This window comes from Homo sapiens, chromosome 2 (assembly GCF_000001405.40).
Source record: "Homo sapiens chromosome 2, GRCh38.p14 Primary Assembly".
In the NCBI taxonomy this organism is placed as follows: domain Eukaryota; kingdom Metazoa; phylum Chordata; class Mammalia; order Primates; family Hominidae; genus Homo; species Homo sapiens.
Window position 1 is genome coordinate 47,769,690 of NC_000002.12, and position 268,698 is coordinate 48,038,387.

At 40.0% G+C, this 268,698-nt stretch overlaps 2 protein-coding genes, 4 long non-coding RNA genes and 4 pseudogenes across 65 annotated transcripts, besides 15 other annotated features; 6 read left to right on the plus strand and 4 right to left on the minus strand.

Moving 5' to 3' along the window:
• Positions 11,697 to 11,878: a silencer, noted in NCBI's record as "fragment chr2:48008525-48008706 (GRCh37/hg19 assembly coordinates)". NCBI's record gives its function as "represses an EF-1alpha promoter that drives an FKBP-Casp9 reporter gene in an ReSE screen in K562 erythroleukemia cells {active_cell/tissue: K562}" and the evidence as "EXISTENCE:reporter gene assay evidence [ECO:0000049][PMID:32094911]".
• Positions 12,829 to 12,898: an enhancer, noted in NCBI's record as "active region_15741". NCBI's record gives its function as "activates an Ori minimal core promoter by ATAC-STARR-seq in GM12878 lymphoblastoid cells {active_cell/tissue: GM12878}" and the evidence as "EXISTENCE:reporter gene assay evidence [ECO:0000049][PMID:35858748]".
• Positions 13,029 to 13,508: a silencer, noted in NCBI's record as "silent region_11467". NCBI's record gives its function as "represses an Ori minimal core promoter by ATAC-STARR-seq in GM12878 lymphoblastoid cells {active_cell/tissue: GM12878}" and the evidence as "EXISTENCE:reporter gene assay evidence [ECO:0000049][PMID:35858748]".
• MSH6 (mutS homolog 6) lies at positions 13,456 to 40,412 on the plus strand. Of its 47 annotated transcripts, none has more exons than NR_176259.1 (12): positions 13,456 to 13,804; positions 21,238 to 21,434; positions 26,205 to 26,374; positions 28,922 to 31,466; positions 33,731 to 33,996; positions 35,221 to 35,338; positions 35,929 to 36,018; positions 36,515 to 36,669; positions 36,763 to 36,962; positions 37,090 to 37,211; positions 38,834 to 38,897; positions 40,310 to 40,412. NR_176259.1 is itself a non-coding variant. In NM_001406826.1 (12 exons), the coding sequence occupies exons 3-12, from the start codon at positions 15,715 to 15,717 to the stop codon at positions 37,169 to 37,171; spliced, it is 3,915 nt and encodes a 1,304-aa protein (NP_001393755.1). In that variant the 5' UTR covers positions 14,264 to 14,416; positions 15,183 to 15,278; positions 15,584 to 15,714; the 3' UTR covers positions 37,172 to 37,264. The 47 variants fall into 47 exon arrangements, 42 of the variants coding, with proteins under 42 accessions (NP_001393738.1, NP_001393725.1, NP_001393734.1 ...); NM_001406826.1 differs by lacking the exons at positions 13,456 to 13,804; positions 38,834 to 38,897; positions 40,310 to 40,412 and adding exons at positions 14,264 to 14,416; positions 15,183 to 15,278; positions 15,584 to 15,806 and having other exon boundaries at positions 37,090 to 37,264; NR_176257.1 differs by lacking the exons at positions 38,834 to 38,897; positions 40,310 to 40,412 and adding an exon at positions 33,411 to 33,582 and having other exon boundaries at positions 37,090 to 37,264.
• Positions 13,789 to 13,948: a silencer, noted in NCBI's record as "silent region_11468". NCBI's record gives its function as "represses an Ori minimal core promoter by ATAC-STARR-seq in GM12878 lymphoblastoid cells {active_cell/tissue: GM12878}" and the evidence as "EXISTENCE:reporter gene assay evidence [ECO:0000049][PMID:35858748]".
• Positions 14,149 to 14,238: a silencer, noted in NCBI's record as "silent region_11469". NCBI's record gives its function as "represses an Ori minimal core promoter by ATAC-STARR-seq in GM12878 lymphoblastoid cells {active_cell/tissue: GM12878}" and the evidence as "EXISTENCE:reporter gene assay evidence [ECO:0000049][PMID:35858748]".
• On the minus strand, positions 28,069 to 28,447 carry RPL36AP15 (ribosomal protein L36a pseudogene 15; annotated as a pseudogene).
• On the minus strand, positions 37,231 to 136,809 carry FBXO11 (F-box protein 11). 11 transcript variants are annotated; one of them, XM_017005015.2, is made up of 23 exons: positions 135,800 to 136,809; positions 69,953 to 70,080; positions 69,730 to 69,811; positions 69,170 to 69,311; positions 66,183 to 66,312; positions 65,099 to 65,182; positions 64,890 to 65,022; positions 63,275 to 63,381; positions 63,080 to 63,191; positions 62,883 to 62,989; positions 62,660 to 62,797; positions 53,454 to 53,671; positions 52,529 to 52,614; positions 50,673 to 50,767; positions 49,267 to 49,389; positions 49,090 to 49,175; positions 44,102 to 44,178; positions 43,545 to 43,688; positions 40,627 to 40,737; positions 39,911 to 40,018; positions 39,469 to 39,577; positions 38,640 to 38,738; positions 37,231 to 38,558 (listed from the first exon to the last, which is right to left on the minus strand). In XM_017005015.2, the coding sequence occupies exons 1-23, from the start codon at positions 136,029 to 136,031 to the stop codon at positions 38,429 to 38,431; spliced, it is 2,781 nt and encodes a 926-aa protein (XP_016860504.1). In that variant the 5' UTR covers positions 136,032 to 136,809; the 3' UTR covers positions 37,231 to 38,428. The 11 variants fall into 11 exon arrangements, with proteins under 11 accessions (XP_016860504.1, NP_001177203.1, XP_047301878.1 ...); NM_001190274.2 differs by having other exon boundaries at positions 69,170 to 69,314; XM_047445922.1 differs by lacking the exon at positions 135,800 to 136,809 and adding an exon at positions 135,404 to 135,649.
• Positions 46,142 to 46,211: an enhancer, noted in NCBI's record as "active region_15742". NCBI's record gives its function as "activates an Ori minimal core promoter by ATAC-STARR-seq in GM12878 lymphoblastoid cells {active_cell/tissue: GM12878}" and the evidence as "EXISTENCE:reporter gene assay evidence [ECO:0000049][PMID:35858748]".
• Positions 46,372 to 46,421: an enhancer, noted in NCBI's record as "active region_15743". NCBI's record gives its function as "activates an Ori minimal core promoter by ATAC-STARR-seq in GM12878 lymphoblastoid cells {active_cell/tissue: GM12878}" and the evidence as "EXISTENCE:reporter gene assay evidence [ECO:0000049][PMID:35858748]".
• Positions 100,201 to 100,495: a silencer, noted in NCBI's record as "tiled region #9679; K562 Repressive DNase unmatched - State 14:Gen5'". NCBI's record gives its function as "represses a minimal TATA promoter and a strong SV40 promoter by Sharpr-MPRA in K562 cells {active_cell/tissue: K562}" and the evidence as "EXISTENCE:reporter gene assay evidence [ECO:0000049][PMID:27701403]".
• On the plus strand, positions 113,278 to 114,225 carry RPS27AP7 (RPS27A pseudogene 7; annotated as a pseudogene).
• Positions 132,270 to 132,539: a silencer, noted in NCBI's record as "fragment chr2:48129098-48129367 (GRCh37/hg19 assembly coordinates)". NCBI's record gives its function as "represses an EF-1alpha promoter that drives an FKBP-Casp9 reporter gene in an ReSE screen in HepG2 liver carcinoma cells {active_cell/tissue: HepG2}" and the evidence as "EXISTENCE:reporter gene assay evidence [ECO:0000049][PMID:32094911]".
• Positions 134,612 to 135,398: an enhancer, noted in NCBI's record as "H3K27ac hESC enhancer chr2:48131440-48132226 (GRCh37/hg19 assembly coordinates)". NCBI's record gives its function as "activates a minimal SCP1, AML or CMV promoter by ChIP-STARR-seq in primed H9 embryonic stem cells {active_cell/tissue: H9 hESC(primed)}" and the evidence as "EXISTENCE:reporter gene assay evidence [ECO:0000049][PMID:30033119]".
• Positions 135,582 to 135,631: a silencer, noted in NCBI's record as "silent region_11470". NCBI's record gives its function as "represses an Ori minimal core promoter by ATAC-STARR-seq in GM12878 lymphoblastoid cells {active_cell/tissue: GM12878}" and the evidence as "EXISTENCE:reporter gene assay evidence [ECO:0000049][PMID:35858748]".
• Positions 135,642 to 135,761: a silencer, noted in NCBI's record as "silent region_11471". NCBI's record gives its function as "represses an Ori minimal core promoter by ATAC-STARR-seq in GM12878 lymphoblastoid cells {active_cell/tissue: GM12878}" and the evidence as "EXISTENCE:reporter gene assay evidence [ECO:0000049][PMID:35858748]".
• Positions 135,861 to 138,478, plus strand: LOC100506235 (uncharacterized). Of its 4 annotated transcripts, none has more exons than NR_187636.1 (2): positions 135,861 to 136,110; positions 137,629 to 138,478. It is a non-coding gene; the product is annotated as an uncharacterized LOC100506235 (long non-coding RNA). The 4 variants fall into 4 exon arrangements; NR_187637.1 differs by lacking the exon at positions 135,861 to 136,110 and adding an exon at positions 136,160 to 136,470; NR_187635.1 differs by lacking the exon at positions 135,861 to 136,110 and adding an exon at positions 137,126 to 137,434.
• Positions 136,122 to 136,311: a silencer, noted in NCBI's record as "silent region_11472". NCBI's record gives its function as "represses an Ori minimal core promoter by ATAC-STARR-seq in GM12878 lymphoblastoid cells {active_cell/tissue: GM12878}" and the evidence as "EXISTENCE:reporter gene assay evidence [ECO:0000049][PMID:35858748]".
• Positions 136,802 to 136,901: a silencer, noted in NCBI's record as "silent region_11473". NCBI's record gives its function as "represses an Ori minimal core promoter by ATAC-STARR-seq in GM12878 lymphoblastoid cells {active_cell/tissue: GM12878}" and the evidence as "EXISTENCE:reporter gene assay evidence [ECO:0000049][PMID:35858748]".
• Positions 136,971 to 137,755: an enhancer, noted in NCBI's record as "H3K27ac hESC enhancer chr2:48133799-48134583 (GRCh37/hg19 assembly coordinates)". NCBI's record gives its function as "activates a minimal SCP1, AML or CMV promoter by ChIP-STARR-seq in primed H9 embryonic stem cells {active_cell/tissue: H9 hESC(primed)}" and the evidence as "EXISTENCE:reporter gene assay evidence [ECO:0000049][PMID:30033119]".
• LOC105374590 (uncharacterized) lies at positions 144,644 to 147,271 on the plus strand. The gene is made up of 3 exons (XR_001739452.2): positions 144,644 to 145,954; positions 146,057 to 146,094; positions 147,089 to 147,271. It is a non-coding gene; the product is annotated as an uncharacterized LOC105374590 (long non-coding RNA).
• Positions 147,272 to 156,809: 9,538 nt separating this feature from the next.
• On the plus strand, positions 156,810 to 168,197 carry LOC105374592 (uncharacterized). The gene is made up of 3 exons (XR_940074.3): positions 156,810 to 156,871; positions 158,359 to 158,464; positions 168,124 to 168,197. It is a non-coding gene; the product is annotated as an uncharacterized LOC105374592 (long non-coding RNA).
• On the minus strand, positions 169,845 to 170,526 carry PPIAP62 (peptidylprolyl isomerase A pseudogene 62; annotated as a pseudogene).
• On the minus strand, positions 172,699 to 235,386 carry LOC105374591 (uncharacterized). The gene is made up of 5 exons (XR_001739454.2): positions 235,133 to 235,386; positions 233,611 to 233,736; positions 227,027 to 227,101; positions 173,842 to 173,923; positions 172,699 to 173,270 (listed from the first exon to the last, which is right to left on the minus strand). It is a non-coding gene; the product is annotated as an uncharacterized LOC105374591 (long non-coding RNA).
• VN1R18P (vomeronasal 1 receptor 18 pseudogene) lies at positions 219,936 to 220,872 on the plus strand (annotated as a pseudogene).
• Positions 235,387 to 268,698: the final 33,312 nt, after the last annotated feature.

A 268,698-nucleotide genomic window follows, 5' to 3' on the forward strand; every position in this document is an offset into this window, starting at 1 on the left:
TGAGCCAAGATCGCACCACTGCATTCCACTGGGTGACAAAGTGAGACCCTGTCTCAAATCAAAAACAAAAACAGTTACACAGCACAGAGTGCCAAAGAGGCATGTCCCACCTCCCACCCCAGGGCCTAAGGAAACCCACCTGCTGGCCCTTTCCTCTGAGAACTGCAGAGCCCAGAATCCTGTGGGATGCGCAGGCAGTCTTCCCAAGGGCCCTCCTGTATCAGCCGGCTTTTCACACTCTTTGTCTGTGTACTTGGTGCTAGACGCCTCACTGCCCATGCCAGCTTGGTTAGAACTCACCCTGCAGTCTCTGTGTATGGCCCAGGGCCCTGTAGAACTCTGAAGGCCCCACACGTGGTCCCTAGGATGCTCACCTCCCTTCTGCCCTCCCATATCCACTCACCCTGCAATGGTGTTGGGAAGTGGGACCTTTTGGGAGGCGTTTAGGCCATGAGGGCTTGGCCCTCCTGGATGGATCAATGATGATTGGATTTTTTTTTTTTTTTTGAGACGGAGTCTCACTCTGTCGCCCAGGCTGGAGAGCAGTGGCGTGATCTCGGCTCACTGCAAGCTCTGCCTCCTGGGTTCATGCCATTCTCCTGCCTCAGCCTCCCGAGTAGCTGGGACTACAGGCGCCCGCCACCATGCCCAGCTAATTTTTTGTATTTTTAGTAGAGACGGGGTTTCACCCTGTTAGCCAGGATGGTCTTGATCTCCTGACCTCATGATCCACCTGCCTCGACCTCCCAAAGTGCTGGGATTACAGGTGTGAGCCACTGCACCCAGCTATGATTGGATTATAAAAGGGCTTGACAGAGGGAATTCATCTCTTTTTGCTCTTCCACATTCCTTCATGTGAGGACAGTGTTCCTCCCTTGTGGAGGATGCAGTGTTCCAGGCACCATCTCAGAAGCAGAGATTGGACCTTCACCACACAATAAACCTGCTGCTGCCTTGACTTTGAACTTACCAGCCTCCAGAACTGTGAGGGATACATTTTAGCTCTTTATAAATTACTTAGTCTGTGGTATTCTGTCACAGTAGCATAAAATGGACTAAGACATAGTGGCCTAAAATAATAATATTTATTGTTGTGCATAATTCTGTAGGTTGGCTTTACGGTTCCTCTGGTCTCAGGTTGGTTTGTTTGTTTTTTTGAGATGGAGTCTCCCTCTGTCACCCAGGCCGGAGTGCAGTGGCGTGGTCTCGGCTCACTGCAACCTCCGCCTCCCAAGCTCAGGTGATTCTTGTTCCTCAGGCTCCCTAGTAGCTGGGACTACAGGTGCCTGCCACCACACCTGACTAATTTTTTGTTTTTGTTTTTTTGATACAGAGTCTCATTCTGTCACCCAGGCTGGAGTGCAGTGGTGCAATCTCAGCTCACTGCAACCTCCGCCTCCAAGGTTCAGGCGATTCTGGTAATTTTTGTATTTTTTAGTAGAGACGGGGTTTTGCCATGTTGGCCAGGCTGGTCTGGAACTCCTGGCCTCAAGTGATCCTCCTTCTTCAGCTTCCCAAAGTGCTGGGATCACAGGTGTGAGCTACCACACCCAGCTGTCAGGTTTCTTATTTATGTGTCTCAGCTGCAGGTCAGGCAGATGGCTCTGCTGATCTTGGTTGGGCTCCTTCACACATCTGAGGGTCAGCTACTCTGGATGTGCTCTGCTAGGCTGACTCAGATCTCCTCCACATTCCTCTCCCATTCCTCATCCTTCCAGCAGACTAGCTGGTGTGCTCTCATGACAGTGGCAGGAGGCCAAGAAAAAACAAGCCCAATTGTGTGGGAAGGCAAGAGGAAGCTCCCATGTGCTTTTCAAACCTCTGCTAACATCTTATTGGCCAAAGCAAGTCACATGGTGAGCCAGAGACAAAGTGGGAGGGACTTACAAAATTACAGGAAGAAAGAAGGCTATTGAATTGGGGGCCATTAAGGCGATGAGCTTGCCATAAGGGCTAAATATACACAGGCATTGTTCTTGAGTGTTGAGTGTACAGTGGTAAACAAGCCTTTAACACCTGAAGTGCAGTGGAGAAGAGCAATACATAAATAACTAAGCAAAATTAGGAAGTTGATTCCATGAACTTGTGGACCAAGTGATTGGTGCACAGATGAGAGTAACAAGTGAGGCTGGGCCGGGTAGCTCACGCCTGTATTCCCAGCACTTTGGGAGGCCAAGGCGGTGGATCACATGAGGTCAGGATTTGCAGACCAGCCTGGCCAACATGGTGAAACCCCGTCTCTACTACAAATAGAAAAATTAGCTGGGCATAGTGGTGGGTGCCTGTAATCCCAGCTACTAGGGAGGCTTAGGCAGGAGAATCACTTTAACCCAGGAGGCGGAGGTTGCAGTGAGCCAAGATTGTGCCACTGCACTCCAGCCTGGTCGACAGAGTGAGACTGTGCCTCAAAAAAAAAAAAAAAAAAAAAAAAAGGGAGCAACAAGGGAGACTTACTTTAGATTGCCGAAGACGTGAAGGATGAGAAGGAGCCAGCAATGTAAAGTCGGGGACAGAGAGCACTGGACAGAGGGCAAAGCCAGTGCAGAGGCTCTGAGATGGGAAAGAGGCTCTGAGCCTGGCCAGAGTACCATGAATGAGGAAAGTGAAGGCATAAAATAAGACTGGAGAAGTAACAGGGACCAGCAGTAAGGCGTTTGGATTGTATTCCTTATGTGATGGGTGGGAATCCACTGGGAAGTTCTAATGGGAGAGGCAAGTGACACCATCTGATGTGTGCTCTGGCTGTTGTACAGAAGATGGATGAAGGCTGGGTGTGGTGGCTCATACTTGTAATCCTAGCACTTTGGAAGGCCAAGGTTGGAGGATCGCTTGAGCCCAGGAGTTCGAGATCAGCCTGGGCAACATAGTGAGACCCTGCTTCTACAAAGAATTTAAAACCTAGCCAGGCATGGTGGCTTGTGCCTGTAGTGCCACTACTTGGGAGGCTGAGACAGGAGGAATGCTTGAGCCAGGAGTTTGAGGCTATAGTGAGCTATGATTGCACCAGCCTAGGCAACAGAGTGTGACCACATCTCTAAAAAAAATTAAAGATTAAAAAAAGAGCCAGGCGTGGTGGCTCATGCCTGTAATCCCAGCACTTGGGGAGGCCGAAGTGGGTGGATCACTTAAGGTCAGGAGTTCGAGACCATCCTGGTGAAACCAACATGGTGAAACCCCATCTCTACTAAAAATAGAAAAATACAATCCCAGCTACTTGGGAGGCTGAGGCAGAAGAACTGCTTGAACCCAGGAGGCAGAAGTTGTAGTGAGCCGAGATCGCGCCATTGCAATCCAGCCTGGGCAACAAGAGCAAAACTTAGTCTCAAGAGGAAAAAAAAAAAAAGGAAATGGAGGAATGTTAGGAAGATGATAGCAAAAGCAGAGATCCATATTAGGAGGATTCTGTGAGTAATGGGGAGAAGAAGAGGAGACAGTTTTGTTCCATGTGTGGAGGTGGAACTGGCAGACATTGCTGAGGCTTTGCATGTGAAGGGCAAGGGAGAGGAGGTATCAAGTCTGACTACTTGAGCAACTGGATGAATAGAGGTGTGTCACTCCCTAAAATGGAGAAGATGGTGGAGGACAGATTAGAGGAGGGGAGATCAAGAGTTCATCTTAAGGGCAGGTGCAGTAGCTCACACCTGTAATCCTAGCACTTTGGGAGACCTAGGTGGGTGGATGGCTTGAGCCCAGAAATTTGAGACCAGCCTGGGCAACCTGATGAAACCCTGTCTCTACAAAAAATATAAAAACTAGCCAGGAGTGGTGGCATGCAGCTGTGGTCCCAGCTACTTGGGAGGTTGTGGTGGGAGGATTGCTTGAGCCTGGGAGGCAGAGATTGCAGTGCACTGAGATTTTGCCAATGCACTCCAGCCTGGATGACAGAGTGAGACCCTGCCTCAAAAAAAAAAAAAAAAAAAAAGAGTTCAGCTTAGAATATGTTAAGTTTGAGATGCCAGAGAGATAACCAGGCATTGGATCTAGGGGGGTCTGGAACTACCTTCCCCGTCCATGTCATTTGACGTTGGGTCTTGCAAAGAAGGAAACTAGTTGGGTGGGGCAGAATTCATGACATAATGGATTGGTGGGGGTAGTCCAGCAAGGTAAGGGCTTGAAAACGTCTTGATGAGCTGTTAGTCTTGATAGGTAAACTGTTTAGTTAGTTTACAAACTTCTCTTTCAGGAGCAGATATTTCCTGGAGCAAGCAGGCAAATTATTTTTGTTTGGTCTTAAGTGTTATTTAACACAGGGAGAAGAAAGTTTGTTCATTTCAGTTCTTTTTTTTTTTTTTTTTTTTTTTTTGAGACAGAGTCTCGCTCTGTTGCCCAGGCTAGAGTGCAATGGCGTGATCTCGGCTCACTGCAACCTCTGCCTCTGGGGTTCAAGCAATTCTCATGCCTCAGCCTCCTGAGTAGCTGGGATTACAGGTGCGCACCACCACGTCTGGCTAATTTTTGTATTTTTTTTTTTTTTAATAGAAATGGGGTTTCGCCATGTTGGCCAGGCTGGTCTTGAACTCCTGACCTCAAGCGACCCACCCACCTTGGCCTCCCAAAGTGCTGGGATTACAGGCCTGAGCCAACGTGCCCGGCCTCATTTCAGTTCCAAGCTTCATTAACTAAGTGTTCTCAGGCAAGAATCTTTCCTTCAGGCAAGCACCCTTTAATAATAAAAATAATGATTATACAGTGCTTACTCTATGTCCAACAGCTCTGAGCACTTTATGGGCATTATCTCATTTAATTCACACAACAACTCCGTGAGATGAGTACTATTATGTGCCCAATGTCATAGATGTGCCTAAGCACAGACAGGTTAAGTAATCCACTCAAGGTCACACAACTAGTAAGTGGGAAATCTGGGCCCCTACATCCAAACTCTGAATCCCTCCCTCCCTCACTTAGCTGCTTAACTTCTCATTTTCTCCTTATATTGAAGGGGTTGGCCCAGAGGATAAGGGATGTTGGGGAAAAGCTTTTCCTCTATCCTCTTAAGTTCAAGTACTGGATATTTGCAAATTGAAGTGACAAAAGACAGATTTGCAAATTTGTTTATGCATGCAATGCCCATATGCACAGGAGTGCTCTGTGATGCACAGCTCAAAGGGCTGGTTAAAATTTGTGGCTTATACACTGTAGTAGGAGAAGTTGAAGGGGCAAGACAAGGCTCCTATGGGAAGAATGCATAGGTTTCTTTATGAAACACAAGTGAGTTTTTAGGAAAACAAACTGGAGATAAAGTTTGTGATAACATTTGCTTATGCAGGGGCCTGTGGTCTTTCTATTATATCTTCATAGCCATGAAACTCCCCTGGAGAGGGAATCTGAAGTAGGTTTACTCTTGGTCTCTTTCCTGGTAGCTTCTGGAAGAAGAAATACATAGCAGTCTTCATTTCTCAAAGGTTTCTGCTTTTCTTATAAAAATTAGCCTGCACTTGGCTGGGCATGGTGAATCACTCCTGTAATCCCAGCACTTGGCAGGCCGAGGCAGGTGGATCACTTGAGGCCAGGAGTTTGAGACCAGCCTGACCAACATGGCAAAATTCCATCTCTACTAAAAATACCAAAAATGAGATGGGTGTGGTGGTGGGCGCCTATAATCCCAGCTGCTCGGGAGGCTGAGGCAGGAGAATCGCTTGATCCTGGGAGGCAGAGGTTGCAGTGAGCCGAGATCACACCACTGCACTCCAGCCTGGGTGATGGAGTGAGACTCTCTCTCAAATAAACAAACAAACAAAAATTAGTCTGCACCTGTACCTCTGGCTATTGGGGGTGGAGGTGGGGTGCCGAAGTGGGAGGATGGCTTGAGCCTAGGAAGTCGAGACTGCAATGAGCAATGATTGTGCCACTGCACTCTAGCCTGGATGATGGCAAGACCCTGTCTCAAAAAAAAAAAAAAGTTTCTTCTGCTTTTAGTCAGATTTAGGAAGCTCTGAGAAGGCTTCTTTCTGCATCTGTTGAATCTCAAATGTCTTCAGCCTAAAATAATCTTTATACACCAAATCAGGGATTCTGAGTGGTTCCCCACAGGGCTTATCCAGTTCCATCATACTTTGGCTCATTGTGAAATGGCAAAGGGGGCAAAAGCAGCCTGAGGGGAAGGGAAAGATTTATATTTATAGTGCATACATTAGACGCCTGGCAGCAGTTTTCACTTCATCTCATTCCATCCTCCCAATACCTCCATAAGCAAATATTAGTGAATCCCCATTTATCAGATTAGGAGACCAAGGCTCAAGTGCAAAAAATTTACCCAGGGTGCCCAACCTGTACCTGAGGTTGCCAGGATTGAGAACAGGTCTGCGTGGCCTCAGAGCAGGGCTGATCCCAGAACAGTGAATGCAGAGGGCAGGAATGGCCAGTCAGTTGGGAAGCAAGACTGGGGCCAGACTTTGGAGATCAGAGGCTGAGACCATATTAGAAAAGTACCTGGCAATTCCACCTAGGATGGCTTTGGAGAGCTAGAGAAATACTGGTGCTAGCCCTCCCCATCTCTCTATCCCCCAGGGCCATTTGTGGTCTGAGATAATGAAAGTTTCCAGCCAGTTAGTCGAGGTGGCTCATGTCTGTATTCCCAGCATTTTGGGAGGCTGAGGTGGGAGGACTGCTTGAGCTCAGGAGTTTGAGACCAGCTTGGGCAACATAGGGAGACCCCATCTCTACAAAAAAAATTTTAAAAATTAGCCAGGCATGGTAGTAGCATGCCTGTAGTCCCAGCTATTCTAGAGGCTGAGGCAGGAGGACTGCTTGAGACCAGGAGGTTGAGACTGCAATGAGCCATGTTCGCACCACTGGTGACAGAGCCAGACCCTGGCTCAAAAAATAAAATAATAATGGATGTTAGTCACAGGATGGAGAAGATAGCTGGAGTGGGGGAAGGGAGTGCCTCCAGGCTATGGAAGCCCTCAGGCCCATCTTTCCTCTCTCCAAGTGGACTCTGGGTCTGTCTTCCCCAGCCATCCTCCCAGAGCCTCCACCACACCTTTGGTACTTAGGGGAGTACACAAGAGGCTTTGATTTCTGTACCCTTGCTGACCAAAGGCAGAGTGCAAGTGCTATTTCTTTCCACCTGACTTGCACAAAGTTTCTCCCCTCCTTTTTCCTGAGAATTGAGAAAGTTAAAATAAGCAAGGAATGAGAAATCTGAAACATTCCAGGCCATTCATCTGGCTGGGATAACAAAGATAAAGTCAGCTACAAAGTTAAACAGGAAACACAATCTGTCCCAAGGATAAACTGCCATCCCAAAGTAGCATAAGGAAAACTTTTTTTTACTCTTGACAATCTCAGAAATCTTGTTCTCTAAAGTCATAGGCTTTCAGAAACTTTGCTGGCTGAAATTATTGTTATTATTTATTTATTTAGAGACAGGGTCTCAGTCTGTCACCCAAGCTGGAATGCAATGGTGCGATCACGGTTCACTGCAGCCTCGGCCTCACGGGTTCAAGTGATTCTTCCACAACATCGCCAGTAGTTGAGACTATAGGCATGCATCACCATGCCCAGCTGGTTTATTTTTAATTTTTGTGTTTTTTTTTTTTGTAGAGAAAGGGTCTCACTCTGCTGCCTAGGCTGGTCTTGTACTCCTGGGCTCAAGGAATCCTCCCACCTCGGCCTCCCAAACTGTTGAGATTACAGGCGTAAGCCACCTCCCCTTGCCTTGCTGTTTGAAATTATATCAGCAAAAATGAAACATCCCACTCTTGCCTGGAGCGTCTTACTTTGACACAGAAACAGCTTTGATTTACAACCCAGGTGTGTAACTTTAGATACGGGATTTGTGGACGCTATTCCACATCTATCTTAACTTTGCTGTTTCCAAGGAAATGCGACCTTGGGTGGACTTTGTAGTTTAGCTTTGTCTTTACACACAGCTAGATTTGAGCTTTCAAAACACTGTTTCAGGTAAATTTATCCTAAACTCCACCCTCTCCCTCCCTTTTGTAGTTTGGTGAGACACCCCCATGGTTCGTCTGCTGTGGAGGCTCCCCCGTTGCAACCAGCAAAACAAACCCTGACTTTGGCAGACTACAGGCTTGTCCCTGGTGATCGTGAGCTGCTTGGGCTAGGACGGAACCCTCACAAAACATGCCCCTCCTTTCTTCATCCTTGACTTTATCTCCCAAGGCCCAGGACAAAGACGTAGATTGCTGGGTCACGCTGTTCCTTGGACGGGCAAAGGGGGGAACACAGGGCACTGTATTCTTCTGGAGAATACTTGTTTTCTTCTTCTGTTTTGTGTGTGTGTGTGTGTTGTTTTTGTTTTTTTTTTCTGAGACAGGGTCTCAAGGTAGGAGTGCAGTGGCCTGATCATAGCTCACTGCAACCTCAAGCTCCTGGGATCAAGCAATCTTCCTGCCTTGAGCCTCCCGAGTAGAGAGTAGTTAGGACTATAGGCACGTGCCACCACTCCTGGCTAAATTTTTTAAATGTTTTTGTAGAGAAGGAGGCGGTTCTCACTATGTTGCTAGCTGGTCTTGAACTCCTGGCCTCAAGTCATCCTTCTGTCTTGGCCTCCCAAAGTGTTGGGATTGTAAGTGTGAGCCACTGTCCCTGGCCAGTTGGTGATTTATTTGTATAACTGTCCAATTTATTGAATACGTATGGCGTGCCAAGCACTGGGCTGAGGGCTTCATAATGCCCTTTCACTCAATGCTTAGCACAACCCATGAAGAAGGTAGTGTTAATATCATCCCTGTTTTACAGATGTAGAAACTGAGGCACAGGCTAAATAACTTGCCCAACAAGCTCGTGCAGTTTAGTAAGCAGCTCAGCTGGGATGTGAACACAAACTTTGAATACAGAGCTCTTAACCAGTAGGCCAGAGGTTCCCAAACACCTAGTATATTTACTACCTTAGTACTTTCCTGCCACATCTCCTAGGCCAAAACAACTCCATTGATTGTTATGCAATTTACTAAGTGTAGCCATTTGAAAAAAAAATACATATAAAAGAAAAATATTTTTATTCAGTTTTCAAAATAACCCATATATAGTCATGGAATGTATGTGTTGGTTGGGCACTGCAGACTAAAGACAGTTTAGGGCCGGGCACGGTGGCTCAGGCCTGTAATCCTAGCACTTTGGGAGGCCAAGTAGAGAGAAGGGCTTGAGCCCAAGAGTTGGAGACCGGCCTGGGCAACATAGCAAGACCCAGTCTCTACAGAAAATAAAATTATCAGGGTGTGAGGACGCACACCTGCAGTCTTAGCTGCTTGGGAGGCTGAGGCTGGAGGATCAGCCTGGGCAACAGAGTGAGACCCTGTCTCAGAAAAAAAAAAAAAAAAAGACAGACTTTTATTCAGATATGCATGCAGGAGTTCACAGAAAAAAAAAGTGAGTCCAGGAGGCTGTTATTTGGCATTTATACAACTTTTTTTTTCTTGAATCTCGAAATCTACTTTATATATACCATTTAATAGGGGAAGAGGAGGGAGAAAAAGCCTTCCATGGGAAGAACAAATAGGTTTCTGGGGGAACAAAAGGGAGATAAGAATGTTTGTTTTTGCAGGTGCAAGTGGTCTTTGTCTTTTTTTCTGGCCACTAAAACTCCCCTAGAGAGGAGATTTACGGCAGCTTCACTCCCAGAAATTTCTGCTGTTAGTCGCATAAGGGAAGCTTTGAAACGGCATCTTTCTGCATCTGTTGGCTCTCAAATGTCTTCAGTTCCAAGTAACATTCATGCCAATTCTGGGGGTCTGAGTGTCCCCACATAATACATGTGTTCTCTTGTCTTTTAATGAAGTTTGTGGGAGGCATCTAACTGTAGCCTCCAAAATTTGGCCCATAGGTACTACTGTCCTTATCAAAGACGAGGAAACAAGTTCAGAAAAGTATTAATTGCTCCGAGTTATCTGCTTGGCTAGCTAGGATCAGAGCTCAGTTCTCCATTTAACCCAAAGCCCAGGCTCTTAACCTCTTACAACTGGCGCATCCCCTCTGAACCTCCATTTCCTCCCTGTAAAAGAATAACATCGGCCGGGCGCAGTGGCTCACATCTATAATCCCAGCACTTTGGGAGGCAGAGATGGGCGGATCACGAGGTCAGGAGTTTGAGACCAGCCTGGCCAACATGGTGAAACCCCATCTCTACTAAAAATACAAAACTTAGCTGGGTGTGTTGGTGCCTGTAACCCCAGCTACTCAGGAGACTGAGGCAGGAGAATTGCCTTAACCTGGGAGGCGGAGGTTGTGGTGAGCCAAGATCGTGCCATTGCACTCCAGCCTCGGTGACAGAGCAAGACTCCATCCCCAAAAAAACAAACAACAACAACAAAAAGAGAATAACGTTATATTCAGTTGAACCAAAATGAATTAAATATTAATATTTGTACTTCAAAAACGGTCCAGCTTGGCTGGGCGCAGTGGCTCCCGCCTGTAATCCCAACATTTTGGGAGGCCGAGGCAGGAGGATCATTTGAGGTCAGGAGTTTGAGACCAGCCTGGCCAACATGGTGAAATCCTGTCTCTACTAAAAATACAAAAATTAGCTGGGCAGTAGTAGCGCGTGCCGGTAATCCCAGCTATTCAGGAGGCTGAGGAAGGAGAATTGCTTGAGCTTGGGAGGTGAAAGTTGTGGTGAGCTGAGACTGCACTACTGCACACCAGTCTGGGAGACAGAGTAAGACCCTGTCTCAAAACAAAACAACCAAAAAACCAAAAAGGTCCAGCTTGGGCAACATAGTGAAACTTCGTCTCTACAGAAAATTTTTAAAATACTAGCAGGGCACCGGGCACAGTGGCTCATACCTGTAATCCCAGCACTTTGGGAGGCTGAGGCAGGCGGGTCACTTGTGGTCAGGAGTTTGGGATCAGGCAGGCCAACATGGTGAAACCGTGTCTCTACTAAAAAACAAAAATTAGCTGGGCATGGTGGTAGGCACCAGTAATCCTAGCACTCAGGAGGCTGAGGCATGAGAATTGCCTGAACCCGCAAAGCAGGGGTTGCAGTGAACCAAGATGGCGTCACTGTACTCCAGCCTGGGTGACAGAATAAGACTCCTCAATTAAAAAAAAAAAAAATTAGCTGGGCATGGTGTTGCGGGCCTGTGGTCCCAGGTACTCAGGAGGCTGAGGTGAGAGGATTACTTAAGCCTGGGAGGTTGAGGCTACAGTAAGCCAAGATCACGCCACTATACTCCAGCCTCTGTGACAGAGCCAGACCCTGTCTCAAAAAAATTTTAAAAAGGGCAAATTTTGGCAATTTCACATAGTTCAACCTAGTATAAGGTGGTTGTAATAACTAAATGAGATAAAATGGTGTTAAATTGGAAGTATTATAGTATTTCTGTTAACAACATAGGGCTCCAGAACCAGCTTCCTTGAGTTTAAATCCAGGCTCCACCACTTCCTAGCTATGCAGTCATGGGCAAGTTACTTGACCCAACTGTGCCTCAGCTTCATCCATGATATGGAGATACAGGATAACCAGCCTCTTACGTGCAATTCTGAAATCCAAAAAGCTCTGTAAACCAAAAGTTTGGGGGTAAACTCATTTGGTAGCAAATTTTGACCTGAGGCTATTTATAGTCTATATTCTGTATTCTTTCTACTTAGTATGAATAAGCATGTAAGTTTTACTGCATGTTTGATTTCAGCATGTTCCCCCAGACTCTCTGGGGGTGTTTACGTATGCCGGTGGGGGAAAGAGACCAACTCTCAAATATTATCTCAAACAGTTGGTTTCACTGTGCTTGCTTGGGTAGCACATATACCAAAATTGGAATGACCCCTGCACAGGGATGAAATGCAAATTCGTGAAGCATACTGTATTTTTCTTAGCACATACCACCTTTGGCAATATTCTTTTTTTTTTTTTGAGAGGGAGTCTTGCTCTGTCGCCCAGGCTGGAGTGCAGAGGCGCGATCTCGGCTCACTGCAAGCTCCGCCTCCCGGGTTCACACCATTCTCCTACCTCAGCCTCCCCAGTAGCTGGGACTACAGGCGTGTGCTACCACGCCAGGCTAATTTTTTGTATTTTTAGTAGAGGCGGGGTTTCACTGTGTTAGCCAGGATGGTCTCGATCTCCTGACCTCGTGATCCGCCCACCTCCGCCCCCCCCCCGAAGTGCCGAGTGCTGGGACTACAGGCGTGAGCCACTGCGCCCGGCCCCCGCCTTTTTTTTTTAGATTGATTTTATTACTTGCCTAGCAAAGGAGAACCTTCTGGCAGAACAGTCTCCAAGAACAAGGCAAACAACTAATTTTACATAGGTTTTTACCAATGTACAGCTGTTGATTGTGACTGGTTTCCGGCAATCTGGATTTCACAATCTGGATAAGGGGACAAACAATTGTCTGTCTTCCACTATCTTTCTTGAATTTGAATAGAACCTTTTTATTCTCATAGCCTCTTAGCTTTCTTTCTTTTTTTTTTGAGACGGAGTTTCGCTCTTGTCGCCCAGGCTGGAGTGCAGTGGCGCGACCTTGGCTCACTGCAAACGCTGCCTCCCAGGTTCAAGTTATTCTCCTGCCTCAGCCTCCCAAGTAGCTGGGATTACAGGCGCATGCCACCACGCCCGGCTAATTTTTGGATTTTTAGTAGAGACGGGGGTTTCACCATGTTGACTAGGCTGGTCTTCAACGCCTGACCTCAGGTGATCCGCCCGCCTCGGCATCCCAAAGTGCTGGGATTACAGGCGTGAGCCACTGCGCCCGGCCTCTCATAGTCTCTTAGCTTTCTAAAATTTGAAAAATCCTGTAAAGACACACCTGGGTCAAAGGGCTCAGATAACGGACTGTGGCCCTTAAGTACTTACGTCACAGGTTATTGAGAGGATCGATTTAGTTACCAGATGTAAAATGCTGGGATCAGTGCCTGGCAAAGGAAAACTTTGTACAGCTGCAGGCTTTCACCATACACAACAGCATCGCTAACGAATGCTATTACAATATTCATTTAGCGTTTACCAAGTGCCTACTCTATACAAATCTTGAGAATACAACGTGAAGGTGAACTGCTGACTAAAGTTTGGTCCCTTTCGCTCCGTCTCCTTGCGAAAATGCTCTAACGGCAGGAGGTCACGCGAGCGCTGGACGCGTTTCTCCCCGCGAGCCCCTTTCCGAGGCCTTTCGGGTCCCCCCGGTTATCCCCGCCCGGGCGGTGCGCGCCCCCGCTGTTCCCGCTTCCGCTCCAGAGAGGCAGGGCTTTCCGAGCCTGCTAGCCCCGCGGCCGCAACTAACCCCGGGTCGGAGTGTTCCGGCCCGGCCAGCCCCGCGGCGTGAGGGAAGGGGAGCTCAGCAGTTCCCCGCGCGGGGCCCAGGCGTCGGCGGCAGGGCGGGCCCCTCACCGCCAGCGTGCCAGCCCCGCCCCTACCCACCAGTGTGCCAGCCCCGCCCTTCCCCACGTCGCCGCGCGCCCGGGGGCGGGGCCTGGCGCGCACCGCCCGCGCACGGCGAGGCGCCTGTTGATTGGCCACTGGGGCCCGGGTTCCTCCGGCGGAGCGCGCCTCCCCCCAGATTTCCCGCCAGCAGGAGCCGCGCGGTAGATGCGGTGCTTTTAGGAGCTCCGTCCGACAGAACGGTTGGGCCTTGCCGGCTGTCGGTATGTCGCGACAGAGCACCCTGTACAGCTTCTTCCCCAAGTCTCCGGCGCTGAGTGATGCCAACAAGGCCTCGGCCAGGGCCTCACGCGAAGGCGGCCGTGCCGCCGCTGCCCCCGGGGCCTCTCCTTCCCCAGGCGGGGATGCGGCCTGGAGCGAGGCTGGGCCTGGGCCCAGGCCCTTGGCGCGCTCCGCGTCACCGCCCAAGGCGAAGAACCTCAACGGAGGGCTGCGGAGATCGGTAGCGCCTGCTGCCCCCACCAGGTAGCGGGGTGGGGGTGGGGTCGAAGGCGGGGGCATAGCGGCGGGGCGCTTGGAACCCGGCGAGGGGAGGCTCGCACAGGGGGTTGGGGGGGTGCACGGCCTGGCCCTGGGCTCGGAGGAGGCGGGGCCGCAGAGTTGGCTTGAATGAGTGCAGGGGTCGAGTCTGGAGCATTTGGGGGTGTAGCTTGTAAACAGGGTCGGAGGAGAGAGGCTGTGCAGGAAGAGGGCTGCAGGGGAGACGCGGAGAGTTCGGGCCTTTTGGAGGGAGGAGACGCGTCCCGCCAGGTGGGGGTGCTGGGCTAAGGAAGGGGCGACGCGCGCAGCTCCGGGTGGGGAGGGGGCCTGGGAGGTGGGAGCACTGGGGGTGGGGCGAGAAGGGGAAGGCGCCCGGCCCACTTGGTGGGCGGGGCGGGGGGCGGGGTGGCGGGAAGGAGGAATGCCTGCGGGAGGCCGAACGGGGAGAGTCCGGTGGTGTGGGGTGCGAAAGGAGGTTCCTCGGCCGGCGCGGAGATAGTGAGTTGGGGCTCCAGTAGTCGATCGAGGTAGACACTTAGAGGTAGTTAAGAGCCGCGGTCGCCGAGACGCCTTGGGGACGGTGGGCCTTCGGCCTAGGTGAGGGGCCGCCGAGGGGGTGGGCCACGAGCTGCGAGCGCGGGGGGGTGTGTCACCATGGGGACCGCGGGGCCTAATTGGGCGGGGCGGGGCCGTGGGGAGCCGAAGTGCTGGGATCCGGCTGGGTCCTTCGGTAGGTAGGCTGCACGTGCACCGAGACGAAGATAGAATATTTTGACGTATGTGGAAATTCGTGTCGAGTGGAAAATATTTTATTTTATGAAATAGTGTAATTTTTATGGGGCACCACTGGGCTTTTAGAGGCCTTAATCGGGCGCTGGACAAAGATGTGTGGACGTGAGTGACTCCGGGGAAGCCTGTCGGGAGTTGTCCTCACTTTATGGGCAGTTAAGTGCTTTTTTTTTTTTTTCCTTTTTGAGAGAGAGTTTCGCTCAAGTCCAGGCTGGAGTGCAATGGCGCGATCTCAGCTCACCGCAATCTCCGCGTCCCGGCTTCAAGCGATTCCCCAGCTTCAGCCTCCCGAGTAGTCGGGATTACAGGAATGCGCCCCCACACCCCGCCAATTTTGTATTTTTAGTAGAGACGGGGTTTCTCCATGTTGGTCAGGCTAGTCTCGGAATTCCCGACCTCAGGTGATCCACCCGCCTCGGCCTCAAAGTGCTGGGATTACAGGCGCTAGCCACCGCGCCCGGTCTGTTTAGGGCTTTTTATCCGGGCAGCTGGCGACATTTTGAAAAGCTTGCTTTTGCTGTTTGCCAGATACATATATATGTATTTTGAGACAGAGTCTTGCTCTTTTGTCCAGGCTAGAGTGCAGTGGCGCGTTCTTGGCTCACCACAACCTCTGTCTCTGGATCAAGAGATTATCCTGCCTCAGCCTCCCAAGTAGCTGGGACTACAGGTGCGCCCCACCACGCCTGGCTAATTTTTGTATTTTTAGTAGAGACGGGTTTCACTATGTTGGCCAGGCTGGTATCGAACTCCTGACCTCTTGATCGGCCCGCATTGGCCTACCAAAGTGCTGGGATTACAGGCATGAACCACCGAGCCCGGCCGTTTGTCAGATACTAAACACAAAGTTTAATGGTCGCTATTTGAACAAACGAAGAAATAAAGGCTCAGAAAAAATAACTCATTCAAGATAAGAGCCAGTTCGTGTTTTTTGTTTGGTTTTGTTTTGAAATGGAGTCTCGCTCTGTCGCCCAGGCTGGAGTGCTGTGGCGCTTTCTCGGCTCACTGCAACCTCTGCCCGCCGGGTTCAAGTGATTCTCCTGCCTCAGCTTCCCGAGTAGCTGGGATTACGGGTGTGCCCACCGCGGTCCGGCTGATTTTTCACCATGGAGTTTCACCATGTTGGCCAGGCTGGTCTTGAAACTGCTGACCTCAAGTGGTCCACCCACTTCAGCCTCCCAAAGTGCTGGGATTACAGGTGTGAGCCACCGTGCCCGGCCGCTAGTTAGTGGTTTTGAGTAATGGATTTCAAATCCATTTAAATCCAGTTTAAAGTGTCCTAAAGGAATTCTGAGATTTTTCTAAGTGTAATTATAGTGTTACCCTTGTTTAAGCGACCCTTTCCCGCAGTTTAAATATATATAGTTGTGCATTAGTAGAATATGCTTGTGGGGAACAGAGCCAGCATCCGCAATAACAAACTCCTGGTTAGAAAAGCATGACGTATTGTTTACTTGAGCATGAATTGATTGTTGAATCCAAACCAAACGGGTGTATTTATTGTAAGGATGTACTTTACATTCATATTGAATAGCGTATGTTATTTGTTTCTTGAGGTTGAGTTTAAGAGACTTGTAAAAATAAAACGTATACATTTCACCTCCCGTTATGGAGAGGATTCCAGGGTATTCAAGAAAGATGGGCATTTGATACTAGGTTTCTAAAGAAACTGCAGTGTCTAGATCACTCTGCCGAGCACAGCATTAGGCATTATGGATCCTGGATACAACCATGAACAGGACAAAGCAAAGAGGCAATTGTAGACTCCAAGTGGAAAGGGGACGGAGAGGATGCGGGTCAGGCTAGGCTCTCAGCTCTGTAAACCGAAACCAGAAGGACAAATAAGCTTAGACAGATTATAGTGAGAGTGGGAAGCTGGTTCAGGAAGAGGAAGGTCTGCAAATTGTGGGTAGGATGAAAGGAGGAGGAGGGAGCATTGGAGAAGTTAAGCAGAGATCCAATCATGAACAGTCTGATGAGCTACAGAGACATTCGGACTTACTCCATGAATCATTTAAGCCTTAAAACATGTTGAGCGTATTTTTTTTTTTTTTGAGACGGAATTTCACTCTTGTTGCCCAAGCTGGAGTGCAGTGGTGTGGTCTCAGCTCACTGCAACCTCCGCCTCCTGGGTTCCAGCGATTCTCCTGCCTCATCCTCTCAAGTACCTGGTATTACAGGTGCCTGCCACCACGCCCAGCTAATTTTTGTGTTTATAGTAGAGACGGGTTTCACCATGTTGGTCAGGCCAGTCGTGAACTCCTGACCTCAGGTGATCCACCCACCTCAGCCTCCCAAAGTGTTGGGATTACAGGCGTGAACCACCGCACCTGGCCGTGAGCCACCGTGTCTGTCCGAGCATCTTTTAATGTTTGTCATTTAGATTTCTTCTTGTGCTGAAGTGTTTGTCTTTTGCTGTTTCTTTTTTTTTTCCTAGTTCTTTGTCATTTGTGTGTGATATAAATGTCTTCTTTCACAATGAGTTCTTTCATTTAGTTTATGGCTTTGTTGTTGTTGTTGAATAATAGAGGTCTCACTTTGTTGCCCAGGCTGGTGTTGAACTCTTGCTCTCAAGCGATCCTCCCACTTCAGCCTCCCAACCTGTTGGGATTACAAGTGTGAGCCACCACACCCAGCCTTATGGCATCTTTCGATGAACAAATTATTGATTATAATGTGGAATTTGTCCTTTTATTTTCTCTGTGGTTAGTGTTTCTATAGGTTTTATTTAAGAAATCCACAGGGAGGCTGGGTGCAGTGGCTCATGCCTGTAAACCCAACACTTTGGGAGGCCAAGGCAGGCCAACATGGCTAGACCCTGTCTCTCCAAAAAATAAGAAAATTAGCCAGGCATGGTGGCGTGTGCCTGTAGTCCCAGCTTCTTGGGAGACTGAGATGGGAGGATCGCTTGAGTCCAGGAGGTTGAGGCTGCAGTAAGCCAAGAGATCATGCCATGCACTCCAGCCTGGGTGGCAGAGTCAGACCCTGTCTGCCAAAAAATAAAATAAAAGTTGGTGAAAATGTTGATTATATATTTTAGGAACAACTAGTAATTGACATCAAAATTATGGGCTAAAGAGAAAGCAAAAATAATGTGATTTTAAACCAGAATTCAAAAGATCTGTTTAGCGTATGTTTAGACAAAGCCATTACTTATTATATCAAAGTTTTAACATTTATTTTGTGAGCTGTCAGCTTTTCCTCTTAACATTTTTCCCCACCGTCTTAAAAAACCCCAAGAATACCGGACATTTAAGACTCACTTAAAGCTTTAAAAGCACTTGCAAAATCCTAAAATCATAATTTAAGGTGTTTTTGGAGGGCAGGAGCAATGGTGGCAGGCAGTGTTTTGCTTTGTTGCCCAGGCTGAAGTACAGTGGCAGATCTCGGTTCACTGCACCCTCGACCTATTCGGCTCAAGTGATCCTCCCACCTCAGCTTTCTGAGTAGCTGGGACCCCAAGTGCACACCACCCCATGCCTGGCTAATTTTTAAATTTTTTTGTAGAAACAAGGTCTCACTGTGTAGCCCAGATGGTCTCGAATTCCTGGGCTCTTAAGAGATCCTCCCAAAGTGCTGGGATCATAGGTGTGAGCCACCACACCTGGCCTATTTTGGCATTCTTGAAAACCGCAGGATTACCACGGATAAAATTTTAAAATTACCTTTAAAGAATTCAGGTTTACACACAAAAAAAATTTGGTTTGTTAGCAGTGAGTGAAGAAAAATTTTGAGAAATGTTTAAAATTTTTAGTTTTGTTACACAATACATTTTACTACCTGTTTAATTATCTTTTTTGACTCAGAAACCAGTTTCCTGGGTCCAGGATGTTTAGTGGTACTCTTTTTCTTCAAGCTTTTTAGCATTGGAGGAACTGCATATTAGTAAAATTTTTAGTCTTAGCATTTTATAGCTTACTGCTATTTCTTTTCTTTCATTCTTTCTTTCTTTTTTTTTTTTTTTTTTTTTTTTTTGAGATGGAGTCTCGCCCTGTCACCCAGGCTGGAGTGCAGTGGCACGATCTCGGCTTACTGCAACCTCTGCCTTCCAGGTTCAAATGATTCTCCTGCTTCAGCCTCCCGAGTAGCTGGGATTACAGATGCCCGCCACCATGCCCAGCTAATTTTTATTTTTTTAGTAGAGATGGGGTTTCACCATGTTGGCCAGGCCAGTCTCGAACTCCTGACCTCGTGATCAACCCGCCTTGGCCTTTCAAAGTGCTGGGATTACAGGCGTGAGCCACCGTGCCCAGCCTTTTTCTTTTTCTTTTTCTTTTTTTTTTTTTTTTTGAGACGGAGTCTTGCTCTGTTACCCAGGCTGGAGTGTAGTGGCATGATCTGGGCTCACTGCAACCTCCACCTCCCGGGTTCAAGGGAGTCTCCTGCTTCAGCCTCCCGAGTAGCTGGGATTACAGGCGCCTGCCACCATGCCCAGCTAATTTTTGTATTTTTTTAGTAGAGATGGGGTTTCGCCATGTTGGCCAGGCTGGTCTTGAACTCCTGACCTCAGGTGATCTGCCTGCCTCGTCCTCCCAAAATGCTGGGATTATAGGAGTGAGCCACTGCGCCCGGCCCAGCATACTGCTATTTCTTTCTTTCTTTCTTCTTCCTTTTTTTTTTTTTTGTTTTTTTTTTTTTTTTTTTTTTTTTGTGAGACGGAGTCTGTCGTCCAGGCTGGAATGCAGTGGCGTTTTCTTGGCTCACTGCAACCTCTGCTGCCCGGGTTCAAGTGATTCTCCTGCTTCAGGCTCCCAAGTAGCTGGGATTATAGGCCTCTGCCACTGCACTTGGCTAATTTTTGTATTTTTGGTAGAGACGGGGTTTCACCATCTTGGCCAGGCTGGTCTTGAACTCCTGACCTCGTGATCCACCTGCCTTGGCCTCCCAAAGTGCTGGGATTACAGACCTGAGCCACCGCACCCGGCCCATACTGCTATTTCTTAACAGCAGAGAAATTATGTGTCAGATTCTGTAAGTGTAATGGTATATAAAGGATAAAATGATGTTGAAAAACAAAATTTTTTGTTTAAATGCTTATGTTTCTAATATTTTATTTCAGAAAGGAATTTATTTCAAAACTGATAATGGTTGGATCCAGCTTTTCACACAAACTTTTTTTTCCTAGTGAGGATGCACATTTATCCTGTAAACAAATGGAAGACATTATTTTTTTAATTGCTTGCTTAGAAATGAAATAATTCTTTTCTAATGATCTTTTAAAGCATGAGACCTCATACATCATTTAAAACAATTTATACTGTATTTTACACATGACAAAGTTCTAAGGTAACAGCCCTTTTCTAAGACTAAAGTTACAGTCCTCCCTTTGTATCTGAGGGGGATTGGTTGCAGGACCCCCCTGTGAATACCCAAATCCTTGGATGTCCAAGTCCCTTATGAGATGTAGTATTTGCATATAACCTATACACATCTTCCCCTGTACTTTATCTCTAGATTACGTACAATACCTAATAGAATGTAAATGCTTTGAAATTAGTTGTTCAGCTGTATTTTAAATTTTGTATTTTTTTTCCTTTTTTTTTGAGACAGAGTCTTGCTCTGTTGCCCAGGCTGGAGTACAGTACAGTGATCACAGCTCACTGCACCTTTAACCTCCCAGGCTCAAGCTGTCCTGCCTCGGCCTCCCCAAGTGTTGGGATTACAGGTGTGAGCCATCATACCTGGTCACTGTTTTTTATTGGTTTTAAATTTTTGATTTAAAATTTTTAATCTAGGTTGGTTGAATCTGGACTGGAACCCAAGGATATGTTTGTTGAGCATACTGTATTTACTTTGGAATACAACTAGAATGCTTAACTTGTATGTTAAAAATACTTTATTTGGCCAGGCGCGGTGGCTCACGCCTGTAATCCCAGCACTTTGAGAGGCCAAGGCGGGTGAATCATTTGAGGTCAGGAGTTTAAGACGAGCCTGGCCAACATGGCAAAACCCTGACTCTACAAAAAAAAGGTAAAAATAAGCCAGGTGTGATGGCGTGTGCCTGTAGTCTTGGCTATTCAGGAGGCTGAGACACAAGAATCGCTTGAACCGGGGAGGCACGTTACGCCCTCAGTTGTTGACTTGAGTTTTTCCGTAGTTTGTAGGGGGAGGGTAATAGAGTATTAGGTAGCTTTTGGAATACATAGGAGTGTAACTGGAAAAAGATTCCAAGCAAGTCTAATGAATTAGATAATTTACCTAATTAGTAAATTATGTAATCAGTATGCTTTATAATAATATTGTGAGTTAGATCCTGTTTCTGATATGTACATACCATATTGTATAGGTGCTACTAATTTGGAGAGCATATACAGTGAGTCCATGCCTTTTTCCTGCCATCAGCATTATACCAAAATTCTGCCATGGTTTTTAAACTTTGATTCTGAGAAAGTTTCTCACCCTAATAACATAACTATATTTGTGTTTGTCTTCATAGTTAAATATGCATTATGATATCAGCTTGCATACATTTTTTAAATGACTTGAATATCTGACTTTAAAAATTATTCTAGAATTTCTGTGCTTCAATATTAATGCCAGAAGACTTGGAATTGTTTATTTGTAGGTAACTGCCTTTAAGGAAACTTGACCAAATATTAACTAAGTTATGTATTTCCTTTTGGCAACAGTTGTGACTTCTCACCAGGAGATTTGGTTTGGGCCAAGATGGAGGGTTACCCCTGGTGGCCTTGTCTGGTTTACAACCACCCCTTTGATGGAACATTCATCCGCGAGAAAGGGAAATCAGTCCGTGTTCATGTACAGTTTTTTGATGACAGCCCAACAAGGGGCTGGGTTAGCAAAAGGCTTTTAAAGCCATATACAGGTAAGAGTCACTACTGCCATGTGTGTGTGTTTGTGTGTGTGTGTGTGTGTGTGAGAGAAACAGACAGACAGGCAGACTTTTTTCTATATGATGAAATTAAGTGTATTTTACCCCAGTAAATTGCAAGGGGTGGCAGTTGTGAAAGCTTCTGGCATGGGAAAGGGATGTAACATGGTCTTTAGCTGGTTTGTTTTGTGGAATGGAATTTTTATTTCTGTCCTTTGAGTGACTTACAGCAATATTATACCCTTAATAAGGGTAAACTAAACTGTCCCCCCATCTTGAAGGGTCCAAGAGAAAGTTAATGTCATCAGGATACATAGCCTATAGATAGCGACATTCTCTAGGGAAAGATGGAGATGCGCACTACCTGGCCTTCAAACTACTCACTAATGAACACATCTGAGTTGAGTTTCACACCAAACTCCTGGAACCATAACTTTCTTTTCCCAGATCTAGTCTTGTTTATCACAGACATCAACAGCCTGGCATGTTTAGCCTCACTTGGGCTAGGTGCACCCCATCGTCTCTTGTACAAGTTCTCTTTCTTTCTTTTTTTTTTTTTTTTTTCTGGAGACAGAGTCTCACTCTGTTGCCTAGGCTGGAGTGCAGTGGCGCAATCTCGGCCCACTGCAACCTCCGTCTCCTGGGTTCAAGAGTTTCCTACCTCAGCCTCCCGAGTAGCTTGGGATTATAGGCACACGCCACGTTGCCTGGCTATATATATATATTTTTTTTTTGAGACGGAGTTTTGCTCTTTTGGCCCAGGCTGGAGTGCAATGGCGCAATCTCAGCTCACTGCAACCGCCACCTCCCGGGTTCAGGTGATTCTCCTTCCTCAGCCTCTAAAGTAGCTGGGATTACAGGTGCACACCACCAAGCCCAGCTAATTTTTTATTTCTAGTAGAGATGGGGTTTCACCATGTTGGCCAAGCTGGTCTTGAACTGCTGACCTCCAGTAATCCACCCACCTCCCCCTACCAAAGTGCTGGGATTATAGGCGTGAGCCACTGTGCCCAGCCGCCCAGCTAATTTTTGTATTTTTAGTAGAGACGGGGTTTCACCATGTTGGCCAGGCTGGTCTCCAACTTCTGACCTCAGGTGATCTGCCCATTTCGGCCTCCCAAGAGTCTCCAGTCTAGTACGTTGTCGTACTCGGTGTTGTAAAATCCAAACAAGGGTCAGTTTCCCAGGTAACTGGGAAATTCCCAGAATCACACTCTTTCGTCATAGTGCTCATCCTACAAAAAAGGATTGGGGGCATTTTGTCTAAAATTAAATGTAAATGGTGATCTGACATACAGGTGGAAAGAGAATTGGGAAGTTTTGTTCTCTCTTCTACCAACTTGCCACATAATCTTGGCCAAGCAAAGTAACTTGTTTTTTCTTTTAATCTTTTTAAAAGAAATAGAGACACAGTTTTGCCATGTTGCCCAAGCTGGTCTCAAACTCCTGCCTGAGCTCAAGCAGTCTGCCCACTTCGGCCTCCCAAAGTGCTGAGACTACAGGCATAAGCCACCATGCCCCTGGGCTCGGCCAACTTTTTCGTTTTCTTTTCAAGAGATGGGGGTCTCACTCTGTCACCCAGCCTGGAGTATAGTGTTGGGATCATAGCTCACTGGAGCCTTGAACTCCTGGGCTCAAGTGATTCCCCCCTGTTTTAGCCTCCTCAGTAACCGGGACTAGAGGTGTCTGCCACCACACCTGGCTAATTTTTATATAGTTTTTTTTTTTTTTTTTTTTTTTTAAAGAGATGACGGTCTTGCTATGTTGCCCCCAGGGTGGTCTTGAATTCTTGGCCTCCAGTGATCCTTCTGCATCAGGCTCCCAAGTAGTTGGGTGATCTGGCTAAAGTAACTTATTTTCTGATACTGTTTACTTATATTTAGAATGAATCTCATTGGGGTTGCACTGGGGCCGGGCATGGTGGCTCACACCTGTAATCCCAGCGCTTTGGAAGGCCAAGGCAGGTGGATCACCTGAGGTCAGGAGTTCCAGACTAGCCTGGCAAACATGGTGAAATCCCGTCTCTACTAAAAATACAAAAATTAGCTGGGCATGGTGGCACATGCCTGTAATCCCAGCTACTTGGGAGGCTGAGGCAAGAGAATCGCTTGAATCTAGGAGGCGGAGGTTGCAGTGAGTCAAGATCATGCCACCGCACTCCAACCTGGGTGACAGAGCGAGACTGTCTCAAAAAAAAAAAAAAAAAAAAAAAAAAAAAGGCTGGGCACGGTGGCTCGCGCCTGTAATCCCAACACTTTGGGAGGCCCAGGCGGGTGGATCACGAGGTCAGGCGTTCGAGACCAGCCTGACCAAGATGGTGAAACACTGTCTCTACTAAAAATACAAAAATAAGCTGAAATCCCAGCTACTCGTGAAGCTGAGGCAGAGAATTGCTTAAACCTGGTAGGCGGAGGTTGCAGTGAGCCGAGATCGCGCCACTGCACTCCAGCCTGGGGAACGGAGTGAGACTTCATCTCAAAAATAAATAAATAAATAAATAAATAAAATAAAATAATAAATAAAGTAAAAAGATCTCTCATTGAACCAGATGATATATGAAGTCTCTTTTAGGACCAATTTCGAGATTTAAAAAATTTGGCAGAATTACTTTTTTTTTTTGCAGCGGAGTCCAGCTTTATCACCCAGGCTGGAGTGGAATGGCACAATCTCAGCTCACTGCAACCTCTGCCTCCTGGGTTCAAGCGATTCTCCTGCCTCTGCCTCCCAAGTAGCTGTGATTATAGGCGCCCACCACCAGGCCCAGCTGATTTTTGTATTTTTCAGTAGAGTTGAGGTTTCACCACGTTGTCCAGGCTGGTCTCAAACTCCTGACCTTAAGTGATCCGTCCACCTTGGCCTCCCAAAGTGCTGGGATTAGGTGTGAGCCACTGGGCTGGCCCAGAATGATTTTTAAAAAGAGATCAGTAAGGCCAGGCAGTGGTGGCTCACGCCTGTAATCCCAGCACTTTGGGAGACTAAGGTAGGTGGATCACCTGAGGTCAGGAGTTGCAGACAAGCCTGGCCAACATGGTGAAACCCTGTCTCTACTAAAAATACAAAAATTAGCCAGGCATGGTGACACATGCCTGTAATCTCAGCTACTCAGGAGGGTGAGGCAGAATTGCTTGAACCCGGGAGTCAGTTTCTTTTTTCTTTTTTTGAGATGGAGACCCACTTTGTCACCCAGGCTGGAGTGCAATGGTGCAGTCTTGGCTCACTGCAATCTCTGTCTCCGGGGTTCAAGTGATCCTCCTGCCTCAGTCTCCTTAGTAGCTGAGACTACAGGTGTGCACCACCACACCTGGCTAATTTTTGTATTTTTAGGAGAGATGGATGTCACCATGTTGGCCAGGCTGATCTTTAAACTCGTGACCTGAAGTGATCCACCCGCCTTGGCCTCCCAAAATGCTGGGATTACAGGTGTGAGCCACCACGCCCAGCCCTAAAGTTGTATTTTGATGGAACGAACTGTTTTGAGAAATAAATTTTAACGCGTTGAGTCTGAACTGGGCTGCCCTTTCAAAATGTGAAGGCCCCTTAAAGTAGCACATTGGTTGGTTATTCTTTTATTTATTTAGATATATCTGATCTAGTTGTCTTTGGGACAAACTCATATTTAATATCATAGCTGCATGTAACTGACAGTGTAGTCTTTGTCTTCCTGAAGTGTTTGTTTGTTTTTTGAGATGGAGTCTTGCTCTGTCGCCCAGGCTGAAGTGCAGTGGTGCGATCTTGGCTCACTGCAACCTCTGCCTCCCGGGTTCAAGTGATTCTCCTTCCTCAGCCTCCCGAGTAGCTAGGACTACAGGCATGTGCCACCACACCCAGCTAATTTTTGTATTTTTAGTAGAGATGGGGTTTCACCATATTGGTCAGGTTGGTCTTGAACTCCTGACCTCGTGATCTGCCTGCTTCTGCCTCCCAGAGTGCTGGGATTACAGGTGCGAGCCATTGTGCCCAGCTAGTAAGTTTTTAAGAAAGATTCTCAAACCTCTTTTAAATCGTCTGCCTCACTTGAAGAGGTATGCCCTACCTGTTTAGGGCTGTAGACCCAGGTCATTAGAAGACAGACTAAGTAGTCCTGGGTGAACCCATAGGGCACCTTCAAGGAGGTAAAATTGGTGATTTTAGTTTCACCAGTAGTTTTTCCCTGAATATTTATTCCTTTTGTGCTTTATTGATCTATCTATATCAATAAAAAGTAATGGGGCATAACAAATTATACTTGTCATTCTTGTTCATTAGGGCAAATGTTGTAGGTTGAGTCAAGTGTCCAGCCAACAAGTTATTTTATGTGTGTGTGTGTGTGTGTGTGTGTGTATACATATATACATTTTTTTTTTTTTTTTTCATCGAGACAGGGTCTTGCACTGTCGCCCAGGCTGGAGTGAAGTGGTGCAATCTCGGCTCACTGCAACCTCTGCCTCCCAGGTTTAAGTGATCTTCCCACCTCAGCCTCCCAAGTAGCTGGGACTACAGGCGCACACCACCACCCTTGGCTAATTTTTGTATTTTTTTTTTGGTAGAGATGGGGTTTCACCACATTGCCCAGGCTGGTCTTGAATTCCTGACCTCAAGTAGTCCGCCCACCTAAGCCTCCCAAAATGCTGGGATTACAGGCGTGAGCCACCACACCTGGCATATATATATTTTAAGATAGAGATGGGGTTTGCTATGTTGCCCAGGCTGGTCTTGAACTGCTGGGATTACAGGCGTGAGCCTCTGCACCCGGCCCTTATTGTTTATAAATACATTTCTTTCTAGGTTCAAAATCAAAGGAAGCCCAGAAGGGAGGTCATTTTTACAGTGCAAAGCCTGAAATACTGAGAGCAATGCAACGTGCAGATGAAGCCTTAAATAAAGACAAGATTAAGAGGCTTGAATTGGCAGTTTGTGATGAGCCCTCAGAGCCAGAAGAGGAAGAAGAGATGGAGGTGGGACACGGCAAGCATTCAGTTGTTATTTATGTTAGGGTGATGGGGGAAGAAAGGGGGAGGGTGTATTAACAAGATACCTTGTTTTATATATGTGTGTGTATATGTATTATTTTATTATACATACATGCATACTTCTGTAGTTCCCTGGACTGTAGGATAAGTTAGGTTACTTAGAATCTCAACAGCTAGCATCGTTTTTACTTAGGTTTTCAAGCCTACTGGCAGGGTAAGCAAGAGGTAGTACCATTTTGGTAAGAAGTAGAGAGCTAGGGACAGTAAAGATGGAGTAATATATATATGAGGGTATAGTCAGGCCCTAGAAATTAATTATCCAGTTTTATGCTTTTTATAAAAAAACTGAGATGGGGTCTTGCTATGTTGCCCAGGCTGGTCTCAAACTCCTGAGTTCAAGGGATCTGCCCACCTGGGCCTCCCAAAGTGTTGGGATTACAGGCATGAGCCACAGCACCCAGCCCCAGCTTTATGCTTTTAATTCTAAAACTTTTTTTGTTGTATTTTGCATTCATAAGAATAGATGTTAAATAAACCTTGAAATACAACCTTGGCTCAAACGTTAATGGTCATGGATAAAGTGAATTAAAACTTGTTAGGGGCCAGGTGTGGTGGTTAATGCCTATAATCCCAGCACTTTAGGAAGCTGAGGCAGTTGGATGTCCTGAGGACAGGAGTTCAAGACCAGCCTGGCCAACACAGTGAAACCCTGTTTCTATAAAAAATACAAAAATTAGCTGGGCGTGGTGGCACACACCTGTAGTCCCAACCACTTGGGAGGCTGAGGCATGAGAATTGCTTGAACTTGGGAGGCAGAGGGACTTGGGAGGCAGAGGGTGTAGTGAGCCAAGATCGCACCACTGCATTCCAGCCAGGGTGACAGAGCAAGAAGACTGTCAACAACAACAAAAAATGTTATAGAAGTGAAAAAAATTGATTAATTTAGAACAAGCTTGTCCAGTCTGTGGCCCAGGATGGCGTTTAAATCAGCCCAACACAAATTTGTAAACTTTCTTAAAACATTTTGTGATTTGTTGTTGTTGTTTAGCTCATCAGCTATCATTAGCATTAGTGTATTTTATGTGTGGCCTAAGACAATTCTTCCAGTGTGGCCCAGGGAAGCTGAAAGATCATTATCCTCTGATCTATCATATTAATGAGCTGCATCCTAAAAGACATTCATCTATAACTAAGCTCAGTTTCATGTTTTGTTCCTTTTTCAATAGATAAGATAGGGAATGAGCAAGTTAATAAAGTGGGTATTTTAATTTTAAGGTTGAAACTAAGGATCATAACATTATCAGAGGTCTAGAACTGGATGGCAGCTACAGAGATCATTTAGCCTAATACTGGTTTAACAAATAATCCGGGAGATCCGTGATATGTGAATGTGCTAGGCCTGAGATGAGACAGCCAATTGTGGAAGAGCAAACACTAGAACCAGTATAAGTTGCTTACTGCTTTCTTATGCTATTAATGAGCATATCGCCTCCTGATATTTATGATATATGGTCATGCCAACAGCTTTGTCATAAATAGAACTCCCATGGCAGCAATCACTTAATCTTGTAGTTAGAGGTGGGGTCTCACCATGTTGCCGAGCTGGCCTTGAACTTCTGGGCTCAGCGATTTTCTCCACAGGCACCTGCTACTGTGCTCGGTGCAGCACTTTGTGTTTTTGAACATAACCTCAAGATGTTATTGTCTTCATAGTAAAACAAAAGATGAGGCTTAGAACTGGATCACTTTGCCTGTCTCTTCTTACCTCCTCCCAGTTCAAAATGCTTGCATCTCTTAATAGCTAGCATTCCCTTGGATTTTGCACATGAGCTCAAACTCAAGCCTCAGCACAATCTTTTTTATAGTTTTAGTCTTTTAGCCAGAGTCGACTTACCCCCCATACCCACTCTGCTTCCTTCATAATGCTGCTTTCCCTGGGCAGAGAATCCTTGCCCTTCTTGTATTATGTCACTTTGTGGGGTTGGTGTCTGCTACACTTACAGCAAGTCCAGAGATTTTTTTTCCACCACGTTTGCAGGAGAACTATTGGCATGGAAAATGACAATTGTTTTAATGTCAAGTGAAACTGAAGTTGATGTTCATTGAGAGGTTTCTAATTTCTAGAGGTGGGTTCTTTTTTTGGCATATGAAGTTGCAGCATATTAAGAGAATTTACAGTAGTACAGATGGGGTTATCCCATCCACAACTTATGATGGGGTTACATAAACTAAAAACGTGTTTAATACACCTACCCCACCGAATATTGTAGCTTGGGCGTAGCCTAACCTATCTCAGACGTGCTCAGAACACTTAAATGTTAGCCTAAAGTTGGGCAAGATCATCTAACACAAAGCCTATTTTATAATAAGGAATTGCCTATCTCATGTAATTCATCGAATACTGTACTAAAAATGAAAAACAGTGGCTGCACGGGTACCATTATAAAGTCAAAAAATCATAAGTTGAACTGTCTTACATTATGGTTTTCCAAATTTTGATTTGTTTTTAAATACTCTTTCCTTGCCTGGCAGGTAGGCACAACTTACGTAACAGATAAGAGTGAAGAAGATAATGAAATTGAGAGTGAAGAGGAAGTACAGCCTAAGACACAAGGATCTAGGCGAAGTAGCCGCCAAATAAAAAAACGAAGGGTCATATCAGATTCTGAGAGTGACATTGGTGGCTCTGATGTGGAATTTAAGCCAGACACTAAGGAGGAAGGAAGCAGTGATGAAATAAGCAGTGGAGTGGGGGATAGTGAGAGTGAAGGCCTGAACAGCCCTGTCAAAGTTGCTCGAAAGCGGAAGAGAATGGTGACTGGAAATGGCTCTCTTAAAAGGAAAAGCTCTAGGAAGGAAACGCCCTCAGCCACCAAACAAGCAACTAGCATTTCATCAGAAACCAAGAATACTTTGAGAGCTTTCTCTGCCCCTCAAAATTCTGAATCCCAAGCCCACGTTAGTGGAGGTGGTGATGACAGTAGTCGCCCTACTGTTTGGTATCATGAAACTTTAGAATGGCTTAAGGAGGAAAAGAGAAGAGATGAGCACAGGAGGAGGCCTGATCACCCCGATTTTGATGCATCTACACTCTATGTGCCTGAGGATTTCCTCAATTCTTGTACTCCTGGGATGAGGAAGTGGTGGCAGATTAAGTCTCAGAACTTTGATCTTGTCATCTGTTACAAGGTGGGGAAATTTTATGAGCTGTACCACATGGATGCTCTTATTGGAGTCAGTGAACTGGGGCTGGTATTCATGAAAGGCAACTGGGCCCATTCTGGCTTTCCTGAAATTGCATTTGGCCGTTATTCAGATTCCCTGGTGCAGAAGGGCTATAAAGTAGCACGAGTGGAACAGACTGAGACTCCAGAAATGATGGAGGCACGATGTAGAAAGATGGCACATATATCCAAGTATGATAGAGTGGTGAGGAGGGAGATCTGTAGGATCATTACCAAGGGTACACAGACTTACAGTGTGCTGGAAGGTGATCCCTCTGAGAACTACAGTAAGTATCTTCTTAGCCTCAAAGAAAAAGAGGAAGATTCTTCTGGCCATACTCGTGCATATGGTGTGTGCTTTGTTGATACTTCACTGGGAAAGTTTTTCATAGGTCAGTTTTCAGATGATCGCCATTGTTCGAGATTTAGGACTCTAGTGGCACACTATCCCCCAGTACAAGTTTTATTTGAAAAAGGAAATCTCTCAAAGGAAACTAAAACAATTCTAAAGAGTTCATTGTCCTGTTCTCTTCAGGAAGGTCTGATACCCGGCTCCCAGTTTTGGGATGCATCCAAAACTTTGAGAACTCTCCTTGAGGAAGAATATTTTAGGGAAAAGCTAAGTGATGGCATTGGGGTGATGTTACCCCAGGTGCTTAAAGGTATGACTTCAGAGTCTGATTCCATTGGGTTGACACCAGGAGAGAAAAGTGAATTGGCCCTCTCTGCTCTAGGTGGTTGTGTCTTCTACCTCAAAAAATGCCTTATTGATCAGGAGCTTTTATCAATGGCTAATTTTGAAGAATATATTCCCTTGGATTCTGACACAGTCAGCACTACAAGATCTGGTGCTATCTTCACCAAAGCCTATCAACGAATGGTGCTAGATGCAGTGACATTAAACAACTTGGAGATTTTTCTGAATGGAACAAATGGTTCTACTGAAGGAACCCTACTAGAGAGGGTTGATACTTGCCATACTCCTTTTGGTAAGCGGCTCCTAAAGCAATGGCTTTGTGCCCCACTCTGTAACCATTATGCTATTAATGATCGTCTAGATGCCATAGAAGACCTCATGGTTGTGCCTGACAAAATCTCCGAAGTTGTAGAGCTTCTAAAGAAGCTTCCAGATCTTGAGAGGCTACTCAGTAAAATTCATAATGTTGGGTCTCCCCTGAAGAGTCAGAACCACCCAGACAGCAGGGCTATAATGTATGAAGAAACTACATACAGCAAGAAGAAGATTATTGATTTTCTTTCTGCTCTGGAAGGATTCAAAGTAATGTGTAAAATTATAGGGATCATGGAAGAAGTTGCTGATGGTTTTAAGTCTAAAATCCTTAAGCAGGTCATCTCTCTGCAGACAAAAAATCCTGAAGGTCGTTTTCCTGATTTGACTGTAGAATTGAACCGATGGGATACAGCCTTTGACCATGAAAAGGCTCGAAAGACTGGACTTATTACTCCCAAAGCAGGCTTTGACTCTGATTATGACCAAGCTCTTGCTGACATAAGAGAAAATGAACAGAGCCTCCTGGAATACCTAGAGAAACAGCGCAACAGAATTGGCTGTAGGACCATAGTCTATTGGGGGATTGGTAGGAACCGTTACCAGCTGGAAATTCCTGAGAATTTCACCACTCGCAATTTGCCAGAAGAATACGAGTTGAAATCTACCAAGAAGGGCTGTAAACGATACTGGACCAAAACTATTGAAAAGAAGTTGGCTAATCTCATAAATGCTGAAGAACGGAGGGATGTATCATTGAAGGACTGCATGCGGCGACTGTTCTATAACTTTGATAAAAATTACAAGGACTGGCAGTCTGCTGTAGAGTGTATCGCAGTGTTGGGTAAGACTTTGAACAAGCTTGTTCTCAGGCTTTGATAAGTAGTGCTGTTTGCCAGCTGTATATTATCCCTAAAAATAAGTAATAAGGTATATATGGTACATATTTTGACATGCATATACATATTTGCATCCTGACTAGGCTGCCCACAGCAATTTAAGTTACTTGAAACTCGCTTTTATCTTAGTAGCCCTTTGGCCTTTCTTCAGTTTTTTTTTTTTTTTTTTTTTTTTTGAGACATGGTCTTGCTCTGTTGCCCAGGCTAGAATATGGTGACACAACCATGGCTACTGCAGCCTCGACCTCCCAGGCTTAAGTGATCTTTCCACCTCAGCCTCCCAAGTAGCTGAGATTACAGATATGCACCACCATGCATGGCTAATATTTAAATGTTTGTAGAGAGATGGGGTCTCACTGTGTTGCCAGGACTGGTCTTGAACTCCTGGGCTCAAGTGATCCTCCTGCCTCGGCTTCCCAAAGTGCTGAGGTTACAGGCATGACCCATTGCGCCTGGCCCTTTCTTCAGTCTTTAATAATCGAACAAAAGGTTTTTGTTTTTAGACAGTGTCTTGCTCTGTTACCCAGGACAGACCTCTCGTGTCAGCCTCTTAGGTAGCTAGGATTTACAGGTAAGCACCGGCGTGCCCTGCTTTATTTTTTTGGTGGGGGAAGGGGGAAGGGAGTTGAAGCTTCCCTATGTTGCCCAGGCTGGTCTTGAACTCCTGGCCTCAAGTGATCCTCCAGTCTCCCAAAAGTGCTGGGATTACAGGCATGAGCCACCGCTCCCGGCCCAAAAGATTTTTAAATGTGTTATACTTCATGAGACAGGCTTTATTTTAGATCGAATTTTATTTATCAATAAAAAGTTGAGCTTTTTATTATTTGGTGAATACTGTTTCAAGGTGCTTTGTTACACTATCTGTTGATCCAACATTTAAAAATTGTTTTATTACAACCTTTGCATTTCAGTGAATCCATCTGCATACAATTTTAAAAGAATCATTCCTTTTTTCTGTAGCCAAATTGTCAAAGATTCTTTCCTACAATTGATTTTTCAAAGCCCTGAGTTAGGAATTTACAATTTGGCAACCATCTCAACTTCATAAGCAATTTTGTTCTTTAAATGTCACGGCCAACATTACCTGGAACCATTGCTGTTTTATAGTTTAGGTTTATGTTGTATATTTTTTTTAATTTTTTAGAGACGGGGTCTTGCTGTTTTCAGACTGGAGTACAATGGGATGACTAGCTCACTGCAGCCTCAAACTGCTGGGTTCAAGTGATTCTCCTTCCTCAGCCTCCTGAGTAGCTGGGACTACAGGTGGTCACCATCACACCTGGCTAATTTTTGTATTTTTGGTAGAGACAGGGTTTTTCCCGTGTTGGCCAGGCTGTTCTTGAATTCCTGACCTCAAAGCGATCTGCCCGCCTTGATCTCCGAAAGAGCTGGGATTACACGCATGAGCCACTGCGCCCAGCCCTGTTTTTTTTTTTTTTTTTTTTTTAAATAATGGTAGTTTACTTGAATTTGTAACACAGTAACACAAAACTATTTTGATCTGAACGCAAGTATCTAATGGAACAGAATAATATACTTCCTTTTAGTGTGCTGCATTTGGTTACTGGGTAATTTAAAATTCTTCCTCAGCACAGGTGTTCAAAAACCAGTCTTCAGAGATTGTTTTCATATCAGTGTGCCAACTTTGGCACATTCTGCTAAGTAAGAGGCTTAAGTGTAGCATGTTTCTGCTGTTTTGTGTTTGTTTTGTTTTGTTTTTTGAGACAGAGTCTCTCTGTCGCCCAGGCTGGAGTGCATTGGTGCGATCTTGGCTCATTGCAACCTCTGCCTCCCAGGTTCAAGTGATTCTCCTGCCTCAGCCTCCTGCGTAGCTGGGATTACAGGCATATGCCACGTGTATTAGGCACTGCTAATTTCTGTATTTTTAGTAGAGACGAGGTTTCACCATGTTGGTCAGGCTGGTCCTGAACTGCTGACCTCGTGAACTCTGCCCGCCTAGGCCTCCTGAAGTGCTGGGATTACAGGCGTGAGCCACCGTGCCTGGCCTCTGCTCTATCTTTTAGCTTTCCCTTGGCACTTCTATGGTCCAGATGTTAGAGGGTAAGTATTTTGATGGGGGAGATCGTTGGACTGTAATTGAAAGTTATGTCTTATAATGAAATGTGTTATATAAAGAAGACCTATAAAACACTTAGGCTGATAAAACCCCCAAACGATGAAGCCTCACTTTTACCCTCTCTTTTAACAGATGTTTTACTGTGCCTGGCTAACTATAGTCGAGGGGGTGATGGTCCTATGTGTCGCCCAGTAATTCTGTTGCCGGAAGATACCCCCCCCTTCTTAGAGCTTAAAGGATCACGCCATCCTTGCATTACGAAGACTTTTTTTGGAGATGATTTTATTCCTAATGACATTCTAATAGGCTGTGAGGAAGAGGAGCAGGAAAATGGCAAAGCCTATTGTGTGCTTGTTACTGGACCAAATATGGGGGGCAAGTCTACGCTTATGAGACAGGTAACTGATTCTTAAAGTTTTGTTATCAGAAAGTCATTTGTGACATTAGGAATAACATACTTAGGTGATCATTTTCCAAACACAGTTACATAAAAGTCAGCCAGTGACTTAATAGGAAGCAAAGGGAAATTACTCCCTGTGTTATAAAATTGAGAATTATATTTAGCTGAAACATCGATGCTTAATGTTAAGGGGAATATATGTTAAAAAGGGGAAGGAGGTCAGTCATTCAGGTCATGAGGCCCTTTGACTTGAATTCATTTCCTCAGAAGGTAGGTATATTCATAGTGAACAAAAATACAAAGGCTGTATGAAAAGATGAAAATGTTACAGGTTTATCCTTAAATTAGACTCATTTGCAGAAATGCAAATGAGGTAAGAAAGCAAATATAGTTCATGACCTCTAGCAACTGTTGAAAACTGCTCTTTAGGGATGACATGCTGGCCCTTTTTTTTTTGTTGTTGCCAAGGCTGAAGTGCAGTGGCACCATCACAGCTCACTGCAGCCTCGAACTCCCAGGTTCAACCCTTCCTCCTGCCTCAGCCTCCCCAGTAGCTGGGACTACAGATGTACACCATCATGCCTAGCTCATTTTTAAAAAAATTTTTTATGGCATTGTATTTATCTTCTCTTTATAACCAGGGGTTGACCAGCCACAGAACTTGTAAAGTTTTTTATATTTTTAAAAGGTTGTAAGAAATAGTAGTAGTTGGCTGGTCCCCGCTGCTCTCCTGCATTATAGTATACTTCTGTTCACCTAGTTTGCTAGAGAGAGGCAGTATAGTGTGTATAGTGATTTCCAAACTTTTTCTTTAAATCAGAATCACCTGAAAGAATGTGACAACGTGTAAAAAAAAAAAAAAAGGTGCAGAGATTCCATCCTGACATGGATTCACTTGATTGGAATTGATTCTAGGCATCTCAGTAGTTTTAAAGAGCTCCTAGGTGATTCTATTCTGGCCAGCGTTGAGAATCACTAGGGTAGTGGGTTGGTAAGCAGGCTCTGATGTTTTAAAGGCCAGGTGAGGCCCTATGCCTCTTGTCTCTCTTAGCCTCAACTTTCTCCATGTTAGCAAATGGATTTCAGAACAGAACCAACGTACATGTGATTGTGAAAGTTGTTTTAGAGTGCCTAGCTCTTACGTAAGGGTTCATAAGAAAGACAAAAGTTTATGAAACTGTTACTACCAGTCATAAAAGACCTTTTCCTCCCTCATTCACAGGCTGGCTTATTAGCTGTAATGGCCCAGATGGGTTGTTACGTCCCTGCTGAAGTGTGCAGGCTCACACCAATTGATAGAGTGTTTACTAGACTTGGTGCCTCAGACAGAATAATGTCAGGTGAGTTTTTTGTTTCCCACTTAAGTTCTCATTCAGTCATTTAGATGTGATAAAAGATATTTGCTTCTTGTATATGAGCCTTTTAAATCTAATATTTGATTTTTCTGGTGTTACTTTAAAAACATCACTTTTTAAGAACTGCATAGTCTCTCTCTCTTTTTTTTTTTTTTGAGATGGAGTTTCCCTCTTGTTGCCCAAGCTGGAGTGCAATGGCACGATCTTGGCTCACTGCAACCTCTGCTTCCAGGTTCAAGTGATTCTCCTGCCTCAGCCTCTCGAGTAGCTGGGATTACAGGCGCATGCCATCACGCCCAGCTAATTTTTTGTATTTTTAGTAGAAGCGGGGTTTCACCATGTTAGGCTGGTCTCTTAACTCCTGACCTCAGGTGATCTGCTTGCCTCGGCCTCCCAAAGTGCTGGGATTACAGGCGTGAGCCACCGTGCCCGGCCAATAATTGCATAGTCTCTTAATGAGATTTAATCTTTTATACCAATATGTGTAGCTCATGATAGCTATATAACCTAGAAGATGAATTTATGTAATATGATTTGCAAAATGAGTATTCATTTGTGATTTTTTTTTTTTTAAGGTGAAAGTACATTTTTTGTTGAATTAAGTGAAACTGCCAGCATACTCATGCATGCAACAGCACATTCTCTGGTGCTTGTGGATGAATTAGGTAAGACATTAAACTTCTCATTTGAAGACTATCTATCTTAAAAACATTTGTACAAATAACTATTTTTATAGAAGATTATCTGAAGTACATTTAAACAATATGAATGTTTTTAGAGCACGCACTCACCATTGTGGCACAGACCGATAGTTGGAGATAAAAGGTGATATTGTGAAAGGTTTTTGATTACCCATTAATTATTAGGCCTTACACTGTTTAGTTGTAATAAAACATTTGTTATACTACGGGGATGAGAACACTAATAGGAGGACTCAGGAAGTTTATGACCTTGAGCGATACTGTATTTTCTTTAAAAGAAACCTCACTCCCCATGGGCTGCTAAGCAGACTCGTGTAGCTAAACAAGGCCTATTTATAGAATGCTTTTAGACGTGGATGTACTAACCGATGTTGCTTTTCTGTCCTAGCATTTTTGTTTTAATTCCTTTTTTGTTTTAATTCCTTTGAGTTACTTCCTTATGCATATTTTACTTTAACAGGAAGAGGTACTGCAACATTTGATGGGACGGCAATAGCAAATGCAGTTGTTAAAGAACTTGCTGAGACTATAAAATGTCGTACATTATTTTCAACTCACTACCATTCATTAGTAGAAGATTATTCTCAAAATGTTGCTGTGCGCCTAGGACATATGGTATGTGCAAATTGTTTTTTTCCACAAATTCGGTTTTTTGAGAGGGCACTTCTCTTGCTAGCACATGTATCGCTAATATTTTTCTTTCTTAAGGCATGCATGGTAGAAAATGAATGTGAAGACCCCAGCCAGGAGACTATTACGTTCCTCTATAAATTCATTAAGGGAGCTTGTCCTAAAAGCTATGGCTTTAATGCAGCAAGGCTTGCTAATCTCCCAGAGGAAGTTATTCAAAAGGGACATAGAAAAGCAAGAGAATTTGAGAAGATGAATCAGTCACTACGATTATTTCGGTAACTAACTAACTATAATGGAATTATAACTAACTGACCTTAAGTTTCAAAGAAACAGTAAAAGGGGAAGGGATGATGCACTATGAAAAAACAAAAAAACTTTTTTTTTTTTTTTTTTAATTTTAAGGGAAGTTTGCCTGGCTAGTGAAAGGTCAACTGTAGATGCTGAAGCTGTCCATAAATTGCTGACTTTGATTAAGGAATTATAGACTGACTACATTGGAAGCTTTGAGTTGACTTCTGACAAAGGTGGTAAATTCAGACAACATTATGATCTAATAAACTTTATTTTTTAAAAATGACCATTTTTCCATTTTCTTTCTAGGAAATTAAACCCTTTTAATTCTTATCTACCTTCTACATAATGGTTATTGAATACTCCACAATATATTAAGTCTAGATGTTATGGTACATGCATACACTTTCAGGCTGTTTTATACCCACTGTCACCAATACACATAAATGGGGGAGGAAAAGCTATGAAACTGTATAGGGCTGTATATATACTTGTCTCAGCTTAATGCAGGAAATTGGTTTAATTTCCAGCAGTTTTGTCTAAACTGTTCAAAAAAAAACTATGAACAGAGTTCAAATACAGGACTGTTTGTTTTGAAGAGACTTTCTAAAGTGTACTTAAAACATAGTAGTTTTTTACCTTTCACAAAACTGAGTTACAAGAATACTTTTGTTTTACAGTGCATCCCTTCCTAGGAAGTCTCATTAAAACACTCACTTTTTCTAGGGGTGATTTTGAATGCTGCACAGGGAAGGGAAGGAAATAATAGTCTTAACTTTTCTTAAAGGATACCAGAAACATTGCTGGATATAATTTAAGATTAGTGTTTTCTCTTTCATAGAAAGAACGTACATACTGGGACATGAGTACAGTTACAGCAAGTCTAGGTGTGCTAACAAAACAGGGCACATTCAAGTACAGTAAGATTTTGCTTGAAATTAAAAACAAACTACATGAGATTAAAGCATTAAAATCATATTTCTCAATCTGAATACATGTTAAAAAAAAAAAATCAAAAGGAACGCAGAAGTGCTAGCTCACATTTTTACCATATTACAAAAGCAATTGGTACCCATGTCCATAAAGGCAGCAACAAAGCTGCTTGTCTATTGAAGATTACTACTGCAAATTGGACTGCATTCAATGCTAGTTGTAAAAACACCAGCTTTTCAGAAGTTGGTATCTGTACAAAATTGCAGCTTATTTTCTTCACTTCTGTCCCTTCAAGTCTTTACACAGTAATGCTAAAACACCCAGCTTTGAGATCCTGAGTCAATATATTGCCACTTTCTTTTTGGTAGCTTGAGCTTCATAGTGTCAACTGACCTTGTGTATCCATTTTTAATACAGTCTCTTCCTGTAGCATGGGCAAATATTTTAAATCTTCTTCCAAAAAAGTGTTTTAAGTTATGATGTTACAATGGCAGGACTTTTTCTTTAGGGAAGGAATTCAGTTGTGCTGCAATGTATTAGATTCTATAGGTGGAGCAGAGTCATATAGTGTATCTGTATCATGTGTAGGCTCACCAGCTAATGTACAAGGATTAGACAGTGTTCCAGCACCACAGTCACAGAAAAACCTAAAGCAAAATGAAACCCAAATATTAGAAAAGTGAGGGGGAAAGTAATTGGGTAATATATCAAGCAAGTGTGCTACATACCTATCATGTCTAATAAACTCTACATCATGTCCCTGATGGCACTTCTTAATGCAGTTCACACATATGGCATTTCGATCTGTGGTGTTACAAGTATGACATCTAAAAAGCAAAAGCTTAAATTACTTTTCTCAAACATGTCATTAATGCAAAACATTCCATTCTGTTTATATATTACTATGACCTTTGGCTTTAAGAGGACCAAAACAAAATTCTTTGTGGCTCCAGCCCAGATTAATTCTGAAAAGGAACTTTAATGGAGTAAGTGATTTTCCTGTCATCTGTGTCTTCGGAGGGAAGAGAAATGATTTGTAAATTGTATAAAGGCAGTTCTTTCCACTTTAAAAGCCTCTCAAATGTTTCTGGGCTGAAAACAATTTTTGGAGGCGTGAAGAGTCAAAACTGTCACAGTGACTGGGATATATCAAACACTTAACCCCGACATCTTTACCTTGAAATTTCTAGGAAAACATTACACAACATGAGTTACATGAATGACATCAGTTACTGTAGCATTAGGTTTTTCCATAGTTATGGTCTTTGTTTTGTTTTGTAGAGACAGGGTCTCCCTATGTTGCCCAGGCTGGTTTAGAACTCCTGGGCTCCAGTGATCCTCCCACTTCAGCCTCCCAAAGTGCTAGGATTACAGGCATAAGCCACCACGCCTACCCACAGTTACAGTCTTAAACACGATCTTCAAGTAGATTGATGATAAAATTTTCAGTTAGTTATAGTCTCAACACCGGCAAATAGCCAAAAATGCTAGGCATTGCTAATTTAAAAAGGAAATCAGTCTTCCTCTTTTCAGGACTCAAATATATTTCTAAGTTACCTGTAGAAATCATGCATGGGATAGCTGGTATAACTTGATATTTTATATAAACATTGGCCTCTACTAACAGCCTTTTCTATGGCATCTTGATTGTTCATTATTTTGTTATCTGTAATAAAAGAAAGAATAAGTAAAAATTCAGAGGAATGTTAATATTTTAAAAACCAAAGATTATAGGATTATTCTAACAGAAGAGCCACTATTTTTAAGAGCTTTAAATGAAGCTAACCAATGAAGTAATTGTAAGAAATCAGCTAAGAATAGAATTTTCCTTGTATAAGATACTCCAACCATTTAGAACCAAAGCTCTGTTTCTTTCAAAATCTATCTTAAACTGTTGCTAACTTGGAGAGTGACATAAGGAATCAAGTTATAAAACGGCTTCTGATTATCTTTCATGGCATATTGCATATATTTATAGGTATAGCAGACTCCAACATACCTTTCATTGTCACATTAACACCAGATGCTAAAAATAAGCCTCCAAACCGGTTGTTAAAAATCTGATTGCCTTCTAGTGTTGCAGTTGCGTGATTTGTAATTTCAATACCTGAAGTAAAATTTACAAACAAGTAGATACATCACTTTATACTGCTTCTTAAAAACCTGAAATTAGCAAGCAAATGTAAACTGCTTCTTTTATAGAAGTACATTAACCCTCTTAATGTCTACTGAATAAAATGTAGATACCTATTTCAACCACCAACAGTAACATTCACTTATCAATGACTATGGTCAAAACTGCAATTAACTTTCGCACCAACCTAACTGTCTTAAAGTTTAAATACATGATACTTGGATTTCATTTGCATCCATTTTAACATCTCTTTTTCTGTTGCAGATTTAAACTGGTAAATTCATCTGAGGAATTGAATCTATCTGTATTCCTAGTGGTAATACAAGCCTGCATTTATTCTATCCCAATAAATGTTTCATAATCACGACTAAGCAATAAGAGCAATATTTCTTAGGAGTCTGGCTTAGAGTAGAAGAATCCAGAACTTGATTAGGTGCTCTTGTAAGTGAATGAACAGGCATTCAGCCACTTCAGCACACTTTGCACATTTTAGTTAATAAGCAAAACAAAATGAATATACTCCACATCAAACACTTTGCAGAACTATATATAAGCCACAGGTAAGAAAAGAAAATACAAACCTGCGGCAAATCCATCAAATATTCTGTTTTTCCTTAAGATTGGATGACTATTAGTGCTGATGAGAACACCTGCTTGAGCATTCCTGAAAATATCATTTTCTTCAAGGAGACCTATAATAAAATATTTCCTTAGATTAAGGCTAATGCATATAACAGACTACTAACCTTTTTGGTGGTATTTAGGTTTGCTTTTAGTTTCTTATTTAACTGCATGGTAAAATTCACAGGACTATTTTTTCAGCCAAAACAAGTTTATTAGCAATTCAGAGGTATTAAGGATCTAACAAAATTGCTACAATGACAGGTAAGAGCATTCTGACCAATAATCTGCCATCTCCATGATAGCAGGGTCCATGTCTAAGTTTACTCAGCACTTCATCTTCAGAGCCAGGTGCATAGGTGATTCTCAATGAGTATTGCTGAATTAAAGCTAATTCCTTTGAAATATTTCTAGAACCTTTGTATCCTCTTTGTTTTTAGTTCAGGCAAGCAAGCCCTTATTTCTGGCCCTTATTACTATAATCATTTCCTGATGAGTTTCCTTTATTCCAGTTTCATCTGCTGCATAGTTTCCAATCAGTTAACTGCAACTCTTATCATGCCTCTTTCTCTAACAAACTACTTTCAGAATAAAGTTTAATATCACCTTGCCTTTCAAAATATCCCTCCAACCTACTTGTTTGTCTTAATGTGAGACATGGTTTTATTTCTGTAGACATTTAATCCCTCTGGTATTTCACATTATTGACCTAAACTTTCACCTGGATGAGTGGGAAAAATCTGACTCAGTAACTTCTTGGGGTCCTCCTCCTGTTCACTCCCTGGGTATTAATATTTCTGGGTTCTGTCCCTCATTTCCCTCTGCATACTCTTTGGGTGATCTTACATCTTGCAACTATTGCATATACACTGTTGCTTTTTAATTTTTGAGACAGAGTCTCACTCTGCCACCCAGGCTGGAGTGCAATGGTGTGATCTTGGCTCACTGCAACCCCTGCCTCCGGGTTCAAGCAATTCTCCTGCTTCAGCCTCCCAAGCAGCTGGGATTACAAGCACCTGCCACCACACCTGGCTAATTTTTGTATTTTTAGGTTTCACCATGTTGGCCAGGCTGGTCTCAAACTCCTGACCTCAAATGATCCACCCACCTGGGCCTCCCCCAAAGTGCTGGGGTTACAGGCATGAGCCACTGCACCCGGCCACTGTTGCTAATTCTTTAATCTATTCCTTTAGCTTAGTATAATGAATCACATTCTGGTCATAACCAATTTGGATATTCCAGAAGACAACCTTGGATTCAGTGTTTAAAAACTGACCTTACTAATGTTTTCCAGAAACCATTTCCTATATAACTTACCTCAGTGAAAGGTAGTCACCCACCCAAATCAGAATCCTGAGCACCCATCATATTTCACTTTACTTTCAACCCCCATATTAAATCAATGACCCAGTCCTGTTGGTTCCACCCTTTTTATAGAGATACGGTCTTACTACATTGCCTAGGCTGGTTTCCAACTCCAGACTCAAGTGATACTCCTGCCTTAGCCTCCAGAGCAGCTGGAAGTACAGGTGTGAGCCACTGTGCCCAGTTGGTTCTGTCCTTTTAAGTATCATTAACATGTCCCACCCCCTGCCCCCCCAACCTTTTCACACCCTTATGCTATCATTTTAGTTTAGGCTCTCATTATTTATTGCCTGAGTTATTCCAAGTCCCTGTCTCTAATCTTGATTATTTCCACTACACCTCAAGTGCTATTGCTAAGATGGATTCCAAACTCCTTACTGCATATGGAAAACCTCATGATTTGGGCCTTGCCCCTTCTGTAGCCTCAATTTTCTGTACCTCTTCCCTTACTTTCAGTTTCCTCTAGACTTTTGTTTACGATGTGCTCCACTCCATCACACTATACATTTTATGGATGTGCTGTTTCATTTAGCATATCTCTAGCATCTGTATCATAGTAGTTGGTACAGAGGTGTTAAATCAGTATCTAAAGAATAAAAGTGAAATAACATCTGGAATGGTCTGTTCGCCTCTCCCAAACCCAATTGCCAGTAAATATCTACTCATTTTTCAAAACACGGCTCAAAAGTGATTTGACTTGCGTGAACCATTTCTCAACACCTTGCAAATAAACCATTCTGTATTGTGTGTCTTCACTATATTTTGTGAAAACTATCTGAGATACGTCACTTTACTGAATTACTAGATTATAAGCTCCTGGAGAGTCTGTCAATGGAATCATCACTGCTTGGCTGTGGTATTAAATTTTGTTCATTAAATCTTGGCATGTTAGAGTAATAACTAGCTATTCTATGTAAGATATGTACAAATGTTGGGTTATTGACATTTCAGGAACAGCGATAGATTTGCATTTGGCAGCTCTGTGAATCTCTGTATACATGCATCTGTAAGGGGCAGGCACTATGGAACTTTTGCCTCAATGCAAAGTGAGTTGACCTTTATGAATACCAAACCAGGCACATCTTGGCTTCATTAATTCCACTCTCCAACAAACACAGTTGAAAACAGTTACAAAAGCAATACCCGTTTACTAAAGACATTTTCAGATATTTACAGATCAATTTCTCACATCTATTTCTATAACTTGACTTTGAAGTTTATTATAATCATATTACTATTCTGAATTTTAAAAGGTCCAGAGAATGTAAACAAATTCTATCTTTAAAAAGGCTTACTGACAACTGCAGACTCAAAGTGGCTACAAAAGGAAAAGTATTGTAAACATTTGTCTCTTAACTCTAGGCACTAATCTCCTAAACCAGTTCAACTTGATAAGGAAAAAGACTTGAGATTCACTCATTTATAACTTAGTTAGCAATGTCATTGATCATTAAAGATATGGAAGAATAATGGAAAACTGGATTTTTCACTAATGCAAAATTAACAACAATACCTCGACCCCCATTAAATATACAGATGCCACCATCTCTTCCATCATGGATTTTATTTCTTCTTAGTGTAGGATTACTATCTGTCTTAATCCAGACTCCAGCCATTGCATTGTCAAATATTTCATTGTCTTCTATACAGCCTAGACCTATAAATGCAAAAATGTAGGTTATCTAGAAGGTATATTTCTTTTTAATTTTTTTTTTTTTTTTTTTTTTTGAGACAGAGTCTCGCTCTGTTGCCAGGCTGGAGTGTGCAGTGGCGCGATCTTGGCTCACTGCAACCTCCACCTCCCGGGTTCAAGTGATTCTCCTGCCTCAGCCTCCCAAGTAGCTGGGAATACAGGCGTGTGCCACCATGTCCAACTAATTTTTGTAATATTTAGTAGAGACAGGGTTTCACCATGTTGGCCAGGCTGGTCTTAAACTCCTGACCTCGGGTGATCCACCCATCTCGGCCTCCCAAAGTGCTGGGATTACAGGCGTGAGCCACCGTGCCCGGCCTAGAAGGTGTATTTCTAAAGTTTATTAACACAGAAAAAAGATGACAGATTAAACATACCAGAATTATAAACTAGAATTCCACCATTCTGTCCTCCCCAGATTTTGTTGCGTCTAATTTTGGGGTTGCTTCCAGTCCTGTAAACAGAATAGACAATAATACCATTTCAATAGCTTCTACTCCCATATCTTCATGTTACGTGAGGTAAACAGTGGAGAAATCCACATAAGTCACTTAGTAAGAATTAACTATACAATGGAGTCCAAGATGCCCTGAGAAGAAAGTGGTTTAATTTTGCTTAATCCTGTATTTCCCACAGAACATACTTTACTACAGATTATTATTGTAGAGTTTCCTAACATGTAAACTAAATGGGGTTATATTAAGTGACATATATTCCCCTCATATGTAAAATGAAGGACTGAATTACAGGCATGCCTTGGAGATAACTGCAGGTTCCGTTCCAGACCACCATAATAAAGCGAGTATTGCAATAAAGAGAGTCGCATCAATTTTTTGGTTTACATTATACTGTAGTCTATTAAGTATGCAATAGCATTTCATAAAAAAAAGCACATACCCTAACTTAAAAATACTTTATCGCTAAAAAAATGCTCATAACAATCTAAGCCTTCAGGGAGTCTTTTTTTTTTTTTTTTTTTAAAGACATGGGGTCTTGCTCTGTCACCCAGGCTGGAGTTGCAGTGGCATGATCATAGCTCACTGCAGCCTCGAACTCTTGGGCTCAAGCAATCCTCCTGCCTAAGCCTCCCGAGTAGCTGGGACTACAGGTGCACACCACCATGCCCAGTTAATTTTTGTATTTTTTGTAGAGATGGAGTTTTGCCATGTTGCCCAGGCTGTTCTCAAACTCCTGGGCTCAAGTGATCCACCTGTCTCAGTCTCCCAAAGTGCTGGGATTACAGGCATGATCTACTGCACCTGACCAACTGGCAATCTCTTAAAATAAGACAATTAAGTTTGCCACATAGACTGACTCTTCCTTTCACGGAAGATTTCTCTGTAGCATGCAATGTTGTTATAGCATTTTGCTCACAGTAGAATTTCTTTCAAAATTGTTGTCAATCCTTGCCAACCCTGCTACTACTTTATTAACAGGCTTATGTAATATTCTAAATCCTTTGTCTTCATTTCAACTATGTTCACAGCATCTTCAACAGGAACAGACCCCACCTCAAGAAAAACCACTCTTTGCTCATCCGTAAGAAGCAACTCCTCATCTGTCCAAGTTTTATCATGAGGTTGCAGCAATTCAGTCACATCTTCATGTTCCATTTTCTAATTCTACTTCTCTTGCAATTTCTACCACGTCTGGAATTAGTTCCTCCACCAAAGTCTTATACCCCTAAAGTCATCCATGAGGGTTGGAAGCAACTTCTTCCAAACTCCTGTTAATTTTTTTTTGTCCTGGCCATAAAAACGTTTATTTTTGTATTTAGGTTTGATGAATGAACATCCACGCAGAAATGTGATTGGACACAAAGGATCTGGCCTAACGGTGATGGACAGAGTCGGGAAACCCAGCAAAGCCGCTCTGTACAATTCCCCTTCCCCTGGGTATCCCCCTCGGGAATGAGGATCTTCCAGGGAGAAGGGAGAGAGTGACCTAGCTAGGTTTTATGGCTGGGTTTGAGAGAAAGGAATTCTAGTTTCTAAGACCTGCTTTGAGGAAAAGGAATTCTGGTTTCTGGGACTCAATTTGGGGGAGAAAAGGAGGCAGGAACCAGGAGGGAAGGACAAAGACCTGGCTTCTGAGGCCTTCCAGTCTCCTCTGGGTCAGAGTAGTCCGCATGCCAAGGTGCCATACTTCGGGGTTTAATGAGCCCTGACAGCAGGTCCTTGCAGATTTCACAGGTAACTTGTGATCCAAGTAACTGGCTTTCAGACCCCCAATTTCAGAGGACTTTAGCAAAGCCTGGTTGAAATTGGCCAAGTGTTAGAAGAACCTCTTCAAAGCTGAAATTCATAGAGTTCTTCAGCTGAGGGCGTAAGAATCCCAGATGTAAGGTTAGCGAGAGTTAGAAGTTCTGGAGTCTTCCCCGCATGCCCCAGCTCTTGAGCATCAACGGGCCAGAAGCTCACAATATCTGATCCTCCTGTGGCTCAGCAGGGATGTGTTTTAGAGCAGCATGTTCAGAATGAAACTGGCGCACTTAGTCAAGCCTCGAGGGCCTTTTGAAGCCATGCATGGCCCACGCTGGCCTCATGGGAACACAGGTGCTCCAGCACCCGATGTGTTCACGACTAGGTAGGGGGAACCTTCAGCCCTGAAAACATCCCCCTGCTGTCTAGATCAGCCTGCCCCATGGCCAAGGGCGGTGAGAACCCTGGCGACCCCTTGGGTTGCACCTCTGCCAGTACTACAATTTTGCACTTTGTGGGCAGAAAAGCTCAACATTTGGCTCAGGGCATAACTGCAATTTTTTTTTGTTTTGTTCTGTTTTTTGAGACAGGGTCTCACTCAGTCATCCAGGCTGGAGCACAGTGGTATAATCATAGCTCAGTGCCGCCTCGACTTCCTGGGCTCAAGCGATCCTCCCACCTCAGCCTTCCGGGTAGCTGGGACCACAGGCGCATGCCACCATGCCTAGCTAATTTTTTCTATTTTTTACAGAGACAGGGTTTTGCTATGTTGCCCAGGCTGATCTTGAACTCCTGGCCTCAGGAGATCCTTCCACCTCAGCCTCCCAAAATGCTTGGATTACAGCACTTTTTCAGATCTCCTCCCAGGAATCATGAATGTTCTTAATGAAATCTGGAATGGTGAATCCTTTCCAGAGGTTTTCAATTTACTTTGCCCAGATCCATCAGAGGAATCACTATCTATGGCAACTACTGCTTTCTAAAAAGTATTTCTTACATACAAAGACTTAAAAATTGAAATCACTCCTTGATCCAGACTGTGGGATGGATGCTGTATTAGCAGGCGTGAAAACAACAATCTCCTTGTGCATCTGCATCAGAATTCTTGGGTTACTGGGTGCATTGTCAATGAGCAGTAATATTTTGAAATATTTTTTCTGAGCACTAGGTCTCAGTGGACTTAACATATTCAGTAAACTGTACTGTAAATTCATGTGCTATCATCCATGATTTGTTGTTCCCTTTATAGCGCACAGGCAGAGTAGATTTAGCATAATTCTTAAGGGCCCTAGGGTTTTCATAATGGTAAATGAGCACTGCCTGCAACTTAAAGTCATCAGCTTAACTAACCCTTAACAAGAGATCAGCTTGCCCTTTGAAGTCAGGCATTGACTTCTCCCCTCTAGCTATGAATGTTCTGGATGCATCTTCTTCCAATATAAAACTATTGAGTCTACACTGAAATCTGTTTAGTGTAGCCACCTTCAACAATGATCTTAGCTATATCTTCTGGGATAACTTTCTGTAGCTTCTATCTCAGCATTTGCTGCTCCACCTTGCACTTAGCTTTTTTTCTTAAACCTCATGAATCAACCTCTGCTAGCTTCAAACTTTTCTTCTGCAGCTTCTTCACCTCTTTCAGCCTTCATAGAACTGAAGAGAGTTGGGTCCTTGCTCTGGATTAGGAATTGGCTTAAGGGAATGTTGCGGCTGGTTTGTTCTTCTATCCACATCACTAAAACATTCTCCATATTAGCATAAGTCCATTTTTTTGTTATTATTTTATTTTGCTTTGAACCCTGAGAAACTAAGCAATAAGGTTGTTTTGCTTTGCTTTATCATTCATGTGTTTACTGGAATAGCATTTTTAATTTCTTTCTAGGACTTTTCCTTTGCATTCACAACTTAGCTAACTGGACAAGAGGCCTAGCTTTTGGGCTATTCAGCCTTTAGACATACTTTCCTCACTAACCTTCATCATTTCTAGCTTTTGATTTAAAGTGAGAGATACGCAACTCCTCCTTTCACTTCAATACTTATAGAGGCCATTTGAGGATTACTAATTGGCCTAATTTCGATACTGTTGTGTCTCAGGCAATAGGGAAGCCTGAGGAGAGGGACAGAGATGGGAATGGCTGCTTGGTGGAACAGTCAGAACACACACAACGTTTACAGATGAAGTTTGTTATCTTGGGCGCAGTTAATGGTGTCCCAAAACAATTACAATAGTAACATCAAAGATCACTGATCAGGGTGGGTGTGGTGGCTCACGCCTGTGATCCCAGCACTTTGGGAGGCTGAGGCGGGTGGATCACCTGAAGTCAGGAGTTTGAGACCAGCCTGACCAATATGGAGAAACCCCATCTCTACTAAAAATACAAAGTCAGCCAGGCATGGTGGCACAAGCCTGTAATCCCAGCTACTTGGGAGGCTGAGGTTGCGGTGAGCCGAGATCGTGCCATTGCACTCCAGCCTGGGCAACAAGAGTGAAACTCCGTCTCAAACAAACAAAAAGGATCACTGATCAGAGATCACCATAACAGACATAATGATAATGAAAAAATGAGACACAGAGACAGGAAGTGAGCACATGCTGCTGGAAAAAAATGGCAGAGAGATCTGCTCAACACAGTATTGCCACAAAACTTCAATTTGTGAAAAAACACAGTATCTGTGAAGCACAATGAACTGTAAAGTGTAATAAACAGAGGTAAGCCAGTATATGATCATTAGTACTGCTAGAATTCCAAAAACTTAAAATATTAGAGGGGTATCAAAAACTATTAATTTTACAGAAATAGCATAAAACAGAAGCTTCATTTTATTGAGTGCCAATGATATGCCAGGCATAATGCACAAGTATTTTAACACAGACTTCCACTCTCCAAGTATGAAGGATCATATTGGCAGCTGATGTGACTCTCATAGTGGAAAGCAGAACGGTGGAAGTGAGCTCTTATGGCACATGTGCCAGTGGCTTCTGTCCTCACCTAGACCAAGGAAAGCTACATTCTGACAATTTAAGTCAAGATTATTTTAAGAATGTGAATATATATACAATAGGGGGATAAAGATTGGGCATTAAACAATAAGCAAATTTCTTTTACACACCCCACATACTCCTAACTCCCTCCCAAAAGATAGCCAAATATGAAAACATTTACCTTATCTGAACCCCTGAATACATATGATTATAGATATCATTGTCTTCTAGCACTCCATGTCCATTGTCATAAAAATAAACACCAACCTAAAATTTAAAAAAAAAAAAAAAGCTTTTTCAAGGGACAAGTATTTACAAAACAATGTATTTCCCATCCAAGAGTCCAGGCTAATCCTACCTGCTTGCCACTGTGTATCCGGTTTCTTCTCAGTACTGGAGTGCTGCCAGTTGTCACCCAGACTCCAGCTAGAGTGTTACTATAAACTTCATTCTCTTCTATTACTCCTTGTCCCTTTTCATGCTAAATGAAAGTTACACTGGTTATAATATTTATCTTCTATAAGCAAGGCGTTTATAGTCTGTTACCCCCTTTATAGACAGTTAAAAAATTTTCCATTTTTGTTTTTTCATCCGAGTAAGGAGGTAATGGCAATATTCTTTTGTTTTGTTTTGTTTTGAAATGGAGTCTCGCTCTGTCGCCCAGGCTGGAGTACAGTGGCGCGATCTTGGCTCACCACAACCTTCGCCTCCCATGTTCAAGCAATTCTCTGCCTCAGCTTCCCAAGTAGCTAGGATTACAGGCGTCTGCCACCACGCCTGGCTAATTTTTGTATTTTTAGTAGAGATGGCGTTTCACCATCTTGGCCAGGGTGGTCTTGAACTCCTGACCTCGTGATCCACCCGCGTTGGCCTCCCAAAGTGCTGGGATTACAGGTGTGAGCCACCGCGCCCGGCCAACATTCTTTTTATGTAGCCTCTACCTGAGTTTTAAGCTTTCAAAAATTTTATACTGTTCTTTAAGTGGTTTTATACTTTTAATATCACAGTAATAGTAGTAGTAGCATTCAATTTTCTTTAGCAAAAGAAATTAATTCACCCTAGGATGTGTAACAAACTGACGACCTCTCATTTAGTAATAAATTAACAGTTACTTCAAACCTATTTCTCGAGAAATCAATTCAAAATGATATGGCTTCATGTTCCCAAAATTTTTACTTTTAGCAGGTAACTGAGGACATGTGCATCTCTAGAACCATAAATGAAAATTAAAAGTAATGCCTTGCATAAGGACCTTTTTGAAATTTCCTACATTTTCTTACTTGAATCAGTTGCAAAATTTTAGATACCATGAGTGAAGACGATTAATACACAGGTTTCAAAATTTTGAAAGTTATTATATTTTAACATAAATTCAAATGAAAAAGTGGCAGAACTTCAGTGACTCATACAGTAGTCATACTCGTAAAATTCTGGTGTAACAAATATAATAGACTGCAAATGAACTGCTGCTGAGGCTAGCCCATATTGCCAATAATAAAGACTTTAATAAAAAGGTGTTTCTCTTATGGCTAAATTTAGTCAGCTGCTGAGTAAATTTTACATAATTAAACACAAACTTAAAATCAGAAATCATTAAGATACTGGCAGGGAGAAGAAGAACGTTATTTTTGTCTAACTATTAAAGACAGTCACAAATTCATACCTCAAAAGTTGAATATGGCCTACCTAAAAGCTTGAGGAGAAACCCTTTATCCCCCTGGTTTTGATGCATGAGTTTATAGGGAACTATATACATTAACTTACCACATAAATCCCACCATGCTGGCCATCATGAATTTTGTTATGCCGAACAATTGGACAACTGTTTGTCCTAATTTGAATTCCTGCTAATGCATTGCCTATTTAAAAATAAAAGTTACAAGGTCAACATTTGTGAGCCTAGAGAATACAGTAAGGATTTTACATTAGGTAGTGGTTAAAATTCTTACACTAGAATTTTAGTGACCATTACAAGACAAAATTAAGAGAACTAGAAGTGTAAATAGATGCAGAGAGCTGCAGGCAGTATAGTATAGCTATGCTATAGTTGTGGAGCCGAGCTGCCACATTTTGAATCCCAGGAATTCCACTTCCTGTGTGACCCTGAGTAAGTAATTTAACCTCTTTGTGCCTCTGTATACTGATCAGTAAGTATCTTTGTGCCTCTGTATCCTTATCAATATTTAATGGTATCTACCTCACAGTGTTGATGTGAGTATTATATGACTTAACTCAGGTTAAGATGCTCCGCAGAGTGCCTATACTTAGTAAAGCTTTATGTAAGTATTAACCAGGTTAGAGTTACCAGAAGCGAAAGCCCAGGCACATATTGGTGTCTGGCACACAGATATCTACTGATTGTTTGCTGATTTAATGTTCCTAAAACTTTAATGAGGAATAAATATTTTCTTTCTCTAATTAGCACAAAGTATATTAAACTACCACAGAAACAATTAACTATTAAAAAACAGAGTGAAACTATGGAAACTGCAGATATTCCTTGGGACTAAGGTCTTATTTATATTTTCATCCCTGGTATCTGGCATACTGCCTGTGAATACATACCACAGAATAATCTTTATTAAGCATTTAGGCCAGGCGTGGTGGCTCATACCTGTAATCCCAGCAATCTGGGAGGCTGAGGCTGAAACAGGCAGCTCACTTGAGGCCAGGAGTTCAAAACCAGCCTGGCCAACATGGCAAAACCTGTCTCTATTAAAAATGCAAAAATGGCCAGGCGCGGTGGCTCACACCTGTAATCCCAGCACTTTGGGAGACCGAGGCAGGCAGATCACAAGGTCAGGAGATCGAGACCATCCTGGCTAACATGGTGAAACCCCGTCTCTACTAAAAATACAAAAAATTAGCCGGGCGTGGTGGCGGGCGCCTGTAGTCCCAGCTACTTGGGAGGCTGCGGCAGGAGAATGGCGTGAACCTGGGAGGTGGAGCTTGCAGTGAGCCGAGATTGCGCCACTGCACTCCAGCCTGGGTGATAGAGAGAGACTCCGTCTCAAAAGAAAAAAAAAAAAAAGCAAAATTGAGCCGGGCATGGTAGCATGCACCTGTAATCCCAGCTACTCTGGAGGCTGAGGCATGAGGATCGCTTGAACCTGGGAGGCAGGGGTTGCTGTGAGGTGAGATTGTGTCACTGCACTCCAGCCTAGGCAACAGAGTGAGACTCTGTCTCAAAAACAACAACAACAAAAATTAAAGGGCAGCGCATGAGACTCACACCTGCAATCCCAGAATTTTGGGAGACCAAGGCGGGAAGATCACCTGAGGCCAGGAGTTCAAGACCAGCCTGGGCAACAAGGCAAAACCCAGCCTCCACAAATAAATGAGTGGGGCACGGTGGCACATGCCTGTAGTTCTAGCTACCAGGGAGGCTGAAGGAGGAAGATCGCTTTGAGCCCAGAAGTCTGAGGCTGCTGTGAGCCATGTTTGTGCCACTGTGCTCCAGTCTGCACAAGAGAGTAAGACCTCATTTCTTTAAAAAAGAAAAAAATTAAAGAGCTGGATCAGTGCTTCCACTTGGGTAGTTTCAAAATGTTCCATCATTTTGCTAATATCAAGAAGACATACAAATCTATAAGTTTTATAGAACAAAACCATACGCTTACCATAAATGTCATTTCCTTCAATAAGGCCTCGTCCATCACCAAAGATGTAAACTCCTCCTTGATTTCCATTAAATATAGAATTTCCCCTATAATTATGCGAAATAAAAAAAAAGAAGACATCTATTCAGCCAAACTTACTTGTTTTATACAACGGTAAGGCCCCTCATGGTCATATAACAAATTACATAAACTTCTAAGGCCTCAATTTCTTCATTATTTCTAAGGCCTAAGACTTTGGAAAAGTCAGACTACTATTTGAAAGAACATATGTAGCATTCTTAAAAATTCCCCTCAAAACAGCTAATACATTCAAAACAATTTTTTAGCTGATCTAGAAACATTTGATGACTATTAACAAGATGGAAATCCCAAAATCTACTTCCATAAAGCCAATGGAAAATAAAATTTGACAATTAAAAATAATTCATAGTGTCTGATTAGATTATAATACCTTTGGTTCTACAATTTTGGCTTATTAAGGGAAAATGACAGCTTGCAGTTTTTGACTTTTTGATAATTTTAGTCTTTCTGGCCAAGAATCTTTGAGATATTTTTCCTGAATTATTCTATTTGCTAACTTCAGAAAAAAGAAGACAAAGTCCTTCAAGCTCCAAGGGGAGGTAACAGTCCTATTTACTCATCTATAATGCAGTTTGATGAATTTAAAATAAAAATCACAGCATTTGCAATTTTTCATAATATCACATATGGTTTATATCACTAATAAAAAGAAAAATAAAAACACCAAAAAATAAATCTGCAATAGCTATGGCTCATTCAGATGCACAGACTTTAACTAGGAAAATCTATTTTATAGTAGTCAAATGTCTAACAAAAACTTTCAAGAGTTAAAGCTCAATATCTTGACTTTTAAGCAAACCTTGAAGTGAAAAAGTAATTTTCACCCATAATTATATGTAAATACCTTATTGTTGGGTCACTATTTGAGGTAATCCATACACCTGCAAAGTTGTTTGCATAGATTTTATTCTCTATGAATTGTCCTCTTCCTTTTTCATGGACATATATTCCTCCAGTCTGCCCATGGTGAATTTCACATCGAACCACTGTAGGGTTAGCATAGGCTTTTACTTCAAAGCCTGCTATCCTATTTCTGTGTATATTGCAACTTTCAAAGTAACCCTGAAAAATACAGAAATTAAATCTGTAGGTAAAGCCTACTTTACAAAAAAAGAAATGCCATTTAAAAAACATTTCAATGCATATCTAAAAATTAAGTATTAGAAACATTTAAGGCTGGGCGTGGTGACTCACGCCTGTTAATCCCAGCACTTTGGGAGCCCTAGGAAGGTGGATCACCTGAGGTCAAGAGGAGACCAGCCTGGCCAACATGGTGAAACCCCGTCTCTACTAAAAATACAAAAATTAGCTGGGTGTGGTGGCTCACACCTGTAATCCCAGGTACTTGGGAGGCTGAGGCAGGAGAACTGCTTGAACCCGGGAGTCAGAGGTTGCAGTGAGCCGAGATTGCGCCACTGCACTCCAGCCTGGGTGACAAGAGCAAAACTCCGTCTCAAAAAAAATTAAAAAAAAAGTTTAAGAATAAAAAGTAGGTATATATACTAAGCTTCAAGTAATGATCATGGAAAGAAAAAGATTTAAATGTTTTAATTTTTTTTTTTTTAACAGACAAGGTCTCACTCTGTTGTCCAGGCTGGAGTACAGGGGCACAATCATAGCTCACGCAGCCTCAAACAATCCTCCCGCCTCAGCCTTCTGAGTAGCTAGGACCATAGAAAGGCACACACCACCATGCCTGGCTAATGACTTAAATGTTTTAGCAAAACAAAGAACTATATACATCCTCTAATAAGTCCAAGTACATTCAAAGGCATGAAGGAAAAACAGCAAAACATCTATTCGATAAATGTAGACGAATACCATTAACTAGTAAGCACATATCCTTCAACAAAAGGTTAAAGTCATTAAGAATATAAACTCTGGCTGCCTTAAAAATGTCCCAACAAGTCAGCTTCTAAAAGTTGTGGCTGGGCCTCCCAGCACTTTGGAAGACCGAGCAGGGAGGACTGCTTGAGCCCTGGAGCTCGAGACCAGCCTGGGTAACAGTGAGACGTCGTCTCTACAGAAAAAGTTAAAAACAAAATTAGCCAGGTGTGGTGACATGTGCCTATAAGCCTAGTTACTAGGGAGGCTGAGGTGGGAGGACTGTTTGAGCCTGGGAGGTTGAGGTTGCAGTGAGCCGTAATCACACCATCGCACTCCAGCCTGGACAACAGAGTCTCAAAAATAAATAAAGGTTGACCAAAGAACACAATCAGAGTCTTAAAATAAGAGCAATTTTTTTAAAAAGTTCACCTTAGCCCATTAATAGAGAACTGGCTAAATACAATGTTTTTGAAGACTTAGGTTCATCCTACACATGTTAAATGAAAAGAACAAGTTTTAAAGTAGTATACATTATGTATAATCTCAATTTTGTTTAAAGGGAACTTGAAGGATGGAACAAAAACGTGAGATGATTATGAGTGGTGGAATTATGGATAATTATGTGTTTCTTCATACTTTGAATTTCTTAAATTTCCTATATAATGGACATGTTTTACTTTTATAATGATAATGGAAGTTACCATAATTCTGATATCCTTAGGCCAAAGACTAAATGCAGACTGAATATTAAGAAAAAACGGAATGTGCTTACTCTCTTTCCTCTTTAAAATCCTTTCGGCACTAAGTATTTTTCTCATGTTACTTCCATGTATTGCCTTATATTATTTCGATATTTATATATGTCCATTTCTACCCCACTGTAAGCTCCTGTCTGGACTATTCTAACTTCTGGAGCATGTATGTAAGACTTTACACACAGTAAGTACTCAAACAGGATTTGATGAATTTTTTTTGCCAAATTTAGTAGAGGTTAAAAAGGGGATATTCTGAATACTCTAGTATACTATATGTTTAACTCTTCAAGAAAACAGGCCTCCAAGAATAACATACAAAAGTAGTTTTCAGACTTCATTTTCTAATAAAGAACAAATTATCTATAACTTATATCTCTATATTTGGATTATAACCTTATTCTTTTTTAAAACAAATCAGGAGCTATATAAAAGATAGCGTCTTCAAATATAAAACTTTTTCTTTGATTTTATACAGAATAAAAGTGAATACACACTGGGTGTATAAATACACTGTTATGGCAAAACTGACCATCAAAAAAACAAAAAGAGGCTAGACAAAGAGAACTTAATACTAGATTATTCACCATTTCAGATGTTTTCACCCATGAGGAGGGAGCACAATTAGTATAACTCTTAGTCTCTCTCTGCCAAGAGTTGAATGACATGTCTGGTGGATTTTTTCTTCTTCTTCTTTTTTTTTTTTTTTTTTTTTTTTTAGAGACAGGCTCTCACTCTGTTGTCTGGGTTGGAGTGCAAGGGTGCAATCACTCACTGAAGCCTCAATCTCCTGGGCTCAAACGATCCTCCCCACTCAACCTCCCAAGTAGCTGAGACCACGGGTGCATGGCACCAAGCCTGGCCAATTTTTGTGTTTTTAGTAGAGATGGAGTTTCATCATGTCGCCCAGGCTGGTCTCAAACTTTCAGCCTCAAGCAATCCTCCCGCCTTGGCCTCTCAAAGTGCTGGGATTACAGGTGTGAGCCACCATGCCGGGCCGACAAATCTGACTGGTAAACTTTTACAGCGCTGCAAGCAAAATTTGATACCTCTGAATGCAGTGATACAGTAAAAAAAAATTGATATACACTGACTAAACAGTATTCAAATGCAAGGGATAATCTTTTTGTTTTCTTTAGGTTTTGATTTTACAGAGTTAAGAGACTCAAGTACATCCACAAGTTTTTTTGGTTTTTTTTGAGACGGAGTCTCACTTTGTCACCCAGGCTTGAGTGCAGTGGCACGATCTCGGCTCACTGCAACCTCCATGTCCCGGGTTCACGCCATTCTCCTGCCTTAGCCTCCCGAGTAGCTGGGACTACAGGTGCCGCCACCATGCCCAGCTAATTTTTTGTATTTTTAGTAGAGACAGGGTTTCACCATGTCAGCCAGGATGGTCTCGATCTCCTAACCTCGTGATCCACCCGCCTCGGCCTCCCAAAGTGCTGGGATTACAGGTGTGAGCCACCGCGCCCAGCTGATCCACAAGTTTTTTAAGGCAAATAGCAGCCCTCTCCCTCATTTCCTTTATCCAGAGGGCCCCACTTTTAATTCTTTTAGCTGATTCTTTTGATTCACATCTATTTTATTAAGTAACTCACTGTACTTAGTCTTCACTTTCCAGTTTTAGGTATTATCCACTGACTTCTATTATGGGACAGCAGAATTTAGCTCTCCTACCTCTCTATCCCCCACAATATATACTCACACATTGTATCCTTTCAGTGTAGTTTAACCTTAATTTTGGTTAGATTAGTGTGCTATTCAGAGTTGAGCCATAAAATATGACTTCTTTGCTGCACAATTTTTTGGATTTTTTTCTCCTTTGCTTAGCTTTCTAGTGACAACTCTATCCTAAACTTGTTGCTAGTTGTCCAAATCACCTCTTCTTTTTATTTATTTTTTTGACACAGAGTCTCACTCTGTTGCCCAGGATGGAGTGCAGTGGCCCAATCTTGGCTCACTGCAACCTCTGCCTCCCAAGTTCAAGCGATTCTCCTGCATCATCTCCTATAAATCACCTCTTAATACATTTACATTTACATTAGGTTTACCAATTTATCTTTCTGAACAGCTTTATTGGAGCTTTAACCTGCTCCAATCTGGTTGGCTGCCCTGGTCACAGGCATGCAGTCATTTACCACATTGTATTAATAAATTAGGTTAAGGATTAAATATGTCACCTAATTCCATCAAATATGGAGTTTATAATCTGTATCTTTTGTTTCAGAGTAACTTTCAAGAAAATAAAGCAGCAAAAAGTTTTCTTTTCTCAACGACCTTAAAATGAGAAGCCTCTACATTGGCACAACAATGATTTTACTACCTTTAGAAATGACAAAGATTGATTGACTTATAGTTTTATAATTTTGCAAGAAAACTTATTTTTATTATGGATTCAGTTAATGTAATTTTGCTTCAAGATTTTTTTGTTTGTTTGTTTTTGTTTTTGAGACAGAGTGTCTGTCGCCCAGGCTGGAGCGCAGTGGCGCACTTTCGGCTCACTGCAACCTCTACCTCCTGGGTTCAAGTGATTCTCCTGCCTCAGCCTCCCGAGGAGCTGGGACTTTTGGTGTGAGCCACCACGCCCAGCTAATTTTTGTATTTTTAGTAGAGATGGGGTTTCACTATGTTGGCCAGGATGGTCTGGAACTCCTGACCTCAAGTGATCTGCTCGCCTCGGCTTCCCGAAGTGCTGGGATTATAGGCATGAGCCACTGAACCCGGCCTGCTTCAAGACGTATTTTAATAGAATGCAACTATTTTGTTAAGCAATACCTCTAGTACAAAATAAATCAATAATACAGAACTGTAAGAAATTAGATTTTTTTTTTTTTTTGAGGTGGAGTTTCACTGTCTCCTAGGCTGGAGCGCAGTGGTATGATCTTGGTTCATTGCAACCTCCAAATCCCAGGTTCAAGCAATTTTCGTGCCTCAGCCTCCAAAGTAGCTGGGATTACAGGTGGGTGCCACCATGCCCAGCTAATTATTGTATTTTTAGTAGAGACGGGGTTTTGCCAAGTTAGCCAGGCTGGTCTCGAACTCCTGGCCTCAAGTGATCCACCTGCCTCAGCCTCCCAAAGTGCTGCGATTACAGAGCTACCAAGCCCGGCTGAAAAAAATTTTTTAAGAAGACGGGAATCTCCCTGTCACCCAAGCTGGAGCTATCACAGGTCATTACAACCTTGAACTTCTGGGCTCAATCAATCCTCTTGCCTCAGCCTTCCAAGTAGCTAGGATTATAGGCGTGTGCCACCATGCCCAGCTAATTTTTAGAATATTTCTTTAGTAGAGATAGGGTCTGTCTTGCTCAGGTTGATCTTGAACTCCTGGGTTCATGCAGTCCTCCTGCCTCAACCTCCCGAAGTGCTGGGATTACAGGTGTGAGCCACTGTGCCCAGCCTCTGCTTTGTCTTTTAATGCAAACCACAAAAGTTCCAACATGTATAAATTTTTTGAAGTAAAACATTCTTTATTAAATATGACAAAGTAGGCCAGGCGCGGTGGAGCTCTTGAAGTCAGGAGTTCTAGACCAGCCTGGCCAACATGGTAAAACCCTGTCTGTACTAAAAACACAAAAGTTAGCTGTGCGTGCTGGCAGGCATCTGTACTCCCACCTACTCGGGAGACTGAGACACAAGAATTGCTTGAAGCCTGGAAGGTGGAGGTTGCAGTGAGCCGCGATTGCACCACTGCACTCCAGCCTGGGTGACAGAGTGAGACTCTTGTCTCAAAAAAAAAAAAAAGACAAAATAAAAGGCATTCAAGAGTTTCACAAGAAACTCTCCAGATTAAAAAAGAGAGAAAAATGCTATCTTCATAGAAATAAACTTCCACAACTCTAATCTATAAAAACACTTACCAAATACTGTGAAATCTGGGTAAGAAAGAGGAGGGTGCTGGGAACTAACCAATGTTAGTACCTTAGACTTTCAATGAAGTGTAGTTGTCCCCAAGTAACTAAAGGCTATAATAAGCTTAGCTTATTATTATCTTCTAACTAAAGTGATGAAATCTAATGGCATGAATATGCCATGAATTTTTTTATTTTTTTGACAGAGTCTCACTCCTCTGTCGCCCAGGCTGGAGTGCAGTGGCATGATCTTGGGTCACTGCAACCTCCACCTCCCACCTCCCCACTTCAAGTGATTCTCATGCCTCAACCTCCTGAGAGGCTGGGATTACAGGCACACGCCACCACGAGGCAGTGTTTCGCAGTGTTGGCCAGGCTGGTCTTGAACTCCTGGGCTCAAGGGATCTGCCTACCTTGTCCTCCCAAAGTGTTAGGATTACAGGCGTGACCCACTGCACCCGGCCTCAAAAAATTTTATAGTTATTTGGCACTGCTATGACATTTTATTTATTTATTTATTTATTTTTTGAGACAGAGTCTTGCTCTGTCGCCCAGGCTGGAGTGCAGTGGCGCGATCTCGGCTCACTGCAACCTCTGCCTCCTGGATTCAAGCGATTCTCTTGCCTTAGCCTCTCGAGTAGCTGGGACTTGAGGCGTGCACCAACACACCCGGCTAATTTATGTATTTCTAGTAGAGACAGGGTTTCACCATGTTGGCCAGGCTGTTCTCGAATTCCTGACCTCAGGTGATCTGCCTGCTCGGCCTCCCAAAGTGCTAGGATTATAGGCATGAGCCACCACACCTGGCCTGCTATGACATTTTAATCTTATTTTACAAAAGTAACAACTCTGCACTGAACTGAGTATTAAACAAACAAAAGACAATTGGAGAACTGTGAACATTAAGAGAAAATTTGATGATATTAAGGAATTATTCCTAATTATTGAGGAGTGGATTAGCACTGTGGTTATGTGAAAGAAAAAAAAAACACCCATCTTTTAAAGACACATGGTAAAATATTTACAAGAGATGATGAAGTCTGGTATTTACTTCAAAATAATCCAGAGTGTAAAAAAGGTAGTAAAACGTATGAGGTATACATTAAACAAAATTGGCCATGAAATGATAGTTGTTGAAGGCAGACAATAGGTACCTGGAGAGTCATTACACTATTCTCTCTACTTCAGTGTACGTTAGAAATATTTCATTAAAAAAATGTAAAAATTAAAGGCAACACCCACACTGGAAGCAAAATAGCAGCAGAAAAACAAAACCACGGAGACATGGTAAGGAACACAGATTTGAGGAACTCACACAACACTAAACAGAACAGAACATAGCAATATAAATAACCAGAAAGATAGCTAAGTTTCTAAAGAAAGGAACATATGGAACAGAAAAATAGTAAAACAATACATCAGCAAAAGCCAAAATATGGATACTGAGGTAGAAGAGCAATCTTTCAAGCAAAGAAGAAAGAAAAAAACCCAATGTGATCTCAGAGTTCTCAGCCATGCTCAATGCTACAATAGAAAAATGTCTACAGAATCGTGAGGGAAAGAAAGAAACTCAGCTAAGTTAAAAGGCAATGGATAGGGATTCTCGCATGGCAAGAATTCAAGCTACAATATCCATAAGGCGTTCTTTAAAAAAAACAAACAAAAAATGGCTGGATGACAAAACCTAGCCATACCAAGAATGAATCAAAATTTAAATTCAAGAATGGAGAAACGATGATAAAAGAACTAATGATAAATAAATAAAGAATAAATATAGACCAATAACTGTAGGAATGCAAATATTTTAAACCTTTGCAAAATAAAAATAAAAATGATGGGGTGGAGATAGATTGAAATACTTTATAAATCTTAAAATGTATAAATCTCATTAATCCTTAATGGAAATATCTATCTATAGCATTGTCTAGACTTATTTTTAAAAATGCTGTGATATTTACAAGCCCAAATCTATTCTTTAAAATGGTATAAGGAGTGTGTGTGTGATGAGGAGTAACTTACTATGGTGAACTTTAATAAGGGACCATCCCATCACCAGAGGTCTTTCAAAAATGATGAACTTGGCCAGGTGTGGTGGCTCACGCCTGAAATCCCATGCAAAGGCACACATCTTACATCTTGGCTCACTGCAACCTCCGTCTCCTGGGCTCAAGTGATCCTCCTGTCTCAGCCCCCAAGTAGCTGGGACTACAGGTGTGAGCCACCATGCCCAGCTAATTTTTGTATTTTTTGTAGAGACAGAGTTTCACCATGTTGTCCAGGCTGGTTTTGAACTCCTGAGCCCAAGCGATCCAACTGCCTTGGCCTCCCAAAGTGCTGGGATTACAGGTGTGAGCCACTGCACCCGGCCATGGTCTAGTTTAGTTTAAAAAAAGAGCTCTGCCTTGGCCAGGCGCAGTGGCTCATGCCTGTAATCCCAGGACTTTGGGAGGCCGAGGCAGGTGAATCACTTGAGGCCAGGAGTTCAAGCCCAGCCTGACCAACATGGTGAAACCCTGTTTCTACTAAAAATACAAAATTAGGCAGGCGTGGTGGTGCATGCCTGTAATCCCAGCTACTTGGAAGGCTGAGACATGAGAATCGCTTGAACCAGGAGGTGGAGGTTGCAGTGAGCCAAGATCACACCATTGCCATTGCACTCTAGCCTGGGCAACAAGGGTGAAACTCGGTCTCAAAAAGAAAAAAAAAAAAAAAAAAAAAGAAAAATGAAAATAAAAAAATTTCTTTGTATAGATGAATCCAACATTCCCAGGATTGCTTAATATTGTATAATAGGCAACAAAACCTCACCATAATCCTATTTGCTACAATGTGGTGACCCTCTCTCCCATCTTGGACTCCGCAACAAAAAATTTTACCAATGCTGTATTAGGACTTGAAAATTACCTCAAGGAAAATTTGACATTAAATGAAAAAAAATCTGAAAAGACATTCAAAACATTATTTTGAAATGGTGATCTCAGAGCTCAAAAAGTCATGTCTCTAGAAAATTATGTAAAACTATAAGGTAATACTTAAAACACAGTATATTCCATAAGGATGCCTAATATTAACTGCTGCATAATGGTTTTAAAATTGGTATTTTATCAATGTATCTCCTATTAAAGTTCTGCCAGTTTAAAATTTTCAAGAGGAATTAAATGAAAAGCAAAATAACAATGAAACCATTATTTCTCAAAGTATACTCTACAAACTGTGTTAGATTCACTTATGTTGTTTATTAAAAATACATATTCTAAGCCCCATCCTTGGAAATTTTGATTTATTAAACTGGAGGATACAGGAATTTTCTTTAAAACAGAAAGCTTTTGGGTGGCTTTTATGAACACACATTTGAGACTTAATTAACGAGTTATACCTTACTCCCCTCAAAGATCACATATATTGCCTAAGAACGCTATCACCTCTACATGGATATGTCTGATGCATAAATTTACAGAATAAATATTTCATATTAATTTTAAAAAATAATGCTGAAATTGCTTTTAAACCTATACTCTTCAATTCAGATAATTTGGTGATGAGAAAATAATGCTGAAACATACTTGGAATTTAACTGATACAGAAGTCCGTTTTTCTATTAAAAATAAGTGTTCTTACCATGCCATGATCAAATGTGAACACACCAACATCACGTCCATGATGAATATGATTCCGTCTAATAATTGGGTTTCCATGATTTTTAACCCAAATCCCAGCTAACGCATTATTGGAAATTTCATTATCCTCATATATTCCCTACAACAAGTTATCAGAAACAAACATCAGTAGAGCTTTTAAACATTTTCTAAAAAGAAAAAAACCACACAAAATTAAAAAATACCTGTGCATGATCTGTTATATATAGTCCAACATTTTCACAGTCACTGATGTTACAGTGCTTGATGGTGGGACATGCTCCTTGACCACTAACACATACTGCAGAACCAACTGTAGAAAAATTATTTATTTATGTAAAAACCTACTGGGCAACATACAGTGACTCAAAATTTTATTGTAAAATATAAAGAAAACACTAACCTGTACATGTACTTCGGATGATACAGTGATCAATAATAGGGCTACAATTTACTGTAATCTCTAAGCAGTGGTGTGCATTGTGGTGTTGTGCAGATTTGTCATCAGGGTTAAACTGAAAAGTAAAAATTTTGTTTGAAATAAACAATTACTGCCTTTATGATTTCAATGTGTATTTTAAATCTTAACATGTCTTACCCTTATTGTCATATATCCAACATAAGCATCTTCAGAGCCTTCCATAAAAACGAAGGTTGAATCTCTAGTGTTTTCAATTATAACTTTGTCTGCCACTTTCCCAGGTGCTGTGGAGAAGATATTTTAAAGAATATTACCTTTATTCGATTTCAACAGATGGGTATCTTTATGGAGGGGGAACTTACTAAAAACATTAGTACTGAGTAGTGGGACTAATATTCACTATCAGTTAACTATGTTTCATCATCAGCCTTTGCTATATTCAAATCCATGCACAGTATTACTTCTAATAACATTTAACTATAAATACTATGAATATAAAATGCAACGGCATATTAAAAAATGGTTTCTTGTGGAAACAAAAACAAAAAATGGTTTCTTGTGGAAACCATTCTGTTTCCAGCAGCAGCACTGGAAACAGAAGCTCAAGAAGAGAAGAGACCTCTATTTAAATTTATTTCCAACAGTGGCCTCGATTTAGAAAGTAATAAAATCACCAGACAAACATTTGCTCTAATCTATTCTCCCCATCTTCATGAGGAGATAGAGGAAGAAAGCAAAAGAGGCTGTAAATGCAAATTTCACTAGCAAATAATAATTACTAGCTATCTTAAAATGTTCTATGTACTGTATCCTCAAAATAAAAAAACCACAAATCTTCAAATGACTCAGTGTTTGACAGATATTACATTTATTCTTAGAAACCTGACCATAAATAGCTTTGAAATAGTACAAAAGTATTTAAAAATTCTATTTCAGTTCCTTTAAAAACATAGCAATAGAAATATTAGCATCTTTCTTTGCAATTCTCCTGCCTCAGCCTCCAGAGTCGCTGGGATTACAGGTGCACACCACCACACCTGGCTAATTTTTTTTGTATTTTTAGTAAAGATGGGGTTTCACCATGTTGGCCAGGCCAGTCTTTAACTCCTGACCTGAAGCGATCCACCCACCTCAGCCTCCCAAACTACTGGGTTTACAGGTGTGAGCCACCACACCTGGCTGCATCTTTATTTTCAAATAAAAGATGAAAAAGCTATTTTTCTTCGTTTAATGAATAACTCAAGGCAAATGGAGAAAGTACTAACATTAGGAAACATATACAGCCAGGCACAGTGGCTCATGTCTGTAATCCCCGCACTTTGGAAGGCCGAGATGGGCAAATCACTTGAGGCCAGGAGTTTGAGACCAGCCTGGCCAACATGGCGAAACCCTATCTCTGCTAAAAATACAAAAATTAGCCACGCATGGTGGTGCATGCCTATAATCCCAGCTACTTGAGAGGTTGAGGCATGAGAATTGCTTGAACCCAGGAGGCAGAGGTTACAGTGAACTGAAATTGTGCCACTGCACTCTAGCCTGAGTGACATAGCTAGACTCTGCATCAAAAAAACAAAAAAGGTTGGGGGGGGCGGGGAGAAAGAATTTATATACAGCTATAATTTCTGAACTCTTATGTTTTCACTTCCTTCACTTAAAATATGTGTGATATCTTCATTCCTACTTTACCAGCAGGATATTATAAAACTGGATTTTAAGTCACTAGCATTTTTAAAATCCTATCACATAAATGAGTAAAATATTAAAATTTTAATGACAATGCATTTCAAAATACCTGCACCAATCATGGTGATTGGAGATTCAATATATATCCATTCATCAGTATATATTCCAGAATGAACAAAGATAAGTCCATCAAAATGAGCCTCTTGTACCCCACCAAGGGCATCTTCAATAGTATCATAATACTAGAAAAAAATAAATGTGTCAGTACAGAACTGAAAGATTACCATTTTAAGTCATAAAAATAAAAATCAAACATACCAACATATTTTCTCTTCCTTTATATCTTGCAGGGTTACTGTAGAAATGTTCAGCAAATCCTGGCTTTACATGTGCACCTTTATACTAAAATGTCAAAAACAAAACAAAACCATTGACTACTAACATAAACCTTATATTTAAATTAATGTACAATTGCATGAACAACTTTTATTACAAATCAAAAATAATTCTCAACTATTCCAAATAATTTTCTGTCAGAGTACAATGTAAAATCTAAAACAAGTTATGATCCGGTAATATCCAGAAACAAAGAACAGGGTTTCTCAATCTCAGCATTACTGATATTTTAAGTCAGTTAATTCTTTGTTATGGGGGCTGTCCTGTGCACTGTAGGATGTTTAGAGGTATCCCTGGCCTCACCCAGCCAAATAGCAGCAGCACACTCTCCTCCCATTGTGACAATCAAAAAATGTCTCCCGACATCGCCAAATGTCCCACAGAAAGCAAAATCATCTCCAGCTGAGACTCACTCACGAAGGGCCGTATAACAATTAAGCTAAATGTGGAACTTTAAAACAAATGCTGAACACTAATAATTTAAATACAAGTTCAAACAGACCCATTGAAATCACAACTGCTCTTAGGCTACTAATGCTTACTGTACTAACTTATTAATGGGGGGATATGTCAGTAGTGAAAAGAATTGCTGAATATTCTGTTGGTTGATAAATGTTCATTAAAACCTACTCAACTTTTTTTTTTTCCCTGAGACAAGAGTCTCACTCTGTCGCCCAGGCTGGAGTGCAGCAGTGCAATGTCAGCTCTCTGCAACTCTGCCTCCTGGGTTCAAGTGATTCTCCTGCCTTAGCCTCCGAAGTAGCTGGGACTACAGGTGTGCGCCACCATGTCCGGCTAATTTTTGTATTTTTAGAAGAGATGGAGTTTCGCCATGTTGGCCAAGCTGGTCTCGAACTCCTGACCTCAGGTAATCCTCCTACCTCGGCCTCCCAAGGTGCTGGGATTACAGGTGTGAGCCACCACGCCCAGCCTAAACTTATTTCTTAAAAGAAAGTTATTTACAAATGTATAATATAAACCAATATATTCTATTTATATTTCATACCAACTGCTGGAAACTCTCTTTCCAGGGATTTGGATGTTCATACTCTTCTGGATTAATCTGGTAGAATTTTCCAGGTTCAGGATGCATCATAGGGCGAGTATATTCAAATACTTCCATATATAATCGTTTCCTGAACAGAGAAAGGAATTAAAATTTTCTTGATAAAATGTCCTTTAGATTAATACAGTTTTGAACAACTATAACAATTATTTGAGGCCTCAAAAACTTGAGTAAGAAAGTAAGAATAGACAAAAATGAATATTAAATCACAGGATTTTTTTTTTGAGACACAGTCTCACTGTCATCCAGGCTAGAATGCAAGTGGCATGATCTTGGCTCACTGCAACCTCCCTCTCCCAGGTTCAAGCCTCAGCCTCCTGAGTAGCTGAGATTATGGGCATGTGTCACCACGCACAGCTAAAAACAGGATTTAAAACGTGAAAACGTATTTTTCACATTTAAAATTTTCAGTGTAGTTGCATATGGAAATTATGTTTTTTTCCTTTTTTTTCTTTGAGACATAGTCTATTTCTATCACCCAGGCTGGAGTGCAGTGCCACGATCTCAGTTCACTGCAACCTCTGCCTCCTGGGCTCAAATGATCCTCCCACCTCAGCCTCCCAAGTAGCTGGAACTACAGGCACATGTTACCCAGGCTGGTCTCGAACTCTGGAGCTCAAGTGATTTACCCACCTCAGCCTCCCTAAGTGCTGGGATTACAGGCGTGAGCCACCATGCCTGGCCGAAAATTAGTTTTCCTGCAAAAATTTTCACAATGTAACTGCGTATGAAAATTTGTCCACACAGAACAACAAAAAGTTTCAATTTCCTTACAAACTGTTTACTCAGGAAGGGGAAAAAAAGTTATCCTTACTGTAAAAACATCATGATTATCACTTAAAAAGATAATTTTCTTTCTTTTTCTTTTTGAGACAGAGTCTCACTCCCGTTGCCCACACTGGAGTGCAGAGGCGTGATCATGGCTCATTGCAGCCTTAACCTCCCAGGTTCAAGTGATCCTCTTGTCTTATTTTTTGATTTTTTTTTGTAGAAATGAGGTCCCAGTATGTTGCCCAGGCTGGTCTCAAACTCCTGGGCTCAAGTAATCTGCCCACTTCAGCCTCCCAAAGTGCTGGGATTATAGGCGTGAGCCACTTCGCCTAGCCTAAAAAGATAATTTTCAGTAAAAATACTTTGAACTTAATTTGTCCTATATCTTCAGTCCATTTATATCCTATCAAGCACAATGAAATCTTCAAACTGGAGTAATGGCTAACTATTATCATTTCTGGTACAGTGAGCAATGCTGTTTTGTTCTGCTGCTCTTCATTCTCATTTCTCCTTTGTAATTTTTCTCTTAAATGTAAGGTGTGGGCCGGGCACAGTGGCCCATGCCTGTAATCCCAGCACTTTGGGAGGCCCAGGCAGGAGGATCACCTGAGGTCAGGAGTTCAAGACCAGCCTAGCCAACATGGTGAAACCCTGTCTCTACTAAAAATACAAAAAATAGCTGGGCATGGTGGGAGGTGCCTGTAATCCCAGCTACTCAGGAGGCTGAGGCAGGAGAATTGCTTGAACCCGGGAGGCAGAGGTTGCAGTGAGTCAAGATTGTGCCACTGCACTCTAGCCTGGGCAACAAGAACGAAACTCCGTCAAAAACAACAACAAAAACATATATATATATGGTGCACCTTTTGTGCATCATAAAAGTAATACATATAACCGTTGTAAAACAAAGAAGTGTAAAGAACTATAGTTTCAATATATTAACTATTAACAGTCTGCCATATTTGCTTCCACTCATTTTATCTACAGATCATTTATTATAGTTGTGATTATATAGCATATACAATTTTGTACTCTGTTCTTTTCTTTAAAAAACAGGGTCTCCGTCTGCCGCCCAGGCTGCAGTGCAGTGGCACGATCACGGCTTTCTGCAGCCTTGACTTCCTGGGCTCAAATGATCCTCCTGCCTCAGCCTCCGGAGTAGCTGGGACCACAGGCAGGAGCCACCACACCTGGCCTCTTTTCACTTTTTATAACAGCATTTTTTTCATCTTATTAAAAACCTGGGCTGGGTGCAATGGCTCATGCCTATAATCCCAGCACTTTGGGCGGCCGAGGTAGAAGGATCACTTGACCCCAGGAGTTCAAGATCAGACTGAGTAACAGAGTGAGACCCTTTGTCTCAAAAAAAAAAAAAAAAAAAAAATTAGCTGGGCATGGTGACACATGCCTGTGGTGCCAGCTACTCAGGAGGCTGAGGTGGGAGAATGGCTTGAGCCCAGAGGGTTGAGGCTGCAGTGAGCTAGGAGCGTGACACTGCACTCCAGCCTGGGTGACAGAGCAAGACCCTGTCTCTCAAAAAACAAATGAAAATCTCTTTGTAAAAATTACTATTAGTGGTTATATCACAACTCTCCAAGTACACATTACACAGTTTATGTAGTTCATTCCCTTAATTCTGGATATTTAGATTATTTATAATTTTTCTCATTATTAACTAGGCTGTTACGAAAAATCTGTACATAAAGCAAAAAAAACTTTTCAGAAGTAGAATTACTGGGTCAAAGGGCATGACCCAGTAATTACTGGGTCAAAGGGCATGAATTATTTAAAGATTCATGAATACAACTGTTTTCCAAAAGTGATATATAAAACCTACATTCTAATCTATCAGATTTAAAATTCATTAGCTATTTTAAATTACACTGTTATGTTTCTAAAAAGCTACTAAAAGAAAAACATTTCCCATAATCAATCAGTTGCTATTAACTGATAAACAGCAGATAAAAGACTTCATTTACTGATTTATAAATACCACCTGGACTGACAGCCCCCATTTGTAACTTGGAATTGATAAGCATTTTAATTTTGTTCCAACTAATTGTAACTACCAACTCACCGCACCGACTTTCCTACCATGTTTAGCATTTTGGGCAACAAATAACATATCTCAAGTTAATAAGGAATAGGTTTTTACTTACCACAAAATTGGATCATTAGCAAGTTCACTGAAGCGTTTACATACACAAGCTGCTCTACAAAGATCCTGTTCCAGCAAGTAAGAGAAGATTTTTAGAACCACTTCATCTGGCAGTTTCTCCTGAAGATACTGTTCAGCAGGTGCTGCTATAAAGAGATTAACATATAAACTATCATTCGAGCAATAACTTTCTCATTATTTAAAGAACACAGTTTTCATTTTATCTAATGAATAGCTTTTTTTTTTTGGATAATGGTCATTTTATAAGCATGTGGGTTTCATGGGTAACACATATTTATCTCTATCCTGAACTAACAAAAGTACTCCTTCTTTTAGGTATTATGTGCCATCTCAGAAATGGTTAAAATAAATACATAAAAAGCATTTTTATACAACAATAAAAGTCAGAGGGAGAGGTCAGGGTTCTAAAGTTTATTCTGTAATAATCACTTTCTGAATCCCAAAGGTAATACTCGAATACACTTAATTTTCATTTTTTGGTATCAAGCAAAATTAAAAAAAATTATTTTACCCTATTTGTTACTTTCCCACAGGAAATACCTGATAGATCTTGTGATTTTCCAGACACTCTTGCACGTTTTGCACGATGACCAAAGTTTTCTGTAGTTGAAGTTGAGGCGCCCTTCAAAAACAAAACAGAAACTAGTAAAGCAAATATTCTTATCATCCATAATCATTACTTCTAAAAAAGGATGACATTCCCTTTTTTGTTTCTTGAAAATTCTTTCATTACAAAAAGAAAAGCAACTACAGTTAAAGTTACCTCCATACTGTTCTTTGTGGGACACGCTGTTCTTTTCGGCAAAAGAGTTTTTCTACGAAGTTGGTATGGACTATTTTGTGCACCAGGACCTGATTCTTCTGCAACCATATCTGCAGGCACATCATCATCTGTTATAAACAAAAGCAATAAGAAAAATTATACCCTTTTTAAAAAAAGTTCTATGGATACAGAAAACTTTCTTAAAACTTCAAATTCGGGAGGGAGCAGATGTAAGTTTTATATGAAATTCCAACCAACTGGATAGCTATATGAAAGAAATGTTAGATTTCTATAAAATGTGGAAGATTTTTTTTTTTTTTGAGACAGAGTCTCGCTCTGTCGCCCAGGCTGGAGTGCAGTGGCGCAATCTCGGCTCACTGCAAGCTCCGCCTCCTGGGTTCACGCCTTTCTCCTGCCTCAGCCTCCCGAGTAGCTGGGACTACAGGCGCCCGCCACCACGCCCAGCTAATTTTTTGTATTTTTAGTAAAGATGGGGTTTCATCGTGGTAGCCAGGATGGTCTTGATCTCCTGACCTCGTGATCCACTCACCTCGGCCTCCCAAAGTGCTGGGATTACAGGCGTGAGCCACCACGCCCAGCCGTGGAAGACTTTTTTTTAAAAAAAGGTGAGGAGGATATCCACTTGCTGAGAGGAGTGGGAAGGGAACTGGTACTACATGGTTAGAGACCATATATGGTGAAGGCAGCTTGGCAAGGAGTGTGTCTATGAAGAGGAACGGCTCAATATAGTGCATGAGATACCAGGTAGGTTAAAAAGGGTGTCAGAGGGTAGTCTGGTGTATGAACATCTTTTTTTTTTTTTTTTGGAGATAGGGTCTCATTCTGTCACCCAGGCTGGAGTGCAGTGGCCCGATCACAGCTCACTGCAGCCTCAACCTCTTGGCCTCAAGCAATCCTCCTGCCTCAGTATCCCAAGCAGCTGGGGCTACAGGCATGCACCACCACCCAGCTAACTAAAAAACAATTTTTTTTGGTGAGATGGGGTCTCACTATATTGCCCAGGCTGGTCTCAGACTCCTGGGTTCTAGCAATCCTCCCACCTTGGCCTCCAAAGTGCTTTCAACAGAGCACGGCTGCAGTGAGCTATGATCACACATCTGCACTCCAGCCTGGGTGACAGAGCAAGACCCTGTCTCAAAATCAGTCAGTCAATCCATCCATCTATGAGTTCATAATAATACTTTAAAAATTAAAAAAAAAAAAAGATTATTTGAAAGATGCTAGTGGAAACCAACCCATCATGTTGAAAACTTGTAAATAACACAGTGGCTCAAGCCTGTAATCCCAGCACTTTGGGAGGCCAAGGTGGGCGGATCACGAGGTCAGGAGATCGAGACCATCCTGGAAAACACAGTGAAACCCCATCTCTACTAAAACTACAAAAAATTAGCCTGGTGTGGTAGCGGGCGCCCGTAGTCCCAGCTACTCAGGAGGCTGAGGCAGGAGAATGGTGTGAACCCGGGAGGCAGAGCTTGCAGTGAGCCGAGATCATGCCACTGCACTCCAGCCTGGGCAACAGAGCAAGACTCCGTCTCAAAAAAAAACCAAAAACCAAAAAACAAAACTGGTAAATAACACCAAATAAGCAAACACTTATTCTTCCTTTCTTACATAAACTGAATCACCAGGTAGCAAAGTATTAGATGAGGGGAAGCTTCTCTATAGAAACATTCCAGTAATGAAGGGATAATAAAATTAGAGAATCACCATTCTGCTATCTCTAATGAGTTAACAGATTTAACCAATGAGTACCAATAGTTTGTAAAATCACAAAAACAACCAGTAGTGTATATATCTCCTATACCACTACCTATAAAGTCTGGCCAAAAACATCAAACCTGAATCCGATCAAACCTGTAAGAAACTCTACAGGTCCAACTATCAGTTTCTTAACAAATAAACTGGACAAAAACAGTGGGAGAAAAATAAGGAAAACTTTATAAAACACATTAAGAATGTACCCTTTGGTATTCAAATTATTATTATTATTATTATTTGAGATGGAGTCTCGCTGTGTCGCCAGGCTGGAGTGCAGTGGCGTGATCTCAGCTCACTGCAACCTCCACCTCCTGGGTTCACGCCATTCCCCTGTCTCAGCCTCCTGAGTAGCTGGGACTACAGGCACACACCACCATGCCTGGCTAACTTTTTGTATTTTGGTAGAGACGGGGTTTCACCATGTTGGCCAGGATGGTCTCTAACTCCTGACCTCGTGATCCCCCCACCTCGGCCTCCCAAAGGGCTGGGATTACAGGCGTGAGCCACTGTGCCCGGCCAAATTATTTTTTAAAAAGCTAGAAAATGATTATAATACAAATGCTTTTAGTGGGGAAGGAGGAGAATATCAGTTTTATTTTTATTTTTTTTTTTTGAGACAGAGTCTCGCCCTGTTGCCCAGGCTGGAGTGCAGTTGCGCGATCTCGGCTCACTGCAACCTCCGTCTCCTGGGTTCAAGCCATTCTCCGGCCTCAGCCTCCCGAGTAGCTGGGACTACAGGTGCACGCCACTATGGCCAGCTAATTTTTGTATTTTTGATAGAGACGGGGTTTCACAATGTTGGCCAGGATGGTCTTCATCTCTTGACCTCGTGATCTGCCCGCCTCGGCCTCCCAAAGTGCTGGGATTACAGGCGTGAGCCACCGGCGCCCGGCAGGAGGAGAATATAATTAGAATGGGAAACATAAAAGGCTTAGTAGTAGCTGGCAAAGTTCTAGTTCTTGCCTTGTTGGTATTACAAAGATAATACCTTAATAATAACTCAACAAGCTGTGTATTTGTGTTTTATGTAGGTTTCTCTACCTAGCTATATTTCATAATAACAAAGGTATAAAAAGGGGGGAGAGTTTGTAAAAGTGTAATATTTAAAAGTAGAGATTTCCAGTCAGCTAACCTTGGGTGTAAATTAACATTTTTAAGCCTACATTTTCTCATCTATTAAAGATAAGAGTATGTTATAATTGAAAGCTGCTAAAAACTTAAATATATGTAAAACACACAGTATGCCTGGGCTCATATGCAGAGTTCAAGAAGTATTTCAATTACTATTATTTCATTTAAATATTATTCGATTAACATCACTTTCAAATGAAACTTGGAAAAACAAGTAAATTTTTCTTTAAAAAAAAAAAAAAAAAAAGATACAGGGTCTCACTTTGTCACCCAGGCTGGAATACAGTGGCACAATCATGGCTTACTGCAGCCTGTATCTCCTGGGCTCAAGCAGCCCTCCCACCTTGGCCTCTCGAACAGCTGGAACTGCAGATGTGAACCACCACACCTGGCTAATTAAAAACAACTTTTTTTTGTAGACACAAGGTCTCACCATGTTGTGCAGGCTAGTCTCAAAACTGCTGAGCTCAAGTGATCCTCCTGCCATGGCCTCCCAAAGTGATGAGATTATTATAGCTGTGAGTCAATGTGCCCAGCTTGTAAATTTTCCATGTACTGCAGGAATCACAAAAAGCAGCCAGTATGATACGCCTAGGCATTTGTGGAACTCTCTCCCTTTGAGGTCTAATATGTGTAATTCTATAAATGTTTGTATATTAATAATATGACCAGTAAACGTCCTATGTGTGCTTGAAAGGAACATCAACACTAATTTTTAGAGTAGGGTTTAAACATGTCTAAAAAGATCTAGCTTGTTAATTGTGTTGTTCAAATAGTCTCTATGCTTACATTTTTTCACTTTTGTTGAGGGTGGTGGTGGTTTATTCATTGGCTTCTGAAGGAAATGTGCTGAAATCTCCCACCATATTTGTAGTTAATCTTTTTTTTTTTTTTGCCTGCAAATTTTTGCTTTATGTGCTTTGAGACAATATTATTTGGACACACAGATTCAAGATAACTATTTCTTCCTGGTGAATTATTCCATTCTTCATTATGTAATTAATGGCTTTCTTCATCATCTTCATTATGTAATGGCTTTCTTCATCACTAACAATGCTTTCTGCCTTACAAATCTATTTTTGGTCTATCAGCTTTCTGTTTTGGTTTGTGTCAGTCTAGTATTTTTTAAATCCTTTATTTTCAATTTCTTACTTTTATGGATTACATTTTAGATTTGCTGCTGCTTCTTCTTCTTCTTCTTCTTTTTTGAGATGAGTCTTGCTCTGTTGCCCAGGTTGGAGTGCAATGGCGTGATCTCGGCTCACTGCAACCTCTGCCTCCTGGGTTCAAGCTATTCTCCCACCTCAGCCTTCCGAGTAGCTGGGATTACAGGCACGCGCCACTACGCCCGGCTAATTTTTGTATTTTTAATAGAGACGGGGTTTCACTATGTTGGCCAGGATGGTCTCGAACTCCTGACCTCAAGGTATCTGCCTGCCTCAGCCTCCCAAAGTGCTGGGATTACAGGCATGAGCCACTGTGCCTGGCCTAGATTTGCTTATTCTTAACCATTTATTGCTAGACTTTTGCTTTTCAGCCAAGGCAAGAGTATCTGTCTAATCTGTAATTTAACCCATCTACTGCCAATTTCCATGATTATATTTTTAATTTCTAAAAGTTAATTTTTTCCAAGTTTTACTGTTTCTTTTTCACACTGATCTATTACCTCATTGCTTCATTTCCTTCTTTTATCCCTTCAATCATTTCACTCACATTTTATATTCTCTCTTAGATTGTTCTGTCATTGACTTTGTTCTTGAGTGAGCATTTGACTAGTGGGCACTTTTTCTAATCTCTATGCGTAATTAGGGAAGTTATTTCAGGCTCTAGGCCACATGCCTGGGTCTTTGTTTCAGATATATTTTGAAAAGGCCCAAGGCCATATATCCTATCCCCATATGTGCAATAAAATTCAACCCCAGACCCCTTAGAACATATGCAGGACCAAAAGCCCCCTGTGCTATATACAGCAACACTAGCTCCCGCTTACTGTTCTGATTTTATTTCTCTGATTTCTGATACCTATGAATTTTCCTCCTCTTCTTTCCTTCCTTAAAAGTTTAGTTATATGTTTATAGTTTTGTTCTTAATGCGTATTTCTTTTGTTCGTTTTGTTTTTGAGACAGGGTCTCACTCTGTCACCCGGCTGGAGTGCAGTGGTGGGATCTCGACTCACTGCAACCTCCGTTTCCCTGGCTCAAGCAATTCTCCCACCTCAGTTTACAGGTGTGCACGCCACCATGCCTGGCTAATTTTTGTATTTCTGTAGAGACATGGTTTTGCCATGTTGCCAAGGATGGGTCTCAAACTCCTGAGCTCAAGTGATCCGCCTAACTTGGCCTCCCAAAGTGCTGGGATTACAGGCATGAGCCACTGTGCCCAGCCCTTATTACATATTTCATTTTGATATGTTTGTAGTATGCATGCATGTGGGTTAATGTCTCTATCAGCTTGTTTGCCATTTCCTTCAGTAGTCAGTCCAATTCTACAACACTCAAAAGTACATTCTCAAACTTTTCATCCTATACAACTCCCTCCTCCTTTCCTCACCTTCACCTTCTTAAAATCTGTGGACCTTATTACTACAGACACCCACCCACCCCACCCTGGAATCCTTTGCTTCTCACCAAAGACACAGCAAATAGTAAAGACTGAAAAGTAAGGAATTCAGAGGTCCTAACAGGAAAGAGAAGGTGCTAATTAATTCATTTGCATCCTAAAATGTACAGCAAATAAATTCAAGAAGCTACATGATTTAAGTCATGAATACCACAGAAATCTCAACTTCCCACTTGTAAACACTGTCCTGAAGTGCTCATGAGTTATAAAATCACTGTTTTGAACTCTGCGCTGAAGAATATGTGCTAATTTCTACATAGTTCTCATATTAAATTACTACTGACTGTTCTGAGAATCAAGTACAGTGCCAGAAGTTACTTAAAAAGGGATCATTCTGGGAAGATAAGTTGGCTACTACTGTGATAAGCAGCAAAACAGAAAGCTTAAAAGAAATCTCTAGTCATTTGGGTTCGCTTCATCTTTTGAACTCCTGTAGTACTGAATATATACCGTATATACCTTACTATACCTTAGCTGCCTTATGTTATACTTACTTTTTTTATTATATGCCATATTTCCCTAACAAAATTATAAGCTCTGAGGGCGAGGCAGGGTAACAAGGGTGCCCTCTTTTATATTCTTCAGTGTTTAGCTTGGTGCCCAATCAGTACTCAATAAATACTGATTCCCATCAATGGAGAACCCTTTAATTTTACTCAATTCAGGGAGTTCTTCGTAGAAGCCATCACTAGTGGTGGCTTATCTCCTACTTTACAGGAAAAAAAAAAACCAAACAAGAACTGCCTTAACTTCCTTCCAACATCCAAATCCACAAATGCATTTACATGTAGATCCATTATTTTTTGTCCCCTCCTGAAATTATGGAGAAGTATTCCCCCAAAACAGACTTAGCATACATGAAACAAAAAATATTTGTTACATTAAATAAAAATGAATAAAGCCAACGATCCATGATAGATGCGGCAAACTGGCTCCAACCCAAGAAACACGAAATCATGGATTAGTTATGGTTTTGTGCCAACAAGTCTAAAAGCAAGACCTTAAAATAATTTTGGCCAGGCGTGGTGGCTCATGCCTGTAAATCCCAGCACTTTAGGAGGCCCAGGCGGGCAGATCATCTGAGGTTGGGAGTTCTAGACCAGCCTGGCCAACATGGAGAAACTCCGTCTCTACTAAAAATACAAAATTAGCCAGGTTTGGTGGCGCATGCCTGTAATCCCAGCTACTCAGGAGGATGAGGCAGGAGAATTGCTTGAACCTGGAAGAAGGCGGCTGCGATGAGCGGAGATCATGCCATTGCACTCCAGCCTGGGCAACAAAAACGAAACTGTTTCAAAAAAAAATTTTTTTTTAATTTTATGGTTTTCATTTTTATATCTAATAGAATATTATGCCAATGATTGTCAAGTTGTAATCAAAGACTTAAAAATAACCCTCTACCAAAAATGTTCAATTTTAACTATAATTCACAGAAAAATTTAGTTAGAAAAAATGTTCTAGACCAGAAATGTCCACCAGAAATAGAACGCAATCCACATATGTAATTTAGCTGCATTAAAAAATAAAACAGTGAAATTTTAATATACTTAACATATTAAATCTGAAATATATCATTTCAATATGTAAATATAAAATTATTACTGAGATAATTTACATTTTTTTCATACTAAATCTTTGAAAATAGTACGTATGTGTAACACAGCATGCCTCTATTCAGACTAGGCATATTTCAAGTGCTCAAAAGCCACATGCAGCTAGTGGCTACCCTTAATTGGACAATGCAGACACATACAGTCACTTATCACTTAAAGACAAGAATACGTTCTGAGAAGGCTGGTCGTGGTGGCTCACATCTGTAATCCCTGCACTTTAGGAGGCCAAGGAGGCACTTCATCTGAGGCCAGGAGTTCAAGACCAGCCTGGCCAACATGGTGAAACCCTATCTCTACTAAAAATAAAAGAAATCAGCCAGGTGTGGTGGTGGACACCTGTAATCCCAGCTACTCAGGAGGCTGAGCCAGGAGAATTGCTTGAACCTGAAAGGTGTAGACTGCAGTGAGCCGACATTGTGCAACTGCACTCCAGCCTGAGTGACAGAGTGAGACTCTGTCTCAAACAAACAAACAAAAAGAAATTAAGCACTTAGGCTATAATGGTATAGCCTACTGTTCCTAGGCTGTAAGCCTGTGCAGCATGTTACTGTACTGTACTGAACACTGTAGACAATTGTAACACAATGGTAAATAACTGCCTATCTAAAGAAAGTAAAAAGGTACAGTAAAAATATAGTATCATGGCTGGGTGTGGTGGCTCACGCCTGTAATCCCAGCACTTTGGGAGGCCAAGACGGGAGGATCATTTGAGGTCTGGAGTTTGGGACCAGCCTGGTCAACATGGTGAAACTCTGTCTCTACCAAAAATACAAAAATTAGCAAGGCATGGTGGCATACGCCTGTAGTCCCAGCTACTCAGGAGGCTAAGGCAGGAGAACCGCTTGAACCCAGGAGGTTGCAGTAAGCCAAGATCACACCCACTGCACTCCAGCCTGGGTGACAGAGCGAGACTCTGTCTCAAACGAACAAATAAACAAAATATGGTATCATAATTTTTTGGGACCACCATCATATACAGTCTGTTGTTGATGAAAACATTGTTATGTGGTGCGTGACTGTGTTAGACAGACTGTGTGTGTATATAAAAACACACACATATGGCCAGGCACAGTGCTCATGCCTGTAATCCCAGCACTTTGGGAGGCTGAGGCGGGTGGATCATGAGGTCAGGAGATTGAGACCATCCTGGCTAACACGGTGAAACCCCATCTCTACTAAAAATACAAAAAATTAGCCGGGCGTGGTGACGGGTGCTTGTAGTCCCAGCTACTCGGGAGGCTGAGGCAGGAGAATGCTGTGAACCCGGGAGGTGGAGCTTGCAGTGAGCTGAGATCGCACCACTGCACTCCAGCCTGGGCGACAGAGCGAGACCCCATCTCAAAAAAACAAACAAACAAACAAAAAAACAACCAAACACACACACACATATATATCTTTCACTAAACCTTTATCAGTTCTCTTAAAGCAGAGATCCCCAACCCCGGGGCCAGTTAGGAACTGGGCCACCCAGGAGGTGAGTGGTAGGCGACCAAGCAATACTGCCTGAGCTCCGCCTCCTGTCAGATCAGCCACAGCATTAGATTCTCATAGGAGTGTGAACCCTATTGTGAACTGCACATGCGAGGGATCTAGGTTGTGCACTTCTTATGAGAATCTAATTATGTGGTGCATGTCTGATGATCTGAGGTGAACAGTTTCATCCTGAAACCACCCACCCCTCTGAGTCCGTGGAAAAACTGTCTTCCATAAAACCAGTCATTGGTGCCAAAAAAGGTTGGGGACCACTGTCTTAAAGGATAAAAAGTTAATACGCAATTTAAAAGTATGCTATTTGCACACACATATATAATATCAAAATTTATTTTATAATTTCTAGATTTTACTACAAATCCTATGCTATAAATACACTACAATCTTCACTATTAATAGGAACCACAGAAATAAGTAAAGTCTTCTGGAAAATAAACATGTTTCTTTAATTAAAAAATAATCTCTGACATCTTTGATAATAAATGTAGCACTGAAAATTTATTTTAGGATTCAAATAAGATTCCTAACTGTCTTGACTCTATTTATTCTGAGCCTAGCAGAATACCTTTTTATATACCCTTTACCTTGAAAGTTTGCAAAAAATTATACTATTGATTGGCTGGGGTTTAAAGTCTACACATTTTAGGTTATAAAGTTAAGAGTAGTTTATGGAATTTAATTGACAGAAGTTTTTTTCCCCACAAATACACAAATTCCAATTTACTTACCCATAGTCACAGATCAGATTGGAAACTTAGGCAAATCTGTGCGACTAACAACTTTGTGTTTAGAAACAGCTCCCAGTCTCATGGCGTAAAGGAACCACACTTGACAACTGTTTCTAACACAGTTGGAAACTACCACAGCTTTTCTCTAACTGCTAAAAAAATTCACAAATGGAAATCAAGATAAAATTTAAATACTTATAAAGTTACATGGTTTACTTAAAATTTAAATATTTTATAATAGAGATCCCAAAAGTAAAGTTATAATTAAAAAAACTTTTTAAAAGCTTGACTTGCTGTAAGCAAATGTTTCTGATTTTATAGTTACATTTTAAAATTATTTATTTAGGATACTGTTACATAATACTTCCATTAATGTATTCAGTTATTAACACACATACGTTCTTACACTGAATTTTTGCCACCACAGGATCATTATACTTAAAATGACTTAAAAAATGTGCATTTTCGTTACTTAGTAACAATCTTCAAAAGCCAAATCTTGCCATGGACTGTGCTAGGTATTGGTGACACAGGTCAATCAAACAGAATATTGTATTTGCTCTTCAAGAGCCTAAGAGACAGACAACTAAACAGGCAGTAATAATGCAGTGTGTCACATGCTGATAAGGTTAAGCAGAAAGTATTGAGGGAATATTTAAGAACATCTAATCCAATCTTAGATGATGTGGGTATTGGTGTAAGATTTTCTGAAGAAAGTCCAAGCTAAGAAATGGATGACAACTGAGAGTCAGTTATGCAGAAGGAATAGTGTGTGTGAAGACCTGAAGGTGCTCATCTCCAGCACAGGTATCAAGGAACTGCCAGCTGCTCCATATGTATGGCTATACTATGTAGCAGAGGCCAAATTATAAAGGCTATTACAAACACTTAAAATAATTTAGACCTTATCTTAAAAACAAAATATGGTCACTGAAGGGTATTAAAAAGAACAGTAATGTGTTCTGATTTTGGTTTTAGGAAGATCACCCAAACAATGCAAAAACAACTGGAAATGAATAGCACTGGTGGCAGGAGACGAGTAAGGGAGCTACAGCACAATACAACTCAGAGAGGAAGATGGCTACAGTAATAAATATGGAAGAAATGGATATATGAGATACAAGATAAAGCTCATAAAACTTGATGAGTGGGTATGGTGGGCTGGGGGTGGAGAAGAGGTTGGAACCAAATTAATACTGATTTGGGCAATCCAATGGATGGTGGTGCCATGTACTAAGGCAGTGACTTTGGAGATTGAAGGTGGGGAAAAAAGATGAGTTAAGGGTTTCAATTTTGAGTTTTGAGGTACCTGTGAGACATTCAAGTGGAAATGCCCAACATAAAACTAAATATGTAGATCTCAAGCATTAGTGAGTCATTTGGGTTGGACATAAATAAGAGAATTTTGTCACTCAGAAAATACACTACACTAGGAATGGGGAGTCAGAAAGCATAGACTAGCTATCATAGCTATCATAATGTACATATGGTACAATACTGTTTCATGGTAGACGTGCCATTCAATTTTTGAGAGGCAGCCATATGATGTAAAGTGGACTATTAACTGTTGATGTCAAAATTAACAATACTCTATATAGAAAATGTCCACAGATTCATGAATTTGAAATGAATTTAAAAAATAAGTAAAAAATGTCTGTGGGCCCAGAATTGACCAAAGTTCATAACTTTAGTTTGATTAAAAGAAAATCTCCAACTGACAACTACTAATTCAAGGATTAAAGTCTCTTGAGAATAGCTTAAATTTTAATTCTTTCCTGTTATGTATCACGTTCTGTTCTCCCAAGACATTTTCTCTCATTGCTTTTGGGAAAAGGAGTGTAAAATAGTCTCTCCCCAGAATGGAACATTTAAAAATGTTTTCTTCCATTCTCATATTTGTTCCCCTAGTTTTTCACGTTCAATATTTCCTAAGAGTCAAAATTCATAAAATACATACAATAATTTTCTATTTTAACAAGCAAGAAAAAATTTTTTAAAGTTAGTAACTTCCAAAGATTTAAAATACTTAAGTTCAATCCAAGTTCAATTGGACAATGTAATTCAAAAGTAGTGTTTATGTCCAAGGAGAAACTGATATGGCCAGAGTTATCAAATATATCATTAATTCAAGAACAGAATGACCATAGCCCCAAATTAAGTCAAACCTAGCTTTAGCCTAACCTTGGACTCACAGACGTTATTAACTAAATGCTATTAATTTTTTCTTTTCTTTTCTTTTTTTGAGACAGAGTCTCATTCTGTTGCACAGGCTGGAGTGCAGTGGTGTGATCTCGGCTTACCACAACCTCTGCCTGCCAGGTTCAAGCGATTCTCCTGCCTCAGCCTCCCAAGTAGCTGGGACTACTAATTTTGTATTTTTACCACGCGTGGCTAATTTTTGTATTTAGTAGAGATGGGGTTTCACTATGCTGGCCAGGCTGGTCTCGAATTCCTGACCTCATGCTCCACCCACCTCAGCTTCCCAAAGTGCTGGGATTACAGGTGTGAGCCACCGCGCCTGGCCTATTAATTTTCATCTGTTTGCTAGTCATTGTGAATATGAAGGTCCATCACTGAGGGAACTGTTCTAGTAGGGGAGTGAGATATGTAAACAAATAAAGCAATATAGTAAGTGCCATACCAAGGACACACACAGGTGTTATAAAAGTATAAAACAGGACACACAAATCGTCATACGCACACAGTTTAAAAGAAAACAATTTAGCCTGTCCCTAATGTATTTTCACATAATATTTAGAAATTTCTAGAAATGTCTTTAGTTTATGGGCAAGGAGTTTAAGAGCAAGAGTGAAGTATGAAAAGCAAAATGAAAATATGGCTATATTCTTATAAGCATTAAATCCTTAACCTTTCCTTTGTGAATTCACACAAGAAACAACTTTTTTTAATACAGAATGCTTTACAAATTTGTGCGTCTATCTTGGGCAGGGGCCATGCTAATAGTAGTCTCTGTATCAAGCAACCAATTTTTTTTTTTTTTTTTTTTGAGGCTGAGTCTTGCTCTGTTGCCCAGGTTGGAGTGCAATGGCACTATCTTGGCTCACTGCAACCTCCACACCTGCTTCAAGCAATCCTCCTGCCTCAGCCTCCCGAATAGCTGGGATTACAGGCACCTGCCACCACACCCGGCTAATTTTTGTATTTTTAGTAGAGACGGGGTTTCGCCATGTTGGCCAGGGTGGTCTCGAACTCCTGACCTAAGGTGATCCACCTGCCTCGGCCTCCCAAAGTGCTGGGATTACAGGTATGAGCCACTGCGTCTGGCCAGCAACCATTTTATTGAAAGAAGAAAAACGGACCTCACCAGAGAGAGAAAAGGATGGAGAGGGGGCTCAGCATCATCAGCTCTTTACCAGTCCCATACTTTGACTATAATTTGTGGTACTGCAACATGATTTCTAGTAATGTTTTTTACAAATCAAGTAATCACCCGACAAGAAAGGTATTAATTTGTTCTACTGACAGGCAGTTCAGGCCATTAAAGTTAAGTGAAATGCTTAAGGTTAGAAAGCCAATAAATGGTAGCAAAATAATTTTTAAGTCAATGGACTCTAGATATGATGTTTTTATTTTTACTTTTCACTACTAAGTAATTTGGGTGTCTTTTAAAACTTTATTGTATCAATACAAATGATGATGGATGATAATAATGATAGTAATTCAAATAAATAGTGCCACTACTGCTAACAGTGTACCTAACACTTACTGAAAACCTACATGTACAGGCACTACTGTTTCAAGTGTTTTATACGTGTATCAACTCATTGAATCCTTGCATCAACTTCATAAGGGACATATTATTATTCCTATGTTATTGATGAGGAAACCAGGCAAAGAGAGGTTAGGCAACTCACACTAGGTCACACAGTATTAAGCAGCAGAGGCAGAATTTTAAATCACATGGGTAAGCTCCAGAGCCCCCTACTCTTAATCTCTGTTATACAATTAATTTTGCTAAATAATATTGGATATATTTATTAGGAGTATATTAGCCTATAAAAGAATACCATGGAACAGGACATAAACCTTTTGGAAATGTTTAATTTGAAGAATTTTTTTTTTTTTTGAGATGGAGTCTTGCTCTGTCACCCAGGCTACAGTGCAGTGGCACGATCTTGGCTGACTGCAACCTCCGCCTCCTGAGTTCAAGCCATTCTCCTGCCTCAGCCTCCCTAGTAGCTGGGATTACAGGCACTCACCACCAAGCCCAGCTAATCTTTGTATTTTCAGTACAGACGGGGCTTCACCACGTTGGCCAGGCTGGTCTCGAACTTCTGACCTCGTGATCCACCTGCCTCGGCCTCCCACAGTGCTGAGATTACAGGCATGAGCCACCGTGCCTGGCCCAGGAATTAAAAAAATAATAATAATACTTTTACATGTCATATTTTATTCAAATATATAAAAATACCAAAATATTAAATCAGATCCTTTATTTTATTAATAGGTAGCTCCTCAGATGTTTTAGTATTGTAAATAGTAGTATGTGGAGACAGTATAGCACAATGACTAAGGATACAAGCTCAAAAAAAACTGGCTCTTGGTTACATTCCTGGCTTAGTAGCCACCCTGTTATCTTGCATAAGTACCTTAGCCTCTTTAACTTAAGCTCCTCAACTCATTTTCAGTTCATCTATAAAATGGAGATAATCATGGTGCTTACCTTATAAAATTACTGTGAAGATTAAGTAAGACTGATAATACTTAACAGTACCTGGCAGAGATGACCTCTCAACATTAGCTATCATCATAATTGAGATGGGATACTGAAAGTTACCAAGGTCCACTCAAAATGTATTTCAAATTCCACCTGGAGGCTTAAAAAAAGTTATCCAATTTCATCTTCTAAAAACTCTTATGAGGTAGAAATAATGATTTCTATTACAAAATACTACTCATGACAGGTATTTAGAATGGTTCTAGAAGCTTAGAAGATAATGTTAAATCCACAAATGCCAAGTGCTGACCACAGATAAAAATGAATACTGTTCCCTTTAAAGTATCAGTAGTCATTAGGAGAGGCTATAAAACTATTCCAACAATCCTGCCAGTTTCAAAGTATGTATCACATTAATTCTTTCCGAACTATAAAAGTATGTTCACTTAGAAAATTTGAATAAAGAAAAAACACACAAAAGAGAAAACAGTTACTTAATGTCTCAGTTTAAGAATATTCTTTTTTTCTTTTTTTTGAGACGGAGTCTCGCTCTGTCACCCAGGCTGTCCCCAGGACTTTTTTTTTTTTTTAAACCTACCTATCTCTACCTTTATTCACTGTGGTCCCTACTGCTTAGAACACCCCTTTCTTTTCTCTCTACTTAATGTTTACTGTTCAGTCAAATCTCATGTTCTCTATAAAGTTTTCCACAACTTTCCCATCTTAGACTTATTTGTAATTACAACTTGTAAAAAGTCAAGTCAAATATGGAGTATTAGAAAGAAAACTATGAATACTGGGGGGTAAAGTGAATAAAATAAAAATAAATAAATAAATAAATAATAGAAAACAGAACCTAGCTGTATGACTGGACAAGTCAATTAACCTCTCTAGAATTCAATTCTTTGCCTGCAAAATGAGAGGGACAAACTAGATCAGCGGTTCTCAAAGCATAAATTAATTAGAATTATGTGGAAGTTTGGTTAAAACAGATTGCTGGGCTCCACCTCCGTAATTTCTGATTCAGAAAATTAGGGAGGAATGAGAATTTGCAGTGCTAACACGTTCCCAAGGGATGCTGATGGTGGTGGACCAGGATCACGCTTTGAGAACCATGGGAGTCAAAGAAAAGTCTTTGAATGCCAAGGTAAAACAACTGATCTTTATTCTGTTTTTTTTTTTGTTTTTTTTTTTAGTGGAAAAATTTCAATTACTGTTGTAACATTCATCAAACCTTTTATTAAGAGATGGCTTTGGCAGCAACGTGCATATAAGAAACTAAGGCACAATAAAAAAGACTCCTTCAATATCAGCAATAAATTAGAAAAAGGCCTGGATTAGGGTGGTGGTAGTAAGAATAAGAACAAAATAGAACATGAAATCAGGAATCACTTTCTAGAATTGTGAGATCACTATATCATTTTTAGGGATTTAGTGTTCAAGTTACTTTCTTAGTACATTTCAATTTCTAATGTTTAAAATTAAAAATTTGGGGGAAAATGACAGACTAGGTAGACTCATTTTTTTTTTTTGTTTTTGAGACAGGGTCTCACTCTGTCGCCCAGGATAGACTGCAGTGGCATGATCACAGCTCACTGCAGCCTCGACTTCTGGAGCTCAAGTGATCCTCCCACACCTCAGCCTCCTTAAGTAGCTGGGACCAAAGGCGCACATTTGTTTTTTGCAGAGATGGGGTCTCACCATGTTCCCAGGCTTGTAGGTAGACTCATTTTATCTCCAAGACTATTTAATGTAATTAGTAAGAAAATAAAAAGATATAAACCCCTACAACAAAGAAAACAGGATGGACACCATCAGTGTACATAAGAAATTTCAACAGATTTCTGGAACACACAAAAATAAAGGAATGTGGCCAGGTGCAGTGGCTCATGCTTGTAATCCCAGCACTTTGGGAGGCCAGAGTGGGCTGATCACCTGAAGTCAGGAGTTCGAGACCAGCCTGACCAACATGGTAAAACCCATCTTTACTAAAAATACAAAATCAGCCAGGCATGGTGGTGCATGCCTATAATCACAGCTACTTGGGAGGCTGAGGCAGGAGAATTGCTTGAACCTGGGAGGCAGAGGTTCCAGTGAGCCAAGATTGTGCCATGGCACTCCAGCCTGGGCAACAAGAGCGAAACTCCATCTCAAACAGTTCAAAAAAAAAAAAAGGAATGTTGCCTGGTGAAGCAAAGTAGAAAAAGCTGTATTGCCTGGTAAGATATAGATGAGCCTACAACAGAAGACAGAGATATCAAGTTCATTCAAAACCTGAGCAAAAGCCAGGCATGGGGGTGCACACGTGCAGTTCCAGCTACTCAGGAGGCTGAGGCAGGAGGATCACTTGAGCCTAAGAGTTCGAGGCTGCAGCGTGCTATCATTACATTATGCACTCCAAGCCTAGGCAACCAAGTGGAATACCGTCTCTAAAGATGAAAAACAAACAAAAACCTCAGAGAAGCTTTTAACTCAGAAAATGCAAGTACAACAAAGGACACAGTGATATGTGGATCTCAAAACAAGCCAAATCTCACCAAACCACCAAACAAGCATAAAGATAGATTAAATAGATTTCCAGACACACAGAGACTTATAAAGTTAATCTTCTCCACAATCTTTCTTAAGAAATTACTTGAAGACATATTTCAGCAAAACTAAGGTGTAAACACCAAAAGAGGAAGACACGGTATGCAGCAATTAATGGACTATCTCAGGAAAGCAACAAAGAGAAGGAATCCCATGATAAAGGGTATAAAATAGGTCCAAAGAAACCAGTATACATTGGAAGAGGGCTCTGGGAATGAAATGTCCTTGAAAAAAAGTTATAGATTAGATAGTAGGAAACTTGGAAAAACTTGAGGACATAAAAGGCTGTAAGTGGTATGTAAAAAAGAATCCATCAAAACAGCTAGAAATAATCTTTTGAGTGGCCTACGGACAGTTGTATCAGTTAGTGGAGAACAAAACATAATTTTAGCACATATTCAGCACTATAGAGGTAAAATGTCCATATTCGTAAGGTGAACATTTACTTTTTAACTTCAACAATCAACCTACATATAAATCAATGAAGAAAACTTCACTAACAATAGGATAATTATATTATCAACTGTGATAATGAAAATGTAGAACTGAAACAGTACAATGTAAAAGGCAAGAACCACGAATGTCGTAATACAAAGGACGGAGTCTACAGATATTATCCAAGTTGAAGAAACATAAAATTAAGCTTTAAGTATATGATTTAAAGCTATACTGGGATGAGTTGGATGGTAAGAATGTTGTATGTAGACCATCACAGCAGAAATCAATAGACAATGTTTAAATGTGATAATGGGATAAACTCTGAGCAGCCAATATAGACATTACACTATTTATGCACAGAAACTCATCTACTTTAGTCAAAGTTCACCACTCAGGATCTTTACTTTGCACACAATTCTTTTAATTAGGGCACCAGATTTCCAAGTCTGCATACCTAACAGTGCATGTGGATTTACTAGAGATTATAAAATCAGTATACAAACTGCCCCATAAACAAACAACACACCATTTGTTTGGAGAGAAAAGATATACACAGCCATTAATGAGCAAGAAGGTATTTTTTTTTTTAAATCAGCAGAGACAGGGTTTTGTTTTGTTGCCCAGGCTGGTCTCAAACTCTTGGCTTCAAGTGATCCTCCTGCCTCAGCCTCCCAAAGTGTTGGGATTATAGTCGTGAGCCACCACACCTGGCCAGAAATTTTATGGTCTCATACAGACATACATATAGCTATACTATATATGCAACCAGATCATGTGAGACAAGTAAAGACTACAAATATAAAATAAGATGCTGTATCTGCAGTACAACTGATCTACATAGAAGCTTAGAAAATCAATAAAAATAATCATGGGGGGTAGATTTCATAGCAGGGATAGGGATGTGGTTTAGGGGTAAGATAAGGACAGACCATGAAACATGAAAAACTACATGTTCAGAGAGAAGGGACATTAACAAATGAGCAAAGCTAACTCAGGAGCTTTGTCACGAGAAGTCACAGTAAACTCGAGAAGGAAGTCTTCAGGAACTCAAAGTCATTGAATGAATATACAAAACTGGCAGACGCAGGACTACAGAAATATTTTTTAGGCAAGCCTGTTTCTTACCATCAAAATTACAAGACAGCCTTTGCAGCTGGAAATACAAGAATCATAAGGCAGACGCAGCAGACTTTTAAAAATCGCCATTATTTTGTCCTTTATATGGGCAAATATATATATATACACACACACATACATATATTTCAAATCTTTACCAAAGTAGATGAAATATCGCATTAAAGAACAGCAGATGGCGCCAAAATATCTTTTTAAAAAAATCATTGCCTTGGGTCACTATAAAAGAGCGTAAACTAGAAAAAAAAATACAAATTATCCAAGTTTTATTTTTATTTTTTTGAGGCGGAGCCTCACTCTGTTGCTCAGGCTGGAGTGCAGTGGCGTGATCTCAGTTCACTGCAACCTCTGTCTCCCAAGGTTTCGCCATGTTGGCCAGGCTGGTCTTGAGCTCCTGACCTCAGGTGGTCCACCCACCTCGGCCTCCCAAAGTGCTGGGATTACAGGCGTGAGCCACCGTGCCCAGCCCACTTATCCAAGTTTTCATGTAGTAAATCTACAGACTGATGTCAATAACAATGTTCTAAAGCATGAGTACTTAATGAAAAACATAATACAGGCCAGGCGTGGTGACTCACGCCTGTAATCCCAGCACTTTGGGAGGCCAAGGTGGGCAGATCACCTGAAGTCACGAGCTCAAGACCAACCTGGCCATCATGGTGTATCCCCGTCTCTACTAAAAATACAAAAATTAGCTGGGCATGGTAGCACATGCCTGTAATTCCAGCTATTCAGGAGGCTGAGGCAGGAGAATCCCCTGAACCTGGGAGGCAGAGGTTGCAGTGAGCTGAAATCATGTCATTGCTCTCCAGCCTGGGCAACAGAGTGAGACTCTGCCTCAAAAAAAAAAAAAAAAAAAGAAAAGAAAAATGAAAAACATAATACAAATGCAAAAACCTGAACTGACTTATCTAGAAAAAGGGTCGGGCGCAGTGGCTTATGCCTGTAATGCCAGCACCTTGGGAGGCCAAGACGGTTGGATCACGAGGTCAGGAGTTCAAGACCAGGTCAACATGGTGAAACCCCGTCTCTACTAAAAATACAAAAATTAGCTGGGCGTGGTAGCCCGCGCCTGTAATCCCAGCTACTCAGGAGGCTGAGGCAGGAGAATGGCTTGAATCCGGGAGGCGGAGGTCGCAGTGAGCAGAGATCGCGCCACTCTGCACTCCAGCCTGGGCGACTGAGCAAAACTCTGTCTCCAAAAAAAAAAAAAAAAAGAAAAGAAAAGAAAAGAAAAAGTATTAATAGCTATAAAATTAAAGGAATTCATATCAACATTTACTTCAACTCTTAATGGCACTAACAGAACTAATGAGCAATACAGGTAATTTAAAGCCACTCTTCAGAGATACGTATTTCCTTTCTTGATTCTAGGATGCGATGTATAAGCAGAAACACTACAATAAAATGTACCCAACTAATCTGAAGATCATCCAGAGTTCAAAATATTAAAATACAAAAATAAAAAATGAAAAAAAATTAAGGATTTAGAGAACTTGTGCCAAAGTCAATGGTTCGCTTTTATCATGATATTGGAGTTAAGACTGAATTCAATTTCAGATGTCTTGGAGGATTTTTTAAAAAAAGATTAAACTAATTTCACCGATTGGTGCTGTGAAGAGAGGTTGGGAAAAACTTGGCAAAGATTTAAAAGTAACAGGCTCTAGATGATTTACATACATACACAAAAAGAGTATATTTCCATAAATGGATGAGACCTCAAGAAAGATTCTCTTCCAATCCCTTGTATACAAACAGCTGAAGCTTTACTCTTGTCTTTCTTATTTGCAGCCCTCAAAGTGTTTTCACAGTTACGCTTTCAAGGTAGCTGGGGGGTTTACACCCTTCAAGCACTGAAACAGAATTTTAACTTTAATCATTTTGATTAAAAATATTTCCAAACCCAATTATGTTGTCTTTTAAGACAAGGATATTCTTAAAATAATATTAATACTTTCATATTATAAGATAATCATTAGGATCATGAAATAGTCTATTTTTTTGTGCTAGGATGAGACCTGAGATTGAGGCCCCATTTATCAGTACCAAGCTATTTTCTAGAATAAGTTATCCTAAATGCTTAGTTTGAGATTCTCATGAAAAGTTCATAGATTTTCCCCCCTTTCTTGCTGTCATGTTGCTGTTTCTAGCTGTCCATGGGCTAACTATAAAATCCTCTCTTCTCTGATAAACCGATAAAATAAGCTTAGGAGACATGTCTGTTTTTAAAGTAAGAGTAAACGGGCACTAAATGAGAGCTTAAGAGGTTTTTTCCAAGAAAGAACATGGGTTTTAGAACTATGCTATGCTGCTCAGAAGTCTTTATTGCTTCTGTTTCTTAGTGTTAAATGAAACTGCTGGGCACTTTATTCCAAATAGTTAAACTACTCATTTTTATCACTGTGCCCTGACTAGCTAACTCATTTGCCAGAGAGCACAGAACCAAAGAATCTCCAACAGCCAGGGCATGAGAAATTGGCTATATTTCACATGGCTAGCTAATAAATTTAAACAACAATTATGAATGTAAGTTTTCAATCCTTAGCCTTAAGAATTATTTTACCCTGGATTTTTTTTTTTTTTTTTGGAGACAGAGTCTGGCTCTGTCGCCCAGAGTGGAGCGCAGTGGCACAATCTCGGCCCACTGAAACCTCCGCCTCCCAGGTTCAAGCAATTCTCCTGCCTTAGCATCCCAAGTAGCTGGGACTACAGGTGCATGCCACCACGCCCAGCTAATTGTATTTTAGTAGAGACAGGGTTTCACTGTGTTGCCCAGGCTGGTCTCGAACTCCTGAACTCAGAAAATCCACCTGCCTCGGCCTCCCAAAGTGCTAGAATTACATGCGTGAGCCACCACGCCCAGCCTACCCTGGGTTATTAACTAAGGCTAATCAAAACTTTTCCCTGCAGGAGAGAGAGAGAAAGAAAGTCAAACCAGTCACATAGAATAACTGTGTTCCACTGGAAAATAGGAAAAAAAAAAAATCAGTTGTTTTCCCCTATTTTTTTTTTTTTTTTTTTTGAGACGGAGTTTCACTCTCGTTGCCCAGGCTGGAGTGCAATGGCGCAATCTCGGCTCACTGCAACCTCCACCTCCCGGGTTCAAGTGATTCTCCTGCCTCAGCCTCTGGAGTAGCTGGGTTTGCATTTTTAGTAAAGTCACTACGTCCAGCTAAGTTTGTATTTTTAGTAGAGATGGGGTTTCTCCATGTTGGTTAGGCTGGTTTCGAACTCCCAACCTCAGGTGATCCACCCGCCACGGCCTCCCAAAGTGCTGGAATTACAGGCATGAACCACCACGCCTGGCCTTCCCCTATTTTTAAGTCTTAAACTGGGAAGTGTAGCCGTCCTCAAACTTAGTTGTACACTGTGTACACTTATGTATCTTGTAAAAACATATACATCCACACTTCCTATGGAGTAGATATTGTAATTGACTTCATAATATTCATTCTATCCCATATGAATAGTCTGACCTTTTTTTTTTTTTTTTTTGAGACAAGATCTTGCTCTGTTGCTCAGGCAGAAGTGCAGTGGCACAATCATGGCTCACTGCAGCCTCGATCTCCTGGGCTCAAGTGATCCTTCCACCTCAGCCTCCCAAGTAGCTGAGCCCACAGGTGCATACCACCATGCCCAGCTAATTAAAAAAATTTTTTTTGGAGAGATGGTGTCTTGCTGTATTGCCCTGACTGGTCTTGAATTTCTGGGCTCAAGCAATCCTCCCATCTCAGCCTCCTGAAGTGCTGGGATTACAGAAGTGAACCACAGCACCCAGCCCATTTATGGTGACTCCATACCCTAGGATTGGCAGGTCCAAGCCAATGTGGCCCAATGAGACACAAGAAGTTAACTTGCTTGGTTTTGGCTTCTGGGAAAGAGACGTCCTTCTCTCTTTTTTCCTGATAGATACAAACAAGGATGACGGATGCATTATTTACAGAAGGCAGCCATCCTAGGTCCTTAAGGAGAACTAACCTAAGGCCCATGTTGGCACAATGAATAGGGCACAGCTAAGACAACAGCAGAAAATCAAACACAAAACTTCTTGTCATGTAAGGTTAAGTTTTTTTTTTTTTTCTTGAGATAGAATCTTGCTCTGTTTCTGTTGCCCAGGCTGGAGTGCAGTGGCACAGTCTCAGCTCACTATGACCTCTGCCTCCCAGGTTCAGGTGATTCTCCTGCCACAGCCTCCCGAGTGGCTGGGATTACGGGCGCACGCTACCATGCCTGGCTAATTTTTTTTATTTTTTATTTTTAATAGAGATGGGGTTTCACCATGTTGGCCAGGCTGGTCTCAAACGCTTGACCTCAAGTGATCTGCCTGTTTCGGCCTCCCAAAGTGCTGGGACTACACAGGTGTGAGCCATCGTGCCTGGCCAGTTTTCTTATAGTTTAAGCCAATTTAAATCAGATTTAAGTTACATCCAAAAGCATCTTGAAATTTGAAAAAGCTCCGCTGTTCAAGATACATAACCAGGGTTGAAAGCCATTGGGACTAGAGCAGTAATAGCCTGAAATTCAAAAGAAATGAAACAAAGGGCGGGTGATATGAAGAACTGGAAAGGAAAATGAAAATAAGAATCAAAATCTAATCTGTGAGGCAAACTTTTTATTTTTTATTTTTTTAAGAGATAATGTCTTGCTATGTTGCCCAGACTGGTCTTGAACTCCTGGGCTCAAACAATCCTCCTGCTTCAGCCTTCCAGAGCAGCTAGGACTATTGTGCCACCACGCTTGGCTAAAAGGGCAAATGTTTAATCATAAAAATGTAAGTGCAAATCTCAAAATATGCACAATGTATAATTCTCTCTCTGGATCATCTTTTAGCAGTGATCACCACAGTACAAGTACATAAATGCTGTATAATAACTATAACAAATCTAAGAACAATTAGCCCAAAGACTTACAGCAGCTTCAAAAACGTTTTCAGCCGGGCGTGGTGGCTCACACCTGTAATCCCAGCACTTTCGGAGGCTGAGGTGGACAGATCACCTGAGGTCAGGAGTTTGAGACCAGCCTGACCAACATGGTGAAACCCCATCTCTACTAAAAGTACAAAAATTAGCTGGGTGTGGTGGCGCATGCTTGTAATCCCAGCTACTTGGGAGGCTAAGGCAGGAGAATCGCTTGAACCCCGGAAGTGAAAGTTGCAGTGAGCTGAGATCGCGCCATCACACTCCAGCCTGGGTGACAAGCGTAAAACTGTGTCTCAAAAAAAAAAAAAAAACAAAAAAACAAAAACAAAACAAAAAAAACCACCATACACACACAAAACAAAACGAAACAAAAGTTTTCCCCTTGCCTTCAAATCTATTTCAATATAGAAAATAAAACCAAAACATTGTTGTTAGGTTAGCTCAACATATAGTAGTCTCAAGTTAAAAATGCTATAGGAGAGCTAATGAGCTAATTATTAAATTAGAATTCTATTTACACTTTCTTGTTAGGAATAATCACTAGTTGATTTTATAAAAGATATTCTGCTTTCAGGCCAACAGAGAAACAGAATTAAATAAAAATATACTTTAATGTCTACAAGTGCTCTTAAACAGCTCGTTTACATGGCTCTGAAACAACACAGCTAAAGAAAACTTAAGCGAAACCTATAATCAAATCATAAAGGCATTAGTTTAATAAACTCTTCTTTAAAGAAAGGGTCTACAGACAGCTCCTAATTTATGAAGTACCTAAATAAAAGTGGTAACTTTATTTCAAAAGTTTCCCCTAGTTCTCACTAGACCTAATATTTTGGGGTTATGGCATAACAGTTTTTCAAGGAATTGGTTAAATCTGAAGAAATATAGCATCCTCCTCTAGAACACAAAGGCCGGGTGCGGTGGCTCATGCCTATAATCCCTGCCTACGGTGGGCAGATCACTTGAAGTCAGGAGTTTGAGACCAGCCTGGCTAACAGGGTGGAACCACATATCTACTAAAAATATAAAAATAAGCTGGGTATGGTGGCACATGCCTGTAATCCCAGCTAATTGGGAGGTTGAGGCAGGAGAATTGCTTGAACCCTGGAGGTGGAGGTTGCAGTGAGCCAAGATTGTGCCAATGCACTCCAACCTGGGAGACAGAGTGAGACTCTGTCTCAAAAAAAAAAAAACCAAAACCCCATAAAGACAAATCAATAAATCTAAAGCTGGATTTAGGGTTTTGCTATTTTGAACAAAATGGTAGTCAAGTTACAATACGGCATATGTGCTGGAATTTTTAATTTATTTCCATTAAAAAGCTGGTAATTTGGTCATGTTTACAAAGGCATGTGACTTCATTGATCTTCACAGTTATAAGACTAACATAACTATGGTAGTTAAACAGAATCCCTCCTAATTAAATGTTCCTATTCATTAAATATAAAAAAGCATTTATTAAGTACTCACGGTATTTCATGAGAAAACATATAATGAAAGAGACAGAAACTACCTTTGAACAACTCATAATTAAAGACAGGAATTGGCTGGGCGTGGTGGCTCACGCCTGTAATCCCAGCAGTTTGGGAGGCCAGGGCAGGCAGATCACCTGAGGTCAGGAGTTCAAGACCAGCCTGGCCAACATGGCAAAACCCCATCTCTACTAAAAATACAAAATTAGCCTGGTGTGGTGGTGCATGCCTGTAATCTCAGCTACTCGGGAGGCTGAGGCAGGAGAATTGCTTGAACCCGGGAGGCAGAGGTTGCAGTGAGCCAAGATCTCACCACTGCACTCCAGGCTGGACGACAAGAGTAAAACTCCATCTCACAAAAAAGACAAAAATAAACAAGAATCTAGATTAAATAATGGTAAATAAGAGACTAGATTTAATAAATTATTTATGTTATAAACAAACAATAGAGGCTCTGTCAAGATGAATAAAAGTCCACAGAGGTCAGGTAAATCACTAACTTACTCACTAGGGCAATGACATATCTATGAATTAGGTATTTTCACCCACATCAAGTGACAGAATTGAAAAGAAGCAAAGCCTTGAAATTTACTTCTACTAAATGAATCAACATGTATTATAATAGTCTATTTGTTATGTGAGACAAGAACACTCTTTCCTCATTTATTTGCCAACAATACTTTAAGTAAAATATTAGTGTAACACTTGACAAGACTTTCATTCTACGTGTACAAACAAAACACCTGGGCGCTTGTTAGTTTAAACCTATTTATAGAGTAAAATTTTCTTAAACTAAAAATTTCCTGAACTGTTTCCTGTTTCCACAGGAATTAACAGAGTTGTGTTAATTGTAGATATACATGAACCACAGTGTCTGGCAGGTAATAAGTGCTCAATAAATACCCATCAATAAACAAACTGCAGCAGAACCTGATTGTATCTTTGTGACAGAAACTGCTATCACCCCAAATCTATTTACCCCTTCGGTGATAGAACCCAGATTTTAACCTGCACAGATGAACATCTTGAATAAAGCTCACATTTCTCAGCTGCTCTTATTACTGAGTTGGCCATCTGACTAGGTTTTGGCCAATGGGCTACATGGCCAATGGGCTACAGGTGTCCTGTATGACTTCTGAGATATGTTCTAAAAGAAAGAAAGAAGGCCCTTCTTCACCCTTTCTGCTTCCTGCTAGAAAGAATGTTGGAGAGTGAACAAATAGTTTGAACCATAAAGGCTGTGTTTACAGACTGCAGACTAATAAATAAAACAGGGGCCTAGGTCCCTAATGTCATAGTGGAGCCTTCATACCAACTCTAGATGCTTACCTGTAGACTTTCATCACAACAGAGAGGAATAAACTTCTATCTTGTTAAACAACTGTTGTTTTGGGTTTCCTGTCACTCTGGCAGATCTAATTTTAATTAATAGTCATACAAAGTAAAAACACTCTACATTTGTGTAAAAATCTTAAATAAATTTAAGACACTGGTGGAAACAACATGGGATATTATTAGAGTCAACAAAATGTGTTCAAATACCAGCCCCAATACTTAGCTATATGATTGTGGGCAGACACTCAGCCTCATTGAGCCTCAGTTTCCACATGGGTAAAATGGCAGAAAAATATTTACTTCTGAGAACCACTGTGAGGATTAACTATGATAAAGGGAGAAAGAAGGAAACAAAGGAAAAACAAATAATCAGCAAAGATACTTTTAAAAACATTAGCTGGGGTCAGGTACAGTGGCTCATGCCTATAATCCCAGCACGTTGGGAGGCTGAGGCAGGAAGAATCACTTGCAGCCAGGAGTTCAAGACCAATCTGGGCAACATAGCAAGACTCCCATCTCTACCGAAAAAAAATTGGCTGGGCATGGTGGCACACAACTGTAGCAGCTACTTGAAAGGCTGAAGCAGGAGGAACTCCTGAGCCCAGGAGTTTGAGGCTGCAGTGACCTAGGATCTTGCCACTGCACTTCAGCCTGGACAAGTCAGACCCCTTCTGCTTCAAAAAAAAAAAAAAAAAAAAAAGTGGGAAAGGGAAATAAAAATGATTCAAAACCCAAAAATAACGTGGAAAGCAGGTAATTCAAATACACTCTATCTCATCTTTTATAACATACAACATCTACAAAATGAGGGTGCTGTGTTACAGGGTATCTAAAAGTTCTTCCAGCACTAAAAAACTGCGTCCCAAAATGATGTGTTCTGTTACACATATCTACGCTAGCAAGTTTGTTTTTTTTTTTTTCTTTTGAGACGGAGTCTTGCTCTGTCGCCAGGCTGGAGTACAGTGGCGTGATCTAAGCTCACTGCAAACTCCGCCTCTCGGGTTCAAGCGATTCTCCTGCCTCAGCCTCCCGAGTAGCTAGGATTACAGGCGCGCACCACCATGACCAGCTAATGTTTATATTTTTAGTAGAGATGAGGTTTCACCATGTTGGCCAGGATGGTCTCGATCTCCTGACCTCGTGATCTGCCCACCTCGGCCTCCCAAAGTGCTGGGATTACAGGCGTGAGCCACTGCGCCCGGCCTATGCTAGCAAGTTTTCCTAAAACCTTTCAGCTGCATGTCACTTTGAGAAAAAATACCCACCCTCCAAACATACTTTGATAACAGCCAGGATTCTCCATGATGAGCCTTGATCATCTTCAGACTACTTTTAAATATGAACACTGTTCTGACTCTGCAAAATGTTTTGTGTTCTCTGGCATCTTTTATATGTACTCAAAAACAGAGTTGCAATATCTAAGAATTAAGGCCCTCTGATGATACTCACAACTTATAAATAAGCTACCTGAAAACTAAAAATCTAATTGCTCCCAGGTTCCAGATTTTGTCTAACATTGCTTCATTTAATTAATTGCTTTAATTACTTAATTTCATTATTCTCTCCTCTCTTTATTGGTACAGTGCAGTATCAGTCAGATAGGCTAGTTTAAGCTGCAGTAACAAATCCCGAAAATCTCCAGTCTAGCTTAAAACAACAAAGATTTATTTGTTGTTCACTTTACATGTTTATCCTGAGTTAGTGAAGAGCTCTGCTCCATAGAATCATCCTCCACTGGAACTCAGCTTATGGAGCAGCTATTCTTTTGAAACACTGCTAGTTGCAGCAGCAGAAATAAAAGAGAGTTCTGGAAGTTCTCATACTGGCAATTAAATGATTGGCCTGGAAGTGACACACCAACTTCCATTCACAACTCTTTGGTCAGAACTGTTCACACGGCCCAATGACAAAGGGGTCAGGAAGTGCCAGATGGAGGAGAGCCAAAAATAATTACTAAGCAGTATAAATGATTACTGTAAGTCCCAGTCTAACGACACATATGAAAAAGGTTAAATGTTTTTAGTGATATAGATTTGAGAAATTATTAATTCTAATGGCCATTTGATCACTTAAGAACATCAGGACCTTAAGCTTCACTGAAATCACAAACATAAACTTCCAGATTCCAGGGGAATCTATATCAAATGCCTGGAGTAAGTCAATAAAGAACTGACACACATTATCTGCATATTGTTATCTATGTAGACATGGATACATACATACATACATATTCTCCTAAAGACATAGTACATTTCCAGGGAAATAGAGATGACAATGTCAGCCCAAATTTGAGGCTTTAAAAAAACCCATTAATTCATCCCATGTTAGTTTCTCATGTCCAATAATTAGAAACAACAATTTTTTTTAAGTCTCTGAATATGGGCCAAACAGTTAGCAAGAGTCATATACTTAAATGCCTGAAGATCACAGGTAAAGAAAGTGAGTGAAGTAAAACATTAACATCAGAGGAGGCAGAGAACTGAAGAACTTAAGGCCCACACAATCCTTACCCACTGCAAATCCCTGGACAACTACTGCCATGTCAGAATTCAAGCCAGTGTTACTGGATGGTCCGAAATGTATAAAGCAGCTGGGATTCCAGCTATTCAGGAGGCTGAGGCAGGAGAATCACTTGAACCCGGGAGGCGGAGGTTGCAGTGAGCCGAGATCGCGCCACTGCACTACAGCCTGGGGGTAGAGCAAGACTCTACCTCCAAAAAAAAAAAAAAAAAAAAGCTGGGAATCAAGACTATGTGAAATCTCTGGAAGCTTTCATGTTCTTCTCATTATTCCTGGGTACCCTGAAATTTCACAATATGCCACAGTGTGGGCCTTTTAACATTCACTGTCATGAATGCTTGCTGGGCCCTTCCAATTGCAAATTCATGTACTTTATTTTTGAGAAATTTTCTTGAAATATTTGTTTGAATTACTTCTCAATTTTTTATTTCTGGAACTCCTAATATTTGAGAGTTGGACCTCCCAGACTGACAGCTCTCTACTTTAATCGCCCACATTCCATATTTTTGTTTTAAAATTCCAGTTCCCCAACCATTGTTGTCATTGCCCAGTAGGCTCATAAACAAAGTGGCCATACTGGGAGGAATGGAGGTTATACATGGGCTTAGCAACAGGGACTTCTACTTGCCAAGGTTGATTTGGCTATGGCTGCTGTTGAGCGTCCAATTTGGTAGCAGCAGAGGCCAATACTTAGCCCCCAATATAGTACCATTTCCTGGGGTGATCAGCCAGGTACCTAGTGGCAGGTGGATTACACTGGACCATTTCCATGATGAAAAAGGCAACATTTGTTCTCACTGGCATAGACACTTCACAGCAAATGAAAGGCAGCAATGGGCCCATGTTCATGGAATTCGCTGGTCTTACCCCGTTCCCAGCATCCTGAAGCAGCTGGCTTCACAGAACAAAGAAGTGGCCTTTTGAAGATTCAGTTACAACGTTAGCTAGGTGGCAATACTTTGTAGGGTTGAGGCAAAGTTCTACAGGAGACTGTGTGTTCTGAATCAGTGTGCTATATACAGTGTTATTTCTTCCACGGCCAGAATTCACAGGTCCAGGAAACAAACGGTGGAAATAGGAGTGACACCACTTATTTATTACCCATAGTAACTCACTAACGAAATTTCTGCTTCTTGTCTCTGTGAGCTTATGCTCTGCTGGCCTAAAAGTTTTAGTTCTAGGCTTTTATCAAGAGACACAATAATGATTTCACTGGAAGTTAAGACTGCCACCTGGCCATTTTGGACTCCTTATGCCTTTGAATCAACTGGCAAAGAAGGGTGTTATTGTGCTGGCTGGAGTGACTGATCTTGACAACCAAGCGGTAACTAACTCTACAATGAAGGAAAGGAAAAGTTATATCTGAAATACAGGAGATCCCCTAAGGCAACTCTCTTAGCAGTACCATGCCCTCTAATCAAATGCAATGGAAAACTACAACAACCCAATTCAGGTGGGACTACTAATGGCCCAGACACATCAGGAATGAAGGTTTGGGTTATCCCACCAGGTAAAGATCCACGGCCAGCTGAAGTACTTGCTGAAGGCAAAAAGAGTACAGAATGGGTAGTGGTAGTTATAAAGAAGTTATAAAGAAGGTAGTTATAAATACCACATAGTATGTAAGTTATAGGATTTCAAGAAGAGCAAACCCCACTCACGTGTTTTGCATCCTTTTTTGGGGCAAGGGTTAGTACACTTTTGGTCATAAACAGGATAGTCATATCCTATTAGGTGGAAGTATGACCTGGCTAATTGTTTTATTTTTAGTAGAGACAGGGGCTTCACCATGTTGGCCAGGCTAGTCTTGAACTCCTGACCTCAGGTGATCCACCCACCCTGGCCTCCCAAAGTGCTGGGATTATAGGAGTGAGCCACCAAGCCTGGCCAAGATTAGAATTTAAATTGGTGAACTCTGAGTAAGCTGACTGCCTCCCATGTGGGTGGGCCTTATCCATTCAGTGGAAGATCTGAATAAAACACAAAGGCCTCTCCAAGCAAGAAGGAATTCTCCAGTCAACTGCCTTCGGTGTTCATCTGTACCATCAGCTCTCCTGAGTGTCTCTCTCTCTCCCTATGAATATAGCCTATTGAGTTCTGCTTCTCCAGAGAACCCTAATACACATGGATTTTTAAATTAGTGTTATTGCTACTTACCATCTCATTCTGCTTCTTAAGTTTTCTGCTCTGTACTACCCATAAATCTAAAGAGTTGCTTCTGATTGCTACATAGTCTCTGTGTGTGGGCTGAATTGTGCCTCTTAAAATGGTATTATGTCCTAATCCCTGATACCTGTGAACGTGGCCATATTTGGAAATAGGGTCTTTGAAAATGCAAGTTAAGGGAGGTCTTTAGGGTGGGGCCTAATTCAATAGGACTAGTGTCCTCATAAAAAGAGGAAAGTGCCAATGTGAAGACAAACACAGAGGGAGAATGCTATGTGACAAGAGGCAGAGACTGAAGTGATGCAGCTGCAAACCAAGGAATACCAAGGATTAACAGCTACTACCATAATCTACAAATAGGCAAGGAAAGATTCTACCCAGATTCTCAAAGAATCATGGTGCTGCTGCTACTTTGATTTTAAACAGAAGTGTAAGAGAATAAATTTCTGTTGTTTCAAGCTCCCAGTGTGTGGCAGTTTGATATGGTAGCACTAGAAAAGCTAGTATGAGCACTCACAAATTTTACTTATCTACATTCAGACTGATATGTGGAACACACAGGCTGTCACCAACTTCCTGCCACTACAAATAATATGGCAATGAATACCCATGTACATATCCCTTTATGAAACTCTTACAAATACTCTGAGATGTCTAAAAATGAAATTACTGGATCATAGGACATGCACATACTACTACTTGAGCTCCAGAATGGCTGCAAAGTCTACGCTCACTAACACTTGGCATTATCCTCCGCAGGGGTTTTAGAAAGTCCACAAATGCTTTGATACTCCTCTTCCTTGAGTATTGATACTCCTCCCCTTAAGTATTGGTTGAGCTTAGTGACTTCTAATGAACAGGAAGTGGTGATAGTATGCAATTTGGGAGAGTAGGTGATAAAAGACACAGTAGCTACCTGCTTGCTCTCTTCGATTACTTGCTCTGGACAAAGCCACGTGCCCTATCACCAGAAGACGCTTTATGAATCCACTCAAGCAGCCCTGTGGATAGGACCAGGCAACAGAAAATTGAGACCTTCTGCAAACAATTAGCAAGACACTGAAGCCTCTTGCCAACAGCTACGTGAATGAGACATCCTGAAAGCACATACTCCAGCCCCAGTCAAGACTTCAAATGACTATAGCCCTGGCCGACAGTTTGAGTGCAACCTAATGAGACTTTGATAAAGATGTTAAATTTGGGGGTAATCTGTCATGAAAGACAACTAAATGCATTCATTCAGTTTTCTGGTTTTTCTTCCCCTCAAACTAATAGGTATAAAATGAGATCTCATTTTAATTTACATTTTTTCTGACGACTAATTATTTGAACATGTCTTCATAGGTTTATTAGCTTTGAGGTTCATTCCATAAACCGCCTATTTAGAACCTTTGTGTATTTTTATATTAGGGTGGCTATCTTTTTCCTTTTGATTTCCAGGAGTTCCTTGAATCCTGTAGATGTTAAATCCCTTGTTAGATTTCACATTTTGAAAACATCTTTTCCCATACTATCATGATGTCCCTTCAATGCACAGAACTCTTTAATTCTGACATAAACAAATTCATTCCACTTTTTGACATGAGCAATGTGCTTTTAAAGTTCTGTAAACAATCTTTTCCCAATACTGGGGATAATCTGTCAACATTTCTATACGTTCCACATGTCATATATATTTTGATGTTTTTAATTTACAAGAGCTCATTTTTGTTCTTTAATGATCCTTATTTATAACCTCCAGTTCTGACTTCACAAATAACAGTAGCTTCTTTTATCCCTCTGAATCTTAGTTTCTTTCACGTTTTCTTTTTCCGGCACCATTTCTGCTGCTTCCAATGCTCTGGCTTCCATCTTTCCTGTTATAAGTTTACCTCAATTCTCTGGTAATCTCCAGCTATCCATAAATGTATTAGAGTTAAGGCATAAAATGCTGTTTAGAAATTCTGTGTGAGGTTTTAACTGGTAGGATTTAGTGTAGAGCTGCAGTTCTTAAAAAGTGTAGTCTGGGAATTCCTGGCAGTCATCAAGGGATGGCTTTCGGAAAGTATTAAAGTCAAAACTATTTTCATTATTGTATAATTTGTGTGCGTGAGACAGTTTCGCTCCTGTTGCACAGGCTGCACTGCAATGGTGTAGTCTTGGCTCACTGCAACCTCTGCCTCCCAGGTTCAAGCAATTCTCTGCCTCAGCCTCCCCAGCAGCTGGGACTACAGGAGTGCGCCACCATGCCTGCCTAATTTTTGTATTTTTAGGAGAGACGGGGTTTCACCATGTTGGCCAGAGTGGTCTAAAACTCCTGACCTCAGGTGATCCGCGTGCCTCGGCATCCCAAAGTGCTGGGATTACAGGCGTGAGCCACCGTGCCTGGCCTTATTTTCATTATTAATAGACATTAAGACATTATATTTTTTTGCACACTTTATTACAAGTACACAGTAGAGTTTTCCAGAGGCCACATACCTGACATGGGATATCACTACAGCCCAAATGCAGAAGCAGATATTAAAATGTAGTCAATTCCTGTTAAGCTGGCCATTAGATTCACAAATATGTAAAACTATTCCACTCTAAATTTTTGTTTTGGAAAATAGTTATTTTCCACAAAAATTATGTCATGTAACATATTTAATAGATTACTGTTGCTTTTAAAGGGACATTTAACATTTTTATTTCTTTAATACAGTAAATATTGATAGCTATAACCCACATTAAAAAAAATCTACTGGGGCACAGGGCTCCACAAGCAGTTAAAAGGGTCTTGTTTAAAAAAGTCTGAGAACTGCTATTGTAGAGTAATAAAGTAGGAACACACAAAGTTTCAGTGTCACTACTGGTAAGTCTATGGATTTATTTTTAGACAGGTTTTCCCAGAAAGTACTCTTCTAGCCTCTTCTTGAAAGGTGTAAATCTAGACGCTAGCACTCAAGGAGGCAGAGGTTTAAAGCACTGGGATGCTCAACTTTTCATATGCAGACTTGCCATTTAATCAACATTTTAGGTTTGAAGGCCCTTCCCTTATCTGTATCTGGTATTTCTCTCCCACAATAAGCCTCAGCTTTCCGCCTTGATGGTAAAGAGGCAAATACCTGGTTGCACAGGACACAGAAAGGAAGCTAAGAAGTCTAACTGCTCTTTTTAAAGTCTTACAACCAGTGCTCCTGGGTTTTATCCTTGCCCTACACGTGGCCCTCAAAGGCACCTGTGTCTCTAATTCCTTAGTCTTTTGAGGTTCTTTGGCATGATTTGGATTATTTCCTGTAGCTTCCATACCTTCCCAGTGCTCCTGGGTTTTATCCTTGCCCTACATATGGCCCTCAAAGGCACTTGTGTCTCTTATTCCTTAGTCTTTTGGGGTTCTTTGGCATGATTTGGCTTATTTCTTGTAGCTTCCATACCTGCCGGCTGTTTCAACTTTATTGGGTACACTAAGTTGCTACCCATTCACTCACTTTTCAGTTTCCAAACTGATTTATTTTGTCCCTCTTACCCTTTTCTCTGTTCTTGTGGGTTTATGCCTTTTAAAAATTATGTTACTGTAACATGATTTCAATTAAAAACAAAGATATGTATGTGTTCAACTTACCACATTTTCATCCCTTTACATTTAATCTGTGTTCCTCTGCTTTGAGTATAACTATTGTAAGGGCAGCTGGCTTTTTTTTAAAATATGTAACTTTAAAGCTGGGCCCGGTGGCTCGTCCCTGTAATCCCAGCCCTTTGGGAGGCCGAGGTGGGTGGATCACGGGGTCAAGCGTTTGAGACCAGCCTGGCCAACATAGTGAAACCCCGTCTCTACTAAAAAGACAAAAAATTAGCCGACTATGGTGGCGGGCACCTGTAATTCCAGCTACTTGGGAGGCTGAGGCAGGAGAATCGCTTGAACCTGGGAGGCGGAGCTTGCTGTGAGCAGAGATTGCACCACTGCACTCCAGTCCGGACGATAGTGCGAGACTGTCTCAAAAATAAATAATAAATAAATAAAATATATAACTTTAAAATATACATTAATCCACTGTAATTATATTTCTATTTTGTTGTGTTACATTTATCCTGATTTTCCTTTACTTCCTATTCCCCCTTTTCCTCTCATGCTTTAACCCTCAACATACCATTTACTACCTGGGTCCAAAGGATGCCTTAAAAATTTTTTTAGGTTATTTTACAAATAATTTACAGAGACAGTGCAAGACAACTTTTAAAATAAATTTTAAAAGGAACTTAAATACAGCAAATACCTCTTTGTACTAAGTAAGTTTAACACACAAACACCGTACAAAATTTAAAAAAAAAAACAATTTTGAGACAGAGTCTTGCTCTGTTGCCCAGGATGCATTGCAGTGGTGCAATCTCAGCTCACTGCAACCTCCAACTCCTGGGTTGAAACAATTCTTGTGCCTCAGCCTCCTGAGTAGCTGGGACTACAGGCATGTACCACCATGCTCAGCTAATTTTTCTATTTTTAGTAGAGATGGGATTTCACCATGTTGGCCAGCCTGGTCTCTAACTCCTGGCCTCAAGCGATCCACCCGCCTCAGCCTCCCAAAGTGCTAGGATTATAGGCATGTGCCACCATGCCTGGCCACATACAAAATTTAAAAAACATTGTCTCAGGACTTTTTTTTTTTTTTTTTTTTAAAGCAAAAAGGGATGGTTCAGGTTCATGTTGTGAAATATTCCTGTTGAATGACTAACTGGATAAAAATACCATATTTTCTTTGTCAAAACGTCTTCTGCATTCAATTCTTAAGTCTGAGAAAATTCATACAGGATATGATCATCTCAAGAATCAAAGTCTGACTTCATTTATATGCTCAATTTCACTATCATTATTGGCGTATGGAACAGCAATATCTAATATAACTTTCCACAACGATGACAATGTTCCGTATCTGTGCAGTCCAACATGGCAGCCAGCCACCGTGAAGTAAGAGTAATTGTAAGTTGTATTCTTCTCCTACATAACCCCTTAAAAGTGTGATGAGGAATGGAATTTTAAATTTTATTAATTTTAATTATTTTAAATATACATAGTCACATGTGGCAAGTGGCTACCATATTGGACAACTTAGGTCTAGAGTGCTATTTATCTTCGCGTTTATCTTCTAATTCGTATGTCTCCTAAATTTTTTTATACGTTTTTGAAGTAGGATGTAGTATTTGAGCAATGCAGTGAGAAAACTGAAAAATGACTATTTATTACATCTTCCATCTTCCTTCTAGGAGATTCTGTCATTCTTTTTTTGTCTTTTTTTTTTTTAGCACAGTATAAATAATTGATAAGTAATGATAAAATTCCTAGAGTAGTAAAATATTTCAATATATAGGAAAAGCCAAGATTATTAAGATCTCATAATGGATGTTAGGTTTATAAAAAAGGGTCTAATGGACTCATATGGTAACTGTAAGATAGAATAATTTTTTAAAATAAATTTTCTCTTTGTTCTTTGGTAGATCTCTAAGAATACAAGTCATAATATCTACCCTTCTAAATAGTTGGCACTGCTCTAAAATGAAAATCAAAAATGAAAATTATTCCAACTGACCCTGATGGTATACCAAGGGTTTAGCCTTCTTCATTCTCTTATTTTCATTCCTTTAGTTCTGCTGGTCTGGAAGACATCTATTTTATTTCTATTCCTTTTGTGGTTACTCAGGTTAAAAAAGAAAAGCAGCAGCAGCAGCAAACATGTATAGAGTAGTACTAATCAGTGGCTTTATATGTATTTCACTTAATCCTCCCCACAACAACTATGAGAAGGTATTATTGTCATCCCCAATTATACATAAGGAAATTTACGCGTAAGAAGGTAAAATAACTCCTTAATGTCACACAGTTAGTAAGAAATAAGCTAGTCTTTCATTCAGGTAGTCTGGCTGCAGAGCCACAAAATAGCTATTTAGTTTTGGTAAAATACCCTGAAGTTGGTCAGTGTCTCTTTTTGTGCTACTTTTTGGGAACAAAGCAAGAATAGTAGCATTCCTGACTCAACTCTATTTTCCAACTTTCTTGTTATTGTCTAGAGTTTTGATTCTACTTTAAAAATTATGTATTTGCAATCAACTCAACTTGATTTATCAAATATTTTGCCAATTCTTTGTTTGCCACTGTATTATTTTTTGCAATTCCTCCTTCTCCCTGGTTTACTATTCTTGCTGAAGTACAATCTTTGGTTCTCCCATCAAGCTTCTGTAAGTGAGGAGCTCTCTATTTTGTGTATTTCCTCACTTTGGGCCTCATTCTTGCTGACAGATAATAGTTTAAATGAGTATAGAATCAAGGTCAACAGTTATATTCCTTATACATTCGGAGGAAAGAAGATCCTTTTATCTTCTGGAAGACACTGTTCTGGTAAATACGTTGTTAATTTAACTAATATTTTAGTGTAGGGACTGTGGCATTTTTCATTTTGAAAAGCTTTTATGTTTTATGATCTGCAATTTCACTTTTGAGCATCTAGAAGATTTAAAAAATTTATCCTGGTAAGCAACTGTTCAGCAGTGCGCTATTTCAATATGAAAACTCAGTTCAATATGAAACCTTAAATTCTGGAAACCTTTTAATCATTATCTCACTGAATACTGTTTCTCTACTACTATGTCTAATCTCTCCTAAAATTTCTTTTGAATATTGAACTTAGGTTTGAATCTCTCGATCTATATTCATTTTTTTTTTTCCACTTCTCTCTTACTACATTCTGGGTGAATTCCTTAATACTATTTTCCAAATCACTGTTTCATTGACCATGTTCAGTCTAGTACACATCTAATGACATCTTACTTAATACAGGGTTTTTTTTTTTTGAGAGGGTCTTGCTCTGTTGCCCTGGCTGTAGTGCAATCATGGCTCACTGCAGCCTCAACCTCCTGGGCTTAAGCGATCCTCCCACCTCAGCCTCCTCAGTAGCATGGGACCACAGGTGTGCAGCACCACACCCAGCTAATTTTTCTATTTTTTGTAGAGATGAGGTTTTGCTATGTTGCCCACACTGGTAATTTTGGTTCTTTTATGGCAATTATTCCTTCCTTTACCTCCCTGAGGATCTTAAACATACACTTTAAAATTGTTCTATTATTTACACCTATAGACTAAGGATTCACTTGAATATCAATTATTCCCACTCCTGCAAAAAAGAAAACATACTATAAATACTGTTTCATGATTCCCATTTTTTCCCACTAAGCAACAAAACTTAGGAGATATTTCTGTATCAGTACACAGAAAACATTCTCTTTTCCCTCTGATGAAGGTGTTGACTTGGTTATTTTAGGTTTAGTTTTTCTTCTGTATTTTCGAATTTTTGTTTGGCAGGTTCATTGTAACTCTAAGTTGCATGGTGTGTGTGTATCTTTGTGTGCTTACCTTACCCTAACGATTTTTCATTTTCTCCATCTCTCACTCAAACCTCCCACCCCAGAATAAGGTTTTTCGTTTCGTTTTGTTTTGTTTTTGAGATGGAGTCTCGCTTTGTCGCCCAGGCTGGAATGCAGTGGTGCGATCTTGGCTCACTGCAACCTCCGACTCCCAGGTTCAAGCGATTCTCCTGCTTCAGCCTCCCAACTAGCTGGGATTACAGGCGCGTGCCAACACGCCCAGCTAATTTTTGTATTTTTAGTAGAGATGGGGTTTTACCATGTTGATCAGGCTGGTCTCAAACTCCTGACCTCATCATCCGCCTGCCTCGGCCTCCCAAAGTGCTGGGATTACAGGCGTGAGCCACCGTGCCTGGCCCAGAATGAGGTCTTATAATTGCTGCATATGTCTCCTCCTGAAGATCCAGTCCCTAAGTCATGGGCAGGTAGGCCCAGCTTTTACCCAGGAGGCTGTCACTGCTTCCTTCCAGCACTCTGGACCTGCAATTTATATAAGCCATATCCCTAAGCAACAATCATACATTCTTTTTCAGTTTTTTCCTGATTCAGCCCTTTAGTTTCTGGGGTAATAAAAACAGGCTGTTCATCTCCCTGCTCCAATCTGTCTACCAATATACAGTAGAGTTTTGGTCTCTATTCTGCAGACGACCTCTCAGAGGCATCTTCCTGCCTGCAAAACAGATTTTGATAGATTCATGTATTTAGTCTCTATTTAACACCTTGCCTTTTGTTCTTTTTTTTTTCTTTTTTTAAGACAGAGTCTCACTCTGTCACCCAGGCTGGAGTGCAGTAGCACGATCTCAGCTGACTGCAACCTCCACCTCTGGGTTCAAGCAATTCTCCTGCCTCAGCCTCCCGAGTAGCTGGGATTACAGGTGCCTGCCACTATGCCGGGCTAATTTTTGTATTTTCAGTAGAGATGGGGTTTCACCATGTTGGCCAGGTTGGTCTTGAACTCCTGACCTCGAACTCCTCAATCTGCCCACCTCGGCCTCCCAAAGTGCTGGGATTACAGGTGTGAGCCACTGCGTCCAGCATTTTTTTTTTTTTTTTAAAGGAATGAAAGGTCTCAGCCAGGTGCGGTGGCTCATGCCTGTAATCCCAGCATTTTGGGAGACAGAGACAGGCAGATCACCTGAGGTCAGGAGTTCGAGACCAGCCTGGCCAACAACATGGTGAAACCCCATTCCTACTAAAAATACAGAAATTAGCCTGGCGTGGTGGGATGCCTGTAATCCCGGCTACTCGAGAGGCTGAGGCAGGAGAATCACTTGAATTGGGGAGGCAGACATTGTAGTGAGCTGAGATCACGCCACTGCACTCCAAGCGAAACTCTGTCTCAAAACAAAACAAAACAAAAAAGCCTCCCTCCCAATCTTTCCACGTATTCAGTTCCTCTCCCCTTTCTCCAGGTAACGCATGTTAAGATTTCCTTGTCCATCCTTTCCAAGTTTGTGAGTGTAAAAAAAATATGAATATAAATTATGCAGCCCCAGAATTTTGCCTTTTTCTTACAGCTGCATGGTATTCCATTATATGGTTTTTCCATAATTTCTTTGACTAATCCCCTACTGATGGACATCTGGATTGTTTCTCACCTTCTGCTATTACAGAATAATCTGATACATGTATCATGTGGTGTAAAGTATAAGATAAATTTCAGAAAACTCAACCTGCTGGGTAAATACATTTTTACTCTGGCAGATATTGACCAATTGCCTTCCACAGGGATTATCTCAATTTGTATTCTCAATAGCAGTGTATGAGCAGCTTTTCCCCCAAAGCTTCACAACCAATGGAGTATGCTGCCCAACTTTTGTTTTTGCCTAATAAGGGAACTATAATCATTGTAGTTTTAACTTCTCTTACTGTGAATGAGGTACTGGCCTCATTAGCTTAAAAGCCACTTATATTTAATTTTCTGTGAATTATCGATTCATATCTTTGCTCGGTTTTTATGGGGTTGCAAGATCTTTTTGTTATCAAGTTTCCAAGTACTTACTGCATGTATATCAGGAAGGCTACCCTCTGTCTATGATTAAAATTACCAATAAGTTTTGCTAATTCCTAACTGTAAATAAGTTTTGGCTGCAAATAAGTTTTACCAGTTTTGCTGAAACTCTATATCCACTGAACAATTCCCTTTTTCCCCTTCCCCTAGCTACCACCACTCTACTTTGTTTCTAAGGGTTTGACTACTTTAGATATCTCATATAAGTGGGGTCATGCAGTATTTGTCTTTTTGTGACTGGCTTTCACTTAGTGTAATTCCTCAAGGTTCATCTACGGTTGTATCACACAACAAAATTTCCTTTCTAAAGTTTGAATAATATTTCATTGTATGTATATACATTTTCTTTATCCATTCAGAGAAGGTTTTTTTTTTTTGGAAACGGGGTCTCACTCTGTCACCCAGGTTGGAGTGTAGTGGTGCAATCTCGGTTTACTGCAGCCTCCACCTTCCAGGCTCGAGAGATTCTCCCACCACAGCCTCCCGAGTTGCTGGGACCACAGGCACATGCCATCATGTCCAGCTAATTTTTTTGTATTTTTGGTAGAGTCAGGGTTTTGTCATGCTGCCAGGCTGGTCTCAAACTCCTTGGCTCAGGCAATCCACCCAACTTGGCCTCCCAGAGTGCCCTGAGAGTGTTTTAATGTAATAGAATTTATCATTTATTTCATGACTTCTGGATTGAATCAGTATAAAAGGTCTTCCCCATACTAAAATTATAAGAAGACTTCTACTTTTAGTATTTTCATGGCTTTATTTTATTCATTGATCTGTTTGGTATTTATGTGAAAAACATCCAATTTCATTTTTTCAGTTTTCCTGGCTCCTTTCTTGTTTACTTTTCCTTATGAACTGTGGAATCAGAATGTCCAGTGTTTTAATTTATAAAATTAAAAAACATTGTGTTGTTTCATTTGTTGAAGCTTGTTTGGCGTCTTTCACATAAACATTTCCTGCTATGAATGTATTTCCATTTCTCCTTGTATTTTTGGTTATTTCTGCTTCACCAAGTTTGCTATGTTATCTGACATATTGCTATTCACAACTATTAAATTTTCATTGTATCCTTTAAGAAATAAGTGCCACTCTTTATTGTTTTTTAGTATGAACTCCACCTGGTATGTTAAAATCATGACACTCCTAAATTATTTTCATTTGCATTTGTATCTTATACCTTTTCTCTATCTTTTAAAATACCAGTCTTTCACAATCACTGCCTTAGGTGTGTACCTTGTATAAACCAGAGAGTGGGTTTTGCCTTGAATCTAAGCTAAAAATATTTTCCTTCTAAAGGTGAGTTAAGCATATTAATATCTTTTTTAAGAAAGGCATGTTTGGGCCGGGCATGGTGACTCACACCTGTAATCCCAGCACTTTGGGAGGCTGAGGTGGGCAGATCACAAAGTCAGGAGTTCAAGTCAAGCCTGGCCAACATGGTGAAACCCGTCTCTACTAAAAATACAAAAATTAGCCGGGCTTAGTGGCGGGTGCCTGCAGTCCCAGTTACTTGGGAGGCTGACGCAGTAGAATCACTTGAACCCGGGAGTCGGAGGTTGCAGTGAGCCAAGATTGCGCCACTGTCCTCCAGCCTGGGTGACACAACGAGACTCTGTCTCAAAAAAAGAAAGAAACAAAGAAAGGTATGTCTGGTCTTAGGGCTGTCTTGTTATGTATGTGGTTATATAAGAATTTTTTTTCACTAAATGATGTTTTATTTTTAACTGGTTTGTAGTTCTTTCAATATCTAGGAAGGTTTATAGCTTTGTTCTAATGGTTACCTTTGTAATTTCTATCTCTTTAGACAATACCTATTAGTTCCTCAACATGAGTAATGTTAAAATTAGCACGCCTCCTCTCCCATTACCCTATTTAATCAATAGTATTGAAACTAATAGCATTATCTTTAGTGTTTTAGTTTTATTTTAATGTTTCTTTTAAAGTGCTGAATATGTTTATATTTCTATTATTTGATCTGTGATGTTTAAACATCTTTTTCAATACCAGTTATTACCATAGGGCAATTCCTTCTCTCAAATTTTATTAGTTTGATCATTTGTATATCATCAGGGTATACAATATTAACATTATATTCTGTCGTTATGATCTCCACATTTTAGTCTTTTTTTTTGAGACAGAGTCTCGCTCTATCACCCAGGCTGGAGTGCAGTGGCATGCATAATCTCTCACTGCAACCATCTACCTCCCAGGTTCAAGTGATTCTCGTGCCTCAGCCTCCCAAGTAGCTGGGACTACAGGTGTGCACCACCATGCCCAGCTAATTTTTATATTTTTGGTAGAGACAGGGTTTCACCATGATGGCCAGGCTGGTCTTGAACTCCTGGCCTCAAGTGATCTGCCTATTTTGGCCTCCCAAAGTGCTGGGATTACAGATGTGAGTCACCACGCCCAGCCCACATTTTAGTCTTTATGTCTATATATAAATTCACTGCTTACACACCAATCATTTCCCCATGTCTATCAGCTGAAGTTTATACTCTACTATTTTCCTCAAGAAGGGCTCACATAAACAATATTCTCTGAGTACTATTTGTTCCTTAAGAACAATGTGACTGGATATAAAATCTTTAGCTCGCACTTTACTTTCTTATCTTATAAATGTTGTTCGACTGGGGTTGAATGTTGTGGAGAATTCTAAGGCCAGCCAGATTTCAATGTCTTATAAACAACTTGGAGTGGGGTAGTTAGGAAGGTTTCTGGCTATTGAAAGGAATCTTTAAGATCTTTCTGGTCAGTTTTCCCTGCCACAGATGCCCTTTCAATACGTAAGTTTCATCTCAGCTAGTTTTTCTTCAATTGTGTTTTTAACCACTTGTTCTACTGTCATGTTTTGGTTTTCTTCTATAGGGGTTTCAATTCTAAGTTTGTTGGATCTACTGTATTTTCTAAAACTTAAAAAAATAAAATCTTTATTTCCATTTTTTAAAATCCCTGTGTCTCTTATTATGTTTTCCTTGGGGCTAGTCTGCTTCTTGTGCTCCTTCTTATTTCATCTGTATTTCTGTACTATTTTTTGAGACAGGGTCTCCCCTCTGTTGCCCAGGCTCAAGTGCAGTGGGGCAATTTTGGCTTATTGCAATCTCTGCCTGCTTGGCTCAAGCCATCTTCCCACCTCAGACTCCCAAGTAGCTGGGACTACAGACGTAAGCCACCACACCCGGCTAATTTTGTACTTTTTTAGAGACAGGTTTTGCCATGTTGTCTAGGCTGGTCTCAAACTCCTGAGCTCAAGCGATCTCCCTGTCTCAGCCTCCCAAAGTGCTGGGATTACAGGCGTGAGTCCCCATGCCCAGCCATTTGCTTTCTTCTACTTCTTTCCCAAGTTCCCTCAACTCACATTTTATGTCCTCCTGTTGCCCTGCCATCTCTTTTCTGAGTTCTTACCATTCCTGCTTTGTAATCTTCTCTTGTAGAACTATTTACAAGCTTTACTCAAGTCTAAAAAATAGATGGTGAAATGCTGGGTCACAATTTTCATCTGTTCTGTAGCAACACTTCACTAATGACTGTTCTTTGTGTTTGGGAAGTTTTGCTGCCATATCAGCTTCTTTTTTATTTTGCGTAACAGAATAAACTGAATTTTCCTGAAGCAGCTATTTACATAGATTCCTGGGAGTGGGAAAGGAAGGAAATAACAGGCTTCACAGTCCAAAGACTCTCTACTCCTTTGACGCTTTAAATAATAAAGGGAGTGTGTGCTCTTCTGCTGCCCTGCGACCAGTGCCCTGTGCATTGCCTTCTCCTGTATCCCCTAATCTAACTCATCTCTTTATTTCACTCAACCTCAGAGCCGCCACCAAAATGCAGATTTTTGTAAAAACCCTTATGGGGAAGACCATCACCCTCCAGATTGAACCCTTGGATACAACAGAAAATGTAAAGGCCAAGATCCAGGATAAGGAAGAAATTCGTCTGGATCGGCAAACACTGATGTTTGATGGCAAGCAACTGGAAGATGAACGTACTTTATCTAACTACAACATTCAAAAGGAGTCTACTCTTCATCTTGTGTTGAGACTTTGTGATGTTATCAAGGAAGAATTCTTATACAACTCCCAAGAAGAATAAGCACGAGAGAAAGAAGGTTAAGTTGGCTGTCCTTAAATACCATAAGGTGTATGAGAATGGTAAAATTAGTCGCCTTAGTCGGGAGTGCCCTTCAGATGAATGTGGTGCTGCAGTGTTTACAGCAAGCCACTTTGACAGATATTATTGTGGCAAATGTCTGGCTTATTGCTTCAACAAACCAGAAGACAAGTAATTGTGTATGAATTAATAAATTTTTTGGCTGGGCGCAGGAGCTCACGCCTGTAATCCCAGCACTTTGGGAGGCCGAGGTGGGTGGATCACCTGAGGTCAGGAGTTGGACCAGCCTGGCCAACGTGGTGAAACCCCATCTCTACTAAAAATAAAAAAGTTAGCCGGGCCTGTGATGCATACCTATAATCCCAGCTACTTGGGAGGCTGAGGCAGCAGAATCACTTGAACCCGGGAGGCAGAGGTTTCAGTGAGCCGAGATTGTGCCATTGCACTCCAGCCTGGGTGACAGAGCAAGACTCCGTCTCAAGAAATAAATAAATAAAAATTATTTAAAAATACAGAGAAAAGCTGGTTCCTGTACATGTGGCTCTGTGTGCACATGTGTACAGCTCTACTTTCTCTTTTCTGAATATAATCAGGTACTTCGCCACCAACTCCCGTCATTACAAACAAGAGATTTACCTTTTGAACTTCAACATGAACCCCTTACTGTCAGTAAGTATATTTAAACTAATAGCTTCTGTCCCTTTCGGATGTTTTTGATAGCCCTCAAATAACATAATCTGGAGTTTACATATGTCTTTCAGTTCACTGAAAACAGAGGTTGATGCATTTTTCCTCTTTATGATTTCTAGAGAAGATGCAGATTTATGCATCTACATTCATTCGGAAAGTATGATTATTAATTGTGTGTATGTTTATCATTGCTGTCTTTGAAGAGACAGAGAATCTCAATGCTGAAACTCACAGCACCATCCTGATGGCTGTTCCTTACAGTGTAACTTCAGGTATTTTTGAAGTATTTTTTAAAAGCTTTTACATGGGAGATGATTATTGATGCATTATAATTTAGTAATTAAAACTTCATTCTGGCTGTTTAATCAGAAAAACACGGATTCTAATCCTAAGGTTGCCAATTACTAACTCTTGTGAATTAAATTCAGTAAACAGAAGTTTACTGTAAAACAGGTTCTTGTTATGCATAATATATTAATTATACATCATTTCTATTGCGCATCATAAGTCCATATACTGATATCAGACATCTATTAATGAGGAAATACATTCTGGTAAGAATATAGCAACTTCATTACCAAACAGTATTATAAAGAAAGCATTCAGGACAGTGAATAAGATGAACTTACTATGTAAAACATTATCAAATAAATATTAACTGGTAATTCTTCATTAAGCATAAATGGGCCTAACAACAACTGTAAATGACAGCAAACACCTGAGGCTGAGATATGGAAAAGCCATCAAGAAGACATAAGACACATAAAAGGAAGTGATCGAATACTGAAGTCAAGCAACCACTGAGTTCACAACTTTACTACAGTGTCAAAAAAAAGAAAACTGCAGTAGTACGGCATATGGCTCACTCAAGAACAATGTGTAAGCCAGGTGCGGTGGCTCACGCCTGTAATCCCAGCACTTTGGGAGGCCGAGGTGAGTAAATCATTGAGGTCAGGAGTTCGAGACCAGTCTGGCCAACATGGCAAACCCTGTCTCTACCAAGGGCGTGGTGGTGTATGCCTGTAATCCCAGCTACTCGGGAGGCTGAGGCACGAGAAACACTTGAACCCAGGAGGTGGAGGCTGCAGTGAGCCGAGCTCACACCACTGCACTCCAGCCTGGGCAACATAGGGAGACTCAGTCTCAAAAAAAGAAAAAAAAAAGAACAATGTGTACATGAGTTTGTCTAAGGAAGAATTTTGTAAAAGAAAAACAGCCAAAGCATACAAGACTTGGAAAAGATTGTTCCACAGGTGGTAGAGTAAAGCCTTGAAGAGAGTGCCTAGTTCCTCTTCCCCCCACCAAAAAAATGCCAACATAAAGTGAACCAAGAGACGAAAGGAGTATGACAACAAAGTAAAATTCTGTCCTGATAAATCTTCTATGGCCTTTGGCCCATTCTCTCTCACTAAGAATATCCTTTTCCCCCTCCTTTCCTCTATCTGTGGATACTCATTCCTCAAGGTATAGTTTAAGTACCCCCACTATCTCTGAACAGTCCTTCCAAACCATTTCAACCCTAACACTAGTTGCCTCTTTACTCTCAAGTATCTCATGTATTCATTCATTCAATACTTAACCTCATGCATTAATGATGGGATTATAAATTATGCAACCTTCTTTTTAAAAACAAATTTGGCAACATTTACCAAACTTTAAAATGCAAATATCCCTCCGAATCATCAAAATGTATAATCAAACATGGGCATTTTAAAATATATTAATTATAATTCAATAAAGCTTAAAAACAGAAAAACCCTTTGACCCAATAACCCACTTTTAAAAAGTGAACCTTTCGCCAGGCACGGTGCCTCACGCTGTAATCCCAGCACTTTGGGAGGCCGAGGCAGGCAGATCACAAGGTCAGGAGTTCAAGACCAGCCTGACCAACATGGTGAAACTCCCGTCTCTACTAAAAATGCAAAAATTAGCAGGGCATGGTGGCGTGTGCCTGTAATCCCAGCTACTCAGGAGGCTGAGGCAGGAGAATCGCTTGAACCCGGGAGGTGGAGGTTGCAGTGAGCTGAGATCGCGCCACTGCACTCCAGCATGGGAGACAGAGCGAGACTCTCAAAAAAAAAAAAAAAAAGTGAATCTTTCTACTAAAATTGTGATATAAACATGTAAAGATATTTGTATAGGGTTGTTTGCTGCAGTTCTTTAATAGCATACAAGAATTTAAATGTTAACAGATAAATATTTAATACATTGTGGTACATTCATGTAAGGGGACTACTCTGCAACTGTAAAAAAGAATGAGGTAATCCTCTATTTATACTGATACAGAAAAATGCCCAGGATATCTTTAAGCAAAACATGAAACTTAGGTTACAAAATAATACACACAGTACGGTTTGTTTTTAATGAAAAAAAGTGTTTATATACACATGCATTTAAAAAATTGAAAAAGCCTGTGCAACACAATGAGACCCCTGTCTCTACCAAAAAAAAAATTAAAAATTAACTGAGCATAGTGGCACATGCCTGTGGTTCCAGCTAATCGAGAGGCAGAGGTTGAGGCTACACTAAGCTGTGATCAAGCCATTACACTCTAGTCTGGGTAAAAGAGCGACAGGGCAGACACCGTGGCTCATGCCTGTAATCCCAGCACTTTTGGAGACTGAGGTGGGCAGATCATCCGAGATTGGGAGTTCAAGACCTGCCTGACCAACATGGAGAAACCCCATCTCTACTAAAAATACAAACTTAGATGGGCATGGTGGCGCATACCTGTAATCCCAGCTACTCGGGAGGCTGAGGCAAGATAATCACTTCAGCCCAGGAGGTGGAGGTTGCGGTGAGCTGAGATTGTGCCATCGCACTCCAGCCTGGGCAACAAGAGCGAAACTCCGTTTCAAAAAAAAAAGGTGGGGGGGAGGGGGGAGACAAGACCCTATCTCGAATTTTTTTTTTTTTTCTTTTCAAAAGAACCAACACAAAAGAACAGTTAAGAGCTACCTCTGGGAATGAAAGAACAGGGAAAACAAAATAACTGACTTTCCCCCTTAAATTCTATGTCCCGTGCCAGTGGCTTATACCTGTAATCCCAGCACTTTGTGAGGCTGAGGTGGGAGGATCGCTTAAGGTGAAGAGTTCAAGACCAACCTAGGAGACAAAACAAGACCCTGTCTCTACAAAACACTTTGTGGGGCCAGGCATGGTGGCTCATGCTTGTAATCCCAGTACTTTGTGAGGCTGAGGTGGGCGAACTGCTGGAGCCCAGGAGTTCAAGGCCATTCTGGGCAACATGGTGAAATCTCGTCTTTACAAAAAATACAAAAATTAGCCGGGCATGGTGGCACACGCCTGTAGTCCCAGCTACTTGGGGGACTGAGGCAGGAGGATCACTTGAGCCTGGGAGGCAGAGGCTGCAATGAGCCGAGATTGTGCTATTGCATTCCAGCCTGAATGACTGAGATTCTGTCTCAAAAAAACCCATTAGCGGGCTTGGAGGGACACACCTGTAGTCCTAGCTACTGGCGCAGAGGTGAGGCAGAATGATCTCTTGAGCCTAGCAGTTCGAGGCTGCAGAGAGTAGTGACTGTGCCACTGTGTTCCTGCTGGGTGAGAGAGTGAAACCTTGTCTGAAAAAAAAAATCCCTAAAAAATGAAAGATATATATATATGTATGTATTCTTTAATTCACTTAAGGATTTCTAGGGTGCCAGGCACTCATGATCTACACCGCTCACTTCGCACTTACACATTTCTTCTGAGAGAGTATTCCATGCTCCCATCTACCCCTTGTAACCATAAACAGATCAGTAGGTCCAACAACTCATTAAAATGAAAAATGACTAGAATGATGATACAATTTTGGAACCAGAACAGGTAACATTATCATTACTGACTGGGAATCTGGAGACTTGGGCTCTAAATCCAAACATCACTCTGAACAAACCTCAAGAATTGGGACAGTGGTTCCTTCTATTTCAAACATTCTATAATACCATTCCTGACTAATTTACCATCTCCAAGATAATTTTAAAGTATCTAAACTAAGCTGACACCAAAAAAGAAAGGATGTAATCTTCTTTAGTGGACCATTTTAGAATTTACCAGATGTTCTTTATGTCAGTCTAATAATTTAAATTCATTTTCTTTAGCTATCTTCTGAGTATATAATAGGAAAAAAATAGCTGAGCAACCTTTTTCTTTTAAAAATTACTTTCAACCACTCTGAAAGGTTAACTTACTTTTAGGCTTGTTCTTCTTTGGAATAACACTTAAAATTTCCTGTTAGACAGTTTTTCAGCCATTGCAATGTTTTACAAATCTTATTGCTATGATACAGTATCATGTGTTTATACACACCCAAGCACCCAAACCACACACACTTCAGAACCTCAACTGTAGCCCCTATCTGCTATATTTGGTTCTAGCTAGACAGTTCAAAGAGTCTGCTCATTTTTTTTCTGTCCACACAGATTAAAACACATCTGCTTTTTTAAAAACAGGTTATTCAAAGTAATTTGATTTGTTCTTGGTTGAGTACTTAATCGCACCCAGTTTTTAATCATCTATGAACATATTTAATATGCTCAATAATGTAAATTAGGTAATTATATGAACACACCTTGGACTAGAGAAGATGAAGGAAAACAGAAACATTCATTCACTAAGTGTCTATGTGCAAATGGCTAGCAGTACTTTTTTTTATAAGTTAGCAGTATTTTTTTATAAGTTACAGTTTCCATAACATAACTTTCTAAAATCTCCCCCAACTGACATAACACCAATATGACTGCTTCATGAAAAAACAAAAGCTTTGTTTAAATCCGGTTATGTTGCTTTTCTTCCTTCTTCAGCTACTAAAAGCCACTGTTTCAGAGAAATACATTAAATAAATCTGTGATTGGCTCTTCATAGAACCATGTAGACTATTCCCTAGAATCTATACTTACTGATTTTTCCTTAACCACATCAGTAGCTTCCAATTAAAAAACAAAAAGCAACAAAATTTAGTTGATCTCTTTAATGAAGGTTTTCTAGTGTGCTTTCTCAGGAAAACACTTGTTTTCTCTTGGTTTAGGTTTATAAGAAGCCTGTAAGATGGTCCGACAACTTATCAAGTGAGTGTGAGATGAGTCAATTAAAAATCTAAGAACTAAATTCATGTTTCAAAGTCCTACATTTTTAAAAAAATGGTTATTACTTATTCCCAAACACATTCTTCTTAGAAATCCTCTTAGAAAGTGAGAGGGTTTTTTTTTTTTTAACCAATAATGATGAAATTATTTCCCTTAGCAATCTGTTTCAACACCTAATAAATTGACAGTGACTAATTTCTTCACAGGTAAACTCAAGTTTTACGAAAAGAAAATATTCCCCACATAAAATTATTAAACAGACATGAGTCCATACCACTAGGGTACCTTCAGAAAAAATAGCCACCTGTTGTGATCAACATTAAATTCCTCTTTTCTAATTATCCAGTACATTTGCATACTAAATTTTTCATCTTCCATCATTCAACAGGCTTGTGAGCAAAACATTTGTACGTATTTACTACCATAATCAAATTATCTGACGCAAAAAGAATTTTATGCTACAGTCGCAAACTTATCCTGGAAAGAAAGAATCACTGGTTCAGAGTCCCAAATATCAAATTCCTGGGCTCAAGCAATCCTACTGCCTCAGTCTCCTGAGTAGCTAGGACTACAGGTACATGCCACCAGGCCTGGCTAATTTTTATTATTTATTTATTTATTTATTTATTTCAGAGACAGGGTCTCAGTATGTTGGTAGGCTGGTCTTGCACTCTTGGTCTTAAAGGATCCTCTCACCTCATCCTTCCAAAATGCTAGGACTGCAGGCATGAGCCATGGTGAGTGGACTAATTTTAATTCTGAACTGACTTCCTGATTATCAGTCATCCTCATTTACTAGAAATAATATAGTCAATTATCATCCTAAAGTTGCTGTGAATAAAAATATAGATGTCTATAAATTAATAAGCACTTAAAGCACACTTCCAACATTAAAAATATGTAACATTTAAGCTTTTATTCAAATTTAAAATGCCCTACATGGGGACTGTATCATCAATCAAGTAGTATGAGTTCACGACACAATCAGAATTATAAAATTATTGGCAGGGCACGGTGGCTCACACCTGTAATCCCAGCACTCAGGAGGCCGAGGTGGGTGGACCACCTGAGGTCAGGAGTTTGAGACCATCCTGGCCAACATGACAAAACCCCATCTCTACTAAAAATACAAAAAGTCAGCTGGACATGGTGGCAAGCGCCTATAACCCCAACTACTTGGGAGGCTGAGGCAGGAGACTTCTTGAACTCGGGAGGCAGAGGTTGCAGTGAGCCAAGACTGGGCCACTGTGCTCCAGTCTGGGCGACAGAGCGAGACCCTGTCTAAAAAAAAGAAAAAAAAAAATATTATTATTATTGAGACACAGTCTTGCTCTATTGCTCACGCTGGAATGCAGTGGTGCAATCATAGCTCACCGCAGCCTTGACCTCTAGAGCTTAAGTGATCCTCCCATCTCAGCCTCCTGAGCAGTTGGGACCACAGGCATGTGCCACCATACCGGGATTTTTTTTTTTTTAATTTTTTTTGTAGAGATGGAGTCTCCCTATGTTGCTCAGACTAGTATCAAACTCCCGGGCTCAAGCGATCCTCCTGCCTCTGCCTCCCAACATGCTGGGATTACAGGCATGAGCCACTGCCAAAACTATTACTTTTTACTTTATTCTCATACATGAATACTACCTTCTTAACAAATGTTTAAGTGTACAATACAGTACTGTTGACTATAGGTACAATACTGTATGGCGGAACTTATTCATCCTGCTTAACTGAAACTTCATGCCTGCTGACTAGTAACTCCACATTTCCCCCTCCCCTCCCTTTCACCCCTGACAACCACGATTCCACTCTTTGATTCTATAAATTTGACTATTTCAGATAACTTCATTTAAGTGAAATCATGCAGTATTTGTCTGTGATTGGCTTATTTCATTTAGCATAATGTCCTCAAACTACATTAATGTTGCACATTGCAGAATTCCTTAAGACTGAATAACATTCCATTGCATGTATACACCACATTTTCTTTATTTCTTCATCTGTCAATGGACATGTTGTGGGCTGTTTCCACATCTTGGCTATTGTGAATAGTGCCATTATAAACATGGGAGTGCTAGTATTTCTTCAAGTTCCTGATTTCATTTCTTTTGAATAAATACTTGGAAGAAGAATTGCTGGATCATATGATAGTTCTATTTTTAATTTTTTGAGGACCTCCACACTGTTTTCCATAATAGTTACACCATTTTGCATTTCTACCAACAGTGTATAAGGGGTTCAATTTCTACGTATCTTCACCAACACTTGTCTTCTATGTTTTTTTTAAACAGTCATCCTAATAGGGATGAAAAGATATCTCATTGTGGTTTTTATTTGCATTTCCCTGATGATTAATGATGTTGAGTCTTTTTCCATATACTTGCTTGCCATCTGTATGTCTTCTCTGGAGAATGTCTATTGAAGTCTTTAGCTCATTTTTAAATAGGTTATTAGTTTTTCTGCCACTAAGTTGCAGAAGTTCCTTAAATATTTTGGAGATTAACTCCTTATCAGATATATGGTTTGCAAATATTTTCTCCCATTTCATAGGATGCCCTTTCACTTTGTTGACTGTTTCCTTTGCTGTGTAGAAGCTTTATAGTTTGATGTCTCACTTGTCTATTTTTACTTTTGTTGCCTGTCCTTTAGGTGTTGTATCCATGAAATCACTGCCAAAGACAATGTCACAAAGCCTCCCTCCCTGTAGATTCCATATACAGTATTTGAAAAGCAAAGATATGTAAAAGAATAACAAAAATCAACTCGCCACCACCATCTCAAGATATTAGTTAACATTTCACCAAAAATTTTTAGATATTTCACCCGAAAGGGTATATTTTCTGTTTCATTGCATGTGTTATTAACACATGTCACTGATTGGTATGTAACACTTTCCTAGCCCCCTAAAACCAGGGACTTAACTTTACATACTGTGATCAACCTCCCTACATCCGGATCTTCCAGCTCAGTTTTTCAACTCTAGATATATTCAGCTACAAGGTTCTCACATGATGCAGAAATAGAGTACAGGTTTCCTCTGACATGCTGCAATGCAGAATCAGAAAGATTCATAAAGGCATCCTGGGAGTTACAACTACTGCTTGCTATGTGGGATTAAACATGCTTATGAGGAAACAAAATGTTGTTTTATCTCTGCAATTGAGGTGCTTAAATTCTAGCAACATATAATTTAATTTAAACCTGTCCTCCTACCTTCAATTTCTAGATACATGGCCAAAACAATGAATGTAACAGCCAAAACAATGAATATAATGAAAAAAGCTAATACCACAAAAGCAAGATTAATAACCCCAACTCTGCAGTTAATTTTCTTATCTAGGCGTTTTTTTTTAAGTCATTTACATCAAAATGCTATAACATAATCGCTAGGCTGCAACAACTTTTGAAGTGTGGTCCAAAGGTAATTCAATAAATAATTACCAGCCTGGTTCACATGGTGAAACCCTGTCTCTACTAAAAATACAAAAAAATGAACCAGGCATGGTGGCACGTGCCTGTAATCCCAGCTAATCCGGAGGCTGAGGCACAAGAACTGCTTGAACCCAGGAGTAGAGGCTGTAGTGAGTCAACATTGCACCACTGCACTCCAGCCTGGATGACACAGTGATACTCTGTCTCAAAAAAAATAAATTAAATAAATAAATAAATAAATGGCAGAACATATACCAGACCGTGGGGGTCAAAACAAGCCTTTATCTTATTAACATTTCACAGAAAACTCTTTTAACATACTCTGCTGGTCTTGCAAACAGTCTACGGCTAAGGCTACATGAAACTTCAGTGTTTTATAAATATATATAAATCACATGTGTATGTGCATATATATATATATACACACATACTGGAGATATAAGGATAAACAGATCTGTGTATCTCTATCCCTAGAAATATGTATGTATCTTATTCAGGCAGAAAAACATGGGGTGGCTCAGGAGATAAATTATTAATCTATTCAATACAAAAGTTGATTTCTACTTGTTAGAAGAAAAATTAAAAACCAGAAGACAATGAAAATAAAACCAAGAAGCTTACTTGCAATTCAGACTAATTTCAAATTTTATTTAAACTCAGTTTCTTAACTTTAAGTTCCACAAGGGCAAGAACTACGTTTGCATGGTGATAACCTAACAAATTCAAACCTTGCTGATTTATATTGGCAACCCAAATGATACAGAATTTTAGAGCATCTCAGAAGTCATCTTATTCAAAAATCCTCTAATTTAAAGATAAGATTAAGAAACCACTCTGGAAAAAGGGAAGACACAAATGTCACCCTGAAGCAGCTCAGGCTCCTTATCCCCAAATTTAGGGATAATGTTCAGTAAATGGCAACATTTACTGAATGTGGCTATGTGTTGAAAAAAGAAAATGGAAAGCAAGGGCAGTCTCCTCCACACTGCTTTTTGCGGATAAGAAAGATCAACTGGTAGCATTAACATTGGACTGCTTAAGTGCTGAAAGAGCAAATGTGAAATGTTCCTCCTTTGCTATCTAAGGCTACCATATCATCAATTTCAATCAAGTAGTTCCTGATGAACAGAGCCCTGTCATTCTCAGGGGATACTTGTATCATGAGGAATACAAGTTTATGTGCCACTAGCACTTTAGTACAAGCTTTCACTTGAAGAACTTATCAAGGATGCTGGGCAGAGGCACTTTTTCACCTTCCTCCTATACACCAGGAACGGAAAGGTCCAGTCAAGGACCAGAAAAACATCTCTAAAAGCAAAATATGCCCCCATTTTTCTGTGAAAGTTTCACAATTTTAAAATAAGCTTATTGTAAGACAATAAAGGGTAGTCAAGAATATGCAGAAAACTAGAAATGAAATAACTGTCCAAATAATAGCAAAATATTTTCATAAGAGTTAAAGAGATAAACTTTAAAGGAGTAAGAAACAGGTTCCAAACTTAAGTGGAGAAACAAAATTACTTATCACCACTTCAGCAGCAAAAGGAAGCAAGTTTTTGGAATGAAGGCCCAGAATCACATATTAAAGTCCACAGTATTTTTTTAAAATTCTTAAATACAAAAAAGATGTCTTCCACTCCTCAAAGCAACCCAACCTACAATCTTTGAGGGGAAATCAAAGTGATATTAAGTTAGTGAATAAACTTTCTGACTAGTGGGAAAAAAGTTCCTTAGATTTTTAGACAGTATACTTGCAAAAACTTAAAATTAAAAGAACTATTAAATGTTTGTGTGTCCAAAGTTTAAATCAATCAAATCTGTGGATAAAAAATTTTAGCACAAAAACAATGTTTATGATAACCCAACATATTTTAATAACAACTGTGGCTATCTGCAAAAAAATGAAAATGTGAAAATGGGAAAGAACACAGCAGTCTCCTCCTCTGTTTTTTGTGGAAAAGGTTAACACTGTAAGCCTCAAGACTGAACTGTTAAAGGATACCAAGAGACTCAAGAAAAACACCAATATTTAAAATAAAATAATTTCCAATTATTTTAGTAACATAATTATGAGATGCCATATTCACACACCTTAAAGCTGTTTTAGTTTCCATTTCTTGCAAAGTAAATGGAAATTTTGTCTTTGAGAAAATATCAGCAATGATATATGCTGAGGTATAAAACTCACACGGAATGTGGCAAATGTGTAAGAATGCTCACATATGCAAAGAAAAAAATGCAGAAAAATAAAAAGGAATGCTCACAGTAGCACTACTCCTGACATCCAAACACAAAAACAATCCTATGTCCATCAACTGTAGAATGGATAAACTGTAGTATATTCATACAATGTAATACTAAACAGCAACAAGAATGAACAATGAAAAAACTAATGCTACAAGCAGCAATATGGATGAAGCTCACAACAAATATTAAGGGAGAATTCTGTCAGACACATAGGAGTACATACTGGGGGGTTACATTTACATAAAGTTAAGAAACAGGCACAAGTAATCCAAGCAATCAGAAAGATGGGGTTGGGAACAGTGACTAGGAAGGCCCTTCAAGGGGGACACTTCTGGGATACTAGTAGTGCTTTATTCCTTGCTGTAGGTATTTTTGGTTACACAGATGTGTTTACTTCAGGAAAAGTAATCAAGCTGTACACGGATGATTTGTGCACTTACATATTTCAATTACAAGATTAGCAGAAATTATTTCCACAATTTAAATAACTATATAGTTTATGTTGTTGTTTTTTTTTGAGACAGAATTTCACTCTTTCACCCAGGCTGGAGTGCAGTGGCATGATCTGGGCTCACTGCAACCTCTGCCTTCTGGTTTCAGGCGATTCTCCTGCCTCAGCCTCCCGAGTAGCTGGGATTACAGGCATCTGCCACCATACCCAGCTAGCCAATTTCTGTATTTTTAGTAGAGACAGGGTTTCACCATGTTGGCCAGGCTGGTCTCGAACTCCTGACCTCGTGATCCACTCGCCTCAGCCTCCCAAAGTGCTGGGATTGCAGGCATGAGCCACCATGCCCAGCCATAACTATATAGTTTTAAATGTATATAGCCCATTTATATTTTAAAAACTATAGACTGTTTCTAATTCAAACAACTATTGCTAACACAAATGATTCATACATACTCTACTTCTCTCCCTCACAATCCTCACCCCAAAATTAGTCTTTTGAGTATTTTCTAAAAAGTGAAACTTTAAGAGAAAAATTTAAAAGTCAGAAAAAGATCAGGAAAAGAAATAAACACGTAATGTTAAGTGATTCTTGCAGGAATCCTTTACTCTCCCCCTCCCCCAATACTTTATTTGCCTCTGAAGAATCACTCCTACCCGAAAGATCTTTCTCCAAATTGTTTCTTTTCTTTTTTTTTTTTTTGAGACAAGGTCTTAAAACTCTGTCACCCAGGCTGGAGTGCAGTGGCTCAATCACAGTTCACTCTAGCCTTGACCTCCCTGGCTCAGATGATCCTCTCACCTCAACCTCCTGAGTAGCTGGGACTACAGGCATGGGCCACCACCCCACAGCTAACTTTGTATTTTCTGTAGAGACGGGGTTTCGCCATGTTGCCCAGGCAGGTCTCAAACTCCTGGGCTCAAGCGATCCACCCCACCCAGCCTCCCAAAAAGTGCTAGGATTACAGGCATGAGCCACTATGCCCCGCCCAATTGTTTAATTTCGCTTCCCTCTTTTACTTGGCCTAAAATACCAAAATTTGACAAGTTATCATAATCAGTCTCTTAAAAATGCAAATGTCTTTCAGAGAATTAATGAAGACATCAGTCATTCATATGTAAGTGTGAAGTAGTATAGTGGCTACTTTTATGTATTGCTGACCTTATATGAAATAAAGTGAGTGAGTCTATAATTTCCTTTACCATAAGAACACTTTGCTAAAAATACTAGCTTTCAAAATATAGTGCCTTACTCCAACTTCTATTTCTCTCAACAAATCTTCTTTGATATTTCTTCTTTACTATGATAGAAGTCTGGAAAGACTCCTACTTTTCATTTGTTAAATTTTATTCACTTCTAATTCCCTTTAAAGCTTGTTTTTTTCTTTTTTCAAAAAGTTATGACCAATTATGTGGGAAGAAACAATAACTAGTAACATACATACCAAAGTTGTCCATCTCAATATATAACAAGGGAATAAAAAATAGTTACATGCTCTTCCTCTTCCCCATCCCCTTTCCTACTAAGTGTTAGAATCTCATAAAGCCACATGTTCTTATATACAGTATGTTAATATACTATGAATGGAAGATAGAAAAATCAATGCTTGGATATAAAAAAGAATTATTGTATCTAAACCCAAGTAGAGTTGGCAAATCAGCAAAGGCTAAACTGATTCAAGTCAGTTGGTTACACTACAGTAACACAGACACCAATATCAAAGGTTAAACCCACACAGTGGCCAGTTAATTTCACACTAAAGAAAAACTTCTGGTCGGGTGAGGTGGCTCACGCCTGTAATCCCAGCATTTTGGGAGGCTTAGGCGGGCAGATCACTTTACATCATGAGTTTGAGATCAGCTTGGCCAACGTGGGGAAACCCCGTCTCTACTGAAAATACAAAAATCAGCCAGGCATGGTGGTGTGCACCTATAATCCCAGCTACTCAGGAGGCTGAGGCAGGAGAATCACTTGAACTCAGGAGGCAGAGGTTGCAGTGAGCCAAGATCACACCATTGCACTCCAGCCTGGGTGACAGAGTGAGACTGTGTCTTAAACCAAAAAAAAAAAAAAAAAAAAGGAAAAGAAAAAAGAAAAATTTCCAACAAAGATTTTGCCACAATTCAACTCAACCATCTGGAAAAGGAGTGTTGTTCACTAGGAAAAAAGAGTAAAAATGAGATTATCACTATTATCAGAAAAATAACTAAAAGTACATATTCTTACTCCATTTCTAGCCTTCAAATAATCTCTAAGTATGAGAAAATACAAAAGCTCTCTTCACACAAAAAAAAGGATGAATGACACCTCTTCTCTCATGAGATGTGAAAATATTCCTTAATGTTTTTTAAGGTTTAGTCACCACATGGAAGAAAACAATTTTCTCCCCTTTTTGAACATAGCCCCATGATCTTCATTTGTTAAAAAGAACAAAACATTTAACAACGGGGTTTTTAGAAACTGGGAGAGCAAGCAATTAACATACTGAACTCACACTTGCTTTAACATGCTATCTTATTCGGGGTGTTTAAAAAACGTTTTAAATGCAATTAATGCATTCATTTTCAAAGGAAAATAAACATTTTTGATATTTGCCTTCAACTGAAATAAATCATGTAAAGGAAGTTAGTTGGTTTCATTTCTCTATTTTCTAAGGATTAAGTTTAAGCACATTTTTTATGCTAACCAAACATATATAAAAACTCCAAGCTACACATATAAGAAACACACCAAACCATGGTGAGAAAAGAATATTTAGTCCACAAACCAGTCAAAATTACCACTGAAATCTAAAACTAATTTAACGCACATTTTTCTCCTTCTGAAATAGTCCAGCCTACAACCATGAGCTAAAATCAGTTAATACCCTTTATTCATAACTTATGAGTAATTCAGGGGAAATCTACCCTTCTTTGTATAATGAGTGCTTAATGATCTCATCAACACACTGGAAAAACATGCTGGTCAATCAGTAGAGTCTCATCTTGAGACAAATCTACATGAGAGGTAAAATTATAATCAGAAGATTACTTGAAAAATGTGAAACCAGATAAGTCAACAATCAATAGCATCAGACTAGTGCAGCCATCTCCAATAGGACAGATGGTATAGAACAGGGGACAGATCTGCTTCAAGGGGCAGGTTATTGCATCCCCTGAAAGTTATACAAACATTCTGCCAAATGTATTTTGGTATCTTTCCTTGTTTATAGAAAGATTAGGTGATATAAATCAATTTTGAAATTTTTTTGCTACTTACTATGCATCTTCATTGTTGTATAGCTGAGCCTCTACTTCTTCATTTATTAAAAAAAAAAAGTAATAAAATCTCTTACAGAATTGGTATAAGGGGGCCAGGCACGGTGGCTCATGCCTGTAATCCCAGCACTTTGGGAGGCCGAGGCGGGCGGATCACGAGGTCAGGAGATCGAGACCATCCTGGCTAACATGGTGAAACCCGGTCTCTACTAAAAATACAAAAAATTAGCCGGGCGTGGTGGTGGGCACCTGTAGTCCCAGCTACTCAGGAGGCTGAGGCAGGAGAATGGTGTGAACCCGGGAGGCGGAGCTTGCGGTGAGCCGAAATCGCGCCACTGTACTCCAGCCTGGGCGACAGAGCAAGACTCCGTCTCAAAAAAAAAAAAAAAAAAAAGAATTGGTATAAGCTTCAACAAATCAGTTTCTCTGAGGTTGTAACAAGTCATACAGATTGAATTTTATCTCTTGGGTTTAATTTTATATACAGCTGATACAATCCCTTACTTTTTATATTTAAAAGACCTATCATTTATTAAATATCTATCATGTGCTAGGAACTTTACTATCTCTCATCCTTACAAATGTTCTATAAGGCAGGTGTGATTCCCACTTGAAAGATCACAAAGTAAGGCTCAGAGAGGTAACATTGCTCACCAAATGTTAAATAACTAATCAGATGTGTAGTCAGGATTAGAACCCATATCTAGCTAGCTTTAACTCTGAGCTCTTTACATCATACTGTCTCATTCCTTATAGTGTATCTTCATAATTTTATTTTCACAGGGTAGCAACTACAATTTGGGGAATACTTTGCCAACAAAGTCACATACTATAATTCTGTGGAAGATAAGAATATATTTCAAAGGTCTGATAAATCAGTGAATTGGAAGGTCTAAAACAGAGTAATACTTCAAAGATAAGTGGGACAAGACAGAAACAAAATAAGAGTAACTTTAATATCAGGGATAAATAGGGGGACAATAAAAGACCTCATGTTGAAATAGCTCATTACTGTAAACTGGTTATTTTCAAAGTTAAAACAAACGGTGGGGGGCGGGGGGACTTGAGAAAATACTCAAACTAGGGGTTCTCACTAACAGATCAGGAACTACTTGTGGTTCCTGCCTTACCTAGTAGGTCTCCAAGCTGGTTGGCCTTCTCTTGGGTTTGTCAGAATTTCCAGTAAAGGGAGAAAAGCAGGATAAGAGCTCTTAGGCCTTATCAGCAGAGCTCTTAGGCCTCATCAGCACAACTTTAACACTAATAGCAACACTACTCTGTTTCTATCCCTCAAGTAAGTTCCAAGCTTTAAGAAAATAGGCTCTTTTTACAGCTCCCATACTTCCTGCCTCCAAAAGGTTGAGTGGCACTGTCTCCTCTCATGGGATACATTTGGAAGGGTTAGCCACCAGATGACAGAGTAGTACCCCACAGTACTTACTTCCTAAAACAGGAAAAATCATGTTTCTTGTGCAGAACTCCTCTATTAAGACTGCACAGGATCCATGAAGTTAAAATATCACATGCTAGAACAATGCCACAGAAAGTATAACTAGCATTCCTGACTAGAACAGCAAGGAGTGTCTCCTGGCTGCTGCATATTATAAATATACAGCTCATTCCTCATCAGTACAGTGTCGAGAAAAAAGTATATACACGTATATATACACACGTATACACACATATATACGTATATACACACGTATACACACGTATATACACACGTATACACACACGTACGTATATACACACGTATACACACACGTACGTATATACACACGTATACACACACGTATACACACACGTGTATATATATACACGTATACACACACGTGTATATATATACACGTATACACACACGTGTATATATATACACGTATACACACACGTGTATATATATACACGTATACACACACGTGTATATATATACACGTATACACACACGTGTATATATATACACGTATACACACACACGTGTATATATATACACGTATATATACACACATATATATGTATATATATACACGTATTTATGGAATTGCAGGGTTTTTAAAAATTGAAATCATTCAGTACGTATAATATTACATAAAATATTGCCGGTGGGGAGATATATATATTTATGTATATATATACACACGTGTGTACATATATACACATATATATGTATATATATACACACGTGTGTACATATATATACATATATATGTATATATGTACACACGTGTGTACATGTATATATATACACACGTGTGTACATATATACATATATATGTATATATATGTGGGTACATATATATGTGTGTCATAGATAAGATTTTTATCCCACAAATATGGGATTAGAGAGACTAGGTTTTTATTCTACAAGATTAGCTCAGAGTAGAAATGAATAGCAAAATCTATTAATGCATTCATTAAATTTCTTGAACTATAAATATCACAATTAGATTTTCAGCACTTCAAAACAGTCCTGTGACTTTTCCAATAACTAGAAAAAAAATACATCTATTTTCAAAAACTCCCATGTCAAGATTATTTCCAGAACCCAAATTCATCTTTTATTAAAAGGTAATAAATGAGAAACTAATAACAGTTATTAGATTCCAGGTAGAAGAATTTAGTAGCTGGAGGCTGATGTACGAAGGGGACTTCTGAATTTTAAACTGTGGCAATATTACCTATTCAAAGTAATTAATTTTATTTTATTTATTATTTATTTTTTGAGATGGAGTCTCATTCTGTCACCCAGGCTGGAGTGCAGTGGTGCAATCTCAGTTCAAAGTAATTAATTTTAACAACTAAAATCTACTGATGAGAACACACAGCACTTCTGTAGACTTGTAAGCTTTCCTCATACTTTGTAATATCTAAAAAAATTACAAAATACATTCCTGCAGTAAAGACAATAAATTCATCAGAACGGGCTGCAAAAGCTAACTCCTTCTAGAATTTTAAAACAAAACAAATATCAAAAATCCAATCCCACACTACTGTTTCATTAAATCATGGACTATATTACCGAATTGTCACTGCGTAAAATACAGTTTTTATTTTTGAGACCGAGTCTTGCACTGTGTCACCTGGGCTGGAGTGCAATGGTGTGATCTCAGCTCACTACAACCTCAGCCTCCCGCGTTCAAGCGATTCTCCTGCCTCAGCCTCCAGAGTAGCTGGGATTACAGGCGTGAGCCGCCATGCCTGGCTCATTTTTGTATTTCTAGTTAAGACGAGGTTTCACTACGTTGGCCAGGCTGGTCTTGAACTCCTGACCTCGTGGTCCACCTGCCTCGACCTCCCAAAGTGCTGGGATTACAGGCGTGAGCCATTGCTCTGGGCCTGTAAAATACAATTCTACTAGTACATGAAATCCCAATCTCAGGAATTTAAGAAATTAAAAAAGCTAATGATTAGGCTAGTATTTAGTCTTAGGATAGCTGATCATTTCAGCTAACGAGTGAACACAATAGTCCATGAAATACCCAGACCAATATTTCCTTACGTGGGGTGTAAGAAATGCTCCCCCATGGAAAGCTTTGAAAAATCCTCAAAGATTTTAATCTATAGGGTCTAGTTTCTTTCTTCTTCAAACACTGGCCATTACAGATAAGACAAAGCGTATATACACACACACATAATGTATGTACAAACATGTATATACACAAATATACCCACATACACACACACATACACATACACACGTGTGTATGTAAATATATTTAAAAGTGGTGTCAAGGAAGTTTTTATACCAATTAACCTGTGGGCAATGAAGCAGCTAAAGACCATTCTGACAGACTTTTTGCCTGAAAACATATTATACTGTAACTATTTTATTACCACTAAAGAACCTGAAATGCATCTTTATATAAAACAAATGATTTTATATACAGTCTGAACTAGTTTGTCTCAAAACAGCGAGTCTCACTTTGATTCCCTATCTGGAAAGTTGTCTGATCCACTATTAAGTAACTCTATCCAAGATCCTAATGCAAATGTTACATATCCATTAAGAGTTAGTAAAAGGTTAAAAAAAAAAAAACAAAAACCACACATACATTCTTAGCTTTAGTTCTTTAATTATCCTGTAATAATTAAACCCAGCATATTCCTAAACTAGCAACAACAAAATCCCTTTCTTTCCAAACTAGAAAGTGACACTTTGCGTGCTCCATAAAACTTTCGAAATAGAGTATTCTTAGTTAACTTCTGATCATTATATGAATCGGACATTTAAAAAAACGTAATTAAAATGTCAATTTTTCAAAGAATAACATATTTTTCCATATGGCTGGCAACATCTTTATTATTTTAGTTAACGAATTCATCTTAATGTTTTATTCATTTTAAGGCCATTTATGTGCCCTCTTTAAGACTCACACTATTTTCCCTAAAGTTCTTTTCCTCTCTGCTCTGTGCCAACACAGAATCTCCAAAACAGTTTGTACTAGCTGCAGAGAAGCAACAATTCTACAGTAAATTTCATTTACCATTTGGTTGGGTACATACTGAAATTTGGATTCATGAATATTGACAGTTTATAGACATCAATGAGAAGAAAATTGACACTGGCATGTGACTGCCAACAACCAAGTCACCTTACCTCACATAGAAATGAAAATAGACCTCAGTAGCTAATAATTTTGAACAAATGAATAAAAGTGTCCAAGACAAAATTACATCAACTAAGTTCGAAATTACACACAAACCTTGAAATGAAAATTCAGAGTAAACATTTTAAAATACACAAGGAGACTAAATTGTTTGACACGTTTTGATCCAATGCTAATATTATTAACCAATTACCACATCTTGAAAAAGCTTACTGTAGCAATAGAATCCTTAATATTAAAGGCTAGAATTTCAATCGAGTGTCATTGTTTTCTCAAACATATTTGTCAGCTGTACTGCATACAGTGGCAATTCTGGAAGAAGAACATTATTTGAACGGAACATCAGAAGAACACTGATAGACATATGTGAAAGGAAATAATGAGACTACAGATTTTTAAAATTTACCCCCAAAATGGTAAATGTATCAAAGAAATAAAACACTTTTACCAATTATGTTGCACAAGATCTCCAACTGCCTTGAAACATCACATTCTTTCAAGCAACATATAGCAAACTGCTTTCTCTAAGACTACCTTTAACAGTGACTGGTGAAAGCCTTTTAAACTATTTTCCGATTAACATCTCCCTCCTTCATTTGTTAAATATTGTGATCAAGTATAACAATGAAACCGTTTTTAAGGAAATAATGTATAATTTTAAAAAACATTTAATCTCAATCCCTTTAACCAATGGAGGTGTGACAACAAACGCATGTAAAATTAACCTTAATCCGCCAACTAAAACACGCAAAATGTCTCCTAACAATTCTCCTCCTCCTTAAAACAACAACCGTACACATAAATACGGTTCTGACCTCTACCACTACTGCGAACAGCTAATTAATAAAGAGAATGGTTATGTTTGGAGACCAAGGTGCAACACCCCCCCTCATAAACCTCCCAAAATAACCACATCATCCAAGTAGAACTGAACATTATTTTTGCTAAAGCAGGATTTCAACCTCGGGGAGCCTCAGCCCTTAGACAATGGTGGTTACCAGACAGTGCTAAACAGTTGGGTCCAAATGACACATTTCACTAGGCCTTGGACACAACACACACACGCGCGCGCGCGCAAACACACACACACACACACACACACACACACACACACACACAAAATATCCCAAGGGGCCAGTTCTAAGCAAGGGGCGTTCAAACCCCACTAGGAGACGGAGAGTAGCACCGCGGCATGGGGGGTCGCTCGGGGAGGACAGGCGAGGGGGTGTCGATAGAGCGGAAGGGTAACTGCACTGCACACGAGGGAGGGGGCTGGAAATGGCCGATGGATTCTATATTTATTTATTTAAAGGTCTTGATTTAATGGGTCCTTCCCAGGGGTTCGTAACTAAAGACAAACTGCGCAGCAAACACTGTGGGGTTGGGAGAGGAGTCGCTGCTCCCCCTACCCCGTGACCAGGGACGGGGGGGCGGGGGAAACAAGTTCCCCTGCCAACACCACAGACCACCCCGATTCCCCTCTCCCGCTCCTCCTCAGGAAGGGGTAGGCTAACACAGAAAAGAGGGGGAAAACAAGTTCCCCAGCCAACCCCACCACCCGATCGCTCCCAGTCGCTCCCCCCACCTACCACTAGAAAGAGGCAGACTAAACCATGGAAGGCGGCAGAAAAGGGAGAAATCACGCCGCTCGCCTTCCCCCCGGCCACCAACAGACTCCCGCGGGGTCTGTGAGCGAGCGGAGAAGCCAAAGGGATGGGTGGGGGTGGAGGGTGCTGAGCCCCCGAAACCAAACAAAGCGCGGCCTGAGCGAGAGCCCAGGCGAGAAGGGAAGCCGCGGCTTTTCCTGCCGGCCGGGCCCGGCCCGGGCTGACACTGCGGCACCGGGGGACCCGCCTCCGCTCAGCTTGGGTCTCCCACCCCCAGGGCGCGCAGGCCGCCCCCGCCCGCCCGCCCGCCCGCCCGCCCCGGCCTCCCTTCCCGCGGTGCCCGGGAAGGCGGGCGGTTGGGAGGTAGCGCGGCCTTACCCCGCTCGCCGACGTTGTTCCGCTCCTGAGGCAGCGGCGGAGGCGGCGGTGGCGGCGGCGGAGGCTGCTGCTGCTGCTGCTGCTGCGGCGGCGGCGGAGGCTGCTGCTGGGGCGGCTGCTGCTGGGGCGGCTGCGGCGGCGGCTGCTGCGGGGGCTGCTGCTGCTGTTGCTGCACCGGGCGCGGCCGCGACACTCGCCTGGGTCTCCGGTTGGCGGCTCGGACGGAGTTCATTTGCCGGGCTGAGGTGGCGGCGTTGGCGGAGGGACACACACACGCACACGCACAGCGAGCTTCGGGGCAGGAGAAAGGGGTGGGGAGAGTGGGAGAGGGGGGAGGAAGGAGAGGGGGCGAGGGGAAGGGGAGACGCTGAGGGCGGAGGGGGCGAGCGGGACCCCGAGTCCGGAGAAAGGCCCGGGTAGACAGACGGAGACCGAGCGAGGCCGGCCGGGAGGGCCTGACGCACGGGGAAGGCCGAAGCCGCCGGGCGGGGCGGCCGCGAGGGACGAAGGCAGAAAGACGGGCAGACCGAGAGAAAGAAAGAAAGGGCGTCCGCCGCTTGGGGATCCCGAGGCGAAGCGCGGCGGCGGCGGCGGCGGCGGCTGAAGAGACAGATCCCGGTCCCGCCGACTCGCGAGCGGCGTCTCCGGCAGCGGGGGGAGTGGGCGGGCGGGTGAGGAAGGGAGAAAAAGAGAGGGAGAGAAGGGAGGGAGGGAGCAGGGGGCGCCCGGCTCTTTTTTTTCCCTCTTCCTCCCCCCCACACCCCCTGAAAGAGATTTCTGTGAGGAATTTTTCTCTCTTTCTTCGGTCTCTTCTCTCTCCTCCCCCCCTTCTCTCCTCGGCGAAGGGGAAATGAGTGTGAAGGGAGGAGATAGGGGGAAAAAGAGGCGTCGTCCTTCCTCCTCCTTAAAGGAACCTTTCCTCCTCCTCCTCGTCAGCCCTGTCGCCGCTGCTTCTGCTGCTGCTCCGTGGCAGGAGGAGCCATTGACACCGCCGGAGCCTCCACTCGCCCAGTCGGTCCCTCCCCGCCGCGGGGCTGGCCGGGGGCGCGGGGGAGGGCCGCGGGGCGGCGGGGGGAGGGGTGGGTGGGCGGGGAAAGGAGGGGCGGGGATTCCGTCCAGGCGGCCAATCTAAGGCGCCCGTACAACCTTCCGGCCAATGGGGCCTCCGCTCTTATCGCGAAGTCCCTTCAACGCCCTGTTTCCTCTCTCGGGTTTCCTCCCTCCCCCGCCTAGGAGGGGGAAAGAGGAAAGGGGGAGTGTGGCGGGGCGGGTGATAATGGGGAGGTATCAGGGCAAATAATAGAGCAGGGGGTGGGCGAAGAGAGCGCCAGTGCGTAGCGACGATTCTGGGAGAGGAGGTGCTCGGAGGAAAGGGCGGGGGTTGCTGATGTAATGGGGAGAAGTGATTAATCCTTCGGTTCGCCGTTTCAGCTTCCCCCCTACCCCAACCTTCACCCGATTTTTTTGAGCTGAAAAAAAAGTGGAACGAGGGAGCCAATCTTTGGTAACTCGGGTTTTCTGTGGTAGGTGGGTTCAAAATCTGAGCTGTAGGGAGCGCTAGAGATTTCGTGCCCTTTAGCCAAGCTGAGGGTATTTGCAAACCCTGAAGATTTCCGTCTCCGAGCTTTGGGCTTGGTAAGCGAAGTTTGGAGTCGGTGCCTAATCGTATATCATCTAAACCTTGAAAAGGCTTTGACCTTTGGCCAATTTGATTTGTTCTTTGAAGAAGTGTATACAATGTGTGGGAAAATAATATGTGAGAGGAGAGAAGTAAATGTGTTGATGTTGTGATTGTTTATGTGATTTAATTTTTAATTTTTTTTTTTTAGGTCCCACAAACTGCAAGGAAAAGAAAAACCCTCAACAGGAATTACCTTTATACCTGATGCCCCCAACATAATCTCTCTCCAAGGGAAACGTGTTTTTATTGCCTTGCGGCTGAAAATGTATTCTCGATTCTCCCCCTTCTCTCTTTTGTTGTGCATTTTTTGGATGTGGTAAAACTGGCAGTTTATCTGATTATCTGGTTTTCAGAACTTTGGGCGATGTCTCTGAGTGTCATCAGTTGCTCTCTAGGTTTGACATAGATAATTAAGCAACTACAAAGCGTGATAAAGCTTTTGAGAGGGAGGAAAATGTATTTTGGAAGGAGGGAGAGACGCAAAGAGGCGAGCCTGTGTGTTGAGTCCCAGACTTGGTGTGTGACTACAGGCAAAGTACTTCACCTTTCTAGATGTCAGCCCCGCCCCCCTCACCTCCCAAGTTTAAATAAGAACTTATTTTAGACTACATGATCCTGTTTTCAATTTTTAAGAGTTCTGTGATTTTGAGATGATCTCTCTTTAGTCCAGAAAAATAGAGAAACGTAGGTCTATGTTTGTTTCTCAAAAAAATATTTGAGGAGGACAGCTGTTACAAAACAGCTGGAGAACTCCAAATTTTTATGGTGGTTAGCTAGGTGCAAATGGGTACAATTTTAGGTTTGTTCAAATAAACATAGGGGAAAAGTAAAAGTACAGGAAAATTACGTTATACATATAAGTGTGTCCATCATTTCTGATTTTTCTAAAAATTTACTTTTTTATTTGACAAGTACTTTTTGGCTCCTTCCGTGTATGCATTAATATGTATATAAGGTGTTATGGGAAATACTAATAAAAGGAAAATATTGGGCATAAAGAGTTTGTATTTTGGTGTGGCAGAGTGGAAGTTTTACTTACATTAATTCAGATGTAAAGAAAATGTAGCTTGTTTATTTTCTGTAATTTTAACTTCAAGTCCCCACATCATCTCAATTTTTTAAAAAACATAACTGCTTTCACCTTTTATTTCCCCAACTCTCCTTCTAATATATTAATGGGAGGGGCGGGGTTTAGGGTTGTTATATGTGGTATAAGGGGTATCTTTTACATACCCTAGATTTCTAAGTTTATTGCAACAATTCTCTGACATATGGCAGTAAAATGCCTTGTTTTAGCAAAATTAGTATATTATGACAATTTCCTGATAGATGGTAGTAAAGTGTCTTGAGAAAGGAAGCACCTTTTTCAAATTCACAGAGTAACTGGTAGGGTGGTAGCATCCCTGAGGAATAGGGAGGTTTACAAGGGCATCTAAGCCACTAATGCCAGTCCTTATGTTGTCTTCTGGCGTGGAGTGGCTAGTATTGTCTGATGGCAGCCACTGTCGTTTATCATTTATTACTCATAAAACTGGTCATTTCTGTACTTTTGAGGCTGATTTCTTTTGCTGAAATCCATACATGAGCCATTTGCCCCATACACTATAACCTCTTTGTACTGACCCCGAGTCTCCACAGGTCCCTTGATCCTCATGGTTCTCACTGAGACACATGGGTACTTCTGGATTCCCCGAATACCACGTGTAGGCCTTGATGAGCCAGGAGCCTTGCTTTGGGCTTACTAGTTGTTGAGCCACTATCCAACAATGTTGCATTTTTCTCCTTATGTCATATTGAACATGCTGGCAGGCTGAAAGTAGAACTCCTAGACGTCTTAGTGTTTCACAGACATGTCCAGGGACGCAAACCACTATCTCCAACTTTCTTGGATTTCCCTATGTCTCTGTGCATATGTCAACTACATACCCTCAATTCTAGTTTCCACCCTGAGAGGGGATGGAAAGTAAGCACACTGAGTCTGATTAACCTCTTCCTTGTACCCTTTTCTTCTTTCCATCATGCCCCAGGGTTTTTAAGGAATGGATTTTTCTCCTTCCCATTTGTCAGGAACTTTCCTTCTGTACCGTATCCTCTTCATTTTTGAGATTTGGCATTTCTTCTGCTCCCTTTCTTGGAGCCGTGATAGCTGATGAAGTGCTCAAGAGAGAACCCAGTTTAACAATAATGGAACACCTATTGGGAGATATTAAAAAATATTATCCTATCCCTACATTACTGGTTTCTACATATGTTTAGTTTATTTCAGGGATTAAATGTTGAAGTCATCTTTGTGTAAAAGTGTTCAAACTCAATTGTGGAACTTAAGAGTTGTCAGGACGGACCTTGGAGATCATTAAATCTCATTTCTGTATTCAACAGACTAGGAAACTAAACTCCAAAGAAGGGAGGTGACAAAACTATAACTATTTGGTAGCAAAGCCACTGTCTGCCAATCCAGGGCCCTTTCCATTCAGAAGCATTGTAGACAGTATTTTGAGTTCTGGTGAGAACCCAAAATATCCTGGAAGGTTTTATCCATAGGCAGATCCACCTATATTAGTAAATAATTCTGTCAATTAGCTGTCATAAAAGTTATATATGTTAGAAAACAGGAGAAAAATTTAAAAGGATTTCTTTTAGGGGTGGGAGCCACCTAGAATTATTTCAGTAATACTTAGCATAATTTCAGAGGACTGAATTCCCTCAGGGTTTGCTCTCTCTTCAAGAACATTTGTGTTTGTTTTTCTCAGCTAATTACTGGTGCTTAAAAGGTTAGTGTACTTAAAATTATTTGTTTATAAAACCTATCACAATAGCAGTGTGGAAAAAATAAGCTCTTTAATCATTTTAATACCTGGCAGGTGATATTTACTGTGATTCTTAAATTATAATTTTACCATTTCAAAGATTCAGCTTCCCTTTCCTCTGTCATTCTATCATCTAGTCCCAAGCCGTCAGCACTTAGTTACATAAGACACCTCAAAGCTGCTCACTCCTTTTATGTCATTTAAGAAATTAGTTTGATCTGAATATGGTTTCCCTGCAGGAATAACCAGCTCTGTTTAAAATATTCTTGTTAAAGTATGAATGACTTATCTCACTAAGCTGCAAAAATTCATTCTTCAGTACATGCCCAGATAATTTTTTATCAGTTAGGTAGTGAAAATTAACTCGGAACTAAGGATTTAAATTTAACGTATATGTGGGAAAACCTGGTAAGCACACAATCCAATGATACCCAGAAGTTATCTTTAAAGAATTATAGAATCTGACTTTAATACCTTTCCCTGTGAAGTAATACAGAACGCTATTAAAAGAAATCAATTTTGTTCAAGTTTTAGGCTGGACTGTGATACACAGTGGTAAATCTTTGTTTTTTAAGAGCAGAACCAATTTCTTTTTATTATTATTATTATACTTTAAGTTCTAGGGTACATGTGCACAATGTGCAGGTTTGTTACATATGTATACATGTGCCGTGTTGGTGTGCTGCACCCATTAACTCGTCATTTACATTAGGTATATCTCCTAATGTTGTCCCTCCCCCCTTCCCCCGATCCCACGACAGGCCCCAGTGTGTGTGATGTTCCCCTTCCTGTGTCCAAGCATTCTCATTGTTCAATTGCCACCTATGAGTGAGAACATGCAGTGTTTGGTTTTCTTTCCTTGCAATAGTTTGCTGAGAATGATGGTTTCCAGCTTCATCCATGTCCCTACAAAGGACATGAACTCATCCTTTTTTATGGCTGCATAGTATTCCATGGTGTATATGTGCCACATTTTCTTAATCCAGTCTATCATTGGTGGGCATTTGGGTTGGTTCCAAGTCTTTGCTATTGTGAATAGTGCCGCAATAAACATATGTGTGCTTGTGTCTTTATAGCAGCATGATTTATAATCCTTTGGGTATATACCCAGTAATGGGATGGCTGGGTCAAATGGTATTTCTGGTTCTAGATCCTTGAGGAATCGTCACACTGTCTTCCACAATGGTTGAACTAGTTTACACTCCCACTAACGGTGTAAAAGTGTTCCTATTTCTCCACATGCTTTCCAGCACCTGTTGTTTCCTGACTTTTTAATGATCGCCATTCTAACTGGTGTGAGATGGTATCTCATTGTGGTTTTGATTTGCATTTCTCTGATGGCCAGTGATGATGAGCATTTTTTCATGTGTCTGTTGGCTGCATAAATGTCTTCTTTTGAGAAGTGTCTGTTCATATCCTTTGCCCACTTTTTGATGGCGTTGTTTGATTTTTTCTTGTAAATTTGTTTAAGTTCTTTGTAGATTCTGGATATTAGCCCTTTGTCAGATGGGTAGATTGCAAAAATTTTCTCCCATTCTGTAGGTTGCCTGTTCACTCTGATGGTAGTTTCTTTTGCTGGGCAGAAGCTCTTTAGTTTAATTAGATCCCATTTGTCAATGTTGGCTCTTGTTGCCATTGCTTTTGGTGTTTTAGTCATGAAGTCCTTGCCCATGCCTATGTCCTGAATGGTATTGCTTAGGTTTTCTTCTAGGGTTTTTGTGGTGTTAGGTCTAACATTTAAGTCTTTAATCCATCTTGAATTAATTTTTGCATAAGGTGTTAGGAAGGGATCCAGTTTCAGCTTTCTACATATGGCTAGCCAGTTTTCCCAGCACCATTTATTAAATAGGGAATCCTTTCCCCATTTCTTGTTTTAGTCAGGTTTGTCAAAGATCAGATGGTTGTAGATGTGTGGTATTATTTCTGAGGGCTCTGTTCTGTTCCATTGCTCTATATCTCTGTTTTGGTACCAGTACCATGCTGTTTTGGTTACTGTAGCCTTGTAGTATAGTTTGAAGTCAGGTAGCATGATGCCTCCAGCTTTGTTCTTTTGGCTTAGGATTGTCTTGGCAATGTGGGCTCTTTTTTGGTTCCATATGAACTTTAAAGTAGTTTTTTCCAATTCTGTGAAGAAAGTCATTGGTAGCTTGATGGGGATGGCATTGAATCTGTAAATTACCTTGGGCAGTATGGCCATTTTCACAATATTGATTCTTCCTATCCATGAGCATGGAATGTTCTTCCATTTGTGTCCTCTTTTATTTCATAGAGCAGTGGTTTGTAGCTCTCCTTGAAGAGGTCCTTCACATCCCTTGTAAGTTGGATTCCTAGGTATTTTATTCTCTTTGAAGCAATTATGAATGGGAGTTCACTCATGATTTGGCTCTCTGTTTGTCTGTTATTGATGTATAGGAATGCTTGTGATATTTGCACATTGATTTTGTATCCTGAGACTTTGCTGAAGTTGCTTATCAGCTTAAGGAGATATTGGGCTGAGACGATGGGGTTTTCTAAATATATAATCATGTCATCTGTAAACAGGGACAATTTGACTTCCTCTTTTCCTAATTGAATACCCTTTATTTATTTCTCCTGCCTGATTGCCCTGGCCAGAACTTCCAACACTGTGTTGAATAGGAGTGGTGAGAGAGGGCATCCCTGTCTTGTGCTGGTTTCAAAGGGAATGCTTCCGGTTTTTGCCCATTCAGTATGATATTGGCTGTGGGTTTGTCATAAGTAGCTCTTACTATTTTGAGATACGTCCCATCAATACCTAATTTATTGAGAATTTTTAGGATGAAGGGCTGTTGAATTTTGTCAAGGCCTTTTCTGCATCTATTGAGATAATCATGTGGTTTTTGTCTTTGGTTCTGTTTATATGATGGATTACATTTATTGATTTGCATATGTTGAACCAGCCTTGCATCCCAGGGATGAAGCCCACTTGATCATGGTGGATAAGCTTTTTGATGTGCTGCTGGATTTGGTTTGCCAGTATTTTATTGAGGATTTTTGCATCGATGTTCATCAGGGATATTGGTCTAAAATTCTCTTTTTTTGTTGTGTCTCTGCCAGGCTTTGCTATCAGGATGATGCTGGCCTCATAAAATGAGTTAGGGAGGATTCCCTCTTTTTCCATTGATTGGAATAGTTTCAGAAGAAATGTTACCAGTTCTTCCTTGTACCTCTGGTAGAATTCGGCTTTGAACCCATCTGGTCCTGGACTTTTTTTGGTTGGTAGGCTATTCATTATTGCCTCAATTTCAGAGCCTATTATTGGTCTATTCAGAGATTCAACTTCTTACTGGTTTAGTCTTGGGAGGGTGTATGTGTCCAGGAATTTATTCATTTCTTCTAGATTTTCTAGTTTATTTGCGTAGAGGTATTTATATTATTCTCTGATGGTAGTTTGTATTTCTGTGGGATCAGTGGTGATATCCCCTTTAACATTTTTTATTGCATCTATTTGATTCTTCTCTCTTCTTTATTAGTCGTGCTAGTGGTCTATCAATTTTGTTGATGTTTTCAAAAAACCAGCTCCTGGATTCATTGATTTTTTGAAGGGTTTTTTGTGTCTCTATCTCCTTCAATTTGAACAGAACCAATTTCTAAGTGTTGAGAGAAGACTAGGCCAAAACGATAAAAGCATTTATATTAGGGAAGGATTGGTAGGTGATAGAAGTTTGGGCAGATGTGAGAGTGGAAAACCAACAGGGAGCTTTGCCACTTCCTTGGGCAAATTCCTTAACCTCTCTTTGCTTATTTCTGCATCTGTAAAACGGAGGTGATAATAGTCCTCATTTTGTGGGATTGCTGTGAGGATCAAGCAAATTAATACCTATAAAGTGCTTAGAACAGTGTTTGGTGAATAGTCAGGGCTCAGTAAACTGCTGGCCATTACTGTTACTGTTGGTGGTGGTGGTGGTAGTGTCATTTCAGGCTTTGATGATTTTTTTTTTCTAAACGAAGTCTCACTCTGTTACCCAGGCTGGAGTGCAGTGGCGTGATCTTGGCTCACTGCAATCTCCCAAGCCTTAATGAATTTTAAGATTACATGGACGTTGTATGTGGCGAAGCAGGTATGCTTTTTTTTTTTTGAAATGGAGTCTTGCTCTGTCACCCAGGCTGGAGTGCAGTGGTGCAACGTCAGCTCACTGCAGCCTCTACCTCCTTGGTTCAAGTGATTCTCCTGCCTCAGCCTCCTGAGTAGTCAGGAATATAGGCGCGTGCCACCACACCCAGCTAATTATTTTATTTTATTTTATTTTTTTGATACCGAGTCTCATTCTGTCACCCAGGCTGCAGTGCAGTGGCACGATCTCAGCTCACTGCAGCCTCCGCCTCCTAAGTAGCTAGGATTATAGGTGCATGCCAGCACGCCAGGCTACTTTTTGTATTTTTTACAAAAATACATTTGAACATGTTTTATAGGAAGTCAGCTGTGTCCTTATTGAAAACGTAGTGTCACAATTAACCTCTTGATGAGAAATTTATCCCAACTAAATTTAAATTCACATGTAGCAGTTGGAAAATGGACATGTTCTAAAAGGCATCATGGCAATAAGGAAACCAAGAAGATGTTCTCTCTTCATTTTTGTTTCCTCTACATTATTCTTCTTACCCAAGAGAACACTAAGGCTGCTGAGGTCTTTGATAGGTGACAGCAACCAGGGTTTAAACACTGGGTTCTAGGAACATCATTTTGTTTTACAGTGCTGTTACTATAGGAGTCACATCTGCTTCTGCATTTTTGAGACAAGAGAGATTTGGGTGGATTACTTCAATTTTGCAGGTACTAAAAGTGCTACACCCATTGTAATGGAAGAAGATGCAGTGGCTGCTGAATGACTCCGAACCCCAAGGCCTTTGAGGGAGAGCCCTCTCACAGGTACTGAAAAGATCAGGAAACTAGAGAGAAGAGTATCTTGGGCTTTAAGGTCTTTGGAGTTCAGTTGACAATAGGAAGAGGAATTCATTTTGGATTTGAATTTCCCCGGGAATTTAATAATGGGAAGGGCTTCACATTGTTCCATTTTCAGCCACTCTGTTTTTTTATTTGGACTTTCAAAAGTAATCTCTGTTGACCAATTTTGGACAATATGATGACATAATTTCTGATGGCAAATAGACTGGGGAGTGAATATTTGGCGTAGGATGCAGTATGGTCTTGAAGTTAAGTTGATTAATGACCTATCCTGACCCATAAGAAAATCTTGGGAAGAACAGATTAACTGTGCATCTCATTGGTCTCAGGAAGTTACAGTGGTGCAATGGCAATAACTGAGGGAACTGCTAATCTCTCTTAGTTGGACAGTCTTAGTGGAACAAAGGTTTGATTATTTAGCCCATTTGTTAAAGAGAGAATAAGAGGGTCTGGAGAGTGGGGGGCTGGTGGGTATTCAGCTTTTCTCCCTGCATTTCTGCCAGAGCTCATAAAGAAGGGAACCCCCACCTAACCTTCTGCCCCTCTATCTACCCTCTTATTAAATCCTCCACATGGAAGAAGTGACTAGTCTGGTCAGAGACACTGGGGACAGTTCACTAGAGAAAGGGATAGTGACATTGAAAGGCACTCACTTTCATCTCGGACAGGATCTAATGCCTGCTTTTTCATCTCATACTCCTAGGAGCAACAGGCTGTTTTGCACATTTCCCCCCTTGTACTAGGTAAATAAAGAGGCAGTGGGGGTCACAGGGGAAGAGGCAGATGGGCACCTCTGGTGAGAAGCTCCAATCTTCCTCCTCTCCCCTTTCTGTTCCCAACTCCAGGGGTCTGGCAGGCCAACCTCATCCTGATACCTGGAAAGGTAGGTGGACTTGTGCTCTTGATACCTCTCCACTTGAATCTTGTTCTTATCTTATCCTCACTCTCACTCTGAGTTCTGGCACGCTTGGAGGGGTCCTAAGATTTTGTTTTGGAGTTGGAAAAGTAAGAGGCCTCACATAGGCTTTCTAGCCTCTACCCAGCCATGACCCAAGCTTCACTTTAAGTTTGGTTGTTTGCTTACTAATAAAATGGTACTGGAGTTCTCTTATTGGGGTATAGATACAGGTGTGCATGCTCCCTCAGGAAAACTGGTTAGAAAAAGAGGTGGTGGTAGGATTTGTGTTTGGAATTCTACCCCAAAGTTGTAACACTATTTTGGGGGACAGTTGGTTATTTTCTACATTTTAAAGCCAGAACATGTCTACATGAGATTGTCTGGCTCAGAAATTCCCAAAAGAAAAATTAAGAAAGAATAAGTACTTTGGAAAAGTTAGAACTGTTTTTAGGGCATAAAAACTAGGGGAAAAAAAGAACTCGTAAGTAGATTTTTGAGCAAGATTTTGAAAGTATAATTTACCTCTCTGCTTGGTAAGTGAGTAACTATTGCTATTCGAGTGATCAGTAATGGGACAAATGTTAAATGAAAGATAATTCCAAATAAGTGGAAATACTGTGATATTCAGTGCATATAATAAATTCTTTATTTTGACCATAAAGAGCTATACATTTTATATTAATAGAAAATGAATTTCTCTCTGCCCTCAGCTATTTAAAGAATATTGGTTTGAAGGAGTGCCAGATCACTTCTTTTCCCAAGACTCCTGCGTGAATTGAGTCAGTCCATTCTCAGCTTGTCTTTTATCCTATTGCTTAGTTTGGGCTACCTGCTGTGCAGCATGACACAGCCCTCATCTCCCATGGCCCCAAACAAGATAGGCTACTGCAAGGAGTGGTGGTCATGGAGAGGAAGGAAAGGGTGAAAACTGAAAAGATAAGGAGAAAAAAATTTAAGATTTCTATGTTTTGTTTTCCAGAAAAACTATATTACTGAAGAGACTGTTTACACATATGATGGACATTCACTCCCCAAATGCTGCTCTAGAGGAAGAAGGCTGATTAGCCACATACATGTGGCAACCATGTCAAATGGCATCAGCTCCATAGGGTTTTTTTGTTTTTTTTTTTTGAGACAGAGTTTTGCTCTTGTTGGCCACGCTGGAGTGCAATGGCACGATCTCGGCTCACTGCAACCTCCGCCTCCTGGGTTCAAGTGATTCTCCTGCCTCAGCCTCCCAAGTAGCTGGGATTACAGGCACGCACCACCACGGCCAGCTAATTTTGTATTTTTAGTAGAGATGGGGTTTCTCCATGTTGGTCAGGTTGGTCTCGAACTCTCAACCTCAGGTGATTTGCCCACCTCAGCCTCCCAAAGTGCTGGGATTACAGGCGTGAACCACCATGCCTGGCAGCTCCATAGGGCTCTTGTCTCTGTCTCCTAGCTATTCAGTGGACAGTAAGTGAATCATTAAGGTCAGTACATATATTTATATATAAAATAATTTTTGAGAAAATATTAGTAGTTTTTGTACATAGCTGGAGAAGAGGCCTTGGTATAGAGTTCCAGGTTTTGGGGTGTGAAAACATCAAGGTGTCTTACCCAATCCATTCTCATAACTTCTCCTCCCCCACTTCAAGACAGCCTCTGACACTGTAGAAATTTACACTTACGGAAATTGGAAATTAGGGAACTGATCTTTTTGTCTAAGTAAAACCCTTTAAGCTGCTACTTACCGAGAATCACAAATGAAAGGAGTCAGACTTTTGAAAACAAATAGATCAACAGATTAAACACCTTCTAGAGTTCTAATAGCTTTAGTTAAAAAGTAAATAATTATGAGATACTCATCAAAGACGGATAGCTTTTAGCCCAGAAGCTTGTGATTTGGGGTGGGTGTGGGGACAGTGAGGGAGGTGGGGAAACTCTATTTGGATCCATCTTGTCCTAACAAGAAGGAAATGGAGCTCTCTAGTCATTACAGACCACATTTAAAGGACCAGGCCCCACCACAGGATGTGTCTCCCTCTTGATACAGATCAACTTTATTAAGTGACTTATTTTAATGAATGCTTAACATAAAATTGAGGGTATTTTTGTTTTAAAATATAGTTTGTTATTAGACTTCAGGTCAGGATCCTTTGGGGAAGTAAGCAGGCAGGGCAACAATTGTTCACCTACAAACCAGAGTAGGGTGAACAAGTACAACCAGATATTCTTCAAGCCGCCACCGATGAGGCCCCTTTCTAACACTACTTGATGAACCTAAATGGTTTCCCTTCTCCCCCTGACTCCAGCCTCTCGTGTCCTACATTTGATGACTTGGATTCTGATCACTTTTTATTCCTTACCTTGTTTCCTATTTTCTGTATCTGCTTCTCCCAAGATCCTAATCTCTACGTTGTGGACCCTGAGCTGGTAACTTGATCAAGATTTCCTGTTTCCTTGCTTGATAATTTAATTTGGCACTATAATGAAGCAGAAAAACATGGGCTTTGCAGGCAGACTTGGGTTTAAATCAGACTATGCTACTAACTGGTGGTCTGACTTGGGTAATGCACTTCTCTGAGGAAGTTCCTTTTTAGTAAAATGAGGATAATTATACCTACTTCAAAATATGATTGTGATTGGAAATAGTAGCGATGGTTCTACAACATTGTGAATGTACTTAATGCCACAGAATTGTACACTTAAAAATTATTAAAATGGAAAATGTAATGTTGTGTGTATTTTGCCACAATTGGGGCCTCACAGCTCCTGCCTGTAATCCTAGCACTTTAGGAGACAGGTGGGAGGATCACTTGAGCCTGGGAGTTCAAGGCTGCAGTGAGTTATGATCGTGCCACTGCACTCTCCAGCCTGGGCAACAGAGCGAGACCCTGACTGAAAAAAAAAAAAAAAAGCCAAAAAAACACCAAAATGATTGTGAGAATTATTCTTTGTAGAACACTCATTACAATGCCTAGCACATAGTAGGCTCTCAACAAATAGTAACTATATAGCATAAAACATTTTATATTCCAAGTAACAGAAAAAGTAGAACATGAACTGGCTTAAACAATAAAAGAATATGTTGGTTCATAAAATTGAAAAATCAAGAGGTAGTGTACGCTTTGGTGTTAGTTTACGTTACTAAGAATTCAGATTCTTTAAGTCTTACGTCCCTAAGAACACAGCCATATCATTAAGGACTCAATTTCCTTCCATGTCCACTCTGCCTTCTGTAGCTACAGCTTTATTCTAAAGCCAGCAATCCTTATGATCACAAGATGGCTGCCAACAGCTCCATAGAAGTGCACGTTCCCTTGTCCATATCTAGAGAGAATAACTTGGTCCCAAAATATCCTGACATTTACTTGGTTAAATCACATGCCTCCCCGGAACCAAAAGTCGTGCATAGGAAGATGGAATATGATGGTTAGATTTAACGAACCAGGGAATGGGTCAGCTTCCCTGGAAGCACATGGGCTGTGTGGGGAGGAGTGGATTCCCGGAATGAAATAAAAGTGCCATGGAGAAGAGAAGGCAGGACTAACACACTGAGGAAACAACCAGCAAATGTCCACTATGTAGCTATTATCATTATTATTGGCTTTCTTGGCCCTGAGCCCTTGGTTCTTAGCAATTTTTTTAAAATCATTTTTTTAACCCAAAAAACTAAGAGAGTGCTTATTTTGAGTAACTGTAGTCTTTCTAGCAAAGAAAGATCAACAAGTATAAACTAAGTTTAACTAGTTTTTAGCTACCTGGACCACTGGCCAAACAAGCAACAAAATGCACTGAATGGAGCCGTTGAACAGGAATGAATATCAGGAATGGAGTACAGGAAGAAAGCTAGAAAGACAGTGACTTGCCAAAAAGCCAAACCCAGAAAAGTGAGGTTAGTTATTGACTTGTTCTTTACTGAGGCCAGGTTAGAAGCCATGACATGTGTTAGGACAAAGGGACCAATTAATGAGAGGAAGGAACATTCCCCAAAACTGAGTTAACAGAAGTTGTCTGATGAAACCTGATTAAACATGATTTTGACTGCTCTACTCACCCCTTCACAGCTTCTACCTGCCCATCTATGAGATTCCTCTTTCTCTTTTTGCCTCAGCCTCCATCTGAAGACTTGCCAATTTCTGCCTATTTTATTCTGTTCCTCCTGCCAAGAAGGCTCTTCCATACTCCTTTGTCACATTTCATCTTGCTGATTTCTATTCCTTAGTTAAGACTTTAAATTCTGACTTTTCTTTTGCAGGAAGGCCTTCCTGTGTACCACTGCCATCCCATCTTCCACCTCCAAGACACACACTGCAGACTGATTTAAGTAATTCTGTTTGTACTCCCTGCTGGTAATCAATACCTGATAGCCTAATGATTTGTTTACTCATCTGACCCCAAACACTGACTTCTCCCCCACCATCACATTAAAGCTTCTGAAAAGCAAGGACTTTTTTAGTCGTCTTTGGTTCCATGATGCCCAGCACAGTGCCTGGTGCATAGTGTGAGCTCAGTGAACGGAGGCAGTTCCTTTGGTTACTATCTGATATCATCTTACCCAAAGCTTCAGAATAGAATGATACATAAAACCCAAAGTGTTTCTCAACCCAAGGACAGTCTGGCCTCTCTACCTAGAAAGGGGCTTGGAAAGAGATATCCAGAGACATGTTGAAGATGTTTTATAACAGTTTGTATCCAGTTAAGTCTTTGAAAGTAGATTCCAAAGTGAATTCTGAAGGCAGAATCAAAACTGCCAAAAATATTCAAAATGCTGCTTTTCCTTTCTGGTGTTTTTTGTTTGTTTGTTTTGGAGACGGAATCTTGCCCTGTTTCTTAGGCTGGAGTGCAGTGGTGTGATCACTGCTCACTGCAGCCTCAACCTGCTGGGCTCAAGTGATCCTTGAACCTTTGCCTCCTGAGCAGCTGGGACTACAGGCACACACCACCATGACTGGCTAATTTTTTTATTTTTGTTTTTTTGCAGAGACAAGGTCTCACTATGTTGCCCAGGCTGGTCTTGAACTCCTGGCCTCAAGCAATCCTCCCACCTTGTCCTCCCAAATTGCTGGAATTACAAGCATGAGCCACCATGCCCAGCCAAAATGCCTCTTTTTTTTTTCCTGTTCTCATCTTCAAACACTGTTCTTACTCCCAAACTGTTAAAAGATATTTGTTTCACTTATTTAGTCACATAGTACCCACAATTTTTATGGTGTTTATTCCAGTTAGAGAATAACGATGTGATTATTACATGAAAGTGGCCATTATAATAGTTCAGACTCACAAACACTAGTTATTGGCTTTTACAGAGTGAAGCAAGCCACCAGAACTAAATACCAGGTGCTCAGTAAACTTCTTGTAATACCTCATTCCTCTTTACAAAAAGCTCATATGACCTTTATGTAGAGAATTTGTTTTCTGTTTAATTTATTTTTTCCATTCTGAAGCAGATTCATCCATTACAGGAAAGGAGCCAATTATTGGGCTAACACAGTAACACCTAATGACTATACCCTCCGATATTTAGTCTCAAAACATTTTGCATTTCTTAACAAATAGAATTAAAAATATTTTAACATTGCACTAAAATGGGATTAAATATAATTTAAAGTGTTCAAGGAGGTGGAACACTCAGCCCTATTTCTCAAGCAGGCTAACTGAAAGGTCATGGGCTTTTTTTGCCTGTTATGTTAACAATAAGCCAGGAAAAGTTTCAGACGTTTGAGAGCCCACCCTAGTAACTTCTTGTAGGTTTCTGGTTATTTATGATGATTTGGGGTCAGAGCCAGACCTAGACCAGTTTCCTGATGTCATGTATCCTTGTGCCCCACGCCTGCATGACCCATGGCTGCCTTCAAGCTTCCTTTCTCTGCTTTTTATATTCTTCCCCCATGTCCTTGAGCTTGAATGCTACACCTTTGTGACCAGAGCTGAGGGCCACCATACTATCCCTACATAGTGACCCACATGTATACCTTTCTGTGACTCCTGTCACTCCCTAAAGTCTTCATAAGAATAACTTTCATAACTCTAATGCATACTTAAATATTTTTAGTGTTTTCTCAATTCTAAGACATTTAGTACATACTTTTTTTCACATTTCGGTGTTCCTGAAATTAGAATTAACTTTAGAGTCTTTTTATTTGTCTCCTAAAAAAGTGATTACTACATTTTTGGCCAATGCTATGATCAAAAGTATCTTGGAACTGGAGATATGCAATATTAATGTACTTTACTGTAAATAACTAGTTTTTTCAAGAGTCAGAAAATGTTGCCTCTCATGGAGATTTTAGTCATCATGCAGCAGAAAAAGGGTTTTAGGGGTATGAATATATGGATAGTTTAGGTAAAACAAACTAACTAGTTGCTCATTGGTTATCTGGATAAACTGTTGTCCAGATAATTACCTTGGCTTCTTTATACCCTTGCATTTTCTAATTTGCGGATCACATGCAAAGAAAATATGATTCTAAATGTCTCCGTCATACAGAAGATAAGGGATCTCAAACTCTCTACATTAATGTCCTAAGGCCTAATGTTTGTTTGTTTGTTTGTTTTTTGAGACAGTCTCGCTCTGTTGCCCAGGCTGGAGTGCAGTGGCGCGATCTCGGCTCACTGCAAGCTCCGCCTCCCGGGTTCACGCTATTCTCCTGCCTCAGCTTCCCCAGCAGCTGGGACTACAGGCGCCCGCCACCACGCCCGGCTAATTTTTTTTTGTATTTTTAGTAGAGATGGGGTTTTACTGTGTTAGCCAGGATGGCCTCGATCTCCTGATCTTGTGATCCACCCGCCTCGGCCTCCCAAAGTGCTAGGATTACAGGTGTGAGCCACTGCGCCTGGCCCCTGAGGCCTAATGTTTCCTAATGTTTGTATTGAACATGAGGCTGGGATTATAAACAGAATTATCTACACAACATTCTTTTTGTTTGTTTGTTTTTTCAGACAGTGTCTTGCTCTGTTGTCCAGACTGGAGTGCAGTGCTGAGATCACAGGTCAATGTAGCCATGACCTCCTGGGCTCAAGGGGTCCTCCCACCTCAGCCTCCTGAGTAGCTAGGACTATAGGCATGCACTACCATGCCCAACTAATTTTTATTTTTTTTTGTAGAGACAGGGACTTACCATGTTGCACAGGCTGGTCTCAAATTCCTGGCCTCAAACAATCCTCTCGCCTCAGCCTCCCAAAGTGTTGGGATTATAGGTGTGCGCCACCACTCCTAGCACTTTACAAAACATTCTTGATGTGGATGACCAGTTATCTCGAATCACCCCTATTGTCTTCCCTGAAAGGATTGTAACTTGATCTCATCTATTCTTGCTAAAGAGATGATGGCTGTTTTGGGGGTAAAAAGGGGGTACAGTATCAACACAATCATGAATATACATGATTCCTGCTGAGGGTAAAATATTCAGAGATATCTGAGATCCAGATATCTCAGATATGGATCTAATATCCAGTAAAAGTATACACTGTTTTTTAAAAATATTTTGGGGAAGACAAATTTAAGTTAAATAAAATTATTATACCGGGAATCCTCACCCAAACATTCTTAGTTGTTAAAATTAAGAATAAAATGGAAAATCTGAGAATAACATGCATGTCCCTAACATTTGCTGTACCCAGGACAAGAGTTCAAGTAGAGGGCTACATACAACAGGTCTAAACCATTAAGATTATAAATGAAGCTAACAAACCATTAAATAAATACGTTCTATCCACCTTCCTTGACAAATTGTCAAGTATACCTTTATGATGACAAAATCTTTTTTTTTTTCTTTTGAGACAGAGTCTCACTCTTGTTGCCCAGGCTGGAATGAAGTGGCGCGGTCTTGGCTCACTGCAATGTCCGCCTCCAGGGTTCAAGCGATTCTCCTGTCTCAGCATCCTGAGTAGCTGGGATTACAGGTACCCACCACCATGCCCAGCTAATTTTTATATTTTTAGTAGAGATGGGGTTTTACTATGTTGGCCAGGCTGGTCTTGAACTCCTGACCTCAGGTGATCTGCCTGCCTCGGTCTCCCAAAGTGCTGGGATTATAGGCGTGAGCCACTGTGCCCGGTCTCAAAATTTTTAAAAATATGTGTAAAGCAATGGTTTTCATATAATTGAAAGTCAGCTAGATAGCAAAAATAATTGGACTTAGTTATTATTGTGCATTTGGGTGTTCCATTGATGGACTGGTAATGTTGGATGACAAGATAAATATGCACATAATTCATAAATTATATATTAATTACATAATAAAATGTATTTTCTTTTTTAGCAAAATAATCATGTTGTTATAATTCAGACTTTCATGTACTTTGTGTTCTGTTGACAATAATAGCAAAATAAACAACTTTTCTTGAATCAGTGTACTTGAAGGGGATTAGAATATGCCACCAAAAACATGCTACTTTGGCATAAGGATTTATTTTGAGCTGAAGGCAATTAAGAAGCAGCAAACACAAAAAGAGTTCTTTGTCCTCCTATCTTCCTAAAATAGGGCATAAATTTCCCTTTGTGAAGGTATTCTCCCTCCCTTTTTCCATACCAGCAGGAGAATAACATCACTGGAGATAGAAAGCACTGAAATGGATCTGCACAAACTTTACTAAAATAACCCTTATCCTCCATTAGTTTCCCCCATATATTTTCCTTCTCACAATTAACAGCTCTTAGAAGACAAACCCCTTTTCACAATTTATTACTCTTTGTTAAAATGATATATAAGTCCCAGGTTATAATCACTTCTTTAGGCCTTCACTTCTTTTCTATGAAGGCCTCCATGCATGTAAAAATTAAACTGTTAACATCAGATGAAGTCTGTATGTCTTTTCTCCTGTTAATCTGCCTTTTGGCAGTTTCATTGGCAGTCTCCAGTTACAGAACCTGTGAGGGTAGAGGAGAATATTTTTTTCCTCTTCCATATGCTTCTTAAATTTTTGTTTAACATTTTATTATGGGAAATTTCAAACATTCACAAATGTATATAATAGAATATAAAGAACTCCTATGTACTTACCATCCAGCCCCAATAATTATTAACTCATGGTCAATGTTGCTTCATTTATATTCCCCAAGTTTCTCTACCCAATTACTTTTTTTTTTTTAATTGAGGCACAGTCTCACTCTGTTGCCCAGGCTGGAGTGCAGTGATGCCATCTTGGCTCACTGCATTCCTGCCTCCTGGGTTCAAGTGATTCTCCCACCTCAGCCTCCTCAGTAGCTGGGATTACAGGCGTGTGCCACCACACCCAGCTAATGTTTGTATTTTTAGTAGAGATGGGGTTTCACTATGTTGGCCAGGCTGGTCTCGAACTGCTGACCTCAAGTGATCTACCTGCCTTGGCCTCCCAAAGTGCTGGGATTACAGACGTGAGCCACTGTGCCCAGCCTTCTCAATTACTTTGAAGTAAATCCTAGATATCGTAATTTTATCTATGAGCATATCAATATACATTTCTAGCAAAGAAAAACTCTTAAAAATTTTCCTTAATAATATTTTCACATAAAAAAACTACTGAAGCTGGGCCGGGCATGGTGGCTCACACCCGTAATCCCAGCACTTTGGGAGGCTGAGGCAGGCAGATCACCTGAGGTCAGGAGTTTGAGACTAGCCCAGCCAACATAGGGAAACCCCCTCTCTACTAAAAATACAAAAATAAGCTGGGCGTGGTGACATGTGCCTGTAATCCCAGCTACTCAGGAGGCTGAGGCAGGAGAATCACTTGAACCTGGGTAGTGGAGGTTGCAGTAAGCCGAGATTGCACCACTGCACTCTAGCCTGAGTGACAGAGCAAGACTCCATCTAAAAAATGAAAGAAAGAAAGAAAGAAAAAATACTGAAGCTGGGCACAGTGGTGTGTGCCCATAATCTCAGCTACTCAGAGACTGAGGTGAGAGGATCACTTGAGTCCATGAGTTTGAGGCCACTCTGGGCAGCATAGTGAGATCTTGTCTCCAAAAAATAATCCTTAATATTAGATGTTTTCAAAATGAATTTTTTTTTGAAGTAAAAGCCAGTTTATAAAGAAAGTAAAGAAATAAAAGAATGGCTAATAGACAAAGTAGCCCCGAGGGCTGCTAGTTGCCCATTTTTATGGTTATTTCTTGATTTAAAAATGAATTTCAATGGAATTGGAAATATTTTATTCTGTGGAGGCAGTAGCAACAGGCATTGTTAATAGAATGTCTAAATCAATACTTACATTTGGAAATGAACAATGAATTTTGCATATCATATTCAGACATTGTAATAGGACTGTAATAATGATAATTATCATAGAAAATATTATAAATTTTTAATTTTATCACATTAATTCTATTACTTATATTGTGATCTTTTTTTGCCAGCCCTTAAAGCAATATCTATTTATATAGTATTAAGTTGTTCTTTCAATTTTTCCAATGCTGGGATATCATAAAGAAAAAGAGAGAACAATATGTGGTTCAATTTGTTCAAATCTCTCTTTAGGGAGACTATACTGCTACCTGGAAAGAATAGAAAATAATATGTAAATATAATACATATATACAGATTTGTATGTGAACTTTATAATCATGCAATCATTTTTGTTTTCTTGTTTCTATTTTGTGGAATATTTCATTGTATATGCTATATTTAGTATCTTTCAATTTAGAAAAATCATTTTCTTTCAAAATTTAAAAAGTACTTTACTTTTTAAAAATTGTGCTTTTCTTTTGTTCTTTTATGTTTTTCTTTCATTTCATAGAACAGCCAAATGCAATAAAAAGTATTTTAAATGATTTAAAAAGCGAACTAGGCAAACTTAGGTAAGTCTGCATATTTTGTAAGCTTTTGCTAACATTATTAATAGCAAGCAATAGTCCATACCAAATAGCTGTGGTTAGCCCAAAATCAAAAGTATTTCCCACCATAGACCACAATTCCTTAGTTTTTTTTGAAGATCCTCTATTGTTTCACACAACTGTCCTAGCGCAGCTCACTATCTTGTTTAGGTTAAACTAACTGCTCTAACAGCATTTAAATGACATCTCCATTGTTAACCAAGAGTGGCTATGAAATTATGTTTGATATGTGTTTAAACAAATTGACCTATTTTGAGGCATATATAGAAAATATTATATATAATCACTGAATCACTTCAAAGAATGTCATTGCTATTGTCAGAGTTGAGGCCATGTCTCCTAGGAACATATTGACAGATATTTAATCAATTTTTGGGCATTTGTGTTTGTGCTATGCAGGGCCTTCTGAAGTACAAGGCTCAGGGCAGGCGTCCCTCTTGCTGAAGTCCAAGAGTGGCATTGCAGACCAATAATAAATATAAGTATTAATAATACCGTATAATATGCATGTGCTACATTTTTTGAAGTGCTTCCATACATGTGATTCCTTTTGATCTTCATTATAACCTACGGACTAGATTAATTAGAGATGAGAAACAGAGGTCTAGAGAGGTTAAGTGATTTATCTAAAATTACACATCTAATTAGTGGTAGAAATAAGAGTAGAACCTAGGTCTCTCCAGACACAGGTCTTCCTGTTTTTTTTTGTTTTTTTTTTTTTTTTTTTGAGACGGAGTCTCGCTCTGTCGCCCAGGCTGGAGTGCAGTGGCACGATCCCAGCTCACTGCAAGCTCCGCCTCCCAGGTTCACGCCATTCTCCTGCCTCAGCCTTTCGAGTAGCTGAGACTACAGGCGCCCACCACCAGGCCGGCTAATTTTTCGTGTTTTTAGTAGAGACGGGGTTTCACTGTGTTAGCCAGGATGGTCTCGATTTCCTGACCTCGTGGTCGGCCCTTCTCGGCCTCCGGATTACAGGCATTAATTTTTTTTTTTTTTTGAGAGCGAGTCTCACTGTCGCCAGGAGTGGAGTGCAGTGGCAAAATCTCGGCTCACTACAACCTTTGCCTCCCGGGTTCAAGCGATTATCCTGCCTCAGCCTCCCAAGTAGCTGGGACTACAGGCTCATGACACCACGCCCAGCAAATTTTTGTATTTTTCGTAGAGACAGGGTTTCACCATGTTGGCCAGGATGGTCTCAATCTCTTGACCTGGTGATCCTCCGGCCTTGGCCTCCCAAAGTGCTGGGATTACAGGCATGAGCCACCGTGGCCCGCCAGGTCTTCCTGTTATACTATGCTATACATAATGCTTCTGAAACAAAGAGACTTAATAGTTGGACAGGTTGCATCCCAACATTTTTTATTCCTTAAAACCCCTGGGATTTTAGTAGAGAATATAAATATTGGACAATGAATGAAAAGAAAGCCTTATGCTCTTTCATATCTTTTCAGCCCACGTGGGACCAATATATATATTGACCAATGTTTCAGAAACTAGAGATTTATCTTCTTCCAAGCAAAGATTCATTTGAGTAATACAGAATAAATCTTCCAAAAGGTGAGGTTCACATTCTATAACCTACTCATAAGGTACTAAGTACAACTTTGGGAATATAAACAGTATCTTCTAAGATCCAGAGCTTTTTGGAATGGTTACCTCATAGTTTGATATACTTAGAAGTACGCCTAGAAGTACAAAACATTAGCATGAAAATGAATAGAATCCTCTTTTCTTGCTGATTCCCCTGTCCAGTTTGCTCAGGCCTACCTCATTGCCTCTACTTTTTGCTCATACAGATTCAAGACTTCAAATGCTTACAAAAGTCCTTTTTGTTCTCTACTTTTCAGCACCCTTGAATTTAGAATGCGTCTTATAGTCAGTGGCATCTTAGATGACATAGAATATAGCAAACTGTTAATGATGGTTGCCTCTGGGGAATTCTGTATTGTTTACACCTTCTGCAATAAGAGTACTTTGGGAGGCCAAGGCAGGAGAATCACTTCAGCTCAGAAGTTCAAGACCAGCCTGGGCAAAATGGTGAAACCCCATCTCTACAACAAATACAAAAACTAGCCAGGTGTGGTGGTGCACACCTGTAGTTCCAGCTACTTGGGAGAATCTCTTGAGCCTGAGAGGTTGAGTTTGCAGTGAGCTGATTGCGCCACTGCACTTCAGCCTGGGCGACAGAGTGACAGCCTGTCTCAAAGCCAAAAAAAAAAAGAAAAAAAGAAAAAAAATTTAAATTTGCATTAGTTAATTTTTATTTTAAATAGAAAATAAAAAGAATGCATTACTTTTATAATGAAAACAAATTTAAAAAATTTTTGACACAAAATCTTAGGTGGTTTATGTACCTTGTCTCTTAGTACTAAAAGAGTACTGAGACTGTAATAACAGTAATTAATATTTTATGAGGTTTTATATTCATAATGGATTTTATAAGCCCCTACATGTTAGCAATTGGCATGATACTCAGAGGTAATCTTCACAGCACCTAGCTGTGAATTATCCATGATGGAAACATTCATTAGAGCTCCTTGGTACTCACCATATTGTGCTGCAACTATTTAGTCAGTTTTCCCTCCAGAGTGAGAGCTCCTTGAAGGCAGGAACTGCCTACTCATTTTTGTGTCCCCAGGGCCTAACAAAGCCCATCATGTTTGTAAAATAAAGGAATGAATGAAAGACCTGTAGGTACTCAATATTTTTTTAAATGTTATTTCCACTTATGCACTTTAACAGTTTGCCACTGGAGAGGGCATTTATTCTCTGCTAGGACATGGCTTGTTGGCTTTTCATTTGTATATGATGAATGGATAGGCACAAGCAGGAAATGTTATTTTTTAAAAATGTCTCTACATTCTCCCCTTGGGCATATTCAGCTTTAGCTTTCTGTTGTCAAATCTGTAAATCTACATAATTTTTATGTAAGGAGGTAGAGAAAAACCACTTTCTAGTTTGCTACTAAATTAAATATCTTACTGAGACAAATTGTAAATAGGAGAAGTATGAAATTTTTTTTCTTATTATTTAACCCTGAAGAAGAAATTTTGCCAATGATTTCTTTTCTTTTCTTTCTTTCTTTTTTTTTTTTTAGACAGAGCCTCCTTCTATTGCCAAGGCTGGAGTGCACGATCTCAGCTCACTGCAACCTCTGCCTCCCAGGTTCAAGCGATTCTGTTTCTCGTGCCTCAGCCTCCTAAGTAGCTAGGACTACAGGCGTGCACCACTATGCCTGGCTAATTTTTGTATTTTTAGTAGAGACAGGGTTTCACCATGTTGGCCAGGCTGTTCTCAAACTCCTGACCTCAAGTGATCCTCCTGCCTCAGCCTCCCAAAGTGCTGGGATTACAGGCAGGAACCACAGCACCCAGCTGCCAATGATTTCTTAACTGGACTTTAAACTGTGGTATCATGTTTATGTGATACCATAGAGGAAGCCTGTTCAAGGGGTATTCTTAGCTCGTAAAGCTCCATAGTAAAGGGTTGAGTATAATTTTTTTAGGATCTGGTACATGAATAAAAATAAAAATACTTGGCAACACATGTAATGGGAGAAAATATTTGCAAATCATCTGTCAGATAATGGATTAATATCCATAATATATAAAGAATACCTACAGCTCAACAACAACAAAACCAACTCAATTTAAAAATAGGCAAAGGTCTTAATAGAAATTTCTCCAAGAAGAAAAACCGATGGCCAATAAGCACATGAAAAGACATTCAATATTACTAATTATTAGAGAAATACAAGTCAAAATTACAATGAGATGCTACTTCACAACTATTAGGATGGTTGTTATTAAAACAAACACAAAATTGAAACCAGAAAATAACAAGTGTTGGCAAGAATTTGGAAAAATAGGACACCTTGTGGGATGCACTGATGGGATTGTAAAATGGTGCAACTGTTGTGGAAAAGAGTATGGCAGTTTCTCAAAAAAATTAATCATGGAATTACCATATGATCCAGAAATTTGACTACTGGGTATGTACCCAAAACAATTGAAAGTAGTGACTTGAACAGATATTGGTACATCAATGTTCATAGCAGCATTATTCACAATAGTCAAAAGGGGAAAACAATCCAAATATCCATTGACAGATGGATGGACAAAGTATGGTATATATAGTTAATGGAATATTTTTCAGCCTTAAAGAGAAAGGATATTCTGACATATGCTATAACATGGGTGAACTGTGAAGATATTTTGCTAAGTGAAATAAGCCAGCCACAAAAGGACAAATATTGTATGAGTCCACTTATATGAAGTACCTAGAGCAGTCAAATTCTTAGAGACAGAAAGTAGAATGGTGGTTTCCAGGGGATAGGAAGAGGGAGAAATAGGAAGTTATTGTTTAATGAATTTACAGTTTGGGAAGATGAAAAAGCTATAGAGATGGATACTGGTGATGGTTGCACCACAATGTGACAGTACTTAATACCACAGGACTGTATGCCTAAAAATGGCTAAAATGGTGAATTTTATGTTAAAAATATTTTGCTACAATAAAAAAGTAAAAATAGGCTGGGTGTGGTGCCTCACGCCTGTAATCTCAGCACTTTGGGAGGCCGAGGCGGGCAGATCACCTGAGGTCAGAAGTTTGAGACCATCCTGGCCAACATTGTGAAACCCAGTCTCCACTAAAAATACAAAAATTAGTCAGGCATGGTGGTGTGTGCCTGTAATTCCAGCTACTTGGGAGGCTGAAGCATGAGAATCGCTTGAACCCAGGAGGTGGAGGTTGCAATGAGCCGAGATCACGCCACTGCAATCCAGCCTGGGCGACGGAGTGAGACTCCATCTCAAAAAAAAAGTAAAAATAAAAGTACTTGGTAGTTACTTAGCACTTTACAGTTTGTAAAGCACTTTTCACTTGCATTATTTGTTCCATACAACTCGGCAAGGTAGGCAAGTCAATTATTATCTTCATTTTACAGATAAGAAAATGAAAGCTCATTTAGTCTAAGTGAATTGCCAAGAGACACTAAGCTAAAAAGTGACAGGGTCAGAATTAAGACCCAAGACCCTAGTCCAGTGCTCTTTTCTCTCAACCTGCCTTTCACAGAAGGGTTCCCGGCCGGTGACAATTGACAAACTTTCACTTGCAAGTGCACATGTAAAACCTGATTCCAAAGAATGGTCTTGGAAGGGTTTTCTGGAGAATATGGGCAAAACAACAGGCACAGAAATCATTAACTAGGTGTACTTTTCCCCATCACAACAAAAATGTTGTGAGGGGGAAAACACAACAGATGGGAAATGCTCAATAGCGCTTTTTTTTTTTTTTTTCCTTTTGAGACAGAGTCTCACTCTGTTGCCCAGGCTGGAGTGCAGTAGTGCAATCTCAGCTCACTGTAACCTCTGCCTCCTGGGTTCAAGCGATTCTCGTGCCTCAGCCTCTCATGTAGCTGGGATTACAGGCGTAAGCCACCACGCCCAGCTAATTTTTGTATTTTTAGTAGAGATTGGGTTTCACCATGTTGGCCAGGCTGGTCTCAAACTCCTGACCTCAGGTAATCTGCCTGCCTCAGCCACCCAGAATGCTGGGATTACAGGCGTGAGCCACCATATCTGGCCCTCAACAGTCGTTTGTTAATTCACTATTATAGCTCTAGTTCCTTTATAACAGTGTTTTTTGTTTTTGAGATGGAGTTTTGCTCTTGTTGCCCAGGCTGGATTACAATGGTGCAATCTTGGCTCACTGCAACCTCTGTCTCCTGGGTTCAAGCAATTCTCTTGCTTCAGCCTACTGAGTAGCTGGGATTACAGGCATGCACCACCATGCCCAGCTAATTTTTGTATTTTTAATAGAGATGGGGTTTCTCCATGTTGGTCAGGCTGGTCTCAAACTCTGGACCTCAGATGATCCACCCACCTCGGCCTCCCAAAGTGCTGAGATTACAGGTGTGAGCCACCACACCCGGCCATTTTTTAACAATATTTAAGGGACAATATTTTGCTGGACTAGAATTTTTATTTTGTCAAACATTCCTCAAAGTTCATTTGCAGGCTGTCAGATGATTCTTGAGAATGTTTTTATTGTTGTTAAAGAGGGGTTTTATAGCTGCCTTGTAACATAATTTGATCCTTATCCGATAGCCTTTTTGAAAAATAGTTATGATTTAAAAAATATGGAGACATGAAAAATAACAAAACACGGTTTTATCGTATGACCATGTGTTTGCATTGTTAATTCAGTCCCGTAAAATCTTTCCAGTAAATTAATTACAGCTAAGAATCAGAAGGGACCATAAAGCAAAAACTGCAGAGGAGTCACAGCGAGCTGTTCTTTAAAAATGGAATGCTGATTTTTATTTTTAAGTATTCAGTGAACATTCCTGAAGCACATCCTCAAGAATCTTAATCATATATTGTTGGTGGACTATGAGGTTTTTGTTTTGTGTACTGAAGAATATGTGATATAGAATTTTAATATATTCTACTGTTTTCAGGTTATTTTTATGGCAGGCTGAGAGCTGAAAGTTTGTGGTGGCAAAAACTTTGGAAACTTAAAATGTAATAATTATAGAAAGAAGGCCGGGCATGGTGGCTCATACCTGTAATCCCAGCATTTTGGGTGGCCAAGGTGGGCAGATCACCTGAGGTCAGGAGTTTGAGACCAGGCTGGCCAACATGGAGAAACCTTGTCTCTGCTAAAAATACAAAAATTAGCTCAGCATGGTGGTGGGTGACTGTAGTCCCAGCTACTGAGGAGGCTGAGGCAGGAGGATCACTTGAACCTGGGAGGCGGACGTTGCAGTGAGACAGGATTGTGCCACTGCACTTCAGCCTGGGTGACAGAGCAAGGCTCTGTCTAAATAAAATAAAATAAAATAAAAGATAAATAAAATAATTATAGAAAGGCAAAGATCAAATACTTCAAAATTTTAATAGTGAGTTTCTTGGAGTATGGAGTTGATTCTCCACTCCATGTGACCATACTTCTTCTTTTCAGTATTTTCCATATTTTCTAGATGAGTATATCTTACATCTATAATATAATAAAATACGTGGGGCATGGTCACTCACACCTGTAACCCCAGCACTTTGAGATGGAAAAGGATTGCTTGAGGCCAAGAGTTTAAGAACAGCCTGGACAACATGGCGAGAACCCCCGTCTCTACAAAAAATAAAAATTATTACCTGGGTGTGGTGACACCTGCCTATGGTCCCAGCTACTATGGAGGGTGAGGCAGGAGGATTGCTTGAGCCCAGGAAGTTGAGGCTGCTGTGAGCCATGTTCATGCAACTGCACTCCAGCCTGGGAGACAGAACAAGACACAGTCTTGAAAAAAAAAACAATTTTATTTTAAAATAATGGCAATTAGAGGATCATGCAGGCCAGGTCACTGGGCAGGGTTTTGTTTATTTTCTTAATTAAAATTAACTGAAAGGGGCCGGGCGTGGTGGCTCATGCCTTTAATCCCAGCACTTTGGGAAGCCAAGGCAGGTGGATCACCTGAGGTTGGGAGTTCGAGACCAGCTTTACTAACATGCAGAAACCCCGTATCTACTAAAAATACAAAATTAGCCAGGCGTGGTGGTGCATGCCTATAATCCCAGCTACTCGGTAGGCTGAAGCAAGAGAATTGCTTGAACCCGGGTGGCAGAGGTTGCAGTGAGCCGAGATTGCGCCATTGCGTTCCAGCCTGGGAGACAAGAGTGAAACTCCATCTCAAAAAAAAAATAAATAAATAAATAAAATAACTGAAAGGAACCAAAAGGTAAATAATTTAGTCTCCAGCTGTCAAATGAGTAAATATATTATTAATTTCGTTTTATAGAAGAAAAGACTGAGGCTCTATAAAGTTAAGAGCTTGGGCTAAGATCACCCAGCCAGTAAGCCACAGAACAACAGTAAACTTAACCTTCGGCCCACTGGTGGAGACACAGTTTAGGGGTGAAAATTGGTAGTTCGTTTTACTGTACAACCTATGTCCTGCCTGGTGATTCTGAGCAGGGTAGGAATATTTTAAGCCAAACATCAGTACACCATGATGATCTCTGGTTTAATAAGCTTGCATATACTTTTTTTGGTGGGGGTGGACAGGGTCTCTCTCTGTCACCGAGGCTAGAGTGCAATGGCCTGATCATGGCTCGCTGCAGTCTTGACATCCAGGGCTCAAGCAGTCTTCTAACCTCAGCCTCCTGAGTAGCTGGGACTACAGGCGTGCACCACCATTCCTAGCTAATTTTTCTATTTTCTGTAGAGATAGGGTTTTGCCATGTTGCCCGGGCTGGTCTCAAACTCCTGGGCTCAAGCGATCTGCCCTTGCCTCAGCTTCCCAAAGTGTTAGGATTATAGGTGTGAGCCACCGTGCCTGGCCAGCTTCAGTATAATGAAAGAAGCTCTTATATCACAGAAACATGATTCATTTGCTCTGAAGTATCTTTCTGTTTAATGATTTAAGATCTTAGTTCATGGGCTGCAAATGGATCATGCCTGCAACCCCAATGAGTTTCCACACGTTTTGCAAAATTAACATATCAATACATCTCATCATCCATGTGTGCATTTATATAGTACCTATCACAAGAGATATCTTGCCAATACTTTTGGGGCCCTTCAAGTCATCCTCCATCCCCTTTCAGTGAACGCCCCATTTATCCTCTTCTCTTGTTTAAGTTATTGCTACATCCTATGATTGTAGGTCCCAGTTTAGACTATAAATCTCACTTCCTTAAAGTTGTCCTCTAGTTCTCTTTCTATGACACATCAAATTAATAATGATATCTACCATTTATTGAGTGCATATCATGTACTAGTGACTTTATACCTAATATTTCTTTTCTTTTTCTTTTTTTGAGACAGAGTTTCACTCTTGTTGCCCAAGCTGGAGTACAATGGCGCGATCTTGGCTTACTGCAACCTCTGCCTCCCGGGTTCAAGCAAGTCTCCTGCCTCAGCCTCCCTAGTAGCTGGGATTACAGGCAGCTGCCACCAGGCTCAGCTAATTTTTTGTAGTTTTAGTAGAGACAGGGTTTCACTATGTTAGCCAGGCTGGTCTTGAACTTCTGACCTCAGGTGATCCACCCATCTCAGCCTCCCAAAGTGCTGGGATTACAGGTGTGAGCCACCGCACCCTACTTTTTTTTTTTTCAGGGTCTCACTGCAGCCTCAATTTTGTGGGCTCAGGTGATTCTCCTACCTCAGCCTCCCAAGTAGCTGGGATTACAGGCCTGCTTCATCACGCCTGGCTATTTTTTTTTTTGTATTTTTTTGTAGAGTTGGGGTTTTGCCATGTTGCCCAGGCTAGTCTTGAACTCCTGGGCTGAAGCCATCCTCCTGTCTCAGCCTCCCAAAGTGCTGGGATTACAGGCGTGAGCCACCGCACCTGGCCACTTATCTTCTTTATTGTTTACACAAGATCATAAATTTCATGAGAGCAGGGATTTTCATGTTTTGTTCACTACTATACTCCTAGTACCTAGAACAGTACCTGACACAGAGAGTGCAGTAAATATTTTTGGAAAGAGTGAATTAATGAAAACATCTCACTCAAGGGCCTCCTCCATGAAACCTTTCCTGCAGCACTCAAGCTGAATTACTCCCTCCTTCCTCTGTGCCAGTGAACATCTATTACCGCATTTACTACAGTGAAGATCAATGACTGGTTTGTGGCCACATGGCGGTAGCTCAGGCCTGTAATCCTAACACTTCCGGAGGCCAAGGCAGGTGGATTGCCTGAGCTCAGGAGTTTGAGACCAGCCTGGGCAACATGGCAAAATCCCATCTCTGCTGAAAATACAAAAAGTTAGCTGGGCGTGGTGGTACGTGCCTGTAATCCCAGCTACTTGGGAGACTGAGGCAGGAAAATCGCTTGAACCCAGGAGTGGAGGTTGCAGTGAGCCGAGATCTCACCACTGCACTCCAGTCTGGGCAACAGAGCAAGACTCTGTCTCAAAAAAACAAAAACAAAAAAAAACAAAAAAACAACTAAACAGATTGGTTTGACATATCTATTTGCCCTTCTAATCTGAACTTGGTTTATTTGGGTATCCCAGTGTCTAGCACAGATCTTGGTACATGATAAATACTCATTTAATGTTTCCTAAGTGAATGAATAATTGCTCAACATTAAAAAGTATTTCTATTTTTTAAGAAGATGCTTCTCAGAGATTGATTTAAACAATAAATGATACTTAAATTGGAATTTGATTGAAAACAACAAAAGCAATCATGCTTGCTTTAGACTGTAAAACCACTGGAGGCAGTCTTTTTTGTTTGTTTCTTTTTCCTTTTTGAGACAAGGTCTTGCTTTGTTACCCAGGCTGGAGTACAGTGGTGTGATCTCGGCTCACTGCAGTCTCGACCTCGTGGGCTCAAGTGATTCTCCTGCCTCAGCCTCCTGAGTAGCTGGGACCACAAGTGTGCACTACACCATACCCAACTAATTTTTCTGATTTCTAGTAGAGACAAGGTCTCACTATGTTGTCCAGGCTGGTCTTGAACTCCTGGGCTCAAGTGATCCCTGCCTTGGCCTCTCAAAGTGCTGTGATTACAGGCATAAGCCATCACACCCAGCCAGGCTCTGGGTTTTATTGAGGCTTTAGCACCATTTTCCACATGTCACAGAACATGACAGAGAGTGCGCCTGGTCAGTTACCAAGGTGCAGTGTTTACCTGGTGGTCTCCCAGCTACACAGCTTGCTTACATCATAAATGAAGACTACTGGTGTGTAGAGAAAATCCCTATTTTTATTTGTTTGTTTTCTATCATGACCTGCAAGCCCGGCTAATTGGTGAAGTGGAAAAGAATAAAGATCTTTAATCACTGTTTGAATGTAAAATGCCGTTATTGGTTTCCTGTCTTTAAATAACATTTTTCCATCAGTGTCCAGGAAGTAGTCACATGTCAACTAAATAAAACTCTTTCAGTTGTTTACTAAAAACAAGTATTTACTGAGAGATCATTGATTAGGGTCTGGCTGGGGCAGTCAGAGAGAGCTGATGGTGGTAGTTGGGTGGGAGTGGGGGATGCTGTAGTAGCAGATTTGGAAGGAAGATTGTGCAAGGAAGGAAGCCGCAAAAAAAAAGCCAGGTCTCAGGCACGTCAGCATTCTAGTCAGGGGTCACTAGTGAAATTATATTGGGGTTAAACGATGTATTTGATAATTTTGCATTCTCTTCTAAGTGATTTTGTGTACTTTTCCTTGAGTTCGATGAAATGCAAGTAAGGTAGTGAGGACACTATTTCCAATTTACAGGTGGAGAAAATGAGACAACAAGAGGAGAAGTGGTGGCTTGCCTAAAGTCAGTGACTGATCAGGATGAGAACTGGGTACCTGTTGCATTGGCCCTTTCTACTAAACTATCTTCTGCTTGCTTCAGGGTTTTCTTGTTTTGTTTTGTTTTTGTTTTTGTTTTACTGTTGTTGCTGTCATTTAATTGCATGTGTATAGAGAAAGAACTAGAAATGTCTTATATGGCGGTGATATGCAGTGTCTGCTTTGTGGTCAAGCACTGACATAGATTCAAAGAAAGGTAAAACACAGTCCTAGTCCTCCAGATATTTATAGCCTAGTTGAGAGAAAGACAATATACACAAACAAAAAAAATGAAACAATATTGTAAAGTGAAAAACAAGTTACAAAAGTGTTTATGCTAAAAATACTTATTAATTTTTATTCATTTCATTTATTTCATTTTGCTAAAAATATTTATATGATCAGTAGTGGGAACACAGACTATTCACTAATCTACTCAGAAGCAAGGACATATGGGTTCTTTATTTTTCTTAACTGATCTAATCTTCTCCCACCCTTCTAATTAAAGTTATCTGAGTCTCCTCTAGATTAAATAATCTCTGTTGATTTAACAGTCTATTTTGATTTAAAAGATCTCTATTGGGTAAATATTCAGTCAATTCAAAATTCAATTCCCTAACAAGGCTCTCTCGCCCCTCCTCCTCCTCTTTCCCAAGCTGGCTTCTATGCCTGGGGGTACTTACCAGTCCTCCTGGCCTTGGAGTCAGGGAGGTGGGGGTTGTTGAGGGGTGGGGGTGGGGGCAGAGCTGGTTTTCACGGTGGGAGGCTAATCTGGTCGATGTGCACTAGCTGCTTCCCAACTGAGGCTGGGCTAATCTTTATTTTTTATTTTTTGAGACGGAGTCTTGCTCTGTCGCCCAGGCTGGAGTGTAATGGCACAGTCTCGGCTCACTGCAACGTCCACCTCTTGGGCTCAAGCGATTCTCCTGCCTCAGCCTTCCAAGTGGCTGGGATTACAGGCACCTGCCACCCCACCTGTCTAATTTTGTATTTTTAATAGGGATGGGGTTTCACCATGTTGACCAGGCTGGTCTCAAACTCCTGACCTCAAGTGATCTGCCCTCCTCGGCCTTCCAAAGTGCTGGGATTACAGGCATGAGCCATCGCGCCCACTCTGGCCTAATTTTAGATTCCCCTGGAGGGGTCCCTTCTACCACACTGCCTCAGTCTCCCAAGTAAACTGGGAGCCAGTTTAGGATTGCTATTCAGCCTCATCTGTCTAGCCTCTCCCACTGTTGCTTTGTCACTCCTAACCCTACCCTCATTCTGGCCTGGAATCTTCCTGAGATCCAGTTTCCTCCCGGATTTCTTTTAGGGAGTGAGGCAAAGACTCCTTTACCTTTTAACGTACCCCTTAATCTTTCCAACATGATTTCCCCTTTCAGGTATTCAGTCCAGAAAGTGGCAGTCAGAATATATGTGTCTATCTGGTTCCCCTTTCTGGATTTCCTTCTTTTTCACCATAATCCCATAAGCCAAAAGCTACAACCTCCTGGCACAGTACACTTCCTACATCTTGATATTTCTCTACTCCTGGCTTTTAGTAAAACTATGATTTAGTTGATTGGTTCTGCCTCTTCTTATGTTAATGGGAAATAAAGTCATTTTAAACATTATTTTCTCTGTTCTCAAAGTTTAGCTTTCAGAATTTGTTTTTTTTGTTAGTTTTTATATCATAATCATAAACTTAACTCTGTAATCCAGCTAGACATGGAAGGGAATAAGATAAATATGAAACTCAAAGAACTGCAGTGACAGCACAAAGATTATAGGATTTTACAAGCAAATGGGGTGGAGGGGTGCTCTCCTGAGCTACAGAAAGAATGGTCTGGTGGCTATGATAAAACACAGGTCAACTTTATTAGAGTTGTCCATAGTCAGTAATGGTGATCTTCTTTCTGGTCTTGCCATTCCTGGACCCAAAGTGCTCCCTGGCTTCCATGAAATTTATGCCCTCCTTTACCTTTCCAAGACCACATGTTGCCATCCAACCACTCAGTCTTGGCAGTGTAGATTAAAAACTGGGAACCATTTATATTGGGTCCAGCAGTTGCCATGGACAAGAGGCTAGGACCTGTATGTTTCAGGAGGAAGTTCTCATCATCAAATTTCTCCTGTAGATGGACTTGCTGCCAGTGCCATTAGGGCGTGTGAAGTCACCACCCTGGCACAGAAACCCTGGAATAATTCCGTGAAAGCAGAAACACTTATAACCAAATCCTTTCTCTCTAGTACTCAGAGCACAAAAGTTTCTGCTGTCTTTGGAAATTTGTCTGCAAACAGCTCAAAGGAGACGCAGCCCAAGGACTTGCCATTGACCACAGTGTCAAAGAACTCAGTTGGCTGGTGCCAGGGGACTTTGGGCAGCAGCATCTGCAAAGCACTCACAACTCTTAATGTTTGCTCAGAAATCTTATTCTTGAAGTAAAATCTGGATATTGGCTCTTTTTCCACTCTGCATTTCTGCTATAAGAAAAAAGGATGCTTCATATAGAATGAGATGTGGTAACATACAAGGAAGAGCAACAGAGAAAATCACAATAATATAGTTCAAAAGTATTTTCCCTGTTATGTATGCATAGAAAAATAACCTGAAAAAATATAAACCAAAATGTTAATAGTAGTCTTCTTTGGGTGGTGGTTTTTCAAGTTGTTTTATTCCTTATATCCTCTTGGACTTTTTGTTTTGTTTTGTTTTTGTTTTTGTGGGTTTTTTTGGTTGTTGTTTGTTATTTAAAAATATGATGTCACCCAAGCTGGAACCCCTGGACTCAAGCAGTCCTCCTGTATCAGCCTCCCAAGTAGCTGGGACTATAGACACATACCACTGTGCCCAGCTTTATCTTCTTGTATTTTCTGAATTTTAAAAAGTATATATATATATGTGTGTGTGTGTGTGTGTGTGTGTATAGTTTTGTAAACATATACATATAACTATATATATATATATAGAGAGAGAGAGAGAGAGCTTTGTAAACAGAAAAGCCAGTAAGATAATATCCATTGGCTGAGGTGGAGTCAGGGAGTTTAAGCAGCATGGACCTATACATAGAACTATCTCAAGACTGTGCCCCCAAATTAATTGCCAAATAAGTGACTGAGCTATAACTGTGAGGAATCCTTTTTGAATAACATCTTTTTTCTTCTTTTTAAAAACTGAGATATATTTCATATATGATAAAATTCAGCCTTTAAAATTGTACAACTCAGTGGTTTTTGGTACAGTCACAGAGTTGTACACCACTACCACTATCTAATTTCAAAACATTTTCATTACCCCAAAAAGAGAGCCCATGTCCATTAGCAGTGACTCCCCTTTCTCTCTTCCCTTATCCCCTGGCAATCACTCATCTACTTTAGTTTCTTTGGATTTGCCTATTCTTGACATTTCATGTAAATGGAATCATACAACGTATGGTCTTTCACGTTTGCTTTCTTTCACTTAGCATAATGTTTTCAGGGTTCATTCATGTTGAGTCACATTTTTCTTGATCTCTTCTGAAAATGTTTTCCCTCGGTGCCCCAGTAATACTCATATTGGTCCCTTCACCTTTGCTGTACAGTCTATATGATGCAAAAATAAGTTAGACTACCGTTTTTTCCAAAGTTGCATTGCCTGTTCTATGGATAGGCTCAGTGGAACAGAAATTAATCACAACGAGCCACCAAAAAATTATATTTGGCTTTGGAATACACCATAATACTGGAGGGGAAGTGGGGAAAAAATCAGTGGTAGTGTTAGGCCCAGTGATTTAGGTTCCTTGGAATCTAAGGTTGATATTATTAAAAGCTTATAGGAAACAGTACAAGTGCATGCTAAGGATCATGGTGTACAGACTGGATTCCACATTTTATTATGGATAATAAACTCTCAGGTGGATATTAGCAACATTGGACAAAGAAAATATGTGTATCCTCTTGAATCTTTCTTATTTCATCATATTTGTTAGTACTCTTAGATGTTGGTCATGCAAGTACGGAATGAAGGCCAGGACTAGGATCCCCAATCCTCAAGTTTCTTGTGGTTCTACAGGATAAGAACACAAGGGCCACTCCGTCAGTGGTATATAATCTTTTGGGAGTCATAGACTTGGTCTTTTGACTCTCCGATGAGAGTTATGACCCCTTTTCAGAAAAATATTACTTATAATGTCCAAGGATGTGCAAGCCTCCCAGGCATGCAAGGTATCCACAGTGTCTTAGTCAGCTTGGGCTGCTGTAACAAAATACCATAGATGGGATTGCTTAAACAGCAAAGATTTCTCACAGTCCTAAAGGCTGGGAAGCCCAAGATCAAGGTGCCAGCAGATTTAGTGCTTGAGGGACCTCTTCCTGGTTTGCAGACAGACATCTTCCTGAAGTATCCCAGACGGTGGAGAGAGAAAGAGAGGAGAGCTAGCATAATTGGTAGAGGGATCTTGTGTCTCTTCTTGTATGGGTACTAATCCCATCAGAAGGGCTTCACCTTCATGAACTAATCTAATTCTAATCATCTCCCAAAGCCCCACCTCCAAATACAACCACAATGGGGACTAGGGCTTCAACGTCTGAATTTTGGGAGGACACAAAATTCAGTACACAACACACAGATAGCCCCCAGACTGAGAACTTCTGCTTTAGGAAACTTCCCCTCTTTATCACTCACTAGAGTTTCAACTCCAGGTCACAATTTTGTCTCTTGTTTTGGTAGCTGGATGGGACAACACAGCCTTTGAAAACCTCTTGACCCTATGGAGGAGCCTATATATCCTCCCTTGAATCTTACTCTAGAGGCAGGAGGCACCGCTAGGTGCCTCTTCATTATACACCATCCAGACGAGGTAAAGGGGAAGAAGATACTGAAGAGCAAGGAGGCTGAGAATTTTGACATCATCCCTTTATATGGTTACCATATGTTCTGCATGTACACTTGATTCTGTCTGTGCTCTTCATCAGTGCTTCCATCCCTTGAGAGTAGAGTGAAGTAGGGGAAAGCGTTAGTCCAGTAGTGTGGATTGTAGAAAGGCTCTTGGTAAACAGTGGATGCCACCAACCAGATCCATTAATAAATTGAAGGCAGATTCAAGTTCGACAAGAAGGCAGTGACCCTGGAGGATGGGGGAAACATCTGGAGGACATGAACTTGAACTTAAGCAGCAGATCTTTCTCAATGGACAGCTCAAGTCTTTGAATTCCCTTTGTTGCAGGGTCTGGCAAAATCAAGTTGGTTAATTTTTTTTTTTTAAGAGACTGGGTCTCTGAGTGTGGTGGCATGATCATGGCTCACTGCAGCCTCAACCTCCCAGGCTCAACTGGTCCTCCTGCCTCAGCCTCCCGAGTATCTGGGACTATAGGTGCGTGCCACCATGCTCAGCTAATTAAAAAAAAAATTCATTGTAGAGATGGGGTTCTCACTATGTTGCCCAGGCTGGTCTTGAACTCCTGAACTCAAGTGATCCTTCTACCTAGGTCTCTGAAAGTGCTGGGATTATAGGTGTGAGCCACCACACTTGGCCTCAAGTTTGCTAATCTTTAAAGCATTATATAAGTTAAGCATTTGTTTGTTATTGTTCCAGGGAAGAGACAGGGCATTTTCTCAAATAAAAAGAAGGAGGGATTCTGTTTTCTTAGTGTCTGCTTTGGTTTGTCCTATTTATATGTAGTCCTCTTCTACCTTACCTTAACTTGGCTTCTTGGAGTGGCTGGATGGATTTATCATCCCATCTCCTTGGTAATCAAGTTCAAAGATTCCCTCTTCATTCTAGCTCAGAGAAGAAAATGCAGGACCATGTTATTTGCAGGAGACTCAGGCTGGGACCAAATCACCAACTGACCTTGTCCTGAATATTGAGTTATAGGTGATGCTGTCACAAGACACAGCAGGACAAACAACTTCTAATGAGCTCTGTTGTCCAAAGATGCTATTTTAAATTACAAGATGTTACTATTATTATTATTATTATTATTATTATTGAGACAGGGTCTTGCTTTCTCATCCAGGCTGGAGTGCAGTGGTCTTATCTCAGCTCACTGCAGCCTCAACACCCCGGGGCTCAGGTGATCCTCCCAACTCAGCCTCCCAAGTAGCTGGGACTACAGGTGTGCACCATCACGCCCAGCTAATTTTTGTATTTTTGTAGTGACAGGGCTTCACCATGTTGCCCAAGCTGGTCTCAAACTGCTGGACTCAAGTGATCTGCCCACCTTGGCCTCCCAAAGTGCTGAGATTATAGGCATGAGCCACCACACCAGGCTGAGATATTATTTTTAGTATAAATAAACTTGATAACGCCCATCAATGTAAAATCTCTCTTGACCCTATCCCAAGAGGAGTTGTCAAGGAAAACAGTTATTTACATTTTCCTAAGTTTGGTAATCATTTTTTAGTCCTCATCTTACTTGGCCCATCAGTAGCATCTGACACAGTTTATTACTGTCTTCTTGAAATACTCTTTGCACTTGAGTTTGGGGACATCTTGCTCATCTGGTTTCCTCCTATTTTATGGCTGTTTCTTTTCTAATTCCTTTATAGTTTCTCTTCATCTTCCTGAGTCTAAACACTCAGTAATTTGTTGAAAATTCTGGTAGTCCCTACCCAGATAAATTCTGATTCCATTGATCTGGGTTGTTGCTCAGGCTTTTCTCTCTCTCTCTCTCTTTTTCTTTTTTCTTTTTTTTAAGAAAAAGCTCCTTGGGTGCTTAGATTTTTAAGAGCAGCCAGGATAGAAACTTCTGATCTATCTGTTGACAATATTAAAGTTTATATCTCTACCCTGTACCTCTTCCATAAATGCCAGAATCTTCTATCCAACTGCCAACTTGACATTTCTACTTGAACATCTAATAGCAAGCAGGCTGAGAATTTTGAGAATTGAATAGGCTTCTCAAACTTAACCAAAACCAAATTCCTGATTCCCCCACACCACACCTGCTTCTCCCACAATCCTCCCCCAAAACTTTGGCATCATTGTTGACTCTTCTCTTCTCCATTCTACACTCAAACCATCAGCAAATTTTGTTGGCTGTCTTCAAAATACATCCTGAATCTGACAGTCTTTCAACACCTCCACTGCTGCCAGCCTGGCCCAAGCCACCATTATCTCTCACCCAGATTATTGCAATGGCCTCCTAATCTCTCTGCCTCTGCCCTTACCCTTATGCAGTCTTTATACTAGTCAAAACAAATCACTTTATTTACCTGCTTGACATTCGCCAACTGGCTTCTCCTGTCACTCTGAGAAAAACTCGCAGTCCTTAAAATAGCCCACAGGACCTGTACAATCTGCCTCTCAACACTCACCTCTCTCATCTCCTTCCACACCCTTCCTACTCTGTGCTGCAGTCACGCTGGCTGCTTTGCTCTGTGAACATGCCCGTGATGAGCATGTTCCTATGCCAGGGCCTCACTGCAGTCTCTGAAGCTTCAAGTGGTTAACCTGTCCAAGATCACACAACTAGTCAGTGGCAGAGCTGGGATTGATTCCAACCCACCTCTGATTCTAAATTCAGTGTTTTAATTAGCGTACCATATGGCCTTTCTACTGTAAACAATATTCATTCAGTCATTTACCAATTGCTGTTCCGGGTCCTAAAGGATATAGTAACTGACAAGACAAAGCTCTTAACTTTGTGGAGCTCATATTCTCGTTAGTGGAGGCAAACAATAAATAAATTCAAAACGTGGTACAGTAAGTCTTCACTTAATGTGTCCACGAGTTCTTAGAAACTGCAACTTAAGCAAAATGATATATAACAAAATCAATTTTACTATAGACTAATTGATGTAAACAGGAGTGTACATCAGTTAAGTTCCCATGGCATATTTCTGGTTACAAAAACATCACCAAACTTTCATTTTTTATTTATATAAAAATAAATGTTTACAAAATAGAGATGGTGTCTCACTGTGTTGCCCAGGCTGGTCTCAAACTTCTAGGCTCAAGCGATCCTCCCTCCTCAGCCTCTCAAAGTGCTGCAATTTTAGGCGTGAGCCACCGTGCTCTTCCCAAACTTTTACATAAGGACCAAAACACTTCTGATGTTAAAGATTGAAATAAATGTGAGCTATACATACACTTAAGAAAGAATAAGAACAAGTAAGACATTTACTCAGTTATTCCAGTTCAGGGTTGCTGGTGGCTGGAGTCCATCATGGCAGCTCAGGACACTGGTGGGAACCAGCCTTGGACAGGACCTCATTCTTTCGCAGCAAACACACACACACACACACACACACACACACACACACACACGCTCACTCAGACTGGGACAATTTAAACATATCAATGAACCTAACATGCACATCTTTGGGATGTGAGAGGAAACCAGAGTACCTGGAGAAAACCCACACAGACATGGGGAGAACCTGCAAACTGCATACAATGACCCAGGCTGGGAAACATTTTTTTTTCTCATTCATGTTGCAATGAAATGACATTGAAAGAAATTATTCAAGGACCTGATGTATAACGATGGTGTTACATGCTATGGAGAAAAATAAAGCAAGGCAAGAGAGAAAGAGAGATAAGAAGGGCAGGGCAGGGGGTGCTATTTTATTAATCTGTTGGTAGTCAGGAAGCCCTCACAGTAAGACATTTGAGCAGAGACCTGAGCAGAGAAGAAAGTGCGGGAATAAGCCATTAGGGATAGAGAAGGAGAAAAACTCAAGTTAGAGAAAGCCAAAGGAACGCACATTTTCTGTCAATTTATTTTCAATGTAAGTATTAACATACTGAAATATTTCTTTTTTTCTTTTTTTTTTTTTTAAGAGTGAGCAGCAGCAAGATTTATTGCAAAGAGCGAAAGAACAAAGCTTCTACAGTGTGGAAGGGGACCCAAGTGGGTTGCCCAATATTTCTAAACTATCTTGGCTCACCTGTGTTTTGAATATTTTTGGAAATAGTGTGAACAGATTGCTCTTAGCAAGACATGCTTGTGATTGAACAGCTGGTAGGGACTTACACAAGCATCTGGAGCAAAGTCTCTCTGGCCTACAGCAGCATGTATCAGGTGGCTGAGAATGTGGGCTCTAGAGTTAGACTGCATGCATGAAACGCCCAGCTCGACTATGTGTACTGTTTGTATATCTAGGTTAATTTACGCCCCTATTCTAAGCCCAGTTCCCAAATCTATAACGTGGGGTGATCACAGCAGTTTGATTTTCAACCGTATACATCTATGCTTTGTGTGTTCTGATTGGTCATATCAATTGTTAATTATTTTCAATATCATCCCTTTATATGAGGATTTACTTCATGGGAGTTCATTGTAATAATTAAATGAGGGAAATACTCGTTATATTTATTATTATTATTATATTTATCATTATCATTATAGTCTAAATCAGGAGTCAGTAAATTATGGCCTGTAGGCTAAACCCAAGCCCCCTTCCATCTTCGTAATCTTTGTAGGTAAAGTTTTATTTAGGGACTCAGCTATGCCCATTCATTTATATATTGTCCATGGCTGCTTTCACACTGCAAAGGTAGAGTTCATCAGTGAAGATGAAATGACCCTTTACAGAACAATTTGGTGACTCCTGGCCTAAATGGAGATTGAGCCCTACTTTAGCTTTATCACAACGTAATCTAAACAACTTTGCTTTGTATCAAGATATCGTATTTTCAAATGGTTCCCGGAAAGGAGTTGTACTTTGCCAAACTTTTCAGGACAGTTCGCTAGGGATCTACTTGGAAATGAAGGAATCTTCTTTCCCATTCCAAGATGAGGATGTTGAGGATGGGCATCCCTGATTAGTTCTGAGATTAAATTCTCAGAAATAAAAAGCCACATGTGGCCGTGTGATGTTCATGCATATAGTGAGATGCATTAGTGTGTTTGCTTTCTGTTTTTCCCTTGCCCTCTTGTCTCCCCTTCTGGTGTCAGCTTTTACCTTGCAATGCTGGGTCAAGGCAGGGGATAGAAGAATGCTTCCAGGGAAGGCAGAGGAAAAAGACACATTCTCTGCCACCTTAAGTGAAGGTCAGGGCCATACTTACTCCTCACAGAAACTGGGACCTTCTAAAAAATTATTCAGGCCTTAGTTTAGATTTTGCTTCTTTAGAATGAGTAAGAAAGTTTAAGAATTTTAGTATTTTTAAAAAGAGTTAATTGGTTTTTTAAAAAGTGATCATTGCCTGGGCGCAGTGGCTCACGCCTATAATCCCAGCACTTTGGGAGGCCAAGGCGGGCAGATCATCTGAGGTCAGGAGTTCAAGACCAGCCTGGCCAACATGGTGAAACCCCGTATCTAATAAAAATACAAAAATTAGTTGGGTGTGGTGGCACACACCTGTAATCCCAGCTACCAGGAGGCTGAGGCAGGATAACTGCTTGAACCCGGGAGGCGGAAGTTGTAGTGAGCCGAGATCATGCAACTGTACTCCAGCCTACATGACAGAGTGAGACTCCATTCCAAAAAAGAAAAAAGTGATCATAGCTTCAAGCACTTGAAGAAATCAGGCTGAACCCAAAGGAGATCAGGCAGTGAGGTCATAAAATAGTAGAGACAAAAAAATCCAGCCCTCACTCACCTGAAGTGTTTCCACACGCATGTAGGCTGTGAGGGGTAGAGGAGAGGATTAAAAACAAAACAAAACAACAACAACAAAAAACAAAATACCAAACTAAACCAAATTAAAAAAATCCAAAACATTAAAAATTCACATAATCCTTTCTATTCTTTCTAATTTGATTTGACCCTTTTGGGAGTTTGTGTCTCTGGTAAAGCCGACAGTGTAATTGAGCTCTGGGTAATGGTCGCACTTCCCTTCAGAAACATGTAGCACAGTAAGAGGGAATGGAGTCAATAAACGTGCTTAATTAATCTCAAGAGAACACCTGCTATGCACAAAGCACTGTGATCATCTATTTTATATGGATCCAAAGAGTTTTCAAACATACATGCAAAGTATATCAACTCTATGTTCATAATTCAGCCTTTCAAGTATTATGACTTTGGCTGGGCAAGGTGGTTCACACCTGAAATCCCAGCACTTTGGAAAGGTGAGGTGGGAGGATTGCTTGAGCCCAGGAGTTTGAGACCAGCCTGAGTAACATAATGAGACCTCATCTCTACAAAAAATTTAAACATTAGCTGGGCATGGTGGCACACACCTGTAGTCCCAGCTACTCAGGAGGCCAAGGAGGGAGGATTACTTCAGTTTGGGAAGCAGAGGTGGCTGTGAGCTGAGTTTGTATCATTGCAATCCAGCCTGGTTAACAGAGCAAGACTGTTTAAAAAAAAAAAAAAAAAGACTCGTGACTTCAGTTTTTCAAAAAGAAAACCTTGAGATGTTTCTTAATTAATATTTGGTTTCAGAAGACCAAATGTATTTTATATTTAACCAAAGACTCTTATGCTTAGTATACAAAAATCTTTTTTTTTTTTTTTTTTTGAGACAGAGTCTTGCTCTGTCACCCAGGCTGAAGTGCAGTTGTGTGATCCACTCACTGCAACCTCTGCCTCCCCGGTTCAAGCAATTCTCCTGCCTCAGCCTCCCGAGTAGCTGGGATTACAGGCACCTACCACCACACCCAACTAATTATTGTATGTTTAGTAGAGATGAGGTTTCACCATGTTGGCCAGGCTGGTCTCAAACTCCTGACCTCAAGTGATCCACCCACGTAGGTCTCCCAAAGTGCTGGGATTACAGGTGTGAGCCACCGTGCCCAGCCAGTATATAAAAACCTTGTAAACTTGGTTTTCTAGGAAAGATCCAATTAGAAATCAATTGTTTCTTACAGGACATCAATTGTTTCACAGAAGTTGAGAGAGAGTGGGCTGGGTGCGGTGGCTCATTCCTGTCATCCCAGCACTTTGGGAGGCCAAGGCGGGCAATCCCGAGGTCAGGAGATCGAGACCATCCTGGCTAACGCGGTGAAACCCCATATCTACTAAAAATACAAAAAATTATCTGGGTGTGGTGGCGGGCGCCTGTAGTCCCAGCTACTCGGGAGGCTGAGGCAGGAGAATGGTATGAACCCAGGAGGCGGAGCTTGCAGTGAGCCAAGATCGCGCCACTGCACTCCAGCCTGGGCGACAGTGCAAGACTCCGTCTCAAAAAAAAAAAAAAAAAAAAAAAAAAAAAAAAAAAAAAAAATTGAGAGAGAGAGTGATGTATAGTAAAAACACTCACAGTGGCAGAAGTTGAGTTGTGCCTTTGCCTGATGTACCAGGCCCAGGGTGAGCTAAGCAGCTGAGCCAGGATGAGGCTCAACACAATCTTTGGAAGCCTTTGGCTCTCTCTGTGAAGGCAATGCAAGATGACTACCCAGTCTTAAGGAACCCTGAGTGTGTGTCTCCAGCCAAGAGATGTTTCCTTGTCTCTCATTTTCCCAGGCTTTTCCCTTCCGAAACATGGTTTTCTTTCCTTACCCCAACGTTATCCTTGCTGAGAAAAACCAATTTATCCTGTTGGAAGAAGAAAGGCAGCATAAAACACAGGTGTGTTTTGCAGGGTACGTGTAGAGCAGACTGCCATTGTGCCTATTTTCTAGTTGTGTCACAGGCTCTGTACTTCTTCCCAGCTGCTTCTTGCTTCCTTTGTGATCCCCTAAGTTGAGGCTGGCTCCCAGCAGAATGTGTAACTTCTTACTGTCAAAGCTAGCCCTGGGTACCAGGAAAGGGAGATGGAAGCAAAAATAAATGAAGACGAAGAAGAAGAAGAAGAAGAAGAAGAAGAAGAGGAAGAGGAAGAGGAAGAGGAAGAGGAAGGAAGAAAGAAGAAGAAGAAGAAGAAGAAGGGGAAGGGGAAGGGGAGGGGGAGGGGGAGGGGGAGGGGGAGGGGGAAGGGGAAGGGGAAGAGGAAGAGGAAGAAGAAGAAGAAGAAGAAGAAGAAAAAAACAAACAGTAGCCCTGGAGAGAATGCCTGGTAAAGCCATTCATGCAGAGGTAACAATAATTAGCATTAACCTTTGAGAATATTGCATTTAATCCCAGGAAAACCTTGTTAAAAGGCAAAACTCCAGTACAAACTCTCAGATTTTAGATAGTAGATAGGGAAGTCATCCAAGGGCAGCAGAGCTCCCTCTGCACCATTAAAATAACCATCTACCAAGGCTGCAGTTAATCTCAAATATAAGACTGTATGTGAATATATGAACATAATTTACCATAACTTTAAGAAGAAGGAAAAATCTGTCACCATCTAAACTGGTTTATTCTAGCTTTTTTGAAAGCTAGATATTTAGAGAGTCAAATAGTAAAGCCAAAGGAGATAATCATCTTTTAGCTTTGCAGAAGATTATTTCAGTCCCGTTTGGCTTTCTTCCAAGGATGTCTGAACAGGACACTAAGTTACTGAAAAGCCAGAGTTTTCAATGTTTCATAACTGCAATCAGTCCTATGCATTAATTTTTGGGAAAGACTGAACTATGAAAAGTTTCATATTAGTGCAAGTACTTCTGTGGGTTTTCTTCTTTTTCTTTTTTTTTTTTTTTTTTTGGAGGAGGTGGCAGACTTTGTTTTAGTTAATGTTTTTGTTTTTGTTTTTAAAACTATGGATGGAGGAAAAGAAAATGCTTTGCTGGCACAAGCAAACTTTCCCATAAAACTCTCTTTGGCCATGGACTAAATATAATACACATAGTGCCAAGAGGGGTTTTATGCCTTTCCTCTTTTTCCTCCTGCAAAGAAAAAAATGAGCACAGGATCAAAATAAATCTAGAATGAAAACCATATTTCAATCACATCAGCTGGGCTTCTATCCGGCCTCTTTTTTTGAGATGGAGTCTCGCTCTGTTGCCGAGGCTGGAGTGAACCCGGGAGGCAGAGCTTGCAGTGGCCTGATCTTGGCTTATTGCAACCTCCACCTCCTGGGCTCAAGCGATTCTCCTGCCTCAGCTTCCCAAGTAGCTGGGACCACAGGCACCCGCCACCACACCGGCTAATTTTTGTATTTTTAGTAGAGACAGGGTTTCACCATGTTGGCCAGGCAATCCTGAACTCGCCCGCCTTGGCCTCCCAAAGTCCTGGGATTACAGGTGTGAGCCACTGCCCCCAACCCCCAAATGATGCTTTTTTTACTGACGGTTTTGTAAGAAAGACAGAGGAATATTTTCCAGTCCAGGGCAATTCCTGTATTTCCTTCAGTTGTGTCTCATCTCTCAATTCTTTCAAGCTACAAGCCAAACAAGGCTTTCCCTTTGTTTTCCTTCTTTTGGGCAGCACCTAGACAGGCTGGTTTCTGGCTTCCTCTATTCCAGACAGTCTTGCTCTGTTGCCCAGGCTGGAGTGCAGTAGCGTGATCTCAGCTCACTGCAACCTCAGCCTCCCAGGTTCAAGTGATTCTCCTGCCTCAGCCTCCTGAGTAGCTGGGATTATAGGTTCACGCCACCACGCCAGACAGTCTTGCTCTGTTGCCCAGGCTGGAGTGCAGTGACTTGCCTGCCTTGGCCTTCCAAAGTGCTGGGATTACAGGTGTGAGCCACCGTGCCCAGCTGGCTCTTCCTTTCTTAATGGAGTACAATTCACTTCTCCAAATATGCATACATCTATCACTCCACTTAGCAAAAACAAAAATTTTTGTTATAAGCAATTTTCAGATTTTCTATAGTAAATTCATATTACTTTGAGAATCAGAAAATTATGAATACTCATAGCAGTTCAGTTTGGGGAAATTTTTCTCTAGGCAGCAGAGGTATTGAACGCATGTAATTTGCAAGACCAAGTCCAACTGGTTAAAATTAACCTTAGGGCTAGAAATTCCTCAACCTAAAAGGAATATGCATATCGGGTACAAATTTATCTGATATTTTGAATTATCTGTGCAGTAGTTCCTCTTAGTAAGAACAGAGACTGAAGGATTATTTGTATAGTACATAGCATTGATCAATAATTAGATGAGACAGTTAATTCTGAACTCTCAGAAAATAGTGGCATGAGCAAACATAAGACATAGGTGGTTAGAAACAAATTCCTGCTTGGTTTTATAATTTTTTAGCAGCAGTATAATTGACTTCCTAAAGTCACTCTGAACTGTTGTGGGATGAGGTTGTGCCCCATCCATACCCCAACCCAGGAAACAGGGATGCCCTTTCCATGTGCCAGGCACTGCTGTAGGAGCTAGGGTGCAGCAATAAACAAGGTACACGAAGCCCCTCATTTATAGAGTATATGGGGAAGAGAGAATGAAGCAGAGGAGACATTTTGGAAATACTGTCAGATATATTTCTTTATTCTGTAAATCTTACTGCCATGGGACTTCCCATCCACTGCAGCAGTTGAGTTTCAGAGCCTAAGGAAAATAATAGATACCTGCTTTTTTCCCCCTAAGCCATTACTTGGCCTTTTTTCCTCCAGCAAGAAAATTGTGGTAAAAGCCTTGTGTCATTTAAAAAAAAAAAAAAAGATTTTTCGAAATTACTTTACACATCAATGGCACTGAAGGACTCTTACACCATACTATTTTTTCCATAATGCAAAGAATACTTCTATCCAAAGCTTGCTGCCTTAGAGTAAGGAGTCCAGAGAACACCAATGCCAGTGTCTGGGGAGGTGGGGAGTGGGGTGGGGAAAGAGAGGGGTTGGGAGAATTGTATTTAAGAAGAATGGAGGGTAGAATAAAAAGAGCCCCAGCAGGTGGGACCAAGAGCTCATGGTTGGGACCTGGGGCTCCAGTTGTAACTGTCAGCGTATCAGCCCCAAGAGTCAGATAGGACCAGTTTTCCCTTTCCTATTATCTCCAGTCTAGGAAACTGTCTGGTCTAGTCACTCTACAACCAAGACCAACAAGGAGCCAAAGGACATTGCGGCCGGGTGCGGTGGCTCACGCCTGTAATCCTAGCACTTTGGGAGGCCAAGGCGGGTGGATCGCTTGAGCCCAGGAGTTTGAGACCAGCTTGGGCAATATGACGAAACCCTGTCTGTACTAAAAACACAAAAATTAGCCAGGCATGGTGGTGCACACCTGTGGTTCCAGCTACTTGAGAGGCTGAGACACGAGAATCGCTTGAACCCGGGAGGCAGAGGTTGCAGTGAGCTGAGATCGTATCACTGCACTCCAGCCTGGGCGACAGAGTGAGACTCTGTCTCAAAAAAAAAACCAAACGATAACAAAAACCAAACAAAGGACATCGCATGGATCCCAGTAATGCCTCCGCTGCCATGTGGTCATGCAAGTTATACCCCAGCTCGGCATGCCATTTGTTATCTTAGAAGGGAGCAGGAGGAAGGAGAAGAAATCTGAAATACTGAACATTTTCTCCCCGCAAAACTCAACATTTGCTAAAAGAGCTCTGACTAGAAAAGGTTTGGCCCTGAGAACCCTCCTCCAGGCCGGGCGCGGTGGCTCACGCCTGTAATCCCAGCACTTTGGGAGGCCGAGGCGGGCGGATCATGAGGTCAGGAGATCGAGACCATCCTGGCTAACACAGTGAAACCCTGTCTCTACTAAAAATACAAAAAAATTAGCCGGGCGCGGTGGCAGGCGCCTGTAGTCCCAGCTGCTCGGGAGGCTGAGGCAGGAGAATGGCGTGAACCTGGGAGGCGGAGCTTGCAGTGAGCTGACATCGTGCCACTGCACTCCAGCCTGGGCGACAGAGCAAGACTCCATCTCAAAAAAAAAAAAAAAAAAAAAAAAAAAGAGCCCTCCTCCTTCTGGACCTGAAAGAGTGGGCTTGGTTGTGTCCATTGTGCCCCTAATGTCCTCTCTGTTACCTAGGATATGCCCTTTACTCCCTAATTTCTTCTATATCTGAACCCCAATTCTCAAGCAAAATATTCATTTTCTCTTTGACCTGATTTCAGTTAATAGTCCAAAGGTAAAAGAACGAGCAAATTTAATCTAAAATGTAATGAATTCTGATAAGAATTTTAAAGTTATAGGTACATATAGAGACTGGATAATGGTCAAACCCTAATTGGAACAATACTAAGAATTAGGAGAATGGAAAGAAGTATTAACAGAAATTAAAAGCTAAAAGGACTTCATAACGAAAGTATTCTAAACCTGAATTGTGATGATGGTTTTACAACTGTCTAAATTAACTAAAAATCATCTAATTCTGTGTTGTTCAGTAGTGGTAGCCACTAGCCACATGTGGTTATTTAAATTTATTAAAATTGGCTGGGTGCAGTGTCTCACGCCTGTAATCCCACCACTTTGGGAGGCCGAAGCAGGTGGATTACGAGGCAAGGAGTTCCAGGCCAAGCCTGGCCAACACGGCGAAACCCTGTGTCTACTAAAAATACAAAAATTAGCCGGGTGTGGTGGCAGGCGCCTATAATCCCAGCCACTCGGGAGGCTGATGCAGGAGAATACCTTGAACCCAGGAGGTGGAGGTGGCAGTGAGCCGAGAACGTGCCATTGCACTCCAGCCTGGGAGACAAGAGCGAAACTCTGTCTCAAATTTTTTTTTTTTTTTTTTTACAGGGAATCAAAAAAGAGCCTGAATAGCCGAGGCAATCCTAAGCAAAAAGAACAAAACTGGAAGCATTATGTTACCTGACTTCAAACTATACAACAGGGCTACAGAAACCAAAACAGCATGGTACTGCTACAAAAACAGGCATATAGACCAATGGAACAGAACAGAAAGCGCAGAAATAAGGCCACATACCTATGCCCCTCTGATCTTCAACAAAGTGACAAAAACAAGCAATGGAGAAAAGACTCCCTATTCAATAAATGGTGCTGGGATAACTGGCTGGCCATATGCAGAAAATTGAAGCTAGCCTCCTTCCTTACACCATATACTAAAATCAACTGAAGGTGGATTAAAGACTTAAATGTAGAACCCCAAGGTATAAAAACCCTGGAAGACAACCTAGGCAATACCATCTTGGACAAAGGAATGGGCAAAAATTTCATGACAAAGACACCAAAAGCAATTGCAATGAAAGCAAAAATGGACAAATGGGATCTAATTAAACTTAAGAGCTCCTGCACAGCAAAAGAAACTATTAACATAGTAAACAGACAACCTACAAAATGGGAGAAAATATTTGCAAACTATACATTTGACAAAGGTCTAATATCCAGCTCTTTTTTTTTTTTCTTTTTAGATAGACTCTTGCTCTGTTGCCCAGGTGGGAGTGCAGTGGCAGGATCTTGGCTCACTGCAACCTCTGCCTCCCATGTTCAAGTGATTCTTCTGCCTCAGCTTCCCAAGTAGCTGGGATTACAGGTGCTCACCACCATGCCCAGCTAACTTTTGTATTTTTAGCAGAGACAGGGTTTCACTATGTTGGCCAGGCTGGTCTCCAACTCCTGACCTCAAGTGATCTGCCCACTTCGGCCTCCCAACATGCTGGGATTACAGGTGTGAGCCACTGGACCCAGCCTAATATCCAGCATCTGTAAGCAACTTAAATAAATTTATAAGAGAAAAACAAACCACACCATTAAAAAGTGGGCAAAGGACATGAACAGACACTTTTCAAAAAAAGACATACCTGCAGCCAAAAACGTGAAAAAAAGTTCAATATCACTGATAATTAGAAAAATGCAAATCAAAACCACAATGGGGCAGGGTGTGGTGGCTCCTGCCTGTAATCCCAGCACTTTGGGAGGCTGAGGCAGGTGGATCATTTGAGGTCAGGAGTTTGAGACCAGCCTGGCCAACACGGTAAAACCCCCTCTCTACTAAAAATACAAAAATTAGCCGGACGTGGTGATGCACGCCTGTAGTCCCAGCTACTCGGGAGGCTGAGGTAGGAGAATTGCTTGAACTGGGGAGGCAGAAGTTGTAGTGAGCTGAGATCATGCCATTGCACTCCAGCCTGGGCAATAGAGTCAGACTCCATCTCAAAAGAAACAAACAAATAAAAAAAGAAAACCACATTGGGATACTATCTCACACCAGTCAGAATGGCTATTATTAAAAAGTCAAGAAATAACAGATGCTGGTGAGATTGCAGAGAAAAGGGAACACTTATACACTGTTGGTGGGAGTGTAAATTAGTTCAACCATTGCAGAAAGCAGTATGGTGATTTTTCAAAGAGCTAAAAGCACAACTACCATCCAATCCAGCAATCCCATTAATGGGTACATACCAGAAGAATATAAATCATTCTAAAGACACATGCACATGAATGTGCATTGCGGCACTATTGACAATAGCAAAGATATGGAATCAACCTAAATGTCCATCAGTGACAGTCTGGATAAAGAAAATATGGTCCATAAACACCATGGAATACTATGCAGCCATAGAAAATAATGAGATCATGTCTTTTGTGGGAACATGGATGGATCCGGAGGCTATTAGCTTTAGCAAACTAACACAAGAACAGAAAATCCAATACTGCATGTTCTCACTTATAAGTGGGAGCTAAATGATGAGAACTCATGAACACAAAGGGAACAACAGACTCTGGGGTCTACTTGAGAGTGGAGGGTGAGAGGCAGGAGAGAAGCAGAAAATGTTATTATTGGGCAATGGGCTTAATATCTGGGTGATGAAATAATCTGTAAAACAAGCCCCCATGATACGAGTTCACCTATGTAACAAACCTTCACATATACCCCAAATCTAAAATAAAAGTGAAAAAAAAAAAAAACCATGAAAATACATCGTCAGAGGAGACAAAAGAAAAAAGAATAAACAACAATGAAGCACACCTACAGAATGTAGAAAACAGCCTCAAAAGGGCGAATCTAAGTGTTATTGGCCTTAAAGAGGAGGTAGAGAAAGAGATAGGGGTAGAAAGTTCATTCAAAGCGGTAACTTCCCAAACCTAGAGAAAGATATCAATATCCAAGTACAAAAGGTTATAGAACACCAGTCAGATGTAACCCAAAGCAACTACCTCAAGGCATTTAATGATCAAACTCCCAAAGGTCAAGGATAAAGAAAGAATCCTAAAAGCAGCAAGAGAAAAGAAACAAATAACATACAATGGAGCTTCATTATGTCTGGCAGCAGACTTTTCAGTGAAAACCTTACAGGCCAGGAAAGAGGGGCATGACCTATTTAAAGTGCTGAAGGAAAAAAAACTTTTACCCTATCCAGTGAAAGTATCCTTCAAACATGAGGAGAAATAAAGATTTTCCCAGACAAACAAAAGCTGGGGGATTTTAGCAATACCAGACCTGTCTTGCAAGAAATGATAAATGGAGTACTTCAATCAGAAAGAAAAGGCCATTAATGAGCAATAAATAATCACCTTAAAAGGCCATTAATGAGAAATAAATAATCACCTGAAGGTATAAAACTTACTGGTAACAGTAAGTACACAGAAAAACACAGAATATTATAACATCGTAACTGTATCCTAAGTAGAAAGACTAAATGATGAACCAATCAAAAATAATAACTTCGACAACTTTTTAAGACATAGTCAATACAATAAGATACAAACAGAGACAACGAAATGTTAAAAAGTGGAGAAATGAAGTTAAGGCATAAGGTATTTATTAGTTTTCTTTTTGTTTGTTTATGCAAATAGTTTTAAGTTGTTATCAGGTTAAAATAATGGGTTATAAGATAGTATTTGCACACCTCATGGTAATCTCAAACCACAAAACATACAATGGATACACAAAAAATAAAAAGCAAGAAACTATATCATATCACCAGAGGAAATCACCCTTAAGACAGGAAGGAAAGAAACAAAGAAGAGAAGACCACAACACAACCAGAAAACAAATAACAAAACGGCAGTAGTAAGTCTTTAGTTAGCAATAATAACATTGAATGTAAATGGATGAAACTCTCCAATCAAAAGACATAGATTGGCAGAATGGATGAAAAAAACAAGATCCACTGACCTGTTGCCTACAAAAAAACGCACTTCACCTATAAAGACACACATAGACTGAAAATAAAGGGATGGAAAAAATATTCCATGCCAATGGAAAACTGAAAAAGAGCAGGAGTCACTATACTTATATCAGACAAAATAGATTTCAAGACAAAAGCTATAAGAAGAGACAAAGAAGGTCACCATATAATAATAAAGGGGATGATTCAGCAAGAGGATATAACAATTTTAAATTTATATGCACCCAACACTGGAGCACCCAGATATATAAAGAAAATATTATTAGAGGCCCCAATACAATAATAGCTGGAGGCTTCAACACCCCATTTTAAGCATTGGACAGGTCTTCCAGACAGAAAATCAACAAAGAAACATCAAACTTAACCTGCACTACAGACCAAAAGGACCTGATAGATATTTACAGAACATTTCATCCAAGAGCTGCAAATACACATTCTTTTCATCAGCACCTGGATCATTCTCAAGGATAGAGCATATGTTAGGTCACAAAACAAGTCTTAAAACATTCAAAATATAGAAATAATATCAAGCATCTTCTTTGACCACAATGGAATAAAACAAAAAATTAATACAAGAGGAATTTTGGAAACTATACAAATACATGGAAATTAAACAATATGCTGCTGAATAATCAGTGAGTTAATGAAAAAATTAAGAAGGAAATTGAAAAATTTCTTGAAACAAATGATAATGGAAACACAACATATCAAAAATGATGTGATACAGCAATAGCTATATTCAAGGGAAAGTTTATAGTTATAAATACCTGCATCAAAAAAGAAGAAAAGCTTCAAATAAAACATCTAATGATGCATCTTAAAGAACTAGACAAGCAAGAGCAAACCAAATGCAAAACTAGTATAAGAAGAAAAATAATAAAGATCAGAGCAGAAATCAATGGAATTGAAATTTAAAAAGCAATACAAAAGATCAATGAAACAAGAAGTTGGTTTTTTTAAAAGTTAAACAAAATTGACAAACCTTTAGCCAGTCTAAGAAAACAGAAGATCCAGATAAATAAAATCAGAAATGAGAAAGGAGACATTACAACTGATACTGCAGAAATTCAAAGAATCATTAGTGGCTACTATGAGCAACTATATGCCAATACATTGGAAAATCTAGAAGAAATAGACAGATTTCTAGACACATATAACCTACCACATTTGAACCAGGAAGAAATCCAAAACCTGAACAGACCAATAGAAAGTAATGAGATTGGAGCCATGATAAAAAATCTCTCAGCAAAGAAAAGCCTGGGACCCTGTGGCTTCACAACTGAATTCTACCAAACATTTAAAGAAGAACTAATACCAATTTTACTCAAACTATTCTGAAAAAATAGAGGATGAGGGAATACTTCCAAACTCATTCTATGAGGCCAGTAATACCCTTGTACCAAAACCAAAGACACATCAATAAAAGAAAGCTACAGATCAATATATCTGAAGAATACTGATGCAAAAATCCTCAACAAAATACTAGCAAATTGAATTCAATAATACATTAGAAATATCATTCAGTATGACCCAGTGGGATTTATCCCTGGGATGCTAGGATGGTTCAACTTATGTAAATCAATCAATATGATGCATCATATCAACAGAATGAAGGATAAAAATTATATGATTATTTCAATTGATGCTGAAAAAGCATTTGAGAAAATTCAATATCTCTTTATGATAAAAACCCTCAGGCTAGGCACAGTGTCTCACGCCTGTAATCCCAGCACTTTGGGAGGCTGAGGTAGGTGGATCACCGGACGTCAGGAGTTTGAAACCAGCCTGGCCAACATGGCAAAATCCTGTCTCTACTAAATATACAAAAATTAGCCGGGCGTGGTGGCAGGCACCTGTAATCCCAGCTACTTAGGAGGTTGAGGCAGGAGAACTGCTTGAACTCTGGAGGTGGAGGTTGCAGTGAGCTGAGACCTCGCCACTGCATTCCAGCCTGGGCGACAGAGCAAGACTCCATCTCAAAAACAAACAAACAAACAAACAACAACAAAAAACAAAACGAACAAACAAAAACTTCTCAAAAAACTGGGTATAGAAGGAACGTATCTTAACATAATAAAAGCCATATATGACAGACCAAAAGCTAGTATCATATTGAATGGGGAAAACCTGAAAGCCTTTCCTCTAAGATCTGGAACATGACAAGGATGTTCACCATCACCACTGTTGTTCAGCACAGTACTGGAAGTCCTAGCTAGAGCAATCAGACAAGAGAAAGACATAAAGGGCATCCAAATTGAAAAGGAAGAATTCAGATTATCCTTGTTTGCTGATGATATAATCTTGTATTTGAAAAAACCTAAAGACTGCACAAGAAATTGACTAAAATTGATAAATTCAGTAAAGTTGAAGGATGCAAAATCAACATACAAAATCAGTAGCATTTCTATATGCCAACAGTGAACAATGTGAAAAAGAAAGTAAAAAGTAATCTTATTTACAATAGCCACACACAAAATTAAATACCTAGGAATTAACCAAAGAAGTGAAAGATATCTATAATGAAAACTATAAAACACCGATGAAGGAAATTGAAGAGACCACCATAAAAATGGAAAAATACTCCATGTTCATGGATTGGAAGAACCAATATTGTTAAAATGTCCACACTATCCAAAGCAATCTACAAATTCAGTGCAATCCCTGTCAAAATACCAATGAAATTCTTCACAGAAATAGAAAAAAACAATCCTAAAATTTATATGGAACAACCAAAGACCCAGAATAGTCAAAGCTATCCTAAGCAAAATAATAAAATTGGAGGAATCACACTACCTGACTTCAAATTACACTACATAGCTATAGTAACCAAAACAGCATGATCCTGGCATAAAAACAGAGACATAGACCAATGAAACAGAATAGAGAACCCTGAAATAAATCCATGCACCTATAATGAACTCATTTTCATCAAAGTTGCCAAGAACTTACACTGGGGAAAAGATAGTCTTGTCAATAAATGGTGCTGGGAAAACAGCATATCTGTATGCAAAAGAATGAAACTAGACTCCTATCTCACCATATACACAAATCAAATCAAAATGAATTAAAGACTTAACTCTAAGATCTCAGCCTATGAAACTACTACAAGAAAATATTAGGAAAACTCTCCAGGACATTGGACTGGGCAAAAATTTCTTGAGCAATACCCCACAAGCACAGGAAACCAAAGCAAAAATGGACAAAATGAGATCACATCAACTTAAAAAGCTTCTGCACAGCAAAGAATACAATCAACAAGGTGAATAGACAACCCACACAATGGGAGATAATATTTGCAAACTACCCATCTGACAAATAATTCATAATCAGAATATGTAAGGAGCTTAAACAACTCTACAGGAAAAAAAATCTAATAATCCAATAAAAAATGGGCAGATTATTTGAATAGACATTTCTCAAAAGAAAGCATACAAATGGCAAACAGGCATATGAAAAGGTGCTCAACATTATTGATCACCAGAGAAATGTGAATCAAAACTACAATGAGATATCATCTCATCCTAGTTAAAATGGCTTATATCCAAAAGACAGGCAATAACAAATGCTGGAGAGAATGCGGGAGAAAAGAGAACCCTTGCACAATGTTGGTAGGAATGTAAATTAGTAAAACTACTATACAGAATAGTTTGGAGGTTCCTCAAAAAACTAAAAATTGAGCTACCATATGATCCAGCAATCCCATTGCTGGGTATAGACCTGAAAGAAAGGAAATCAGTATATTGAAGAGATCTCTACACTCCCATGTTTGTTGCAGCACTGTTTACAACAGCTAAGATTTGGAAGCAATCTAAGTGTTCATCAGCAGATGAATGGCTAAAGAAAATGTGGTACTTACATGCAATGGAGTACTATTCAGCCATAAAAAGAATGAGATCCAATCATTTGCAACAACATGGATAGAACTGGAGATTATTATGTTAAGTGAAATAAGCCAGGCACAGAGAGACAAACATCACATGTTCTCACTTATCTGTGGGATCTAAAAATCAAAACAATTGAACTGATGAATACAGAGAGTAGAAGGATGATTACCAGAGGCTGGGATAAATAGTGCAGGGCTGAGGGAGGAGGTGGGAATGGTTAATGGGCGCAAAAAAAGTAAGAAAGAATGAATAAGATCTATTATTTGGTAGCACAATAGGGTTACTATAGTTAATAATAAATTAATTGTATGTTTTAAAATGACTTAAAAATGTAATTGGATTGTTTGTATCTCAAAGATAAATGCTTGAGGGGATGCATACCTCATTCACCAATGATGTGCTTATTTCACATTGCATGCCTTTATCAAAACATTGCATGTACCCCATAAATATATACACTTATTCTGTACCACAAACAATTTTTAAAAAGAATATCAAAATTTTATTTTACCTTCATTAATTCTTTCTCTAACAGTCTTTGTTTTTTAAATGTAGATCTGAATTTCTGACATAACTTTTCTGTTTGCTGGAGAACTTTTTTTTAACAGTTCTTGCAAGATAGGTCTAATAGTGACAGATTGCCTCAGTTTTTATCAGCCTGAAAAAATTTTTATTTACCTTTTACTTTGGAAAGACAATTTCCAAAGTAAAATACCAATGAAATTCAAAATACCAATGAAATTCTTCACAGAAATAGAAAAAACAATCCTAAAATTTATATGGAACAACCAAAGACCCAGAATAGTCAAAGCTATCCTAAGCAAAAATACTGGATACAGAATTCCAGGTTTGTGGGTTTTTTTTTGCCTAACACTTCAAATATTTCACTCCACCCTCTTCTTGCTTGCATGGTTTCTGAAGCGAAGTCCAATGTAATTCTTATTTTCATTCATCATTATTAAGTTTTTTCATCCCTAGCTTCTTTCAAGATTTTCTCTTCTAAAGGCAAATATCAAATAGACTTGTCTGAACAAAAATAATACATTTTTATGTGAGCAACATACAAAGCAAAACAAATACCACAAAGACATAGACAATAGACAAACTAAAAAAATACTTCCAACACACATGGTTAACAAAGGGTTAATATAATAGTCTCGATATATAAAAAGCTCTTATTAATAAACAAGGTAATTGTTTATAAAATAAGAAAAAGAAAAATAGGCAAATAACATGAAAAGGAAACTCACAAAAATTAAAATGGTCAATAAACATATCTAACAAAAAATCTTTGATAACTGAAAATGAAATCAGTTCAAGAAAAAGATACTTTTGTTTTGTTTTATTTTGTTTTGTTTTGTTTTGTTTTTGAGACGGAGTCTCACTCTGTTGCCCAGGCTAGACTGCAGTGGCGCGATCTTGGCTCACTGCAAGCTCCACCTCCCGGGTTCACGCCATTCTCCCGCCTCAGCCCCCGAATAGCTGGGACTACAGGCGCCCGCCACCACGCCTGGCTAGTTTTTTTGTATTTTTAGTAGAGACGGGGTTTCACCGTTTTAGCCAGGATGGTCTCGATCTCCTGACCTCATGATCCTCCCGCTTCGGCCTCCCAAAGTGCTTGGATTACAGGCGTGAGCCACCGCGCCCGGCCCCTCTTTCATTCTCTTTCTATCTCTCTCTTTCTGTCAATTAATGCCCAGGATTCCATAGGAAGATGATGTTCTGTTCGATATCTGTAAGTGGGGATTGACCCAGGTGTGATTCAGCCTAAATGGAAATGGACCACGGGTCTAGTCCATGTCTTAGTTTCTCTTATAGGGAGGAAGGAAATGTTCATTTACTTTCTAAAGCTCTCTCCTGCATGTTTGTCATCCTCCTTCTGGGGAGAACCAAGCTGGTTTGGTGAGGTCCTAGCTTAGAAGTTGATGACCAGGGTGGCCAGGAGCAGAGGGAGGGAGGCAGAATGAAAGTCCAGACACATTTCTGAGAGGATACTCAGGGTTACACCAGGAGAAGTCCCACCTCTCTGTGAAAGGGAGGCAGGGCCCAAAGGTCAAGGGCCAAGTAAATATAGGAAAGGATTTTGGTGGTTCTCAGGATGGGGTAGGTGGATTGTGGAGATGAGGTATTTGAAAGGTGTAAGGAGGGATTGAGTAGAGAGGAGTTAGGGAGTACTTGATATGTGGGTGAATGAGGCTGAAGTACACACTCCTTTGTGGGTGGCAACTAAAAGCGTGAGGTGAGTTGACCTAATTAAAAGCTCAAAGGAGACAACGTGGACTTGTCCAAACCTCCTAGCTGCCAACTTCCCACCTGCAGTCAGAGAACACGGCACGACCTGACGACCAGATTGAAAGTCACACAGAGCTCGATTTTGTAAATAGTTACAGAAAGGATTTATAGCCATGAAAATTTCTCTAGACTTCTTCCTGCTACTGTCCCAGCCATAATGCTCTACATAGAGAGGTGCACTCACGGATTTCCCTATAATCCCTAGAGCATTGCACATCTCACTGAAGTAAGAGAATAGGGTCTGGAGGCAGGGAACCTAAGGATGATTGACACTGACTTCCTAGAACTAAATCAAAAGGAAACCCAACTTTCCACACCCAGGTAACAAAAGAATAGAAGCTACTCCCCTTTGCAATCTCCTGCTTTCTGTGTCACAGATGAGAAACGGAAAGTACCTCTGATTGCTCCCCTCTGGCAACCAGTCAGACTGGTCATGGACCTAGTTTTCATTTGCATAGGGGTGTAAGTTTTTAACTTCACTTCAGCCTCTGATTGGCCCCCTCCCATAGCCAATCAGATGTTTGCATAGAGTGTAATTTTGTAATTTCCCTTCAGCCTCTGATTGTTTGGTGTTCAGACTGGTCGCAGGCCACTCCTACATTTAAATAGGGTGTAAACCAAGTAACCAATGGGAAACCTTTAGAGGGTAAACCCCAGAAAATTCTATAACCAGTGCTCTTGAGCTGCTTGCTTGAGCCTGCCCCCACTCTGTAGAATGTACTTTCATTTCAATAAATCTATGCTTTTGTTGCTTCGTTCTTTTGTTGCTTTGTGTGTTTTGTCCAATTCTTTGTTCAAAACACCAAGAGCCTGGACTACTCTCAGTCAAGACCCTCCACGGGTAACATCGCCATTCCTTCTCATTCAACCATGGAAATCTATCTCATTATTTTTCCTGAAACCAGATTCCCTAAATGTCTGTACCACAAGCTAAAGTCACACTACTCAAACCCCTGGCGTCAGCTTTGACATTCTCTCATTTATTCATTCACTCATTCATTTTTCCTTTCATTGAGCAAACATTATTGAGCCTTACTACATCCATACACTGTTCGAGGGTCTGGGATACCGTGTAGTTAACCAAACAGACTGATAATTGTCTCACAGGACATACTATCAAGCATTCGTCAAATCTTACTGTCTCTGCCACAGATCTGTATGTCTACTCTTTCAACAACAGCACACTGCCTTGATTTCTGTAGCTTAAAAATAACCCTATAAATTAGGGTTATGTAAGGTTTTTTGTTTTGTTTGTTTGTTTTTGAGACAGAGTCTTACTCTGTTGCCCAGGCTGGAGTCCAGTGGCATGATCTCAGCTCACTGCAACCTCTGCCTCCTAGGTTGAAGCGATTCTCCTGCCTCAGCCTCCTGAGTAGCTGGTATTACAGGCGCAAGCCACCACACCAGGCTAATTTTTGTATTTTTAGTAGAGACAGGGTTTCACCATGTTGGCCAGGGTGGTCTTGAACTCCTGACCTCAAATGATCCGCCTACCTTGGCCTCCCAAAGTGCTGGGAATAGAGGTGTGAGCCACTGCGCCTGGCTAATATTAATATTTTAATTTTTGCTTCATATACTGTGGTTATATTAATCCTTTCTTTTCTACTACCATTCCAGTTCAGTAGTCCAGCACACTGGGCCAGAACTTTTCCAGAGGCCTCCTGTCTCCCTGTGTGCATCATCTCCTGCACTGTATCCATCCTATATTTCACCCATTCCTAAAGTGGTAGAGCATCAGAGACATGTAAGATTTACAAATGCAGACAGAGCCTTGGACCCCAGCCTCCAGCCCAAACTTACTGAATAAGAACGGTGGTAGGCCCAAGGAATCTATATATCTTTAAAGTTAGTTCTATGATTCTGATGCACAGTCAGGTTTGAGAACCACTTCTATACGTTAGTGCCAAATACAATTCTGCTCGCTAAAAATTCTTTGAGAAATTCTCATTCTCTACAGAATAAACTAAAACATTAGCCTGGTATTCAGTATTCCAATGTATGTATCCCAACTTTTTTTTTTTTTAACTAAAATTCTAGTTTACCTTCAGTTTGTAACCTTGATAAAAATCACTTAACCCTTTTCCTGTTTGCCCCGAGAATACTTGCCAGCAGTGCTTGTGGCTGCAGCTTTTACTCCGTGATAACTTTGCCACGAAGTATCTTGCTTTTATTATTTTTATGTCGCTGTAGTATATCGACTTTGGAAATGAAAGATATCATTCTATTCATAGCATTCTGTTTTCAAAAGTGGTATTTCCATTTAAAAAATATAGTAATTCTCGATCACTGAAAATGTCAAATCCTAGAAAATGCAGCATTTCTACGCATGATGTTAACATCGTTCTCAAACTGTTGTTGGCTGAAGCTTCATTTGATGAATCTTATTTTTCTGAAACAGATGATTCTGATGATTCAGGCAATTCTGGTGTTAGTTCTGTTTAGAAATAGCTCCAAGAACAGTTTTTATATTTTATTTTCACGTTGAAAAATCAGTCAGATTTGCTTCAGCCTCAGAGCGCGTTTATGTACAATTATATGAACTCTGGCAGTGAGCTGCACTTTTTTTTTTTCTAAATGGGAAAAGGGTTAAATAAGCAAGTACAAAATAAAGGATACAGTCTTTATTAGTTACTCTGTGCTACAAAAACGCTTCTGGAACTAGTTTTTAAACATTTGAAGTCACAATGTATTTACTTGTTTCTCCTAACACCTTTTTGATGGTAATTGTTGTCCTCTACCCTATGTTCTTTTTCTTTCCTATCTCCCTTCCCTTCTGCTTCTTGGTTCTCTTCCAAATCTTTTTCTCATTTAAATAGTCATACTCACACTTGCCAAAGCAAATTAGTTCATTTTCTTTTTGTTAATCACAAAGTAATACATATTTGTTGTAAAGAATTTTGATGACATAGAAGAAAAATACAATAAAAAGTAAAAGTGCTCTCTCCCCTTCTACCCCAAATTCACTCCTTGGAGGCAACCCCTATTCACAGTTTTGATGCAAAGCTCTTAAACATGTCTTACATTTGCACTTTCCGCAGGAATTCTGCACCTCCTCTCAGGATTGGTTCTACCATGCCAACCACATTTGTCTCTGCCGGCTTTTTCTCCCTGTCTTAAACACTCGTGAATCACAACACACCCAGGACAATTCTTGCCCATGACCTTCTTTCTGACCATAGAAAACAGATTGACCAGTTGCACGCTATTATTTTTCCAACTTCATCTCAAAAACAGTATTTTAATTGCCACTAACCTTTCTGCTATCACATACTTTGGGACTCCCTGCTGCACTCAGGACCAGGCATTTCTGAAGTGCCCTTTAACAACCAGCAGAAGAGGTGACTGACTACATGAGATGATTTCCTGAGCTCTAGAAAGATTTTTCATCACTCTTCCTACCAGATATTTCCTCTGCCAGAGGCCAAGATTTGGAATCCCTCCAATTTTTTTTATTGCAGCTTTATTGAAATATAATTCACATACCATAACTTTAAAGTGTATAGTTCAATGGATTTTAGGATATTCACAGATCTGTGCAACCATGAATACAGTCAATTTTAGAACACTTTCATCACCCAAAATAAACCCCATACCCATTAGTAGCCATTCCCTATTTCTCCCCAACTCTCTAAGTCCTATGCAACCACTGATGTACTTTCTCTCTTTATGGATTCATCTATTCTGTATATCTCACATAAGTGGATTCATAAAATATGTGGTCCTTTGTGACTGGCTTCTTTCACTTAGTGCAATTATTATTATTATTATTATTTTTGAGATGGAGTTTCACTCTTGTTGCCCCGGCTGGAGTGCAAAGGCACGATCTCAGCTCACCGCAACCTCTGCCTCCCAGGTTCAAGTGATTTTCCTGCCTCAGCCTCCCAGGTAGCTGGGATTACGGGCATGCACCACTATGCTTGGCTAATTTTGTATTTTAGTAAAGATGGGGTTTCTCCATGTTAGTCAGGCTGGTCTCGAACTCCCGACTTCAGGTGATCCACCCGCCTCAGCCTCCCAAAGTGCTGGGATTACAGGCATGAGCCACTACGTCCAGCCACTTAGTGTAATTTTTAAAAAGTTCAGGCTGGGCGCAGTGGCTCACACTTGTAATCCCAGCACTTTGGGAGGCCGAGGCGGGTGGATCATGAAGTCAGGAGTTCAAGACCAGTGTGGCCAACATGGTGAGACCCCGTCTCTACTAAAAAGATACAAAAAATTAGCCAGGCGTGGTGGCACACACCTGTAATCCCAGCTACTTGGGAGACTGAGGCAGGAGAATTGTTTGAACCTGGGAGGAAGAGGTTGCAGTGAGCCGAGATCACGCCATTGCACTCCAGCCTGGATGACAGGGTGAGACTCTGTCTCAAAAAAAAAAAAAATAATAATAATAATAATTAAAAACTTCATACCTGTCACAGCATGTATCAGTGCTTCATTCTGTTTTATTGCTAAATCATATTCCATTGTAGGAATATACCATATTTTACTCATTTACTCATCAGTTGATGGACATTTGGGTTGTTTCCACTTTTTGCCTATGATGAATAATGCTGTTATGAACTCTCACATAAAAGCTTGTGTATGAACATATGTTTTCATTTCTTTTGGGCAAATACCAAGGAGTGAAATTTCTGGGTCACATGGCAACTCTATATTTAATGCTTTTAGGAACTACTACATTGATTTCCAGCATTGCTGCACCATTTTATAGTCCCACTAGTAGTTTATGAGGGTTTCAATTTTTCTGTATTCTTACCAACACTTGTTATTTTTCATTGTTTTTATAGCCATCCAAGTGGTATCTCATTGTGGTTTTAATTTGCACTTCCCTAATGACACGATGTTGAGCATATTTTCATGTGTTTTTTAGATATTTTTATATGTTTCTTGGAGAAATGTCCATTCAGATCCTTTGACTGTTTCAACTGGGTTATTTTTTTTTATTATTGAATTGTAAGAATTATTTATATATTTTGGATACAGATCCCTTATTAGATATATAATTTGCAATTTTTTTTCATTTTGTGTGTTTTTTCTCACTTTCTTGATGATGTCCTTTGAAGCACAGAACCTTTTTACTTCTGATCACGCCCAATTCATCTATTTTTTCTTTTGTTGCTTGTGATTTTTGTGTTATATGCAAGAAATCGTTGACAAATCCAAGGTTAAGATGAATTATACCTATGCTTTCTTCTAAGAATTTTATAATTCAGTTCTTACATTTAGGTTTTTGATCCATTTTGAGTTAATTTTTGTATACGGTGTTAGGTAGGGATCCAACTTCATTCTTTTGGCTATTCAGTTGTCCTAGGACAATGTGTTGAAGTAACTACTTTTCCTCATTGAATTGTCTTGGTACTCCTTTAACAATTTAAAAAGACAGAGCACCATAAAATCCTATGTTTTCAGTGTTGGAAAAGACCTTGGGAATCTGTATTGATCAGACTTCTTAGGTGCAGACGTCAGAAAACACTGTTTTGTTTCTTTCTTTTTAGAAACAGGGTCTCGCCCTGTCACCCAGGCTAGAGTGCAGTGGTGCAATCATAGCTCATTACAGCCTTGAACTCCTGGGGGTCAAGTGATCCTCCTGCTTCAGCCTCCTGAATAGTTGGACTGAATAGGACTACAGACACACAGCACCAGAGCTAATTATTTTAATTTTTTTTTTAGTAGAGATGAGTTCTTTCTTTGTTGCCTAGGCTGGTCTTGAACCCCTGGCCTCAAGTGATCCTCCTGCCCTGGACTACCAAAGTACTGGGTGATAGGTGTGAGTCACCACGCCCAGCATACTGTAGCTATTTTAATTGGGAAAAAATTTATAAATTGTCGTTGGAACAAAAAAAAGACACAGGCTCAAGTCTAGAGATTCTCAAACTTGGCTACACATTGGAATCACCTGGGAGCTAATGCCCATGGCACACCTCATCTCATAAATCAGATTGTTTGCAACAGAACCCAGGCATCAGTATATTAAATAATCTCCTCAGGTGATTCCAATAAACAGCTAAGATTGAGAATCAGTACTCTAGACTGAGCCCTTAGGAGTAACATCTAGACCCACATTGCTGAACTGGCCCAATGAGGAAGCTGTTCAGCAAGCTGTAGCCACTGCTGACAACCCCAGAAACACTGCCTCTGCAGTCATCTGTGCTAGCAAAGAATGTACCCTCAGTGGCCAGGCTGTTTCCTTAGGTAGCTCTTTCTGAATCAAAGTCTTACATAGGTGCATCTGAATGGTACATCCTATCACATGCCCTCACCCTAATGCTAAAGTAACCTTGGAAAATAGTTTATTTAGATTTTTCAATTGGAAGGTGAGACTCGTAATATGAACTATTAAAATGTGATGAGAATGTTAAAATAAATTTTTTTTGGAGCAAATAAGAAAAGTAGGGTCAATTGGTTGGTTACAAATCTGGATGCGAAGAATTACATATCCTGAGCAGACCAATAACAAGTAGAGAGATTGAAATGGTAACTTAAAAATTACCAACACAAAAAAGTCCAGGACCAGATGGATTCACAGCAGAATTCTACCAGACATTCAAAGAAGAACTGGTACCGATCCTTTTGACACTATTCCAGAATATACAGAAAGAAGGAAGCCTCCTTAATTCATTCTATGAAGCAGCATCACCCTAATACCAAAACCAGGAAATGACATGACCAGAAAAGAACACTGCAGACCGATATCCTTGATGAACATAGATGCTAAAACCCTTAACAAAATACAAGCTCACTGAAACTAACAACATATTAAAAAGATAATCCACCATGATAAAGTGGGCTTCACACCAGGGATGCAAGGATGGTTTAACATACGCAAGTCAATAAATGAGATACACCACATAAACATAATTAAAAACAAAAATCACATGATCATCTCAATAGATGCAGAAAAAGCATTAGACTAAATCCAGCATCCCTTTATGATTAAAACCCTCAGCAAAATCGGCATACAAGGGACATACCTTAATGTAACAAAAGTCATCTATGACAAACCCACAGCCAACATAATACTGAATGGGGAAATGTTGAAAGCATTCCCTCTGAGAATGAGAACAAGACAAGGGTGCCCACTCTCACCACTCCTCTTCAACATAGTACTGGAAGTCCTAGCCAGAGCAGTCAGACAAGAGAAAGAAATAAAGGGCATCCAAATTGGTAAAGAGGAAGTCAAACTTTTCCTGTTTGCTGATGATATGATTGTTTACCTTGAAAACCCTAAGGACTCCTCCAGAAAGCTCCTAGAACTGATAAAAGGATTCAGCAAAGTTTCAGGATACAAAGTTAATGTACACAAATCAGTAGCTCTTTTATACACCAACAGCGACAAAGCGGAGAATCAAATCAAGAACTCAACCCCTTCTACAATAGCTTAAAAAAAAAAAAACAACTTAGGGATATACCTAAAAAGGAGTTGAAAGACCTCTACAAGGAAAACTACAAAACACTGCTGAAAGCAATCACAGATGACACAAACAAATGGAAACACAACCCATGCTCATGGATGAGTAGAATCAATATTGTGCAAATGGCCATACTGCTAAAAGCAATCTACAAATTCAGTGCAATCCCCATCAAAATACCACCATTATTCTTCACACAGTTAGAAAAAACAATTCTAAAATTCATATGAAACCAAAAAAGAGCCCGCATAGCCAAAGCAAGACTAAGAAAAAGAATAAACCTGGAGGCATCACACTACCTGATTTCAAACTATACTATAAGGCAAAAGTCACCAAAACAGTGTGGTACTGGTATAAAAACAGCCACATAGACCAATGGAACAGAATACAGAACCCAGAAATAAACCTAAATGCTTACAGCCAACTGATCTTTGACAAAGCAAACAAAGACATGAAGTGGGAAAAGGACACCCTTTTCAACAAATGGTGCTGGAATAATTGGCTAGCCACGTGTAAGAAAATGAAACCGGATCCTCACCTCTCACCTCATACAAAAATCAGCTCAAGATGGATTAAGGACTTAAACCTAAGACCTGAAACCATAAAAATTCTAGAAGATAACATTGGAAAAATCCTTCTAGCCATTGGCTTAGGCAAGGAATTCATGACCTAGAACCCAACAGCAAATGCAAGAACAACACAGATAAATAAATAGCTGGGACCTAATTAAACTAAAGAGCTTTTGCATGGCAAAAGGAACAAAAAAGCAGAGTAAACAGATGACCCACAGAGTTGGAGAAAATCTTCATAATCTATACATCTGACAAATGTCTAACGTCCAGAATCTACAACAAACTCAAATCAGTAAGAAAAAACAAAAAAATCCCATCAAAAAGTGGGCTAAGGACATGAATAGACAATTCTCAAAAGAAGATACACAAATGGCCAACAAACACAAGAAAAAATGCTCAAAATCACTAATGATCAGGGAAATGCAAATCAAAACCACAATGCAATACCACCTTACACCTGCAAGAATGGCCATAATCAAAAAATTAAAAAAAACAGTAGATGTTGGCATGGATGCAGTGATCAGCGAACACTTACACACTGTTGGTGGGAATGTAAACCAATACAGCCACTATGGAAACAGTGTGGAGATTCCTTAAAGAGCTAAAAGTAAAACTACCACTTGATCCAGCAATCCCACTACTGGATATCTACCCAGAGGAAAATAAATCGTTATTTGAAAAAGACACTTGCACATGCATGGTTATAGCACAATTCACAATTGCACAATTGTGGAACTAACTCAAATGCCCATCAATCAAAGAGTGGATAAAGAAACTGTGTGCATGGCGCTCCGTTCCAAGATGGCTGAATACGAACAGCTCCGGTCTGCAGCTCCCAGTGTGATTGACGCAGAAGATGGGTGATTTCTGCATTTCCAACTGAGGTACCTGGTTCATCTCACTGGGACTGGTTGGACAGTGGGTGCAGCCCATGGAGGGCAAGCCGAGCACGGTGGGTGTCGCCTCACCTGGGAAGCACAAGGGGTCAGGGGATTTCCCTTTCCTAGCCAAGGGAGGCTGTGATAGACTGTACCTGGAAAAACAAGACACATTCGCCCAAATACTGCAATTTTCCCATAGTCTTAGCAACTGGCAGACCAGGAGATTCTCTCATACGCCTGACTTGGCAGGTCCCATGCCCACGGAGCCTTGCTCACTGCTAGCACAGCAGTCTAAGATCAATCTGCAAGGCTGCAGCCTGCTCGGGGGAGGGACACCCACCATTGCTGAGTCTTGAGTAGGGAAACAAAGTGGCTGGGAAGCTTCAACTGGGGCAGAGCCCACCACAGTTCAGCAATGCCTACTGCCTCTATAGACTCCATCTCTGTGGGCAGGGCAGAGCTCAACAAAAGGCAGCAGAAACTTCTGCAGACTTAAAAGTCCCTGTCTGACAGCTCTGAAGAGAGCAGTGGTTCTCCCAGCATGGCATTTGAGCTCTGAGAATGTACAGACTGCCTCCTCAAGTGGGTCCCTGACCACCGTGTAGCCTAACTGGGAGACACCTCCCAGTAGGGGCCAACAGACACCTCATACAGGTGGATGTCCGTCTGGGATGAAGCTTCCAGAGGAAGGATCAGGCAGCAATATTTGCTGTTCTGCAATATTTGCTGTTCTGCAGCCTCCACTGGTGATGCCCAGGCAAACAGGGTCTGGAGTGAACCTCCAGCAAACTCCAACAGATTTGCAGCTAAGGAACCTGACTGTTAGAAGGAAAACTAACAAACAGGAAGGAATAGCATCAACATCAACAAAAAGGACATCCATACGAAAACCTCATCTGTAGGTCACCAACATCAAAGACCAAAGCTAGATAAAACCACAAAGATGGGGAGAAACCATAGCAGAAAAGCTGATAATTCTAAAAACCAGAGCGCCTCTTCTCCTCCAAAGGATTGCAGCTCCTTGCCAGCAATGGAACAAAGCTGGACAGAGAATGACTTTGATGAGTTGACAAAAGTAGGCTTCAGAAGGTCAGTAATAACAAACTTCTCTGAGCTAAAGGAACATGTTCTAACTCATTGCAAGAAAGCTAAAAGCATTGAAAAAAGGTTAGACGAATGGCTAACTAGAATCAACAGTGTAGAAAAGACCTTAAATGACCTGATGGAGCTGAAAACTATGGCACGAGAACTTCGTGACACATGCACAAGCTTCAATAGTCAATTTGATCAAGTGGAAGAAAGGATATCAGTGATTGAAGATAAAATTAATGAAATAAAGTGAGAAGACAAGATTAGAGAAAAAAGAGTAAAAAGAATTGAGCAAAGCCTCCAAGAAATATGGGACTATGTGAAAAGACCAAAACTGCATTTGATTGGTGTACCTGAAAGTGATGGGGAGAATGGAACCAAGTTGGAAAACACTCTTCAGGATATTATCCAGGAGAACTTCTCCAACCTAGCAAGGCAGGCCAACATTCAAATTCAGGAAATACAGGTAACACCACAAAGATACTCCTCGAGAAGAGCAACCCCAAGACACATAATTGTCAGATTCACCAAGGTTGAAATGAAGGAAAAAATGTTAAGGGCAGCCAGAGAGAAAGGTTGGGTTACCCACAAAGGGAAGCCCATCAGACTAACACCAGATCTCTCAGCAGAAACCCTACAAGCCAGAAGAGAGTGCGGGCCAATATACAATGTTCTTAAAGGAAAGAATTTTCAACCCAGAATTTCATATCCAGCCAAACTAAGGTTCATAAGTAAAGGAGAAATAAAATCCTTTACAGACAAGCAAATGCTGAGAGATTTTGTCACCACCAGGCCTGCCTTACAAGAGCTCCTGAAGGAAGCACTAAACATGGAAAGGAACAACTGGTACCAGCCACTGCAAAAACATGCCAAATTGTAAAGACCGTCGATGCTAGGAAGAAACTGCATCAACTAATTAGCAAAATAACCAGCTAACATCATAATGACAGGATCAAATTCACACATAACAATATTGACCTTAAATGTAAATGGGCTAAATGCCCCAATTAAAAGACACAGACTGGCAAATTGGATAAAGAGTCAAGACCCATCAGTGTGCTGTATTCAGGAGACCCATCTCACGTGCAGAGATACACATAGGCTCAAAAGAAAAGAATGGAGGAAGGTCTACCAAGCAAGTGGAAAACACAAAAAAGGAGGGGTTGCAATCCTAGTCTCTGATAAAACAGACTTTAAACCAAACCAACAAAGATCAAAAGAGACAAAGAAGGCCATTACATAACGGTAAAGGGATCAATGCAACAAGAAGAGCTAACTATCCTAAATATATATGCACCCAATACAGGAGCACCCAGATTCATAAAGCAAGTCTTTAGAGACCTACAAAGAGACTTCGACTCCTACACAATAATAATGGGAGACTTTAACACCCCACTGTCAATATTAGACAGATCAATGAGAGAGAAAGTTAACAAGGATATCCAGGACTTGAACTCAGTTCTGCACCAAGCAGACCTAATAGACATCTACAGAACTCTCCACCCCAAATCAACAGAATATACATTCTTCTCAGCACCACATCACACTTATTCTAAAATTTACCACATAATTGGAAGTAAAGCACTCCTCAGCAAATGTAAAATAACAGAAATCACAACAAACTGCCTCTCAGACCACAGTGCAATCAAATTAGTTCTTAGGATTAAAAAACTCACTGAAAACCACACAACTACATGGAAACTGAACAACCTGCTCCTGAATGACTACTGGGTAAATAACGAAATGAAGGCAGAAATAAAGATGTTCTTTGAAACCAATGAGAACAAAGACACAACACACCAGAATCTCTGGGACACATTTAAAGCAGCGTGTAGAGGGAAATTTATCGCACTAAATGCCCACAAGAGAAAGTGTGAAAGATCTAAAATCGGCATCCTAACATCACAATTAAAAGAACTAGAGAAACAAGAGCAAACACATTCAAAAGCTAGCAGAAGGCAAAAAAAAAAAAAAAAAAAAAGAAAAAAAACTAAGATCAGAGCAGAACTGGAGGAGATAGAGATGCCCTTAACATTTTTTCCTTCATTTCATCCTTGGTGAATCTGACAATTATGTGTCTTGGAGTTGCTCTTCTTGAGGAGTATCTTTGTGGTGTTCTCTGTATTTCCTGATTTTGAATGTTGGCCTGTCTGGCTAGGCAGGAAAGAACTGCATCAATTAATGGGCAAAAAATCAGTGAATCCAGGAGCTTGTTTTTTGAAAAGATCAGCAAAATTGATAGACTGCTAGCAAGACTAATAAAGAAGAAAAGAGAGAAGAATCAAATAGATGCAATAAAAAAAATGGTAAAGGGGATATCACCAGCAATCCCACAGAAATACAAACTACCATCAGAGAATAATATAAACATCTCTATGCAAATAAACTAGAAAATCTAGAAGAAATGGATAAATTCCTGGACACATACACCCTCCCAAGACTAAACCAGGAAGAAGTTGAATCTCTGAACAGACCAGTAACAGGCTCTGAACTTGAGGCAATAATTAATAGCCTACCAACCAGAAAAAGTCCAGGACCAGACGGATTCACAGCCGTATTCTACCAGAGGTACAAAAAGGAGCTGGAACCATTCCCTCTGAAACTATTCCAATCAATAGAAAAAGAGGGAATCCTCCTGAACTCATTTTATGAGGCCAGCATCATCCTGATACCAAAGCCTGGCAGAGACACAACAAAAAAAGAGAATTTTAGACGAATATCCCTGATAAACGTCGATGTGAAAATCCTCAGTAAAATACTGGCAAACTGAATCCAGCAGCACATCAAAAACCTTATCCACCACGATCAAGTTGGCTTCATCCCTGGGATGCAAGGCTGGTTCAACATACGCAAATCAATAAAAGTAATCCATCACATAAACAGAACCAATGACAAAAACCACATGATTATCTCAATAGATGCAGAAAAGGCCTCCGACAAAATTCAACAGCCCTTCATACTAAAAACTCTCAATAAACTAGGTATTGATGGAACATATCTCAAAATAATAAGAGCTATTTATGACATACCCACAGCCAATATCATACTGAATGGGCAAAATTTGGAAGCATTCTGTTTGAAAGCCGACACAAGACAAGCATGCCCTCTCTCACCACTCCTATTCAACATAGTGTTGGAAGTTCTGGCCAGGGCAATCAGGCAAGAGAAAGAAAGAAAGGGTATTCAATTAGGAAAAGAGGAAGTCAAATTGTCCCTGTTTGCAGATGACATGATTGTATATTTAGAAAACCCCATCGTCTCAGCCCAATATCTCCTTAAGCTGATAAGCAACTTCAGCAAAGTCTCAGGATACAAAATCAATGTGCAAAAATCACAAGCATTCCTATACACCAATAACAGACAGAGAGCCATATCATGAGTGAACTCCCATTCACAATTGCTTCAAAGAGAATAAAATACCTAGGAATCCAACTTACAAGGGATGTGAAGGACCTCTTCAAAGAGAACTACAAACACCTGCTCAACGAAATAAAAGAGGACACAAACAAATGGAAGAACATTCCATGCTCATGGATAGGAAGAATCAATATTGTGAAAATGGCCATACTGCCCAAGGTAATTTATAGATTCAATGCCATCCCCATCAAGCTACAAATGACTTCTTTCCAGAATTGGAAAAAACTACTTTAAAGTTCATATGGAACCAAAAAAGAGCCCACATAGCCAAGACAATCCTAAGCCAAAAGAACAAAGCTGGAGGCATCATGCTACCTGACTTCAAACTATATTACAAGGCCACAGTAACCAAAACGGCATGGTACTGGTATGTAAAACAGAGACATAGACCAATGGAACAGAACAGTGGCCTCAGAAATAATACCACCCATCTACAAACATCTGATCTTTGACAAACCTGACTGAAACAAGAAATGGGGAAAGAATTCCCTATTTAATAAATGGTGCTGGCAAAACTGGCTAACCATATGTAGAAAGCTGAAACTGGATCCCTTCTTAACACGTTATGCAAAAATTAATTCAAGATGGATTAAAGACTTAAATATTAGACCTAAAACCATAAAAACCTTAGAAGAAAACCTAGGCAACACCATTCAGGACATAGGCATGTGCAAAGACTTCATGACTGAAACACCAAAAGAAATGGCAACAAAAGCCAACATTGACAAATGGGATCTAATTAAACTAAAGAGCTTCTGCACGGCAAAAGAATCTATCATCAGAGTGAACAGGCAACCTACAGAATGGGAGAAAATTTTTTCAATCTACCCATCTGACAAAGGGCTAATATCCAGAATCTACAAAGAACTTAAATTTACAAGAACAAAACAAACAATCCCATCAAAAAGTGGGCAAAGGATATGAACAGACACTTCTCAAAAGAAGACATTTATGCAGCCAACAGACACATGAAAAAATGCTCATCATCACTGGTCATTGGAGAAATGAAAATCAAAACCACTATGAAATACCACCTCATGCCAGTTAGAGTGGCAATCATTAAAAAGTCAGGAAACAACAGATGCTGGAGAGGATGTGGAGAAACAGAAACCCTTTTCCACTGTTGGTGGGAGTGTAAATTAGTTCAACCATTGTGGAAGACAGTGTGGTGATTCCTCAAGGATCTAGAACCAGAAATACCACTTGACCCAGCAATCCCATTACTGGGTATATACTCAAAAGATTATAAATCATGCTACTATATAGACACCTGCACACGTAGGTTTATCGCAGCACTATTCACAATAGCAAAGACTTGGAACTAACCCAAATGTCCATCAATTGTAGACTGGATTAAGAAAATGTGGCACATATACACCATGGAATACTATGCAGACATAAAAAAGGATTAGTTCATGTCCTTTGCAGGGACATGGATGAAGCTGGAAACCATCATTCTCAGCAAACTATCACAAGTACAGAAAACCAAACACTTCGTGTTCTCACTCATAGGTGGGAACTGAGCAATAAGAACTCTTGGACACAGGGTGGGGAACATCACAACCAGGGCCTTTCAGGGGTTGCGGGACTGGGGAACGGATAGCATTAGGAGAAATACCTAACGTAAACGATGAGTTGATTGGTGCAGCAAACCAACATGGCACATGCATACCTATGTAACAAACCTGCACATTGTGCACATGTACCCTAGAACTTAAAATGTAATAATAATAAAAAAGAAACTGTGGTATGTGTGTATATATATATATATATATATGTATATATATGTATATATGTATATATATGTATATATATGTATATATGTATATATATGTATATATATACACACACACACATATGTGTGTATATATATATATGAAGGAATACTACTAACCCATAAAAAGGGATCATTTACAGCATTTGCAGTGACCTGGATGAGATTGGAGACTATTATTGGAAGCAAAGTAACTCAGGAATGGAAAACCAAACATTGTATGTTATTACTGATATGTGGGAGTTAAGCTATGAGGACACAAATGCATAAGAATGATACAATGGACTTTGGGGACTTGGGGGGAAGTGTAGGAGGGCGGTGAGGAATAAAAGACTACAAATATGGTGCAGTGTATACTGCTTGGGTGATGGGTGCACCAAAATCTCACAAATCACCACTAAAGAATTTACTCATGTAACCAAATGCCACCTGTACCCCAATAACTTATGGAAAAATAAAATAAAAATAAAAATAAAGAAAAAATAAAACCTGGATGTACATCAGAGTCACCTGGAAAAATTTGCAGTAATAAAGATTCCCAGGCCACACCTCTGGAGAAGTTGATTCAGTAGGTGTGGGTGGGTTCTGGATTCTGTAAGATTTGGAAATTTTGGGAGTCCAATCTTCCACTTTGAATATCTATTTCCCCAATCAGAAGTCTTTCACTTCTAATCAGGGATAAAGCTTTCTGTTTACATATTTACAGAGAAGCAACAGAGTGACAGATTCATACTAAAGCATAAATGACCAGGATCTTAAATACAAGAATGGTGCACAGAAGGATGGCAGGAAATGGGGTCTAGATTGGTGAATGTCAGGAATATGGTATTTCTTGATCTTCTAGGATGGCCATTATTCATTCACCCTTAGAAGAACTATACAGTTTGAAAAATCATTTTCAATATTTGAAAACATTTATTTGCAAATAAAAACAATCCTTTTTTCTTTTTCTTTCTTTCTTTCTTTTTTTTTTTTGAGATGGAGTCTCACTTTGTCACCCAGGCTGGAGTGCAGTGGAGCAATCTTGGCTCAGTGCAACCTGCACCTCCCGGGTTCAAGCAATTCTCATGCCTTAGCCTCCCGAGTAGCTGGATTGCAGGTGTACGCCACCACACTCAGCTAATTTTTGTGTTTCTTCGTAGAGATGGGGCTTTGCCATGGTGTTCAGGCTGCTCTCGAACTCCTGACCTCAGGTGATCTGACCGCCTCGGCCTCCCAAAGTGCTGAGATTACAGGTGTGAGCCACCGCACCCGGCCTCCCTTATTATTTTCATAATAAAACAACTGCAAATAAAGCTAGATAGAATCAGCCGGTGGGGGATGCAGAAGGTAGTGATTCTTGTTGTTGTTGTTGTTGTTGTTGTTTTTCAGTGAGAGTCTTGCTCTGTTGCCCAGGCTAGAGCGCAGTGGCAGGATCTTGGCTCACTGTAACCTCTGCCTCCCAGGTTCAAGTGATTCTCAGGCTTCAGCCTCCCGAGTAGCTGGAATTACAGGTGCCTGCCATCATGCCCACCTAATGTTTGTATTTTTAGTAGAGATGGGGTTTCACTGTGTTGGCCACGCTGGTCTTGAACTCCTGACCTCAAGTGATCCACCTGCCTCAGCCTCCCAAAGTGCTGGGATAACAGGTGTGAGCCACTGAACTCGGCTAGAAGGTAGTGATTTCTAAGCTGAGTGTGTGTAGAGGCCATCAGAATCTCTGTGGGAGTATGTGTATGAGATTTTTATATTTATCTGAATAAGGCGTGTGTTCAAAAAGTTCAGTAACATTGCCCTAAACCAACTAGTTCTTCCTTTCTGGGGAAGAGGTGTGAATTCAAAGCAAAGCAGGAGGAGGTGAGTTCTCTGATGGCCGCAGATTCCAGCAGCTGCCCCTGGTGCATGGCAAATGAAGTGCTTTCTCCAAAAGATTGTAATTTTAAAGCACTCCCTGGAGTCTTCAACATAAAACTTTAAAAAAATTATTGGAGCCACCCGGCTGTAGCTCAGGTGATCGTCGCCTCTTATTTAATGGGCTGTATGTTCACCGTGTCCTAGGTCAGGCCTACTTCAAATCACACCTTCCGGGAAAGCTCATTGCTTTTTATCAACAGCTCGATTTACGACCAGCAAAAATCCATAGCCCTCTGTGACCCTTCTAAAAAGCTTGCCTTTCACATCGTGTCCTCTTCAGAGGGAATAAAACACTCTAATTTCTTATATCAGTGCATTGGCTAGAAACACTACTTTCACCAGTGGTTTATTTGAGAGAGACTTGTGCTGAGGGTGAGAGGCCTCAGAGATAGGGCTGATCTCACAATGCACTGAGATCAATATGTAAGAACCTGTTCTCTGTGGAGAAAACAGAAACAGGAATTTGTACACAATCACAAAGGCAGCTTAGGCTGGCAGACAGTGTGTTCTGAACCTTACTGGTTCTCATAACCTCTCTCCATATGTTTTCATAACCTCAGGACTGTTATGTCATGAGGGTGAAGGTCGGGGAGGAAAGATTGGCCCCCAAAAAAGTCAGTTAGGTACTTAATTTGTTGGAAAAAAATTCCTACCAGTATGATAAATCATTGCTAACACTTATTAATCCAATTGAATCTTTTAAGAATGAAAGATGGAGTCACCTATGGTGTGGTGTTTCCTCTGTGTTTGTCTAACTATATGTCAGGCAGCTGGCAGGAAATCATGATGGAAAGGAATCCAAATAAAACAGAATCTTCTCTATCCCTCTCTCAATCTCCTTTATCACTAGTAAAGTCAAATTATACCTAAAAATCAAGTGTTAGAGAATTAAAGTGCGGAAAGACTTTATTTTACATAGCCAAAAAGAGGAGCAGTGATGAATTAACTTTAGTTGCTCGGGATTAAATAGAGAATTTGAATGAATACCTCCTAAAGCTGGAAGTGCAGTATTTAATTGGAAAGCCAGCTTACTACCGCAGTAGGATGAAGAGAGGGAGCGGGTGTGGCTGGCTGCGTCCTCTCAAGTGTTGCTCTGACAGCCAGGAGGCACAGGCTCATAGTGGTAGGTTCCTGTCCCCTCAGAAATGGGGGAAGGGGCTTGGCATGGCATCTCATGTCTGTAATCCCAGCACTTTGGGAGGTCGAGGAGGAAGGATTGCTTGAGGCCAGGAGTTTGAGACTAGCCTGGGGCAACATAGCAAGACTGTGTCTCTATCCTCCAAAAAAAAAAAAAGAAAAAAAAAAAAGGAAAAGGAAGCTGCTACCTCTGGAAATACTGAAATGGTGGTAGAGCACCTCTCAGGTATAGAAATGCAAACATAGCATTATAGGAGATCCTGTAAAATGTCAGGAAGGATTGATTGGCAAAGACTGAAATAAACGCCAACGCTTATGTTGGGAAGGAAGAATGCAGTGACAGACATTTTCATATAGTGCTAGTGGGAGTAAAGATTGCTGTCATCTTTCTGGAGGGCACTTAAACAGTTTTATCAAAACTTTGTGCATTTCCTTTGATTCAGAAATTTCATTTCTAGGAATTTCTTGAACAAATAAAGATGTATGTCCAAGGATGTTCATCCCAGTATTTTTACAGTAGGAAACTAACTATGGAAAGAATTGTTAAGTTAGTTATAGTGCATTCATACACAGGCATAGTACACAACCATTATAAATGATATCTGGAAAGACGTACAGAAAAATGTTATCAGACATTTTCTTCTATGTAGAAAAATTCCAGGATTTTTTAAATAAGAGGAAAAGAAAGAAATTCAGGAGAACTCCTTACCCTTCAATAACTGCAAAATAAAGCTATTTCCCTTCTTTAATATTAGGGCTACACCGTGAGGCACGTATGCTAAGGATTAAGAAAGCTATTTGCTATAGTTTTCCCATTTAGAGGGGAAGCCTCGAGTAATTAATTCTCAACTCTTGGAGTCAAGAGACCATTAGAGAGTTCTGCTAAGGGAAAACTTTCTAGCGATTATGCGTTTAACAAAGCCTTAGAGTGCTTTGCTAACAGTGAATATATTAAGGTTATTTATAGAATAAATGTACATGCAATGAATGAACGAATGCAGTGAATGCTTTGTAGGGATAGAAGGGACAAGAGAAACCATCAAAACTCTCATTCTACAAATGAGATACTCAGAGTGGGCAACTAGAGACTTGCACAGGTGCACACAGCTAGTAGGTGGCAGTGACAGAACTAGAGTCCAGGGCCCCTGACCCTTAGCACTTAACACTGCTAAGATCTGTTGTGACTTCACAGAATCAAGAAGGAGCTGTGGTGTGTCAGATCCCTTCTGTCTCCAGGCCAAGTCCAGTAAGGGCCACTTGGATGCAATCACTAGCTGTTGGCAGGACACTGTTTAAGGCTGTGGTTTAACTGAGGGCTGCTGATAACCACAGTATTTCATACATGGATGATTCCCAGTAAACACTGGTGGTAATAGTGGTGAGAATGCTGTTTCTTCTGCCCTGGGAAGAGACACACTGAATATCTCCTACACATCATCCAAGTCACCTGTGACTGCAGCCACTGAAAGCAGTCAGGGTGGGCTGAGGTTTGCAGTTGGGGAAGTCCAGTAACCTCTTTCCTCTTGAAGGACACACCCCTAGCAAAGTCCTGGAGAATGTGGTTTTCGACTGTTTTAATATTCCTTCCCATGATTCCCCTTTTCTATCTGTTACATTTCCTTCTCCCTACCTCTTTCTTCCCATGTTTTCCAAAAGCCTCCCAGCATGTATATCAAAGGACTATAAATGGCATCAAATAAATCTATGGTTCTTAAACCATATTAAAAAGTGTTTTAGTATGGAAAATTTCAAATATACACAAAAGTAGAAATCATGCCTATGTCCATATTACTTACTCTCATCAATTGCCCAAAATTTGCCAAACTTGTTTCAACTATTCCCCCTTTGAACTCTTCCTTTTGAGTATTTTAAAACACATTCTAGACATCATTGAATCTCTGAGAAGGAATTTTTTAAAAACACAATCTCTTAACACAAACAACTTAACAAATTAACAATAGTTCCTTAATATCATCTAACATTCAATTCACGTTCAAGTTTCTCCAGCCACCTCAGAAATGTATTTTTATAATTGCTTTGACTCAGAAACAAAACAAGGTGTAGGTCTATTGTACTTGGTTGATATATTTCTCAAGTTTTTTTAAAAAATCTATCAATCATGAACTTACCTATTTTATTGAGTAAAATTTACATAACATAAAATTAGCCTATTTATTTATTTATTTTTCAGACAAAGTTTTGCTCTTGTTGCCCAGGCTGGAGTGCAGTGGTGCAACCTTAGCTCACTGGAACTTCCGCCTCCTGGGTTCAAGTGATTCTTCCACCTCAGCCTCCAGAGTAGCTGGGACTACAGGCATGAGCTGCCACACCTGGCTAATTTTATATTTTTAGTAGATACGGGGTTTCACCATGTTGATCTGGCTGGTCTTGAACTCCTGACATCAAGTGATCCACCCACCTTGGCCTCCCAAAATGCTGGGATACAGGTGTGAGCCACCACACCCAGCCAAAATTAGCCATTTTAAAGAGAAGATTTCGGGCATTTAGTGTAGCCACAAAGTTGTGCAAATACCACTTCTTTCTAGTTCCAAAACATTTTCCTCATATCAAAAGGAAACCCAAAACCCTATTTGTTAAGCAGTTGCTTTTCATTCTCCCCTCCCACCAGCTCCTGGCAACTATCAATCTGCCTTATGTTTCTATGGATTTACCTATTCTGAATATTTCATAAAATAGAATTATAAAATACGTGTCTTTTTGTCTGGCTTTTTTCCCTTAGCATGCTTTTGAGTTTCATCAATATTGTAGCATGTATCAGTACTTCATTCCTTTTTATGGCTGAATATTTCATTGTGTATATATACCACACTTAATACATTCATTTGTTGATGGATGTATTAGTCCATTCTCACACTGCTATAAGGGTTGTACCCAAGAAGAGGTAATTTATAAAGCAAAGAGGTTTAATTGACTCACAGTTCTGCATGGCTGGGGAGTCCACAGGAAACTTACAATTATGGCAGAAGGGGAAGCAAACACGCTCTTCTTCACATGGCAGCAGAGAGAAGAAGAATGGGCGCCCAGGGAAGGGGGGAAGCCCCTTATAAAACCATCAGATCTCGTGAGAACTCACTCACAATCAGCAGAACGGGATGGGGGAAACCGCCCCCATGATTCAATTATCTCCACCTGGTCCTTGTCAATTATGGGAACTGCAATTCCAGCGGAGATTTGAGTGGGGACACAGTCAAACCATATCAACGGACATTTCGGCTGTTTCCATCTTTTGGCTATGGTGAATAGTGCTGCTATAACATGCATATACTTGTATTTGTTTGAATACCAGTTTTCAATTCTTTTGGTTATATACCCAGAAGTGGAATTGCTGGGTCATATGGTAACCTTGTTTAGCTGTTTGAGGAGCCACCAAACTGTTTTCCACAGAGATGGCACCATTTTACATTCCCATCAGCAACGTGTGAGGGTCCCAAATGTCTCCACATCCTTGCCGCACTTGTTATTTTCTGTATTTTTGAGCAGAGCCATCATACTGTGTGGAGTGGTGTGAAGTGGTACCTCCTTGTGGTTTTGATGTGCATTTCCCTAGTGACTAATGATGTTGAGCATCTTTCATGTGCTACTTGGCCATTTATATATCTTATTTGGAGAAATGTCTATTCAAGTCCTTTGTCCATTTCTAAATTGGGGTTTTTGTTGTTGTTGTTGTTGTCTTTTAAAATCTAATAGTTCTCCTGTTCTGTCTCCTTTTTTATGCTATTTATTTACTGAATGAACCAGGTCATTTGTCCTGCAGAATTTCCCTCATTCTCCACTTGGCTGTTTACTCATGGTAAATTATTTGTGGTGTAATTTAACTCGTTTCTCTATCCTCTTACTTCCTGTAAACAGATAATTTAGAAGTAGAGGCTTGATTAGATTTGTTTGTTATTGTTTTACGGGGGTACTTCACAGATGGTAAAGGTCCATGCCATTTCTAGTGCATTACACTGAGAGGCACATGATACCTAGCTGTCCACTTTTTAATTATCCCCAGTGTATGCTGAGGAACCCTAAGGTTCTGCAGGGTTGCTTAAGGGACACTGAAAACGTTTAATTCAAATTTTGTTTTAAAAACACACAATTGACTATTGTTTTCTGGACTTCCTTAGGTTGGAGAGGAAGCCAAGTAGGTGAGCCGTTGCCCTCCATCCTCCTTCAGAGTTGCTCTGCATTTGTGTATTTGGGTTCTAGGTAAGATTTCATCAGAAAAAGTATTATACTAATTTTTAAAAATATAAAATAAAATGAACAGTATAATAAAATACACCTCTTAGCTGATTATGTTACTCCATCATAACTGGAGACTTTCGAAGTCAGCAAGACCTTAAGACTCAAAGAGAAAAAAGTTATTTAATGAAGCAATAGGTACACTTAATGGGAGACAGGGTGGAATCTTTTTGGTGTCCCTGAAATCATACAATAAGGGAATCATCATAGTCTCCCCAGATCATACTCCCCAGATTGCCTCCCATTCATATCATATGTTCCTGCCTCATTAAATGAAAGTGGACTTTTAATAAAAGCAATCCACATTTTACAGTACAGCCCAAAGTTTTATGAGAGAACCACAATAAAAAATGGAAGGTGATGTGGTAAGAATAGCTGAGAACCTGGCAATTGCCTCTGGTGTAGTACATAGTTGCCCTTCAGATGCCTTTTGCTGGAAAGATCTCTAATTCTGGTCACAAGAAAAGATCCTCTATCTTTCTGACACAGAATATACACACTTTTTGTAATATCTTAAATCAATACCTGATAGTCCACTAGGCCTCTTTCCTTGGCATTCTATTAAAATTGAGCTCCTCTCTGTAACTGAATGTTGAACACATCAAGGTGATGGATAGTTCATCAGTCCCTGTTCCCAGGATTCTGGAGGCAAAGTCTCTAGCCTTCTTGTGGCAAGAAGGAGATTTATGAATCTTTGCCTCAATTCCAGTTTAATCCTCAAGTATCTGCTTTTAAATTGTCGAAGACCTGTAAAGTCTGCCCTTCATGAAAACAGGAACAGCAGGATGGACACAGAACTGGATCACATTGTAAGGAGACAGAATGATCACTGAATCCCCGTATTTCTTCTGGGATGAGAAGACTTCGGTTCTAATTATCCTATTCGTCTGCTCTGTAGTATTGTTTCTGGACTAGAAGATTTTGCCAGTAGAAGGAACACTTTAGCCATGGTCATTGCTTATTCATTGAATACAGTCATACGCCATGCAATGATATTTTGGTCAACGATGGACCCCATATACGAGGATGGTCCCATAGGATTATAATTGAGCTGATAACTTCTTATCATCTAGCAACATTGTAGCCACTGTAACACGTAGTGCAACACATTACTCATGTGTTTGTGATGATGCTGGCATAAACAAACGTACTGCCCTGCCAGCTGTATAAAAGTATAGCACATACAATTCTGTACAGTACATAATACTTGATAATGATAATTAACTAAGTTACTGGTTTATATATTTACTATACTATATATTTTTTACTATTAGAGTATACTCCTATTTTTTTTTTTAAAGTTAGCTGTAAAACAGCCTCAGGCAAGTTCTTCAGGAGACGTTCTAGAAGAAGGCATTGTTATCATAGGAGATGACAGCTCCATGTGTGTTATTGCCCCTGAAGACCTTCCAGGGAGACAAGATGTGAAGGTGAAAGACAGTGAAATTGCTGATCCTAACCCTGTGTAGGCCTAGACTAATACATGTTGCTTGTGTCTTAGTTTTTTTTTTTTTTTTTAACAAAATTTAAAAAGTAAAAAATAAAAATAAAAAAATTAAAAATTAGAACAAAGGTTATAAAATAAGGATATAAAGAAAGAAAATATTTTTGTACAGCTGTATATGTGTGTTTTGAGCTAAATGTTATTGCAAAAAAGAGAGTTTTTTTTTTTAAGTTTCTAAGGTAAAAATGTTACAGTAAGCTAAGGTTAATTTATTACTGAAAAAAATTAAAAATCAATTTAGTGTAGCCTAAATGTACCATGTTTATAAAGTCTACAGTAGTGTACAGTATGTCCTAGGCCTTCCCATTCACTCACCTCTCACTCACTAACTGAACTCACCCAGAGCAACTTCCAGCCTGCAAGCTCCATTCGTGTTAAGTGCCCTATACAGGTGTGCCATTTTAAAAAGCTTTTTATAAAGAATTATTACTATACCTTTTCTATGTTTAGATACAAGATATTTACCATTGTGTTACAGTTGCCTATAGTATTCAGTACAGTAATATGCTGTACAGGTTTGTAGCCTAGGAGCAATGGCTATATCATACCCTCCAGGTGTGTCTTCACTCAGACATGATCAAGTCCCCACTCTACCCCTTGGTCAGTGTCTGATTTTAGACCAACCACTTACTCTCTCTGTGCTTAAGTTCTTATCGTTATAATGGCAGCAGCTGCCTCATAGATTTGTGAAGAATAAAAAAGTTACCCCACACCTACTGTTCATAGCAGCGATGAATACATTGTAAGTACACTTTAAATGGTACACATTCATATATTGGAAACCTGTTAATAATAGAAAAAACTTCAGCTAATATTTCTAAGTGTGAAACTAATGGTCAGTGAAGAATACTGGATTTTAGTTGACATTTTAACTGTAGCACAGGCCTCACGTTCCCCTGCGGGTCCTCTGGCTCTGATGATAAATATCGGTCTGTGGGAACTGACAGAATGGCTGCCAAAGATCTGGCAATAGGAAGGATCTTCTTATCACAGGCTGTGCTTCAAATCCTGGGGAATTTCTGTTTTCTTTACCGTTATCTCTTCCTTTACTTCACTGGGCTCAGGTTAAGGTCTACAGAGTTGATTATCAAGCACCTGATTGTAGTCAACTCCTTATTCTTCCTCTCTGGAAGAGTTTGGCAGATAATAGCAGTTTTGGGGTGGAAACCTTCCCTGAGTGATTTCAGATGCAAACTTCTTTTCTATGTTCACAGAGTGGCCGGGGGTGTTTCCACTGGCACCACCTGCTTCTGAGTGTCTTCCAAGGAATCACTATCAGTCCCAGGAACTCCAGGTGGGCAGAGCTGAAAGTAAAAGCTCCTAAGTACATTGGTTCCTCCATATTCCTGTGGTGGATCCTCTAAATTGTGGTAAACATCTTTTTTCCTATGTACGTGACTGGCAAATTGAGTAACAAAAACATCACAAAGACAAAAGATTTAGGATACTACTCTCCTGTTCATCCTGACAAAAGCAGAGAGTCACTCCGTGCCACATTGCTACTGTTCCCAGATGTTTTATGTTTGGGGATCGTGCCAGTGGCATCATGGCTTTCATTCTTTACAGGAACAAGCAGCAAGTCCAATACATACATAGGACCAATATCCGCCCCCAGATTCTTCCCTGAGTCCAGAGCTACCAAAACCATCCTCCTTCTGGTGAGTACTTTTTTTTTCAATCAACTTTATGCCTGCTTCTTCAACTTTCAAGTTTGTTTAGCTCTTTTTAATACTCCTGGTTGGCTGATGGTGCACATTTGTGTAACAACCAAGTCAAGTTTCCCAAATGTCAGCCCTTTGTTCTTAGGAGCAGAGACTCCAATGTATTCAAGCTTTGCTTTTTCTGGGTAAGTAATACAAAACTCCCTAATCTCAGAAATGTGTGAATTATATGTGTATGTACAATCTAAGTCTGTATAGGTACAATCTATGATGTTCTCACAATGATGACACCTAACAATCCATTGCTGAGAATGTATCCCCAACATTAGGTGACATATGATTGAAGTTCTATTATCATTGCTGACATCATCATCATCATCATCGTCATCATCATCATCACCATCATCATCAATACGCCTGTATTCCAACATAATGTTGGAAGAGAGGACAACTAATGCCTCTCTTAACCTTCTGTAACTCAGAAGAAAAGGGCTCAGAAGCCAAGGAAGAAAAAGCAGCCAGTCCAAGGCTCAGATCAGCTGCTGGCCCCACAAACTCCATATATACTGTAGGAACTTGATTGCCTTTTTAATTGCCCAGACAGAATTCTCATGGATTGGCCATGAGAATTTTGGCTCGATTTCACCCGCTTTTATTGAAACTGATAAAAAGAAGTATATACAATAAAAGTGAATTTTTAGACACAAATATCAAGGTTTATCAGGCCCCAAGCCCTTTCCCCAAGTCAGTCCCCAACTATGACTGTAAGCCAAGGTGAGCAGATATTGTTAAAAGAAAGGTCACCTCAGGCACACACACAAAATAAAGCTGCATAACAGGCCTTCTAGGGGCCTCCTCCCTATTTACCAAGGCTGTGTTCCTTATAATATAGAAATCATGCTTTGTGTGTACAGAGTTAGGTGTAAAATGTTCATCATGTCCAACAACTGGAGAAAACCTATATGCTCAACAGTGGGAAGACAGGGAAGTATAAGTGAATTTTGAAACATTAAAAAGGATGCTACAGAAAATGAATTGATGGGGGAAGGTTTTCATGATAAATTACTTACAAAATAAGGCAGGGGGCATTTTATATATTTGTACTATTTCTTTTTGGTTTTAGATATGTTTAGTCTTGAAGGAACTATGTATAGTTTATTTGGGAAGAGAAAGGAGATTCTACTCTAAGCCTTTTGGTATATTTGCATGGATTGGCTTATCAGGCTAGCTAACTGTAGAAGGCACAGACATTTTGGAGCAACGTGAATGAGGCAGAGAGTGAGAATGGCTCCACTTGGGAAGAGGAGGGAAAGGGCTTGGGGAACAAGCCTAGATCACATAGAAGCAGTGCTGCCTGGTTAATGGGGGAAAGTGCAGATGGAAAACTCGGTGGAGTAAATGAAGGCTTGGTGTGATGCACCAAACTCCAGACTTTGAGCCCTTCTTAGTTTGGAATAAGTATGTGGGGTAGTAGGGTAATGTCAGGGCCTGGGCTCCAGCTGATATGAGGTGGGATAGGAGCGACCCTGTGATGTTTCTATTTTGGTGGTATTGTTTTGACCTCTATATTCTTTCTTTAACCTACTTGGTTCTGAGTGGGGAGACTTGACTGTCCCCTCTTGAGTATCTTAAAGCCCAGGAGTGATGCAACAAACATCAGCTAAAAGAAAACAAGTGGGTTGAGAGGGAGGGTGATAATGGCGACAACACATATACGGATCCTTTTCTCAAGTAGCAGTTCACTGCCCTAAATGTACTGCCCCAGGTAGAAGGTGGGTTAGGATTCAGAGCCTAACATCAAAGATAGGGTACTTTGTTTCAACAAGTTAAAAAGAAACTCATGGTGTCACTGCAACTATATCTGAAAGGTGTTGGCAGCTTCAAAGGGATTCATTAAGAGATTTTCCCATTAAAATACTTGGAAGTTTACTAAACTGCATAAAGGTGCTTTTATAAAAGCAGGCCCAGGAGGCATTTTAATAAAGACCTCCAGTTAGATAACTGGACCAAGAGAGCTGTGATAAAGGCTTGGAAGGGAGAGCAGTTTGTTGTAATACATCTTCAAGGGTGAAGTTCTTAACCCTTCTCACCTCGGCTTTCCCTTCTTTAAAATGGTAATAAGAATACCCAGCCTAAACTGGGTGCTGTGTGGAGTGCCTGTTGTCCCAGATACTCAGGAGGCTGAGGCAGGAGGATTGCTTGAGCCCAGGAGTCCAGCCTGGGCAACATAATGCAGACGTTTGCTCTAACAATAAACAAACAAACAAACAAATAAAATACTCAGCCTTACAGTGATGTTGAAAGGATTAAATACTATTTTTATTTATTTGTGAACAAAGTCTATTATTACATTGTCACTAATTAATGTTAATTCTTTTATAGGTAATACAAAAGGTACTCAACATTACCATCTGAACCAAAATCTGTGGCACTTGGTTTAGAAAGATCCTAGGTTTTCTCTCAGTGACTCATACCTAAAAGACAAGTGATAGAAGAGGAAGGTTCAACTCAACCCACTCCTCAAGGCTCAGAAGGATGAAAATGGTGAGATGTTCAAGGAAGGAGGTAGTCAGAAGGTCAGGATTTGAATAAGAATGGAAATATTTTCTCATCCCCATCATGTTCAAGTGATACTTGGTCTTAAGAAGTGAAACCTATAAGGTCTGATAAAATTTTGGAGCTTTCTGAAAGAGTGCTCAAAAAAGATAAGAAAGAAGAGAGGAGCCATTGTTGAAATGACATACACACACTGTAATAGTGAACCCTGGACAAAGAGATACACCATGATTACAATTTGGCTTCCAGTCCAGAGACCAGTTCAGCCAAATACTTTGTTCATGTTTTTTAAAACTCAGTGGCGAGTACATAAAAATGTCTGCAACCCTGAAGAGGTTGTTAAATTCTTTCTTAAGAACAAGACAGAAAGGAGAAGTGATTTACTGGAGTAGGTTGCTGGGTTTTTTATTTTTATTTTTGCTCTTCTAATTCCCAAGCCCACAGCAGCCTGTCTAGTTGAATCTTGATTTGTTTTTGTCTTATATGAATGTGAACATCCATCCTCCCAGCAGAGATGGTAAATAGCTGTACACATGTCTGTCATGAAGTAGTTCATAAATAACCATCATTTATGGGGCTGGTGGGAGGGCAACCTTTGGGCTTACAGAACTACCTGCAGAAACATTGTTCTGTGAAGTTTTTTTGTAACTAAAGGAGAAAAAACATTGATTTTTGTTGTGGTTGCTTAAAAGTATTATTTTAAAGTAATACATATGTGCAGTAAAAAAAAAGAAGTTGCTATGTCATAGAGTGGCATTAAATGAAAAGACTGTGTCCTGTGTGGTATCCACTTCTCTGCCCCAGCGGTATCCACTTATGGATTATAAGTTTTAGGTTACACAAATCATGCGTGAACATGATTGTAAAAATTTCAAACCATACAGCATACAGATAAGCTTGAGTCCCTCTTGACTATCACCCCAATTACATTGCCCTTCTCAGAGGTAACCACCATTGTTAACACTGATTGGTTTTCTCCCAGATCTCTATGATCTTTATAAGTATGCATGTTTTGGTTTTTATTTTACAGAAATGGTACACCACATTTGTTATCTAGCTTCTTGCTTTTTTGACTTAACAATATGTTTTGAGCATCTTTCCATGTCAGTAAATATATCTTCATTTTGCTTCTTTAAACTGCTGTACACTATGAATGTGGGATAATTTATTTATGTACAATAAACATTTAGACACTTCCAATTCTTTGTTATTACAACACGGAGCTGCAATGAACATCATTGTCCCTACTTTTTGGTATATATGTGGAAGTTTTTCTCTGAAATAGATAAAAAGTATCAATTTTCAGTTTGTAATCCCGGCTATTCAGGAGGCTGAGGTGGGAGGATCACTTGAATCCAGGAGTCGGAGGTTGCAGTGAGCCGAGATGGCGCCACTGCACTCCAGCCTGGCAACAAAGTGAGACTCCGTCCCCTCCCCCACAAAAGTATCAATTTTCAGTTATTTGTATTTTTAGTTTTGTGGTTTTTGTTTGTTTGTTTTTTGAGACAGGGTCTCATTCTGTTGCCCAGGCTGGAGTGCAGTGGCGCAATCTCAGCTCAACCTCTGTCTCCCAGGCTCAAGTGATTCTCCTGCCTCAGCCTCCCAAATAGCTCGGACTATAGGCATGTGCCACCACGCCCAGCTAATTTTTTTTGTATTTTTGGTAGAGACAAGGTTTCGCCATGTTGGCCAGGCTGGTCTCGAATTCCTGACCTCAAGTGATCTGCCCGCCTTGGGCTCCCAAAGTGTTGGGATTACAGGCGTAAGCCACCACAGCTGGCCTATTTTTAGTTCTTTTGTTGGCTAGTTATCATGATCATTTAGAACAATATGCCAATTATTTATTTCTTGATTTACCAAATATAGATCTTATCAATTGACTTCTTACTAGGAAAGATGAGGAATTTAGCCATATATATGATGTTTCACTCCCAAGTTTTATTAATTATATTTTTATTATTGGCTCTTCTATTGATTACCTTTACAACTTTATAGAAGAACTTAAGTGTCTAGTTCTTATACAGTCAACTTTAGGCAATATCTTTTCATTCTCTATGATTAACAATGAAGATATTAACATTTCTACTTCATCTGCTCTTCTCTTCTCCCAACCTGGATCAGTTATAGTACTACTTTTCCTCTGTCCAGGTGTATAAATTTTCCATTCTATTCTATAATTATTTCATTACTTCTTATACAACTGTGCCTTCATCTTTTATGTGCTTTTGGGGCTACCAAATGCGCTGCTTTTACCTGTAAATTAAATCTTAATCACTCTCTCTTTTCCAGAAAGTCATCAAATTCACTGGTATATTAATGGATTCTCCCTTCTATTCTTTTTTGTCTATCTTTAATATTGTTTCAGTAAGAATTTGGATGAAGGGATTGTAAATGCATGAGTCCAGACATCCATCTTGAACCACACAAAGCAGGAATTTTAAAAAGATCCTCTTTAGTATCGCTGTTTCTTTTAAGGCATTTTCAACATTTCATGGCAGCCAGTTTAAGCAAACAAGGCAATTCGTAGTTTTTAATTAGCTAGAGACAAATGAAAGTGATCTATAAAAACCACAGAAGCAAATCTTAAAACCCAGCAAAAATGGTGTTCATCACCGATTCTGTTACAAGACACCTAGTTTAAAAACTTACCTCTAACTCTTATCTGTCATCTTGGATAACAAGGGGAGGGACTGGGGGAAACCCCAGTGATCATAACGGAGCTAGGAAGATAGGTCGTTTAATGGCGCATGCTGTACTGGGGCTGCCTCCGAGAACTGGCACTGCTCACAGTCCAGGGAAAGGCAGTGATTCCGAATTTGGAATCCAGGAATTCTGACACTTCAGAGCTGCATGAGTTTTCGCTACTTAATTTCTTAAGTTTCAGCTTCCTTATCTATAAAGTAGGAGTAATAATAGTGTCCACCTCATAGGGTTGTTATGGGTATTAAACAAAAATACACGTAAAGCATTTGGTTCAACGCCGACAAATACTAAGCATTCAATAAACGTTAGTTGTTTTTATAATGGACCTTGCATTCTGAATATCACAGTCCTTTATGGAATTCCAGAAGGAAACAATATGATCCCGACCCTCCATGGAGCTCCTAGTCTAAGATGGAGATGCGGCCAATATTTTCACTCATGGCAAGAGTTTAATGGATATCTGTTGGATAAGGAATTGGAAAACCCACTGGTCCAGATGGAAGAGATAGCTCTTCCTTTCAGCGAATACTCAGTCTCAGGGAATTTCTATTTCTTAGGGAATATGTGAGAAATAAGACATATATTATATAAACAAATATGGAGTACATTTAATCACAGTTCACTCATATAATTCTTTCCGCCAATATTTGTTACTCTTTTCTATGTGAAGAAATTATGTTAGAAAATGTAACAAGATATACTTCCTGCCTTCGAAGGGATTAAAGTCTAGTAGATAAGATTTATACACAGAGCTAAATACATCAATGTGAGGACATTACTGATTAACTGGGGTAAGGCAATTTTCCAATTTTTCACCTCATTCCCATGTCCGAGTCCTCCCTCCCCTCTTTGGTCACCAGCTATCTCTTATGATGTGTCTGTAGCAATGTTTATTTCTGAGGTCATAAAAAATTCATGTGACCTGTGTCTGAAAAAAAATGGGATAGGTACATAGCTTCCTACCTCCCTAGATAAATCCATGGGTTTAATCTCCTTTTAGGCCAATGAATTTCCCAGAGACTACACATTCATATTGACCTCCTAACCCTAACCATTCATCGATTTCTTTTCTATGTGATAGAAACCTTTCACTTCATTAGTTATCTTATTAATACATACCTATGGAGAAGTTGGGAAAAGTCTTCTGCTTGTACTTTTTCTCCACCATCACCTCAAAGTCAGTGTGTTATATTTCTGGAGGGAGAAAATGGTGTGAAGAAAAAAAAAGTGAAGCCAGACACACATGGGTCCAAATCCAGTCTATCCCTTACCATAGTAATGGAATTTTTAGCTGGCTATGAGGTTGCCTGGAGTAGAACAAGCCCTCCTTGTCTAGGTAAATAAATTCTGGTCAAAGAGATGTAGGTGGAAGCAGTGGTATGCTGGTAAATGTGCAGCTGGCTGTACACACACACACTGATCGCACAGTGGTGAGATCATGACTCCTGCAGCCTTGACTTTCTGGCCTCAAGCGATCCTCCCACCTTAGCCTGCTCGGTAGCTGGGACTACAGGTGAGTGCCACCATGCCCGGCTAATTTTTACAAAAATTGTGTAGAGACAAGGTCTTGCTTTGTTGCCCAGGCTTGTCTTAAACTCCTGGGGTCAAGCAATTCTCTCTTCTCGACCTCTCAAACTGCTAGGATTATAGGCATGAGCCACCATGTACTGCCCAGAAGGGTTTGATTAATTTTTGCTGAACTCTTACATCTGTATGCAACCTATGCAATTCCACCATGGCTTGACAAATGGAGTTGCATTCCAATTCACTAAGTCTTTCCCTAATAGTTGTATTGTTATTAAACCTGAGATGTGATCTACTATTAAACTATTTTTCACCCTTGTACAAATTATATTCATTAAATGGAAATCTCAGCTTCAGCACTATATATCAGAACTTCACTTATTTATCAGTGAGGGAAGTGATTTCTCTGCTGAATTGAATAACAATTTCTAAATACTGGAATAATATTTCCTTAATGTTTTATTCTATTCATAATGTAATCGTTACAGACACACCATGCTTTTAAGTTGAATCTACATTTCTAACATTTTTCTCTATCATGTTCTTAAGTTTCGACCATCAATAAAGTAGTAAATCAAACCCTGACCTGCAGCAGTTGCTGATTTCTATGGTGCAAATATTCCCATCATGTCTATGTTCAAACTGCCAGGAGGTCACTGAACACAGAGTTGGGAAGAAATATGCAGTGTTTCTACCATATGAATGCAATAGATCTTTTGTATCTTTATGGTTATTTGGAATACTTCTCTGAATTGCCTATTCATATTTTCTTATCATTTTTCAATTAGGTTGTTTCTTTTTCTCTCACTTGTAAGAACTCTTTGTATATTATCAGTCATATGTATCATTTGTCAAAAGAATGTAAACTCCATGAATGCAGGGATGTTGTTTGCTTTATTTAGCACTGAAATCCCACAGCACCTATCACATAAAAGTTATTCAAGCAAATATTTGTTAACTGAATAAATGTGTTGCAAATATTTCCCCAGACAATCACTTGTCTTTTTACTTTTATGCTTATGTTTTTTGCTATACAAAAATGTTAAATTGTATGTTGTCAAATATGTCTGCCTTTTTCATTTATTGCATCTGAGTTTTCTGTCCTATTTAAAAATGTTTCTCTCATCTCAAGGTTGATTATTCTCCTAAATTTTCTAAAAATTTTATTTACTTTTTTGCTACATTCAAATCTGGAATCCATCTGGAATTTATTTTGGTATACGACATGGATTTCTTCCAGATGGCTGGCCCATTGTGCCACTTCTGTAAATAAATTACTTTTCTCCACTAAACTAAAATTCTACCTTTATGGTACATTAAGTTTCCATGTATACTGGACTCTATTTATGGTTCTTTACTTTGTTCTCTTATATATTTGCTTACTTCTGGACCTTTGTGGTACTCTTTTGATGCACTGACTTTATGGTAATTGTAATATAATAACATGCTGCAAATTGTAGTATTTGCCATATATTATTCTGAGGAATTTACATTAAATCCTCACACAAACTGTATGAGGTAGGTACTATAAATATCCCCATTTTACTGATAATGAAAGTAAGGGACAGAGAGGTTAACAAACATGCCCAGCATCATACCACCACTAACAAGCAAAGCCTTAGTTTAATCCATGCATTGTAGTTCCAGAGTCCATGTTCTTAACCGTTATGCCAAAGTGCTTCCCTGTACAGCATGTGACCCTTTACTTATCTTTTTATTTTTTTTTTTTAATTTTAATTTTAATTTTTTCGAGGCAGGGTCTGGCTCTGTCACCCAGGCTGGAATGCACTGGCATGAACACAGCTCATTGCAGCTTTGACTTCCTGGGCTTAAGCAATCCTCCCACTTCAGCCTCTCATGTAGCTGGGACCACAGGTGCATGCCACCATGCCTGGATAATTTTTATCTTATTTTTACTTATTTTGTAATTTTGAAAATGGATGGGCTCTCGCTGTGTTGACCAGGCTGGTCTTGAACTCCTGGCCTCAAGTGATCCTCCCATCTCCGCCTCCCAAAGCACGGGATTACAGGTGTGAGCCATCATGCCTGCCCTAAATTTTTTTGTAGAGATAAGGTGTCACTTTGTTGCTCAGCCTGGTCTTGAACTCCTGGGCTCAAGCGATCCTCCTGTCTTGGCCTCCCAACGTGTTGGAATTACAGGCCTGAGTCACTGTGCCCAGCCTTGTCTTTATAAAAAATACATATTTTTTACCTGTTCTTGGTACTTATTCTTACATGTTCCTTAAAATAATTTTGTCAGTTCAAAAATTAAAAAAACTCTATTGGAATTCTGATTAGAATTGCATTAACTTTATGTATTAATTTTGAGAGGCACATATTTTTATAAATTAGGTTTTCCATTTAGGTACATGATAAACTTTTCTGTATGTTCAAGTCTTATTTTATGTATTCTTCATTAAGATTTTATAGTGTCTATTATACAGGTCCTATACCTAATAACATTTTATCAAAATATTTTTTAAGTTTTGTCACTGTGAATGAAATTTTCCCCCACTGTGAAAAGTATAGAAGAAAACTTATCAATTTTTTGTTCATGTGTGTGTAATGTGTGTATGTGTATACATAGTGCTCACTCATCAAATTCTCTCATTAATTTTATAGTGTTTTACATTTTATCACTTAAGTTTTCTAGGTTCACAATTACATCCCTTGCAGTCGAAATAATACTGTTCTCTGCCTATCTTTTCCTTCCTTCCTTCTCTCCTTCCTTCCAACTTTTCATGTGAGAATATAATCCCAGGTTGCCATATCATTCAGTCTTTTAAAAGGAACTAGATAGGCTCTTAGGAGGATCTGGAAAAAAAAATAATAAAAGGAATTACAAACTTGATTTTAATATTAGATCTTCTAATTTAAATATTGTTTTGAATTTTGAAAAGTACTTTTCAGGTCAAACAACAAAAGGCTAGAAGATGCCAGTTTTTTTTTAAATTTTATTTTTATTGAGATATTGTCCTTTATTTTAACATATTTGCAGTAACTATATATTTTTTTACACTCTATGCTATTAGCTATGACCTTCAAAATATTGAGTTTTAATGGTGATAGCATTACTATTTGGTTTTGCTTTTAATAGCAATGGCTTAGTAAATTCACTTTTTAGCATGATTATTGCTATTAATTTTTGGTAATAGGGCTTATCATAATTAAGTAGTTTTCCTTAAGTCTTTATTAGAAATAGATGTTGATATTTTTCTCTTTTACTTGTTAATAACATTAATTATATTGATACATTTGCTACACTTAACTCAGTCTTGAATTCTTGGAATAAACCTAACACACCATGGTGTATTATATTTTTTGATATACTAATAAATTTAATTTTTCATATTTCATTTAGATTTTAAAAATCTTCCTCATAAGTAAGATTGGTCTATTATGGTCATTTGGGGGAGGAGTTCTATTTGTATGAGGTTTAAGTATTAAAGTTATGTTAGCTTCATAAAATAATGACTTTTACATATTTTTAATTTGTCACCACTAGACCAGCCCTACAAGAAATGCTAAAAGAAGTTCTAAATATTGAAACAAAAGTTTGATATGCATCAGTATGAAAACCCCTTGAAAGCATAAAACTCACAGGGCTTATAAAACAGTAATACAATGAAGAAAATAAAGCAACCAGGTAACAGCATGATGACTGGAACAGTACTTAACATATCAATATGAATGTTGAATGTAAATGTTTCTACATGCCCCATTTAAAAGATACAGATTGGCAGAATGAATTAAAAAAACACACAAACCAAATATCTGCTGTCTTCAAGAGACCCACCCAACGTGTAAAGATTCTTACAGGCTCAAGGTAAATGGAAAAAATATTCCATGCAAATGGAAACCAAAGGCAAGCAGGAATAGCTATTCTTATATCAGATAAAACAGACTTTAAAGCAATAATAGTAAAACAAAAAAGAGAGAACGATAAGGTCTTTATATAATGATAAAGGGATCAATACAACAAGAAAATATAACAATCCTAAATATATATGCACCTAAGTCTGGAGATCCTAGATTCATATAACAATTACTACTAGACCTAAGAAGAGAGATAGACAGAAACACAATAGTAGTGGGAGACTTCAACACTCCACTGACAGCACTAGACAGTCATTGAGGGAGAAAGTCAACAAAGAAACACTGGGTTTAAACTGGATTACAGAAGAAATAAACTTAACAGACTTTTACAAAACATTCTACTGACAAACTGCAGAATATACATTTTTCTCATTAGCACATAGAACATTTTCCAAGATGGACCATATGATAGGCCACAAAACAAGTCTCAATAAATTTTAAAACAGAAATCATATCAAGTATCTTCTCAGACCACAATGGAATTAAACTAGAAATCAATTCCAAGGAAAACCCTACAAACTTTACAAATACATGGAAATTAAACAATTTGCTCCTGCATGATCTTTGGTTAAACAATGAAATCAAGATGGAGATTAAAATAATTTTCAAAATGAACAACAGTGAGACAAATTATCAGAACCTCTGGGATATAGCAAAAGCAGTGCTAAGAGGAAAGTTTATTGCACTAAATGCCTGTGCCAAAAAGACAAAGATCACAGATTGACAAACATAACATCACACATCAAGGAACTAGAGAAACAAGAACAAACCAAACCCAGAGCTAGCAAAAGAAAAGAAATAACAAAGATCAGAGTAGAACTAAATGAAATTGAAACAAAAAAATATATAAAGGATCAATGAAACAAAGAGTTGGTTCTCTGAAAATAAAAACAAAATGGATAGACCACTGGCTAGATTAACCAAATAAAGAACAGAGAAGATTCAAATACACTCAATCAGAAATTAAAATGGAGACATTACAACTGACACCACAGAAATACAAAGATCATTTGAGACTACTGTGAACACCTCTATGCACACCGACTAGAAAATCTAGAGGAAATGGATAAATTCTTGGAAACATACAACTCTCCAAGCTTGAATCTGGTATGAGATCATTTAAATAGCACTGGAATAACTGATTATTTAAAAGTTAGCTATAACTTAATTGCAAGACTGTTAGAACCTACTGACTTAAAAAACATAGACCCTTAATTACCTTTAAAACTTTAAAAAAGCATAATTGGTTTATATGAATTTCCTGTTTCTTCTTGGGACAATTTATATTTTTATAACCAGTGTGTTGAACAAAAACTCCTGAGTGAAATTTTGCTTTTCAACTGTCCCTTTAATCCTGCCCAGTGGGGTAGTCTTGGATAGGTCTAACTTAGGCAGGTCTTAGAAAACAGAAAGTTCAAAATCACCCAGAGTCACAAAAACAATCCCAATTGTTTAATTACACTAGTTCAAAACACTAATTAACACTTAGTCCTCTTTAAAAGGCATGACTTTTCCCCTGCTTTTCCATCTGGGGTAGGCAGTAAGTAGGAGAATGTGCTCAGCTTTCTTTGGTTGCTGTAGTTGCTGCTGCCACTTTGTTCTTTTGTTCTTTTTTTTTTTTCAGGGGGAAAATATATAACTTTATTTTAACATAATAATTAAATTCCTCCACAGAATAGGGACACTATGGGATTTGTTTTTCCATTTAATAAATACAAATGAATAAAAATTGTTTTGTACAGAGAATGCTTCTTCTCTCTCTCCATGTCTCATAGAAGCCTGCAGGCAATTACCTGCCCCTCTGGGGCCTATGATCACAGCCCCTGTATATTCACACAAACCACTTTTCTTTACCCTGTGGGCTACATCTCATTTGCCTGCAAATATTACTTAGGTACAATAACTCTCCTTTCCACATCTTCCAAATACAAGTTCTTGTACTGCATTTCAAATTTTCAGGGCTGGGCACGGTGGCTCACACCTGTAATCCCAGCACTTTGGGAGGCTGAGGCGGGCAGATCACCTGAGGTCATGAGTTCAAGACCAGCCTGGCCAACATGGTGAAACTCTGTCTCTACTAAAACTACAAAACTTAACGGAGTATGGTGGTGCTCGCCTGTAATCCCAGCTACTCAGGAGGCTGAGGCAGGAGAATCGCTTGAACCTGGGAGGTGGAGGTTGCAGTGAGCCAAGATCACGCCACTGTACTCCAGCCTGGTGACATAGTGAGACTCTGTCTCAAAACAAACAAAGAAACAAACAAACAAAATAAAACAAAAAACCCACAAATTTTCAGTGATTACCTTCTCAGAAGGAAAGAATCCAGCATCCACAGAAGCCCAACATGGATTTCCTTCAACCAGTAACTGTCAACCATGACATTATGTGTGAGGTCTCAGTTAAACAGACTACAGTCCACTGGATCTATTCTGAAAGAGAAGAAAAGGATCATGTAAAATCTACTGTATGCTTCATAAACCATCCCTTATTTGAAAAATAGAAATTCCTATTTAAATTTAACCTGTTTGAAATAGGCCAAATATTTGATTCTGCATGCAATAGATCTGTTGCTGCTTAGAATGTGACTTCCTGACCCTGTGCTGCTCAACTGGCCATGTTAGAGAACATTAGAATCACATCAAAATCATAAGTCACAAAAAAGTGGTCTGTCTCCAGCCTGGGGCCAGGGGACCCCACATGCCTACCTCCACAAGCCCATTCACGTTTGGGGACAAGGCACTCCTCTGTGCTCTGAGCTAAGTAATGGCAGAGTCCCTCTGTGAGTTTTGAAGAATGATTTTGTGCCAATAGTTAAACTTCCAGTGCAACAACAAAAAATGTACAAAATGCTAGAGCTTCTAGTTTTTAGATTGGAAATGAAAAACTCCTGTAGATCCAGAAGAAACTTTTACTGAAACCTTAAAGATTTCACTTGCACCTGCTGTAGTAAAGCACTAGTAACTAAGACACAAATGTAAAATTTTGATAAATGTGATCAGGAAAATACTACCAGTCTTTGTGACCAGCAATAAATTTCTTTTCTATATGCCCCATTTCTTATTAATCCACATTAAATAAAAAGGCAATTCCTGAAAGTATTTCTAAGTGTGATGGTTTGTAATACAAAACAAATGAAAAAGATGTAACTAGATTATAAGAAAAACATTTGCTTGTAAAATATGAAATAAGAAAGGGGCCCAGCACAGTGGCTCACACCTGTAATCCCAGCACTTTGGGAGGCCGAGGCAGGCAGATCACCTGAGGTCAGGAGTTCAAAACCAGCCTGGTCAACATGGTGAAACCCCATCTCTACTAAAAATACAAAAAAAAAAAAAAAAAAAAAAATTAGCCAGGTGTGGTGGCAGGCGCCTGTAATCCCAGCTACTCAGGAGGCTGAGGCAGGAGAATCACTTGAACCTGATGGTTCAAGGTGGAAGTTGCAGTGAGCCTAAATGGCACCATTGCACTCCAGCCTCGGTGACAGAGTGAGACTCCGTCTCCAAAAACAAAACAAAAAAACAACAAAACAAAACAAATAAACAAACAAAACAAAGTAATAAAAAGGAAGCGATGGATTCCTCATGCGTGCACAGAGGGAACTAGGAGGGACCTACAAAGAGCACCCCAGCCCTTTCCCTGTGATGTAGCTACAAGGTCTCATTTCTTCGGAGGGAACATGGTTGGTATTCCATTATCTTCTGGAAGCCTGGCAGGTACAACCCCTCAACACTCCAGGCAGGAAGAGAATTCACAAGAAGTCATGAACTGCTGGGTTTGCTGGTGCTTCAGCTGGGAGAGGTAGTGCTAATAGCTTTGACAGTCTACCTGAACCACCTTGTGAGGAATGCTGTAAAATTGCAGTAAGCTGTCAGTATTTTACATAAGCTGCTTTGTTCTTGCTCTTGTTCTTGTTGTCTTCTTCCTCTCTCTCCTCCTGCTCTTCTTCCTCTTCTTCTTAACATTTTTTATTGTAAAATAAAACACAAATATGGAAATTTGCATAAAATAAACATATTAATTAATGAATTACTTGTAAGACAAACACCCTTGAAACAATCACCCAAGTCAGGAAGTAGGACTTTGTCGGCCATCCCAGAAGCCTCATCCATGTGTCTCATTCCTGTCACACCTCTCTCTCCCTGCAACCACCATCCTGACTTTCAGAGTAATCACTTTCTTGTATTTTTCATAGTTTCATCACCTATGGTGCATCCCTAGACATGATTGATAGATAAGTCTTGTCTATTTAACATTTTTTTGCATGCTTTAAAAGTAATTTTTAAACTGTAGTTCCTCCTCCATGTCTTTCTTTTTCTTACAATTTGTCTTTTAAACACCCAAGATGTTTCATTTGTAGCATTTCCCAAGGTCTGGATGTTGCTGACTGCAAAGTCATGTGCAGGTCAACATATTCCTCTGGTCACTGTATTTTCTGAAAATTGGCAACTGTATTCATGTATTTGTGGTTTCTATATCAACATTCCAGGTGGTGGCATTTTCTTTCACCAAGTGACACACAATTGCAGGGTTTTTTTCTGTTGTGGTATTAGCAGTGTCAATGACCAATGCTTGTGTCTATTAATTCAGTGTGGGTTTGAAAATGGTGATATTCTAATTCTACCATTTTGTTATTTTGTTTTCATTGTCACCTGCAATACTTTATGAAAAAATGCTTCCCATAACTACTTTTTGGTTATCCAGTGGTAAAAATGTATATAGGTAAGGCAGAATAAATGCTTGATTCTTTCTCTTTTATTTACTAGCTTTCAAGATAATGAATTAGTTTCCTATAATTCTCTGAAGGTTATCAATTTTTGGGTTCTTCAAATTTTGGGGAATTTTTTGGGTTATCAAATTTGGGGGGAAAATGGGTTTTTCCCATTTTTTAAAAGTTGTGGTAAAATACACATAACATACAATGTACCATTAGTGACATTTAGTACATTCACAATGTTGTGCAACCATCACCGCTGTATAGTTCGGAACATTCGTTTATCGTCCCAAGAGGGACCTCCTGTGAACAAAAGTTTTGTGCAAAGGAATTTGGAAGAAAGAGACTTTATTCCAATGAACCGTTTGCAAACCAGGGAGACACAGCCTTCAGTGTAAAGCAAAGGTGCATTCCAGAGAACAAAGAGAGGGTTTGGGTATTATGGCAAAAGTTCCTTCCCAGGTTCTCACTCAGATTCCCTTATTTAATTGAAAGATTCAAACTTGCTTCATTCTGATTGGTTGATGAGCTGAGTTCTGATTGGTAGATAAAGCTGAACCCTGGTTGGCTGAGGCAGGTGAGTTCTGATTGGTTGATTTAGGTAAGCTCTGAAAGTCCTGAAATATAAAAGATATGAGACTAAGTGGAACTCAAGAGTACTTGTGTAACTTTTGGTCAGCAAATGGCCACTTGGCTCTGTTTTAAATATAGGCCCAGTTAGTCACTCAGGATCCATCTTGAAGGATTGGCTTTTTCAGGTTCACCTTTGTTCAAAACCCCTGATCTTTAAGCAGGCATTTCCCTTTCCTCCTGGCCCCTAGATAGTGGCAACCACTCATCTGCTTTCTGTCTATATGCATTTACATACTCTGGATATTTTATACAAATCACATAATATATGGCCTTTAGTGTCTGGCTTGATCAATTAGTTTTTTAAAAATATTATAAATTTGTGAATTTAGACATATTTAATGGATTTCAATCAATTACAGTTATTCTCTTTTGAAGCTCCAATTTTCTTATGGTTGGTCAGCATAAGTCTCTTCAAGGTGGCTTCTGGGTCCTTTCCATGTGATCATACTATTCCTTGGCAAATGGCATTACAGGATATTCTAGGCTTATCTTGCATATTTGTTGCTGCAGACTCGTAATCAGCCATTTCTCTAAGAAACAGGTTTCTTCTAGTGAGTACATTTTGGGTACCAGATTAGCTCACTGCTATAGGATTCGTCATTGTTTTCAGTTATTGTTTTCAGTGGACAAAGTTAGATGGTATCTATGTCTAAATCTATATTTTCTAAGATACAATACTCCATGAGTTTATAGTGATATTTCCAATTCAAATTCAGGTCTACAGGTTTTTACTTACCCTCTTTGATGTTATAATTGTATCTATTGATTTCCACACTAAGAATCCTGCTTCTCAAGGTCACACGGGATAATAGAACATCCCATGATTACTGATTTGTTTTATCCCATGTATCACACATACAATCTCAGTACAACAATATTTAGTGAGAACAATTAAAATGTTTTGTTTTACATTGTGTAATCCCTATTCCCCCTCATTTTTTTTTTACAATTGTACTATATCTACATTGCTTAAGCATATAAGCATTACATACTATACCTGCTTCCTTATAACTCTCATTTAGTCTTAATTCCATAGATAATTATATATTGTATATTTAATGTTTACCAAAAGTCCTAATGTTGATATCTCTCCAGTCATTTTATTTGTCTAAAGTTCATTCTCTAGTAGATTTTGGGGAAGGGCTCATGGGTACAATATTCCCTGAATTGTTGCTTGTCAAAAATATTTTATCTATGTCTTTTGTACTTGAAAGTCTGTTTTTCTGAATATAAAATACTTGGCTTAAATTTTCTGTTTTTGAGTATCTTAAATATGTTACATCACTTTTTTCTGCTGTTGAAAGTTTTGATGTTAATCTGATTTTCCTTACCTAATAGGCCACTTGCTGTTTTTGCCCAAATAACCAAGGGATGTTTTCTTTCTCTTTCCTTTCTTTTCTTTTTCTTTTCTTTCTTTCCTTCCTTCCTTCCTGCCTGCCTGCCTGCCTTTCTTTCCTTTCCTTCCTTTCTTTCTCTCTTTCTTTCTTTCCTTCCTTTCTTTCTTTCTTTTTCTTCTTTCTTTCCTTCCTTTCTTTCTCTCTCTCCCTTCCCTCCTTCCTTCCTTTCTTTTTCTTTTCTTTCTTTCCTTCCTTTCCTTTCTTTTTTCTTTTCTTTCCTTTCTTCTTTCTTTCCTTCCTTTCTTTCTCTCTCTTTTTCTTCTTTCTTTCCTTCCTTCCTTCCTCCTTTCCTTTCCTCTTTTTCTTTTTTTCTTTCTTCTCTCTTTCTTTCTTTCTTTCCTTCCTTCCTTCCCTCTTTCTTTGTCATTCTAGAATATATCTTGGTGTTGGTTGTTCTGGGTTGATATTCTCAGGAACAGATGAGTCCTGTAGTTTCAAATCTTTCTGCGCTTCAGGAAAGTTTTTTCGATTAGATTTTTTAATAGTTGTTCTGCTCCCTTGCTTTGGTTTTCTCCCCCAGGATTTTTATTTTCTGTACGTAGAATCTTCTTTGCCTATCTTTCTCTTTCTTTTTTTTCTTTTTGAGACAGGTTCTCACTTTGCATCCAGGCTGAAGTGCAGTGGCATGATCACTCTCACTGCAGCCTTGACCTCCTCAGCTCAAGCAATCCTCCCACCTCAGTCTCCCAAGAAGCTGGCTGGACTACAGGCACACACCACCATGCCCAGCTAATTAGATATATATATTTTTTTTCTGTAGAGAAGGTGTCTCATTGTGTTGCCCAGGCTGGTTTTAAACTCTTGAGCTCGAAGCGATCCTCCTGCCTTGGCCTCCCAAAGTGCTGGGATTATAGGCATGAGCCACTGCTCCCAGCCTCTTGTCTATCTTCAATATGTGTTACTTTCTCTCAAATCCTTTTTAAAGTTTCTTCATTTATCATTCATCTTTAAAAATTAGAAAAAGTTCCTTTTCTTTACCTTCTATTTCCTTGGAAACCTAATGTATTGTTTTTATTAGTTCTAGGTTAGTGTTTACTTTTGAAATTTTTCTTCTTTCATTTCTAATTATTTCCTGAGATCTGTTACCTCCTGTATGATTCTTTTCTATGTTTTATTTATGTTGTTTCTTCAAATATTGTATTCTTTTCTTTATGTCCTTTAGCTCATTTTGAAATAGTTTCAACAGTTTTGATCTGTTCTGTGAGCATAACTGAGTGCTTTCATTGTGGATAGCAGTGGATCTTGAAGTGTGGTTCAAGACCCTTTCAGATGCTCTGTGAGGTAAAAACTATTTTCATAACTTTACTAAGATGTTATTTCTTTCTTTCACTGTGTTGACATTTGCAATGATAGCTCAAAGCAAGGAGAGAGAAAATTGCTGTGTTTTATCACGAATAAAGATTGTGGCATCAAAATGTACTACTAGTCATTTTACATACAGTTTTTTTTGAAAGCCAGTTTCACTTAAGAATGTCCTTGATGAAACAGTAAAAGTTAACAATTTTATTAAATTTCGATCGTTTAGTACACATCTTTTTAATGTTCTGTGTGACAAAATGGGAAGTACACATAAAACACTTGCTTCATACTAACACGTGAGGTTGTTTCAGAAAAAGTATTGTAACTGCTTAAATTGTTAGCTGAACTAGCCACTTTTAAAAAAAATGGAATACCACCTTTACTTGAAAGAATGACTATCAGATAAACTCTGGTTACTCAGAGTTGGGGCATTTGGTAGACATAGTTTGAAAATGAACTAATTGAGCCTGAGACTTCAAGGGAAACCACTGATAGTATTTGTTGCCAATAATAAATTTTGAGCTTTCAAATAAAAATTAGAATTTTGGAAAATGTGTATTTGGCACTGTGAGCTTAACAGTTAGTTAATACTTAAAGACTTTTCTGGTGAGATTGGTGGTAGCATTTACAGTGTGACTTTTTGCTATTGGAGAATGAAATGTTTCCACATTTGGAAGATCTACATAATTCAGTGAACCAATATTCCCCAAGTAATCAACACATTGTTAAGTAGTCATGCAAAAGGTAAAAAATACATTTAAAGATAAACCAATTAATTTTAATAAAATTAAGTTTGAAAAGTTATTTGACAGAATTTTGTATTCCATGTTGCAACTAACTTCAAGCATCTACCAGTTGTCAAGGTTTGATATGATGTCAAAAAATATTGTAATCAGAGCACTTTGGGACGCCGAGGCGGGCGGATCATGAGGTCAAGAGATCAACAACATGGTGAAACCTCGTCTCTAGTAAAAATACAAAAATTAGCTGGGCGTGGTGGCGCATGCCTGTAGTCCCAGCTACTTGAGAGGCTGAGACAGGAGAATCTCTTGAACCTGAGAGGCGGAGGTGGCAGTGAGCCAAGATCACGCCACTGCACCCCAGCCTGGTGACAGAGCGAGACTCCGTCTCAAAAAAAAAAAAAAAAAAAATCACAATTATCTGAAAAGGCTGTTAAGATACTTCTTCTTTTTCCAAATATATATATCTGTAAAAGTTATATATTTCAGTGAAAACAGCATATCACAACAGGTGGAATGCAGAAACAGATGTAAAAATCCAGCTATTTTCTATTAAGCTCAATATTCAAAAGATTTGCATAAATGGAAAACAATGCTATTCTTCTTAAATTACCTTCTATTATTTTGAAAAATATAGGTTTCTTTCATAAAATATGTTACCAATGTTAACATATGATGGGTAAATTATAATTTTAAATGCAATAATAAATATTTTAAACATCACTCGATTTTAATTTTGAAGAGGGTAATAAATATCAGCAGATATAACCCATATATACAAAAGCTTTCTGGGTTGTCACAATTTTTTAAGAGCATGAAGCAACACTGAGAACAAATGTTTGCAAGCCACTGGATCATGGAGATGCTATCCTATTTCTTATTTTCTTTTATCATATAATATTATAACTGTGTGAAATTTGATCGCAATTCTTCTTTATTTTTTTGGTAAGAAAGGTTTTTATTCTTTAATATAAAACTAATTATTCTGAACTTTTGCAAGAAAGTGTAACTGAGCATAACTTCTGTTGTTTTCATGTAGCATTAAAAATGATGGCAGCATGTTTTCTGAAATTTTAATAGAAAAATATTGATTTCTTCTATTTTCAAATATATAGCCATAGAGTTCAAATTAATATTCACTCACAATATATTCTCATAGTATCTATTTTCTTGTGTTTCTCTCTTCTATATTTTTTCCCTTAATTAGGTTTGAGGAACATTTACCTATTAAGCTTGGTGACTTTATTTATACTTCCATAATTTTAGAAACATTTCAATAATTTTAACATTTGTCTTTATTAATTCATTTCTTTTACTTTCTTTTGGTTTCTTCATTGTTATTTTACTACCTTCTTAAAAGTGGAACTCTTTTACTTTTGGTACTCAGGCTATAAATTTTCCTTGGAGTAAAATTTTAGCTGTTCCCCATTGGTTTTCTTGTAAAATACTCTCCTTTTCATGATTTTCTATAAAATTTGTAATTTCAGTTTTAATTTCCTCTTTGGTCAAGAAAATTTCATATAAGAATTAATGGGATATGAAACAAAAGCCATACAGATAAGCAATTATACCACAAAGTGAATTTGACCCCCCACATTTTAGATTATATCAAAGCAGTACAGTAATTCACTAAGAGGAAGGGATACATTTTGAATAGAATTAGTGAATACATTCTTGGATTGTTTGATAATTCAATTAATGAAGATCATAAAATCACATAACATAATGGAAAAGGATTTGTGTTACTTAGTGATTTGACATAAAATATTGGACAAAAAATAATTATGTAAAATCTATGTAAGTCTTACAATGAGAGCAATGATGACAAACTAGCTAATGAAGGTCATCAATTCAAAGAGAACTTAAAGTTAGTCACTGAACAAGGAAAATTGAAATGACCTGAAATCTTAGTTCATATATGAAAGAAACTTGATAGAGAGTTCCCCAAATTTAACAAAAATCCTACAAAGTTACATGACAATAGCAATATCACACTGTAATGTTGCAGGTAACTTTTCTAAACCATCATTAATAAAAAGCAAATTTTAATCAACCATGCTAGAAGAAAAACTAAAGTATCTATTTTTACTATGAAAAAAATATAAAATAATTGCCATATAAAGATACAATCAAAGAATCTGTGGCAAAAATATTATAGAGGTATATCAATATTAATTGCCTATGTCAGGCAGTTAATAAAAATATTATTTTCTTTTACTATTTTAGTTTTCTGTATTTTCTAATGTTTGCAGAATGCATTAGCTTTATAAAATTTTAGTTTACTATCATTTCTCTTTTCATTCAAAATAAATATTCATGTTTATATCTAGTTTTGTATTTGGAATTTTACATGATGTTTCTTAAAGAATACCCCTTCTTTTCCCTTCCACACATTTATATGCTTTAGGCCTCATGAAGCTTGTCTGCCCAGACTTGGACTAATCCCAGTTTCTCTGCTTCTCATTCATAAACATACTACTTATACTAGCTTTTTTCTTGAGGGATAATGATGGTTGATTTCCATGTATTACTTGCGCTGGGTTTTCCAGAGGATGTGAAGCTGAAGATAATACCAATTTAGTTTTCTTACTATGCTCCCAAGCACTGTCTAAAAAAGATGAAATGCAAAATGGCTTTTGAACCACTTGGCAGCCATTTGGAAAACTAAAATGAAATTGGATCACTACCTTGCTCTTTGTATCTAATACATTCCAGGTGGATCAAAGATATAAACAAAAAAAAATGAACTTACAAAATGCTAGCAAAAACATAGCAGAATTTCTATATAATAACAATGTGGCAAAAGGCTTTTTATGTTTGATACAAATCCCAGAGGCCATAAAAAAGATTGATAAATTTTAATGCAAAAAAATGAAAAAATTTTACTTGTCAAGAAATAATAAAGTTAAAAGACTAATAAGTTGAAAAAATGACTATAACGCATATCCCATAGGGTTTATTTCCTTAATATAAGAATAACTCCAGGCCGGATGCAGTGGCTCACGCCTGTAATTCCAGCACTTTGGGAGGCCAAGGCGGGCAGATCACCTGGGGTCAGGAGTTTGAGACCAGCCTGACCAACATGGAGAAACCCTGACTCAACTGAAAATACAAAATTAGCCGGACATGGTGGCACATGCCTGTAATCACAGCTACTTGGGAGGCCAAGGCAGGAGAATCGCTTGAACTCGGGAGGCAGAGGTTGTGGTGAGCTGAGTTCATGCCATTGCACTCCAGCCTGGGCAACAAGAGCGAAATTCCGTGTCAAAAAAAAAAAAAAGAATTCCAACACATTGATAAGAAAAAGGACAAGCAGCCTAATAGAAAAATAGGCAAAAGAGATTAACAGATAGTTTACAGAAATGGAAATAAAGATAAATTGTAAACATAGGAAAACTTGTTCAATCACCCTTGTTATAAGAGAAATGCAAACTGGAACTGACAGTCAGATTGAAGAAGCTCTCAAAGTTTGTAACACATTGTATAGGTGAGGATATTGGGAAGTAAGTACACTATTGGTATAAGTGTAAACTGATAAACTTCTGGAAAGGGCAGATTAAATTTGACACAACAACTTCATTTCTCAGAATTAATATTATAGGTACATTTGTAAATTGTTGCAAGTGGAAGGGCATTCACTGTAGCATTGTTTATAATAGCAAAATGTCAAAACAACCTCAATCTCTATCAAAAGGGGACTTGTTAAATGCATTATGGTATATCTACCAATGAAACATTTTGCAGTGATAAAAAAATAGAGTAACTCTATATATGCAGACATGAAATCTGGTATGGTTTGAATGTGTCTCCCCAAAAGCAGGTGTTGGAAACTTAATCCCTAATGCAACAGTGTTAGGAGGTAGGACATAATAGGAGGTGTTTAGGCCATGAGGGCTCTAACCTCATCAATGAATTGATGGCAATTATAAAAGGGCTTGAGGCTTTGAGTTTGATCTCTGGCTATCTCTTTTTCATGAGTGCCCTCTTGCCTTTCTATCTTCTGCCATGCGGTGTGCTCTCTTGCCCTTCCATTTTCCACCAGGAAGGCTCTAGCCAGATGTGGACCCTTTAACCTTGGACTTCCCAGCCTCTAGAACTCTGAGTAATACACTTCTTTTCTTTATAAATTACCCAGACTGTGGTGTCTTGTTATAGCAAGACAAAATGAATGAAGACACCATCCTAAAGACACATTGTTAAAAATGCAATATTCAGGGTAGGACACTGACATTTAAATGGATAAATTCAAGGCTTAAACCTAGTGGTTGCCTCCAGCAGAGAACTAGGGAGTTGGGGGATGGGGGACAGGTAATGAGGTGGGTAGGTGGGTGGGAAGACTTACTTTTCACTACATATCTTTCCGTACTTTTGAATATTCTTTCATGTACCTATATTACTTATCAAAATGATACAATTATTTATTAAAAATAAGAGCTACCCAGTAACTAGGCTAGTTCCTGGCCTAGACAATATATCCTGTGGGCATCTGAGCACTGTTGGTAGTTCTTTCCCTGAAAATACATATTTAGTACATGGAGAAAAAGCAAGGTAGCCCCAGGCTGAAATATAACATTATCCTCTGTAAAGAAGATCGTCACTCCAACAGTGATCTGTGAATGATTGCTTAGGAGTTTCTTAGCTGTTGAAATACCAGTCATGGTCTAAGCTCAGGAGAACATAGAGAGCTTAGCATGTCTAAAGTGGAAGTCTATTCAGCTGTCCAATGTGGAGGAAGACTGAGCTGATAGATGGGATCTGGGCAGTGTGTGATCTAGAAAAGGGAGTCAAGAATAGAATTTGACAGTATTCATCTAGTACTGACTGAGGGAGAGGATGCTCTCTGTAGTGTACAGTTATGTCTTTTAGTTTTCCTGTAAAATTAGTAACTGCCATTTCAGGGATCTTTGAGTAGTGGCTAAGAACATGGCCTTTAGAGACAAACAGACCTGGATTCAAATCCCAGTTTTTTTCTATCAGCTAGATGATTTTAGGCAAATGCTAATTCTCTGAGCTCCAGTTTATGTATTATTAAAATGTGGATAATAACCTCTACCTCAAATACTCTTGTGGATTAAAAAAAAAAACAACATAGAAAAAGTCTAACACAGTGTCCAGCATATAGTTGGTGCTCACTAAATAATAACTATTATTTTTATTTACAGATGGCTTTTATCTTCTCTACCACTTAAGTGCCTAAAGATCAATTAATAATTGGAATGAATTAAATTGAATCAAACATTTAACATCTTGCTATTAGCAAGATAAACATAGCCTTCAGACAGGGTCTCCCAGATGAAGAGGGAAACTTAGACCTTTTTCTTTCTTTCTTTTGTTCCCTTATTTATTTATTTGGAGGCTTTTAGTATAAAAAATAAATGAAAAATTTCAAAACTGTGTTCCAAAAAATCGTGGTGTCTTTTAAATATTGTTTACATGAAACATAATAAAATATATTTGTGTTATTCACATGAAAATAGTATTTGAAATATGAACTGTATAGTGCACCACAGGTAGGACACAACATAGATGAAAGTTTCTTTTAGTCACTGTGCGCCTCTGGAACTGGATGAATGGTCTCCTTCGATGATAAAGTCAAATGTCTAAAGTTGAAGTTCTTCATGGAGATGAGAACCAGCCAGATGGCCATCTTGAATCCCCAGGCCCTGTTCTATGGAGCAAAGCAAAATAGAAAGGCAAACTCCTCTAATGGGCTACAAAACTTAGCATACACATTTTTCTCTTCCACTTGCTCAGCATTTCTAAGTTGCTAATGACAAAAGCCAGCATTTGTGTCTCATGTCTTCCTCTCGGCTGGTGTGACACAGTCTTTAATCTGGGCAGGCTGCCCCTTGGGGGCCAGGATAATGCCCTTGTAATGCAGGGAGCACTCAATCCACTCACATTTCCCTGTATCATGGTGAGTTGCTTCATCCCAGTTAAAAATCAAGAAATGATACAGTTAAAAGACTCTTCAAGAACCAAGAAATAGCTCCTAAGTGGGGTCTTCAGTTGGATGCCAAAGAGAAATGGCTCATTTTCTCCTTGGTTGAGTGAATTTTTGCTGCTGACCTGTAAATTCTAAACTATTTGAAAGTTACTGGCTGGGAAATTAATGGAAACTGAGCTGGAAATTTTTTCTTTCTTACCCTTATGTGTGATGCCTTATTTAAAATAATTCAGACTCAAAGTGAATTTCTAGCAAATGGTGCTAGGCTGCTATTAAATTTATTGATGGTGAATACATCATCCTTGCTTTTTATGTATGATGTCGCTGATGTGGTGATTTTTTTTAAGCCTCATGGTAAGACTTTTTAAAAATTCACCTTTTCCATGTGCCCCATAGTGCTAAGTGAGTTCAGGTTAAGACGCCATTTAGCAAATTAATTTACCATGTTGATATTTTATGGTAAAGCTTTGGAAAACCATTAAAGAAACCACATTTACTTTTTATATATTGGGATGTTTTTTATGTGCTAAGATTTTATATAAATTTGTTATTTATCTTGATGAAAGCCAGATAAATAAATGCTCCTATTGTGCCTAATAACTCAACTCTTTGCTTTCACAAGGCCAGAGCAAGGCTGAAAGGAAATTCATCTCAAAGCTATTAAGAAAAGCCAGATAGAAGGAGAGCATAAAAATGAAATGAACGATGGTGAAAGGGCCAGACCCTCTTCCAGCCTGCTCTACATCATCCCAGCTACCCAGATGGAACAAAGATTTAGAGTTCCAAACAGAATTCAAGAATAGAAAGAAACAATGCGGGATGGTCTGAGAAAGGGATCAATCCATCCTGTGTTCATAGGAGACACAGGGAGAAAAAGAAATCATTCGGTGAAAAGTCTCAGCAGCCCAAAGCAGAAATAATATGACCACCCGCAAACTGCCACCATGGCCCCCATTTGAATACACCTCAAAAGCAGCCCTTGCTTCTATTACTCTCTTTATTCCCCATATGTGTGAGGAGATGAAACAAAGGAATGAAGAAACTACCTGGGTGCCTCCTCCTTCATACTTAGGGGAGGGTTTGGTCCCAACGTTCAAGTTTACTGAAGCCCCTGGTGGCCAGAATGCAAAGAACATGATAGGTGATACGGACTTTGAGAATTTTCTCTAATAACCTACGGTAGGTGAGCTTTCTTTTTTCTTTTTCTTTTTCTTTCTTTCTTTTTTTTTTTGAGACAGAGTCTCATTCTGTCACCCAGGTTGGAGTGCAGTGGAACAATCTCAGCTCACCCTAGCCTCCACCTCCCGGGTTCAAGCAATTCTCCTGCCCCAGCCTTCCAAGTAGCTGGAACTACAGGCAGGCACCATCACGCCATGCTAATTTTTGTATTTTTAGTAGAGACGAGGTTTTCCAATGTCGGCCAGCCTGGTCTCAAGCTCCTGACCTCAAGTGATCCACCCGCTTTGGCCTCCCAAAATGCTGGGATTACAGGTGTGAGCCACCGCATCCGGCCAACCTTTCTTTTTAAAGTCCCTGCAACTGCACAGTTCAGAGCACAATCTCACTCTCCCGTATCATGTGATTGAGTCTGCATATCTTATCTTTCCATCAAGTTGGACGTCATTCCAAATTCCTGAAGAATCCAGTTTTTAGTTCCCACCTACCTAATGCTGTTCAGTCAGCTGTCATGTTCTTCTCATTTTTCTTGGTCCAAATCCTGTCTACCCCTCAAAGAGTAGCTAAAGCTATTTCCACTTTGAGAAACCTTTTGTAACAGCATAGGTCATTCATCGTGGCCACCTTTTTCCTATGTTTGGAGAATGACAGCTCTAAGGCACGTCTACTTTTCCCTACTACCATAATCATGCTGGATACCCATGTCCTCGGCTTCCTTTGCAGTTAGGGTGTGGTCATGTGACCTAGACTCTCCCAGTGAAATGCCCACACCCTAAACTAGCTGTGAGAAGAAGCTGGGAAATTGTAGACTCCTTTCTGGTGGCCAGTGGGGCCAGCAGCAGTGGCAGACCACCTGGCTCCCAGAGGCAGTAAATGGCTGTGTTTCCTGCAGCTGAATTCTGCTTTGGTGGTGGTGTCTTGGTAAGCAGCACAGTCTGTGCTCAGCAGTAGTGGCTGTGATATCTTTGCTGTTCCAGTTGCCTGCATAATTTGGAGCATTGTTTCTGCCTGCACGATCTAAGACTGGTTCTCCAGCTTCTCAGAGATTCTGTAATACACCTTCTAGTGTTTTGAAAACAGTTTTATTGTAATATCATTCACATACCAGATAACTCACCTATTTAAAATATGCAATTCACTGTTTTTAAGTAAATTCATAGAATTGTGCAACGATCACCACAGTGTAATTTTTAGGACATTTTTGTCCTATAACTGCCCCCCTCACACAAAAAAAACCATACTCATTAGCCACCAGTCACTTTCCATTCCTCCCTCAACTCCCAGCCTCTTAGGCAATGGCTAATCTACTTACATCTCTGTAGATTTGCCTATTCTGGGCATTTCATACAAATAGAATCATACAGTATGTATTTGTGTGTGTGTGTGTGTGTGTGTGTGTGTGTGTGTGTGTGACTGGCTTCTTTCACTGAGCATGTTTTCAAGGTTCATCCATGTTGTAGCATGTATCAGAATTTTGTTCCTTTTTATGATTGAATAATGTTCCATTGCATGGATATACCATATTTTCTTTATCCATTCACCAGGTGACGGACATTTGGGTTGTTTCTACTTTCTGACTGCTATGAATAATGCCTCTATGAATATTTATAGGTGTTTGTACAGATATTTTGATTTCTCTTGGGTATATACCTAGGAGTGGAATTGCTGGGTTATATGGTAATTATGCTTAACCTTTTGGGGAACTGCAAAACTTTCAAAAAGTGGCTGCACCACTTTGCATTACCACCAGTAAGGTGTGAGGGTTCCAATTTGTCCATATCCTTGCCAACACTTGTTATTATCTGTCTTTTTTATTATGCCATCCTAGTAGGTATGAAGCAATATCTCATTGTGGTTTTGTCCACTATTTTTTTTTTTTAGACAGAATCTCACTTTGTCACCCAGACTGGAGTGCAGTAGCACAATCTTGGCTCACTGCAGCCTTGACCTCCCAGGCTCAGGTGATCCTCCCATTTCAGCCTCCCTAGTAGCTGGGACTACACGCACATTCCACCATGCCTGGCTAATTTTGTGTATTTTTAATAGAGTTGGGGTCTTGCCATGTTGCCCAGGCTGGTCTTGAACTCCTGGGCTCATGTGATCCTCCCACCTTAGCCTCCCAAAGTGCTGGGATTACAGGCAAGAGCCTCCATACCTGGCCTGTCCACTAATTTTTAAATAAATTCCTTCTGCTTTAATTGAATTTCCTACAACTAGAATCCTCACTGATCCATTCTTTATTCAGTCCACTGAATTTATCCAAGTGTGGATAAATCCCTGGATGTAAGATGCATTTCTCCTTTCCTGGGTTGTAACCTACTGGGGATCAGAGAGCTGATCACCTACTTCTGTGTGTTTCCCATAGTGCCTAACCTGTAGCTGAGCAATTACAAGACTTTAAATGCACACTTGTTCATTGGGGGATTGTTGATTGGTTAATCCAAACAGTTCCTTACTTACCTCAAAATTCTGGAAACTTGTCTTTTATTCTCTCAGTAAGCAGACTCAATCATGGAGATATGTAGCAGGTACTAAGGACATGGATTTTGGAGACTGGTCAAATTTGATTCTAATTCTATCTCTACTTATTACTAGCTGTGGAACCCAGAACTAATTAATTAACCCCTCTGAGCTTTGGCTTTCCTATTTACAAATAGAGATGACAACAGGTATCTCAGATAAGTGTTATGGGGATTAAACTATATCCTGTATGTAAAATAATAGAACAATGATGCATGAAAATTGCTCAATAAATGTTAGTTTCCTCTGCACCCCCACATCTCTCCCAATCCTGTCCCTAGTTATCTGGCTGAGAGATGCACCCTAGCTAAATTTGCTGTTTTACATTGAGTACACAAGGACACAAAGGAGGAAGTGATAGACATTGGGGCCTACTTGAGGGTGGAGGGTGGGAGGAGGGTGAGGATCAAAAAACTACCTGCTGGATACTATGCTCATTATCTGGGTGACAAAATAATCTGCACACCAAACCCCTGCAACACATAAATTCCCTGTGTAACAAACCTGCACGTATACTTCCAAAACCTAAAATACAAGTTGGAAAAACAATTTGCTGTTTTACAGAATTATCAGGAGGATAGAGCAATGCTGCTCCTTACATGACTTAATATTCTTGCAAATGAGTATTATGTCAAGGGGTTACAACCATCTGGGGGAGAGAGGGAAAGACCTTACCCAAACCCAGTTTAGAGAGCAGAAAGCTGTTGATTTTAGAGAGCGCAAAGGTAAAGTTGCCACTGGAAAGGAAGGAACAGGCTGCAAGGGAGGCCTGAGCTCTGCTGTTTACATGTCCTGTTTCCCCAGAGGACTCTTTTTTTGGGTTATGACCACATAGGCATAGAAACTTTTCGAAGCAAAGTTGATGTTTGTTTCAGATGACCTATTTCTAGGGGGCATTGTGGGATCTGACTTGAAGAAGCCATGTGTATACCACAGGCTGAAGGATTAATTGTGGGGGGTGTCTTGCACGAATGTTGGTGTGTTTTGTGAAGACTGTTGTCTGTCACAGCTGTTTTTATCCATAGTACATTCAGAGAAAGTTTCCATCCTGGGGGGCTTAAAATAAAGCATCTAATTGAGTGAAACTTTTCCTGTAATGATTGTGAGAGGGTTGAGCTACATCTTTGTGATAAACTAATGGGAGTTGAATCTGGCTTTTGAATGAAGCTTACTTGGAGGACAATATAACTTGATATTTTGTGTTAAAATTTTCTTTATCTTTTACCAAGTAATTTAAATTCCATCAGCAGAGGTCAATATCCTGCTACAGGTTCCTCAGTGAGAGCTCAATAAATAAATCTAGAGGCGTTAACAGACAAATTTTTTTTATTAATGTGTAAATTATTGCATGGAAGGCCTTTGTGAGAGTGGGTTTTAGTAGTGAGCAGAGGGAAGTGATCATGGCGGGGAATCAGATTCCTAAACACGACACAGTGAATGAGAAAACAGCAGGCAGGATGGAGAGGCTGCAGATACAGAAGTTAATTTAACGTCTTGGTTTCCCAGAGACGGCTCTATCTGGCTTCATTCAGTCATTCAACATTTAGTGAGCACCTATTATAGACCAGGTTCTGTGCCAGGAACTTCAGTGACAAAGCAGGGCCTTTATTGTGAAAATCTTTTTGTTGTGTACGGACCTGAACCTAATCTTCCTTCCGTAGATTAGATCCTGGAACTCAGGAACCTGAATTCTAGCTTAACCCACTCGAACTGTAGCCAGCCTTTAGATCTGTGAGCATGAGAATAAGGGACTGTTGTCGTAAGCCTCTGGTTTTTGGGGTAGTTTGTTACATAGCATCATTGTGGCAATAGCTGATTAATACATTATAATAGATTTGGATTGTCTTCTGAAAGCATCAAGGAGCCACTAAAGAATATTAATCAAGGGAGAAGTAGATAACTTTTACCTTTCAGAATGATCTCTCTGGCTGCAATGATCTCCTGGGTAGCCACTGCTCCTCCATCTTGGGTGCCAGCATGAGATACATGGAGCAGCACTCAAGCCCAGAGTAGCTGCCAGTCCAAAGACAATGAGAGCCAAGTAGAGCATATCCTAACCAACCTGTAGCTTGCAACCTAAAGAATGGATTGAAGATGGCAAGACTAGACAGAGAGAGACCATCAAGGAGACTGTTGCAATCATGTAGGCTTGAACTTGGGAAGTGACAGTGGGAGAGAGGGGACTATTTAGGAGATAGAATTCATTGGCTATGGTGATGATCAGATGTGAGAGTTGCAGGAGAGAAAGGTCAAGGATAACTTGGTTGGTCAATAGGGCAGACAATAGTGCCCTTCACTGAGATATAACACTCAGGGGAACATATTGTTTTCCAGGGGGAGATGGCAGGAGAGGCAAACAGCAGATTCACTTTAGAGCATATTGAATTTGTGTGTTCATGAGATGTCCAAGTTATGTCTAGAAGACATTTAGATATTTAGTTGGCGTTATCAGCAAACAACAGCAAGAGGACCCCAGCAAATAGATGAACCTTCCCAAGGAGATTATGTAGTCTGAGAGTAAAAGAAGTCCAAGGACAGAACTCCAGAGAGCATGGACATTTAAAACATGGATCAAAGAAAAGGAGACTGAGAAGATGTTGCAGAAAGGAGGAGACAGTAGAATCATGCAAATTGAGAGAGTAAAGAGTTGCACAAAGGCGGGAGTGGTAATGAACAATTTTATTTATGTGTTTATTTATTTATTTTTAGATAGAATCTCTCTCTGTTGCCCAGGCTGGAGTTCAGTGGCATGATCTCAGCTCCTGTAACCTCTGCCTCCTGGGTTCAAGTGATTCTCCTGCCTCAGCCTCCCAAGCAGCTGAGACTACAGGCACGCGCCACCACACCCAGCTAATTTTTGTATTTTTAGTAGAGATGGGATTCGCCGTGTTGGCCAGGCTGGTCTCAAACTCCTTACCTCAAGTGATCTGCCCGCCTCAGCCTCCCAAAGTGCTGGGATCACAGGTGTGAGCCACCAGGCCCAGCTATGGGCAAATTTTGCAGAGAGACAGAGAGTGTATTAGTACATGAGCTAAAGTGATTTAATAACTGGTACTGGAGTGAAAAAGAATTGGGTTTGAGTCCTGGCTCAGCAGTTTATGGCTATGTAATCCTTATCTTACTTTTCAAAGGCTATTTAGTCATCTATAAGTTGGGAACAATCTCAGTATCTATCTCATATGGCTGCTGAAAGGACAAACGAGATTGTGGATATATGAGTACTTACCTAGGACAGTTTCTGATGGATAATGAGCCCTCATTAAATTCTAAATATTATTGTTATTGTTAGTCATTACTTAGCAAAAGCAGATCATTGGTGACCAAGATGAGGGCAGTTTCAATGACATGGTAGGGCAGAAGCGAGGACACAGTGGGTCAGGGAGTGAATAGGAGCTGAGGAATTAAAGAAACTCTTGCAGAAAATTCTATTGCCTGACATGAAGAAGAGAAAATATATAGGATAGTAACTTGAAGAGAAGCACAACTGAAGACAATTTTGCTTTGTTTTGTTTGTTTCTTTTACAAGAAATAAAGTTGGCGTGCTTATAAGCTGTGGAGAGAGTTTCAAGAAAGGAAAGAGAAAGACAATTGGCAAAGTAGGGTCTTATAGGAAAAAACAAATAGAACCCCAGGAATGAGTGGTGAATTAAGCCTTCAATTAGTGAAGACAAAAACAAAAACCACCCAGGCTTTCCACTGGAAAGGGAAATAAAGAAAAGTTTTTTAAAAGGTAAGTACAATGAAATGTTAAATTTTTTTTTTTGTTTTTGTCTTCTTGTTTTGTTTTGCTTTTTTTGAGACAGAGTCTTGCTGGAGTGCAGCGGCATGATCTCAGCTCACTGCAACCTCCGCCTCCCAGGTTCAAGCAATTCTCATGCCTCAGCCTCCTGAGTAGCTGGGACTACAGACATGTGCTACCACACCGGGCTAATTTTTGTATTTTTGGTAGAGATAAAGTTTTGCCATGTTGGCCAGGCTGGTCTTAAACTCCTCCTTGAACCTGCCTCAGCCCTCTCAAAGTGCTGGGGTTACAGGTGTGAGCCACCAGGACTGGCCCTGAAATTTTTATTTTCCAAATCCCAAAAAAGCTGGAGACGGTCAACTGGCCAGGCAGGGCTGCACCTCCAGGGAGAAGCCTTAGGAAGTGGGCTGCACTTCCCAGAAGGCTGTTCACGGATGTGAAGGTCATCTCAGGAGCAGGGGTTTTGGATGACTCCTGAGATAGGAGGCTGGGTATAAGGACACTGCCTTGGTGAGAAGCAGTGTGTGTTCCATGTGATACCATCCCACAACTCCTCAAGCCTTCAGTGAAGTTATGAAATTCACAAAATCGCTATTGTAATAGAATTTCCTGCAGAAAATGATGAGAGGAGTTAAGGTGAGCCTCCTAGCTGCCAGGGATTCTGGAGACAAAACACATGCAGAAGGAATAGACAAGCCCAAGGCAAGTAAGTGTTATATTTGCATAAACCTTAAGGAGGGTCTTTAGACTCATACTGGGAGGGAAGTTGAGAGTTTGGGTTAGGTCAAGTTACTTAAGTCTCTGCTGGGCAGAGGGACACCCAAAGTAACATCTCAGTCATATAAGTTTGTTGGGGAGGGTTGAACAATTTTGTCGAGGTTGTACCTATCTTACTACACACTCCCCTCACCACACACTATATATATATAAAAATATATACATACATAATTATTTTGTATTTTCCAGCTAAGTGAAAGGCAAAGGCATTCAGGGTTTTTAGGCAGGGTCTTTATTTCAAGTCAGGTTAACCTGGCCAAGTTTTTTTTTCTTCTTTTCCAGTCCCTACTGTATATTTAATTTCACAACTGACAAACCCATATTAAACTTTAAATCATGAAATTTTAAAAAACTCAATTGATGAAAGCTCATTTTCATCCAAGTTTCAGGACCATGTCATTTGTGTAAAGTGAGGTGCACCTGTGCCAATAATTTACAGTAAGCTTTTATTTAAAGACATGCATATCACATAATTAAAAAAACCAACAGCAATAACAACAACCTTCTCATCTCCCAGTGTAGCAGAGACCAGCAAGTATGATTGTCTCCACCTTGCAGGTGAGAAGCTGAAGCACAGTGAGACTGAATGACTTCTTCAAGTGTCCTTTGTATTCCAGAGCATCCCAGCTACTGAATACATGGTAAATCATGTAAACTCCCAAACAAGAGCAGTGAACAAATAAGCTATCATCTGTTAATATTTATGGAGCCCTTGTGTCATGCTCATCCTATGGTGATGCTATAAATTATTAAAATAAAGATGTGCAATGCACATTCCTGGACCTAAAAATCCTATAATCTGGTTAGGGAGACCAAACTTCAACACTTAAAAGTTTACAAAGAATTTTAGAAATAAATAATAACCTTTGGAGACAATGACAGAAAAAATCCTGAGGCATTTGTGATGTGAGTAGAAAGTAGAATAAAAAATAAATTGGAGGTCAGAAGAAAGGAGAGGCCAGAACGGGCTGGAGTTGACAGAGAAGACATCATGTGGGGGAGGGAATTTAACTGGACCTTGGAGAATGGAGAGTGGTTGTAGGGTCATCTTATCATTATTGTCTTGCTTATACAAGAGCAGATGTATAAACATGGAACCTCGTGAGTTTCCATTTGAGAGGACACTTTCAGACCAAATTCTGAAAACAATTCAGACTTCTGAATTAGCGTCAGTAAGTGTTAAGGGGAGGAGGAGATGGGAAGAAATGCACTGAAAGCTAACTTTCCTAAGATCCCATTTTCCCCCCTGGCAAGAACCAGCTCTGGGGATTAGGGGAGTTTACTTAGGATTATCACAACCCTGGATCTCACACATGTTCCCTTGTGCCTCAGATCTCTGGACTTGTGACATGAATGAATCCTCCAGCTGCCCTAGTTCTTGATGCTCTATTATAGTTTGCTCTTCCATGAGGTAAAAGTAAGAGAACTCTTTCCTAAACCTGTGCATTTTCCAAAATGTTCACTTCAGAGTTTCCTGAGACAGCCTCCTGGGATTGGCAAACACTGTGGCCTGCATAGAATCACGGCAGGGCAGGGTGTTGCTACCACTCATTTCTCAACTGGAAATCTGGTGGGCAAGAGCTATAAGAATAGATAGCTTAGAGACTCTACCCATCTGAAGACTGGATGGTCAGTTGGTGGGTGTAAAAAGTTGTTGAGTCCTCTGGACTCACTGGGTCCATTCTGGGCAGTGAACTTACTTACATCGGAACAACTTTTCAAGAATAGGTCCCTGGCATCCGTAACCAGAACTCAGCAGGCTCCGAACTTGTCCATTCTCTCGCAGGCTTTCCCAAATACACACCCTTGCCCTTTGTTATTCCTGAACACAAATGCCTTATTCCCTTATTATCTCATACAGTGAGGTTAGGTGACCCATAGAGAAGAACTTATTTGTAAGTATGTAGCCAACCTTGTTAGTAAGAAATAAAAATGCTGGTGTCAGAAATTAAGAGAATCTACAGAGGTGGAAGTATTTACATTTCATGAGCAATCTCATTACTTTAGAGTACGGATTTTAACAACTGTCAAGGAGGATGGCCAAGTGTCGAAGTCTCTTGTACATGGAGACAGGTTATACCTGGTCTTCCTACAGAGCATGGGTCAGGCCTTCATCCCTGGGTTATGAATGTCAAAAGAGTCAGCTAAGAGAACCCAAAATCCTTATTCTGTGCTACCGATGCAGGCTCAATTTCTCACAATATTCTTATGATATAGAAGCCCTGAGCCAAGCTTATAAACTAAATATTTGCATGGAATCAGAGAATCCTGTTGAAACCCCAGCAAAGAAAGCTATGGAAAATCTCCATGGAGTCATCTTCACAATCTAGGACACAAAGCAAAATAGACTTCAAGTGTGTTTTAAAATGTTCAAAGAAAGAGAGGAAGGAATAGAACTTGTAAGGGAAGAATAGAACATTATTTTTATTTTTATTTATTTATTTATTTATTGAGACACAGTCTAGCTCTGTCACCCAGGCTGGAGTTCAGTGGTGCCATCTCAGCTCACTGCAACCTCTGCCTCCCAAGTTCAAGCAAATCTCGTGCCTCGGCCTCCTCAGTAGTTGGGACTACAGGCACCCACCACCACTGCCCGGCTTATTTTTTGTATTTTTAGTAGAGACAGGGTTTCACCATGCTGCCCAGGTGGTCTTGAACTCCTGAGCTCAGGCAATCTGCCTGCCTTGGCCTCCCAGAGTGCTGGGATTACAGGCGTGAGCCACTGTGCCCAGCCAGGACATTATTTTTTTTTAAAGGAGGAATTTGAAAAAGAATCATGCCAGACTGTATCTTCCAAAGTTTCTTGCCGATAGTGGCCACAACAATGCTTTCCTATCTTACATGCTTTTCTTATAATGTGTACTTATATTTTTTCTATTAAGAGGTAGGGTCCCCTCCCTTGAGGGACATGCTTATGACTCTGTTGTGATTAATAGAATGTGGTATAAGTGATGCTGTGTGATTTCTGAGGCTAGATAGAAATGTGAGTCCATTTTTGCTTGCTTACTGGATCACTTGTGCTGGAGCTCTAAACTACTGTGTAAGGAGTCCACCTGCTTGGAGATTGTCACATGTGAGGAAGCCAAAATTAGCCCATGCAAAGAGACCACACATAGAGAGGTGCTGTAACTGCAGAGAGGAAAAGAGCTATCTGGCCACTCCCCAACTTCTCCAGTCCTCTGCTCTTCCCGCTGTAGGCATAGTCTGACTGCAATTACTTAAGAGACCCTAAGGCAAAACCTCTAGCTGAGCCCTTTTTGAATTCCTAACCCAAAAAATCATGAGCAAAATAAAATGATTGTTTTAGGCTGCTAAATTTTGAGGTAATTTGTTATGCAGTAATAAATAATTGGAACATATAGAAATTCTAGAAGTTAAAAATTTGAGGAAACCAATGAATAGGTTAAATAATAACTTAGATTAGTTGAAGAGAAATGACAGAATTAGATATATTCTAATCGCACAGACTGGAGAGAGAAAAGATAGAAAAAGTTAAAAGGAAATTAAGAGACATGGAGTTTGAAATAAAAGGTTACATTATACTTCTAGTAGGGATTGCAGAGAAAGACAATAGAGAAAGGAGGACAGAAAGTTTTGAAGAGACAATGGCTGAAAATTTTCCTGAATCGAAAACATGATTCCTCAGGCAGAAATTGCACAAATAATTGAGTAGAATAAGTAAAAATAAATCGAGATCTAGACATGGTATAGTAGACATATAAAAAGTCATGTGAAAAGAGAAAATCTTAAAGCTTTATGATGGAAAACACAGATTATCTATTCAGTTAAGCAATACGAAATATAGATCAATTGTAATTTAAAAATGATTTAGTAGGACTTGTACTTATGCGTATGAAGGATTAACTGCTATGGGAATTGCCCTCCCTATGTAAATAGCTAGAAAACCAGATAAAATGTATTAACCCAAATGTTCACTAATTTGTGAACAAATAAACCGATTGTGATTTATCCACACAGTGGAATAATAGTCTGCAATAAAAAGGCACTAAATAACATGAACGAACCTCAAAAGCATTATGCTAAACGAAAGGAACAAGATACAAAAGAGCATATGCTGTATGAGTCCACGTATGTGAAATTCCAGAAAATTCAATCTAATCTTTAGTGACTAAAAGAAGATTAGTGGTTGCCAGGAGTCAGAGGGGAGAAGAGGGACTAGAATATAAAGGGTCAGGAGGGAATATTTTTGGATGATGGAAATATTTTATACCTTGATTATGATGATGGTTATTTTACTGTACATTTATCAAAACTCACTGAATTTTGGCTGGGCATGGTGGCTCATGCCTGTTGTAATCCCAGCACTTTGGGAGGCCGAGGTGGGTGGATCACTTGAGGCCAGAAGTTGGAGACCACCTTGGCCAACTTGGTGAAACCCTGTCTCTACTAAAATTAGTCGGGCATGATGGTGCACATCTGTAATTGCAGCTACTCAGGAGGCTGAAGCACATTAATTGCTTGAACCCAGGAGGCAGGGGCTGCAGTGAGCCAAGATCCCAGCACTGCACACCAGCCTGGGTGACAGAACGAGACTCTGTCTCAAAAAAAAAAAGGTAGATTTTATTGTTTGTAAATTTACCTCAATAAAACATGGTCAAATACTAGAAATTTTATATGGTTCAACTGGCTAGAAACACAGAATGACAGCAGACTTTTCATCTGTAACAATAGATGCTGAGAGACCATAAATAATATTTTCAAAGCCCTAAGAAAAAAAATAGTATCCACGTACGAGTCTTTAGCTAGTTAAATGAGGAGTTTTCCAACATTAGTGATTTTGCATCAAAATCATCTGGAGGGTTTATAAAAATGCAGATTGCAGAGGCAATCCCTGGAATTTCTGCTTCAGTAGGTCTTGGGTGGGCTGAGAATATACCTGTCTAATAAGTTCCCATGTATTTCAGATTCAGCTATGAAAGGAACTATACTTGAGAACCACCAAGATAAACCATCACGTGAGGGGGCTAAAAAAGAAAAACTTCAGCCTTACAACAGCTAAGAGAGTTTAGCACCTACACACCCTCTCTGAAAGAACTAGTAAGAGCTTCTTCAGTATAAAAAAGACCAAATCAGAGCCAGTGAAAGGGAGGTAAGAAGCCCTTCTTTAAATATTACCGACACATCTCTCCCACCAAATTGCCAAAACAGCATTCTCTGGAGGAAAGAGAGTCTCTTTTATTCCATCCCGTAGAAGGTTCCCTCCCACTTGCCAAGAATACGTTGAATCACTTCTTATGGCAATAAAAAAGCAGAAAGGAAGGGAAGATTTGTTCTCTTACCCTTAATAGACTGAGAATTATCTTCTTGCTATAAATGTAAGAAGCAGTTAGCCATCAGTAGGAGAGACCAATCAGGGTATACGTTATAGAAGCCAGACCTTTTATGTAGTGGCAAAACAAGTGTGGGGTGGCGGGAGTGATCCCTGGGTGCAGGCCATAAAAGGTGCATTTTCTCTAGGGAATCCAAAAACAATAATAGAGTCAAGCTAAAGTAGATATACTTACTATTATCACTACATGTCATCAATTCTAAATAACGTCAGTGATAAAATACCCTTCCCCAGTAAAATATTTTGTTTGGTCTAAGTTCTAAACAATTGCTGAAGTTATCTGTTAAATTTTAATAATTTATGCAAACTTCAAATTAACACATTTTTATTACTTATCCTTTATCAATATTATATTAAACATGATAGCTAATATGGAGAGTTGCCAGTTATACAGTTGGCTCCAAATATATTCAGACTTAGGTACGTGCTTTTGTTTTAAGAGTAAGTTAGTAATGGTTCAAAATCATGTGAACTTGCTTTGTGTCTCCAACTCAAGAGATATTACACATTCCTACATTTAAGTAGTAGATTAGAAATAAATGGTCATACCAAAGTGATTATAAAAACAAAGAAACAAACTTGAGTTACTAAAATTGCATCTTTCTATGTAACCATTTAGACTTCTAAATTATTTTGGAAATTTAAATCAGTGGAACAAGATATAAAATTTGGGGTGATATATTTTGTTTAATAAGTGCAAATTTTAGTTTACTCATTTTTTTTACCAACTAATGTCTTTAAAATGAAAATTTCTGCCTTTTGAGTTTTTCTGTTGTTTTAAACTGTGTCATTATTCATTATTGTAAAACACCAATATGTAAGTATAAATTTTTCCAAATCTTTGACTCCAAAAATGTGTTATAATCAAAAAGAGTTAATCTATTACTGATTTCCTTTTATGCATTACAATATTTATATGCAGTATTTACTTTTTTACTGGGATGTATGTGCATACATACATACATATATCCATACACATTTAAATAAAATAAAACCCCCGTTATCTGTGTTTTTTTTCTAGCCATCATGATTATTTGTTCAATTTCATGATTACTACTGAAAGCAATTTTGTCATATAGAGGAGATGTTAAAAATGACCTGCTCTGGTGTGGGCAGATAGGAGTAGGTGTATGTGCCTTCCAGTAATGATCTCCTGGACACTGGGCCCAACTCTTTCAACAAAAAGGACAGAAAAATGGAAATAAATTTAATTTTGTGATTTTAACTCACTGCATTAAGTGAGAAAGCATCCCTTTAACTCCAGGGAATATGGGGTGGTGGCAGTGATGGGTTGGAAATGGGGAGCTGATATTGTAGCAATGGTGGTGATGTACTGGCCGCTGCACAGGGAGGCTATGCACAGAGAACAGCAACAGGAAACTCGCAAAAACTGAACGAACACCATTTTTACAATGGGGAATTGACTAGATGAGGGCATACACCACCTATAATCTCTGGAAGAGAAGAGACAGGGAGGTTTGGAGGGAAATCAAAGCCAAATGTTATTTCACTTGTCCTTCAAGCCTATAAATGTCACTAAAGCAGATGAGGCTTCAGTAAACAAAAGGTTATCTTGGCTTGAAAGTAGTCTTCTCTGAGTATAGTCCTATGACAAGAATCAATTATATTTTGAGTAGCAGTAGCATGAAAGATATATCGTATTTAAGAGTATATATGTGTTGACCTATTAAGAAATTACGCAGGCCGAGTGCAGTGGCTTACACCTGTAATCCCAGCACTTTGGGAGGCCGAAGTGGGTGGATCACTTGAGGTTGGGAGTTTGAGACCAGCCTGGCCAACGCGGTGAAACCTTGTCTCTACTAAAAATACAAAAATTAGCCGGGTGTGGTAGCGGGCACCTATAATCCCAGCTACTCGAGAGGCTGAGGCAGGAGAATTGCCCGAACCTGGGAGGCGGAGGTTGTGGTGAGCCGAGATCGTGCCACTGTACTCCATACAGCCTGGGAGACAGAGCAAGACTCCAGAAAAAAAAAAAAAGAAAGAAAGAAAGAGAGAAAGAAAGAGAAATTATGCAAAGGAAACTGCCAAAGGCAGCTCTCAACTTAATTTAAAAGTTGGTGAAGTTCAGCTTCTGTATCTGGCCTCATTCTGATGCTTTTAACCTCTGTTGTGCGTCCACTTTCTTTTCACAAGGCACCCAGGGTCATCCTGTTCTCCCTGAAGGATCGTCCGTCAAAATATTTTTTACACTAAGGTCTAAAAGACTAAAAACAGCCAAATATGATCTCATCTGGTGTATTCATTTTTTAAAAAATAAGCTTTTTATTTTGCAATAATTGTACTTTCACACACAGTTGTAAGAAATAAAACAGAGATCGGGTGCACCCTCTACTCAATTTCTTGCAAAACTAGAGAACAATATTACAACCAGGTTATTGAAATTGATTATCAAGATACAGAACATTTCCATCAACACAAATATCCCTCATGCTTGTCCTTTGAGAGCTTCACCCCCTTCCCTCCTGCCCCATCCCTTCCTTAACTCCTGGCAACCACAGATCTGTTCTCCATTTCTGTAATTTTTTCATGTCAGGAATGTTATATGAATAGAATTATATGGTATGTAGCCTGTGGGGATTGGCTTTTTTCACTCAGTATAATTCTCTGAAGATTCATCCAGGTTGTGTGTGTCAGTAGTTTACTCCTTTTTATTGCTGAGTAGTATCCATGGTATGGATATATCACATTTGGTTGGACTTTTTTTTAAAATTTATTTTACTTTAAGTTCTGGGTACATGTGCAGAACATGCAGTTTTGTTACATAGGTATACATGTGCCATGGTGGTTTGCTGCACCTATCAACCCGTTATCTAGGTTTTAAGCCCCACATGCATTAGGTATTTGTCCTAATGCTCTCCCTTCCCTTGTCCCCTACCCCCGACAGGCCCCCATGTGTAATTCTCCCCTCCCTGTGTCCATGTGTTCTCACTGTTTAACTCTCACTTATGAGTGAGAACATGAGTGTTTGGTTTTCTGTTCCTGTGTTAGTTTGCTGAGAATGATGGTTTCCAGCTTCATCCATGTCCCTGCAAAGGACATGAACTTATTCTTTTTTACAGCTGCACAGTATTCCATGGCATATATGTGCCACATTTTCTTTATCCAGTCTATCATTGATGGGCATTTGGGTGGGTTCCAAGTCTTTGCTATTGTAAATAGTGCTGCAATAAACATACGTGTGCATGTGTCTTTATAGTAGAATGATTTATAATCCTTTGGGTATATACCCAGTAATGAGATTGCTGGGTCAAATAATATTTCTGGTTCTAGATCCTTGAGAAATTGCCACACTGACTCCCACAATGGTTGAACTAATTTACACTCCCACCAACAGTGTAAAAGCATTCTGATTTCTCCACAGCCTCACCAGCATCTGTTGTTGTTGAACTATTTACTTGTTGAAAGACATTTGTGTTCTTCCAGTTTTTGAGCATTATGAATACAGTTGTTAGAAACTTTCATGTGCCAGTTTTTATGTAGACATACATTTTCATTTTACCGGAACAAATGAGTAAGAGTTCAGTTTTTTGGTCATGTGACATTTGGGTGTTTTGGTTTTTTTTTTAAGAAACTGCCAAATTATTTTCCAGAGTGGCTGTATCATTGTGCTTTCTCACCAGCAATGTACGGGTAATCCAGTTTCTCCACATTTTTAGCAGAATTTAGTGTTGTCACTTTTTTGTTCCAGTCATTCTGATAGATGTGCAATGGTATTTCATTGTGGTTTTAAAATGCACTTAATGGCTAATGTAGTAGAGCATCTTTTCATGCATTTATGTGCCATCTGTATATCCTCTTCTGTGAAATGTCCATTCAAGTCTTCTCTTCTTTTTTTTTTTTTTTTTTTTTTTCTTTTTTTGAGACAGAGTCTCGCTCTGTCACCCAGGCTGGAGTCCAGTGGTGTGATTTCGGCTCACTGCAACCTCTACCTCCCAGGTTCAAGCGATTATCCTCCTGTCTCAGCCTCCCAAGTAGCTGGAATTACAGGCACCCACCACAATGTCCAGCTAAATTTTGTATTTTTGGTAGAGACGGGGTTTCACCATTGGCCAGGCTGGTCTCAAACTCCTGAGTTGAGATGATCCACCTGCCTTGGCCTCCCAAAGTACTGAGATTACAGGCGTGAGCCACCGCACCCGGCCTCTCCTGCTCGTTTTGTGATCGGATTGTTGGTTTATTTACTGTTCAGTTTTGAGAGTTTTATTTTTATTTTTATTTTTTTGAGACAGATTTTCCTTCTGTCGCCCAGGCTGGAGTGCAATGGTGCGATCTTGGCTCACTGCAACCTCTGCTTCCAGGGTTCAAGCAATTCTTGTGCCTCAGCCTCCTGAGTAGCTGGGATTACAGGCATGTGCCATGATGCCTGGAAAATTTTTGTATTGTTTTGAGAGTTCTTTGTAGTTCTAGATATTAGTCTCTTGTCAGGTATGTGGTTTGCAAATATATTCTCCCAGCATGAGGCCTGCCTTTTCATCCTCATAACCGTCTTTCACAGAGCATATGTGTTAAAATTTTTATGAATTTCAATTTATCACCTTTTCTTTTTATGGATTGTGCTGGTGGGGGCTCTAAGATAGGGCCAAGGTTTTGTTTTTTTCTGAGGTGTTTGGCTGCAGCACAGCAGTTATTGTCTAAAAGTTTTCTGTCTTCCTAGTCCTTAGCTAGGTTTTTCTCCACACGTCTTAGGTCTGTGCTCATTGGCATTTCCATGTTGCCATTGTCTTTAGTACCCAATCTGGGACATATAAGGCAAAAAGAAAACTGAGGGAACTCACCCCCATGTCACTCCTTGGGTCTTGAGCTCCCTAGTCTCTACCTTCTTCTCTCTACCACTCAGAGTTCTTTTGTTTTTTTATACATTATCTAGAGTTTTAGTTGTACTTAATGGGAAGAATAGGGAAAAGTGTATCTACTCCATCTTCCCCAAAGAAAAAATTCTGCATTTAATTTTTATTAGGAATTTAGAAATAAAGTCAGATATAGGAATTTGGGATGTCAGATTTTTAAAAATAATAAGGCCAGTCTTAGTAAACTCTAAGAACACAGTTCCTTTGAAGTCAAAGTCAGGTTCATGGAGATGGATGTACACACAGAGGATTCACAGATCTAACTTAACACATTAAGACAAGCCACAGATAAGTAGGGAAATGTGTATGTTAATACAGGTCAAGAATAGTTGCTTTTAAGGCAGGCTGAACCAAGTCAAAATAGAGGAAGTAACTATAGGAGTGTCATGAGCAGAGCTCTTTCTTTGCATCAATCTGGGAAGGCTATCTAGAGGAAATAATGTTTCAAGAGTTGCTTTACAGTATGGGAAAAGGATTTGCCAACTGGATGATTAAAAAATCTGCAAGATGTGATATTTTCTAGTGCATTTCAAATTTCAGATATTTTGGGTTTTTGTCTCTTAAAGTTTCACTTATTTTTTTTTTCCGTTTTCCACTACTCTTCATTTTATGCATGTTTTCAACTACCTGATTAAATGAATGGAACATATTTATCACAGTGTTTCTCTGTGGAAAAAGCACTGAGTAGAAAATGGGTTGTGGAGGAGCTTTGAGATAAGTTGAAGAAGGTGATTGGGATGTAAAAGGTGAGAGAAAAAAGGTAAAATTAGACTCAGAAGTTTTCAGATGAAAATCCATGTGCGTGCACACCTATACATACATTTTTTTGCAGAACGATTTGAGAACATATTATAGACAGCGCCCTTTATCCCTAAATATTTCAGCCTGTCTTTTCTCAGCAAAATGTATAATTACTATCCAATAATCAAATTCAGGAATTTAACACTGATAACAGTACTATTATCTAATATTCAGTATATATTCAAAAGTTGAACATTCAAATTTTGCAAATTTCTCCAATAATGTCCTTTATAGTAATTTCCTTTTCCCTCTAATTTACCATCCAATCTATGATTGTGTATTGCATTTAATTATCAGGTTTCTCTAGTCTTTAATCTGTAACAGCTTCTTAACCTTTCTTTGTCTTTTACGACATTAATATTTTTGAAGACTATGAGCAAGTTGTTTTGTACAGTGTCTTTCAGTTGAGGTTTGATTCCAGATGATTACATTCAAGTAATATATCTTTGGCATGAATACTACATAAGTGATGTGTGTCCTTTTTAGTATCAGGAAATGCATAATGTCAATTTATCTCATTATTGGTGATAACTTTGATTACTTGGTTAAGATAATGTCCCCCAGAGGTTTCTCAGCTGTAAAGTTATCATTTCTCTCTTTATAATTAATGAGTACTCATTTCTGGCATGCTTTTCTCTCTTGTGTAAATCCAAATTTCCACCTCTTACCATTTTCCATCTGCCTGAAAATTTTTGTTTATCATTTTTTATAGGAAAGATCTGCTGTAAATAAATTGTCTCAACTTTGTGTAAAAATGTCTTTATTGGCTGGGTGCAGTGGCTCATGCCTGTAATCCCAGCACTCTGGGAGGCTGAGGCAGGTGGATCACTTGAGGTCAAAAGTTCAAGACCAGCCTGGCCAACATGGGGGAAACCCTGTCTCTACTAAAAATACAAAAATTAGCCAGTCATGGTGGCGCACACCTCTAATTCCAGCTATGTGAGAGGCTGAAGCACGAGAGTCGCTTGAACCTGGGAAGCAGGGGTTGCAGTGAGCCAAGATTACATGACTGCACTGCAGCCTGGGTGATGGAGTGAGATTCTGTCTCAAAAAAATAAAAATAAAAATAAATAAAAATTAAAAAAATAAAAATATCTTTACCTTCATTTTTGAAATACAGCTTTGTTGGAGAAATAATTCACTTTGGGAGGCTGAGGCAGGTGGATCACTTGAGGTCAAAAGTTCAAGACCAGCCTGGCCAACATGGCAAAATCCTGTCTCTACTAAAAATACAAACATTAGCCAGCTATGGTGGTGCACACCTCTAATTCCAGCTACTTGGGAGGCTGAAGCATGAGAATTGGTTGAACCTGGAAGTGGAGGTTACAGTGAGCCGAGATTGCATGACTGCACTGCAGCCTAGGTGATGGAGTGAGACTCTGTCTCAAAAAAATAAAAATAAAAATAAATTTTAAAACTAAAAATGTCTTTACCTTCATTTTTGAAATGCAGTTTTGTTGGAGAAAGAATTCTAGGTTTTTAGTTTTCTTCTTTCAGTAAAGATGCTTCTCCATTGTCTTCTGGATTGCATAGTTTCTGATGAGAAATATGTTGTAATTCTTAGTGTGTATCATGCCTTTCCTTTTATTCCCTTTTTTTGAGATGGAGTCTTACTCTGCCACTCAGGCTGGAGTGCAGTAGTGCAATCTCGGCTCACTGCAACCTCCAGTTCTTGGGTTCTTGGGATTACAGGTGTGTGGCACCACGCCTGGCAAATTTTTGTATTTTTAGTAGAGACAGGGTTTTGCTGTCTTGGCCAGGCTGGTCTCAAACTTCTGACCTAAAGTGATCTGCCCACCTCTGCCTCCCAAAGTGCTGGAATTATAGGCATGAGCCACTGTTCCTGGCCATATCATGCCTTTTCTTAATTCATTTGAAATTTTCTCTTTATTTCTAGTTTTCAGAAATTTGATTATAATGTTCTTTGGCATGGTTTTCTTCAGGTTTATACTGCTTCTGGAGGTGGTGGCTTAGATTATTTTAGATTTTTCTGCCTTCTAACATAAGTAATGAAAGCCACGAATTTCTCTCTAAGCATTGCTTTGCCTTCATACCATAAATTTTGATATGCTGTGTTTAATTTTCATCCAAACCAAGATGTTTTTGAAGTTCCCTTGTGATTTCTTCAATCACCCATGGGTTATTTAGAAGTATGCTGTTTATTTTCTAACAATTTGAGATTTTCACAATTTCTTTCTGTTGACTTCTAATTGAATTCTGTTGTGATCAAAGAACATACTTCAAATAATTTCAGTCTTTTTAAATTTATTGAAACTTGTTTTATGGCCTAACATATTGTCTATCCTGGAGAATGTTCTATAGGCACTTGAAAAAAAATGTGTATTCTGCTGTTGTTGGGGTTGTGTTCTACAAATGTCCGTTAGGTAAATTGGTAGATAGTGTTGTTCAAGTATTCTATATTCTTACTTGTTTACTGTTTAGCTCTATCAATTACTGAGAAGGGAGTATTGAAGTCTCTAACTGTAACTGCTGAACTATTTTTTCTTTCAATTCTGTTAGTTTTTGCTTCAAGTATTTTAGAGCTCTATTATTAGGTGCATTTATACTTTTATAATTCTTGTATCTTCTTACTGATGTATTTTATCCTAATACAATAACCTTTCTAGTAATATTTCTTGTCTGAGTGTTTGTTTTGTCTGATATTAATTTGACCACTTAAGTTTCTTGTGTTTACTGTAAGTATGATATGCCTTTCATCATCTGTATTAGCTGGGTTCTCCAGAAAACAGGATATGTATACACATACATATACCTAGATATATGTGCTATACAATACATCTTAATTATCACAATCTACTTCAGATTAATACTGATTTAATTTCAGGAAAATATAACAACTATGCTCAAATATAACTCAATTTTCACCTCTTTTCTTTGTGCTAGTATTGTCATACATTTTAATTTATATGTGTTATAAACCCAGTAATAGTGTTATAATTATTGTTTTATACAGTCTTGTATTTTCAAAGAAATTTAGAAAGAGAAAATATATTTATGTATATTTTATATTTTATATATTTATATATATTTATTGTAGATCATATTTCTTTATCTTTTTAATTTGTGCACATGTTTACTATTGCTGTGCTCTTTGCCCTGTGGATTTAATTTACCACCTGGTATCATTTTCTTTTAGCCTGAAGGACTTCCTTTGGTATTTCTTGTATGAAAGGTCAGTTAGCAACACATTCCCTGAGTTTTTGATAATCTGGAAATATCCTTATTTTTAGTTTTGATGGATAGAGAATTCTTGATTAAAAAGTTTTTCTTTCAGCATTTTGAATATGTCAGTCTACTGCCTTCTGTCCTCCATTATGTCTGACGAGAAGTCAACTATTAATCATACCTTTTTTCCCATGTAAAAGATGAGTCATTTTGCTATTACTTATTTCAAGATTTGTTTTCTTTG

Bases quoted from the DNA above. Each gene is read 5' to 3' on its own strand.
- FBXO11 (XM_005264572.6), bottom strand. From the start codon at position 136,031: ATGAACTCCGTCCGAGCCGCCAACCGGAGACCCAGGCGAGTGTCGCGG. The intron at 65,023-65,098 runs GTATGTTTGATT...ATTTTTTTCTAG, and splicing joins AAGGAAGAGAAAATATGTTG to TATTATGATACTATTGAAGA. The intron at 52,615-53,453 runs GTATTTACATAT...GCATAATTATAG, and splicing joins AATAGTGACCCAACAATAAG to GGGAAATTCTATATTTAATG.
- MSH6 (NM_001406795.1), top strand. From the start codon at position 13,545: ATGTCGCGACAGAGCACCCTGTACAGCTTCTTCCCCAAGTCTCCGGCG. The intron at 31,467-33,730 runs GTAAGACTTTGA...CTCTTTTAACAG, and splicing joins AGAGTGTATCGCAGTGTTGG to ATGTTTTACTGTGCCTGGCT. The intron at 36,019-36,514 runs GTAAGACATTAA...TTACTTTAACAG, and splicing joins GGTGCTTGTGGATGAATTAG to GAAGAGGTACTGCAACATTT.